The sequence below is a fragment of the Nycticebus coucang genome, chromosome 18, assembly GCF_027406575.1.
Source record: "Nycticebus coucang isolate mNycCou1 chromosome 18, mNycCou1.pri, whole genome shotgun sequence".
NCBI lineage: Eukaryota > Metazoa > Chordata > Mammalia > Primates > Lorisidae > Nycticebus > Nycticebus coucang.
In genome coordinates, this window is record NC_069797.1 from 40,528,843 (window position 1) to 40,817,200 (window position 288,358).

Below are 288,358 nucleotides of genomic sequence, written 5' to 3' on the forward strand. Positions count from 1 at the left end.
ACAACGCCCGGCTATTCCTCGGCCGGGGCGGGCTTGGGGCTTGAACCCACCACCCTCGGTATATGGGGCCGACGCCCCACCAACTGAGCCACAGGCACCGCCCCTAATTATATTCTCTTAAACAGAAAAGCTCAGAATGTGGAGTCCCTGGATCAGACCAAAGGCCATGTAATTCAGATTTTTTTTTCTCTTTTTTTTTTTATTGTTGGGGATTCATTGAGGGTACAATAAGCCAGTTACACTGATTACAATTGTTAGGTAAAGTCCCTCTTGCAATCATGTCTTGTCCCCATAAAGTGTGACACACACTAAGGCCCCACCACCCGCCCTCCATCCCTCTTTCTGCTTCCCCCCCCATAACCTTAATTGTCATTAATTGTCCTCATATCAAGATTGAGTATATAGGATTCATGCTTCTCCATTCTTGTGATGCTTTACTAAGAATAATGTCTTCCACTTCCATCCAGGTTAATATGAAGGATGTAAAGTCTCCATTTTTTTTAATGGCTGAATAGTATTCCATGGTATACATATACCACAGCTTGTTAATCCATTCCTGGGTTGGTGGGCATTTAGGCTGTTTCCACATTTTGGCGATTGTAAATTGAGCTGCGATAAACAGTCTAGTACAAGTGTCCTTATGATAAAAGGATTTCTTTCCTTCTGGTGTAATTCAGATTTTTAAAAACAAACTTTTTATTTTGAAATAACTTTAGATTTACAGACAAGTTGCAAACATTATAAAGTTCCTATATACTCCTTACTCCCCCCACTGTGAAAATCTTATATTACCAGGGTACATTTGTCAAAGCTAGAAATAGATATTGATATATTATTAACTAAACTCCAGACTTTATCTGGATTTCACCGGTTTGACCATCGATACTCATTTTCTGTGCCAAGATCCAATTCAGGGCACAACATTGCATTTAGTTGTCACGTCTCCCCAGTCTTCTCTATTCTAACCATTTCTCAGTCTTCCCTTGTTTTTCATGACTTGATGGTTTTAAATAGCACAGGCTAGATATCCTCTAAAGCAGTGGTTCTCAACCTTCCTAATGCCTCAAACCTTTACTAATACAGTCCGAACCTTTAACAGGTTGAGAACCACTGCTCTAAAATGTTCCTGAATCTGGGTCTATCTTCCTCTTGGTTAGACTGGGGTTATGGGTCTTCTTCTTCCTTCTTCTTTCTTCTTTCTCCTCCCCCTCCTCCTTTTCCTCCTCCTCTTCCTTCTCCTGACAGGTGGCTCATTCTGTTGCCCTGGGTAGAGTGCTGTGTCATCATCAGACCTCATAGCAACCTCAAACTCTTAGGCTCAAGCAATCCTCCTGCAGCAGCCTCCTGAATAGCTGGGACTCCAGGTGCCGCCACAGTGCTGGCTAATTGTTCTATTTCTTTTTTTTTGTGATTTTTGGCCGGGGCTGGGTTTGAACCCACCACCTCCGGCATCTGGGACCGGCGCCCCACTCCTTGAGCCACAGGCACCACCCTAATTGTTCTATTTCTTTAGTAGAGACGGGGTCTTGCTCTTGCTCAGGCTGGTCTAAGTACTCCTGACCTCAAGTGATCCTCCCACGTTGACCTCCCAAAATGCTAGGATTACAGGTGTGAACCACTGCACCTAGCCCATGAGTCTTTTTAAAAGAATGACTGAAGAAATGAAGTGTCCTCATCACACCATATCTGATAATACGTGACACCCATATGACATCACTGGTTAATGGCGTGTTTGCCAGACTTCTTCAAGGTAAAATTACCATCTTTTCCTCCTCCAAATCTATTCTTTGGAGAGCTCAGATTTTGATGGGCATCAAAAGCCATCTCGCAAGCTAGCAGAGTAATTTGACATTACAATGGCCTTAGTTTTTATGGAGATAAAAGATTATTATTATTATTTTTAGACAGTCTCACTATGTCACTCTCGGTAGAGTGCTGTGGCATCACAGCTCACTGCAACCTCAAACTCTTGGGCTTAAGCGATTCTCTTGCCTCAGCCTCCCAAGTAGCTGGGACTACAAGCACCTGCCACAATGCCTGGCTAGAGATAAAAGATTATTTACCCAGAACATTTCAAATTCAAGCTGGCATCCAAAAAGACAGTCATCTCAAAGTCTTAACACTCTGAACTATTGGGACAAGCCAACATTTATCAAAACCCACTGGTCAAGCAAGAGAACATTACATAGCTCTAAAATTGTCAAGATAATTGGATGTAATCTGTTGGCAGCTGGGATGCTCCAGCTCCTTAAAATCTGGAGAAAAACTGATTAAGATCCTTAATATATAAACCATGGCTGTCCAAAATGCCTCTCAGATTTTCTCCAAATTCCCAGGAATATGTCATCTTGGTGTTGCCTTCTGATCGCACCTCTTGTTTTGGCCACGTTTTTTACTCTTTGACACTAAATCTTGTCTCTGTCTCTTTATCTCTTTACTGGCACCCAGGATCCAAAATAGGATACCCTGGCTTCTTTTTGATCCATCCCATTCCAAACCTAAATCCAAGACTCTTGAGTAGACTAGAAACTTTGCTGACGGTTTGTGGGTTATAATGAAGGGCTGCATCTCGAACCCTATAGCAAACAAATACAATCAATATTAAATAATCTGTCTGACCACCTTGTTCACAGGAAGTGTGTTCTCCCCATATGTAACGCCCCTGGTCACCCAGCCTCTTACAATCTTGTTTGGCCGGCTTCCATCTCTGTAGTGCCCCCTGCTTCTGGCTTCTTTTTCTAGATCAGAAAACAAAAACCATGACCGAATACTTCTCCCTTTCTCTTTCAGAGCAGTTTAGGTACCTCTTTTGGGGCAGAAAGACTACTGCCCTTAGGGTCTCACCTTCTGCCCCAGCAGCTTTTAAGTCGTTTCCTTTGCTAAATGTCATTCTGGTGCCAGCTCTCAGGATGTTTTCTTCATTGGTACCAGGATCCATTCATCCTCTTATTCAACAAACATGTATTGAGTTCCTGTGATAAAGACTTGGAGGATATAAAGCTAATTTAAGTAAGACTCCGACCTCTGCTCAAGGTCTCTAGTAAAGGGGAATAGCCAAACACTTACCAGGTGGCAAGCACAGTGATGGGACTTTTTACCTGAGCATATTTTACCTCAGAGAAACTCCGTGAGGTAGATTTTGTTACTTCCTTTTTACTATTGAGGAAATTGTGGCTCAGAGACCATGGTGTCCAGTAAATGCTTGACAACCATCTTACTAGGGAGGAAGGGACCATGATTTGTAATGTTTTTGATTTCTGTTTTGTAAATACTCCTAGCACAGCTAATATCCAACTACCAAGGTGACATCGCTGAATGCAGATTTGGGAAGAGATGCTCAGAAGTATGGTATTAAATAGTATTTCAACTGAGGCCAGGCGCAGTGGCTCACCCCTGTAATCCTATACTCTGGAAGGCTGAGGCAGGTGGATTGTTGAGTTCAGGAGTTCAAGACCAGCCTAAGCAAGAACAAGACCCCCATCTGTACTAAAAACAGAAAAAACTAGCTGGGCGAAATGGCATATACCTGTAGTCCTAGATACTTGGGAAGCTGAGGCAAGAGCCCAAGACTTTGAGGTTGTTGTGATGCCACAGCACTCTACCCAGGGCTACAGAGTGAGACTCTGCCTTAAAAAGAAGGTAAAAAATAGAATTTTCATCATAAAGATATAATACACATGAATAACCTCAAGAGCAAAGACAATTATAAAATGTAGCAAAATAATTAGGAAGTTTTGTGTTTTGAGTATTTATTAGTTTTCAATATAATTTAATTGTAAATTTATATTTATATATATTTTACAAAATTCTACTTATTAATCATGATAAAATATACATAATAATAAAATTCATCATTTCAATCATTTTTAAGTCTGCAATTCAGTGGCGTTAAGTACATTTACAATGTTGTATAATTATCACTACTATTTATTTATAGAACTTTTTCATCACTCCAGAAAGAAACTTTATATCCATTCCTTCCTCCCTCCCCCTAGATCCTAGGAACTTTTATTCTAGTTTCTTATTTTAATGAGCTTATTTATTTAAACTAATTTTTTTTTTGAGACAGAGTTTCGCTTTGTTGCCCTCGGTAGAGCGCTGTGACATCACAGCTCACAGTAACCTCAAACTCCTGGACTTAAGTGATTCTGTTCCCTCAGCCTCCAAAGTAGCTGGGACCACAGGTACCCGCCACAACACCCGGCTTAAAATTAATTTTTTTTTAAAGATGAGATCTTGCTATGTTGCCCTGGGTGGTCTTGAACTCCTGGACTCATGCAAATTCTCCTGCCTCACCCTTCTGCACAGCTGGCATTGCAGACATATGCCACAGCACCTGGTTTCAATCTTCTTTCTATCTCTAACAATTTGCCTATTTTAGATATTTTATGTAAGTGGAATCATACACATTTATTAAGTTGTGCCCAGCTTATTTCACTTAGAATAATGTTTTCAAGATTCATCCATGCTGTAACTTATATCAAAATTTCATTTCTTTTTATGGCTGAATAATATTCTATTGTATGAATATATCACATTTTGTTTATCCATTCATGTTGATGGACATTTTGGCTATTGTTTTGGTTATTTCCATCTTTTGGCTTTTATGAACAGTGCTACTATAACATTGGTGTACAACTATCTATTTGAGTCTCTCCATTTAATATCATTTAATTTTTAATAATGCCCATGTTTACCAAATTGCTGGCAAAATTACTGAAAATTTAATAATCAGCTCTGGTGAGCCTATGAGAGCCTACATTAGCATAATATCAAAGTGTCCATAATTTACCCAATTGGACACAAACAAGAGCCAACTTGAAATTCAAGCTTGCTGGGCATGGTGGCTCATGCCTATACTCCTAGCACTCTGCAAGGCCAAGGCAGGTGAACTCCCTGAGCTCATGAGTTCGAGACCAGCCTGAGCCAGAGCAAGACCCCATCTCTAAAAATAGTGGGGTGTTGTGGCGGGCACCTGTAGTCCCAGTTATTTGGAAGGCTAAGGCAAGGGAATCGCTTGAGCCCAAGTGTTTAAGGTTGCTGTGAGCTGTGATGCCACAGCGCTCTACTGAGGGTAACAAAGTGAGACTCTGTCTCAAAAAAAAGGAAATTCAAGCTTACCACACCAGTATTTTCCAAATTTTCCTGATGAGAATTTCTTGTGAGAACTATTAAAATACCAATTTTTCTCAGTCTGAAAACCTCTGCTATTAGCCCCCAGTAACACCAAATCTGCGCCTACAGCTGGGGGAGGGGATGGTACCAACATGGTGCCCTTAAAGAGAGTAGGCAAGAGTGAGTCTTTTGGGAAGAAATTGCTATGAAATGTGGGATGCATTTTTTGTTCTCCAAAATTGAGAACAAAACTCGTGAACTCCGATAGTCATTGACTTTACAATTCTCTCCTGCTCATCACCCTGAGTTCCATCTTAGGAAAGAAAGGCTTTTGGAAAGTGCCAAGTGGAAATCATTAGGCCCAGCAATTTGACACAATCACAGACGCTTGCATACCATTAGACTATTTAGAAACATGCTCTGAAGTTCTGAGGTTGCCATTCTGCAGTGTTATTTTGATACCCTGACAAGATATTTTTAGAGCACATGAAGCCCAAATTAAAACATTGCTACAGAAAAAAAAAAAGTGAAATTAAATCAGGGCTCCATTAAATGGAAAACTACAGTAAATATTAGATCAGAGTGAGGGAAAAAGTACCAAACATCTTTGAGAACTATTCTGAGAGGAGCAGAAGGTGAGCAGATGCTCCTGACCTGTGTGCTCAGATAGGCCTGGGTCCTGCCAGTGGAGCGGGGGAGGCCTCGTGCATGCAGCCATCTTGCCTGGCCCTGACACCTGGTATTAGCTCAAGGGGAGCTTCCAATCCACTGGAAAGGGCTAGGTGTAGGCTGCTAGCTGGAGGCAAAGTACTTCAGCTTCACTCTATGTGGATGAGGATCTCACTGGCCTTCTGTTTACTCCCTGGTTCCTTGGGTTGGGCCTGGAATATGGCTGGTGAGTTAAGCTTTAACCCCCTTGCCTTCTTTCTCTGCCCTCTTTCTCTCAAGACTAGCTCTGTTTCTGGTGTTTCTCACAGTGCCTCCTCGACTGGAGGTTTACACGGATTAAAAATCACTGCTGAGAGGAAGGTCCAGTTAGGTGAGATCACTGGTTTTTAACATGTGTGGGAATACAGACCTCTTTGATGAGTCCTCACGCACAATTTGCTCGATGGAGTTTCAAGGTTTGTTGACTCCCTCAAGCCCATCAGTGGGTCACATCGAAAGACTCTGTCTTAGGTAGTGCTTCAAACTGTGGTTGCTTTGGAATAGGGATGCCATGCTTCAGCTGGGAGCCTTTGGCCTGTTCTGCAGACCCGGCACTCCAGCTATGATAGGAATTTGGCCTTCCTTTTTTGGAGTCTTTTTTTTGTTACAGTTTGCCTGGGGCCGGGTTTGAACCTGCCACCCTCAGTATATGGGGCCGGCGCCCTGCTCACTGAGCCACAGGCGCCACCCCTTTTTTGGAGTCTTGATACAATTCTAATCAGATAATTTGGAGCAAGTTGAAGAGGCTACTTTTGGCCTCTTTTTTAGAATTTGGCAATTCTAAAATACCCTTGAGTTATTATCCAGAAGAGATAGAAGAGAGCCTTTAGGGGAATATAAAGTTTCTGCGTCACTGTTTAACCCAGAGAGAGAGAGAGATGAGCAGATCTTCAAATTTATGAGGAGAAATGTAAGCAATAGATACTGAGTTATTTTCCATATTCACTTGCTTCAGTACATACAACAAGAATTTCCTGAGCTCTATCATGTGTACTAAGGGGTAGGGGTAAAAGCTTATGATTGTGAAATTGGTCTGTGCCATTAAGGAGCATGCCATCCCGCATCTAGTGGAGGGTGGCTGGGCGTGATGACTCATGCCTATAATCACTGCAGTTAGGGAGGCCAAGGTGGGAAGAGCGTTTGAGGTCAGGAGTTTGAACCAGCCTGGGCAACATAACGAGACCTTGTCTTTACAAGAAATGGTTAAAGAATTAGTCAGGCATGGTGGCACCCTACTGTAGTCTCAGCTATTAAGGAGGCTGCTTGAGCCCAGGAGATTGAGGTTATAGTGAGCTATATTCAAAGCACTGGGCTACAGAGTGGAGACCCTGTCTCAAGTAAGAAAGAAAGGAAGAAAGGAAGGAAGGAAGAGAAATGAAGAAAAAATAGTAATAATAAAGTTGAGGGTGGACACCTTAACACTATCTATCTGCCTTGAGTACATAGCATGTGGTTGGTGGTTGTTTTTGAAAAAATAAATGTGAGGGGGCAGGGAAATAACTTTGTTGAAAGAGCTGATTTGCCCTATAGAGTCTTTCTATGCTGACCAATTAAAATTTGAACAATGTCTCCCAAAGGCAATAGATTTTTGTTTTGTCTTAGTTAATGTTGTGAGTTGAGCCATTATTCCTGGCTGCTGTTAGGTTCAATTGTCTCTTCAGGCTATTCCCCACGGTTGATAATAAAACCATTATGGGAATGGGGCAGCCATCCAGAGCTGGGGCGTGCTGCAGGCTCTGGATGGAAAAGGAGGGTGGAGAGGGGTAAGGGACAGGACAGGGATGGCTAAGCTTTGAAGTTCTAACATTTATTTCCCCCTTCTGAATTGTAGATATTCAGGGCTCTATATTCATTTACATGAACAAATACATATATACTCAAGTCTTTACACAGATGTATGTATTCAACTTCTTGGTTCGTTCTTTTCTTTTTCTTTTTTTTTTTTTGGTTTGCTTCCAGCTTTGATCCATATTTGTATCCACTTTTTTCTTTTTCTTTTTTTTTGAGATCGATTCTCACTCTGTGGCCCTGGGTAGAATGCTGTGGCATCATCATAGCTCATAGCAACCTCAAACTCTTGGGCTCAAGGGATCCTGTTGTCTCAGTATCCTGAGTAGGTGGGACTACAGGTGACTGCCACAACAATCAATAGAAAAACAATAGTTATTCTATTTTTGGTAGAGACAGGGCCTCAATCTTGCTCAGGCTGGTCTTGAACTCCTAAGCTCAAGAAACCCACTGGCTTCAGCCTTCCACAGTGCTAGGATTACAGGCGTGAGCTACCATGTCTGCCTATATCCACTTTTAAGTTGTAATCTACATACCCTTTTGTGTTCTGTTATTTATTTATTTAGTTTCAAGATAGAATGTTGGGGCGCCTGTGGCTCAGTGGGTGGGGTGCCGGCCCCATATACCAAGGGTAGTGGGTTTGAGCCCAGCCCCGGCCAAATTGCAACAGAAAAATAGCCGGGCGTCATGGCAGGTGCCTGTAATCCCAGCTACTCAGGAGGCTGAGGCAAGAGAATCGCCTAAGCCCAAGAATTTGGAGGTTGCTGTGAGCTGTGATACCACAGCACTCTACTGAGGATTAAAGTGAGACTCTGTCTCAAAAAAAAAATTCAAGATAGAATGTTGCTCTGTTGCCCTGGGTAGAGTGCCATGATGTCAGAGGTCATATCAATTTCAAACTCTTGGGCCTCTTGCCTCAGCCTCCCAGGTAACTGGGACTACAGGTGTGCACCACCAGCCTGATGAATTTTTTCCATTATTAATAGAGACAGGATCTTGCTCTTGCTCAAGCTGGTCTGGACCTCTTGAGATCTAGCAATCCTCCTGCCTTGGCTTCCCCGAGTGCTAGGATACAAGTGTGAGCCACTGTGGCCAGCTTGTGTTCTATTTTTAAACTTAGCATTGTATAATGTTTTGGGTTTTTTTTCCCCAGAGTAACAAAGATTTTATCTAGGAAGAACAAAGAGAAAGTTTAGAACACTTCCAAAGAGAGATGGAAGAGGGTCCCTCTCATGATAGAGAGGTGAGAGAAACCTATGCAATGTTTTTAATGATGTTATTTTCTTTGTGAGATTTTTTTAAAAGTATGTTTTTCTGACTGTAAAAGTAAAGCACATTCAGTATTTTTCTAATATAGTCAATATTCAAAGAAAGTGAAAAATCATCCTTGACATTTCAAAGTATATCCTTCAAGACTTTTTGCTAGACATACATGAATACATACTTACAAAAGTGGGATCATACCCTATGTACTATTTTAGTTACTGTTTTCCATGTCAGGTAAACTAAAAATAAAATCCTAAGCTCCTCTCAACTAAACAGACCCCCACTCTTGGCCAAGGACACTTCAGAAAAACCTTAAAACTAAGTTCTTAGCCTGGAAGCAAAGGGAGATGGGACTTGCCTCCTCATAGCTGCTCCCTTTTGGGGTTTAGACTAATTGCATATTGGACCTAAGGTCATGAAAGGCAAAGGTTAAGTCAGCTTGCAGGACATCAATTTGCTTAACTTGTTTCCTTTGATTAACAGATCCTCTTATCTTAACTCAAGTACTTGTTTTTCTACTGACTCCAAGACAAGCTTTATTTCTTTAACCAATTACAAATCAAAGAATCTCTCAATCCACCTGTAACCTGTAAGCCCCTGCTTCGAGATGTCCTGCTTTTTAGGCCAAACAAATGTATGTATACATTCATGTACGGATTCATGATTTTACCTGCAATTCCTGCCTCCCTAAAATGTGTGAAACCTACCTGTAACATGACCACTTCGGGAACACTTACTCAAGTCTTCTTGATTTGTGGGTCCTTGGACTACAGTCATTTATAAACTCTTTAACTTCAGAATAAAACTAATTATCTATTGACATCAATAAACATAGACAAAGAATAGCATATTTAATGCTTTTTATGAATATACCATAGTTTGTCCTATTGATGACATTTCAGTTATTTCCAAATTGTCATTATTGTAACAGTTTTAAATATCTTCTCTTCTTAGGACTAATTTCTAAAAATAGAATTGGTGGTTCAAAGGAAATGCACATTTAATATTTTGAAATTCATTGTTTACCAATTATCACTCCCAACAGACGACGGGTATATGAGGACTCCTTTTGTAACCAGCTCCATAAACAAGAAAACATTTTTAAAATGATTTTTGTTCCAAGTTTCTAGGCCAGTAAGAATTGCTGGCCAGGACTTTGTAACTGTCACACTGAAGCATTCCCTTTTGAGTTTATTTCCCTGGAACAGCAGCCATGAAATAACTATAGCCATGAGATAATGGCAGCCATGAGATAACTTACACCACTTGTTTGTCTGGAAAAGACAAGGTAAGTCATACACCACTGCAGATTGTGCTCAAGGACCCACTGAGCCTGCAAACAAGGCTGAAAGAATGACCAATATTAACCCCTAGCTCATTACAATACTAACAATCCCACCCTGGGAGGGACGTATCCACCGTTTTTTTCATGGGAGGCATGAGCTAACATGATTTCTCACTGTGCTTGCATACCCTGCACTCCACCCCAAACCTGGCAATGATGCCCACTCCCCTCCTGCGTTCTTCATTTTTACCTCCTTAACTGCACCCCCCCCCCCGTTGGTGTGAAAGGTGGATTTGAGGTAGTCTGTGCCTCCTCCTCCCAGCAGATGCATTTCTGAAATAAATTCTTTCTTCCTGACGATCTCCATTGTCTCAGTAATTGCCTGTCTGTGCAGTGAGCAACCTGGACCCCTGCCCCACCCTTGTCAGTTTATTAACATTTCCCCCCTTGTCCAGGTTCTTGCCAATATAATTCTTCTTCTTCTTCCTTTTTTTTTTTAAGAGACAGAGTCTCATTTTATCACCCTTGGTAGAGTGCTATGACATCACAGCTCACAGCAACCTCCAACTCCTGGGTTTAGGCGATTCTCTTGCCTCAGCCTCCCGAGTAGCTGGGACTACAGGCGCTCGCCACAACGCCCGACTGTTTTTTTTTTTGTTGTTGTTGTTGGGTTTGAGAGAGCTGGGTTTGAACCCACTACCATTGGTACATGGGGCCAGTGCCCTGCTCACTGAGCCACAGGCGCCGCCCCTTCTTCCTTTTTTTAAAACAAAGTCTCAGTCTGGTACCCAGGCTAGAGTGCTGCATCAGCCTAGCTCACAGCAACCTCAAACTTCTGGGCTCAAGCAATCCTCTTGCCTCAGCCTCCTGAGTAGCTAGGACTACAAGGGCCTGCCACAACCCCCAGCTATTTTTTCTAATGAATATACCATGGTCTCTCTTGCTTAGGTTGATCTCAAACTCCTGAACTCAAGCAATCCACGCACCTTGGCTTCCCAGAGTGCTAGGATTACAGGTGTGAGCCACCCTGCCTTGGCTATAATTATCCTTAACAGTGGCGAAATAATATGGAATCAATGCTCACAGAACAGATCTTGCAGTTTGGAGGTAGTGAAGTGAGGATTTTTATTCCTCAAAAAAATAAAAAAGCATTTGCTAAACACGATGGCAGAGAGAACAGGTTAAAATGAGTGTCCGGACTCAGAACTCATCCAACCCCCTACCCACCACGCAGCCCGGGCCTCCCGCCTACCTGCCTTAAAGCGGTCCAGAGCCCCAGTGTCCCTGTCATGTGTCCTAACCGCCTCTAGATGGCGACAGGGAGGCCTGGGACGACCGTCGGGCAGGACCTCAGCCCTGGCTCGGCTGACCCACCGCGGCCCGGCAGGGGAAGAACAGGGTCAAACTGGGTCCCGGGCCCAGAGGACGCCAAGAGAAGGCCAGGAGATGGGACTCAGCGTTCCAGGGAAGCTGACGGGGCTTCAGGGAGGAAACAGAGGCTGCAACGGCCTCAGCCATGGCCCTCCGTGAGCGCTGCCGAAGGACGCGGGGCACCTGTGCCGCCCTGGGGGCGAGGTGGCCCAGGTGGAGACTTCCGATCGCCTCCGGGCCAGGCGGACCCCGGCTGCATCGAGACAGAGCGGCCAGACAACGGCCGGACCCCTGCGCCCCCCTGGTGGCAGGACCTCTGTGCACTCAGTTCCTCTTCTGTGAAATGGTGGCACCGCGGGCCCCTAACCCAAGGACAGTTACTGTGAAGGTTAATGAGATGACATATGGTGGCTGGGATTTTCGTGCACCCCCTTAAAGACTCCACCACTCAACCGACACCCAACAACTGGTTTATTAACTTTCTGGAGGCTACAGGGCCACAAAGAAGATGCGTCTCAGCAGAGAGTTACAGTCTGCATTGTCTCAGAGCAGCCACCCTCTGCGCTCCAGGGATATCTAACCTGCCCGCCGGATGCTGATTTTGTGAGGACCTTTTTTACTTATCTGTGGTGTTGGATATCACGAAAAGTATGCAGGGACATTTAAATTTTTTTTTTTTTTCCGCTAATGGGTGTTTGTTACTGTTTGTGTATTTAATGTGTGGCCCAAGACAACTCCTATTCTTCCCAAGTGCAGCAGAGTGAGAAAAAAAAGGTTGGATATATAGTTCTTTTTCCAAGTCCTGGAAAGAATGTTAGGAACCCTTTCCCTCACAACTTAGGAGGCAGGAATGGTACACACGCAGGAGCCCATCTCTTCATAAACTTACCAGGGCTCAAAATCAACAGCAATCGGGCGGCGCCTGTGGCTCAGCGGGTAGGGCGCCGGTCCCATATGCCGGAGGTTGCGGGTTCAAACCCAGCCCCGGCCAAATTAAAAAAAAAAATCAACAGCAATCAACAGCAACAAACAGTACTGGTGGGAGAAGGGGTGCCAGCTCCCGGCCAGATGCCAGCATGGCTAAAATCCTCCGTCTACCAGGCACATCTTGCTCAGTTCCCCAATCTAGTTCCCAACTGGATGAGATGGCTGGTGGCCCTAGGTATGAGGGCATGGGAGGGGGAGAGGCAGGGGGAGGGGGCAAGGCTCTGTTGGTAGTTGCCATGGTTTTCTCCGAGTTCTGGAGCCCACCTGCCCATTTCCTGAGAGCTCAGCTCACAGAGCAGAAGGTCAGAAGCCAGAGGGAACGTTAGGTGTGCCACCATGGAGCCTACTCACACACCTGTTGAGATAGAGGTTTCAGACCCGCAAGGGAGTAAAGGGGAAAGTCCACCAGAGAAGGTGAAGTGGGGCTGGGGGTGAGAGGGAGGGAGAGAGGGAAGAGGGATCACTGGGCAGCTGGTTTCGGGAAGCAGAGACACGAAGTTCAAGGACAAGAGAAGAAAGAAAAATGGTAGGGTGCATGAGTTAGCAAGAGGCCTAAAGAACAAGAGGATGTTAACTCATTCAGACAGATGTTTATCAAAGCCATGTATTCCTGGCAAGATGATGGGAAGGGATCACATTTCACTAGTGGTTCTGAAGACTGAAGTGTGAGCATACCTGTGTGTGTGCATGTGTGTACATGAGGTCTGTGTGTGTGGTTGTGTGGCGTGTGTGCAGTTTATGGAGCTGGCCAGCCAGAGTGCCCTCTGGGGCCTGGAGATGCCTGTGTCCAACCTCCTCTCCCTTTCATAGCCATCTAGTTACGGGCCTTCCTGGTTCTCTGAACACAGGAACTAATGTTCACTTTTCAGAGAGGCCTTTGAATGGTGAAGTGCAAATTCAGTCATGTCAATATAGTCTTGTGTTCTGAATTCTAGTATTGTTTTTCACTTTGTCTCCACTAATTATCTTTTTTTGCCCTACTTTTGCTGTTGAAAGATTCTTTCTCGTCATCACCATCACCCATTTTTTTCTGAGCGCCCCTTAGATACATGGCCAAAGGTTAGGAATACAGAGAGGTGGGCCTGGGACTTCGGTGATCCATACTTGTTTGCTGAACAAGGTAGTAACTGAACCCCTGCTCAGCCCCCCCAGGACTCATGTAAACCTTTTGGTGCCTCAGTGTTATCACTGTAACCAGGGATCATATCTAACCTCTCAAAATTTGTGGGGAAATAAAACGAGTGAACGTTTATCAGGTGTGTTGCAAAGTTATCTAGTGTAACATGTGATGATTATTGTAAAAGAAATAGAATATTCTAGTTTTTCTAAGAGATATTCTGAGGTGGGTTTCTTTGTCTGGGGCTCACTCAAATCAGTGCCGGGACAAGAATGGGGTCACAGGGCCCATGGAGAAGGGCTCTGGCTACCATTTGGACAGTGCTTGGCCAGAGCTGCCCTCACCAAGAGTGGCCCAAACCCTCAGCTGACTTGCCTCTATCTCCTTCCAGGTGACAAATGTGCCCTGTTTAGAGAAGAGCTCCAGCACCATCCCGACAAGAGACCCACTTGTGCGCCATGCTAAGGGTCTGGGCCAGGACACTTTCAAAATTGTAAGGGGCCAGTCTGGAACCGTGTCCCCTGTTTCCCATGAGTCAGGAGACGTGGGTTAGGATTGGCAGGCCTCAGACCCACAGCTCATTACCCGACTTGTCACACTTTTGGAAAGGAAGTGGGATGAGAGGTCCTGTGTAGCCACCTCCCTAAACACACACAACCCTTCCTGGGCTACTAAGGGCCACAGACAGGCCCTGCTTGGTGCACGGGGCTGCCCATCTGCCTCTTTTTTTCATCCATGGCCCTTTGTTGCCTTCTCAGTGTAAAGAATACCTAAGGCCGCTGAAGAAGTTCCTGCGAAAGTTGCACTTGCCCAAGGATGTGCCTCAGAAGAAGAAGCTGAAGTACATGAAGGAGAGCCTGGTGGTCCTAGGGGACCACATCAACACCTTTCTGCAGCATTACTGCCGAGCGTGGGAAATCAAACACTGGAAGAAGTAGGGCAGCCTCCTTGCCCCCCCCCATCCACCTGGGCCACCCCCTCTCCATGCAAGATGCCCCAGTCTTTCATCTTTATGTGGAGGAGTCAGGATCCTGGAGGGGGCAGAATGGGAGGAGCAAATGGGACGAGGGTCCCCCTCGTCACTGACTGCACCTGTCCACACTGTGGACAAAGATGTCTCCTGAACCCTGAGGACAATGACCTTGGGATGAACAGCTATGATGTGCAGGTGCTCATCACCAGGACACAGGATATCCGGCTGCTTCATCCCCCCCCCCCCAACCCTAAAGCAAGCACATGGCCCACAGCTCCCTGGGTAGGTCCCAGCCCCAAGACAAATGCTGGAGGGGAAAGGGCTGCGCCCGCCTCCCTCAGCCTCGGGCTTCTCCTCTGCAGGATGCTCTGGCGGTTTGTCTCCCTCTTCTCGGAACTAGAAGCGAAGCAGCTTCGCAGGCTCTACAAGTACACCAAGAGCAACCAGAACGCCAAGTTTCTGGTGAGCGCGGGAGAGCTCCTCCTGAGCCCAGCTGAGGGTTGGCGGTTGTGTTCTTAGACTGTGGCGGGATGCCTGGGGCAGAGTGGCCCTCTGACACCACTGTGCTCCTCTGCTTCTCGTGCAGCTCACTGACGCTGCACTCCCACTACTTTACCCTGCGAAGAGGCTCAGGGTCCCATTCTCCATGTGTCTTCATCCTCCACACACACACCCTGACGCCAACAGGGGCAGGGACAGCCCTGAGGAGCCAGGGGCGCAGACGGTTGAGGCCAGGCAGAAAGGCATGGCCCCCTTGGAGAAGTCTCCTGGGACTGTTGACAGACCCTGGCCTGGCTTTGTTCAGGAGTAGTGGTTCTCAAATGTTTTGGTGTTAGGATATGTTTATCTGCTTAAATATCATTGAGAACCCCCCTACCTCCCCAAACAATCCACCCACCTTGGCCTCCCAGAGAGCTAGGATTACAGAGCCACCACGTCTGGCCATTCTATAGATTTTGACAAATGTATGATGGCATGTGTCCACCCTTACAGCATCACACAGAATAGGTTCACTGCCCTAGCGCCCCCACCCCAGCTCTACCCACAAGTCCCTGGCAACTAATCTTAGGTTCACTGCCTCCATAGTTTTCCTTTCCCAGAATGTCATATAATTGAACTCATACAGAATGTAGCCGGTTCAGATTTGTCTCAGTGAACTTTTCACACTAGGTTTCATTAGAATCCATTCGTTTCTCTCTTGCACTTTACATGGACTCCACTTTTCAGGGGTCTGTATAGTCAAAATATCTCGGGGCCCCCAGCACACGTTGAGAGCCACTGGTCCAAAATAATTAGAGGTAACCATGGTAAAAGCCTTCCATGTACCAGGCACTTGAGGTTCCCTTCGTGTAATCTTCAGAAGTAACCCTAAATGGTAATTAAGATGATTGTCCACAGTTTGTAAATGAAGATTTTCCAATGCAGGGCAGTCAGGTAACTTGTCCCAGGCCACATGGCAAGGGGAAGGGAGAGGCAGGATCAGGATCCCACCTCTGTCTGACTCCAGCTAGCCGCCTACCACTGCTCCTGCTGGCAGCTGTAACCAGCCCAAACCCTCCCTGCTTCTGGGCTGCTTCCTCTGAACATGAATGGTCAGATCACTTTACTGAATCCTCCTCTGAATATGAGGAGCTGCCACTTTCCTGATTTCTAGATTTCTGGATTTCACTAGCTAGAAAAATTTCAAAACCTATCTTTAGGCTGTCAATTTAAATATTACTACGTTAGGGCTTTAAGACAAATGCCACTGTTTCATTACAAACCAATAAGACATTATAACTCTGGAAAGAGATGGGAGATGTGATTGCAAAATAAAGGGCAACCCAAGAAGACACAATTGGCAGCCTGGCCTTAATGTCCCCAAGGTCACCCCTCCCTTTTGGCTAGGCGCGTGTGAAGAGCAGCCAGATCTCAGCAGCGTCTTCACAAGCGCAGAGCTGGGACTTCAGAGTTAAGACTCCTATCTACAGCCAACCCTGCGGCCCTGTTGCAGGTGGCATTCTCGCCCTCAGATGTACCTGAGAGGTCCCTGCTAGCTGACCGGGAGGACAGTCTGCCCAAGCTCTGCGATGCCTGGGGGCTGCACAGTGACATCAGCGGCATGAAGGAGAGGCTGTCCAAGATGCAGACCCCGGGTCAAGAGGCCTCCCTGCTGGAGGAGCCCCAGTCCCAGGCCCATGTCAAGAAAGGTAACGTCCCCCGTGTCAGGGAATGCCGGGGGTTTGCGACGCGCGCCTGGGTGTTCCCTGGAGCATCCAGGGGCCTCTGCCCTGAGCTGGACGAGTTCTTCTTCCTTCCTTCCCATCTTCTCTTCCTCCTGCAGTTTGCTTTCTGTCCTTGTTTTCTCCTTCTCTACCTTCTCATCTCTTTTTAGTCCCCACTAGTGTGCTCCTGAAAGAAAGTTTAAAATGTACCAATGAGTGTGAAAAGCAGAGGAAACCCCCCCACCCCAGCGGCAGCCACTGTTAACATTTTAGGGTTTCCTTCCGTGTTCTGTACCACTTCCCCCCAGCAGAGGTCTCATAATACAGACAGTTCTGAATCCTGCCCTTTTCAGTTAACATATAAACAAAGGCACTTGCTATATGACTAGAAGCACAGTAGAGGCAGTTTCTAAGTGGCCAAGAGTGTGGACTCTGAGGAGGTGTCACAGCAGCAGCAGGACACCTGCTGTCAGGATTGGGTGGGGCCCAGGGAGAAGAAAGGGATCTGTTCCTACAGGAATGGGAGTCCAGACAGACAGGCTGGGAACGGCCTTCCTGCAGCGTTGGCCTCTGTGGTGACCACGGTGTCTGGCTCTCTGCTTGGAAGCTGTGGGGTTAGTGAGTGGGGTCCCAGCCAAGTTTGGTACCCGGAAGGGCCTGTCCTGTGTACCCAAATGCACAGAAATGTTGCATCCATGCGCGCCTCACTCTTCTGGAACTGGCTTCTGGGGCCACAGCAAGCCATCCTTGCTCAGCTACTGCTGGGGAAGGTAAAGGCAGGCAGGTGACCTGAGATGGACCCAGGTGTTCCTCTCTACGCCTGGCTGGCCGGAGTTAATGCCAGGCAGCAGGCCTCACCACCAGTCCCACCTGGACCCAGGGAAGAGTGGGAGTGAAAACTGGGCAGTGGCAGTAGGCATGGGTTGGGCAGCCAGTGAGGCCCAGACCCCTGCCTGGGCTCTGTGAGGGCCCCTGGCCCCAGGACCTTCAACTGAGGAAGTAAAACATACAGAACTTTAAAGAATGAAGACCAGCCCATAATTAAGATGCTATAGGCCAAGTAGTCCAGGAATCAGAGGAGGAAAGTGAGCTCTGGACTTCTGGGCCAACTTTGGTCTGTAACAGGTCCTTTGTATCTCTTAACCCCGCAGCCTTCTGATGAGATGGGTATAAACACATAGACAATTAGATAACACCGAAAATACAGATTTCAACATTGTCATCGCTGCTGTCGACTTTCCAGATCTTTTTTACATATACAAATACAAAAGAACCTCCGTAAGTTGACCACCCAAGGCACTGTAACAAACTAGTCAACATATGGAGGTGGTCAACATAAGGAACCAGGCCTACTGTACTGACATGTCCAGTCTATGAAAATTAGGTCAGCTGAAGGGAGTGGTCAATGTAGGGAGGTCGTCAACTATGGAGGTTCAAATGTATGTGATTTTGATTTGAACTAGCTTTTTTTAGTGAATGGTATCAGCCTTTCCATGTCAACATTTTCATTTCATCTAATAGTTGTACTAAATGCTTCACATTCAAATTTCTCTAACAGAGATAACTTTTGCATTTGTTTCTCAAACCATACATTTCACCTGGTTATGGCTCCTCAGTCCTTTAACCTAACAATGTTCCCTTTTCCGCACCCCTACCCTGTTGAAAAGACCAGGCTACTGTTCTGCACAATGTTCCACTTCCTGATTTTTTTTTTCTTGTTGCTTCCTTTTGACAACTTTTTTCCCCCTTTTTTTTGAGACAGAGTTTCACTATGTGGCCCTCGGTAGAGTGTGGTGGTGTCACAGCTCACAGCAACCTCAAACTCTTGGACTTAAGTGATTCTCTTACCTCAGCCTGCCAAGTAGCTGGGACTACAGGTGCCCGCCACACGCCTCGCTACTTTTTTGGTTGCAGTTGTCATTGTTTAGCAGGCCCAGGCCAGGCTCGAACCTCCCAGCCTCGGTGTATGTGGCCGGTGCCCTCCGTACTGAGCTACAGGCGCTGCCTCCTGTTGACATCTTTTAACTTGCTCCTCTATAAACAGGACTTTAGATTGAAAGTCTTCAGAAAGAGGGAAGGAGGGAGGGGTGTGGGGCCTTGGTGTGTGTCACACTTTATGGGGGCAAGACATGATTGCAAGAGGGACTTTACCTAACAATTGCAATCAGTGTAACCTGGCTTATTGTACCCTCAATGAATCCCCAACAATAAATAAAAAAAAAAAAAAGAAAGTCTTCATGGATTCAAATTAAACATTTTTGGGGAGAGGCCATTCCCTTACTCTGGTCCTAGGTGAGAGTCTTCATCAGTAAACTGGGGCTGTTGCCATCTCTCTACCCGACAGGGTTTCTGTGAGAGAAGGGTGAGCGACAAAGGTTGGAAGGTAACATTTTGCTACTCTTCTTGTCTGCCGCCACCCCATCCGTGAGATTCTCTTACCATCTATGATGTCATGGAGACTGTCTCTGACCTTCCCTTTTTCAGATTCTTCAAGAAAACATCCTCAAAAGGCAAAACTCAAGAGAAAGAGGATTAAGGAGGCCCCAGATACTCCTGAAACCAGCCCGTAAGACGACCCCCTGGCACAGAGGGCCGGCCCCCCCTGGCTCTCGGAGCCCTCACGTGTCTGCGGTACTTCTGCAGTGGAGGGGACCAGAAAAGGGAAAGAAGAAAATTTTCCTTAGCAAAAAGATGCATAAGTCTTAATTGTGAATAAATGGGATGGGAAATAAATATCTTTAGGAGAGTTCTACTTTACTTGGGTGATAGTCATCATTTGTTCTTTTATTTGTTGAAAAAAAAATATTCGCCAGCTCCCTTACAAGTGGCAGGTGCCCCACACGTGCACAGATGAATAAGAAAGATGTGGTCACTTGTGTCAAGGACCATCACAGTCTAGAAAGGAGAGACAGACACATAAAGAGATCTGATGGGCTCGGCGCCCGTAGCTCAGTGGTTAAGGCGCCAGCCATATACACTGAGGCTGGCGGGTTCGATCCCGGCCTGGGCCTGCTAAACAACAATGACAACTGCAACAACAAAAAAAATAGCCAGGTGTTGTGGCGGGCGCCTATAGTCCCAGCTATGTGGGAGGCTGAGGCAAGAAAATAGCTTGAGCTCAAGAGTTTGAGGTTGCTGTGACGCCATGGCTCTCTACTGAGGGCGACATAGTGAGACTCCCTCTCAAAAAAAAGAGAGATCCAATGAATACAGGTGACTGGGAAGGCCTCAGGGGAGGTAACAAAGCAGCTGGCTGTTTGCCAGGGGCAAGGAATGCAGGTGAGGAGGTTGGTCAGAAAGTGACAAGTCTGGCAGCCTGCCCAGACCATCTCGACTTCATTTTGTGGGTAACTTGGTGCTGGCAGTGACAAGGGAGGTGTCAAGCAGTGGAATGAACTGGTGTGACTTGGGTGTTGGGGTTATACTCCCGTGACTGTGAGCCGAGTGCACAAAAGTGAGTGAGACTGAAAGTAGGGGACCGAAGACAATACAATAATAACAGCTAGGATGGTCTTCAAGCCAGGGGTAAAAAAATTGGCAGCCCATGTGCTAAAATCAGACCACCAGTGCGTTTTGCTTGTCCCTGGTGGTAGTCTACTTATTAAAAAAATTAAAAAGAAAATTAGTTGCTAGTATTAAAACTTGGCATGCCAGGCATGGTGGCACACAACTGTAGTTCCAGCTACTCAGGAGGCTGAGATGGGAGGATTGCTTGAGGTCAGATGATTGAGGCTGCAGTGAGCCATAGCTCATGGGTCATGCCTATGAATAGCCACTGTATTCCAGCCTGGGCAACATAGGGAGACTCTGTCTCTTAAAAAGAACACTTGGAATATTTCATATTAAAAACATTAGATCAGGCCAGGTAAAGTGGCTCATGCTTTAATCCTAGCACTCTGGGAGGCTGAGGTGGCAGGATCACTTGAGCTCAAGAGTTTTGAGACCAGCCTGAGCAAGAGCGAGACCCCCATCTCTTCTTTTTTCTTTTTTTTTGAAACAGAGCCTCAAGCTGTCACCCTGGGTATCACAGCTCATCACAGCATCACAGCTCACGGCAACCTCCAACTCCTGGGCTCAAGCAATTCTCTTGCTTCCACCTCCCAAGTAGCTGGGACTACAGGTGCCCGCCACAACACCCAGCTATTTTTTGGTTGCAGCTGTCATTGTTGTTTGGTGGGCCTGGGCTGGAGGTATACAGCTCAGGTGTATGTGGTTGGCGCCTTAGCTACTTGAGCCACAGGCACCAAGCCAATCTCTTTTAAATATAGAAAAAACTAGCAGAACATCCTGAGCTATCCCAGCTACTCAAGAGGCTGAGGCAAGAGGATCACTTGAACACAGGAGTTTGAGATTTCTGTGAGCTACAATGACACTACCATCTATCCAGGCCAACAGAGTGAAACTCTTTCTCAACTCCCCCCTACCAAAAAAAACCCAACAGATTGGGCCAGGTGCAATGGCTCATCCCTATAATCATAGCACTCCATGAGGCTGAGGCTGGAGGATTTCTAGAGCTCAGGAGTTGGAGACCAGCCTGAGCGAGAAACTGTCTCTACTAAAACAGAAAAATTAGCTGGGCCTGGTGGCATGTGCCTATAGCTGCTTGGGAGACTGAGGTAGGAGGATTGCTTGAGACCATGAGTTTGAAATTGCTGTGAGCTATTATGATGGCCACTGTACTCTACCGTGGGCAACAAAGAAAGACTTCGTCTCTGGAAACCCCACCTCCCCCAATTTCTGGCTTCTTGTTAAACTGTCCATACTTGGGCTTTCATTTGTGCACGACGACTGTAAAAATTGTCTGCACTTGGACTTTTATTGCACGTGACAACTGGCTGGGGTTGAGGAGCAGTTGCACAGGCCTCACTGATGCACTTTCCAGTTCACCACAGTCCTCAACTCTCCCTACTGCCTTACACGCTGGCCCTTTTCACTCATTTAGATCACCTATGTGACTCCGGTATCTTTTTTTATTTTTTTTGTGGTTTTTGGCCGGGGCTGGGTTTGAACCCGCTACCTCCGGCATATGGGACCGGCGCCCTACTCCTTGAGCCACAGGCACCACCCGTGACTCCCGTATCTTGCTACCCCTGGAGTATACAAAGGCAAAGAAGGGATGCAGAAAAGGCGGAGTAATGAATTTATGAGTTTATATAAGGTAAAATGGACAGTTTTTAGAGACAGATTTGGGAGCTGAGAAAGTGAGGGAGGGAGGAGGAGGAAGTGAAGATGGTACATTGCTTCTAGCTAGGCAGACCTGATGGTAGTCAAGTCCCGGAGGGGAAGCAGGTCCAATTATTTCCCAGAAACACAGGAGACAGGTTATTAACCCAGTGCTGCCCTGGAGCAGGAAGGGCCAGGGCAAAAGTAGGTGACTCTTTCTCCTTCCATCCCTCAGTGTGTATTGAGGAGTGGGCATCATCATAGACTTAAGATATTAAAATGAATATCAGTGTAGGCTTGAAGAATAAGCACAGGGAAGCAGAACAGCATGACAAAAAAGGAGCGAGGATGACGGAGAGAAGTGCCAGCTGGGTTTCCCTGACAGCCATGGCCGCCTGGAAGTGGCAAGATGAGACTGTTAAGGCACGAGCCTGGGGTCAGCCTCGCTTGACGGCTCCCTGACGGCTTTGACAAAGCAGGGAGGGTTTGAGAGCGAAGGCCAGGCAAGCTGGAGCGTGTCCATGATGATTATGGGCTCTTCAGTTTTGTCTCTGGTGAGAGATTTCACTGACAAGTGCAATTTGGATGTTTGGGAACGTCCAAGATAGGTGTGCCCGGTACGCGGAGCTGCACCGCCACCTAGCGGGAGTTTGGGACACCACAGCCTTATTCTTCCGACGGTGAAAAGTTGAAAAGATCATAGGAAGGGAGGCTGGGGGAGATTTGTGCGAGCCTTGAGAACAGTAGGGAGGTCGGAGGACAAAATGGACAAAAGACAAGGCTTGGTTTTGGAGCCCTCTTATCTCTTTCCTCAAATTCAACAGGCTATTAGATTCCAAAAAGCAGTTGGTGCATTATTGCCCTGATCAAAATCCTCCCTCAGCTCTTCATTTCAAAGAGCAAAAAAAATCACTGCAAGGGCCTACAGCGGCCCCTAAGATTTATCTCTGCGGCCCATTTTGGTACCTCTCTGCCCTCGTCATTACTTTTCTCACATTTTCCAAGCACACTACTGCCACAGGCCCTTTCCCCTGGTGTTGCATCCGTGCGCAATGCCCTTTCCCAACATATCCATTTGGCTAACTCCTTCATTGCCTTTAGATCTTTTTTTTTTTTTTTTTTAAGACAGAGCCTCAAGCTGTCTCCCTGGGTAGAGTGCTGTGGCATCACAGCTCACAGCAACCTCCAACTCCTGGGCTCAAGTGATTCTCCTGCCTCCTCCTCCCAAGTAGCTGGGACTACAGGCACCCGCCACAACGCCCAGCTATTTTTTGGTTGCAGCCGTCATTGTTGTCTGGCGAGCCCTGGCTGGATTCGAACCCACCAGCTCAGGTGTATATGGCTGGCGCCTTAGCCGCTTGAGCCACAGGCATTGAGCCCCCTTTAGATCTTTATTCAAATACCACCTTCTTTATGTGGCCTAGTTTATCCCCTTGTTTTTTTTTTTTTGGCCGGGGCTGGGTTTGAACCCGCCACCTCTGGCATATGGGACCAGCGCCCTACTCCTTGAGCCACAGGCACCGCCCATCCCCTTGTTTAAAATTACAACCCTCTGCCACATACCTAAATACAACTTACTCTGTTTTTGTTTTCCTAAAGCATTTAGACCCCTCCAAATACCATATAATTTATTTAATGATTATCTTTCCTGTTTGTCTTCTTAGAATATAAATTCCACAAGGGCAGAGATTTTTGTCTGCCTTGTTTTTGCTGTATTCCAAGCAATTACGGTAGTACCCAGGACATAGTAGATATAGAACAAACTTTCACTGAATGAATGAATGAATTAAAAGAGAGGATTTTTTTTTGAAATGGGTGACCACCTCAACACACTGCACCCAACCTCTTCCCACCCCCAAAAAAGGCGGGCACGGTGGCTTACACTTGTAATCCTAGCACTCTGGGAGGCCGAGCAAGGTGGATCACCTGAGCTCAGGAGTTTGAGACCAGCCTGAGCTGGAGCAAGACTTCAACTCTAAAAGTAGCTGGGTGTTGTGGTGGGCACCTGTAGTCCCAGCTACTTGGGAGGCTGAGGCAAGAGGATCACTTGAGCCCAAGGGTTTGAGGTTGCTGTGAGCTGTGACACCACAGCCTTCTACCAAGGGTGACAAAGTGAGACTCTGTCTCAAAAAAAAAAAAAAAAAGAGAGAGAGAGAATTTTGACTAACCACTTCCTAGTTCAGAGGGGAAAACAGAGAACCAAGAAGAAAAGTAACTTCTCCAAGGTCATATAGGAGGTCAGTGTCAACGACAGAACTGGAACTAGGACTCAGCCCTGAGGTCTCCCAGGCCAGCATACTTTCCATGCACCAATGGCGTACAATCTACCTACTCTTGGTCAACACACTCATTTCTCACAAAATATAAATAATCCTTAAGACTAACTGTATGAATTCTAGGATTGTATTTTCTTAGTCAAGATATCTCTATCCAGCTTGTCTATCTGCCTTGGCAATGGAGGCCCATTCACCGTCTATACAAACATATCCTGCTTTGTAAACTTACTCTGTAAACCTATCTTTCTGTTTCTCAGTAAACTTTGTTTCATGTTTGCCTTTAAAAAATTAAAAGATATCTCTACCCAAAGCATGACTCTATAATGGTGAACTTGGGCCCCAAGTCTTGGAGCCACCAGAAACAGGTGTAATGGGAAGAGGTTACGGGGAAGTAGGGAGCCTTGATGGAAATCCCCAAATCATACCTTGTCCCATGCTGCCTTATAGGTAAGGTTTACCCTGGAGAAAATGCCTCATTAATGGTCAGATCAGGCAGACCTTCAGAGAGTCTGTCTCCTAGAGAATAAGAGGTATTTTCTCTAAAGTTTTAAATGAAAGAGGCTCCTAACCACAGGTGTAATGACTGAACATTGCCTGACCCATTCCAATTTCAGTCTGCCTGGAGTCACCCACAGTTTGCTCTTTGTAATAACAGTATCACAAATGCATGTAGCTCAGAAGAGATGGCAAAATGCTTTGCATCCATTCTCATTGAATTTCCTGTTAAACTTACAAAGGAGACCCCTTCCTACTGCACAGAAGAAATTGGGGGCGCAGGGGCTGGCATGGCTGAGGTGAGATGTTGACTGGCCGGGCCTCCTTACATTACACACTATGCTTCCATCTTCTGACTTTATACTGTTTACTTGTCTTTACAAGCAGAAACATTTTCTATTTTTAGACAAGTAATCGGTCTTTCTTTTGTGTCTTTTTATGATTTGAAAGGCCTACCCCACTCAGAACTCTAATATCGAAAATTCTCCTGTTTCCCTGTAAGACTCTTTATGATTTGTTGTTGTTATTTTTCTGAGACAGAGTGTCACTTTGTTGCCCTCGGTAGAGTGCTTTGGCATCACAGCTCACAGCAACCTCAAACTCTTGGACTCAAGTGATTCTCTTGCTTCAGCCTTCCAAGTAGCTGGGACTAGAGGTGCTTGCCACAACACCTGGCTATTTTTTTGGGACAGGGTCTTGCTGTTGTTCAGGCTGGTCTTGAACTTGTGAGCTCAGACAATCCACCTGTCTCGGCCTTCCAACTTCTGGGATTACAGGTGTGAGCCACCACACCCAGCCTCGGACTCTTCATGTTTCAGTATTTATATTTAAATCATTGACCAGACATTTATTTTGGCTTAAGTTTTATGTAGGAATCCAACATACTTATTTTATGATGGCTAAACAGTTGCTTTTGCATTATCATATGGGGTAAAAATTCATCTTTTTTTCACTTATTTTAAAATTCCACCCTTATATGTTGACTTCCTGATTTATTTGGGGTCATTTCTGAACTTCCTGTCCTAATCCATGGGTCTGTCTGTCCATGTAAGGTTGGGATTTAATGAAAAAGAACACCGAGCACCGTGGCTCATGTCTGTAATCCTAGCACTTTGGGGGATCCAGGCAAGAGGATCACTTGAGCCCAGGGGTTCAAGATCAGCCTGAGCAAGAATGAGAACCTGTCTCTACAAAAAATAGAAAAATTAGCTGGCCATGTTGGTGTTTGCCTATAGTTCCAGCTATTTGGGAGGCTGAGGCAGGAGAATGGCTCAAGTCCAGGACTTGGAGGTTGCAGTGAATTATAATGACATCACTATAGTCTAGCTTGGGAGACAGATAAGACTCTTGTCTCAAAAAAAAGAGAGAGAGAGGGGCGGCGCCTGAGGCTCAGTCGGTAAGGCGCCGGCCCCATATACCGAGGGTGGTGGGTTTAAACCGGGCCCCGGCCCAACTGCAACCAAAAAATAGCCGGGCGTTGTGGCGGGCGCCTGTAGTCCCAGCTGCTCGGGAGGCTGAGGCAAGAGAATCGCTTAAGCCCAGGAGTTGGAGGTTGCTGTGAGCTGTGTGAGGCCACGGCACTCTACCGAGGGCCATAAAGTGAGACTCTGTCTCTACAAAAAAAAAAAAAAAAAAAAAAAAAAACGAAAAAAAAAAGAGAAACAGTATAATAAGAAAAAAATAGAATGTGATAGGAAAAGAGTATACACATTCAAATAAGAACCAACTTTTAGAAATGAAAAATAGTCAATGATACTAAAAATCTTACGGACCAGTTAAACAATAGGCAACATCTGGGTCATTCTTAGCATCATAAAGAGAAATAACCAGTCGTTATGTAACAGGAAAGAAAAATATTCAAGCTGTTTAAATAGTAGCAAGAGTGAAAGCCAAAGCCTGATTCTGTACTGAGAAGGAATTTAAAGGCAAACCAACTCTGGCAGGTTATATCAAAGTTCTAATTCAGAAATAAATCACGCTAGATATTTATCAAAGCACTATCTGAAAGTGATGGCAGATTTTTTTTCAGACTATGCATCATACTTAACTGCTTATGCAAATTAAAAGCCTTTGCCCTTTTTTTTTTTGAGACAGAGTCTCACTATGTCACCCTCGATAGAGTGCTGTAGTGTCACAGCTCACAGCAACCTCAGACTCTTGGGCTCAAATGATTCTCTTGCCTCAGCCTTCCCAGTAGGTGGGAGTACAAGTACTCACCATCATGTCTCTATTTTTAGAGACAGGGTCTCACTCTCGCTCAGGCTGGTCTCAAACTCCTGAGCTCAAGCAGTCCACCCACCTCAGCCTCTCAGTGCTAGGATTACAGGTGTGAGCCACTGCACCAGCCTGCCCTGATTTTTTTTTTTTTTTAACTGTGGTAAAATACACATAAAATTTTCCATCTTAGCCATTTTGTTTGAGACAGTCTCACTCTGTTCTCTGGGTAGAGTGCTACGGCATCAATGTAGCTCACAGCAACCTCAATCTCTTAGGCTTGCGCAATCCTTTTGCCTCAGCCTCCTAAGCACCTGGGACTACAGGTGCCTCCACAATGCCCAGCTATTTTTTTATTTTTCTTTCTTTCTTTCTTTCTTTTTTTTTTTTGTAGAGACAGAGTCTCACTTTATTGCCCTTGGTAGAGTGCCATGGTGTCATACAGCTCACAGCAACCTCCAACTCCTGGGCTTAGGTGATTCTCTTGCCTCAGCCTCCCGAGTAGCTGGGACTATAGGTGGCTGCCACAACGCCTGGCTATTTTTTGTTGCAATTTGACCGGGGCCAGGTTCAAACCCACCACCCTCAGTATATGGGGCCAGCGCCCTACCCACTGAGCCATAGTTTTTCTATTTTTAGTAGAGACAGGGTCTCACTCTTATTCAGGCTGTTCTCAAGCTCTTGAGCTCAAGCAATCCAACCACCTTGGCCTCCCAAAGTGCTAAGATTACAGGTGTGAGCCACTGTACCTGGCCTCATTTTAACCTTTTTAAGTGTACAATTCACTAGTGTTAATTGTACTCAGGCTAGGCATGGTGGTACTTTGAGGGGCTGAGGCTGGAGGAGTGCTTGATGCCAGGAGTCCAAGATGAGCCCAAGCAACATACTGAGACCCCCATCTCTACAAAAAATAAGAAAAACTAGGCAAGTGTGGTGGCTCATGCGTGTAGTCTTAGCTGCTTATTCAGCTGAGGCAGGAGGATGCTGGAGCCCAGGAGTTTGATTTACAGTGAGCTATGTTGCCACTGCACTCCAGCCTAGGTGACAGAGGGAAACTGTCTCTAAAATAAATAATGTGCTTAAAGTATCTAGGAGAGGCCAGGCATGGTGGCTCATACCTGTAATCCTAGCATTCTGGGAGGCCGAGAGTGCTAGGATGGATTGCTTGAGCTCACAGGTTCAAAACCAGCCTGAGCAAATGCAAGACTCTGTGTCTAAAAATAGCCAGGCATTGTGGTGGGGGCCAGTAGTCCTGGCTACTTAGTAGGCTGAGGCAAGAGAATTGCTTGAACTCAAGAGTTTGAGGTTGCTGAGAGCTATGACACCACAGCACTCTACTGAGGGCAACAAAGTGAGACTCTGTCTCAAAAAATGTATGTAAATAAATAAAAATAAATGAATGTAAAAATTCAATTTTGCTGAAGGTGGTAGGCAATGAAGGTAGTGCTGATTATCTTAAGTGAAGGTGGAATTTTTGTATAAAATATTTTCTTTGTTTTAAAATAAGGCTTCATTTCTTGTAACCTTTTTTTAGTGCTTATTAAGATTTATGCTATTTCATGGTTTGGTGGAGTTTTTTGGGTTTTTTGTTGAGATAGTCTCACTTTGTGCATTAGAGTACTGTGGGGTCATAGCTCACACCTCAAACTCTTGGGCTCAAGTGATCCTCTTGCCTCAGTCTCCCAAGGACTATAGGCACCTGCCACAACGCCTGGCTAGTTTTTCTATTTTTAGTAGACACAGAGTCTCGCTCTTGCTCAGGCTGGTCTCAAACTTTTGAGCTCAAACGATCCACCTTCCTTGGCCCCCAGAGTGCTAGGATTACAGGCACGAGCCACTGGGCCCAACCCTATGGTGTTTTTGAAGACCTAATTTGACCCCTTCATTCATGTGAGGAAATAAAACACAAAGAGGATTATAATGACATAACTCACAATCCTACATTTCAGAGACAGAGCTAGAGCAGAAATCCAAATCTATGGTTTTCTCCACTATTTCAGTAGAACTTTTACTGAATCTCTAAGCACCCAGGTTTAGCCTTTTAGAGTAAGATGCCAAAAAGAACGTTATAGTTACTTTTGTAGTCTAAAAAATCCCCACACATTAACGTAGTGCTTTTTATGAGTACAGTCTCCAGATGTTGTTACCATGAGCCTTCTCTGCCACACATCTTAATTCTTTTTTTTTTTTGAAGACAGGGTCTTGTTCTGTCATCAGGCTAGAATGCAGTGGCCTCATCATAGCTCTCTGCCAACTTCAGTCTTCTGGGTTCAAGTGATCCTCCTGCCTTAGCCTCCTGAGTGGCTGTGACTATAATTGCTCCACAACACCTGGCTGATTTTTCTACTTTTTTGTAGGGATAGGGGTCTCACCCTTGCTCAGGCTGGCCTTGAACTCACTCCTGGCCTGAAACAATCCTTCTGCCTGAGCTTCCCAAAGTGAGGCACTGTGCCCGACCACACATCATAATTTTCTTGAACAAGAGCATTTTTTTTTTTTTTTTTTTTAGAGACAGAGTCTCACTGTACCGCCCTTGGTAGAGTGCCGTGGCGTCACACGGCTCACAGCAACCTCTAACTCTTGGGCTTACGCGATTCTCTTGCCTCAGCCTCCCGAGTAGCTGGGACTACAGGCGCCCGCCACAATGCCCGGCTATTTTTTTTGTTGTTGTTGTTGCAGTTTGGCCGGGGCTGGGTTTGAACCCGCCACCCTCGGCATATGGGGCCGGCGCCCTACTCACTGAGCCACAGGCGCCGCCCAAGAGCATTTTTTTTTAAAGACAGTTTCACTTTTGCTGCCCTTGGGGTAGAGGGCCCTGGTGTCACAGCTCACAACAACCTCAAACTCTTGCACTCGAGTGCTCTCTTCCCTCAACTTCCCAAGTAGCTGGGACTACAGGTGCCTGCCACAATGCCTGGCTATTTTTGGAGACGAGGGTCTCACTCTTGCTCAGGCTGGTCTTGAACTGGTGAGCTCAAGCCATCAGCCCACCTTAGTCTCCTTACAGGAGTGAGCCACCATGCCCAGCTAACCAAGAGCATTTTTTATTCTAGTTCCGACAGTTTGTCTCATGGAGTTCTTTTTTTTTTTTTTTCATGGGGTTCTTTAATAAAAATTTAAGTAATCCCAAATCTCAACCAACAGAAATCACAACTAAATTGGAAACAGATACACTATGAATGCAGGAACACTATATTTATTAAGTCAATAATTCATTTTTTAGCAATACAAGTACAGAATATATCACAATGCTGGTTACAAACATACTTAGTATGGTTTTAATAGTTACAAATAATGGTGGGCACTACAAGTTGGTGAGGATGATAGGAAAGGTCATTCTGACACAATGAAGAGCTGTCTTCAAAAATCTATTTAATGACCTTAGATATTTCTATAGAAATTACTGTGGCACGATTAGTGGGGATTTTCATGTAAAGATTGTTAGTAATTTGCTTTTAATTGTTCCATTAAGAGCTTTTTTTTATTTTGAGTCTATTAAACTAAAATCCCCTGTTGCTTAATAAAGTATAAAAATAGTACTGACTTGGTAATATTTAATAAAATGTAGCATTCATTCACATCATAAAAGTAGAACTCAATTGAAAAGTTTAGTTACCATGGCAACATATCTTCCCATAAAAGGAATATACAGAAATGAGTTATGTTACACAACTGGTACCTGCAACGGTTACTTAGTGATCCAACATTGAACTGTGCACCACAAACCAAGTTTTCTAGATATCTATATATAGCATATATTTTAATCTTAAATTTTACTTTTGAAAAACATGTGCACTTCAACAAACTCACTAAGGCCACTCATGCTATAGATACCTAGGATTGCAATTAAAGAATAGTATTATTTAATAAATCCTAAAGCACACTCCTTCAGATCAACAGGGTAAAACCAGTTTTTCTGCTTAAAACATTCCTGAGATTTGTGGACAAAAGAACTACTAGTGTTCAAGCTGGAGAATAATCCAAATGTTATGTTAAAAAAAAGAAGAATTTCCTGGCAACTGAGGTCCTCCAAAGCCAAGAGGTGAAATACACATTAAATTTTTAAAGCAAAAATAAAACTCTTTACAAATTTTGTACTTATAAATTAGCATTTTTTCCAGTAGTAACTTTGCTATTCAGAAAAAGTATGGAAGCAGCAAGGCTACAAGTTCTAGGGAAAACATAAAAAGTAAGTGGCAGTTAACTCTATTCGCTACTTAGCAAATCATTCCTTCAACTTGTAAAGTTTTGGCAAAAATCATGGTTCAGGCATGTGTTTGCTGTTTAGCTTTCTGTGTGTACTATAAGGAGCAGCCAAATGTTCCCCTCATTATTTCTAAGATTGCAGCCTCTGTACTTAATTTTCACATAATTATTAACAATTCCTAACAGACTAGAGATAAGGGCCTTTCTAAAATCCCCAACTTTCACAAATGAGAGAATACCTGGGCAGGGCACTACAAGGCAGTAATGAGTTCAATTTTAACCAAGCAGAGATTTGATGGCAGTAAGGGTCCCAATCCTTTGGGCAAAGTCAGTTTTGAGGACCCATAAAAGTTATGCTCTAAAAAACCAATCAGCTCTCTTAAACTGAGTGCAGACGCGAATGTCCACCTGTGTGACACATGAAGTGTTCACAGAGCTCCCGGATGCACCCAACTTGAGTAGCACCAAACTTTAGGAAGAAGACTGGGTAAGAGAAAAGACAGAGAAGACAAAGAACAAGAGACACTTAATTTAACATTATTTTGCTGAACTTCCAGAACAATCTTTAAGTTGGCCAGGGGTTCCTTACATACAAACCCATATGTAAAGTGTTTGTGCAAGCTATCTGTTATTGCGAGGTAAATTTTATTCTTTTAATCCTTTCAGATTTTTTAAAAAGATTATTACAGTATTATTCATCAGAACCAGAAACAATAGCATATTAAGTCAGATCATTAACAGAAAATGGCAAATCTGTTTTCTTAAGCTAGAGTGTATGCATTAAAAGCATAAAAATGTATGGATTTACAGAAAACGACATTAATGCAGTGGTGATAAGGAGAAACTGCCAATAATGTTTTAAAAAATAGTGGCTGCCACTTAACATCACCCTGTGAATCCTCACTGCTTTATCACTGAGTGTAAGCTGAGTTGAGTTCCAACTGAGTTAGGGAGGAGGAGGCTGTAAGTCATTTGCTTGATTTTATCCTAAGAAATGCTATATGTGCACAAAAACAAAAAATACAAATTGAGTAGAAAAAAACTTCATATGAAACATGTTTCAAAATATTTATTGAAAAACAATTTACCATGACATTCCTATACCACAAACATACCGCTGGATTCTAAATAACCAATAAAAGTATACAAAGCCTGTCCTGGAAATATCTTTGGAGATACTAAATATAGAGGCCCATGAGGATAGAGCTGAGTAACTTAAAAATGTTAGTTCTTGGTCACACAGACTATTTGGTAATTGATAAAGAGGAACCTCTCTGTATTACATCACAATTAACTGGGAGGAAGACCAGCTTAATAAACTGCAGATTTGTGCCAACTTTGTCCAAAATGTAAAAAATAAGAATTCAATTTGAGGGATAAACCCAGGTTTCTAAATCACATAGTTACCATCATAGGGTGTGACTCTGCTCCATCTCTAGGTACAGCTCCAGGTCAATTCCCTTCTGGGGACTTAAACACACTGGCTCACAAGACTGCAAATAACAGTTCAAGCAAATTTTTAGTAGGAAAGTTCAAAAAAGTGCTTAAAATAAAATCTGAAATCTTCACTTTCTGTACTCAATGTGGTGGACAGTTTAGATTTTTTCCCCTCCCACCCAACATGCATGTTAAAAGAAAACCAAAAATTCAACACACATCCACTCACCCAGACTACTCCAAGCATTAGCCAGGAGCAACATCTTAACAGCCAAGTCATGAACCCCTGAAAATAGGGGGGAAACCCAGATTCTTGACTACAGAGGCAACAGAGGGGCCCCTATAGCAAGAATTGAGGTAACAGCAAAAGACCTTTGTTTCTGGGAATGCTGTATGTCACAAATCGTCAAATTTGAGTATTACCTCAACTTCAAATAACCTGACTGGCTTTAAAAAGTAAAATAAAATAAAAACTCAACAAACAAAAAGACAAAATAGTGAAATAGACATATCATTAGGGGATTTTTCCATTTGACTCCTGGATTTCAAATAAATTGACCCAGCTGTACTGTTATTTACCATACAAATGGAGGATTTTCTAAGATTTATTTTAGGGCATTCATTTTTCATAAATCTCCACAAATCATATAGTAACTTAAAATTCCCATGTGAGCATAAGCTGTTTCCCGACTTGGCCAATCAATATCCTTGTTAACCGCACTGATTATTGGGGTGACATTTAAAATGAGAGGGACGGCTGCAGCAGACATTCACAGACTTTGCTATGGCATTGCCATCTGTGCACCTGGACTAAAGATACGCCACTGAAATTGCCAATTTTCCTAGTTTGATATATGAATATAATTTTTGAATTATCACTTTTCATTATACATTAAATGAAATCATTCTACTGATAAAAGTATATGCAGGGTCTAAAATAACAATCTAAAGCCTCTGGTCCAAGTAACCGCCTTCTACATTAGGCTGGTCCTTTTTATATGCTCCTGGTCCTGTTAGCAAATGCTATCAGAGCATCTTGCATTGTTGTACCCACCCCCGATCCCCCACAAAAAGGTTAAAACTGCTGGTCTATCAGATTTTCTATTACTTACAGTTCAACACTGGTCCAGTTCAGATCAATCTGACAGTCACTCCCTTGTAATATAGCTCCAGAGTGGTTATATCCACTTCTCTGGGTAAGGTAGCCAAACCTAAGTCAGATGTCCCTCCTTCATTAGTACTTGTGTTAACTTTTATATACTGCATATAAAGATTTCCCCATAAAACGTCTTTATAATACAGTATTGAATACCTCCACATGGAAGAATTTTATGTTAAAAAGTTGTTAAAATCATCCTTACATAATAAGAATGCAACTCTTTTAAACTCTTAAATAGTTTTATTTGGGGGTTCTTTTTTTTTCTTTCAGACTTTCTGCAAAATGAATTATTTTTTAAAAAGAAAAAAAGATTTTCTGTTGTTTGTTCTACTAGGTTGAAAATGTGGGCCAGACTACTTATACATGCGGTACATGCTGAATATAACTGAATATATGCTTATTCCTACGGACACTCTGCAAGATAGGGGTCACCCCAAATGGGGTCTTTAATGGACTGGACCAGTGTTTCAATGCAAATTCCAGCCCCTAAAAACAACATGGTTTTGATTTCACAGTATGAATTCCCTGGAATCTGGGAAAAGGTAATTGGTTAACTGAGGTCCTCCCTCAGCAGCTCGGTCCCTCAACATCCTGAGAAATCAGGAAGGACTGCACCACTTCCTCAGTGGACTGGGGGCTGGTGTTGACGTCTTCAAGAGCGTCGGTGACTGAATACTGCCGATCTCGCAACCGGTTCCAGTTAGACAGAACATTGTGATATTCAAACACTTTCTCATAATTTCCAATGGAGTTGTAAAGTTTAATGAGGCCTCGATAATCATATTCTAGTCCACTGTAGCCTTCACCGAACAGTTTCTTCCCTGAAAGTAATAAAAAAGAAAAGGAAGAAAAGCAAGCTCAAATAATGAAGTAACAAGCAATTTCTATAATACATGTTCAGTATTTTAAATAGAGTGGCTTAGTTTTATCCCCCTGAAAGGAATAGGTAACAAATCTTTTATCAGTGACCTCTCAACACAGTGCCATCAATAGTTAATTTTCTCTTGTCTAAAGCAATTGGCCACACTAGAACAGAATTTAAAATTTCATGGTTTGAAGGGACTGATTTAACAAGATCTCAAAGTAAAGAAGAATGGCACCACTTCCAACAGAAAAATACATACGCACAAGGCTATTCACCACAGCAGTGTTCGTAACTGCAAATTACTAGAAAAAAATGGAAACACACAGGAGAGGGCTGGACACAGTGGCTCATGCCTGTAATCCTAGCACTCTAGGAGGCCCAGGTGGGTGGATTACTTGAGCTCACAGGTTCAAAACCAGTCTGGGCAAGAGTGAAACCCCCATCTTTACTAAAAACAGAAAAACTGAGGCAAGAGGTTTGCTTGAGTCCAAAAGATAGAGGTTGCTGTGAGCTATGACGCCACAGCACTCTATCCAGGGTGACACCTTGAGACTCTGTCTCAAAAAAAAAGAAAAAGAAAAAAGGAAAGAAAATACAGTTGGTGGGGCGGCACCTGTGGCTCAGTCGGTAAGGCGCCGGCCCCATATACCGAGGGTGGCGGGTTCAAACCCAGCCCCTGCCAAACTGCAACCAAAAAATAGCCGGGCGTTGTGGCGGGCGCCTGTAGTCCCAGCTGCTCGGGAGGCTGAGGCAAGAGAATCGCTTAAGTCCAGGAGTTGGAGGTTGCTGTGAGCTGTGTGAGGCCACGGCACTCTACCGAGGGCCATAAAGTGAGACTCTGTCTCTACAAAAAAAAAAAAAAAAAAAAAAAAAAAAAGAAAATACAGTTGGTTTGATCAACTGTAGCATACTCAGTGAATGGCATATTACATAGCTGTAAACTAAGCTCTCGATCAACAGTTATGGAATGATTTACAGGGTATATTGTTAAGTTAAAAAAGCAAAGGACAAAGGAATATCTATTGTATGTTATCTTTTTTTTTTTTTTTTTTTGCAGTTTTTGGCCAGGGCTGGGTATGAACCAGCCACCTTTGGCATATGGGGCCAGCGCCCTACTCCTTTGAGCCACAGGCGCTGCCCAATTGTATGTTATCTTTTATGTGAGAAAGGGAAAATAAAAGACTATTTACTACTCATGTGTGCAAAAAGACATACCAGATAAAACAATCAGATTGTTTACTCATAATGGGTGGAAAAACTAGAGAAAATTACACATCCTTGAGCATACCTTTTTCTGTATAGTTCTTATTATAGAATATTAATATTTCACATCCTTAAAAAAATTAACTAAACAAAGACGGAGGGGGCGAAATGTAATACAACATAAACAAATGAACCTAATTGTTTTTCAGGTAAGTAACATAACCACACCCAAAGGAGGGGGTATAAATAAACCCAGTAACTTCTCAACACAGTATTCTAAATATTTACAACTTTTAGGCTAAAAACAAAACTATGAACAGATACTGAGTTTTACATAGTAAGTTTGTTTTTCACAGTAGTATAGGTTAGTAATTTTGAACTACTTTATTAGACATTTTAGAATGGAGCAAATAAAATCACAGAAACCCACATATATGTGGGTCATTACAAAAGTTTTGAGATACAAAAACCAAGAAATGTAGGTGGTGCCCACAGCTTGGTAGGTGGGGCGCTGGCCACATACACCAAGACTGGTGGGTTCAAACTCAGCCCGGGTCAGCTAAAACAACGACAATGGCAACAACAACAACAAAAACAGCTGGGTGTTGTGGTGAGCGCCTGTAGTCCCAGCTACTTGGGAGGCTGAGGCAAGAGAATCGCTTAAGCCCAAGAGTTTGGGGTTGCTGTGAGCTCTGACACTACGGCACTCTACCAAGGGCGACAGCTTGAGATTCTGTCTCAAAAAAAAAAAAAAAAAGAAATGTATAATTGGCTGAGTTTGGTGGCTCATGCCTATAATCCTAGCCCTCTGGGATGCTGAGGCGGGCAGATGGCTTGAGCTCAGGAGTTCAAAAACAGCCTGACCAAAAGCAAGACCCCATCTCTACTAAAAAGAGAAAAACTGAGGCAAGTGGATCACTTGAGCTCAAGTGTTTGAGGTTGCTGTGAACTGTGATGATGCCATGATACTCTAGGTAGAGTGATAGAGTGAGATTCTACCTCCAAAAAAAAACATAAAACTCCTGTGGACAGAAACAAATGAAGCCCTCCCAGCAACACTGGTAAGCCAAGCAAATTGAAACTTGAGTGGGTGAATCAGAAAGGACACTGTTGACTGTGTTTCTTGGAAGGAACAGAGTCTATCTCAAAACTTTCACAGTGACCCGCGTATATGGATACACAACTTATGATAAAGATAGCACAGCATGGAGAAAAGGGCAGTGTTTTCATAAAATGGTCCTGGGACAACTGCATATCCATACCAAAAATAAAATAAAATTTGATCCCTACCTCACACCATAACAAAAATCAATTTTGGGACAGAAGACCTAGATGTCGATGTTTTAAACAAAATTTTCAGAATAAAATTTCTAGACCATCTTCATGACTTTGAGGTAGAAAAACATCTCTCTCTCTCAGACAGAGTCTCACTCTTATCGCCCTGGGATAGTGTGTAGTGGCATCATTGTCCCTCACTGCAATCTCTAACTCATGGGATTAAGTGATCCTTCTGGCTCAGCTTCCCAAGCCATTGGAACTACAAATGTGTGCCATAATGTTGGCTAATTTTTCTATTTTTAGTATAGATGAGGTCTCAGGTTCATCTCAGACTCCTGGCTCAAGCACTTTTGCCTTGGCCTTCCAGAGTGCTAGAGTTACAGGTATAAGCCACTGAACCTGGCCTTTTTTTTTCTTTCTTTAAGAGATAGCGTCTTGCTCTGTTGTCCAGGGTATTGTGTAATGGCCCAAGTGCCACTACCTACTAGGCTCAAGTGATCCTCTCACTTCAGTCTCCTGTGTAGCTGGAACTATAGGTATGTGCCACCATACCTGTCTAATTTCTAAACATTTTATGTAGAGAGAGCATCTCACTATGTCGCCAGGCTGGTCTCAAACTCCTGGCTTAAAGTAGAGTCCCTCTTATAATTGTATCCTGACCCCAAGAGGTGTGCCACACACCCTAACATAGTGTCCATTAAATGGGGAGCACACCCATTCCCCTCTCTCTTCCCCGCTTCCTCATTTCCCTGCACTCCACCCAATTGATTTGAGTTTTTCTCTTATGTGAGTGGATATTAGATCATCTTCTGGTTTCATATTAGTAGAGTACATTGGATATTTGGATTTCTATTCTTGTGATACTTTACTAAGAAGAATGTGTTTCAACTCCATCCACCTATTTAAGTCCTATTAATAATATTTCCTTTACACAACATCTAAGACATGTTGATCTCTAAGCAAGTGGCTAAAGAAAACTGAAAGATAACATACCAATTGCTATAGACTGCAAACAAAGTTAATACAAAAGATGTAAAGACTGCATCTTTTTAAACGCCAGCCAGATTTCTTAAACAGAATACAAAGGGCACTAATCACCTCAGAAAAGACTGATGCATTTGAATACATCAAACTTAAGAACTTCTTTTATTTTATTATTTTTTAAGAGATAGAGTCTCATTTTGTCATCCTCGGTACAGTGCTGTGGCGTTACAGCTCACAGCAACCTCCAACCCCCAGGCTTAGGCAATTCTCTTGCCTTAGCCTCCCGAGTAGCTAGGACTATAGGCGCCTGCCACAATGCCTGGCTATTTTCTTGTTGCAGTTTGGTTGGGGCTGGGTTTGAACCCACCACCCTCGGTATATGGGGCCAATGCCCTACCCACTGAGCCACAGGCGCCACCCAAATACTTCTATTTTTAAAAAGCTCTATTAGAAAATGAGTAGAACAAGAGAAGGTTATCTGTAACACATGTATACAACAAAAGACTTATGATATGCATAGTACATAAAGCACTTCTGTAAGTCAGTAAGAAAATGACAAGACAACACAATATAAAAATGGACAAGAGTTTTAACAGGTATTTCATAAGATGATAGCCACAGCATCTTCTTTTGTAATAGCCCTGAAATGGAAATAACTCAGTGGTGCTCGTAGCTCAGTGGGTAGAGTGCCAGCCACATACACCGAGGCCGGTGAGTTCAAACCCGGCCTGAGCCTGCTAAACAACAATGACAACTGCAACAAAAAAATAGCCGGGCATTGTGGTGGGCACCTCCTATAGTCCCAGCTACTTGGGAGGCTGAGGCAAGAGAATTGCTTAAGCCCAAAAGTTAGAGGTAGCTGTGAGCTGTAATGCCACAGCACTCTACCGAGGCTGACACAGTGAGACTCTGTCTCAAAAAAAAGGAAATAACTCAAAAGTTCTAAATGTTCAGAACTGGACTGGATAAATGATGATATTATTAACCCAACAGCTAGTACTAGAAATGAATGAGTGACAGTGATACACAAGATCACAGATTTCACAATTTATGTTCACCAAAAGAAGCCAGACACATAAAAAAATACCTTGTATGACTCCATCTACATCAAGTTCAAAAACAGGTAATAATTACCTGATCTATGATGTTAAAGTCTTATAGCAGAAAGGAAGGGAGGGATGTGGGGATAGTAATTGCACAAATAATTTAAAATACTTTTTTTTTGGGCGGCGCCTGTGGCTCAGTCGGTAAGGCGCCGGCCCCAGCCAAACTGCAACCAAAAAATAGCCGGGCGTTGTGGCGGGCACCTGTAGTCCCAGCTACTCGGGAGGCTGAGGCAAGAGAATTGCTTAAGCCCAGGAGTTGGAGGTTGCTGTGAGCTTGTGAGGCCACGGCACTCTACTGAGGGCCATAAAGTGAGACTCTGTCTCTACAAAAAAAAATAAAATAAAAAAATAAAAAATGCAGAAAAATAAAATAAAATACTTTTTTTTTTTGGAGACAGAATCTCATTTTGTCAACCTCAATAGAATAGAGTGCTGTGGTGTCCTTTGCTCACAGCAACCTCAAACTCTTGGGCTCAAGTGATACTCTTGCCTCGGCCTCCTGACAAGTGTCTCCCATAAGGCCCGGGAGACAGGGTCTCGCTCTTGCTCAGGCTAGTCTCAAACTCCTAAGCTCAGACAATCTACCCACCTCGGCCTCCCAGAGTGCTGGGATTACAGGTGTGAGCTACCGTGTCCGTCCTGAAATAACTACTTCTGCCTTCACTTGACACTCTACTGTCACACCGCTTACTTCTATGTTCAACATTAAAAAACCAAAATGTTCCAGATAATTTTTGGGTGGTTACTGCATATCCTTAGCAGCGTTAAACCTATTTAAGTCCTAGTAATAACATTTCCTTGACACATATGTAAGACATGTTGATCTTTAAGCAAGTGACTAAAGAAAACTGAAAGGTAACATACCAATTGCTATAGACCGCAAATAAAGTTTCTCAGCATTTTCATATTGGTTCATGTCATAATTATATAAAGAAGCCAGATGTCCCACTGAAAGGGCTACTTCGTAATCTTCTTGACCAAGAAGTTGCTCTTTAATCTGAATTGCTTTGATGTGCATTTCTTCAGCTTCCTGAAAGATAGTTATGCCAAATCAATAATTATATTGTACTTTTTCTTATCTCAGTGCTTACTCAATGAAGAAGATTCTTCTAAATGCCAAAGACATCTTATGAATCTCATAAGGTAGTAAGATCAGAGAACGTACTGTGTTATTCCAAAGGTTGCCTATGGTAAGCATTATGGGTTTTTGGAAACTATACATAAGCTGATGATAGTAATACTGTCTATGCCAAAAATAACAAGTGAAAACTTAACCTTGGTAATAAAGTCAGAAGAAATTAACAAAAAATTCATAAAATTGTTATAAGAAACCATTAGAAGAAATTAACAAAACATTCTAAAATAAAAAAAATTTTTAGTTAATACAGTACAAAATTAAATTGAATCTTGTTAAAAAGCTCCATAATATAATGTTAATTTACACAGGCATACACTCATTTTTTTTTTAAGAGACAGTGTCTCACTTTGTCACCCTTGGTAGAGTGCCGTGGCATCACATTGTCTTGCCTCAGCCTCCTGTGTAGCTAGGACTACAGGCACCTGCCACAACGCTCAGCTACTTTTTTTGTTGTTGTTGTTGCAGTTTGGCTGGGCCGGGTTTGAACCTTGGTATATAGGGTGTATGGGGCTCGCACCCTAGTCATTGAGCCACAGGTGATGCCCCCGTTTTTTTTTGTTGTTGTTGTTGTTGTTTGTTTGTTTTTTACTTTTGACAATTTTTACTCCAGCAAACTAACTTCTGGCTAACTAAGTGATATACAGACTGATTTTCAGGTAAAAGTAAACAGACCTCTCATTCTATCCTTACTGGGATCCGAAAATGAAGAATATTAATAAGAATTCAGAATCCAAAATTCTAAAAGAGAATTTAAGTCAGTAATTTTTATTGCTATAACTAATAATACTTGTAGTATCTGACATTTCTTGCATACCTACACATGTTAAGCATTCTGCTAAGAGCTGCACATACTTAGCTAAAATTATGTTTGGTGTCTTAAGTATAACAATCATAAACCTTAGGCCAGGCGAGGTGGCTCACGCCTGTAATCCCAGCACTCTGAGAAGACAAGGTGGGTATTTTGTTCTTTTCTTATTTTTTCTTTTGAGATGCAGTCTCACTTTGTTGGCTGCTCCACCCCCCAACCCACCAAATAGTGTGTCATGGCATCATAGCTCACCACAACCTCAAACTCCTCTTGGGCTCAAGTGATTCTCTTGCCTCAGCCTCCCAGGTAGCTGGGACTACAGCTACCTGCCACAATACCTGGCTATTTTTAGAGAGGTCTTGCTCTAGCTCAGGCTGGTCTTAAACTCGTGAGCTCAGGTGATCCGTCCACCTCGGCCTCCCAAAGTGCTGGGATTACAGGTGTGAGCCACTGTACCCAGCCCAAGGTGAATGTTTTGCTTGAGCTCATGGGTTTGAGAGCCAGCCTGAGCAAGAGCCAGATTCCACCTCTAAAAATAGCCGGGCATTATGGCAGGTGCCTGCAGTCTCAGCTACTGTAGTAGCTACAGGTGCCTGTAGCTACTAAAGGAGGCTGAGGCAAGAGGATCACTTGAGACCAAGAGTTTGAGGTTGCAGTGAGCTATGACACCATGACACTCTACTGAGGGTGACAAAGTGAGACTATGTCTCCAAAAAAAAAAAAAAAAAAAGACTGGTTAGCTCAGTGGTTAGGGTGCTGGACACATGCTTTGGATTCAAACTTGGCCTGGGCCTGCTAAACAAACAAACAAAAATAGCTGGACATTGTGGTGGATGCCTGTAGTCCCAGCTACTAGGAAGGCTGAGGCAAGAGAATCATTTGAGCCCAAGAGTTTGCGGTTGCTGTGAGTTATGATGCCACAGCACTCTACCGAGGGTGACAAAGTGAGACTCTGTCTCAATTTAAAAAAAATCATAAGCCTTTTTTGATTTGACATGGTTCCTATTTTTCCATGGTCATGATTTTCTAATTTTATTTATATTCTGACTATGTTATTTTATTCTAGCTATTTTCTCAATTCCTTCATGGAATAAGGTAGGAATATGATGAATGTGTACATTATTATTTATGATTACTGAAGATATATTTATTATTTAAGTTTTTACGATCATTTTTTTTTGAGACATAGTCTCACTATGTCGCCCTTAGTAGAGTGCTGTGGTGTCACAGCTCACAGCAACCTCAAACTCTTGGACTTAAGCGATTCTCTTGCCTTAGCCTCCCAAGTAGCTGAGACTACAGGCACCCTCCACAACACCCAGCTGTTTTTTAGTTGTAGATGTCATTAATGTTTAGCAGGCCCAGGCTAGGTTTGAACCTGCCAGCCCTGGTGTATGTGGCCGGCACCCTGACCACTGAGCTATGGGCACCGAGCCTTACTTTTTTTTATTTTAAGACAATCTCACTCTCTTACCCAGGCTAGTGTGCCATGGCATCAGCCTAGCTCACAACAACCTCAAACACAGCCTCCCAAGTAGCTGGGACTACAGATGCCTGTCGCGACACCTGGCTGGCTAATTTTTTTCTTCTATTTTTAGTAGAGATGGGGATCTTGCTCTTGCTCAGGCTAGTCTTGAACTCCTGAGTTTAAACAATCCTCCTGCCTCAGCTTCCCTTAGTGTTGGTATTATAGGTGTGAGCTACATGCCTGGCCTAAGATTCTATTTTATTATTTAAGATTATTAAGAGACAGAAAAATATAGTAAAACATGTTTCTACCTTAAATTTTCTCATGGACTGATAAAGTCTTCCAAGGTTTCCATAGTGTTTTGCAGTCTGTACGTTAAATTCCCCAAAAGCTTTTTTAGCTAGCTGAAGTGAAGACAGGTGCAAATCGTGAGCTTCTTGAAGCAGCCTCTGTTCAGTTTCCTTATTATGACAGTCAATTGCAATCTCCTCTAAAATAAGTGCTAAATAAAGAAAGCAATAAATTAGTACACAAAGCTAATCACAACATCTAACTTAAAATTAAATGATATAAATGTTTATGTGATTATAATGTAGAATTGGTCAAAGATGAAAGTATTCCACTTCAACAAAAAAGTACACTTTTGTGGGAGGTCAGAATCCAAACTTAAGAAAAACAATGGCATTACATCAAATTATTTTGCAGAATTAGCTTTTATTTTAATAGTTTACTATACTCTGTGATGTGAAATTTGTTCTTTAAAGTAAATGGAAGGAAGAGGCAGATTTTTAAAAGTTACGAATCTGTGTCAAGGAGTACTTAAGCATTTTTTATAATTTCTTTTTATTTTTTGTTTTTGTAGAGACAGAGCCTCACTTTATGGTCCTCGGTAGAGTGCCGTGGCGTCACACAGCTCACAGCAACCTCCAACTCCTGGCCTCAAGCGATTCTCTTGCCTCAGCCTCCCGAGTAGCTGGGACTACAGGCGCCCGCCACAACGCCTGGCTATTTTTTGGTTGCAGTTTGGCCGGGGCCGGGTTTGAACCCGCCACCCTCGGTATATGGGGCCGGCGCCTTACCGACTGAGCCACAGGCGCCACCCGCATTTTTTATAATTTCTAAACTATATTTATATTATAAAACATAGTCTTAAACCAAATACAGCTAAAATAACCGATTTCCTCCTACTTACTTGACCAACCACGCAAGAAGACATTTCAATTTCAAAGCTGCATTCAAGACTCAAATTCCATCTAAAGTCTTAAAAATATACATATTCTTTTACCAGACAATTTTATTTCTTGGAAAACTGTCTACGTGTACAAAGATAAGTAAAAGAGATTTACTGTAGCATTTTAAAAGAAAGAACAAAAGGTTAAAATCAATATAAAGGTCCAGTAACAGAGGAGAGGTTAAATACATTAGAAAAAAAGATACAAACTCATGTATGGAAATGGAAAAATGCTCATAACATAATAAGTGAAAAAAACAGACTAGAAAACTAAAAAAAATTATCCATTCATTTAAGTATTTTATTTTAAAAAAGAAAAGCTTAAAACAATATACAACAAAACGCTGATTCAGGATTGGTGAGATTTTTCAGCCAACTTAAATTTTTTTATCTCTTTTCTAACTTCTAATTTTTTGATATTAATTATGTGTTACTTGTATAACTTAAAAAAGGCAAACACAGAGAAAAAAAAACTCCTGGTTCTAGAATAAAGGTAAAACTTATCCAATATACATGGAATTACCATATGAGTGACCAATCATGATAGCAAAATAAATGGATTAAAGTAAAAAAGCTTTGGTGGTGGATTAGAAAAAAAATCAAAATAACAAAAGGAAGAATATGGTATTTGGCAAGAGCCCTGCAACATTCAGGGTAACCTGATATGAAGCTTGGTTTAAAAATCCTGCACTAGGAAGTTATGAAATTCATCTTTAGTTTTCTACCCATGTTACTGTGGCATCATTTGTGTTATTCCTTTATACAATCCCCCCCCAAAAAATTAATGCACATAAGAATGAATTTTAAAAAGGGGAAAAGAAAGAAATTCTGGCTTATTAACATTAGATGAGAGAAGCAAATAATCTTTCATTATGAACCCACAGGAAACCCTGAAGGAGAGTTGCAGTGAATTGGCTATCTCAGTAATATGTAGACACAGTCTAATCTGTGTTACTACCTCTAAGAAAATAAACAAATACTACTACTTTATACAACATATTTTCCAAAAATATCTGGATTACTAGATTACAAAGGATACCTTTCACCCTCTTTGAAGAAGCCAAAAGAAGATGATCTTCAGGTAGGATGTGGGTAATGATACCAATAGCTCTTTCTGCATGAAATCTGCAATACAGATAAATATAGTCTGGTATTTCTTTTTAGTTACAAATAATTTAAGACTTAAAAAAAATCACAATCTATAATACAATACTATTAGAAAGTACCTCTAGGCTCGGTGCCTGTAGCTCAGCAGCTAGGGCGCCAGCCACATACACCTGAAATGGCAGGTTCGAATCCAGCCCAGGCCTGCCAAACAACAATAAGAACTACAGCCAAAAAATAGCCGGGTGTTGTGGCAGTCACCTGTAGTCCCAGCTACTTGGGAGGCTGAGGCAAGAGGATCTCTTAAGCCCAAGAGTTTCAGGTTGCTGTGAGCTGTGATGCCATAGCACTCTACCAAGGGTAACATAATGGGACTCTGTCTCAAAAAAAAAAAAGTACCTCTAAACCTATTTGTGGTAAAGAACCAGTCTTTTGTTTTAAATTTTCAATTTATTGTGGACGACACTTTAAACATCTAATGAATTCCCATTTCCTTCAGAATAAAAGAAGAAATCCTTATTATGCCTATAAGACTCTATATCTTTTACTCTGCTACCTCTCTGACCGCACTTCCTACCATTCTCAGATCAATTCTCTTTTCCCCTCCAGCCATACAGGCCTCACAGTTTCCTGAACATTCAAAGCACGTTCTTACCCTTGTAATTGCTTTACTTTCCTGTGGTCTTCCACATGGCAACTCCTATCGAACAGGACCTTTCAGAACAGAGTAATTAAAAGGCCCTTAAAAAAACCCTATTATCTGGGCGGCGCCTGTGGCTCAGTGAGTAGGACACTGACCCCATATACCAAGAGTGGCAGGTTCAAACTCAGCCCCAGCCGAACTGCAACAACAACAACAAAAACAGCCAGGCATTGTGGCGGGCACCTGTAGTCCCAGCTACTGGGGAGGCTGAGGCAAGAGAATCGCCTAAGCCCAAGAGCTGGAAGTTGCTGTGTGATGCCACGGCACTCTACTGTGGGCGACAAGGTGAGACTCTGTCTTAAAAACAACAACAACAACAACCCTACTGTCACTCTCTAAGTGTCTAGCCTACTTTTGCTCTTCTTTAACAGCATGTATTCACCTGACGTGTTTGGCTATTTGTTTTTGGCCCATCACAGCAAATATAAGGTAAACTATTTGTCTATTTTATCAGTCAGATCCTTTCAAACAACTCTGGGCCTCCTATCCTTACCTTCCAGGTAATCATTTTCTTAAATGTGTCTTTCCATTTACATTCTTTCTTTATTTTTATTATTATTATTATTTTTTTATGAGACAGAGCCTCAAGCTGTCACCCTGGGTAGAGTGCCTTGGCATCACAGCTCACAGCAACCTCCAACTGGGCTAAGCAATTCTCCTGCCTCCACCTCCCAAGTAGCTACAGGCGTCTACCACAACGCCCGGCTATTTTTTGGTTGCAGCTGTCATTGTTGTTTGGTGGGCCCGGGCTGGATTTGAACTCACCAGCTCAGGTGTATATGGCTGGCACCAAGCCAATCCTCTCTTTAGTTGTAACTAATCTGTTGTTTTTTCTTCTGAGATTTAATGTCAATGACTGTTTTCCATTTCTACTTATTTATTTTTTGTAACAGTTCTTCTCCCATTAAGATATAATTCACATGGTGGGACGACACCTACGGTGCATCTTACAAGGGTACATGTGAAATTTACTAGGTGTAGAATATGACTGTCTTAACACAATAACTAAGAAAATGCCACTTGAAGGCTATGTTAACCAGTTTGATGAAAACATTTCAAATTGTATATAAAACCAGCAATTGTACCCCATGATTGCATTAATGTACACAGCTATGATTTAATTTAAAAAAAGATATAATTCACATACCATACAATTCACCCATTCAGTGTACAATTAGTTTTTTTAAATATTTATTTTATTTTCATTATTATTATTATTTTTTAAGAGACAGAGTCTCAATTTGTTGCCCTCGGTAGAGTGCTGTGGCATCATAGCTCTCAGCAACCTCCAGATCTTGGGCTTAGGCGATTCTTTTGCCTCAGCCTCCCAAGTAGCTGGAACCACAGGCACCTGCCACAACGCCCGGCTATTTTTTTTGTTGCAGTTTGCTTGGGGCCGGATTCAAACCTGCCACCATTGGTATATGGGACGGCGCCCTACTAACTGAGCCATAGGCACTGCCGTTTTTTTTGAGAAGAGTCTCACTTTGTTGCCCTCGGTAGAGTGCCGTGACGTCACAGCTCACAGCAACCTCAAACTCTTGGGCATAAGCAATTCTCTTGCCTCAGCCTCCCAAGTAGCTAGGACTACAGGCGCCTACCACAATGCCCAGCTATTTTTTTGTTGCAGTTGTTTAGCTGGCCCGGGCCCGGATCGAGCCTGCCACCCTTGGTGTTATATGGCTGGCGCCGTAAACACTGTGCTACAGGCACCGAGCCACAATTGGTTTTTATTAATAGTATAGTCATAGAGTTATACACCCATCCACACCCAATTTTAGAATATTTTCATCAGCCTATAAAGAAAGGCATCACCCCATGCCTATTAACAGTTACTCTTCATTTACCTCCCAACTCCCCAGCCTAAGTACCATCAATTCATTTTCAGTCTCTATGGATTTGCCTATTGTGGACATTCACATACATGGAATTAGACAATACATGATCCTCTGTGACTGGCTTCTTTCATTCAGCACAATGTTTTCAAGGTTCACCTATGTTGTGTGTAACACGTATCAATTGTTTTATTTTAAAATCTGACTTTTTTCTTTATTTTCCCTCTGAAGTATTATTGATTCCTTCTTTTATATCAGGGTCAGCAAGCTTTTCGTGTCAAGGGCCAGACAGTAACTATTTTAAGTAGTGCTGGCCACACATTCTCTGTTGCAACGACTCGACAACCGCTATTACAACTGGTGCTGTGGTGCAAAAGCAGCTGTAAAAAACACGTGGACAAATGAGCATGGATATGTTCTAGTAAAAATGCTAGCAGGCCACAGTTTGCCAACTAGTTTTGTATCTTTAATCATTTAAGAATATATACTTTGGGGCGGCGCCTGTGGCTCAGTGAGAAGGGTGCCGGCCCCATATACCGAGGGTGGCGGGTTCTAACCCAGCCCCGGCCAAACTGCAACCAAAAAATAGCTGGGCACTGTGGCGGGCGCCTGTAGTCCCAGCTGCTTGGGAGGCTGAGGTAAGAGAATCGCCTAAGCCCAAGAGCTAGAGGTTGCTGTGAGTCCTGTGACGTCATGGCACTCTACCAAGGGTGGTAAAGTGAGACTCTGTCTCTACAAAAAAAAAAAAAAGAATATATACTTTGGCTGCGCACAGTGGCTCACACCTATAATCTCAGCACTTGGGAGGCGGAGGCTGGTGGACTGCCTGAACTCACAGGTTCAAGACCAGCCTAAGCCAGAGTGAGACCCCGTCTCTAAAATATAGCCAGGATTTGTGGTGAGCACCTGTAGTCCCAGCTACTTAGAGGCTGAGGCAAGAGAATCACTTGAACCTAAGAGGTTGAAGCTGCTGTGAGCTAAGATGCCATGGCACTCTACCAAGGGTGATCAAGTCAGACTCTGTCTCAAAAAAAAAGAATATATACTTGATGGTATCAACCAAAAAGGTTCTGTGAACTAAAATTCATGAAATTTTAATCCTGTTCATTTATCTGCTGACTCAGAGGAATGAATGTCTCCTATTCTGTAATTTTTCTTTTTTCTTTTCCTCGCTCTGTCACCCTTGGTAGAGTCCTATGGCATCACAGCTCACAGCAACCTCAAACTCTTGGCCTCACGTGATCTTCTTGTCCCAGTTTTTCATTTTTAGTAGAGACAGGGTCTCATTCTTGCTCAGGCTGGTCTCAAACTCCTGAGCTCAAGAGATCCACTACCTCAGCTTCCCTGAGTACTAGGATTATAGGAATAAGCCACCGCGCCTGGTTCTATTTTGTCAATTTTTTTTTTTTGAGACAAGGTCTCACTATGTCACCCTCAGTAGAGTGCGGTGGTATCACAGCTCATAGAAACCTCAAACTCTTGGGCTTAAGCGATTCTCTTGCCTCAGCCTCCCAAGTAGCTGGTACCATAGGAGACTGCCACAATGTCTAGCTATTTTTTTGTTGTAGTTGTCATTGTTGTTCAGCTGGGTTCGAACCCGCCAGCCCCTATGTATGTGGCTGGTGCCCTAACTACTGAGCTACGGATGTGGAACCTATTTTGTAATTTTTTTTTTTTTTTTGTAGAGACAGAGTCTCACTTTATGGCCCTCTGTAGAGTGCCATGGCATCACACAGCTCACAGCAACCTCCAGCTCCTGGGCTTAAGCGATTCTCTTGCCTCAGCCTCCCGAGTAGCTGGGACTACAGGCGCCCGCCACAATGCCCAGCTATTTTTTGGTTTGCAGTTCAGCCGGGGTCGGGTTTGAACCCGCCACCCTCGGTATATGGGGCCAGCGCCCTACCGACTGAGCCACAGGCGCCTTACCGGCCCTAAAATTCTTTTTTTTTTTTTTTTGTAGAGACAGGGTCTCACTTTATGGCCCTCGGTAGAGTGCCGTGGCCTCACACAGCTCACAGCAACCTCCAACTTCCTGGGCTTAAGCGATTCTCTTGCCTCAGCCTCCCGAGTAGCTGGGACCACAGGCGCCCACCACAACGCCTGGCTATTTTTTTGTTGCAGTTCAGCCGGGGCCAGGTTTGAACCCACCACCCTCAGTATTTGGGCCAGCGCCTTACTGACTGAGCCACAGGCGCTGCCCCGTATTTTGTAATTTTTAATGGTGAATTCATTTTAGGTAGAGCTAGATCTATAGGATATCTGTATAGTTTGGGTTCAAAGTTAACTATTTCCATTCTGTACTTTCTCCTACAAGGTATCCAGGGGAACTAGCAGCCCCAAAGTGGTTTTAAACATTTTTCTTAGTTTGGAAGTCCTGTAAACATTAACCCCAAACTTAAGAGTAGTACAGGTATGTAATTATCAATTTCCCTGTGAAGACCTTTTCAGAGTCCAGAGCTCAGACGGACAAGTGCTCTTGTCATTTCTCTCCCAAAGGATAGATTTTTGTTTCCCCCAGTCTGTCTTGTCTTTTCTCTTCTTGGTTTCAGGTGAGGATTTTACTTCTAACACCCTACCTCCTGTGAGTTCAATGTCTCTTAAACCCAGGATTGTTCAACTAAGGTTACAGAAATTTCAAAGTTCCCATCACCCCAGAGCAGTTATATCACAGTCCACGCCTCATCCTTTGGATTATGGTGTCAATTACTGGCCCTTGCAGATTTCCTCTCACTTTTGTTTTCTTTTTTTTCCAGACAGAATCTGTTGCCCTAGGCTAGAGTGCCATGGAGTCATGGCCCACAGCAACCTCAAACTCCTGGACTCAAGTGATCTTCCTGCCTCAGCCTCCCAAGTAGCTGAGACTAAAGACACCTGCCACAGTGCCCAGCTGATTTTTCTATTTTTTAGTAGAGATGGGGGTCTTACTCTTGCTCACACTGATCTCAAACTCCTGAGCTCAAGCTATCCTCCCACCTTGGCCTCCCAGAGTGCTAGGATTACAGTTGTAAGACACCACATCCAACCCTCCCTTCATTCTTGTAAACTCAGTTATATATTTAAAGTAGATTATTGCTATGTTTTATTCAATATTTCTACGTGTTTTGAGTGAACAGTTTTTAGGTTATTAAGTTTGCTAGAGGCCACTGTGTTACTCAAAAGAAACTGAATGAAACACTCAAGAGATAGCTCATACTATATCTGAAAATATACAAGTCTCAAAATTAAACCATATCAAGGCTAAATTAAATGGTCTACAAATTGGTATGATTTTATTTATTTATTTAGAGACAGAATTTCACTTGTCTCCTTCGGTAGAATGCCGTGGTGTCACAGCTCACAGCAACTTCAGACTCTTGGGCTTAAGCTATTCTTTTGCCTCAGACTCCTGAGTAGGGACTACTGGTGCCGGGTGCCTGGCTAATTTTACAGAAGCTGGTTTCGCTCTTGCTCAGGCTGGTCTCAAAACCCATGAGCTCAGGCAAATCCACCCGCCTCAGGCTCCCAGAGATCTAGGATTACAGGTGTGAGCCACCATGCCTGGCTCAAATTGGTATGATTTTAAATGACTTCAAGAACGTTTTAGGCATCCAGTAAAGTTCTAAGAAGACAAATTTAATCCACAAAGTATATCTAGTGCCACTATATTAGGGAAAAACAACTAACAGTATTTAATCCTTCACAGAAAAGGAATGTGGAACTTACAGTGCATTGTCAAATTTCCCAGAGCTGTACTGGTGAACATAAGAAGAATAAGCCAAGTCTTCATGAGCTGTTGCTACATGGATATTCTTGCCACCAAACACTGACTGTCGAATGTCAAGAGCTGCCTGGAAAAATAATAAAAATATTTGATTATATCGTGAACCTTCAGAAAATATGACCTATTTAAACATAATAATTTAAAAATATAGTCTATATACTCAATCCCATAAACTTTGAAGCCAACAAAGTCTTGCCATGTTTATTTTTTATCTATTTATTTTTTTTGTTGAGACAGAGTCCCACCATGTCGTCCTTGGTAGAGTGTTATGGCATCATAGCTCACAGCAACCTCAAACTCTTGGGCTTAAGCGATTCTCTTGCCTCAGCCTCCCAAGTAGCTGGGACTACAAGTGCCCACCACAACGCCCTGCTATTTTTGTTGTTGTTGCAGTTGTCATTGTTGTTTAGCAGGCCTGGGCTGGGTTCGAACCTGCCAGCCTCTATGTGGCAGGCGCCCTAACCACTGAGCTATGGGTGCCTAGCCTGTCTGCTATATTTCAATCACAGTAGAATATGAAAGTGACTTTATGAAGTGAGTGTATGATGCCCCATAATCATATCATTGTATACAGTTATGATTTAATAAAAAAAATTAAAAAAAAAAAAAAAAAAAAAAAAGAAAGTGACCTAGGAGGCCTTAATTTTTCAAGATGGAATCTGACTTAAAAAGCAACTGCTTAATAATAATCATTATTGCTATCTGGGAATTGAATCAATGTTTTTCTCTATGTCCTTTTTCAAAAATGAATGGTAAAATTGAGGATATCTTGTCTACAGCAATGGCATAACATGTCATTTACCTAAGAATGACTAAGAAAGATTGTTGTCAGCCCTCCTTGCTGTTACAAAGGCAGTATGGTGACATTTGCTAAGTCAACACAGATAAGCCATCATTTGGGGGGAAAAAATGGAAAGATACTCCTAAATATGAGCCTACAATCCAATAATTCTTTTCCTTAATGATTCTCTTTAATTCCTAAAATATTAACTCCTAAGCCTTCAAGGTAATACTTAATAAAAATAATGGTATGCCTATGTGTGTCTGGAGGAGAGCTCTGAGTTATTTATTACTCTTTAAAACTAAACACTCTAAAAATTAAATAGCAGGTAAAAGTTATTTTTAAAGAGTGGCATATAGACTGCAAGGAAATACAGGTCAACAAGTTAATTTAAGTTGAGAGAAAAGAAAAGGATAACCATCAACATACCTGATAAATTGCAACAGACTGACAGATATTATCTACATTGAGCAAGTAGAACCCATAATCTAGCAGTGTATCAGAATATTTTGGGTGTTTGGATCCAAAATGATCCCTAAAAAAGATACAAAACTATTAGGACATAAAGTAGAGAGACAATTAAAAATGATATTGTTAATAACAATTACCTACCGTGCCAAATACACTGCATGTTTAATTAATTGTTCAGCCTTCTTAAATTCACGTTTTACTACACAAGCCTAAAGATAAAGTGAAAAATTGTTAAATAACTTAAATAGTTCATTGGAGCGCTAAAATAAGTAAAGTCTATATATTCTGGCTATAATAGTCAATAAGAAAAAAAAAACCCTCCAAACATAAGTAGATGGTTCTATTTATATTTCTTTCCCTCCAAGTATTTAAAAATTCTCCTATAAACAGATCTATTTATAACCTGGGAAATTATAAGAGTTTAAAGTTTTAAGTCATTTTTAGTATAAATCTATTACAACAAAGTTACCTTATAAAGCTGTATACTGCCCTCTTTCCATATTGTTAAACTAAAATGGTAGTGGGGAGGTTTGGAGATTTCCCACAGTATTTTCTTTTTTTTGGCCGGGTTGGGTTTTGAACTCACCACCCTTGGCATATGGGGCCAGTGCCCTACTCCTTGAGCCACAGGTGCGGCCAATTTTCTAAGGTACTTATATACCAGTTCTGGAGTGGCTTACCATAATGTTTTACAGTTTTCACCTAATAATTTTTATATGCACAGAATTTTGAGTTTTCCTATTATGTCTTTTTTCTTTTCCTTTGTTAAAAAAACAGATAAGGGTCTCACTATGTTGCCCAGGCTGGCCTTGAACTCCTCTGCTCAAGCAATCCTCCAAGCCATGCTTGGCTTCCTATTCTTTAGATATTTTGCACCATAGCCCAATATGGTGGCACACGCCTGTAGTCCTAGCTACCTGGGAGGCAGAGGCAGGAGGACTGCTTGAGCCCAGCTGCTTAAAGTTGTAGTATGCTACGATCACAGCTGTGACAAGCCATTGCACTCCAGCCTGGGCAAAATAGCAAGACGTCTAGGATGTATACTTGTTCTAAACTGACTGATTGACTCTGTATCTCATAGAAATCTTGGCCTCTTTCAAATCTGTAATTTAGGAATCTTTCTTCTAATTGAATTTCCATTAAGTAAAACTGACTAATGTGAAATATTCAAATTTGGGAAACTTCTACATAAAATGAGTAAATCTGAAAGTACATTAATGCTTTAAGGCCTCATTACACCAAAACAGCAGTTTTAAAATACTATTAGCAGGCCTCAGGTGGGTAAAGCACTTACTTAGAGAATAAGAAAAAAATAAGAGAAAAATCAAACAAGGCTTGTTTACTGAGTCAAGTATAGCAAGCTGTCTTGCTGGAGACAAGATTTAACAGTAGGCTAAAAGATTTAATAGTAGGCTGTCCGTTAGCATAATAGTGACCAAAGCCCACACAATTTTGGCCTAAGAATGCTATAAATGTTCGAGAAAAACAAAAACAAACCCAAGCTCCAAAGGTACCCAAATACTACTTAGGGTTTTTTGTCTTGTTTTTTAGACACAAGCTCTTTCTTGCTCTGTTGCCCAGGTTGGAACACAATGGCACAATCACACCTCACTGCAGCCTTGAGCTACAAGGCTCAAGTGATGCTCCGGCCTCAGCTTCCTGAGTAGCTAAGACTATAGGCACATGCCACCACACATAGATAATATTCTTTTTAAACATATTTTTGTAGAAATGGATTCTTGCTCTGTTGCCTAGGATGATATTGAACTCCTGGCCTCAAACAATCATCCCATCTTAGCCTCCCCAAGTGCCGGGATTATGGACTTGGGCCACTGTGCCCATACTTTCCTTTTGAAATAGGGACTCTCTAACCAGACTGGAGTGCAGTGGTGTGATCATAGCTCACTGCAACTTTAACTCCTGGGCTCATGTGATCCTCCTGCCTCAGCCTCCCAAGTAGTTAAGACTACAGGCACACATCACCATGCTTGGCTAATTTCTTTATATTAATAATTTGTTTTTGGTAAAGATAGGGTCTTGCTATGTTGCCCAGGCTGGTCTCCAACTCCTGGCCTCAAGTGATCCTCCCACTTTGGCCTCCCAAAGTGCTGGGATTACAGGTGTGAGCCACCATGTCTGGGCTCCAAATACTACTTTGATCTGTACTTCAGTGATCCGAAACAACTGTCAAAACAAATTATTTCACAGGTTTCTTAGTAAAGGAAAATTAGTTAAAATCTATATGGGATAACTGTAGTTAGAAACCAGATTTCTAAAAATAAGCACAGAAACTTTTTTTTTAATTATTGGGGATTCATTGAGGGTACAATAAACCAGATTACACTGATTGCATTTGTTAGGCAAAGTCCCTTTTGCAATCCTGTCTTGCTTCCAAAAGGTGTGGCCCCACACCAAGGCTCCACCCCCTCCCTGCTTCCCTCTCTCTGTTCTTCCTTTCCCCACCGCTCCCTCCTTCAAGCACAGAAACTTTTTGAAAATAAACTTATGTCTATGCAATATAATTAATATGCTAAGTAGTAAATTTATTAAAACAAATTTAGTTCAGCCATAGTGGCTCATGCCTGTAATCCCAGCACTCTGGGAAGCCAAGACAGGAAGACTGCTTGAGGTCAGGAGTTTGAGACCAGCCTGAGCAAAAGACACTTTGGCCACCAAAAATAGAAACATTAATCTGGGTATGCTGGTATGCACCTGTCATCCCAGCTTCTCAGGAGGCTGAGGCAGGAGGATCACTTGAGCATAGGAGGTTTGAAGATTGCTGGGAGTTAGGATAAGGCCATGGCACTCTAGTTGTCACTCACACTAGAGCTTTATTAGGCTTTGATTTTTTTTTTTAAAGACAGAATCTCACTCTGCCACCCAGGAGCAAGATTGTCTTACAAAAAAAATTTTTAAGCCCAATAAATCCTATAATTCATTCAATCATTTTAACATTATATTCACCTTAGAAGCTTGTCTTAAAACATCCACCACAACTTTGACGGGTAAGCCTGCCGTGATTTCTTTCATTGCCTCAATGCACCATTTGTATGCCTGGAAAAAAAAATTTACAGAAGAGACAGAACCATGATAAATCAAATTGATAGTATTTAACGAAATGATGGCAAAGTTTTTCTTTATGCTTTCAAGTGCTTAAGTAAGAGCATATGCAAAACATTTACACTTAAAATTTTCCCTCTGAGGCTAAACTTTCTAGAAAATATAAATGTGTTCCATTATTTTTACTCTTAATATCTATAGCTTGTCTCAATCAGAACTCACAGATACATGACGTATTTTCAGGAAATCAGAGGCCCAGAGCCTTTACATATCCTTGTCCCTCTGCCTTAGAACGTATTCCCCCTTCCTCTAACCATTTAACTAACCTAATTTGTCTTTCAGGTTTGAGCTCTAGACTAGGTTTCCTGTACTTTCCTTCCCCTACTGTAACACTTATTATTTTATATATTAATTGCCTGTTGTTTAGTTTATGTCAGCTATTGTTCTAAGAACTTTGTGTACATTAACACACTTAACTGACTCAGCAGACCTATGAGATACCTACCATTACTATGGGAAACTTAGGTACAGAGGGCTTAAGTGACAGGCAATATGCTAGGTCTATAGCAGGAAAACAAAAAATGTCCTTCCTCTCCTAGTGCTTAGTGACAGAAAACAAATTATCTTGGATATTGGTAAGTGCTATAAACAAAATATTATGAAGGATCATAAGGAATGGGGGGAGAACATATTAGAAAATAAATATTTCTCTTTTGCAAGTTTCCTTCTCTTGTATTTCACTTAAAAGATACATCTATTCAGAAGCAATTTTGATGCAAAAATAGATAAAAGCTACTTACCTAACTCAGGTTTAGGTCAAAAAACTAGTCTATAAGATACTAAAAGAGTTGATTTTGTCCTAAAGCAAAAAGGTAGCATTTTAAAAACCGCAGTGGACTGTAATATAAAATATTTACTGCCCCACTCTCTCTTTTCCTCTTTGGGAAGGATATATTACTCTTTCACACTGAAGACAAACATTGAAGACAGGCCATGTGACTTCCTTTAACCAATTAATATATAAGAAGTGAAATGTGTCATTTCTGGAAGAAGGCTCTAAAAGTCAAGAGTAATTGCCCAGGAAGCTTCTGCCTTTGCTCCAAGGGTGATGATAATGTTACAGGTAGTTGTATTAAACCATAATGGGTCTTAATCAAAGTGTAGATATAATGTTAAGTAGTCACAGCTATCCCAAGACAGGGATATAACATAAGCAAGAAATAAGTTTTTATTGTTTCAAAACCATTGCTATTCTGGGGTTGATAGTACCTCAGTATAGCCTAGCCTATCCTGACTAATGTAAGAATAGGGTAAGGCTCATGCCAGTAATCCCAGCAGTCCGGGGAGGCTGAGGTGGAAGGACTGCATGAGGTCAGGAGTTCCAGACCAGACTGAACAAGAGTGAGACCCCATCTCTACAAAACAAAATAGAAGAAATTATTGGGTGTGGCAGTGTGTGCCTATAGTCCCAGCTACTTAGGGGGCTGAGGCAGGAGGATCATTTGAGCTTAGGAGTTTTAGGCTGCAATGAGCTATGATCATGCCACTGTACTCCAGCCAGCGTGACAGAGTGAGACCCTGATTCAAGGAAAAAAAAAAAAATTGAGGCAGAGATACAGTTGGTCAAATTAGAAAGGAATAAAACCAAAACTAACCCTAAATTGCACATGTATATATTTAAACTGCATCTCACAAATATTCCTTCTGTCTGATTTTAAATATTCTATTACAAATGTGTATTGCTTTCAGTAAACCTAAAAGATAAAAATGAGATCTACAGGAAAAATAAGAGAAGACTACTTGATTTATCTTATTTTATAGGTATTTATTGGTCACGATGAAATGCACCTCAAAACGCTTACCTCATCATAGTGGCTTTTTGCAAACAGGAGTGCACAAAGTTCTCCATAGAGTGCAGCTTTGTTTGCTTGCTGGCCATGTTTTGATAGCTTATCCATATATGTCTGAGCTAACTTAAATGTTTCTTCACCCAAATGATATTTACAATTTCCATTTCGCACATGAAGCAACCTGCAACAACACAAATAACATGTCTTTATTTTTGATGTTTCCATCATGGTGGACCTGATGATCTCTTATGGATCACCAAGCACTTATATGAATTAAAGTAACTAGATGCAAAAATGAGGCAGCATCAGAAAACAATTGTCTGGACTGATCTGAGGTTGACTAATGCTCATGAAGAAATACATGCTCTTTCCAGAAAGCTTTCTATGATTAATTTCTTCCACCTTTGCTTCCTTATCTTCCCTAAATATTTTATATACTTTGTACACTTAGCATGAGCTGCATCTAAAAAAATATTTACTCTTTTTGTTTCAAATACAAAGTAATATAGTTTCAATATAAGAAACTTAGAAAACAAAATCAACAGGAAATACCCACCAATAGGACCCTTGCGAGTTGACCGCTCAAGGGGCTATAACAAACTGGTCAACATACAGAGGTGGTCAACATAAGGAACGAGACCTACTGTACTGATACAAACATGTGCTGCGTGTCTGGTCTATGAAAATTAGGTCACCTTATGGAGGTGGCCAAACTATGGAGGTTCTACTGTATTTGTGTAACACCTGATCAATTACCACTGATTTCATGATACTCCATAACTGCTCATTTCACAGATAATAGCAGTGGTATCAACTATTTTATAATCTTTATTTTCTATGGTGGAAAATACAAAGTTCTTTACACAAAGTAACTGTACAACTAATGATATGCAAGAGTAGTGAAATGTTTCAGATCATAGTGAACTTTAGACAGTAACAGATCATACATCTATACAGACTATGTAATATAGGAGAACAGTGTTAGGACTAGACATGTATTTATGTATCTATTATAAAGCTGGCTAGAACATCATATCCATGTATCAGGTCAATATCATTTCCTAAAAATGCTCAGCCTGAGAGGGAACAAAGGTATAAAAGCCATTTAAAAGAAAACCAAGGCCAGATATGGTAGCTCAAGCCTGTTACACCAGCACTCTGAGAGGCCAAAGCAGAAGGATCATCTGAGGCCAGGAGTTTGAACTAGCCTGGGCACAAGGTTAATACTCTATCTCTACAAAACATAAAAAGAATTAGCCAGCCATGGTGGCATATGCCTGTGTTCCTAGCTACTTGGCTGGCTGAGGCAGAAGGGTTGCTTGGGTCCAGGAGTTCGAGACTGCAGAGTTATCACTGTGTTACTGCACTGCAGCCTTGGCAACAGAGTAAGACTCTGTATCAAAATCAAAAAACAAATGAAAAAACCAAGAAGTACACTGAAGTTGGGAAGCATTCTTCAAGAGTATAAAATCAACGGACAGTTAAAATTTATTTATTCTATCTATACCAAAAATATTAACAGATTAGTAATACAAACTGAGAAAAATTCAAACTATCTTCTCATCTATCATATTTTTATATAGTCAGGGAAAACAGAATAACTTCAAATGAATCAGGACTTAGCCGGGCGTTGTGGCAGGCACCTGTAGTCCCAGCTGCTTGGGAGGCTGAGGCAGGAGAATCACTTAAGCCCAAGAGTTTGAGGTTGCTGTGAACTGTGACGCCACGGCACTCTACCAAGGGCGACATAGTGAGACTCTGTCTCAAAAAAAAAAAAAAAAAAAAAGAACCAGGACTGATCAGTAAGGTGATGAACACAATTCAATGTCAGTGTGTATTCTCCCAATACTTGCCATACAGTCATCTGCTTTTAGAAAAGAATACAACCCTCAAGAATAATAGTATACTAAGGTTAATCCAAAATTTGGGAGTATCTTTTCTAATACTAAATTCCAACTTAAAGCTGAAATGAAGTAATTTGTTAGGCTACTCTAGAATGGTGATTTGACTGGATTTATATTTTCAAGCAGAAATCGAAAAATGGGAAAAGTATATGTTTTAGCATACAGATAACTCTTCATTCTGATAAGTATACTGATAAAGAGATAAGGTCATTTGACCATCAAATTGCTGATCTGATGACCAAATAGTGGTTTGTAATAACCTTTGGAAAAAAATGGAAAACAGGGCATAGGAAAACAGACTTGAAATCCTGGAAAAGATAGAGTAAAAAGAAATAAGGTAGTTCGGATGATAGTGTTCTGAGAGACTCTCACAGTTTAGTGACTGAGCATCTACTATGTACCAGTTTTCTAGACAAGGGTAAAATGGTAAGTAAGAGAGAAAGAATACAGGATCATTGAGAAGCTTGTATTCTAGTGGGGAGGAGAGGGGTGCCAGAGTAGGCAAACATTTAAGGATAAAGGCTGGGGAGATCATAAAATAGACTACTATGAATAAGAGCTTCTTAAAGGAGATACTCAGGGTGCACAGGGAAGAATTCTCTTGAGGACGTACCATCTGTGGTGACACCTAAATGATGATGACACAGCCATGTAAAGATGAGGGGCAAAGTATGGTCCAAACAGAAGGAGCAGCAAGTAGCCGGCACCGTAAGACCAGAGGGTGGGTAGTAGGTCTAGCATAGCCAAAGGACAGAAAGAAGGCCAATGCATCTGGAGTACAGTGAATAAAGGATTATGTAAGGAGGAACAAGAAGGGAGAGAGAAGCAAGGTTTCATAGATCCTTGCCAGCCATGGAAAAGACTTTTGGTTCCAACAGTTAAGTGAGGTGAATTATGTTCTAGAACAAGGATATCTAACAATTTCCTGAGATGTTAGAAATGTTCTGGCGGCGCCCGTAGCTCAGTCGGCAGGGCACCAGCCACATACACGGAAGCTGGCGGGTTCAAATCCAGCCTGGGCCAGCTAAAGCAACAATAACAACTACAACACAAAAATAGCTGGGTGGTGTGGTGGGCACCTGTAGTCCCAGTTACTCAGGAGGCTGAGGCAAGAGAATTGCTTAAGCCCAAGGGTTTGAGGTTGCTGTGAGCTGTGACAACACAGCACTCTACCCAGGGGGACACGGTGAGACTCTGTCTCAGAAAAAAAAAAAAAAAGAAATGTTCTGGGCGGCGCCTGTGGCTCAAGGAGTAGGGTGCCAGTCCCATATGCCAGAAGTGGCGGGTTCAAACCCAGCCCCGGCCAAAATAAAAAAAAAAAGAAAGAAATGTTCCACATTTGTGTTGCTCAATTTGGTAGCCACTAGCTACAAGTGGCTATTAAGTATTAGAAATGTGTCTACTGTGACTGAGAACCAACTTTTAATTAATTTAATTTCAATTAATTTAAATATAAATAGTCACATATGGTTAATGGCTACCATCTGGGACAATGCAGACAATTCTAGAAAGAATGCACTGTCTGCAGTGTAGAGAATGGACAATAGTAAAGCCAAGAGTGGAAGCAAAACAATCAGGACAGAGATATCACAGCTGTCCAAGAAAAAAAATCCTGAGGAAAAAAGGATTAGTATTTGAAATCCAGATCAGATGCTTAGCTAAATGGCTGGATGACACAGGCACAGGCTGTGAATTTAGACAATGAAAAGAACAGTGCTTATTTCTCATTCCACAATGCTAACAATTACATTTCTAACAACCTGCATGGTTAAGTATTCTAAAATAATAATTTCTGGGAAGTTATTTAGCAATTAGCACATGATGAGGCAGCAAACTAAACATTTTATGCCAAAAAGGCACAGCTTGATATTTTCTCCAAACTCTGTTGGTTGGCTATTGAAACAAAAGGACAAATTAAACATATGGAGACTCTTTAGTGTCTGTGTGTCCATCTGGGCAGGATGCAGAATCCAAGAACTTTCTGTCCAATGTACAGTCTAATTTTGTCTCAACTCTCAGACTAAGGGAAAGGCAGGTTCTCAAGATTCCCCAATGTGGTATTACCATGAAAACACACTATTTTACAACAACGCACGCTATTTTACAACAACATAGTATCATGTCTATCTGATAAACAGCTGTTGTCAAAAGCAATTACTTACAGTAGGACCTCTGCAAGTTGATCACCCAATGGACTGTAACAATCTGGTCAACACATGGCGGTGGTAAGGAAGGTACCCCATGTAAGGAACTAGTCCTTAGTGTATGTGGTATATACCCTTACCTATGAGAATTAGGTCAACTTAAGGAGTGGTCAGCTATGGAGGGTCTACTGTGTTTAATTGGTTAAACTATTGTTTGAAATGGAAAATATGAAAATTCAGAAGTCATTAGAGTTTGTTTATATATATATATGTCTATAAGACTGGGCAAAATGACTAGCTAGATCAGTGGTTCTCAACCTGTAGGTCACGACCCCTTTGTAACAATGAAAATACATCCTGCATATCAGATATTTACATTATGATTCATAACAGTAGCCAAATTATAGTTATGAAGTAGCAACATAAATAATTTTATGGTTGGGGGTCACCACAACATGAGAAACCATATTAAAGGGTCGCGGCATTAGGAAGGTTGAGAACCCCTGAGTTAGATCCTCATCAGCCAGATATGACAAAAATAAAATACACTGAAAGTAAACCTAAAAGAAAAAAATTTCTCTCCTTCTTACAAGTGCCTTGTTCTAAGAACTAGTTATAAATTTTGGAAATAAATAATGGTTTAGAAGTGGAGGTTGCATAATGACAATAAATACTACTACGGGTTTTTAGAATTTGTGTATTATGATAGTGAAATATATTAAAATTGGCCATATTTTTAAGAGCATAAAATCAGTAGTAATAATTATATTCAACATGTTGTGCAAACATCACCACCATCTACTTCCAAAACTTTCCAATAACAGCTCTGTAAGCATTATACATTAGCTTCCCACCCCCCTTACTCACAAGCCTCTGAGTGGAATCATACAGTATTTATCACCTTTGTGTCTAACTGAATTGTTTAAGATAAAATTTTCAAGGTTGATCCATCTTGCAGCATGTGGCAGAACTGGCTGAATCATGGTATATATATGCCAAAATTTGATTATTCATCTGTTGATGGACACTTGGGTGTTTCCATCTTTTGGCTCTTGTGAATAATTCTGCTGTGATACACACAAACATCTTTTTGAATTCCTGCTCTCAATTGTATTAGTTATATACCTTGGAGTGAAACTGCTAAGTCATATGGTAATTCTATGTTTAGCCTTTTGAGAAACTGCCAAAATGTATTCCACAACAGCTGCAACATTTCATATTCCCACCAGCAGTACACAAAGGTTTCCAATTTCTTCTTATCCTTGCTAACACTTATTTTCTATTGTTTCCACCTTTTTTTGTTTTTTTTGGCCAGGGCTGGGTTTGAACCCGCCACCTCCAGCATATGGGACTGGCGCCCTACTCCTTGAGCCACAGGCGCCACCCACTTTTTAATTGTACCCGACCTAGCACATAGAAAGTGGCATCTCATTATATTTGATTTGTATTTCTCTATCAATTAGCAACACTGAGCATCTTTTCATGTGCTTACTGGCCATTTATGTACAGTAGTACTTCCATAGTTGAACACATCCTTACATTGACCACCTCCTTAAGCTGACTTAATTTTCACTGGACACGCATCACATGCATGCATCAATATCGTAGGCGTAGTTCTTTATGTTGACTACCTCTTTATGTTGACCAATTTGTTACAGTCCCCTGGTCAACTTATAGAAGTTCTACTGTATCTTCTTCAGGAAAATGTCTATTCAAGTCCTTTGCCCATTTTTTAAATTGTGTTGCTTGTCACTGAATTATAGTTCTTGATACATTCTGGATTCCTGATTTGCAGATATGTTCTCCCTTTCTGTAGCTTGACTTTTTAATTTTTCTTTCTTTTTTTTTTTTAATTGAGGCAGAGTCTCACTTTGTTGCCCTGGTAGAGTGCTGTGTTGTCACAGTTCACAGCAACCTCAAATTTTTCAGCTCAAGCAATCCTCTTGCCTCAGCTTCCTGAGTAGCTGGGACTGTAGGTGCCTGCCACAACACTCAGCTACTATTTTTTTTAATTATTAAATCACAGCTGTGTACATTAATGCAATCATGGGGTACCATACACTGGTTTTATAGACCATTTGACATATTTTCATCACACTGGCTAACATAGCCTTCCTGGCATTTTCTTAGTTACTGTGTTAAGACATTTATATTCTACATTTACTAAGTTTCACATGTACCCTTGTAAGATGCACCATAAGTGCAATCCCACCAATCACCCTCCCTCTGCCCATCCTCCCTCCTCCCTATATTCTTAGGTTATGACTGGGTTATAGCTTTCATATGAAAGCCATAAATTAGTTTCATAGTAGGGCTGAGTACATTGGATACTTTTTCTTCTATTCTTGAGATACTTTACTACGAAGAATATGTTCCAGCTCCATTCATGTAAACATGAAAGAGGTAAAATCTCCCATCTTTCTTTAAAGCTGCATAATATTCCATGGTGTATATATACCACAATTTATTAATCCATTCGTGGATCGATGGGCACTTGGGCCTTTTTCCATGACTTGGCAATTATGAATTGGGCTGCAACAAACATTCTGGTACAAATATCTTTGTTATAATGTGATTTCTGGTCTTCTGGGTATATACCTAGGAGAGGAATTATGGGATTGAATGGCAGATCTATTTTTAGATCTCTAAGTGTTCTCCAAACATCTTTCCAAAAGGAATGTATTAATTTGCATTCCCACCAGCAGTGTAGAAGTGTTCCCTTTTCTCCACATCCATGCCAACATCTCTGGTCTTGGGATTTTGTGATATGGGCTAATCTCACTGGAGTTAGATGATATCTCAAAGTAGTTTTGATCTGCATTTCTCTGATGATTAAGGATGAGCATTTTTTCATATGTCTGTAGGCCATGCGCCTGTCTTCTTCAGAGAAATTTCCTTTCAAGTCCTTTGCCCAGCCTGCGATGGGATCACTTGTTCTTTTCTTGCTTATATGTTTGAGTTCTCTGTGGATTCTGGTTATTAAACCTTTGTCGGAGACATAACCTGCAAATATCTTCTCCCATTCTGAGGGCTGTCTGCTTGCTTTACTTACTGTGTTCTGGGCTGTGCAGAAGCTTTTTAGTTTGATCAGGTCCCAGTAGTGTATTTTTGAAGCTGCTTCAATTGCCCGGGGGGTCCTCCTCATAAAATACTCGCCCAGACCGATTTCTTCAAGGGTTTTCCCTGCACTCTCTTCTAGTATTTTTATAGTTTCATGTCTTAAGTTTAAATCTTTAATCCAGTGAGAGTCTATCTCAGTTAATGGTGAAAAGTGTGGGTACAGTTTCAGTCTTCTACAGGTTGCCAGCCAGTTCACCCAGCACCATTTGTTAAATAGGGAATCTTTTCCCACTGAATGTTTTTAATTGGCTTGTCAAAGATCAAATAACGGTAAGTAGCTGGGTTCATCTCTTGGTTCTCTATTCTGTTCCATACATCTACCTCTCTGTTTTTGTGCCAGTACCATGCTGTTTTGATCACTATCGATTTATAGTATAGTCTGAGGTCTGGTAGCGTGATTCCTCCTGCTTTGTTTTTATTTTTGAGTAATGTCTTGGCTAGTCCAGGTTTTTTCTGATTCCATATAAAACGAAGTATTATTTTTTCAAGATCTTTAAAGTATGACAGTGGAGCTTTAATAGGGATTCTTTTAAAATTGTATATTGCTTTGGGTAGTATGGACATTTTAACAATGTTGATTCTTCCCAGCCATGAGCATGGTATGTTTTTCCATTTGTTAACATTTTCAGCTATTTCTTTTCTTAGAGTTTCATAGTTCTCTTTATAGAGATCGTTCATGTCCTTTGTTAGATAAACTCCCAAATATTTCATCTTCTTTGGCACTATTGTGAACGGAATAGAGTCCTTAACTGTTTTTTCAGCTTGACTATTGTTGGTATATATAAAGGCTACTGATATATGAATGTTGATTTTGTAGCCTGAGACGCTGCTGTATCCCTTGATCACTTCTAAGAGTTTTGTAGTAGAATCCCTGGTGTTTTCCAGATGTACAATCATATCATCTGTGAAGAGCGAAAGTTTGATCTCTTCTGACTCTATATGGATACCCTTGATCGCCTTTTCTTCCCTAATTATGATGGCTAAAACTTCCATTACAATGTTAAAGAGCAGTGGAGATAATGGGCAACCTTGTCTGGTTCCTGATCTGAGTGGAAATGATTTCAATTTAACTCCATTCAATAGGATAATGGCTGTGGTTTTGCTGTAGATGGCCTTTATCAGTTTAAGAAATGTCCCTTCTATACCAATTTTCTTAAGTGTTCTGATCATGAAGGGATACTGGATATTATCAAAAGCTTTTTCTGCATCAATTGAGAGAATCATATGGTCTTTGTTTATTAATTTATGTGCTGAATTATTTTTATAAATTTATGTATATTGAACCAGCCTTGAGACCCTGGGATAAAAACAACTTGGTCATGATATATAATTTGTTTGATGTGTTGCTGGATTCTGTTTGTTAGGATCTTGTTGAATATTTTTGCATCTATATTCATTAATGATATTGGTCTATACTTTTCTTTACTGGTTGGGTCTTTTTTTTTTTTTTTTTTTGAGATGGGGTCTTGCTCTTGCACAAGCAGGCCTTGACCCTCCTTGGCCTCCCAGAGTGCTAGGATTACAGTCATGAGCCACCTCACCTCTTTTTAATTTCTTGATAATGTCCTTTGAAGCACAAAAGTGTTTTATTTTGACGAAGTCGAATTAACCTGTGAATAGTTTTATTTCTTCCTTTCCAATATTTATGCCTTTTATTTTTCTTGTCTAATTCCTTTAACTAAGACTTTTGAGAACAATGTTGAACACCACCACTGAGAGCAGGCATCTTTTGTTTGTTTCTTCTGTGAGAGCAGGCATCTTTGTCTTTCTGGTCCCATGGGAAAAATTTCTGTCTTTTAACATAGAGTATGATGTCAACTGTAGTTTTTTCATAAATGCTCTTTATCATATTGATTCTATGACTGGAAATGATCATTTCTAGTCCTTTCTAGTCCTAGTTTTCTGAATGTCTTTTTTTCTTTTTTTAATCATGAAAGGTGTTGGATTTTGTCAAATGCCTTTTCTGTGTCAGTGGAGATGACTATGTTTTTATTTTTCCTTTATTCTATTTGGTGTATTACATTGGTTATGTAATGTTGAACCACCCTTGGTTTTTTGTTTCATTTTGGTTTGGACTTTTGTTTTTTTTGAGACAAGAGTGTCACTATGCCGCCTCGGTAGAGTGCTGTGGCACCACAGCTCACATCAACCTCCAACTCTTGGGCTTAAGTGATTCTCTTGCTCAGCCTCCCAAGTAGCTGGGACTACAGGCGCATGCTACAATGTCTGGCTATTTTTTGTTGTTGTTACAGTTGTCGTTGTTTACCAAGCTTGGGCTGGGTTGGAACCCATCAACCTTGGTGTATGTGGTTGGCACCATAATCACTGTGCTAGGGGCGCTGAGCCTTGGTTTGGTTTTTATCGATACAGAATCTCACTCTGTCACCCTGGGTTGAGGGCTGTGGGGTCATCACAGCTCACAGCAACCTCAAACTCTTGAGCTTAAGCTATCCTCTTGCCTCAGCCTCTTAAGTAGCTGGGACTACAGCTGCCTGCCACAATACCTGGCTAATTTTTCTATTTTTAGTAGAGATGGGGTCTCACTCTTGCTCAGACTGCTGTCAAACTCTTGAGCTCCAGCAATCCACCTGCCTTGGCCTCCCAGAGTATGAAGATTACAGGTGTGAGCCATTGTGCCTGGCCTTGTTGAACCACCCTTGTATCCCTGGGATAAATCTCCCTTGGTAATTATAGTGTAAAACCTTTTAATCAACTGGATTTGATTTTCCAGTGTTTTATTGAGGATTTTTGCATCTATGCTCATAGAAGATATTGGTCTGTAACTGTCTTATTTTGTGATGCCTTTTTGGACTTCAGTATTAGGGATAACCTATTAATACAAGTTAGAAGTGTGTTCCTTCCTGTTCAATTTCCTGGAAGAGTCTGAGAAGGACTGGTGCTAATTGTTAAAATGCTTGGTAGAATCCACTATTAAAGTCTTCTGGCCCTGGAATTTTCTTTGTTGGAAGGTTTTTAATGATTGATTCAATTTCTTTGCTTGTTATAGATTTAGTAAGAATTTCTATTTCTACTTGTGGCATTTAGGTCATTTGTGCATTTCTAGGAAATTTGCCTATTTCATCTATGTTATTTAATTTTTCTGGTGTACATCTGTTCAGAGTATTCTCTTAAAACCCTTATTTCTGAAAAGGTGATAGAAAGGTCCTAAGTCCCATTTCAGATTTTACTTATTTGCTTTTTTCCCCTCTTTGCTAGGGTGGTATGGTTATAATTTTAAGTCAGAGAAGACAGCATTGTGAGATATAGAAGATATTCTTGGCTCCCTGACAGCCATTTTCTGTTCCTCTTGTGTGGTGACAGAGCCATGATTTTGCTGACCTCCTTCTTATAGGATTCGTGAGTAAATCATGATGAGTTTAGCCAGTCATAGTATAGAGACCCCATCTACCTTGTCAGTGACTGATTATAAGGTCATCAAGTGACTTGGCTCAGGCTAATAACAGTGAAGGGTAGGTCTGCAGGATGGTTTCTGTGTCAGATCCCTTCCTTAAACACTAAAAAATGATGCTTGGGAAAGGAGTCCTTCTTCTGTTGGACAATGTGAAATCTGCAACTGATGCTTCAAACCATGGCAACAATCTACAACCACTGGAAGAGCTAGCCAAAGACAGGACTTGACAACTGCTATCTTTTGGTAGAGGAATTGAGCATATGTACATATACTGTTATAATAATTATATATTTGGTTAAATCTTTTCTTTTTTTTTTTTTTTTTTTTTTAGAGACAGAGTCTCACTTTGTTGCCCTTGGTAGAGTGCTATGGCGTCGCAGCTCATAGTAACCTCCAGCTCTTTGGCTTAGGCGTTTCTCTTGCCTTAGCCTCCCGAGTAACTGGGACTACAGGTGCCCGCCACAATGCCCAGCTATTTTTTTGTTGCAGTTTGGCCGGGGCTGGGTTGGAATCCACCACCCTTGGTATATGGGGCCAGCACCATACTCACTGAGTCACAGGCATCACCCTTCATTTTATTTTTCATTTATCATTAATTAGCTACTTTTTGCTTATCAAACTTAGTTATTTCCTCTATTTTTCTTTATATCTAGCTTGATCAAGTTTTCCATTCTTCTTATCCCTAATTCCACCACCCTAGTGTGGAAGTTCTGTCATACGTTTCCATTATACAAACCATTGTATACCCATCTCTAGCACTAAAACTCCACCTACCAAGTTTGTACAATGAAGTAGCTTGATTTTAGCTCACTGCAGACTCAAACTCAAGCCATCTTCCTACCTCAAACTACTGGTATATGTCATCATACCTGGCTAATTTCTTTTTACTTTTTATAGAGATAAGGTGTTGGTAGGTTGCCTAACTTCAAATTCCTGGCCTCAAGTAATCTTCCCACCTTGGCCTCCCAAGGTGCTAAAATTACAGCCCCACCATGCCCCAACTTTATTCAAACTATTCACCATGCATCTTAAATACTTGCCTTCGTCATCACCATAGCTATTTCTTAAGTCATCCTACAGCTTTTCAGAGAAAAACGTTTTCACTTCTTCAAAAATCAGTACTTCTGAGTCTGTGTATGGTATCACCAGAAATCTGATCCAAAGCTATGAGCAATCATTTGCAAAGCACAAGGCTTGTTGGGCTTTTCCATTCCTCCTACAGCAAATAGACATCCATGATCTCCCAACTAATCCACTCATTCTACTACTTCAAAGTAATCTTTAAAAAGCCAGTTAATAAAGTTATTCAACACTTACAACCACAGGTAATGACCTCCAGAATAATTCTAAGTCTGTTAAATTTCACTGCTTCCTGAAAACGAAAATTCAGCCAGGTTGTCTCTATGTGCTTCCTGACATTTGCACTGACTAATGTTTCAGGTTAACATGTCTTTCCCAAATAGTATTTTGTTGTTCAAAATATAGGTTCAGTATTCTTTATCTAAAATGGTTGGGACTACAGTATTTTAGATTTTGGATTCAGAACACTCAAACTGTAACAGAATTGAAAGAACACATAATATGAAAGTCTTTGTAAGACAATTCTCTTTACTATGGGATGGTTTTTGGAGGAAAAAAGAAATCCAAGCTTATCTTACATTTAATTTCTGCTTCACATTATTTCTAAAATTTTCCTTTCATCTTTGGTTTGAAAAAGATCCTTACTTAAGATGTATTAAAGGGTGGGCGAGGTGGATTGCCTGAGCTCAGGAATTTAAGACCAGCCTGAGCCAGTGTAAGACCCTGTGTCTAAAAATAGCTGGATGTTATGGCAGGCACCTGTAGTCCCTGTTACTTCAGAGACTGAGGCAAGGGGATTGCTTGAGGCCAAGAGACTGAGATTGCTGTGAGCTATGACACCACAGCATTCTATGCAGAGTGACAAAGTGAGACTCTGTCTCAATTTAAAAAACAAACAAACAAAACAGTTTTGAGGCCAGACTGAGCCAGAGCAAGACTCTGTCTCTACCAATAACAAAAAAACTAGGTGTGCATAGTGGTGCATGCCTATAGTCTCTGATACTTGGGAGGCTGAGGCAAGAAGACTGCTCAAGCCCAAGAGTTTGAGGTTGCTGTGAGCTATGATGAAGCCACAGCACCCTATCCAGGGTGACAGAATGAGACTCTGTCTCAAAAAACAAAAAACAAACAAACAAATAAAAATTATTAGAGATTCCCAACTTGTTCTTCATTCTTTTTCCACTCCATTTGCACGAAAGACATATGTAATACTTATTACTTGTCACTTTTTCTATACCATCTTCCCCTATTTTGAGATTTGTTATTATTGAACTTTTATTTGGTTAGAAGAATTCCTCAAGTATTCCTGAGATAAGGTATATGGAGTATACTGGGTCTTTGCACATTTTTTTTTCTGTTTGAGACACAGTCTCACTATGTCACCTTTGGTAGAGTGCCGTGGAATCTCTTTGGCTTAAGAGATTCTCTTGCCTCATCCTCCCAAGTAGCTGGGAGGCGCCCACCACAATGCCTGGTTATTTTTGTTGTTGTTGAGGTTGTCATTGTTGTTTGGCAGGCCCGGGCTGGGTTCGTTACAGGTGCCTAGCCAGGGTCTTTGTACATTTAAAAATCCCTTCTTCTGGCCTAAAAGCTGGTAAGGTATGATATTTTCTGTCAGTAATTAAGACAGTGCCATTTTCCTCTAGCTTCTAATTTCTCTTTTATCTTTAGATTTCAGAAAATTAAACTACCCAGGACATAGGGTTCTCTTTCATTCTAGATCCAAGTGTTTACACATACCTCACCCCGCCCCAGTTCAAGAAGTTCTTTTTTTCAGCTTAAAAATAAATAAAGAGCAAAGCAATACATGCCTATGGTTTAAAAGATAATAATAAATGTAGAAAATGATTTAAAATAAAAAGTCAGGTTGCTCTGCCCTACTCTTAGAAACCTAAAGGCAATCTCTCTCCCCTTTGGAGGTCTCAAGAGAACTCCTGACCTCAGTCCATACTCACATGGACTGATTAACTCCAGAGAAGCTGGAAAGGGGCTGGGGAATCTACTTTTAAGTTTGTCATTTTTCAAAAATATACCAATTCAGTAATTGTAGTTATAGATAACATTTACTTTCTTCTTCATAGTTGTATTTTCTGAATTTGTTTGGCTACAGTCATGTACAAGCAAAAAAAAAAAAAAAAATCCAGAGCTATTAAACAAAATGAGTAAAGGAAAAGAAGCTGAGTCCCTAAGGGAATACAAAAGGCCTGAAAAATGGTACCAGGTTTACCAACTACTAAGAAAGGCTAAGAAAGTTCTCTAACATTTGCTCTGTGACACTTTGATTGGAAATTGGCTTTGTGATATTAAACTGAAAAGCATACTCTTACTCTTGCATCAGGCTCAAAGCTCCTGGGATTGGGCAAAGGATTTCATTAGTATCTGTTCTGCAAAATGCAGTCAATTAATGCCTCCAATTTCTTTTTGCTTTACTGAAAAGCTAAGTCAGAAAAATTTAATCTTTTAAAAAAATACTAAATTTAAGATGAAAAAATTATATATTCTATAAACATACTTATAGTGACTAAGAATCTGGCAAATAAAGTTGTGTAGATGCAAACTGTCTTGGTATACAGGAAGTAAGCTGGTATTAAAAATAGCTTTGAGACTCTGGGAGGCTGGGGTGGGTGGATTGCTTGAGCTCAGGAGTTTGAGACAGCTTGAGCAAGAGTGAGACCCCATTTCTAAAAAATAGCTGGGCACTGTGGTTAGCACCTAGAGTCCCATCTACTTGGGAGACTGAGGCAAGAGGATCATTTGAGCCCAAAAGCCTGAGGTTGCTGTGAGCTATGATGCCACAACACTCTACCAAGGACAACAAACTGTCTCAATTTAACAAAAAAAAAGCTTTGAAGCCAGGCATCGTGGCTCATGCCTAGTACTCTGGGATGCTGAGACTGGAGGATCCCTTGAGCTCAGGAGTTCAAAACTAGCCTGAGCAAGATCGAGACCCCATTTCTACTAAAATAGAAAAATTAGTTGGGCATTGTGGTGGGCACCTGTAGATCTGGGTAACTTGGGAGGCTGAAACAGGAGGATTGCTTGACCTCAAGGCCAATGCCACAGCTCTGTAGCCTGCGCAACAGAGTAAGACTCTATCTCAAAAAATAAAATAAAATAAAATAAAAAATACATAGCAATAGAAATTATCCAAAGTGAAACACCAAGATAAAAGAAAGGAAGAATTTAAAAGAATTTTTAAAGTAAATAATTTTGTTCCTTGGTTTAGATAATAATGTAAAGTCATAAGTGCTAATTGCAAAGACTCACTGTATTGTTAGATATCTATTCAATATTTCTCACCTCTTCTACCTTAATGTAGGCCCAAGAATTTATTCAGACATTGTGCTCCCCAGACTACCTTATGTACAGATTGGAGGATGTGTAGAATTATGTCCTAGTTTCCCAGCTTAAAAGACAAGTAAGCAGGGCAGTGCTATAGCTCAGTGAGTAGGCGCCAGCCCCATATTCCGAGGGTGGTGGCTTTGAACCCGGCCCCAGCCAAACTGCAGCAAAAAAATAGCCAGGCGTTGTGGCAGGTGCCTTTAGTCCCAGCTACTTGGGAGGCTGAGGCAAGAGAATCGCCTAAGCCCAAGAGCTGGAGGTTGCTGTGAGCTCTGAAGCCACGGCACCCTACCAAGGGTGACAAAGTGATACTCTGTCTCTTAAAAAAAAAAAAAAAAGACAAGTAAGCAGCAAAAAGATTAGACTTCTGGGAAAGCTGTTTTTTTTTTTTTCTGATTTAGAAAAGAAGAAGAAGAAGAAAAGCAGACTCAGTGCTCGCTTCGGCAGCACATATACTAAAAAAGCAGACTCAGCTGGTATGAGCTTTTTGCCCTTCTCCTTTCTCCTTGTTTATCAACACTTGCAACCATAATGATATGAGCTCCATACTAAAGATGACAAACTATCAAGGAGAAAAGGAGACTTGGTCCTGTGGGAAAAAACTGAACCTTTTGGTTAGGCTAAAGCAAAAGTTATACAAGAGCCTTAACATTAGACATAAGAAACATGTACCTAGGTGAACTAAATCTGACTCCGTGAATAAAAATCAATCTCATACAAAAAAAAGTGCTTTATCTTTTGGTTAAGACTTCTTTAAAGAATAATCTATAGTCAGGTAATCCTAGTACTTTGAGAGGTCAAGGTAAGAGGCCCCTTCCAGGACAGGAGTTCAAGATTAGCCTGGGTAACATAGTGAGACTCCCCCGCCCCCTAAACTAAAATTTTAGCCAGGTGTGATGCGTGCCTGTAATCCTAGCTACGGGGAAATCTGAGGTAGGCTCGCTTGATCCTGGGAAGTTGAGGTTGCAGTGAGCTATATTAGTGCTACTGTACTCTACTCCAGCCTAGGTAAGAAAGCAAAAAAAAAAAAAAAAAAAACAAACAGCCAGTTAATCCCTCAAATCCCATTTGGGATAGTCTAGACATCTATGTATATCTACAAAGACAGAATAGGCAGAAGAAAGATGACTGAGATTATATTTATCAATACTACAAATCATAGGCCCAAATACCAATCTCTTTATAACTTCTGCACACAAATATTCCTACAGTTTATCATATATTTCTAAAATATTCAAGGGAAATTATCATAAGCTTTAAAAACACTATTTATGAAAAAAAAAAAAAAAACACTATTTATGGGTGGCGCCTGTGGCTCAGTGAGTAGGGCGCCAGCCCCATATACTGAGGGTGGCAGGTTTGAACCTGACCCCGGCCAAACTGCAACAAAAAATAGCTGGGTGTTATGGCGGGCGCCTGTAGTCCCAGCTACTCAGGAGGTTGAGGCAAGAGAATCGCCTAAGCCCAGGAGTTGGAGGTTGCTGTGAGTAGTAATGACATCACGGCTCTCTACCAAGGGCAATAAAGTGAGACTCTGTCTCTAAAAAAAATAAAATAAAAATACTATTTATAATTAAGTTTGCAGATTACAAATTTAACTTCAAAATTTGATTTTTTTTCCCCTGCAAGACAAAGGGACCAAAACAGAGTTTCCTTTTCTCACCTGGGCAAGAAGAGTAGAGTAGCATTATCAGAGCTCACTGCAACTTTGAACTCCTGAGCTCAAGTGATCCTCAGTCTCCCAAGGAGCTAATAGTACAGGTACATACTACCACACCTGGCTGATTTTTCTATTTTGTGTAGAGATGAACTCTTGCCCTTGCTCGGGCTGGTCTTGAACTTCTGGCCTCAAGAAATCTTCATGCCTCAGCTGGATTTGAATTTTTATATTATTATTATTTTTTTTTTTTTGAGACAGTCTCACTTGTCCCCCTCAGTAGAGTGCCATGGCGTCAAGGCTCACAGTAACCTTAAACTCCTGGGCTTAAGCAATACTCTTGCCTCAGCCTCCCAAGTACCTGGGACTACGGGCACCCGCCACAACACCCAGCTATTTTTTGTTGCAGTTGTCATTAGCTGGCCTGGGCCTGGTTTGAACCTGTCAGCCTTGATGTATGTGGCTGGGGCTGTAACCACAGTGCTACAAACGCGAAGCCTATACTAGTTTTTTTTTGTTGTTGTTGTTATTTTTTTTTTTTTATTGTTAACTCATAGCTGTTTGCATTAGTGCAATCAAGGGATACAATGTGCTGGTTTCATATACAATCTGAAATATTCTCATCAAACTGTTCAACGTAGCCTTCATGGCATTTTCTTAGTTATTGTATGTAGACATTTGTATTCTGCCTTTAGTAAGTCTCGCCTGTACCCATTCTAAGATGTACTGTAGGTGTGGCCCCACCCATTACCCTCTCTCCACCCTAACCTCCCCCCTGTTGTTGTTGTTTAAAGAGAGATGAAGTCTCACTCTGTGACCCAGGCTGGCATGATCATAGCTCATTGCAGCCTTGAACTCGGGCTCAAGTGATCCTCCACTTTAGGACTATAGGCATGCGTCACCATGCCTGGCTAATCTGTTTATTTTTCACCGACACAGAGTCTTGCTATGTTGCGCAGACTGGTCTCAAACTTCCACCTCAGCCTCTCAAAGTGCTGGGACTCCAAGTGTGAGCCATCATGCCCGCCAGGATTTGAATGATTTTGTAACACAGACACCCTGTATAAAACAGTGCAATGAGGGCGGCACCTGTGGCTCAGTCGGTAAGGCGCCGGCCCCATATACCGAGGAGGGTGGCGGGTTCAAACACAGCCCCAGCCAAACTGCAACCAAAAAATAGCCGGGCGTTGTGGTGGGCGCCTGTAGTCCCAGCTGCTTGGGAGGCTGAGGCAAGAGAATCGCTTAAGCCCATGAGTTGGAGATTGCTGTGAGCTGTGTGAGGCCACGGCACTCTACCGAGGGCCATAAAGTGAGACTCTGTCTCTACAAAAAAAAAAAAAACAAAACAAAAACAGTGCAATGAAAGCCACAAAAGACTGAAAACTGACCAACATCCAACTGGAGAAGGAAGAGGGAAAGGAAGAGGAAAGGAGAGGAGCAGAGGGAGAGAAGAAAAGCTTTACTCAATTTTAATAACAACAATAGTTTAAATCAACAATAGTTTTTTACTTTTTGCCTTTTTTTTGAGACATAGTCTCACTATGTTGCCTTCGGTAGAGTGCTGTGGTATCACAGCTCACAGCAACCTCAAACTGTTTGGGCTTAAGCGATTCTCTTGCCTCTTCCTTCCTAGAAGCTGGGACTATAGGTGCCTGCCACAATGCCCAACTATTTTTTGGTTGCAGTTGTCATTGTTGTTTAGCAGGCCTGGGCCAGGCTTGAACCCACCAGTCTTGGTGTACGTGGCTGGTGCCCTACTCACTGAGCTACAGGCGCCAAGCCTCAACAACAGTTTTAATGCTTGTAATCCTAGCACTCTGGGAGGCAGAGGCTGGTAGATCGCCTAAGCTCAGGAGCTCCAGACCAATCTGAGCAAGCATGAGATACCATCTCTAAAAATAGCCGGGGTGGTGGGTCAGATGTCTGTCTGTAGTCCCAGCTACTCAGGAGGCTGAGGCAAGAGAATCACTTGAGCCTAGGAGTCTGAGGTTTCTGTGAGCTGTGATGCATGGTAGTCTACCAAAAACAACAAAGTAAGACTCTGTTGCAAAAAAAAAAAAAAAATGGTTTTATAGAAAAATCTATATTCTAGCTCTGAAGGAATATGGATTTAACTCATCTCTAAAATACCTGGGAAATATGTCCCTTAATTCCTTAAAAATAGAAGACTGTAAATTCAGTAAATTCTCAAAACTTTGGTTAACTTAGGATAAAAGATAACCATTGTTTTATTTTTTGATTTTATTTTTATTTTCCTTTAGTTTTATATTATAAACTCTTTTTAAGAGATGTCAAGTCAGGACAGTGCCTGTGGCTCAGTCGGTAAGGCGCCGGCCCCATATACCGAGGGTGACGGGTTCAAACCCAGCCCCGGCCAAACTGCAACCAAAAAATAGCCGGGTGTTGTGGCGGGCACCTGTAGTCCCAGCTACTCGGGAGGCTGAGGCAAGAGAATCGCTTAAGCCCAGGAGTTGGAGGTTGCTATGAGTTGTGTGAGGCCACGGCACTCTACTGAGGGCCATAAAGTGAGACCCTGTCTCTACAAAAAAAAAAAAAAAAAAAAAGAGATGTCAAGTCAAATTGGGGGACAGAGAAAACCTACCTAGCTAATGATAAATGTTACATGTACAGAAAAAGAGATAATAAAAACAGAATTCTAAATATGCTTGCCTTTAAGTACATCTGTTAAAAAAGACATTCAATGTATCTTCAAAGAAAAGTGATTTATAAGTAAAATATTAATCTTGTTATATATAATATAGGAACATGACAAAGCAGGGGTAAAAAGTAACATCCAAGAAACAAGTACATTGCTAGAGCTTCCTAGTTTCCAGTGGATACCACAGTTCCTAGTACATAACAAGGAGTCACTAGATATTTATTGAATGAATAAACAAGTTCTATGACAAAGCAAGAAGATATATAGGAGCACAGCCAGTTTCATAATCCTCAGCTCAAAGCTAAGCCGTCTATAGCAGGAAATGGGAAGCAAGAGGATAGACTATAAAACTGTAACATATAAATGTCACCTCAGAGATTTATTCAAGTGTTGGTGTATACCTAGAAATACTAAAACCGTGAAAGCCACAAAATGCTGTTACAGCATATAATCGTAGGACTTGTTCAAACTCACCTCACACAACATTCTACGGCACGAAACCAATGAAGCATCTCATCATGTAGAGTACACAACTGAAGGCAGGAAAGAAAAACTTTCTCAGCATCGCTGTACCAGCCTGCATCTGAGAGAAAGCCACCTACAGAACAAGAAAAAAACAAACAGTAACTTTAGAAAATTAAAAAACTGCCTGACATGACATGCCTAAACCAATACAACCTAATAATGTTAAAGTCCTGAAGCTAGCCTAAAACGAAGATATTAATTGTGAAGTTTTGAACTCAGGGGATTAGGATCAAAGTTGAGAATTTGAATAAGAAGTTAAGAATATTATTAACTCTCTAATAATACTCCACAGCCTAATTGACATTTTCTAGCTAGTGATCCACTAAGTTATTATTATTCTATTATTTTCATTTTGCAGTGTATATGTAACTTTTCAATTTCCCAATATCCAATCCCCAAAAAGGTAAAGAAATCTGAATAATTTTCTTAGCAGAGCAGCACATCACCAAGGATACACAGATAAAAAAGATGGTGATGCTTGCTTATTTTTTTAGCAAGAAATTAAATTTCTGTCCTTACATCATTCCCTCCAAATACTGTCTGAGGATCTTGATTTGTAATAAAGACTAACTCTTAATACGTTTTTACTACATTGTGCAAACCACTTTGTATGTTGGTAACCATTCTGTATAAATTCTCCCTTTTAAGTTTCACAACACATCTTCAACCTAAATGCAATTACTGCCTCAATTTAACAGATGAAAAACTTGAGGCCAGAGAATCCAAACTTTACAAAAGCTGGTAAGCAGAAAGATTTGAATCCATGACTTCAGAAGCTAAGTCTGTAATTACTACCCTACACTTGCTATTATGAAGAACACTTCCTTAGTGTTATCAGGATTAGTTACAATAACTGCAAAACACAAAGTGACATTCTATATTTCTTCAATCCTGAAAGATGTGTTTTTTGCATATCTTAAAGTGCTAAAAATAGATACAGCATAAAACTAATGGTGTATTACAGTAATTGGCAGCATTTTTCTTTGCTATACAAAAAAAAAATGGTGTGCCTTAATAGTGTCAATAATGTCTGAGTCAACGAAATATTTTTCTCAGACCCATGTTTTAAGTTCTGTTAAAGCTACATGTAAATAAACAAATTTGGTTTTATTCATTGAAAACAACTTTGCTGCACAACATTTGAGGGTCCTTACCAAGTCACTAGAATAACAACGTTATTATACATATTTATACTAAGCAGCCTTCTACTCATTATCCCAACATATTGTGTTATCCTGATTATTAGCATCTTGTCTCTCAGCTTCATATCATCCTTCTAGACTGTTTTATGATGCTGAGGCAAGGACTCCACAAACCACATTTTTCCCTTGCTAGCAGGCTCCTTGTTAGGCTCTGGCAAAGGGAGGTGCTAGAGAAAGGGGCTGCAAGACTGGAAGAGCAAGAGACACTCCTTCCTGTTTCTGTCAGCACAGCTCCCCCTGACCCTAACATCCCAAGGTTCATTCCAGGAAGCAATAGTCAAGACAAGCTGCAATTTTCCAACACTTCCAAAATCAGTTTCACAGCACCACATGGGCCCTTTTATCAGAGCTCAAGGAACCACCAGTACCAGCCCAGCCTAGCAGCATACTAGCTCTACAAAGCACTTCATTGAACTCACAAATTTTAATAATTCTAATAACCCCTGTTCAACTACCCTAGAGTGGTAGTTGACTTTTGCAGTTGATATGTCCATAATACCTTCATGTTCCCTTTTTGTCTTTTTAGTTCTCTGTTTTGTTAAAAATTCTTAAAAAATTCTCTCTCTGCAACATGGATGGACCTTGAAAATATTATGCTGAATAGCCAGTCACAAAGACCATATATTTTATGAGTCCATTCATATAAAATGTCTGGAACAGGCACATTTATAGAGACAGAAAGTAAACTGACGGTTTCCTGGGGTTGGAGTGAAATAAGGAATGACTGCAAACGGGTCTGGGTTTCTTTTTGGGGTGGTGACATTTTAAAACTTCCTGTAGTGATGTTTGCACAATTCAGTGAATGCACTGAAAGCCAAAGAACTGTATACATTCCATGGATGAAATGTATGGTATGCGAATTACATCTCAATAAGGCTGTTATCATCTTGGCCAGGTATGGTGGCTCATGCCTATAATCCCAGCACTCTGGGAGGCTGAGGTGTGAGGACTGCTTTAGCTCAAAAGTTGGAGGCCAGCCTAACCAAGAGCCAGACCCACTCTCTACTAAAAATAGGAAAATTAGTGGGGCATTTTACTTAGGAGGCTGCTTGGGAGGCTGAGGCAGGAGGATTGCTTGAACCCAGGAGTCTGAAGTTGCTGTCAGCTAGGCACTTTAGCCTGTGTAATAGACTGAGACTTCGCCTCAAAAAAAAAAAAAAAACCTAAGGCTGTTAATTTTAAAAAATTATCTCTATCACTATCTATGTATTGCTGGTATAATATTTATTTACTCACCGGATAATTTTAGAATTAGACTGATAACATGAGTTTGCTGGGACTTGGTTCTCTCTCCAAGCTATCTATCCAGCTTACTACAATGGCCAAATTGGTATATTTTAAGATGACAGAGGACATCAATGAACCTTCCTTGATATTAAATTTCTCCCACACAGATATTTACATTACCATTTATTAAGTAAGGGGATGTCATCATTAACATTTACCAAGATCACAAATACTCCATTGGGTTTCTTTTTTCAAGACAGAAACTCACTCTATTATCCAGGTTAGAACGCCAGAGCATCAGCCTAGCTCACAGCCACCTCAAACTCCTGGGTTTAAGCAATCCTCCTGCCTCAGCTTCCCAAGCAGCTTGAACTACAGGCACCCACCACAATGCCAGGCTAATTTTTCTATTCTGTTAGTAGAGGCAGGGCAGTCTCAAACTCGCTCAGGCTAGTCTCAAACTCCTGAGCTCAAGCAATCCTTCAGCCTCAGCCCCTCAGAGTGCTAGGATTACAGGCCTGAGCCACCAAGAGCCAGGCCACAAACACTCCATTGTTTCAAAATACAATTTTTAAAAAAACTTTAAATAAAGAAAAAAAGCAGCAACTTGATATCTAGTTGCTTGAAATATATCTATATAAATTTGTGAAAACCATAAAAATGTTATACAACATTAAACAGTATTTTTCTACATGCATAGCATACAAAACCTTTTCTAACTCCTTTTACATTTGTTTTCACTATCCTCTAATGTCTCCATGAAGAAACATAATAATCCTCATTTTAGAGATGGGAAAAGTGCAGCTCCCAAAGGATTTTAAGTCCTCCTATGCTGTAGCCTACACAGGGGTGTCCAACCTGCAGCCTGTGGGCAACATGCAGATTTTTTGAGGCTTGCTTTTGCTTATCTGTGATGTCATATATCCTGAGAAGTAAGCGTGGACTTTTTCTTTTCCTCATCAACTGTTGTTAGTTGTTTCTGTACTTAATATGCAGCCCAAATCAACTCTTTTATTTTGTTGTTTTTGTTTGTTTGTTTTGAGACAGAGTCTCAAGCTATTGCCCTGGGTAGAGTACTGTGGCATTACAGCTCACAGCAATCTCCAACTCTTGGGCTTAAGTGATTCTCTTGCCTCAGCCTCCCAAGTAGCTGGGACTACAGGCACCCACCAACAACGCCTGGCTATTTTTTTGGTTGTAGTTATCATTGTTGTTGGGCATGCCTGGGCTGGCTTTGAACCCGCCAGCTCCGGAGTATGTGGCTGGTACTCTAGCTGCTAAGCTATAGGTGCTGAGCCCCAAATCAAGTCTTATTTTTTTAATTTGTAGCAGAGAAGAAAAAAGGTTGGACACCCCCCAGACTAGACTAAGCAGGTGAAAGAGATTGGTGGCAGCGTGACATGATAGAAAGATAAGTGCTTTGGAATCATAACAGACACAGGATTCTAAACTTCGCTCCACTACCAGTTATGTGACTTGAGCCAATTATTCAACTTTTCTGTAATCATTACTTCATTGGAATGTCATGAATATTTAGAAAGATACCATTTAAATGCTTCATATAGAGCTTGACACAAGACTAATGTTCAATAAATCACTACTAAAGTAGTTCATGTGATATTGTTCTCATAACTTCTTTACAAAGACTTTGGGTAAAATCCTCAAAGAATTCTTTAATTTTTTTTTTTTTTTTTTTTTGTAGAGACAGAGTCTCACTCTATGGCCCTTGGTAGAGTGCCATGGCCTCACACAGCTCACAGCAACCTCCAACTCCTGGCCTCAAGCGATTCTCTTGCCTCAGCCTCCCGAGTAGCTGGGACTACAGGCGCCCGCCACAACGCCCGGCTATTTTTTGGTTGCAGTTTGGCTGGGGCCGGGTTTGAACCCACCACCCTCGGTATATGGGGCTGGCGCCTTACCGACTGAGCCACAGGCGCCGCCCAGAATTCTTTAACTCTAAGCTGGTTTAATCCTGAGTCTATCACAGAACAAAGTACTCTTCTATTTTATCATTACTTACCTAAAACAAACCCAACTTGAATGGCTTTTTCCTTTACTGCAGCATCTGATTCTGCTATATAAGAGCACCGTCTACTGAATGAGTAAGCCAAGACAGAAGCAACTTTAACACCATGATCCATCAAAGCCTGAAAACAATGATGAAGCAAATGTCTGAAAGAGAAGAAAAAGGCTTATTTTATGGAGGTAACTTCTTTTTGTCCTTTAGAAAGTGTTAGCTGCTTTTCTTTTAAATCACAACACCATTATTTTCCAGGAGGAACTAGGTACAAATGTTTTTCCTCAAGAATAATGAGGCTATAATAACTCAAATTTTAGCCCAATATCTTTACTCAAGGGATCATTGAGTGCTTCTGTAACACTCAGAAGTATAGTGTATAACATGATGGCAATGAAGGATGAAGCTAACTTCTAAAATTAGCTTTAAAAATGGAATTACAACACAACAATAAAAAGACAAATAACCCAATTAAAAATGGGGAATGGATTTGAGACTTTTCTCAAACATATACATAAGAACATATACAAATGGAGAATACAAATAAGATGCTTCACATCATTAGTGATTAGGAAAATGTAAATCAAAATCACAATAAGATACCACTTCACAGCCAACAGAATTAGAATGACTAATAACAATTTTATTTTCTTTTCCTTTTTTTTTTTTTTTTTGAGACAGTCTCATTCTATTACACAGGCTGGAGTGCCATGGTGTCAGCCTAGCTCACAGTAACCTCAAACTCCTGAGTTCAAGCAATCCTCCTGCCTCCCAAGTAGCATGGACAACACTCACCTACCAAAAATTAGCCCGTCTTATTTTTCTATTTTTAGTACAGATGGGATCTGGCTCTTGCTCAGGCTAGTCTTAAACTCCTGACCTGAAGCAATTCTCTGTCTCAACCTCCCAGAGTGCTAGGCATGAACCACCCTTCCTGGTTGGCTATTAATAATTTTCAAAAAAATTTTTAAGAGACCAGACGAGGTGGTTCATGCCTGTAATCCTAGCACTCTGGGAGGCCAAGTCGGGTGGATAGCTTGAGCTCACAGGTTTGAGACCAGCCTGAGCAAAATGCGAGACCCTGTCTCTACTAAAAATAGAAAAATTGAGGCAAAAGGCTCTCTTGAGCCCAAGAGTTGGAGGTTTCTGTGAGCTATAATGCCATGGCACACTAACCCAGGGCGACAGCTTGAGACTCTCTCTCAAAAAAAAAAAAAAAAATCTTTCTTTTAAAGGAGACAGGTCTCACTCAGTTTCCCAGGGTGGAGCGCAGTGGCACACAGCTCATTCCAACCTCAAACCCCTGGCCTCAAGCAATCCTCCTGCCTCGGCCTCCCAAATAGTTATGACTTTAGGTACACAGCACCATGCCGAGTTTTTTATAAAGATGGAGGTCTCACTATGGTGCCTATACTGGTCTTGAACATCCGGCCTCAACTGATCCTCTCCCTTGGTCATCCAAAGTAATGGGACTATAGGCATGGGACATCATGCCCAGCAATATGTATTTCTTAAGTGTTGGCAAGATGTGGCCAAACTCATACACTAGTGGTGGGAATGTAAAATGGTGCAGCTGCTATGACAGTTCAAAAACATAGTGTTAAACATAGTGTTACCATATATATATACACATACACATACATCCTAGGTATAATACCCAAGAGAAGTCAGAATATCCATACTAAATCTTGACTAAGAAATGTTCACAGCAGTATCACTCATAATAGCCAAAAGGTGGAAACAACCCAAATATTCACCAAGAGATGACTGGAAAAACAAAACATATTATATTCACAATGGAAAATTACTCAAGCAACAACATGAATGAACTTTGAAAACATTATGCTAAGTGAATCAGTCACAAAAGACCATATATGATTCCATTTATATGAAATATCTAGAACAGGCAAATCCATAGAGACAGAAAGTAGATTAATGATCAGCCAAAGACTGAGGGTAAGAGGAAATACAGTGTGACTGTTAATGGTTTCTTTTTGGAGTGATAAAATGTTCTATGATTAGCAGTGGCGATGGCTGAAAAACTTTGTGAATAACTGAATGGAACAATTTAAAATGGTGAATTTTATGGTGTGTGAATCACAGTTCCAAAAAAAACAAAATCTTGAAAAAACAAAATTGTAACTGCTTTGAATAAAGAGGGGGGAAAAGGTCAAATTACATGCTTTTAGTTTCACAAATATATAAAACACTTACCAAGGGATTTGGACTTGGTGAAAGATAACCTAAGAGATGAAAAAGAGGCATTCCACTAAATCTTACAAAAGACAGATTTAGAATTGCACAGAGAAATTCAAATCCCAGAAAGCTGAACTTTCCTTAAGGAATGCTTTTTAAAGGTTTTTCTATAGTCTTCTTTACCAAAATTGAGAAGCTGTATATTATGGTTTTACTAATTTTAATTAATCAACCAAGTAGTTTCTCTGTAATCTTAGTGCACAGGCCACGTTTCAAAGTTAACTTGAACACTGAAATTGTGCTATTTATTTACTTATTTATTATCTTATCTCTCTCTAAAACAAACTCCATGAAAGGGCCTTATAGATCTTATTCACTGCTGCGCCTATAGCATCTAGAACAGTACCTGGCACATACAAGGTATTCAACAAATACAGATGTAGTTAATTTACTGAACAAATGAAACAACTTTGAAATATTAGTAGAGATTAGCATTATTTTGTGAAACTATATTCTTATTTTCCTAGAAATGTGAGTTAGGAAAAAGAAATGGTAGTTAAAGTAAATTTATAGAAGAACACTAAATAATACACTGTGTATAATTAGAGGCCAGATCATCCCTCTGCAGCTCCTACTACGTAATACCTCCAATGGGGAAGATGAATTCAGTCTTTTCTTGAACTCAAAAAAATAAACTGTCAGAGTGTTAACTTTCCAAAGAGGATGGAGGTAGGCAGAACAAATTCTCTACCCTTTGTCACCAAATTATGTGTTTGAGCTGTACAAGTTCAGTGACAATATTTTTACTATAATCTGTATCACGCTGGTGGGCACTGCTCAAGTTGTTAAAGTCTTAAATTGCTTTCAAATTCTGCTTCTAGATATATGTCTAATAGATGTGCAGACATATGTTCATGAAAGGACATGTACAAGAATGTCCACAGAACTGTTTATAAAAGCCAAACACCAGTTACAACCTAAATGTCCATCAATATACAGAACGAACAAAGGCTGACATAGTCACATGATGAAGCACTACACACATACAGTAATAAGAATGAACAAACTACAATTGCACACAACACGAGTGATTCTCATAATATTGACCAAAAAAGTCAGAAAGAAAAGGGTACAAACTGTATGACTACTTACTATGAATTTCTAAAACAGGTGAACGAACCTAGTGGTTACCCTAGGAAAAGGGAAGTAGTAACTGGAAGAAGACGTATCAGAGCTTTTGGGGTTCCAGTAACAACTGCAAACAACGTAACATAATACTTATTATTTTAATATCAGAATTACTTTGGCACTGTATGTATTAAGGTAAGATTATGTTAGCCATTGTAAGTTTTCTAATATGATCATATCTATAAAGTATTTTCCAAATCACAAAAGAAACTGGTTAAAAAAATAAGTGTTACTTAAAAATGAATTTATGGAAAACAGTATGGCCATTCCTGAAAAAATTAAAAATGTTACAGTAGTCAGGCAAGGTGGTGCCCATCTATAGTTCCAGCACAGGAGTTCATTGGGCAACATAGTAAGAGCCTGTACCTCTTAAAAAACAAAAAAAGAACACTGGGCGGGTGGCTGACACCTGTAATCCTAGCACTCTGGGAGGCTGAGGTGGGTGGATTGCCTGAGTTCACAAGTTCGAGACCAGCCTGAGCCAGAGCGAGACCAGGCATTGTGGCAGGTGCCTGTAGTCCCAGCTACTTGGGAGGCTGAGGTAAGAGATACACCTAAGTCCATGAGTTTGAGGTTGCTGTGGGCTGTGATGCCACGGCACTCTACTGAGGGCAACAAAGTGAGACTCTGTCTCAAAAAATAAAATAAAATAAAAATAAAAAATAAATGAAAATGAAAATAGAATTACCATATGATCCCAAATTCCACCTCTGGGTACATAACCAAAATAAATGAAAGCAGGAGCTCGAAAAGATACTTGCACACTCATGTTCTCAGCAGTATTATTCACACTAGCCACGTGATGGAAACAATCTCTGTTATACTTGCATGTACAATATTTGCATCCATCAACAAATGAATGGATAAACAAAATGGGGTACATGCATACAATGAGATATTATCCAGCCATAAAAACAAATGAAAAAACATGACACATGCTACCACACAGATAAACTTTAATAACATTATGCTGAATGAAATCAGACAGACACAAAAGAGTAAATATTATAGAATCCCACTTATATGGAGTACCAGAGTAGTCAAACTCGTAGAGACAAAAAGTACAGTAGTGGTTGGGGCTGAGGAGAGGAAGGAAGGATGAGTTATTATTTAATGGGTACAGTTTTTTGTGAGATGATGAACAAGTTCTGCAAATGGATGATGTTGATGTTTGTACAACAATGTGAATGTACTTAATGTCACTGAATTGTACACTTAAAAATGGTTAAAATACATAAAATTGTATTATGTATATTTTACCATAGTTTTAAAAATTTACCTTTTATCCAAAGCTCTCAATACTTTAGCAAAAACTTCCAATTCACAAAATTCACTTCCCAGTTGACATAAGCGTCCTTGTTGGTAAAGCTGAAATAAAAAACAAAATATGACTTTAAATTTTTAATTCAATTTTAATTTCTACTTCATTATATTTGATGAATATATTGTGATGAACTTAGTATTTGATGAACTTAATGCAAATGATTCAAAGTCAGTATGATTACACAGTAATATCAGGAAAGTTTTTTTTGGGGGGGAAGATTCTTACGCTAAGAGAAATGTAATACAAATTTGTACAATTCATATAAAAACATTTAATAGATACATAAAATTGTTAAGAATATATAGTGGACATAAAGTTCGTGTACAATTTAAAATAGTTTAACATAGTAAACTGCACACGAACTTTTGTGAATACCCTGTATTTGTTAAAAAATTTAGAACACAAATAGTGCTTGGAACATGGTAAGTACTATAAAGTGTTATATTCAGTAGACCCTTTGGCTGCCTCCTTAGGCTGACCTAATTTTCACAGACTGGAATGCACTACCTGTATATTTCAGTACAACAGGCCAAATTCCTTAGCTGACCACTCCATATGTTGACCAGATTATTAGAGTGCCTTGGGTGGTCAACTTACAGAGAGTCTACTGTAATTATATATTTACTAAGACAAAACTGTTTATTTTTTTCCTTAAAACAAAACTGCATATTTAATGTAAAATTATCAAAATAATAGAGGAGATAATGTCCAGAAAACAGAGCTATCTGGTTAGTATGTTCCTCTAGGGGCTTTTAGACCATCTCAAGAATCAAGTTCAGTTCTGGGCATAACACTTCACAAAAATACTAACTACAGAGCATTTCTATAGTAATCCAAAATGGCAGGATTTCTAATTATACACTCTGACTGATATTTTAGAACTGCTATTTATGTATTTATTTATTTATCTCTGTTGCCCTGGGTAGAGTGCCGTGGCATCATAGCTCACACCAACCTCAAACTCCTGGGTTCAAGCAATTCTCTTGCTTCTGCCTCCCAAGTAGCTGGGACTACAGGCACCAACCACAACACCCAGCTAGTTTTTCTGTTTTTAGTAGAGACGGGGCCACTGCACCTGGCCCTGGCTGATTTTTAGAGACAGGGTCTCACTCTTGCTCAGGCTGGTCTCGAACTCCTGACCTCAAGCAATCCACCTGCCTCGGCCTCCCAGAGTGCTAGCATGAGCTACAGCAACAGGCCTAGAAATACCATTTAAAATGCCATTTTAATAAATGTGTTAAAACGTTTATCTTAAATATCATAAATGTTTATCTTAAGTGCACATAGTTAAAAAGAAACAAATACTATTTTGCTTCCCTCTTGGACTCAATTTTACCAAATGCTTTTGAATTTATATATACAATATAAATAATACAGTGTCTTAGAAGGCAGGAAGTTTAGTTTATATTACAGGCACTTAACACTTAGATCAAGTGGTGAAAACAGGAATTTCAGAACTCTTCAGAAAAAGAACAAGGAAGGTGAGGTGGCGCCTGTGGCTCAACGGAGTAAGGCACCGGCCCCATATGCCAGAGGTGGTGGGTTCAAACCCAGCCCCGGCCAAAAACTGCAAAAACAATAAAAATAAAAATAAAAATAAATAAATAAATAAAGACTAACCTGAGCAAAAGCGAGGCCCTGTCTCTACTAAAAATGGAAAAACTGAGGCAATAGGATCGCTTGAGCCCAAGAGTTGGAGGTTGCTGGGAGCTATAATGCCATAGCACTCTACCCAGGGCAACAACTGGAGACTCTATCTCCAAAAAAAAAAAAAAAAAAAGAACAAGGAAGGTCTAGATTCATTCTCCAAGAGCACCAATTAACTTTACCATGTGCAAGGAAAACATACTACAAACTCAGCACATTCTTGGGCATAAGCCGTTAGTCACAATAGAGGCCAGGTCAAATTAGGTACATATTAATATGTTACTGGAAAGCCATAAAAACCGCTGCAAAAAAATCTTTAACTGCTGGAAGGGAGTGGGGAACTACCACATGCTCAGAAGAAGAGGGACATAAATGTTATCACCATCTAATGGCTGGATATTCATGTTAATGTTAGCAAAGTCTTCATTTGGACAGATTGGCTATTTGGGAGGAGGACTATTTCCTACTATAGAAAACTAAGAAGTTCTGGGAATGTATACAATAAAATTCACTATACTTGACAACTGTCATATTTACTTGACTATTAACCAATACAGAATACTGAGGGAAAACAAAGCTCAAAATGCATGACAAATTCCTATTCGTGTGCTTAATGCAATAAATTATTTTTTTTAGCAGAACTGCTTAGATATGAATACATTTCTGATTTGAGACAGAAGAACAGTTATCAAAATAAATACACACACATACTTTAAAACCACTAAGATAGTAATCTTAGAGCTGGGGGTGGGGGATCAAAAACAAATAAAAAAAGTTAGCTTCTAACCAAAATGAAGACTAATTATTACCAAACTTGAAGCTTACAATTTTTTCCCTTTTCTTTCTTTCTTTTTTTTTCTTAAAGAGGCACAGTCTTACTCTATCACCCAGGCTGGTCTTGAACTACTGGGCTCAAGTCATCATCCAACCTCAGTCTACTGAGTAGCTGGGACTACAAGGGTGAGCCACCGTACCTGACTCAGAATTTATTTTATTGTTATTATTTTTTTGAGACAGTGTCTTCTTGCTTTGTTGCCTAGATAAGAGTGCAGTGGCATCATCATAGCTCACTGCAACCTCAAACTCCTGGTCTCAAGCAATTCCCCTGCCTCAGCTTCTCATTAGCTGGGACTACAGGTGCATGCCACTGTGCCCAGCTGATATTTTCTATTTTTAAGAGAGATGGGGTCTGGCTCTTATTCAGGCTGATCTCAAATTCCTGACCTCATGTGGGACACAACTACAACAGGGACATTATCTAATAAATGCAAACACTGTAACCTAATTGTACCTTCATATTAATCTGAAATGAAAAAAAGTAAATACATACAAAAAAATTTAAATTACCAGTGTGGGTGGCTCACACCTGCAATTCCAGTATTCTGGGAAGCTAAGGCGGGTAGATTGCCTGAGCTCACAGTTTCGAGAAGCCTGAGCAAGAGTGATACCCTGTCTCTAAAATAGCTGAGTGTTGTGGTGGGCACCTGTAGTCCCAGCTACTTGTGAGGCTGAAACAAGAGATTCAATTGAGTCCAAGAGTTTGAGGTTGCTGTGAGCTGTGACACTATAGCACTCTACCGAGGGTGACAAAGTAAGACTCTATCTCAAAAAAAGAAAAAAAATTCTGGACCTCAAGCGATCCTCCAGCTTAGGGCTCGTAAAGTGCAAGGATTACAGGTGTTCGCCATCATGCCAGCCAAAATTTCTTGTATAAGTAGAAGAATCAAAAACAAGCTATCTGGGCGGCGCCTGAGGCTCAGTGAGTAGGGCACTGGCCCTATATGCCGAAGATGGCGGGTTCAAACCCGGCCCCAGCCAAATTGCAATAACAAAAAAAAAAAATAGCCAGGTATTGTGGCAGGCACCCATAGTCCTAGCTACTCGGGAGGCTGAGACAAGAGAATCACTTAAGCCCAAGAGTTGGAGGTTGCTATGAGTCGTGATGCTACAGCACTCTTACTAAGGGGGATAAAATAAGACCCTGTCCCCAAAAAAAAAAAAAAAAAAAAAAAAAACCTACAGGACTACTTTCCCGTACTCACTAGTCAAATAAAAACAAATTATATGTGTTCTACAATTCACAGTATCCTTTTAATGACTGAAAAATGGTGTATCCTGGGCGGTGTCTGTGGTTCAGTGAGTAGGGCACTGGCCCCATATTCTGAGGGTGGCAGGTTCAAACCTAACCGCAGTCAAACAGCAACAAAAAATAGCTGGGCGTTGTCGTGGATGCCTGTAGTCCCAGCTACTCGGGAGGCTGAGGCAAGAGAATTGCCTAAGCCCAAGAGCTGGAGGTTGCTGTGAGCTGTGACGCCACAGCTCTCTAGTAAGGGTGACAAAGTGAGACTCTGTCTCTAAAAGAAAAAAAAAGAAAGAAAGAAAAAGAAAATTGGTGTATTCTATTAAATGGATTTGAAAATTGAATTTAGAAAAGTTATTGCCTTAGTTACAGTTTGAAAATATGCCCTATAATGCGGCAGCGCCTGTGGCTCAAAGGGGTAGGGCACTGGCCCCTTATGTCAGAGGTGGCAGGTTCAAACCCAGCCTTGGCCAAAAACTGCAAAAAAAAAAAAGAAAAAAAAAAAAAAGATGCCCTATTTATAAATACCAGCATTTTTCTATATTCATCTACTGGCTCCCATTTAAATTGTGGAAGAGGAATGATTTAATTATTTCAACTCATCCTTACCAAATTTATCCAAGAAAGGCAAATCAACATATTTTTTAAAGTAAAGGAGTTTTGGGATACCAATCTGGAATATAATAACATCTAATCCTTATAGAAATTTTATACATGCCAAGTATTGTTCTAGTACTTTCATAAACAATTCATTCTATCCTCTTACAGATGAGGAAACTGAGGCACATAAAGTTAAATAATGTGTTCAAAGCCACACAATTAGGAAGTAGCAAAGCAGGCAGTCTGTCCCACATCCATGTTCTTAACAACTTACACTATATTGTCTCTTAAAGATAATACAACAGGAAATATGACAAAGCATAAAATGAACAATTTAAAACTTTTAATAACCATTGACCCACGAATGGTTTAATAAATTGTGGTATATGTACACCATGGAATATCATGCAGCCTTAAAGAAAGATGGAGACTTTACCTCTTTCACATTTACATGGATGGAGCTGGAACATATTCTTCTTAGCAAAGTATCTCAAGAATGGAAGAAATATCCAATGTACTCAGCCCTACTATGAAACTAATTTATAGCTTTCATATGAAAGCTATAACCCAGTTATAACCTAAAGAATATGGGGAAGGTGGGGCGGTGCCTGTGGCTCAGTGAGTAGGGCGCCGGCCCCATATGCCAAGGGTGGCGGGTTCAAACCCAGCCCCGGCCAAACTGCAACAAAAAAATAGCCGGGCGTTGTGGTGGGCGCCTGTAGTCCCAGCTGCTCAGGAGGCTGAAGCAGGAGAATCGCGTAAGCCCAAGAGTTAGAGGTTGCTGTAAGCCGTGTGACGCCACGGCACTCTACCTGAGGGCGGTACAGTGAGACTCTGTCTCTACAAAAAAAAAAAAAAAAAAAGAATATGAGGAAGGGGGAGAGGAAGGGGAGAGGAGGGGAGGAGGGAGGGTAATTGGTGGGACCACACCTACGGTGCATCTTACAAGGGAATGCCAGAAAGGCTATGTTAACCACTGTGATGAAAATATCAGATGGTATATAAAACCAGTGTATGGTGCCCCATGATTGCATTAATGTACCCAGCTGTGATTTAATAAAAAATAAAACAAAAAACCTTTTAATAGAAATAAAAGGTTAATACCTTCATAGATTCAGACATCTTACGAAACAGAATTTTGGAAAGGAAACTATGATAGGGCGGTAACTGTGGCTCAGTGAGTAGGGCGCCGGCCCCATATACCAAGGGTGGTGGGTTCAAACCCAGCCCCGGCCGAACTGCAACAAAAAAATAGCTGGGTGTTGTGGTGGGCGCCTGTAGTCCCAGCTGCTTGGGAGGCTGAGGCAAGAGAATCACATAAGCCCAAGAGCTGGAGGTTGCTGTGAGCCGTGTGATGCCACAGCACTCTACCGAGGGCAGTAAAGTGAGACTCTGTCTCTACAAAAAAAAAAAAAAGTAAACTATGATAATGATTCTTATATCAGGGTTTTAAAACTTTAATTATTTTAGTTCATTACTGCAACGTTAACATTCTGTATCTATACAATAATAAGGCTATTAAAGGGCCATATCAACTACTTTTAGCTGTTAGTACTTTAAAGAAAATATAGAAAAACAAGTTTATTTCTAGAAGTAAGCAAATTATCTCCCACCAGACATAAAAACAGACAGTAAAAATATAATTAAAACATTATATAGGTATGAAGATGGACCAATCAATAGAATAAAATGCAAAATTCAAAAGCAAACCTTACAGAAAGCCATGAGATGAAACTAACATCTTACAGCCATATGATCTTTGATAAACCAAACGAGAACCATACACTGGGAAAAAGAATTCCTATTCAATAAATGCTATTGGGGAGAACTGGATAAGCACATACAAAAGACTGAAACTGGACTTGGCACCTGTAGCATAATGGTTACGGCGCCAGCCACATACACCCAGGCTGGCAGGTTTGAACCCAGCCAGGGACAGCTAAACAACAATGACAACTGCAACCAAAAAACAGCTGGGCATTGTGGCGGGCGCCTGTATTCCCACCTACTTGGGAGGCTGAGGCAAGAGAATCACTTAAGCCCAAGAGTTCGAGGTTGCTGTGAGCTGTGATGTCATGGCATTCTACCAAGGGTGACATAGTGAGACTGTGTCTCAAAAAAAAAGACTGAAACTGGACCCACACCTCTCACCACTTACAAAAACTGATTCAAGATGAATATAAGATTTAAATCCAAGGCATGAAACAATAAAAATCCTTGAAGCAAGTGTGGGTAAAACACTTGAAGATATTTGCGGGGGAAAGATTTTATGAAGAAGACGTCCATGGCAATTGCAATAACAAAAATAAATAAATGGGACTTAATTAAACTGAAAAGCTTCTGTTCAGCTAAGGAAACAACAACCAAAGCAAACAGACAACCTTCAGAATGGGAAAAGATATTTGCATATTACGACTGGGACAAAAGCTTGATAACTAGGATCTATAGAGAACTCAAATTAATGAACAAAAAAAAAGACCCAACAATCCCATATATCACCTGGCAAGAGAGATGAATAGAACCTTCTCTAAAGGAGACAAATGGCTAATAAACATATGAAAAAAATGCTCATTGTCCCTAATCATCAGAGAAATGCAAATCAAAACTACCCTGAGATAACATCTAACCCCAGTGAGAAAGGCCCACATCACAAAAACTCAAAGCTGCAGATACTGGTGTGGATATGGAGAGAAGGAAACACTTTTACACTGCTGGTGGGACTACAAACTAATACAATCTTTTTGGAAGGAAGTATGGAGAATCTTTAAAGAACTCAAATTAGAACACCCATTTGATCCTGCAATCCCATTACTAGACGTCTACCCAGAAGAAAAAAAAATCCTTTTATCATAAGGACATTTGCACTAGACTATTTATCCATAGCTCAATTTACCATTGCCAAAATGTGGAAGCAGTCTAAATGCCCACCAACCCAGGAATGGATTAACAAACTGTGGTATATGTATACCATAGAATACTATTCAGCCATTAAAAAGATGGAGATTTTACATCTTTTTTATTAACCTGGATGGAGGTACAACACATTCTTCTTAGTAAGCATCACAAGAATGGAGAATCAAGAATCCAATGTACTTGATTCTAATACGAAGGCAGCAGATGAGCTAATACAAGGAGGGATAGGGGAATGAGCAAGGGGCTGAGCGGTCACGGTGTATGGGGGATAGGGAGTTACGGTGTATGGCACATCTCTTAGGGGCGGGACACAATTATAAGAGGGACTTTATCTAACAAATGCAATCAGTGTAACCTAATTCTTTGTACCCTCAAGGAATCCCAAACAATAAAAAAAAAAAAAAGAAAGAAAGAAACCAAACAAACCTTATCTATCCAGAAGAAAAAAACATCATTTTATCATAAGGACATTTGTACTCAAATGTTTATAGCAGCTCAATTCACAATCACAAAGACATGGAAATAATCCAAGTGCCCATCAATACATGAATGGATTAATAAACTATGGTATATGTGTACCATGGAATACTATTCCACCATAAAAAAAGATGGAGACTTTTCATCTTTTGTATTTACCTGGACAGATTACTCTCCTAAGGCAGTGATTCTCAACCTTCCTAATGACATGGCCCTTTAATACAATTCCTGGGGGTCATGACCCACAGGGTGAGAACCACGGTCCTAAGTAAGTATCTCAAGAATGGAAAAGCTAGCACCCTATGTATTCAATACTATGTTGAAACTAGTAGATCAGGCTGGGTGCAGTGGCTCACACCTGTAATCTAGCACTCTGGGAGGCTGAGGCAGGTGGATGGCTCGAGCTCAGGAATTTAAGAACAACCTGAGCAAGAGCAAGACTCCCGTCTTTACTAAAAATTTAGAAAAACTAGCTGGGTGACACACAGGACACTTCTGCCTAGGGCTACGGAGTAAAACTATCTCCAAAAAAAAAAGAAAGAAAGAAACTAAGTAGACAACTACAGGCCCACAAGAGTGAAAAACACAATTAAATTCAAGAAGAGAGATGGGGAAGGGGTTTTGTAAGTTCCCACCTAATGAGTACAATGCAAGGGGTATATGGTGTACTACCTGGTAAAGGACGCAAACTGCAACTCGAGCTTTACCTTACAAACGCAAACAATGTAAACTATGCACCTAATCGTATGTACCCTCATATTAATACAAAAAGTATATTTTAAAAAATTCAGTAAAAAAAGATCTTAACATACATAAAAATTAACAAATGACAAAAGAAGCAGCTTAACGTCACTGAGGAAAAAAATTAGTTAATAAAGAGTACACAAAAATGAGGAAATAGGCTTGGCGCCTGTAGCTCAGTGGCTAGGGTGCCAGCCACATACACCAGAGCGCTTAGCAGGTTTGAATCCAGCCCGGGCCTGCCAAACAACAATGGCAACTACAACCAAAAACAGATGGGCGTCGTGGTGGGTGCCTGCAGTCCCAGCTACTTGGGAGGCTGAGGCAAGAGAATCGCTTAAGCCCAAGAGTTTGAGAGTTTGAGGTTGCTGTGAGCTGTGATGCCACAGCACTCTACCCAGGGTGACAGCTTGAGACTGTCTCAAAAAAAGGGGGGTGGGGGGACAAAGATGTTTATCTGATAAAATAAAAATTCCAGACTTATTAGAAGTTTCAAATATTAAAAAATTAAATCATTGCAATTTTTTTTTTTTTTGAGACAGAGTATCACTTTGTTGCTCTTGGTAGAGTGCCGTGGCATCATAGCTCACAACTACCTCAAACCCTTGGGCTCAAGTGATCCTCTTGCCTCAGTTTTATTTTTTCATTTTTAGTAGAGACAGGATCTCACTCTTGCTCAGGCTGTTCTTGAACTAGTGAGCTCAAGAGATCCACTCACCTCGGCCTCCCAAAGTGTCAGGATTACAGGTGTGAGCCACTGCACCTGGCCAAATCAATGCACTATCAAAAGCTACTTGGTAACACCACCTTTCTAAGCCTTATATCACAAGTAAAAATCATAAAGGAAGAGGTAAGTGACTGTATTAAAACCTAAAATGTCCACCAATATAAAATACTACCCACAAACATAAAAAGTACTGTACAACAGGCTCAGCGCCCATAGCACAGTGGTTACAGGGCCAGCCACATACACTGAGGGTGGTGGGTTCAAACCCAGACTGGGCCAGCTGTACAACGATGACAACTGCAACAAAAAATAGCTGGGTGTTGTGGTGGGCGCCTGTGGTCCCAGCTACTTGGGAGGCTGAGGCAAGAGAATCGTTTGAGCCCAAGAATTTGAGGTTGTTGTGAGCTATGACACCACAGCACTCTACTCAGGGAAATATAGTGATACTCTATCTCCAAAAAAAAGAAAAAGTACTGTACAACAAAGCTAAATAAAATATTAGTAACACACATGTGGAAGAGCTAATACCTTTAATATACAAAGGAGTCTAACAAAAAGATGAACTTCCTGGTAGTGTTTTTAAAAACAAGGGCTTTCAGAGACTAAAGTAAAAATAATGTAAGAAAAGGAAAGGTAACTATTGTCAGGGCAATGGAGGACAGCCCAAAAGCCAGAGAACTCTGGGGGTAAAGATGGGTATGAAAGCCTTCCTTAGCCATGCCTAAATTGGCACGGCTACTTTCCAAGTCAATTCAAAACTACCACAGGCTACAAGGCTATCTAGTTTTATTTGCAATGACAAAAACTTAGAAAGGTTTAGAAAAAGATATAAAAGAAATTGAATCCAAAACTATGAATAACTATGAAAAGTCACACACAATGAACTCATGTACCTCACTGATGTTTGAAATTCTTAGTGAAATCATTAAATAGAAAAAACTTCAGACATAAAAAAGGGCTGTTCTCAAGGAAAAATGATCATGATATAAATGAACAAATTCCTAAAAAATTAGAGTTATATAATTCTACGTTTATTTTTAAAGTGTTTATCTTTGAATACATTTTATATATATACACATAAAAGTCTAAAATGATAGCCAATAAAGTATTTTTATATATGGTATAGGATTGATATCAATATCTCAAATCTTTCAGCTAGATTACTGCAAAGGTTTGGAAGAACTAGTCTATTACCACTCTTGTCTTCACAAAGTAGCCACAATGATCTTTTTAAAAAGTAGTATCACACCAGTCCCCTGTTTAAAACCTTTCAATGGCACCCCAATGCACTTAAAACATAATCCAAAATCTTTAATGTGACCTATGAGAACCTGTGGTTTAATGGGTAGGGTGCCAGCCCCATATATCGAGGGTGGCAGGTTTGAACCTGGCCATGGCCAAACTGCAACAAACAAAAAAAAATAGGTGTTGTGGCAGGCACCTGTAGTCCCAACTGAGGCAAGAGAATCGCTTAAGCCCAGGAGTTGGAGGTTGCTATGAGCTGTGATGCTACAGTACCACGTGGTGATAAAGTGAGGGTGATAAAGTGAGACTCTGTCTCTAAAAAAAAAAAAAAAAAAAGTCATCTGACACACTTATCTTTCTGACCTCACCTTTTAGTATTCTTTCCCTCTCTCTTACATTCCCAGCACCTTAACTTTCTTAGCTAGTGACTTTTGGACACATATGCTGCTGCTTTCACATGAAGCGCTGGTAATGTGATTCTCTGCCTGGTTTCATATCATATCAACTGCCATGTCACTTCTTTACAGATATCGTCCTCTGCCACCCCAGTCTAAACTCTGTTTCCTGACTGGGCAAGGTGGCTCACACCTGTAATCCTAGCACTTCGGGAGGCTGAGGTGAGAGGATCGCTGGAGGCCAGGAGTTTGTGACCAGCCTAAATAATAGCGAAACCCCTATCTCTACAAAAAATAAAAAATTAGGTGGGTGTGGTAGCGCATGCCTGTAGTTCCAGCTACTTGGGAGGCTGAGGCAGGAGAATTGCTTGAGCCCAGGAGTTTGAAGTTACAGTAAGCGATGATGATACTACTGCACTCTAGTCCAGATAAGAAAGCAAGACTATCTCAAAATAGAAATTTAAAAAAAAATTATTTCCTGTTATACATCTCATGATACTGTATTGTTTTGGGTTTTTTTTTGTGTGTGTGTGTGGTTTTTGGCCAGGGCTGGGTTTGAACCCACCACCTCTGGCATATGGGACCAGTGCCCTACCCCTTTGAGCCACAGGCACCGCCCCTGATACTGTATTGTTTTTTCTCCACAGTAGCATCAAGGCATACAAGCATGCACACATTCACTTAAACAATCATTTGTTAAATATATCATTTCATTACACTCTAGGAGGTGACTTTAGTCACCCCAGTATCTCCAATACTACGTAGCATGCTGCCTAACACTAGGTATACATCAATATTTTTCTGAATGAATAATCCAAATGGATAATTATCTATTTTGGATGGAACCCAGAACCCTAGAAGAAACAAAAGAATTCGAGAAAAAGTCTCTACTTTGGAGCTTATTAATTACAGAATCGATGATTTAATATTATTACATCTTTATTTACTGAAACTATCCAGATTCACCTGATTGGCAAATTTCACATTTAGGGAAAAGCCCCAATTTCATACCTAGTTACTACTGTCTCCCTAATCAGACTGTAAGCATGATAAGAAGATTTAGTAGGCAGTCTTCCGTCCTTTTCTTTTTTTTCCTGAGCAACAAAGAGAGATTTTATTTAAGAAGAACAAAAAGAAAGTTTAGAGCACTTCCAAAGAGAAATGGAAGTGGCTACCTCTAGACCTGTATCAGTAGTTCTCAACCTTCCTAATGCCACAACCCTTTAATACCATTCCTCATGTTATGGTGACCCCAACCATAAAATTACTTTAGTTGCTTGAAGTAGAGTCTAGTTAGAACAAGGTCATGAAATAAATAAACAAATTTGAATGCAAATTCAATAAGCTAGATCCTTGAGGAACAATCAAGTACCAGTATCTAGTGGAATAGATTAAATTTTTACTTATGAGAAAATGACAAAAATGTAAAAATCATTAACGAATTCTCAAGATACTTGCTTAAATTTCCAGACAAAAAGTAGGTATTTCTTATTTTAACATCTGCTCTTTTTACCAAGTATTCTAACACATTCATTACATGAAACTTTTAGCTTACTGTACTGTACTTGTTAATATCTTTATGATTTCCACATCGAAGGCAAGAATATTACAACTAGGAACTATTTATCATTTATTTTTATTAACTTAATAAATATGGGGAACATTTGTGCACTGTGTTGGGCTTTGTGGCCCATAGACCACAGGAATACAAAGTCAGTAGAAATTGTTCTCCTTCACCATGGCATTTGTTGCCAAACTACGCACACACAAAAAAGAACTGTTCTCTTATCTATTCTATCAGAATAGAAAAATAATTAATGTTCACAGGTTATACTATGAAGGTAAGCAGTGCTTTAGGAATGCAAAATACCCACTCCAAGGAAGAACTTCAGTTGAGTTTTGCAGAGGAATGGGAATAAAACTTCTAGCAATATGGCAGATAGCATCCACATAGATGTAAAACCTCTCAGCCCTTTTTCAAACACAGAGAAATGCTGGATATATGCAGGGAGAAGGGGGACCCAGGACCCCATTCTTGGCAAAGGAAAGCACCCCCAGAAAAAGAGGAAAATTAAAAAGTAAGCTGAGTGAGTTGGAACAAAGAAAAGTCAGCTAGTTTACATTTAGCAAGGTTCCTGCCTTTTCTTAAATTCTAGCCTGTTGAGAATACAGCTTACAAACACCCTGCTGGATCTGTGAGCACTCTGAGGAAAAATGCTCATAGAAGAGGCTATGACAAGACCTAGAAAGATACATTAACTAGATTGTCTCCTGCCTAGTAAACAGGCAAAGCAGATACCCATTGTGGAGATTTGCATTTGCATGGGGCAGAGATGAAGGGAGTAGCTCGAGCCCTGAGATATGGGCAGAAGAGCTTATATCCCTAATTGTAGAGGAAGATCCTTTGTGGTAGTGATGGGAGGAAAATTCCTCCTTTCCACCGATTCCTCAGAGATTAACAAGGGTGGCATTTTACTCCACTGGGAACTATCGGAGTTTAACACCCCCTTAGAAATATGTGTCTGATCTCAAGGGGATGGCTCTCCCAATACAAGACTCAGATTTCAGATTTCTCAAGGTTACCCTTAAGGTTAATAATAAAAACAATAGGAGCTGATATGCTCACTCAGAAACTGCTGGCACCTTTGTTCCCTCTCTCATCTTGCCCTCTGGGCAAACAGACTTCAACAAAAGCAGAGTGGAGCAAACACTCAGCGCCATTGCCAGAATCCCACAAATGGGCAATGGACCCCTGAGCTCCCACTTTTAATTCTACTCTATGTTTCATGTCTCTATATTTCTTCAGTTGGGTTTACACAGGTGTTAGCAAACCCTGCCCCTGGGGCAGGACCCTGACAGATATAAAATTACAAATATCCAAGTCTGAAGCCATGAATAAAAAATCCACATTGTCCAAAATTAAGAAAATTCAAACTCTTAGGCGGCGCCTGTGGCTCGGTAAGGCGCTGGCCCCATATACCAAGGGTGGCGGGTTCAAACCCGGCCCCGGCCAAACTGCAACGAAAAAATAGCCAGGCGTTGTGGCGGGCGCCTGTAGTCCCAGCTACTTGGGAGGCTGAGGCAAGAGAATCACTTAAGCCCAGGAGTTGGAGGTTGCTGTGAGCTGTGTAAGGCCACGGCACTCTACCGAGGGCCATGAAGTGAGACTCTGTCTCTACGAAAAAAAAAGAAAATTCAAACTCAAAAACAGGTGGGAAGGAAGAAAAACAGAATAATTTACAGCTCTGAATGGTTTCAAGCTAGACTAGCAAAGACCAGGAAGGAGTCCAGGCAGCATATTCCGTAAACAAACAGACCTAAACTACTTAGATATTAACTACCCATCTAAGGCCAGGAGTAAAAAAAGTCTACGACCTTAGCAAAAAGTCTCCTGTGGAAAAACTGAAACCTCCAGCCCAGGACACATATAGGCACACAGTCCATAGTCATACTACCTAGATGATTCACAGTCCCCAAACTCAGAACCTGTTATTAAAAACTGGTCTGAAAAAAAAAAAAAAAATGGAGGGAGGGCATGCAGTGGGATCTCACCTAATGTACACATCCTGAGGCTGCATAACGTGCCCCCTGGGGGAGGGGCTCTTCTACAAATGGAACTTTACCCTGGAAGTGAGAACAATTTAACCTAAATATTGTACCCTCATACTAATTTGAATAAAGCTCAGCAGGCAGGGCATCAGCCACATACACAGAGGCTAGTGGGTTCGAATCTAGCCAGGGCCAGCTAAAATCAACAATTGACAATTACAACAAAAAAATGGCCAGGCGTTGTGGTAGGTGCCTACAGTCCCAGCTACTTAGGAGGCTGAAGCAAGAGAATTGCTTAAGTCCAAGAGTTTGAGGTTGCTGTGAGCTGTGACGCCACAACACTCAACCGAAGGTGACATAGTGAGACTCTGTCTCAAAAAAAAACAAACAGGGCGGCGCCTGTGGGTCACCGGCCCCATATGCCGAGGGTGGTGGGTTTGGAACCAGCCCCGGCCAAACTGCAACAAAAAAATAGCCGGGCGTTGTGGCTGGCGCCTATAGTCCCAGCTGCTCGGGAGGCTGAGGCAAGAAATCGCGTAAGCCCAAGAGTTAGAGGTTGCTGTGAGCCGTGTGATGCCACGGCACTCTACCCCACGGCGGTACAGTGAAACTCTGTCTCTACAAAAAAACAAAACAAAACAAAAAAACTGGTCTGAAACCAGTGAATCCCCACAGAAACAAGTGCTTTGTGGGGTGATGATAACGTTTTATGTACTGATCAGTGAAATCCAGATTGCAGGCAACTCTGCAGAGCCTATAAGACAAAGGAACTCAGTTTCTTCAACAAATAAATCAAAAGAAAACAGAGAAAGAAAGGTAACCTTCAGAACAAGAGAGACTTAAGAGATGCTTTTAATCAACCACCAAGGTGTATGTGGAAATTATCTGGAACCTGATTCAAACAAATAAACTATAAAAACTTACACAAATTTGATGTTTAAAACAACTGAAAATCTGAACAGTGATTGGCTATTTAATAACATTTATTATTTAATAACAGGAATTAATCATATTTAGGAATTCCTGTTCATTTTTCATAGGTGTTATAACAGTATGGTAGTCACTAAAATATTTGCAGATGAAATTATCTGGTCTGTAGTTTGGTTCCAAACACCATATGAAAGGAGAAAGAAGATGGGAGAATAAATTCAGTAACAAGGGCGGCGCCTGTGGCTCAGGGAGTAGGGCGTCGGCCCCATATACCGAGGGTGGTGGGTTCAAGCCCAGCCCCAGCCAAACTGCAACAAAAAAAATAGCCGGGCGTTGTGGCGGACGCCTGTAGTCCCAGCTGCTCAGGAGGCTGAGGCAAGAGAATCACATAAGCCCAAGAGCTGGAGGTTGCTGTGAGCTGTGTGATGCCATGGCACTGTACCAAGGGCAGTAAAGTGAGACTCTGTCTCTACAAAAAAAAAAATAAATAAATAAATTCAGTAACAAGACTGGCCAAGAACTAGTAACCATTAAAGCTGAGTGGTGAGCTTAAGGGGGTCCATTATTCTATTCTGTTTATTTCTGTATGTGTTTAATTTCTTCCATAATAAAAGATTTATTTATTTATTTATTTATTTATTTTTGTAGAGACAGAGTCTCACTTTACTGCCTTCGGTAGAGTGCCATGATGTCACAGGACTCACAGCAACCTCTAGCTCTTGGGCTTCAGCAATTCTCCTGCCTCAGCCTCCCAAGCAGCTGGGACTACAGGCGCCCACCACAACACCCGGCTATTTTTCGGTTGCAGTTCAGCTGGGGCTGGGTTTTAACCCGCCACCCTCGGTATATGGGGCCGGCGCCCTACTCACTTTAGCAGCAGCTCTAAGATAAACAAAAGTAGTAATATTTTGTTCTGTTTTATACATGTGATTATCATCACTTACAAGATTCATTTATTCCTATCCTCTAATCTCGGAATTCACGTGAAATGTAACTCTGAAAAAAATTATATTAGAATACTGATATTCCTTGACTTTGTACTTTATATCTTTTTTTTTTCTTTGTAGAGACAGAGTCTCACTTTATCGCCTTTGGTAGAGTGCCGTGGTGTCAGCAACCTCCAACTCCTGGGCTTAGGCAATTCTCTTGCCTCAACCTCCCAAGTAGCTGGGACCACAGGTGCCCACCACAACACCGGGCTGTTTTGTTGTTGCAGTTTGGCCGGGGCTGGGTCCAAACCTGCCATCCTCAGTACATGGGGCCAGCGCCCCACCCACTGAGCCACAGGCGCTGCCCTGTACTTTATATCTTACATTTAATGTCTTTTATCTGTTGTTTAACTACAGTATGATTTCAGAGAAATTAACATTCAAATGAGAAGACAGCCCTTTACTAAACATTAAATATGCTGTCCATTTATGAAGATGATGTTACTAGATCAACCATGCATTAAACAAGAAATTAAAAGTTTTCCCCCCCATTGCTCATGAAAATAAACTTAATTGTATTTACCTAGATTCTCTAACTCTATTCCTCACTTTATGGGTCAATGGTCTAATCAGCAGTGATAACCAGTCATACACAACTCTACATATACCACTGATTTCTATATTTGAGATAAGTTTTTTAGCTTCTCGTTTTGAAGCTTCACTACCAATTTGTGGTAAAAATTAGAACTACCTCTACGAGTAGGAAAGGCTAGTATGGCTATAAGAAAACATTCTGTCTCTATAGGAAAACTCATTCTGTACTCTAGATAACCACCTTTAAAATAGTTGTTTCCCTTACATTCAGAATTACCTATATTTTTCAGAAATATTAAAAAATACCGAGAATTAAAAAAAAGAAAAGATAAAGCATTCACATTTAATGTTACTATCTACAAAGATAAATCGCTGACAACATAATGGCATCTTTCAGTTCTCTTATATTTCCAAGACTTCTGATTATGTTTCATAACCATAATCTCCACAAAGTTTAATGGAAGAGATGTTAGATTTTTACATTACAGGTGACAGTTTCCCCTGTCCTATTAATGTGGTAAATTATATTTATAGACTTGCAGGTGTATATGTGTGTGTGTGTGTATTTCACTGTGAAGCAGGAAGTAAAGAATAGAGTTAGAGAATCTAGGTAAATACACACACACACACACGTATATATTTTGAGACAAGGTCTTGCTCTCATGCCATGGCTAGAGTGCCCTACTTAGAGTGCAGTGGCATCATCATAGCTCATTGCAACCTCAAAATCCTGGGCTTAAGCCATCCTCATGTCTCAGCCTTCTGAGCAGCTGGGACTACAGACATGCACCACCCAGCCTAGCTAATTTTTCTACTTTTTGCAGAGATGAGGTCTTCTTATGTTGGCCAGGTTGGTCCTGAACTTCTGGTCTCAAGCCATCCTTCAGCCTTGGCCTCCCAAAATGCTAGGATTATAGGCATGAGCCACCACTCTTAGCCTGCTATTGTTTTATCTGGAATTTTTTTTTTTTTTTAATTGGCCGGGGCTGGGTTTGAACCCGCCACCTCTGGCATATGGGACTGGCACCCTACTCCTTGAGCCACAGGCACCGCCCTTTATCTGGAATTTTTACTTTAATAGCATCTCTTAAGTCTCTCTTGTTCTGAAGGTTACCTTTCTTTCTTTGTTTTCTTTTGATTTATTTATATACTACAAAATTCTGTTGTGTAAAAATTTAAGATTCACAAACCACGCATGGTGGCTCACACCTATAATCCCAGCACTCTGGGAGTCCGAGGTGGGTGGATTGCCTGAGCTCATGAGTTAGAGACCAGACTGAGCAAGAGTGAGACCCCATCTCTAAAAATAGCCAGGCTGGGTGTGGCCGGCACCTATAGTCCCAGCTACTCAGGAAGCCTAAACCCAGAGAGCTAGAGGTTGCTGTGAGCTATGATGCTACCACACTCTACAGAGGGTGACAAAGTGAGACTGTCTCAAAAAAAAAAAAAAAAGATTCACAAATGAAGTTTTCTAACAGATTTCATTTTGTTGCTATTTTGGGATTAAGTATCAGTGTTATGTTAGCCTGCTTTGCTTTTTTAAATTGGAATAAGGAAGCTCTAGAACAATTAAAATACCAACTATATCAAGTGTTCTTTGAATATATCCAAGAAGATGTTTAAAATTGGTGGAAATTTTGTTTGCTGAGAGGAGGTACAGACAGAGAGAAAGAAGTATACTTTCTCCATTTCTTTTATGGTTTTTAGTTACTAAGTTCTCTATTTGGTCATCTGTATTTTCCTAGAAACATAATTTCAGTAAGTTTTCCAGACTGATTATGATAGCATTATACAAGCTATTCAACAGCTAAAAAAGCTGTTCTATAATTTAAAAGCTATTTTTCTCCTTTTCATTGTATCTGTGGTTGTTTCCCCTTTCTCGTTCCTAATTTTGAGAATTTGAGCTTTCTCCTATGTTTCTTGATTTGGCTAGCTCGTGAATTAACTAATTAGCTGAATTATCTATTTTTCTTTACAACCACTTAAACTCATTTCTCATTCATTGTGACAATTCTTTTTTTATAGTACCAGTATTTAGGCTATATCCCTCTTAGTACAGCTTTGTGTCCCAGATATCTCATCCTTAAAAATTCTATTTTACTCTCTCTCTATATATATATTTTTCTGCTCATCAAAGTAATACATGGGCATAAAGATCCAAATATAAAAAAAAAATAGAGAGGATAAACACACACAAAGTAAAAAATGACCACAATCCTACTCCTTGAGTAAACACCATTAAAATTCTGTTGTGTTCCTCTAGATTCCTTTTTCAATACACACAGAGAAAAATACATACAGTAGAACCTCCATAATTGAGCACCTCCCTACAATGACCACCTCCTTAAGTTAACCTAATATTGGTAGAACAGACACACACCACATGTATCTATCAGTACATTAGACCTAGTTCCTTACGGTGACTACCTCCATATATTGATCAATTTGTTATGATCCCTTGGGTGGTCAATTTACCGAGGTTTTACTGTACATATTCTTCTACTTAAAAAAAAAAAAAATCACACTATGCTTGTAATGAGCTTTTTATTCTCCCTATGTGCTCTGTGCTTTTTTCTCTCTTTCTCTCTCTCCTTCCCTATATAATTGGGTAGAGTACTGTGGCAAACTTCTGGGCTCAAGAGATCTCTTGCCTCCACTTCCCCAGCAGTTGGGACTACAGGTGCCCACCACAATGCCCAACTAGTTTTTCTATTTTTTAGTAGAGATAGGGTCTCTCTTTTGCTCAGACTGGGCAGATTTTATCTATTTTTTGGTACATTTTTTATATTATTGCAAAATTATTTCATCGTGAAGCAGGAAGTGTCAGGTAAGTAGGATAAAAGTTTTTATAGAAAGTGAGCAATGTTAGCTGTGAAGTGTTAATTGTGAAGAGACAGTATATATATATATATATATTTTCTTTTTTTTGAGACAGAGTCTCACTCTATCACTCTGGGTAGAGTGTGCTATGGTTTCATCATAGTCACAGCAACCTCAAACTCTTAGACTCAGGCAATCCTCTTGCCTTAATTTTTCTTTTTAGTAGAGATGGGTCTCACTCTTGCTAAGGTAGTCTCAAACTCTGGAGTTCAAGCAATCCACCCACCTCAGCCTCTCGGAATGCTAGGATTATAGGCAGGAGCCACTGCACCTCACTGCAAGCTCCATACTTTGATTAGCATACTGTTGTTTTCAATATTTGTCACCATAAACAGTTCTGTATTAAACATCCTTGATTAGATTTTTCTGTACACTCAACAACATTTGTAGAAGAAAAAGTACTTAAATGGTATACATTAAAGGATATAAGTAATTTGAATTTTCAAACCGTGGCAATCTGACTGGTGAAAGCTGATTTTAAAAAACTTATTCATTTGGGGTGGCGCCTGTGGCTCAGTGAGTAGGACGCCGGCCCCATGTACCGAGGGTGGCAGGTTCAAAACCCAGCCCCGGCCGAACTGCAACAAAAAAATAGCCAGGCGTTGTGGCGGGTGCCTGTAGTCCCAGCTGCTCGGGAGGCTGAGGCAGGAGAATCACATAAGCCCAACAGCTGGAGGTTGCTGTGAGTCCTGTGACATCATGGCACTCTACCGAGGGCGGTAAAGTGAGACACTGTCTCTACAAAAAACAAAAAATTAAAAAAAAAAACTTATTCATTCGAGACCAGGCTGAGCAAGAGTGAGACCCTGTCTCTACTAAAAATAGAAAAACTAGCCAGGTGTAGTAGCACACGCCCAGCTACTCGGAGGAGGCTGAAGCTAGTGGATCACCTGAGCCCAAAAGTTTGAGGTTGCTGTGAGCTATGATACCATAGCACTGTATCCAGATTGACAAAGTAAGACTATCTCTCAAAATAAAATGAAATGCCACCGAAGTATAACAAACACATAGAATAGGGCACAACTCATATTTTAAATATAAAGCTTGACAAATCTGCACAAGGTGAACACAGCATCCAGGTGAGTAAAGCAAGAGTATTACCACAATCTCAGAAGGGTCCTCTGTTATCTCTACATTGGCATCATCAACCAAGGCTAACCTTTCCTAAGTTCTAATACCATAACTTTACTGTTTTTGAACTTTACATAAATGAAAATGAAATCATATACTACACATCCATGGTTTCCAAACTATGCACTATGGTGCCCTAGGGCACTGCAAGATATTTTCAGAAGGCCAGGCATGGTGACTCATGCCTGTAATCCTAGCACTCTGGGAGGCCAAGGTGGGTGGATGGATCACTTGAGCTCAGGAGCTGGAGACCAGCCTGAGCAAGAGACCCTGTCTCTAAAAATCAGCCAGGGCCAGGTGCAGTGGCTCATACCTGTAACCCTACCACTCTGAGAGGCTGAGGCGGGTGGATCATTTGAGCTCATGAGTTCAAGACCAGACTGAGGAAAAAGTGAGACCCCCATCTCTACTAAAAATAGAAAAACTGAGGCAAGAGGATCGCTCAAGTCCAAGAGTTGGAGGTTGCTGTGAGCTATGACACCACAGCACTTTACTCAGGGAGACAGCTTGAGATTCTGTCTCAGAAACAAAACAACAACAAGAACAAAAAAGAGCGGGGCATTATTGCGGAAGCCTGTACTCAGGAGCCTGTATTCCCAGCTATTTGGGAGGCTGAGGCAAGAGGATCGCTTAAGCCCAAGAGTTAGAGGTTGCTGTGAGCCAAGACATCATGGCACTCTACTGAGGTTGATAAAATGAAACTCTGTCTCAAAAAAAAAGATATTTTGAGGAACAATCTTCAATGTCTGCATTACATTATGCCAACCAGCGGTTCTCAACCTGTGGGTTGTGACCCTTTGGGGGTCAAACGACCCTTTCACAGGGGTCACAGCATACCAGATATTTACATGATGATTCATAACAGTAGCAAAACTTACAGCTATGAAGTAGCAACAAAAATAATTTTATGGTTGGGGGTCACCACAGCATGAGGAACAGTATTAAAGGGTCGTGGCATTATGGTTATAATGTATTGCTTTTTATTTATTTATTTATTTTTTTTTGGTAGAGACAGAGTCTCACTTTATGGCCCTCGGTAGAGTGCCATGGCCTCCCACAGCTCACAGCAACCTCCAACTCCTGGGCTTAAGCGATTCTCTTGCCTCAGCCTCCTGAGTAGCTGGGACTACAGGCGCCCGCCACAACGCCCAGCTATTTTTTGGTTGCAGTTTGGCTGGGGCCGGGTTTGAACCCGCCACCCTCGGTATATGGGGCCGGCGCCTTACCAACTGAGCCACAGGCGCCGACCAATGTATTGCTTTTTGATGATGTCTTATCTTCATGAAACAGCGTTTTCAGTGGTTGCTGTGATAAAAAGTAATGTGCAAGTAATGTGCAATCATATGGAACAGGAAATGAGGGTGGTGGTATTCAATCTGCTTCGTGACCAGTTAGTAACTGTGGTTGTTTAAGAATGAAACACCAGGGTGGCACCTGTGGCTCAGTGAGTAGGGTGCCGGCCCCATATACCGAGGGTGGTGGGTTCAAACCCAGCTCCGGCTGAACTGCAACCAAAAAATAGCCGGGCGTTGTGGTGGGTGCCTATAGTCCCAGCTGCTCGGGAGGCTGAGGCAGGAGAATCGCTGAAGCCCAAGAGCTAGAGGTTGCTGTGAGTCCTGTGACATCATGGCACTCTACTGAAGGCAGTAAAGTGAGACTCTCTGTCTCTACAAAAAAAAATAAAAAAAAAAAAAAGAATGAAACACCAGGTCAGTGCCTGTGGCTCAGTGAGTAGGACACCAGCCCCATATACTAAGGGTGGCAGGTTCAAACCTGGCCCCAGCCAAACTGCAACAAAAAAACAGCCAGGTGTTGTGGCGGTTTCTACCTTTGGGCTACTCCGGAGGGTGAGGCAAAAGGATTGCTTGAGGCCAAGTGTTTTGAGGTTGCAGTGAACTATGAGTCTCTCTCTAAAAAAAAAGTTTAAAAACCAGTTGAGAATGTACAAGAGTTGAAAGAAAAACTGGTATTTCATTCTTTTATTTATTTATTTTTATTTTTGGAGACAAAGACTCATTTTATCGCCCTCGGTAGAATGCCATGGCGTCACAGCTCATAGCAACCTCCAGCTCTTGGACTTAGGTGATTCTCTCAGCCTCCAGAGTAGCTGGGAGTACAGGCACCCGCCATAACGCCTGGCTAGTCTTTTCTATTTCTTGTAGAGATGGAGCCTCACTCTTGCTCAGGAGTAGAGCGATCCTCCTGATCCTCCTGCCTTCACCTCCCATCATGCTAGGATTATAGGCATAAGCCACCCTGCCCACCCAGTTTTTAAAACATTTTTAATAGGTGTTAGGATATAAATATTATTAAGGTGTTTGGATCTAAGTACTTAGTACAAACACAACTGTCAAGTATTTCTTTTCCTTTTTTGTGTTTTAGAGACAGGGTATATCACTCTGTCATCTAGTCTGGAGTACAATGGCACAATCACAGCCACTGCATCCTTAAACTCCTGGGGCTCAGGAAATTCTCTCCCTCCTCCTCCCCAGTAGTAATAGGCACATGCCACTATAACCAGTTTTTTTCTTTTTTAGAGATGGGGTCTCCCTGTGTTGCCCAGGCTGGTCTCTTAGCTCCTGGAATCAAGTGATCCCCACTTTTAGCCTTCCAAACCACTGGGATTATAAGCATGAGCCACTGGGCCTAGCTGCTTTTGGCCCGAGAGTGCTATGAATCAAGTGTTCTGAAGAGAGAAAGTTTAGGAGCCACTGGTTTATGTTCCTGAGACTGGTTTTTTTTTCACTCAGAATCATTTGTGAGATTCATCTATATTGTTTCAAGCAGCTGCATTCACTTTCTTTTTTCTTTGTTTTAATTTGAGACAGAGTCTCATCTGACCTGGATAGAGTGCTACCACAGCTCACAGCAACCTCAAACTCCTGGGCTCAAGACATCCTTTTGCTTGGCATATCGCCTATAGCACAATGGTTACGGTGCCAGCCGCATACACTGAGGGTGGCGGGTTCAAACCTGACCCAGACCAACTAAACAACTGCAGCAACAAAAATAGCTGGGCGTTGTGGCGGGCGCCTGTAGTCCCAGCTACTTGGGAGGCTGAGGCAAGAGAATCTCTTAAGCCCAAGCGTTTGAGGTTGCTATGAGCTGTGATGCCATAGCACTCTACCCAGGGCAACGTAGTGAAACTCTGTCTCAAAAAAAAAAAATAAAGAGATCCTCTTGCCTCAGCCTTTTGAGTAGCTGGGACTATAGGCACCTGCCACAACACCCAGCTAGTTTTTTCCATTTTTTAGTAGAAATGGGGTCTCACTTTGCTCAGGCTGGTCTCATACTCCTGAGCTCAGATAATCCCACCAGCCCTGGCCTCCCAGAGTGCTAGGATTATAGGCATGAGCCACCGCACCCAGCCATCATTCACTTTCATTGTGTAAGACCTGCTGTATGACTATCCTACCATTTATTAATTCTCCTATTAATGGGTATTTGACAGTTTCTCCCTTTGGGCTACTACGAATAGTGCTGCTTGAACAGCTTTAAGTATATGTATCTTGATGTGGAATTACTGGGTTATAGGGTATGTATATGCTCAATTTTAGTAGACAATACTACTTTTCCAAAATAAGTGTCTCAATTTACACTTCCATCAACAGCGTATGAGCTCATAGCTCACAGTGACCTCAAACTCTTGGACCAAAGCAATGTTCTTGCCTCAGTCTCCCAAGTAGCTGAGACTACATGCCTGCACCACAATGCCCAGGTACTTTTTCTATTTTTAATAGAGATGAGGTCTTGCTCTTGCTCGGGCTGGTCTTGAACTCCTGAACTCAAGCAATTAACCCATCTTGGCCTCCCAGAGTGCTAGGATTATAGGCATGAGCAACCATGCCAGACCCACTTCTTTTTTTAAGAGACAAGGTCTTGCTCTGTCATCCAGGCTTAAAGTACAGTGGCATGATCACAGCACAGTGCAGGCTTAAACTCGTAGGCTCAAGCAATCCTCCTGCCTTAAGCATCCTGAGTAGCTGGAAATACAGGTGTATACCACCACCACACCCAATTTTTTTTTTTTGGTAGAGACAGAGTCTGGCTATGTTGCCCAGCCTGGTTTCAAACTCTTGGCCTCCTCCTGCCTCAGCCTCCCAAAGTGCTGGGACTACAGAGATGAGCCACCGGGCCAGACTTACTTTTTTTTTTGTTTTGTTTTGTTTTTTTGTAGAGACAGAGTCTCATTGTACCACCCTCGGTAGAGTGCCGTGGTATCACACGGCTCACAGCAACATCCAGTTCTTGGGCTTACGTGATTCTCTTGCCTCAGCCTCCCGAGCAGCTGGGACTACAGGCGCCCACCACAACGCCCGGCTATTTTGTTGTTGCAGTTTGGCCGGGGCTGGGTTTGAACCCACCACCCTCGGTATATGGGGCCGGCGCCCTACTCACTGAGCCGCAGGCGCCGCCCCCGGGCCAGACTTTCTTGTTACTCTCTTAATGGTATCTTTTGATGAACGGATGCTCATGATCTTAATATAGCCCATAAAAAGAAATAAGTATGAAACTTCCTTTATATTTAGTTGATTTTGCATCCTAATTTATCAATCTTTGATAATTTTTTCTAAAAATCTTTTATTTTTTACATTTATATCTTTTACATTTTCAGCAATCTTTCTGAAAATGATTTTTGTGTATGGTATGAATTAGGGACAAAATATTTTTTTCTCTGATAAAGATACCTAATTGACTAAGACCATTTATTTTACTTTCTTTTCCCCATGGTATGGCCGAGTCTCTTTGGTCATAAATAAGGTGACAGTATGTGTGTCAATCTGATTCTGTACTGTTTTGCTCCACTGGTCTATGTGTCTACCCATGTGCCAATAACATTGTATCTTAATTGTTACAGCTAGGTATTTGGTGGTGTAAATTGTCCAGATTTCCGTCCTTCAAGATTGCCTTTGCTTAAATTGCATTTCTGTTGAGCATCCCTTGATGTTCACTGCCCATTCATACTTCCTTTTGTATATACTAGCTGTTCAGGTCCTCTAAACGTGAGTTGTTGCCTTTTTCATACTGATTAGTACTAGATTTTTCTGTGTCAGGAAAATTGTCTTTTATATGCCAAATTTTGTCATTTGAATACTCTTCTTAAAAGTGTCTTTATCATTTCCCCCCCTACTTTTTCTTTTCTTTTGAGACAGAGTCTCACTATGTTGCCTTGGTTAGAGCGTGATGGCATCACAGCTCACAGCAACCTCCAACTCTGAGGCTCAAATTCTTGCCTCAGCTTTCCAAGTAGCTGGGACTACAGGCCACAACGCCCAGCTATTTTTTGGTTGCAGTTGTTTAGCTGGCCTGGGCCAGGGTCGAACCCAGCACCCTCAGTGTATGTGCCTGGCACTGTAACCACCGTAACCACTGTGCTACGGGCACCAAGCCTTTCCCCCTACTTTTTTTAAGGCACTTATAAATATCACTTTCTCTTTTCCCTCCCTGGGTTTTGAGTTCATGCCAAGACGGCATTAATGTTGGCAAGAGGTAAAGACAGAGGACCTATCTTATGTATTACTTATTTTTTTTCTTAGCAGTAAGAGGTTGTATACCAACTTTAGTGACACTAATGTTAGTAAGTTCTGAAAACCCACTAACATTGGACCAGTCTATATTACTTATTTTTATGTTTGACATTTTTATAAATTGTAAATTACCTTAACATAATTTCTTTAAGAAGAAATTTTAGTCATTTCTCACTGCAACATACGATTTATTCCAATAATTTATTCTGATACTTTTATGATTTCAACAACCAAATTTAAATCTTAAATTCACCTGGAATTCGTTTTGGTATAGGGTGTGAAGCAGAGGTCTTTTTCTCCAAATAACCAGTTCCCAAGGGCATTTTAAAATATTTTCCCATTGATCTGAAATAAAACATCATTTCATAACTTTATCATATAGTAAGGTCTTAAATATGCTTTGGTTTTTTTCTTGACTTCTATGTTCTATAAATAGATTTCTTCTCTACTATTCTTACCACAATGCTACACTGTTTTAAATATGTAGCTTTCTTTCTTTCTTTTTTTTTTTTGTAGAGACAGAGTCTCACTTTATGGCCCTCAGTAGAGTGCCGTGGCCTCACACAGCTCACAGCAACCTCCAATTCCTGGGCTTAAGCGATTCTCTTGCCTCAGCCTCCGAGTAGCTGGGACTACAGGAAATATGTAGCTTTCTAATACACTTGAGTACTTAAAATGCACATCTCTAGTGAGTATTGTGCTTCAAAATTTCCTTGGTTCTCAGATAATTCCTCCAGATAAACTTTATCAGTTTCCTATACTAAATAAAATCGAGATTCTGATTCAAACTATGATAAATTCACAGTTTAAACTGAGATGAGCTGACATATTTATAACACATTACCCTCGATTCAGATACATGGTACGGTCAATTATTTATGTTCTTTTATGTCACTCACTCTCATAAAGTTTGAGTTCTCATCTTACTGAGCCTAAGAGTTCTTTATATGAAAAGAATACTAACTCTGTTAAATATGTTGTAAATATCTTATTTCAACTTTATTTTTACCAGAAAATTTTTTTTTTTTTTGTAGAGACAGAGTCTCACTGTACCGCCCTCGGGTAGAGTGCCGTGGCGTCACACGGCTCACAGCAACCTCTAACTCCTGGGCTTACGCGATTCTCTTGCCTCAGCCTCCCCAGCAGCTGGGACTACAGGCGCCCGCCACAACACCCGGCTATTTTTTGGTTGCAGTTTGGCCGGGGCTGGGTTTGAACCCGCCACCCTCGGCATATGGGGCCGGCGCCCTACTCACTGAGCCACAGGCGCCGCCCTTTACCAGAAAATTTTTAAAAATATTCTTAGAATATTGAATAAAGCTGTATATAGCTACACAGCAGAAATGCACAACAGAAAAAGAAAAAAATTAACTCATCTTAAATCAGGACTTCATCAGTATGATTTTCTGCCTGAGACTTACAATAATTTTAAAAAAACCCAATCACTATGTTTAAGACTGTGAAAATAAACAGAACAGATTACTGTTAATGCTTCACTTAGCCTAAACTTAACTCTACAACACCCTTTGTATTTGGAAGAGGACACAAAATAGACCATTCAGCAGTTAAAAAGATCATAAACTTTATTCTTAAAAGAACTCAGCCCCTTACTCTGCTTTCACTTACAGAACTTTGTATACAGTTTTAGGATTCTTTTTTTTTTCCTTTTCTTTCTCTCTCTCTCTCTCTTTTTTTTTTTTTTAAAGAGACGCAGTCTGTGTTGCTCCAGGCTGGAATACAGTGGCTATTCAAAGACGTGATCATGGCTCACTACAGCCTCGAACTTCTGGGCTCAAGCAATCCTCCTGCGTCAGCCTCCTGAGTAGCCAGGACTACAGATGCACACCACCATGCTCAGCTAACAATTCTTTCCCTTGGAGAAAAACCATTCAAAATCAAAGCCATTACAGTCATGTGCCGCATAACATTTCAGTTAACAGACCACATATAAGAAGGCAGTTCCATAGATTATAACAAAGCTGAAAAATTCCTATCATCTAGTAATGTCATGGTTTTATTTCAAAATAAATTTAGTGTAGCCTAAGTGCACAGCATTTATAAAGTCTACAGCAGTGTACAGTGATGTCCTAAGCCTACACATTCACTCACCACTGACTCACCCAGAGTAAATTCCAGTCCTGCAAGCTCCATTTATGGTAAGTGCCTTATACAGGTGTACCATTTTTAACCTTTTCTTTACTTATTTTTTTTTTTTTGAGACAGAGTTTAACTTTGTTGCCATTGGTAGAGTGCCGTGGCGTCATAGCTCATAGCAACCTCAAACTCTTAGGCTCAAGAGATTCTCTTGCTCAGTCTCCTAAGCAACTGAGACTATAGGCACCAGCCACAATGCCTGGCTATTTTTAGAGGCATGATCTCGCTCTTGCTCAGGCTAGTCTAGAACCTGTGAGTTCAGGCAATCCACCTCCTTTGACTTCCCAGAGTGCTAGGATTACAGGCATGAACCAGTGCACTCAGCCCCATTTTTAAGCTTTCACGCTGTATTTTTACCACACCTTTCCTGTTTAAATATACAAATACTTACCATTGTTTTACAAGTGTGTACTGTATTTAGGACAGTAACATGCTGTATAGATTTGTAGCCTAGGAACAATAGGTTATACTATGTGACACACGACTATACCCTGTCAAAAGTACAGTACTGATTTTCACTGTCAATTCTTTTACATATTTTTAGTCAGTTTCCCCTCTTACATACCTCAGTAGCCATTTCCAAATTCTGTTCAGCCTTTCCACATAAAAGCTACCACCCTTACCCCTCATCCTCAGCACATTGTCTCTCCTCCTAATTCACAATAATCATTCCTTGCTAACTTATCTACATTGATACTTTGTGTCTTTAACTCTTTTTTCTGATCCTAAAGTAGTATTCTTTCCCCAATTTCAATTTAAGACATTAACTTTTGCAAAGTGAAGATGCTAAGAGTAAAAAGGAAAAAGACTTATTAATTAATGTTTCTTCTCAGGGACTCTGTTCCACTGCTTGTTTCCCACCTCACCTGTATATTCAATCTCACTCTCTTTTGGTGTCTGCCATTCAACCAACAAATATATTCTAATGTCTTCCATTCATAAGATATAAAAAAAGCACTTCATATTTTACACTTTCTACTTATCAACTCCTCCAGCTCTTCCCTTCTGAGGGAGCAGTCAACATATTTACTTTTTCACCTCCCATTCAGTCCATAACTCCCTCTCTTTAAGATTGTGCCTTCATGTGAAGCTACTGACAAAAATCAATATAGTGACACTGGACTATACCAATCGAGAAGAATGGGGAAGGCTGGGCGTGGTGATTCATGCCTTTAATCCTAGCACTTTGGGAGACTGAGGCAAGTGGACTGCTTGAGCTCAGGAGTTTGAGACAAAACTGAGCAAGAGCAAGAACTCACTTGGTCTTTACCAAAAATAGAAAACATAGTTGGGCGCTGAGGCAGGCACCTATAATCCCAGCTACTTGGGAGGCTGAGGCAAGAGGATCGTGTGAGCCCAAGGGTTTGAGGTTGCCTTGAGCTATGATGCCACAGCGCTCTACCAGAGTGACAGAGTGAGACTCTTGTCAAAAAAGAAAAGGAAGAAAAATGGGGAAATCTATGATTCTGCAAATACAATAATTTTGTTGATGACTATACCTTTTGATGGAAATTGGAACTGCAGAGGGGATCTGATTATGAGTTTTCCCTTGGCACTGAAGTGGAGAAAATTGGAAGCTATAAACAGTAGCCTCCTAATTTTTCACAAGTTAGGCAGCAAATGAGTATTTCATATGTGTGCTTAAATTCTTTCTAAAGTTTCTTGCATTTATGTGCTGGCACAGTGTTTAAAAGGAAGAAAAATTACTTCTTATATTTCCACTAGACTAATGTCTAGACTAGAGTCCTGGGAATGAGTTTCCTTCCCTCTACTAATAGATAGGAACTAATAAAAAAACACTTCTATAATACCTTTCATTAAAATTATCTTAAGATGGGGCGGCGCCTGTGGCTCAGTGAGTAGGGCGCCGGCCCCATATGCCGAGGGTGGCGGGTTCAAACCCAGCCCCGGCCAAACTGCAACAACAATAACAACAAAAATAGCTGGGCGTTATGGCGAGTGCCTGTAGTCCCAGCTGCTCAGGAGGCTGAGGCAAGACAATTGCGTAAGCCCAAGAGTTAGAGGTTGCTGTGAGCCGTGTGACGCCACGGCACTCTACCGAGGGCAGTACAGTGAGACTCTGTCTCTACAAAAAAAGGGTGGCGCCTGTGGCTCAAGGAGTAGGGTGCCATATGCCTCCAGTCCCATATGCCGGAGGTGGCAGGTTCAAACCCGGCCCCGGCCAAAAACCACAAAAAAAAATTATCTTAAGATATAAATCTTTCTAAGTAAAATAGCAAGGAACATAGTAACTAAATACTTTGAGACCTTCATTAAATTACTTAACTTTCTCAATTATAAAACGGGATTATACTGTACTCTCCTTCGGAGTTTAATTGTGAAGATTAAACAAGATAACATACTTAAAAGCACTTAACACAGTTCCAATCACATGTTAAATACCTTCCTTCATCTTAGCACGATGCCATACTCCCAATAAGCATACAATTACTATGGAGTATATTTTAAAAAGCAATATTAAAACTTTGTGAACTGGGTGGTGCCTTTGGCTCAGTGGGTAGGGTGCCGGCCCCATATACTGAGGGTGGAGTGTTCGAATCCAGCCCCGGCCAAACTGCAACAAAAAAATACCTGAGTGTGTGGCTGGGGCCTGTAGTCCCAGGTACTTGGGAGGCTGAGGCAAGAGAATTGCCTAAGCCCAGGAGTTGGAGGTTGCTGTGAGCTGTGACACCACAGCACTCTACTGAGGGCAATAAAGTGAGACTCTCTCTCTTAAAAAACAAACAAAAAAAACTTTGTGAACTATGTGAAAGAGAAAATGTGGCAAAAGTACCATCTGTTCACATTCACTAATACAGGTAATCTTTCAAATGAAAAGCATCAATTGGAAGTGAAGTTACAAGAGGACATCCAAGTATGTTGAGGAATTCAAGTAGTAAATATACTTTGATAGGTTAAATTTCCAACAATTAATTGTACAAGATTACATATGATTTAATAAAAGGGACACAGATAGCATATACAAAGATGCAGTTTCCCAGGTGGGGAAAGACTTGTCTTTCCTTGGGTGCAATGTATCCTAAATGTACAAAATTTCCTTAGATATACACAAAAGTAATGTATCAAAGTAATGTATCAAAGGGATTAGAAATGGAAGTTTTTTTTTCTCTAAGTCCAAAAGTAATAATAACATACAAAACTTAAATGAACCTCCTCCAAATAGTTAGGGGAAAAAAACATTTGAATTGTTAGAATTAGTGCAAAGCTGCTGGATTTAGTAGAACACTGCCTATCAGCTGCTAATTCTGAAAAATATCCTAGGGGTGGAGAAAGCAGGCAATCTTCCCAACAAAACAACTAGCATAAAACACCACACATATATGAGAACATACATATCTGTTAAATATCAGTCCCACTGACATACAAATCAAAAGGAAATGTTTAAGGTCTAAAAAATTAATCCTACTCTACTTCTAGTCACATTTTGCATGGGTGGCTACTGGAGACTAGGAGTTATCCACGTCGATTCAAGGCAAGAAGGACTGAATAATAAACCCAGTGTTCACATTCAAATGTAGGGGAAGAGGAAAAAGGAGGCTCCAAGTCCATAAAGTTCTCCGCCCTCTCAAACACTGCAAAAATAGTCCACGTCTAAAGACACTTACCCTTGAAACTCCTTGGAGAGTGACTTGGGAGACTTTTTGTTCAGATTTCTGAGGGGGAGTCATTTAGGAATGCTGCAAGATTGCAACTTTCAAATACACGGACATAATTTAAATACTAAAAGTACTTTTTCTTTCGGGAAAGCTCTCTTCCTTTATAAACAGTTCAGCACTCCGTATTAGTAAAACTCCCAATTCGACCCCAAGTATGGGACCCCTCCCCCCCAAAATCAGAGCTTTAAAGTATATGCAAATAAAGTACACAGACTATTTCCAGTAATTCCTAACTCCTCCTCGTATAGAAAGAGAAAAGAAGGAAAACGAAGCAGAAAAAAACACTTGGGCAAGGGAGGCGGCGAGATGAGAAAGTAAGAAGGGAATGGGGGAGGAGCAGAGGAAAAAAGTCCAGCTGATGCTGACACTTAATTGGAAGAAGAGAGTGGAAAATATCCTGAAAATACAATAGAAGGGAAAGACGGTGGACAGGGCCGCAGAAGAGAAAGTCCACGCAAAAGGCCTACCCAAGAGGGCCCCTGTGTGGAAGAGACACCAAAATGGGGCAAGACTCATGAACATAAATGTCAAGGCCTAAAAGCTGAAGAGACAGGGACGTGGAGGAAGGGTGTTCCTATATCGCCACCGGGGACACTGCACCCGACGTCTCGGGAAGCGATCTTGCTACGGAGGGGTGAGGGGTTAACTGTGGGGGTTCGCAGACGTGGAAGGGGGTGCGGCCGCAGGGGTTGCGGGAGCGGAGCAGAGCGAGCGGAGGGCAGGCCCGCGGCCCATACCTTGTAGTAAACATCGAACTGGATGTTCTCGGGCAAAGAGCGGATGTCGCGGCGGGAGCGGATGTAGTTGTCCACGACAGCGGAGATGGCGGTGTTATATAGAGTCTCGGGGATCCACTCTAGTTCCACGGCCGCCATCTTCCTTCCCTCCTCCTCCGCCTCCTCCGCCTCCTCCTCCCGAAGGCCCCCGCCTCCCTCCGTAGCGAACTCCTCTGCGGCCCCGGAGGATTCGGAGGGTCGGCGGCAGCCACGCGGGCACACGACAGAAGGGCACGGCTGCCCTGTCTCGTCCGGGGCTGAGCTGGGGACAGTGGCAGCGGAAGCAGCCTGGGCAAAGGGTGGGACAGGGAACAGCCGAACGCCAGGCCAAAGCCTCACATTCCGGGTTTGCGAAGAACCTGGGTTCCGTCCCAACGCCGACCTCTGCAGGGGTGGGACTGCGTGTGTGGCGTCATGACGTAGGCGCACGCTGACGCGGTGGAGGGAAGGAATGCGGCAGGAGGAAAACTTGGGAAGAGCTGAGCCCTCCCACCGAGAACGTGTTAGTACTTTCTAAGGGACCAGGGATGGATGGATTGGTGTCAGGGACAAGTTATTACAGGGTTTTTACCCCCAGTTCCGAGTCATTACCCACATTTCCGTCAGCAAGTTCTTAGATCTGGACCCTTTTGAAGCTCAAGTGGAAGTGTGGATCCTTTCCTAGCAAACGTGCACAGTTATCCGCGTGTGCATTATGCATTCGGAGAATTCCGTCACTCTAGAAATCTTTAGACTCCGGTCCCTAACCCGAGTTAAAAACCCAGGGTCCGGGTGCCAGGGGTCACAAAGAAGGGAGGCTTGCTTTTCATTATATAACCATTGGCACCGAATGAACTTTTTACCATGTTACTTTATCCAAATGAAATTTACGAAAAAAGAAAAAGAGCTCTAGAACTTGGTGCGAAGGTTATCCTGATGATGGAATAACAAAGTGGCGAAAAACAAAAAGGCTAAATGGTGGCTGTGATAGGACCTAACGGTATGATAGAAAGGAAGATTAAAATTTTCTCCCGGAGTTACAGTCCCAGCTTCAAGGGATTGTTGCATATTTGGGAGTACTTGTCTCAACTCTTTTCCTTCCTTCGTTGAACATCCCCTTCTTATGTAATTTAATTTTCTAAGTCTGTGATTTCAAGGACTCAATGCAACATCTTTCTGTTGTAGGAATTTAACAAGGAAATTATTGGCTGTGATTGTTGGTAACACTATCAATTTTATAGTCACTCTATGACAATGTTGATCTTGAAGACAATAATAATGCCCTGATATTAAGAGTTGGAAGTTGTTTCAGTTTTCGCTGCATGATATAGTATTTGTGTTAAGTGGTTACATAATTTGGCAGAAAAGAAACACACTAAATATTCTTCAGTCTATGCTAATTCTCACTCTAAAATCAGTGAACCTGGGACTTTGTCTCTAAATAAATAAACACCAACCCTTTTGAAATTCAGGATCCATTCCCCACAAAAAGGTATAACTGTCCATTATCCATGCAAATATGGCAGGGGACATACTTACATAATAGTAAAAACTTACTTGTTGCTCATCTGTAATTTAAATTTAACTGGGCATCCTTATTTTATCTAGCAACCTTACCTCAAGGGATCCATGATTCCCCTGAAGTTGAATGCAGATTTTAGGACATTTCAGCTAAATCAGGACCTGAATTCAGGTGGAAGTTAATAGGTGGAAGTTGTGTCAGACATACATATTGATTGCCATATGGACCTCAGATAGTGAGTTAGACATTTAGAAATGTGTATAGATAGAAAAATGACTCTGTGGATGAAAGGGTCTCTTAATCTCTTCTTCACTGCTTTGAGATTGAAAGTTATTAAAATGTGTGTGATGGAGTGGGAAGCCCTGACCAAGAGCAAACAGAATGCCTAAAAAGATAAGGCCCCTGAAAAACAGTTTATCATGAGAGTTAGAAGAGTTGGAACCACTGGGGTGGTATCTATATGAAGGGCCAAGGGTCAAAGGGGAGCAGAGGCTCTAGAATTAACATCTATCTGTAGTCTTGGGCCTTTAAAAACTGGCTAACGGGCGGCGCCTGTGGCTCAGTGAGTAGGGCGCCGGCCCTATATGCCGAGGGTGGCAGGTTCAAACCCAGCCCTGGCCAAACTGCAACAAAAAAATAGCCGGGCGTTGTGGCAGGCGCCTGTAGTCCCAGCTGCTTGGGAGGCTGAGGCAAGAGAATCACGTAAGCCCAAGAGTTAGAGGTTGCTGTGAGCCGTGTGATGCCACAGCACTCTACCGAGGGCGGTACAGTGAGACTCTGTCTCTACAAAAATAAATAAATAAATAAATAAATAAAATAAAATAAAAACTGGCTAACTTAAGAAACCAGTGGAGGGTGGCTCCTGTGGCTCAGTGAGTAGGGCACTGGCCACATATACTGAGGGTGGCAGGTTCAAATCTGGCCGGCCAAAACTGCAACAAAAAATAGCTGGGCATTGTGGCAGGTGCCTGTAGTCCCAGCTACTCGGGAGGCTGAGGCAGGAGAATCGCCTAAGCCCAAAAGCTGGAGGTTGCTGTGAGCTGCGACGCCCCGAGGACAACAAACTGAGACTCTGTCTCTAAAATAAATAAATAAATAAAGTAAAATAAAAATAATAAAAAGAAACCAGTGGAAACTAGGTCATTTTTGTTGTAGACTTTCCTCAACTGAGGGAGAAAAGATTTTTCTCTTGCACCACAGGAAATTAACAAGGCCTACCAAAGCTAGGATTTGAACTCAATAATTATACCATGCTGCTTTTCATGTTTTGGACTATAGCATAAAATCTGAGTTCTTAGTGGTCAGGAACAGACCATAAAAGGGACTTGGGGCTCGGTGCCCATAGTACAGTGGTTACAGCGCCAGCCACATACACTGAAGTTGGCGGGTTCGAACCCGGCCCAGCCAGGTGTGGCGGGCGCCTGTAGTCCCAGCTGCTTAGGAGGCTGAAGCAGGAGAATCACTTGAGCCCAAGAGTTTGAGGTTGCTGTGAGCTGTGAACCCCACAGCACTCTACCGAGTGGGACATGGTAAGACTGTTTCAAAAAAAAAAAAAGGGATTTGGACTTTATTTTGGAGATGGTAGGGAATCCTTAAAGAATTTTAAACAGGAAAGTAAAAGGATCAGATCTGTGTATCAGAAGGAAGATGGTAATAATCATCCATGGTAATAATAAACCAGTGCAGAGAGACAGAAGAAAATCTAGAAATCATGTACTTCCAGCTGCAGAAGGGTTGAATAGAGAAAAGGTCTGCTAAACTGTCATGGCTACATACATGTTTTGATAGACAGGGGAACTCTATATTACAAAGTGACCCCTACCGTCCACCAAACCGTCTTTAAACCTTGACTTTTGATAGCTTCAAATTTGGCAAGAGGCCTTATACCATACAAAGATATCTGAGACATGAACTTAGTCCAAAAAGTTTCCTGAGAATCCTAAGGGGCTATTATAATCTATTATGACAACTTTTATTGCAGTTTCTTTGAGGCTTTCTTCACTGAAAGATGGGATCTAAATATCTTCTCCTTAAACTGGGTGGATTGTGACTTTTTCAACCAATGGAGTGCATCTGAAATGATGCTGGATGACTTCTGAGGCCAGATCAAGAAAAGTCATTCAGAGTCCACCTTGTTACCTGGCATACTCACTTTTGGATCCCTAAGACTCCATGTAAAAGGATCAATTATCATCAACGCTCAGTGGGCAGGGCACTGGCCACATATACCAAGGGTGGCAGGTTTGAACCCGGCCCCAGCCAGCTAAAAACAACAATGCAACTGCAACAAAAAAAAATAGCCAGGCATTGTGGCCGGCACCTGTAGTCTCAGCTACCTGGGAAGCTGAGGCAAGAGAATCACTTAAGCCCAAGAGTTTGAGGTTGCTGTGAGCTGTTACGCCTCCGCACTCTACCCAGGGCCACAGCTTGAGACTCTGTCTCAAAAAAAAAAAAAAAAAAAAAATCAACTATCCTGGAGCTACTATGCCCTCTTCATCTAGCTGTTCATCAACCTAAAATAATAAAGAGGGTCAGACCCTCAAAGAATGTTTATTCAAGTGCAAAGCTTGAGAACAGCCACCCAAGAAACACAGAGTCCAAAGAATGGATGTCAGTATTCCAAAGTATAGAAGTTTGTGATCAATTATATAGACAAATTTAGGAAAGCTTAACAAAACTTCAACATCTTTCTATTAATATGTAAGGATTAAGCAGAGTTACAATGATCTGATTAGTCACGGTGGTCTTTTTTTCTTTGAGGAAAGGGGTATATTTAATTTTCCATACTAAATCTGTAATAGCCCTGGGAGCTTTTGTGCCATCTGGTCTGAATTAGGTACAGGATAATAAAGGAGACAATTAATCCATAACAAAGATCAGTAACAAGAAGGGGAAAAGGTCTGGTCTTTTCTAGTCATTTATAGAAAGAAAACAATGAGGAAGAGAATTAATCTATAAGAAGCAGAAGTTACAAACATGATATGTGACTCAGTGTCCAGGGTTTAACTTTTCTATTGGCATAATAAATGTAGAGGACCTTGAAATTTTATTTTTTTTTACAATTTGTAATCTTTAAAATATCCTTTATAATAACCAGTAAGTGTTGCCTTGAGTTCTGTGAGCCACCCTAGCAAATTAATTGAACCCAAGGAGGGCATCATAGGAACCCCAACTTCTTTAGCCAGTTGGTGGCTCACAATTGGCATCAATTAGCATCAGAAGGAGGGGCAGTATTGTGGAACAGTATTGTGGGCAGTATTGTGGAGCCGTCAACCTGGGAGATCTGACGTTTTCTCCAGATAGGTAGTGTCAGAATTGAATTGGAAGACACCCAACTGGTGTCCCCTGCAGAACTGATTGATTGCTTGAAGTATGGGGTGGGGGTGGGGGGACTCACATATCTGCCATCAGAACCATGTTGTGAGAATATAGTAGAAGAAACACAGTTTGTTTTTCTACTCATACACATCCCGAGAAAGCCCATAGCACTTGCAAAGGTACATGTGTGGTCTCTCCTCAACAATCCCTGCGTTCAGATTTTGAATCATCCCAGTTCAGGCACCAGATATTTGAATGAAGAACTGTAGATAATTCCAACTCGAAGACATTGGAGTCACTTCTATTTTGTCCCACGGAACAAAAGGGAGTAGCTGAAGTCACCCCAAAAGTTGAGTCAGGGAAGTTCCCATAAGGGAGTGCTCCAAACTGGAGCCAGTTGGGATTCCAAAGAAAGAAACACTAAATGCTGCATTTATTAGGGGAACTTGCATGCAGAGTGCTGTATCTACTCACATAACGAAAAGGGAGAAAAAAAGGAATGTTCTAGGTATGTCTGCAGCAAGGGGTCAGGGTAAAGAGCTTATACAAAGATTTAAAGAATTTGGCTAAAGGCCAGGGCCAGTTTCTTTCTAGTAAACCTAGATATCTTTATCAGTACCTGGAATGTTCAAGGCCCCAGTTTGGGTTCAAACCTGTTGGGAAAAATTTACAGCTAGCAGGGTCACCAGGTGGTCACAGCATTTTATGATTTTTCAGTCAGACCACAGAAAGAAAATGGAGGAAAACTAGCAGACCCTCTACCTTAGTCTCCCTAGATGAGGGCCCGAGCACATGGAGCTGAAACAAACATCCCTGCTGTGCTCTGTCTCAATTCCTGAGCCATAGAGCATAATAAATAGTTGTTCATTTATATCACTGAAGTTGTAGTGGTTTGTTATGGCACAGTTAGATAACCAGAACACCCCATTCCAGCTCTCTGAAGTCCCCAGGAACCCATCACCTTAATGAACCTGTTACTTCTCAGAAATTTCCATTACTAAGCATGTGAATTCATTTATGAAAACAATGTGATTAAAAGCCTATACTGGACAACTTACTTAATTTTCAGATTATGACTGTGTTACACTTGAAGAGTGAACTCCCTTAACTGCAGGTTATCAAAATGGAGACAATTATTTTTGTCCTCAATTGGAAATCCTTTTCAGAGCCGTCCAAATTGAAAGCATGTATCAGTACTCATCAACCATAGACTAATGGCCATATGGGACTCATAAATAAGGTCTTCAAGGCACACCTCCAGCACCACACATTATTTAAGCAAAATGAACGTGGCATTTGTAATGACCCATATAACTTGTCACCAAAAATCAAAGTCTTTACAGCAAGTTCTGGTTACCTGGGGGAAACAATGCAGGTAGGGAATCCAGCCTAATTCTCATCATCCTTGTCACCCGTATCGGCAGAAAACTCGAGTTTTCTGGACAGACTCATAGTTACCATTCATCTTGCCTTGGCCCCTTTAACTCTGCCTGGTTTACATGACATTCTGTGACCAAAATTAATCCAAACTGCTAGGCTATTCCCCCATGTTCTTGATTTCAACTGTCTTTATGGACATGTGCAATACTAAGGATAGCCTATCATTAGCCAGTCTTTATTTTGAGGAAGTCTACCTAGGACCTGCCCTCCACCCACTTTCTGTCTATTTGCTCTGGCAATCTGAATTAGATACTTTTGGATTTGTGCTGCCAATGCTGGTTGAGTGTATGGAATAAAGGTGTAAAGGTCATTCTTGAAAAGATAAATGCTTAACAAATAATAATAATTAATCTTAAAAAAAAAATTAAGCCAGCTTGGCGCCTGTGGCTCAAGCGGCTAAGGCACCAGCCACATACACCTGAGCTGTGGGGTTTGAATCCAGCCTGGGCCAGCCAAACAACAATGATGGCTGCAACAAAAAATAGCCGGGCGTTGTGGCAGGCGCCTGTAGCCCCAGCTAATTGGGAGGTGGAGGCAGGAGAATCTCTTGAGCCCAGGAGTCAAAGGTTGCTGTGAGCTGTAATGCCACAGCACTCTACCCAGGGCGACAGCTTGAGGCTCTGTCTCAAAAATAAAATAAAATAAAATAAAAATAATAAAGCCTATTGTATCTGCATAAAAAAAATTAATCGTGAGAAGTCTATGATAAGAGTTTACAAAGGATATTACAGGAGCACCAAGGAGGAGATAATGACTTGGTTTGGGATGTAATGATGCTATAACAGTTTCAATATAGGTCAATTCTGAAAGTATTTTTAACTGCAGTGAAGTTCATAGGAAAATAGCTCTGGAAAGATTTGCTTGAGTGGGTTCATTTTCACCTTGATATCACACCTGGTAAAATTTTCTTGCATATTTTCTAATTATCAGAATGCATAAAGCACATGGACATTTGTGAACCAAATTCATACTTCTTTATTTGTGACAGTGAAAATTATGAGAAAGAAATAAGGTCTGGGGTGGCGCCTGTGGCTCAGTCGGTAAGGCGCCGGCCCCATATACCGAGGGTGACGGGTTCAAACCCAGCCCTGGCCAAACTGCAACCGAAAAATAGCCGGGTGTTGTGGCGGGCACCTGTAGTCCCAGCTACTCGGGAGGCTGAGGCAAGAGAATCGCTTAAGCCTGGGAGTTGGAGGTTGCTGTGAGCTGTGTGAGGCCATGGCACTCTACCGAGGGCCATAAAGTGAGACTCTGTCTCTACAAAAAAAAAAAATAGAAATAAGGTCTGGGTGTAGTGGCTTACACCTGTAATCCCAGCTCTTTGGGAGACCAAGGTGGGAGCGTTGCGTGAGGTCAGAAGTTTGAGGCTAGCCTGGCCATATAGTAAGATCCTATCTATATAAAAAAAAAAAAAATAGAAAAACACACCTGTAGACCCAGCTACTCAGGAGGTTAAGGAAGGAGGGTCATTTGAGCTCGGATGTTGGAGGTTACAGTGAACTATGATGATGCCACTGCACTCTAGCCCAGGCAACAGAATGAGACCCTGACTCAAAAAAAAAAAAAAAAAAAAACCAAAACAATAAACAGAATTGAAGTTATGCTGAAAAATGTTTAAGCAAACATATCAACAGCTTTAGAAAATGTGTTCTCATTCCAACTTGATTTATAGATGTTTCCTCACATGCTCAAGCAGATATATGTACAAGCATTTTTGTACAGCTTGTTTACATAGTAAGATAACGGTTTTAAAATATGAACTGATGTTACTCTACAACCCTTCGCCCACGTTGAGGCAGCAGCTAGCATGGTTCTGTGCTCATTTGTTTTAAGTGAGAGGGCACAGAAGAAAAAAATAGGAGCCCTTTATGTCTGTGTTTCAAAAGTCTATCCCTGCAAGAAGATAGAAAGAGCTCATGTGCATAGGCAACACAATAGATTTGGGAGCAACTTCATGAATTGAGCTTCTCCATCCTTTAGAGCAGCTAACTTGCCCAGAGAACAGAAAGGAAAAGGAGGGAAAGCCCAGAGTATGAAGAATAGGAACCTGATCATGGAGGACGTGTTCTGCACCCTGGCCTCTCAACACCACCACTACCACCTTCACTCCTTCATGGATCCCAGAGTAGGGATGATTAAAAAAAATAATAAACAGATTTGAAGCAACTGAGTACAAAGGGTCTACTTTCATAAGAAGAGTCCAGAAAGGCAGTAAGAAGCTGAAGTGGAAGTAGTTGCCTATTATGCCTAAGCAAGATGGGTCTTAGGCAACATTGCAGCAGCCCCAGCATGATATGGGAGTAGTAGAATGACTTGAATTACCTGGGAGTAACCAGCATCTGTGAAGAGCTTTGGGCAACTCCAGAGTTGCTCAGAACATCATATTTCTGTGTGTCCAAGAACTTTAGGTGGCCTCCCAGAACTGTCCACTGGCAGTCTGTAACAGGAGCTAATAATCCCAATGTACCAGCGAGTGCCCTTGAGAGAGGAGAGCGAAATCTGTCTCTAAAGACTCTGTGGGGCAGCTCCTGTGGCTCAAGGAGTAGGGTGCTGGCCCCATATACCGGAGGTGGTGGGTTCAAACCCAGCCCCAGCAAAAAAAAAAAAAGAAAGTTATTTATGGGCGGTGCCTGTGGCTCAAAGAAGTAGGGCGCTGGCCCCATATGCCAGAAGTGGCGGGTTCAAACCCAGCCCTGGCAAAAAAAAAAAAAAAAGAAGCTCTGTGATCCAGAAGGAGGAAAGCTTAGCAACGATGGGCATGGATCATGGCCAAGGGCTTAAAAAGGACATTGACCATCTTGCAGGCGCTGACCACTAGCAGAATAGTACAGCTGCAATTGCTTTTTGTCCCTTGGATCACATGATTCAAGATTCATATCTAGGGATAGAGTCTGGTTGACTACCTTGGATCACATGTCCACTTCTGGCCAGAGGAAAACAAAGCAATATAATTAACTGTCCACCAAGACAACATCAATCAGAAAAAGGGTAATAACCTAGGAAAAAAATCGGGTGATCTTACCAAAAGATGGAATCAGAGCTATCTGACAAGCAAAAACTACAAATGTAGTTCACCAAATAAACTTACAAGGTCAAAGATAATATAGTTTTTTTATTTTTCAAATCAACTCTTAATATGTGATTTACATACAGTAAAAATCACATATAGTAAGTGGACAAATTGATGACTTTTGACAAATGTACACATGTATTTAACCTCCACTCCAATCAAGGTGTACATTCCCACCTCCCTTGCATCCCTTTGTAGTCAGTCTCTCCAAATTCCCCACCCTATCCAAGGCAACTATTGATCCCAGGCAGCTCTAGTATAATTAGTTTTACCTGTGTAGAATTCTATGTGTAGAATTTCATATAAAAGGAATAATGATCTAATATTTTTTTTTTAATTTTTTTTTTATTTATTTATTTGTTTTTGCAGTTTTTGGCCGGGGCTAGGTTTGAACCCACCACCTCCGGCATATGGGGCCAGTGCCCTATCCCTTTGAGCCACAGGCACCACCCAATGATCTAATATTTTAAATATTCCATTTTATTGCCTTTAATTTCCTATAGGCATCTTAGCTGGACCTCTTTTTATTATATTTTCAGTGGATCCCCTAAGGCTAATAATAAATGTTTAACTCTGCTGAATGAGATGGCTCAGGCCTGTAATCCTAGCATGCAGGGAGGCTGAGGTGGGTGGATTGCTTGAGGTCATGAGTTTGAGACCAGCCTAACCAAGAGTGAGACCCCCATCTCTAAAAATAGCCAGGTGTTATGGTGAGCACCTGTAGTCCCAGCCACTTGGGAGATTGAGGCAAAAGGATCTCTTGAGCCCAAAAGTTTGAGGTTGCTGTGAGCTGTGAGGTCATGGCACTCTACTAAGGGTAACAAAGTGAGACTCTATCTCAAAAAAGAAAGAAAATTACAAACAAATAGATAATATCTGCACTCCTATACTTGGTATGATTGTTGTCATATCTTTTCATTTCTTTTTTTGAGACAGAAATTTACTCTGTCACCCAGGCCCAAGTGCAGTGGTGTGATATAGCTCACTGTAACCTCAAACTCTTGGGCTCAAGTGATTCTCCCATCTTGGCCTCCCAAGGGCTGGCATTAACAAGCATGAGCCATTATGCCCCTACCTTTTTGTTCATGCATACAAATTCTTAATAAAATAATTAGCCCCTTTTCTATATTAATAACTGGGATATATGATTTTGCTTCAGCCGTTAATGGTTTACATTTTTCCACTCATCGTATATTCTTTTTTTTTTTTTTTTGTAGAGACAGAGTTTCACTTTATGGCCCTCGGTAAAGTGCCGTGGCGTCACACAGCTCACAGCAACCTCCAACTCCTGGGCTTAAGCGATTCTCTTGCCTCAGCCTCCCGAGTAGCTGGGACTACAGGCGCCCGCCACAACGCCCGGCTATTTTTTGGTTGCAGTTCAGCCCGGGCCGGGTTTGAACCTGCCACCCTCGGTATATGGGGCCGGCGCCTTACCGACTGAGCCACAGGGGCCGCCCCTCATTGTATATTCTTGCTTCCTTTCTATTTTTTTGAGACAGTCTTACTATGTCACCCTCGGTAGAGTGCTGTGATGTCACAGCTCACAGCAACCTCAAACTCTTGGGCTTAAGCAATTCTCTTGCCTCAGCCTCCCAAGTAGCTGGGACTACAGGCACCTGCCACAACACCTGGCTTTTTTTTTTTTTTTTTTTTTTTTTTTTTGGTTGTTGTTGCAGTTGTCATTGTTGTTTAGCTAGCCTGGGCAGGGCTCTAACCTGCCACCCTCGGTGCACCTGGCTGGTGCCGTAATCACTGTGCTATGGGCGCTGAGCCTCTTGCTTCCTTTCTTTTCCCTGGAAAGAAAAGTTCTTGATTTTAGCTAGAAAGATTTTTAAAAATCTCTTGTTTTAAAAGTAATGTACCCTATTTCCATTATTATAGTGGTGAATTTTGCCTTTTATAAACTAATAGTTGTTCTTTTCTGATTATAAAAGTAAAATGTATCCTATATGGAAATTTGGAAGAAAAAGAAACTAGGGGAGAAATAAGGTCCCATGCAGAGATAACCACTATTAGTATCTTTAAACTTTTTGTATTTTTAAATTAAAATTTTTTATAGAAATAATGCAAAATGTCTGTAAAGTTTTCTAATGTGTCTGTAAAGTTTTCTACATTTGCTCATCTAGTAACACCCTAATTTCACTTTGGGAAGCTATCTCTTTCCTCCTTTCAGTCCATGTGTTTCTGCTGGAACTGAGCTCCAGAGACTGGCACAAAACTCAGGCTTGGTCAAGTGCTAAGTAACCCAGCAAGGCTAATGGGAATCAATTCTGGAATGTTGGTTGAAACTATTAGGAAAGCGAAGCTCTCTTTCTCTACTTGACTCACATCTAACAAATAGAACATGGTAGAAGTGATGCTATGTGTCTTCTGAAGACATAGCTTCTACTCAACACTCGTTCTCTAGGGGAAGCCAGCGACCACGTTGTGAGGTCACTCAAGCAGCTTCGGGGAAAAACCGAGGCATCAGCCATGTGAGTGAGTCCTTTTGAAAGTGGATTCTCCAGTCTCAGACAAGTCTTCAGACAACTGCATTTCCAGCTGACATCTTGATTGCATCTCCATTAGTGATCGTGAGGTAGAATTGCTCAGCTAAGCTGCTCCTTACCCACAGAACCCTGAGAGATAACAAATGTTGGTTGTATTAAACAAGTTTTGGGGGCCATTTGTTATGTGGCAATGATAACTAATAGGAGATCGGCTTAGGAATTCAGGCCTAAGCCAATTAGCAGGTGGCATTCCTCAGGTGAATTTTATTGTTTTAGGAACAAGCAGGTTACTAATCTGTCCTAATTAGACTAAAAGGACAGACTTAAAAAAAAAAAAACAGTTGGAGGACTGGAACTCCTATTGTGACACCACACCTAGCCTCCCTTTTTCTTTTATATTTGTGGTTATTTGTAAATTATTAACAATTATGAACCAAAATGTTGCACGACCATCAAGATACAGTGTTTATGATTTTGTTCCCCAACAGAAGATATGTTTAGCAAGATTTTATTCTCCCCTGCCTTACACTTCACTTCCACTTTTGTATGATTTAGTTCAAGATTGTGGTTAATTTTTCTTATTTTGTCTCTTCTATTTTAAGAATCTTTTCTGAAGCATTGCATTAAACTTCAAAATCATTATCAACAACTCTTTATTCTATACAACTTTGCCAGTTTCTTCACTCAACACTGTTTCTTATATATCATGCCTCCCCTTTTTAGAGTTTTGTTAAAATTGGAATTCATTTTTCATTGTGCTTCAGTGCTTCTTAAAGAAGAAAAATGTATCTCTGTGGATAGGTGGTTTTGCACTCCCTTAAAACTCCTATCATTCACTGGCTGAGCTGTTTAGTTTCCCTCTCACCCCAGGGCTGCAGCATTCTGCTGGCAGGGTTTACCCTGAGTGTGATGAGGGGGCGTGACCCTGGCTGGCAAGCTAAGACCCTGCCACAGCAAGGAAGCAAGAAAAGTAGAGGAGGCTTAAGGGATTTCACCGATGGGAGTTAACTATTGTGCTGAACCTTTCTCTCTCTCTCTTTTTAGTTCTTTCTCTCTTTCCTTATTTGTTGTGCTTGTCTATAATTAATTGGATCTCAGCCAGCTAATCCCTCTGGCTGCCTAGGTAAATCACTGCTTCAGTGACAGCCAGGTATAACAGTGTAAAATCATGATCCTTTTCCCTTAAAACAATAACACTGCTCCATTGTCTTTTTGCAACTGCTGCTGTATATGAGAAAACATGGAAAGTTATGAGTTTCTTTTTATCTTGGGAATATGGAAAAGTCACTAGGATTCACTTGGAAGCATCTTCAATTCCTCTCTTTCTTACACCCCACATTCTACCCACCAGTAAGTCTTGTTTGTTCTGCCTTCAAAATATGAAGCATCTGATTACTTATCACCACATCTATTGCTATCACACTCATCTGTGCCATCATCATTGCTCACTGGGATGACTAAGCCACCTAAAATGGTCTCATTGCATTCCCCCTTGTCACTCCTTTGCTTAAAACCTAGCCGTGGGGGCGGCGCCTGTGGCTCAGTGAGTAGGGCGCCGGCCCCATATGCTGAGGGTGGCGGGTTCAAACCCAGCCCCGGCCAAACTGCAACCAAAAAATAGCCGGGCGTTGTGGTGGGCGCCTGTAGTCCCAGCTACTAGGGAGGCTGAGGCAAGAGAATCGCGGAAGCCCAGGAGTTAGAGGTTGCTGTGAGCCGTGTGAGGCCACGGCACTCTACCCGAGGGCGGTACAGTGAGAATCTGTCTCTACAAAAAAAAAAAAAAAACCTAGCCGTGGCTTCCCCATTTCACCCAAAGAAAGAATAAAAATCTTTACAGTAACCAAGAAGACTCCGTACTATCTGAAGTTTCTCCTTCCCCATCTCACTTATCTGATCTGATTTCCTACTGTTCCCCTCCACTCTCTTCCAGCCATAGTGATCATCTTCATTTTCTGTTCCCTCTGCCTGGAGCCCTCTTCCCACAGTTACCTTAATTGTTAACTTTCTCAAGTCCTTACTCAAATGATACCTTCTTAACAGGCCTTCTTTGATCACCTTAAATAATACTGTAATTAGCCCTCCAACCCGTTTACTCCTCATCCTTTCCTTTCTCTGCTTTATTTTTTTCTCATAGGACTTACCATTTTCTAACACGTAAACTAGTAATTACTGTCGTCATTGTTTTTGCCTCTCCTTCAGCTGGAATGTAAGTTACGCAATGAAAGAGATTTTTGTCTGTTTTGCTCTCTGTTCTAGATCCAGTGACTTGAACATTAGCACATAGCAAGTGCTTAATACACTATTTGTTGAAATAAATAAATAGAACATATTTAGATACCCAATGATACCTAAATATCAGGTTTACTGATATTGTTTAGGTTACTGGCTTTTCTGTCCGTAACTTAAAATGTAGATAATATCAGTTTATATAGATTTTTCCCAAACAGAGGTCATCTGTGGAATATTCTCAATGCGCAAGCTCCCCTTTTCATCCCAAAATGAAATAATCCCAAACTTTAGGAAATTGTCAATATAATCAGTTCTCCCCTCCAAGTATTTCATCTGACTCAATTTCATGGAAATTACTTGAAGACTAATGTGTGAAAGGGGTTCCTCTTTAGCTTTCAGTAGCAAAACATAAATTTTCTTTTTACAATTCTTGAATCATCTCCCAAAGTTGGAGAGATGGGAAGTACCATGCTTGCGATTTGTTCACATTTGGCCAATTCAACATCTGTTTTGCATTTTTTTAATAAAATGATGTTTAAAATATTCTTGATATCTAGTTAAAATGGTGGTTTGAACAACTGACTTTTTCTCCCCAAAACATTCCCTTTTGCCAGAATTCCATGATGACAACAGTAAAGTATTTTTCAAAAGGGTGTAAACCAATAAAAATAAAGTAAACAAGTTCATAGGTTCTGAGAGTCATAAAGAAAGGAATAAAGCAAACAAGAATGGAGACAATAGGGTGGGGCCTGTGGCTCAGTGAGTAGGGCACCAGCCCCACATACCCAGGGTGGCGGGTTCGAATCCAACCCCAGCCAAAACTGCAACAACAACAACAACAACAAAAATAGCCATGCATTGTGGCGGGTGCCTGTAGTCCCAGCTATTGGGAGGCTGAGGCAAGAGAATCACCTAAGCCCAGGAGCTGGAGGTTGCTGTGAGGGTAACAAAGTGAGACTGTCTCTAAAAAAAAAAAAAAAAGAATGGTGACAATAGCAACAAAGTTTTGGAAATTCAGCCAGGTGTGGTGGCTCATGCCTGTAATGCCAGCACTCTGTGAAGCTGAGGTGGTGGATTGCCTGAGCTCAAAGTTTGGAGACCAGCCTGAGCCAGAGTGAGAGCTAATCACTACAAATAGCCGGGTGTTGTGGCAGGTGCCTGTTGTCCCAGCTACTCGGAGGCTAAGGCAAGAGAATTGCTTGAGCCCAAGCCTTTGAGGTTGGTGTGAGCTGTGATGCCATAGTACTCTACTGAGGGGGACAAAGTGAGACTATCTCAAAAAAAAAAAAAATAGTTTTGGAAATTGGAATGTGGGTGGATGAGTATTAACTGACTGAGTAGAACTAGGTGAGCATAAACTTAAGCCAACAATGGAGAATATAGAGAATGGATATGATTTATATTACAGAACTCAGAAAGAGTTCAGAATTGTTGGCAGCAAGTACCTCTTGAATTGGGTGAAATGGGGAAGAGGGAGAAAAGAAGGATTGACTTTTTTTTTTGCAGTTTTTGGCCAGGGCTGGGTTTGAACCCACCACCTCCTGTATATGGGGCTGGCGCCCTACTCCTTTGAGCCACAGGTGCTGCCCAGGATTGACTCTTTTAATAAAAGTGTGAGTAGGAAATATCAGGCTCTCTGGTGCCCACCTGCTCGCCCCCATCCTGGCACTTAGAAGTTTATTCCTTGGAGAGGGTAAAACATAGGTCTGTGGTCTGGGAAACAACCAAGTTTAGTAGTAGGGGTTCTATACTAAAATTAGGTATACTAAGTGGGAAAAAAAGTGTTTTTAGACAGTGTCTTCCTATCTTACCCACGGTGGTCTCAAACTCCTGGGCTCAAGCAACTCTTCTGCCTGGGCCTCCCAAAGTGCTAGGATTACACACTACACCCATCATCAGTGAACCAGACATATTGGAAGTGCTTAATAGCACACCTGTGGTTAGTGGCTACAATATTGGCTAAATCAGGCATTGTGGCCAGCGCCTGCAGTCCCAGGTGCCTAGGAGGCTGAGGCAGGAGGATTGTTTGAACCTAGCAGTTTGAGGTTACTGTGAGCTAGGCTGCTACTATGGCACTCTAGCCTGGACAGGAGAGTGAGACTCTTTTCTCTGCCCGCCCCCCCCGAAAAGAAAGAAATGTTTGTTATTTTAAGCTATCAAATCTTGGGGTAATTTGCTATGCAATAACAGATAACTAATATACTACATGCAGGAGAATTTTTGTTTGTTTTTTTGAGACAGAGTCTCACTTTGTCACCCTCAGTAGAGTGCTATGGCATCATATCTCACAGCAACCTCAAACTCCTGGGCTTAAGTGATTCTCTTGCTTCAGCCTCCTGAGTAGCTGGGACTACAGGTGACCATCACAATACCCAGCTGTTTTTAGAGATAGGGTCTCACTCTTTCTCAGGCTGGTCTTGAACCTGTGAGCTCAGGCAATCCACCCACCTCCCAGAGTGCTAGGATTACAGGTGTGAGCCCAGCCTTGATGCAGGAGAATTTTGTGGGGGGGTTTTTTTTTGTTGTTTGTTTGTTTTTTGTTTGTTGTTGTTGTTGTTGCAGTTTGGCCAGGGCTGGGTTCGATCCCACCACCCTTGGTGTATGGGCCCTACTCACTGAGCCACAGGCGCTGCAATGCAGGAGAAGTTTGAAAGAGTTACTGAGAGGTTTGTACAAATAGTAAAACTGAGCTTGATGAATTTAAACTGCTGCCCTAACATGTTATTCATGTTAGCTTTCGTAAAAACAAAAAAAACATTAAAGTTTAAAAACTTATAAATATGTGTCCTTGTTAAACACACATACATTCATAGAACACCAAATTCTATGAAGTAAAGAACAACTCTCTCCTGAAACTGCCGTTTCCATCCATTCCTGAATAGTAATTTTTAACTTTTTCTTCCTTTTCGTGAAAAATAGTATATTTTCAATATCTTTTCGTTTTCCCTAAAACCACCCAGAGTCTCTTTCTTTTGCTTATAATCAAGAGGATTTTTTTTTTTAAAGAGATGGAGTTTTGGGTGGTGCCTGTGGCTCAAAGGAGTAGGGCGCTGGCCCCACATGCCAGAGGTGGTGGGTTCAAAGCCAGCCCTGGCCAAAAACTGCAAAAAAAAAAAAGAGAGAGAGAGATGGAGTTTCCTATGTTGCCCAGGCTGGCTTCAAATTCCTGGTTTGGTTGGGTGCAGCAGCTCATGCCTATTATCGTAGCACTCTGGGAGGTTGGAGGATTGCTTAAGGCCAAGAATTTGACATCAGCCTGAGCAAGAGCAAGACCCCCATCCCTACAAAAAATAGAAACATTAGCCAGATGTGATGGTATGCGCTTTAGTCTCAAATATTTGGGAGGCTGAGGTGGGAAGATTGTTAGAGCCCATGAGTTTGAGGTTGCTGTGAGCTGGCTTAAGTTTATGCCATCACATCACTGGACTCTAGCCTGGGTGAGAGAAAGAGACACCGTCTCAAAAAACAAACAGTGCTTGCTTCGGCAGCACATAGACTGGAAATTGGAAAGATACAGAGATGATTAACATTGCCCCTGCCCAAGGATAACATGCAAATTCATGAGGTGTTCCATAATAAAAAAAAAAACTCTTTCAGGGTTCAAGACCTGATCCTTCTACCTCAGCCTCCTGAGTAGCTGGGACGACAGGAGTGCACCACCACACATGGCTTATACGCGGAAGAATTTTAACAATATAAAAATCTATGCACTATAATTTAATCATCTTCTAATGGGCCCTTAAATCATTTCTTTTTTTTTTTTTTTTTTATTGAGACAGAATCTCACTTTCTCACCCTTGGTAGAGTACCGTGATGTCATAGCTCACAGCAACCTCAAATTCTTGGACTCAAGTGATTCTCTTGCATCAGCCTAGTAGCTGGGACTACTGGTGCCCACCATAACACCTGGCTTTTTGTTGTTGTTTGTTTATTTAGTAGGGCCAGGCTGGGACCAAATCCACCAGCCCCAGACTATGTGGCTGGCACCCTAACCACTGAGCTACAGGCACCCAGCCTATTTCATTTTTAATCTTTTTTTTTTTTTGAGACAGAGTCTCACTAGGTCACCCTTGGTAGAATGCCATGGCATCACGCTCATAGCAACCTCAAAGTCTTGGGCTTAAGTGATTCTCTTGCCTCAGCCTCCCAAGTAGCTGGGACTACAGGTGCCTGCCACAGTGCCAGGCTATTTTTTTGTTCCAGTTGTCATTGTTGTTTAGCAGGCCCGGGCTGGGTTTGAAACCTGCCAGCCTGGGTGTATGTGGCAGGTGCCCTAACCACTGAGCTACGGGCACTGAGCCTTTTAATCTTAATAGTACAATAAACATTGCTTATATCATCACACACCTATGTGTTATCTTTTTTTTTATGTTTTAAATTTTTTTTGTATTATTATTTTTTTTATTGTTGGGGATTCATTGACTATGTGTTATCTTTAAGATAAATTCCTAGAAATGAAGTTACTGATAGAATACACATGTGTATACTCAGAAATTTGATAAATATTGCCAAATTTCCCTACAAAAAATGTCATACCAGTGTACATCTTCACAGGCAGTCTGATTGGAGATTCCAGACGCTCCTTTCCCCACCTCCATTCCAATTCTGATTAATGGAGAACATACACCAAAAAAGGTTGGTCAAATGGGAATTGAAGTACAATCCCATTAATATGGACAAGACTCCAGAAAGAGAACTGGGATCTGTTTCTCAGACCTGGTTTGAAAAGGGATTGATTGGAGACTGGAAGGGTTCGTCTCTGCTTCACTGTTGATGTGCTGGTCCACTAGGTGGTCAGAGAAGTAAAGGCCCTGTTGCCAATGGTTATGTTAAACCGCATTCCTTAAAGCATGTAGCTTGAAAGATGAGGGGCTGACTTACTGATGCCAGGTTATATTCCTAAAGTATAAATGTACTATTTTACTTCCACGATTAAAGATCTCTGATGATTCATTATTGTCCTAATCATAAAGTCTACATCATAATATAGCTTGTACAGCCCTTCACCATCTAATCCAAACCTGCTTTCATCCTCTTTCCTTATTCTACCCTTCCTCCAACTTCATTGACCTATTTCTTGAAATTTTGTCTCCAACTGTGACAAAAAACTGGCCATTACCTAAGTAGATAATAAGATGAATCATACTCTCCAGAACCATGCCATGCCTGATCAGTATTGGGAACACCTGTTTATCCTAATTACTCAGAATATAATATGTCTTGCCTGGGCTGTCAGGCAGCTCAAAGTTAATTTTTTTTTTTCAAGATTAGCAGCTCATGCCTGTAGTCCTAGCACTGTAGGAGGCTAAGGTGGGTGGATTGCTTGAATTCAGGAGTTTGAGACCAGCCTGAGCAAGAGCAAGACCCGTCTCTACTAAAAATAAAAGAAAAAAAAAAAAACTAGGTAAGTCTTGTAGCGGGTTCCTATAGTCCCAGCTACTCAGGAGGCTGAGGCAGGAGGATCACTTGAACCTAGGAGTTTGAGGTTGCTGTGAGGTATGATGCCCTCGTACTCTACCAAAGGGGGTAGAGTGAGACTCTTATCTCAAAAGAGAGAGAGAGAGAGAGACACACACACAGGGTCTCTTTTGCCCAGGCTGGAGTTCACAGGTGTAATCATTGAACACTCTATAGCCTAGAACTCCTGGGCTCAAGCGATCCTTCTGCCTCAGCCTCCCAAATGGCTGGGACTACAGGTGCATGCCAGGATGCCCTGCTTTCAAAGTTATGTTTGACACCTATTCATTGAACTCTTACTGCTAAATCTTATTAGCCTAATTATATTTTCCATTTATTTGGACCATATCTCTCTCCTTAATTTTTAAGACTTTTTTAAAAAGTTAAAAAAAAATTTTTTTTTTTGAGAGTCTCACTCTGCCACCCTGGGTAGAGTCCTGTGGCATCATAGCTCAAAGTAACCTCAAACTCTTGGGCTCAAGCAATCCTCTTGCTTCAGCCTCCTGAGTATCTGGGACTATAGGCACCTGCCACAATGCTGGGCTAGTTTTTCCTCTTATTGGTAGAGACTGGTGGGGGGGGCGGGGGTTCACTCTTGCTCAGGCTGGTCTTGAACTCCTGAGCTCAAGCAATCCATCTACCTCAGCCTCCCAGAGTGATAGGATCATAGGTATGAGCCACTGCGCCCAGACTAAGACTACTTTTTAAAGTTATGAAGTCAGTAGAATATAGAAAAGAAAATAAATATTAGTTTTTTTAAAAAGAAATACATACTGGCTCAGTGCCTGTGGCTCAAGCAGCTAAGGTGCCAGCCACATACACCTAAGCTGGCAGGTTCGAATCCAGCCCGGGCCCCCCAAACAACAATGACGGCTGTAGCCAAAAAATAGCCGGGCGTTGTGGCGGGTGCCTATAGTCCCAGCTACTTGGGAGGCAGAGGCAGGAAAATCGCTTGAGCCCAGGAGTTGGAGGTTGCTGTGAGCTGTGATGCCAGGGCACTCTACCCAGGGTGACAGTTTGAGGCTCTGTCTCAAAAAAGAAAAAAACAGGGACGGCGCCTGTGGCTCAAGGAGTAGGGCGCAGGCCCCATATGCCAGAGGTGGCAGGTTCAAACCCAGCCCTGGCCAAAAACCCCAAAAAAAAAAAAAAGAAAAAAACAAGAAAGAAATACTGTCATTTTAAAAAATAGTTAAGTATATAAAGTACACAGTCACCCATACTTACCTAATCCCACTGCCCAGAAGTAGCTACTATTTAGCTCAATATGTGCTATGACACTTTTTGCTTGTTTGTTTTGAGACAGGGTCTCACTGTCATCCAGGCTGGAATGCAGTGATACAATGAGAGCTCACTACAGCCTCTGAATCCTGGGCTCAAGCATTTCTCCTGCCATAGCCTGCCTCCCAAGTAGCTAGAACTATAGACCCACACCAACATACCTAGCTAATTTTTTTTAAAGGTTTTTTGGTAGAGATAGGGGTTCTAGCTATGTTGCCAGGCTGATCTTGAACTGTTGGCCTCAAGCAGTTCTCTTGCCTCAGCCTCCCAAAGTGCTGGGTTTATAAGCATGAGCCACTTTGCCAGGCCCCAGATTTTTTAATATAAGCATTTGAAACTCTTATCCATTGCTGATGGGAATATAAATTGTCACAGCATTTTGAAAAACTATCTGGCATCCTCTACTGAAATTGAATATACACACAGACACACAATAGTTTCATTCCCAGCAGAAATACAGACATACGTGAACTAAAAATATATATAAAAGAAATGTTCATAGAAGCAACCCAGTTATAGAATAGTTATGGAACAGATAATGTAACTGTGGTATATTCAACATGAATATATCTCACAAAGAATAATGACCAGACAAGCCGGACACGAAAGAAAATATACCATACAATTGTATTTTTATAAAGTTCAAAATAGGCAAAATTAATTTATAGTGATAAAAGTCAGGAAGTGGTTACCTCTGGGGAAATTGTTGTGACCAGGAGGATGCATGAGGGGGTATTTGGGCCATTAATGAGTATAATTGCTTTGTGATAATTTATTGAGCTGAACACTGATGCAGTAAAAAGATATTGATCTCATAATTTGTAATGGATCCAGAGTGTTTCATTGGCTGAATGTTTAATAATTTATTTAGCCATTTCCCTACTTTATTGGACATTTACACTGAACTTAGATCTTTAGGTTTTTATTCCTATTATAATGCTATAGAGAACAACAGTGTACATCTTCTTCCAGATGTATGAATATAGAGGGTGCCAAAAAAATGTATACACATTTTAAGAAAGGAATAAACTGTATTAAAATTGTAACACTCAAGTCATGTTTGACTTCTGCAATTACAAAAGATATAGGATGCAATATACAGGATGACAAACATTATCTGGATACACTGAGTATCACAATTATTATATAGATTTTTCCTTTCTTAAAATGTGTATGCTTTTTTTGGCACCTTTTGTATATGCAAGTTACATTTCTAGTAGAAGAACTGATGCTTTAAAAAATACTCACTGTAAAGGTTGATGGCATTGTCTTAGAACCCTGCAAAAAAGCTGTACCAATTTTGCACTTTTACCAATGGGATGCGATTCCTAATTTCCACAATCTGGAAATCAGCTGGATGGTGTTGGTCTTTTACATTCCTGTTATTAGCTGTTTTTTTGTTTTCGTTTTTGTTTTTGAGACAGAGTCTCAGGTAGAGTGCTGTTGCATCACAGCTCCCAGCAACCTCAAACTCTTGGGCTTAAGTGATTCTCTTGCCTCAGCCTTCCAAGTAGCTGGGACTACAGGTGCCTGCCACAACGCCCTGCTATTTTGGGGTTGTAATTGTCATTGTTGTTTGGCGGGCCCAGGCTGGGTTTGAACCCGCCAGCTCAGGTGTATGTGGCTGGCATCCTAGCCGCTGAGCTGCAAGCGCCCTAGCCTGTTTGTTATTTTTTATGGGTTTCTCATTTATGTTTTTCTCTTTTTTCTCCCCTCAAGAGTTATTTGATTCTAATATTTATTGAGAATATTAATCCTTTATCAAGTCGTGCGAAATATTTTTCCTGGGTTGTCGTTTGAAATTTGTCTGCATTTATGGTGATTTTCAAAGCAGATGTTTCCAGCAGCCCAGCATCAGCGGTTTTTTTTTCATGTTTTTATTTCGTTTTGTTTGTTTTGAGACAGTCTCACTCTGTTGCCAGTTTAGACTGCAGTGGCATCATCGTAGCTCACTGCAACCTCCAACTCCTGGGCTCAAGTGATCCTCCTGCCTCAGCCTCTTGAGTAGCTGGGACTACAGGCACACCACAGGCCTGGCTAATTTCTTCTGGTTTTAGTAGAGACGGAGTCTCACTCTTGCTCAGGCTAGTCTTGAACTCCTGAGCTCAAGTGATGCTCCTGCCTCGGCTTTCTACAGTGCTAGGATTATAAGCAGGACATTTATGGTGAATTCGGTCCTGAGAAAAAGTAGTAAAATTTTTAAATTTTTATGTATTCTGTTTTATGTTTTTAATGTTTTCAAGTATCTTATCAGACTCAGAGTTTAGTAGGCAAGTTTTTCAGAATTTGTCTTAGGATGACCATTTTGTATCCATTTTTCTTGGAACACACTGTACCTTTTGGCTGTTAAATGGGAAGAGATCAAGGTACTATCAGACAAGCCCTGCCCACATATCCTGGGCTAACCTCCCAGACACTGGTCTGGGGAAATAAGACAGGCAGTCTAGCTCCTCAAAGCTTTTATGAATGCCTCTTTGATACTAGCCTTTGAAATCTTTGAAATGGGTCAAGGCAGAATATTTCCCTTTTATCCAGCAGCCACATTATATACTACATAAGAGGTCACAGCTTATTTATGTCTTGGTTACATTTTCAAATGTATGAGAAGATATCACCCCAAAAATACTAAGCCAGTTATTTTTTAAGTCATAATATTTGAAATTTAATAGTCTGGCTCAGTATGGTGGCCCATGCCTGTAATCTAGCACTCTGGGAGGCGAGGCAGGTGGATCATCTGAGCTCAGGAGCTGGAGACCAGCCTGAGATGCCGTCTCCACTAAAGCAAGACTCCATCTCCACTAAAAATAGAAAAAGAAACTAGCTGGACGTTGTGTTGAGCATCCGTAGTCCCAGCTGCTCGGGAGGCTGAGACAAGAGGATCTGTTGAGCCTAAGAGTTTGAGGTTGCTGTGAGCTATGATGCAATAGCACTCTACCCAGAGCAACAGAATGAGATGCTGTCTAAAAATAAAAAAAAAAAAAGAAATTTAATGTGTTGATTCCATTCTCTTGTGTTTTAAGAGAAAATAATGTTCCCCAAATGAATCTTCCTCCTTTATTCTCAACAAGCATTAGAATCCCCAAATTTGCTCTTTCTGGTTGGAGAGGTCTCATTCAGGTGCCAGTTGAATGTTAGGGTTCTTTCTTTGACATCTAGGTTCTGCTAGACCTAGACCTATGGTTCTTCCAGCTCCTCCTCAGATATTCCAACCCAAATCTGTACTTTATCCTGAGTTCTAGATGGACCCATGAAAATGTTCCAGCATAATCTCTTATTCACAACACTTCACTTCCCAAGCAATAGTGATTTTCCATAATGTAGTAGTGATCTAAATCCAGTCTAGGGGCTAATTATTGACCATAGTAGAAACTGCAATGTCGGGGCAAGAAGGTAGACATAAAGAGCTTCCTTGTTCTAGATTTGCTATGGGTCTTATAAGTCCATTCCAGATACTCAGATCATGCCACCTGTGAAATTAAAACTCAGTTGGGAGAAGGTCTGCAATAAAAAATATGAAAAATGAAAGTGTGACACTAAGTTTCTCATGGCTGAGAAGAAAAACATAAACTTCTGAATCTTCCAGGTAATAGAATGAGGATTACCTTTGTCTCTCTGCACATATAAAAATAAAAAAGGAAATGGACAATGGTTATTCCTAAGACTGTACTGGTAGGATTCTTTTTTTTTTAGTCATTCATAATCTAACTTCTTTCACCTCATACTATAGAAACCAAAAGGGCGAATCCTCCCTCCCGTCTCTTCTTCCCAGTAAACAAGTGCTCCGGCTAAGGAATTTGAATGTTGTTTGTGTCAGGAAAAGATAAAGTGATGGTCTGATTTCATTCAGGACTGAGGACTGTAGTGTCAGAATCTTGCCACAGCAGGGAGGGTAAACACATCTTTGTTGTTGTTGTTGTTGTTGTTGTTGTTGTTTGAGACACAGTCTCACTCTGTTGCCCTCGGTAGAGTGCTGTGGCGACATAGCTCACAACAAGCTCAAACTCTTGGGTTCAAGCGATTCTCTTGCCTCAACCTCCAGAGGAGCTAGGATTACAAGCACCCACCACAACGATGGGCTATTTGTTAGAGACGGGGTCTCGCTCTTGATCAGGCTGGTCTCTAACTCCTGAGCCCAGATTATCCACCCACCTCGGCCTCCCAGAGGGCTAGGATTACAGGTGTGAGACACCGCACCCAGCAGTAAACACCTCTTAATAAAAGATAGCTGTGAGGTTCTTGCTTCTTGGGTCTGCATTGTCTTGGCTTCTGTCCATTTTCTGGACCTGATTCCCTAGTATTGCATTGATTTTGTGAGCTCAAATATCCTTCCACCGAAAATACACAGAGTGAAGGATATCCTCAGAGAAAGAACATTGATGCTGGACAGCCAAAAACAGTGACAATTGGTTCACTACATCTTTCTTTTGGTCCCTGTTCATCCCATATATTTAAAACCTCTTATGTTGTCTTTTAACTTAGTCTAATACCAATTCGGAAAAACCTCTGAATTTCCACTTCATCTTTGGTTTCTGTATTCTTGGCACTCCAAAGGTGCAGAGAGTCTTAGGATGTGGCCTCCACTCTTTTTTAGGCTGTAATGCCACATATTTATAATAGGCATCTCTCTAAGCAAAGTTTAGACTAGAGTTTTGTATTCCCTACAGATTTTTTTTGAGACAGAGTCTCACTTTGTCACCCTCCGTAGAGAATGGTGGTGTCACAGTTTACAGCAACCTCAAACTCTTGGGCTCAAGTGATCCCCTTGTCTCAGCCTCCCAAGTAGCTGAGACTACAGGAGCTCGCCAAATGCTCAGCTATTTTTAGATACGAGATCTTGCTCTGGCTCAAGCTGGTCTTAAACCTGTGAGCTCATGCAATCCACTCACTTTGGCCTCCCAGCGTGCTAGGATTACAGGCATGAGCCACTATACCCGGCCTAGCTTTATTGCCACTGCTCTTGCAGGCCTTTGTGGCTATATTTGTCACAGTGGCTGTTGCTGCTGGTGCTGTTTCCTGCTCCACAGTCGCTTAGAGTTGTATTTCTTGTTTTCCAGGTGAGGTTCTCCCATCGTTTGCATTCCTGGTCTGGCTGAAAAATTTCTCCTCCATTTATTCATTGTTCAAAAAGCTAGCATAACTTTTAAAAGAAAACATGAGAGAAATCTTCATGACCAGGCAGTAAGCAAAGAGTTCTTGGGACATAAAAAAGATGAACCACAGGCCGGGCTCGGTGGCTCACACTTATAATCCTAACACTCTGGGAGGACAAGGCAGGTGGATTGCTCGAACTCAGGAGTTTGAGACCAGCCTGAGTAAGAGCAAGACCCAGCTCTACCAAAAATAGAAAAATTAACCAGGCGTGGCAGGCACCTGTAGTCCCAGCTACTTGGGAGGCTGAGGCAAGAGAATCACATAAGCCCAAGAGTTGGGGGCTGGTGTGATCTGTGACGCCACAGCACTCTACCCAGGGTGACATAGTGAGAGACTCTGTCTAAAAAAAAAAAAGAAAAGAAAGAAAGAAATTAAATGCAACAAACTACTAATACATGTAATAACATGGATGAATCTCAAGTTTTACAAGTTAAAAAAGCCAGACACAAAAAGCTACATATAGTGTGCTTAGATGTATATGTAAGAATTATAGAAAAGGTAAATATAAGATATAAGAAAAGGACCTGACCAGGTGTGGTGGTTCATGCCTGTACTCCTAGCTCTTTGGGAGGCCAAGGCTAGAGGAGTGCTTAAGGCCAGGAGTTTGAGACCAGCCTGAGTGAGAGTGAGTGAGACTCTGTCTCTACAAAAAAAAAAAAATAGAATCCACTAGAGCCTAGGAGTTTGAGATTGCAGTGAGCTGAGATGATACCAGTGCACTCTAGCCTGGGCACCAGAGAGAGACCCTATCTAAAAAAAGAGAGAGAGAAAGAAAGAGAGAGAGAGAGAGGAAAGAAAGAAGGAAAGGAAAGGAAAGGAGAAAAGAAAGAATGAAAAGGGATCGGTGAGTACCGAAGGATACAAATAGGGGGGCTGACTGCACAGAAGCATGAGGGAATTTTCTTTTCTTTTCTTTTTTTTTTGAGACAGAGCCTCAAGCTGTTGCCCTGGGTAGAGTGTCATGGCATCACAGCTCACAGCAACCTCCAACTCCTGGGCTCAAGTGATTCTCCTGCCTCCGCCTCCCAAGTAGCTGGGACTACAGGCGCCCACCACAACACCCGGCTATTTTTTTTTTTTTTTTTTGGTTGCAGCCGTCATTGTTGTTTGGCAGGCCCGGGCTGGATTCGAACCCGCCAGTTCAGGTGTATGTGGCTGGAGCCTTAGCTACTTGAGCCACAAGCGCCGAGCCAAGGGAATTTTCTTAGGTTGGTTGTGGTACTGGTTACATGGGTATATACATTTATTAAAAAGCATTGAACACTTAAAATGGGTGTGTTTTATAGCAAATAAATTATATATTGATGAACCTGATTTTTTTAAATGCTAGCACCAAATTATCTATACTTTTTCTCTACTTTCAGGCCCTGATAAGTTTGAATCATGTTCCCTCCTTAAAAGATATGTTGAAGTCCTATCCCCCAGTATCTCAGAATGTGTCCTTACTTAGAAACAGGGTTGATGGAAATGTAATCCAAATGAGGTCATACTGGAGTAGGGTGGGCCTTTGTCCATTGGCTGTTGTCATAAGAAGAAGAGGATATTTGGACACAGAGACATGGACACATAGAACACCATGTAATAATGATTGAGGCAGAGATGGGAGTTATGCAACCATGAGAAACTAGGAAGATGAGGAAGGATCTCCCTGCTCTCAGCTCTCTGCCACATGAGGAAACAATGAGAAGACCACTGTCTGCTAATCAGAAAGAATGCACACAACAGATCTGATAGCACCTTGATCTTGGACTTTCCACCTCTAAAACTGTGGGAAATAAATGTTTAAGAAGGCAGGGAGGGGTGGCGCCTGTGGCTCAGTGAGTAGGGCGCCGGCCCCATATACCAAGGATGGACGGGTTAAACCCAGCCCCGGCTGAACTGCAACCAAAAAACAGCCAGGCATTGTGGTGGGTGCCTGTAATCCCAGCTGCTCTGGAGGCTGAGGCAGGAGAATCGCGGAAGCCCAAGAGCTAGAGGTTGCTGTGAGTCCTGTGACATCATGGCACTCTACTGAAGGCGGTAAAGTGAGACTCTGTCTCTACAAAAAAAAAAAGAAGAAGGCAGGGACAGCATGGCGGCTCATAGGTGTAATCCTAGCATTCTGGGAGGCTAAGGTGGGTGGGTTGCCTGAACTCATTGAGTTCAAGTCCAGCCTTCACAAGAGCAAAACCCAGTCTCTAAAAATAGCCAGGCCTTGTGGCATGCACCTGTAGTCCCAGCTATTCAGGAGGCTGAGGCAAGAGGAATGCCTGAGACCAAGAGTTTGAGGTTGCTGTGAGCTGTGATCTTCCAAGCCAAAGCACTCTGCTGAGGGTGACAAAATGAGACTCTGTCTCAAAATAAATAAATAAATAAAAATAAATGTTTAAGGGGCAGCGCCTGTGGCTCAGTGAGTAGGGCGCTGGCCCCATATGCCGAGGGTGGCGGGTTCAAACCCAGCCCCGGCCAAACTGCAACAAAAAAAAATAGCCGGGCATTGTGGTGGGCGCCTGTAGACCCAGCTGCTTGGGAGGCTGAGGCAAGAGAATCGCGTAAGCCCAAGAGTTAGAGGTTGCTGTGAGCCGTGTGACGCCACGGCACTCTACCAAGGGCGGTACAGTGAGACTCTGTCTCTACAAAAATAAATAAATAAATAAATAAATGTTTAAGACAAAAAAATAAATAAATAAAAAACAAGGAGGTTCCTAGAACCTTCAGAGAGAACATGACACCTTGATTTTAGACTTTTAGACTCCTGAACTGGGAGAGTATAAATTACTGTTATGTTTTTTTTTTTGAGACAGAGTCTCATTATGTCACCCTTGGTAGAGTGCTATGGCATCACAGCTCACAGAAACATCAAACTCTTGGACTTAAGCAATGCTCTTGCCTCACCCTCCCCAGTAGCTGGGACTACAGGTGTCTGCCACAACACCTGGCTATTTTGTTGTTGTTGCAGTTGTCATTGTTGATTAACTGGCCCAGGCCAGGCTTGAACCCGCCAGCCTCGATGTATGTGGCTGGCGCCATAACCACTGTGCTACCAGTCTAACAAATTTCTGTTGTTTAAAGACACCTAGTTTATGACAATTTGCTGTAAAACCTAGGAAGCTAACCTAGGAAGCGACACTTAAAATTATTTTCTTTTTCCTTTATTGTTGTTTTTTAGAGTCAGGGTCCCCTGTGTCACCAAGGCTGGTGTGCATTCAAACAATCATAACTCACTGCAAACTTTTAAGCTCCTGCACTCAAGTGATCCTCCTGGCTCAGCTGCCTGGGTAGCTGGAATGACAGGCATGCGTAGGTAATTCTTCTATTTTCTGTAAAAACAGGTCTCAGTATGCTGTCCAGGCTGGTCTTGAACTCCTGGCCTCAAGCAATCCTCCTGGCTTGGCCTTCCAAAGAGGTGTGAGCTGCTGTGCCTGGCCAGCATTATTTTTGTAATATAAAATCTTTTACAGTGAGCTATGAAGTCAGTGAGCTTGAGATCTGAAATACCTCCTCTTAACCCAGCACCTCCTTGGTGGAGTTCTTAGGGAACTAGCCTTCTACCGCCAACCTCGTCTCACACATGACCTTTTGGGGTGCTATCATGTAGATCGCTACACCTGTGGTTTCCCTCAGACACCCCATTTCTTAAGCATCCTAACATGCTGTACCATGTCTTTCTTTGTATGTGGAATAGGCCATCATATTTCAAATATTTATGTGTATTTTCTCGCCCTCTGGATCATCAGCAATTTTTTTTTTCTGTTTGTTCCAGAAGAGGTTTTTCCACAAACTAAAATTAGTTCTGAATCTCCCATTGCTTTGGGAAAATGGGACTGGAGGGTGAGAACACATCATTGTGGAATGTCAAGAATGAAAGTAAGTTTTGGTTTGTAAGTTCAAAAGCTGTTTATGTATTGTCAAGAAAAAATTAAGAAAGGAGATAAAATCAGCCGGCAGAGGACCAGACCGGGTAAAGACTGAGAACTGACGACCTCCCCTCACTCCCACATCCACCCTAGTCCCATTAACAACACCCTCCCCAGAAGTATAAACTTCAAAAGAAAGAAGGATCAAGTGGAAACAAACCTAAAAAGAACAAATTTTTTTTTTTTTTGTAGAGACAGAGTCTCACCTTATGGCCCTCAGTAGAGTGCCGTGGCCTCACACAGCTCACAGCAACCTCCAACTCCTGGGCTTAAGCGATTCTCTTGCCTCAGCCTCCCGAGTAGCTGGGACTACAGGCGCCCGCCACAACACCCGGCTATTTTTTGGTTGCAGTTTGGCCGGGGCCAGGTTTGAACCCGCCACCCTCAGTATATGGGGCCGGCGCCTTACCGACTGAGCCACAGGCGCCGCCCCCCAAAAAAGAACAAATTTTAAACATGAATTGAGATATAGTCGAATTTAATTAAGAATGCCTTAAACTAGCCGGGCGTTGTGGTGGGCGCCTGTAGTCCCAGCTGCTCAGGAGGCTGAGGCAAGAGAATCGCTTAAGCCCAGGAGTTGGAGGTTGCTGTGAGCTGTGTGAGGCCACGGCACTCTACTGAGGGCCATAAAGTGAGACTCTGTCTCTACAAAAAATAAAAAAAAAAAAGAATGCCTTAAATTAGCAAGATGACTTACTGCCTCAGGCAGGATGGGGACTCAGGGTCATAAATTAAGAATGAATTGTAGGTGCTGTGGCTCAGGCTTGTAATCCTAGCACTTTAGGAGGCTGAGGTGGGTGGATTGCCGGAACTCAGGAGTTCCAGACCAACCTGAGCCAGAGAGAGAGGGAGATCCAGCTACTTCTGAGATCACCATTTCACTCCTACTTAGTTAAATCTTTGGGGGTCCCAGACATCCTCCCTATTTTTCAAGATGGTTATATTTGAGTAAAGGTTTTTTCCACATCACTTTGACTTTTAAGATCACAGCCTTTCTTCCTGACAGGCCCCTCTTATCCCTCATAATTTTTTTTTTTTTTTTTTTTTTTTGAGACAGAATCTCACTTTGTTGTCTTTGGTAGAGTGCCAGGGCATCATAGCTCATAGCAATGTCAAACTCCTGGGCTCAAGTAATCCTCTTGCCTCAGCCTCCTAAGTAGCTGGAACTACAGGTGCCTGCCACAAACCACCGCTATTTTTAGAGGATCTTGCTCTTGTTCCGGCTGTTCTCGAATTCCAGAGAGCTAGGATTACAGGTGTGAGCCACTACACCCGGCCTCTCCTTCACATTTTGAAACCCCCCTAGTCTACCTTCTGACAAGTCTGTATAAAAAGTCCAACATCAGCCTACATGATTTGTGAATTACTATAGCAACAGAAATCTCTCTTGCCTCCTAGCAAAATGTAATGCTACATATACTGCCTTTCTTTTCCAGTAAGAAGTGTCCTTAAAGAGGCTTCACAATGGACACATCCTTTCTGAAACTAGATATAAACCTTATAACTTTGAATCATTCTCTATTTAGGTAAGAGCACTTCTTGCAACATAATTTATACATTTTATTTTGAAAATACCCCCTGGTAAAATAGAGCTAGTATGGTTTCCATTATAACAACCAGTCACAAGTCATGGGATAATCGCTAGAATGATCCCAGGAGTTTAACAGACCCTCCAGTTGGCTCCACTCCATTACACAAACCAGCCGAATAGGTCTATGATGACTTTTTTCCATCTTTTCGGTTGCCTTCCAAATTAACCAGGATATATAATAATCATTAAGAGGAAAATATTGGTTGTTCCAATTCATGTTATCATGCTGTCCAAGTTGTTAGCTATTATAGTGGCAAACTATTTTAGGAAAGTAAATGAAACAAAGGTTCAGGTGCTGGGCAATGTTGAGAAATTAGTAGTTGTATGTCCACTCTCCAATAGCATAGAATACTTTATAACTAAAAAGAAAATCGCTAAAACCAAATCTCAAACATCATTTGAAAATTCAATAGGTGTTTTATTAATATTATTAAAAAATATATGTAAATCATGACTGTTTCTTCCCACCCCTAAGAGTAGCAATTAAAAACTCTGGATATAAATAGAAAAGTTAGTTGGGCATGGTAGTGCACACCTGTATCACAGCTACTTAGGAGGCTGAGGCAAGAGGATCACTTGAGCCTAGGAATTTGAGGTTGCTGTGAGCTATGAGGCCAGAATTAAGACTAATAAAACAAAACAAATTTGGAAATCTTTTAAACAAAGGTAAGAAGCATTTGTTGGCCTCAAATACAAAGCACTTACAGACTAGAATTCAGGAGTCCTCAAACTACGGCCCTTAGGCCACATGCGGCAGTGTGATTGTATTTGTTCCTGTTTTGTTTTTTTACTTCAAAAAAAGATATGTGCAGTGTGTATAGGAATTTGTTCATAGTTTTTTTTTTTAAACTATAGTCTGGCCCTCCAACGGTCTGAGGGACAGTGAACTGGCCCCCTGTTTAAAAAGTTTGAGGACCCCTGGAAATCTTTGTTTTTATTTTATTTTTTTTTTTGTAGAGACAGAGTCTCACTGTACCGCCCTCGGTAGAGTGCCGTGGCGTCACACGGCTCACAGCAACCTCTAACTCTTGGGCTTCCGCGATTCTCTTGCCTCAGCCTCCCAAGCAGCTGGGACTACAGGCGCCCGCCATAACGCCCGGCTATTTTTTGTTGCAGTTTGGCCGGGGCTGGGTTTGAACCCGCCACCCTCGGCATATGGGGCCGGCGCCCTACTCACTGAGCCATAGGTGCCGCCCAACCCCTGGAAATCTTTAGAGCAATGTCAGGCCAAAACTAAAATCCAGTTTCAGAGTTTAGACAGAAAAACTACCTGAAACTCATGCAACTACTTGAAACTTCAAATTGTCTCCAACTCTACCTTTACCAAGTCACATGCAGCCCATCACAGACCGTTTCTGTTTCTTTTTCTTCCCTTATTTTGCTCTATCCTAGGTTTGGTGGAATGGTATTAATACATTTCCCCTTCTCTGCTAACTGGGAATTTCACCTTTGAATTTCAGAGAGTGGAAGTGACACAAACAAACACCCATCAGAAGTTATGGAGTGAACAATGGTTTCAGATGAGAAAGTTTTTAAAATCATGGGAGGGGCTGATGGCAGATCCTTTGGGGTCCCATATTATATTCTCTCCACTTATCTTTACAGTCAGGTGGGGCGAATAGCTGCAGGTAAGCTTAGAAGCCCCTAGCACTGACAGTGTCCCTGAGAATACACATGCACTTTGTACATTCTGCCCCAGGACATTTTCCAGTGCTATAGGAATCTGCTAGACTCACAGACAAGTGCAATCCAGAGCAACTCTCATACAAAGGAGGATGGGAGTAAGTGATGATCCAGCCTTCTAGCCATAAGACGACCCATTCTAGCAGGCCCTGAATTTTTTTTTTTTTTTTTTGAGACAGAGTCTTACTATGTCACCCTCAGTAGAGACCCAGCCTCCCAAGTAGCTGGGACTACAGGTGCCTGCCACAACACCCAGCTATTTTTGTTGTTGTTGTTGTTACAGTTGTCATTGTTGTTTAGCAGGCCCGGGCCGGGTTTAAACCCACCAGCTCCAGTGCATGTGGCTGGTGCCCTAACCGCTGTGCTATGGGCGCTGAGCCACCGCCCTGATTTTTCTCTAGAGCAGTGCTTCTCAATCTTCCTAATGCCACGGCCCTTTAATACAGTTCCTGTGGGTCGTGACCCACAGGTTGAGAACCACTGTTCTAGAGGCTCTGAGTGGCTGTCATGCCCACAGCAATAACCCAAACAATGAATGGCCCTTGTATGATCTTTTAATCCTTCTCTCTTTCATTCTCCTCAACCTCTCCTGTTATCATCTTCAAAATAAACAACCTTCACTCAATTCCTTGTCTCAGCCTCTGCTTTCAAGTAAACTCAATCTGTGCTCCTCGGGCAAGTGAGAAAACAATATTCTGAAGTCCATTCTTCCTGTTAGTAATTTAAGAGTATAGTGATTCCCTCCCACCTTTTTATTTGGTTAAGTGGGGTGATATTTATTTCCATTTTTTTATCTCCTTCATGCTCAATATGCTGTCACCACACTGTTCCGTTCCTCAGACAAACCAGCCTATTCCTGTCTGAGGGTGTGTGCAGTAGTAGTTCCTTCTGCCTAGAATGCTTTCCTTCCATGGCTTTGTGTGACTATAATTTCTTGTCACTCAAATCTCAATTCAACTGTCACTTCCTGAGGACTACTTTGATCACCAAAGGTAGCCACCATACATAATCCCCCATTACCCTAACATATCACCTTGATTTATTTTCTTCGCATCAGGTATGAATTTATCTGGTTAATTTATTCACTTGTTAATTTTTTAAAAGCTAGTCAAATGAATACATGTTTATTGATTATTCCTGAATTAGAACCTAAGATCCAAGTACAAGTAGGTACTCAATATACATTTGCTTATTAATACGTCTCCTTTTGCCTATAAAGGATTCATAACACTTTTCTTGGACTTCTGCTTAAAATAAATGTGGATTTTTAAAAAGAGACTGCTCGCTAACTAGTATCTGGGAAGGGACAGATTCTCTCTTCATATATATCAAAGGGTTGAGGTAGAGCATTCCAAAGGATGGTCTGAGTAGAATCCTCTGAAGAAACCTCTGTGAAGAGGTTCTTTCTCTGATTCTTCCTCTCTTCCCCCCACCACCTTAAATATATTTGAATATCATACCTATATGAGGTATAAAACTCAAAAAGTATAAAACTCGAAAAGTACAAAAGGATGTATATACTGTAGTTCAGTTTAATACTAACTGTTGTAGGCTGCATAACGATCCCCCGAAGCATTCACATTCTTATCCCTGGAACCTGTGAGTGTTACCTCATATGAGGAAAAAATGAACTTTGCAGATGTGATTAAATTAAGGATCTTGCAATGCTGAGATTATCTTATATGATCCATGAGGGCTCTGAATAAAATCACGTGCATCTTTGTAAGAAGAAAGCAGGCTAGGTGCAATGGCTCACACCTATAATCCCAGTACTTTGAGGGGACAAGGCATGAGGATTACTTGAAGCCAGGAGTTTAGGTCCAATCTGGGTGACAGAGTAACCCTTTTTTTACAAAAAAAAAAAAAAAAATTAAAAATTAGCTGGATGTGGTAGTGTGTGCCTATAGTCCTAGATACTCATGAGGCTGAGACAGATTGCTTGAGCCAAGTTCAAGGTTACAGTGGTTATAGTGAACTATAATGGGGTCACTACAAGAGGAAGGCAGAGGGAGATTTAACACAGGCAGAAGAGGAAAAGGGAATGTGACCACGGAGGCAGAGATAGGAGTGATGTGGCCATAAGCCAAGGCATGGTGGCAGCTACCAGAAGCCAGAAAAGGCAATTTGACTATATGTCTAGGTGTGTGTGGTCTTTCATTTATTCCACTTGGTATTCATTGTACTCTTGAATGTATAAATTAATGTTTTTCTTCAAATATGAGAAGTTTTCAAGTTGAGCATAGTGGCTTACACCTATAATCCCAGCTACTCAGGAGTCTGAGGCAGGAGAATCACTTGAGGCCAGGAGTTTGAGGCCAGCCTGGGCAATAAAGGAAGACCCTGTCTCTAAAAGTGATTTTTTTTTTTTTTAGAGACAGAGTCTCAATTTTGTCGCCCTTGGTAGAGTGCCGTGGCATCACAGCTCACAGCAACCTCCAGCTCTTGGGCTTAACTGATTCTCTTAGCCTCCTGAGTAGCTGGGACTACAGGCGCCCACCAGAAGGCCCAGCTATTTTTTTGTGTGTGTTGCAGTTTGGCCTGGGCCAGGTTTGAACCTGCCGCCCTCAGTATATGGGGCTGGCACCCTAATCACTGAGCCATAGGCACTGCCCTAAAAGTGATTTTTCTAAAAAGTAGTTAACCAGGCATGGTGGTGCATGCCTATAGTCTAACTACTCAGGAGTCTGAGGTAGGAGGATCCTTTGAGCTCAGGAGCTTGAGGCTGCAGTGAACTATGATCATACCACTGCACTTCAGCCTAGGTGAAACAGCAAGACCCTATATCTAAAAATAATAATAGCCAGGCATGGTGGCATGTGTCTGTAGTCCCAGCTACTTGGGAGGCTGAGACAGGAGGATCACTTGAGTCCAGGAATTCTGGGCTGTACTGCGCTATGCCGATCAGGTGTCCACACTAAGTTCAGCATCAATACGGTGACCTCCTGGGAGCAGGGGACCACCAGGTTGCCGAAGGAGGGATGAACCAGCCCAGGTTGACAGAGTAGGTCAAAGCTCCCATGGTGAACAGTAGTGGGATTGCGCCTGTGAATAGCCACTGCACTCTAGACTGGGCAAGAGAGACCCCGTCTCTTTAAAAAATAAAAAATTAATAATAATAACAATAACCAAATATGAGAATTTTTCAGTCATTATTCCTTCAAATATTCTTTCTTCCCTTTTCTCTCATCTCCTCTTTTGGGACTTCTATTATGTGTATTTTGTTACGCTCAACTGTGTCCTAGTTTTTTTTTTCTTTCCTTTTTTGAAGACAAGGTCTCATTCTGCCACCCTGACCGGAGTGTAGTGAGCTAATAATTATAGCTCATTGTAACCCTGAACTCCTAGGCTCTAGTGAACCCCCTGCCTTGGGCTCCTGAATAGCTAGGAGTACAAGTGTATACAACCATGATGGCTAATGTTTTTTGTGGAGATGGGGTCTTGCCATGTTGCTTGGGCAGGTCTCAAATTCCTAGCCTCAAGTGATCCTCTTGCCTCTGCCTCTCAAAGTCTTGTATTATAGGTGTGAGCCATTATGCTCAGCCTTCCACAGTTCTCTGAGGCTTTATTCTTATTTTCTTTCTGTTCCCCAGATTGGAGCTCAATTGACTGGTCTTCAGGTTTGTTGACCATTTTTCTTTCAGATCAAATCTATTGTTGAGGACCTCTAGTGGATTTTTCATTTCAGTTCTTGTACATTTCAACTCCAGAATTTCTACTGTGAGCTGATTTCTGTCCTTTATTGATATTGTCTATTTGGTGAGATATTATTGTCATACTTTCCTTTAGTCCTTTTGACATGATTTCCATTAGTTCTTTAAACATATTTGTAATAACTGACTTAATGTCTTTGTCTGCTAAGTTCAAAATCTTGGCTTCTTCGGGGACATTTTCTGTTGGCTGCTCTTTGCCTTGTGTATGGGGCATACTTTCCAGGGTTTATTACTTTTTTTTTTTTTTGCAGTTTTGGCCAGGGCTGGGCTTGAACCCACCACCCCCGGTATATGGGGCCAGCGCCCTACTCCTTGAGCCACCAGTGACGCCCTGTTTTTTTTTTTAATTGCTGCTTATTTGTTTGGTGACTCTCTTGGACTAATTCTGTAGATTCTATATTCTTTGTAGTGTATGGCAACTGAGTTGTCTACTAGCTTTAAAAAGAAAATTTGTTTCTGTTTTTAAGACTGAATTGCTAGGGTTCATTGCTGGGTCAATATAATTTAGTGAATAGCCATTGATTAAGCAGATTTCCTTCAATGATTTGTCTTTATGACTTTTTATTCTTTGGCAAGAGACTCTGTGAGAAGGCATGAGCTCATACTTAAGGCATTTACAAGACAGCCTTCGCTTTCACTTTCTGCTTACAGAGAGCCTTAAGGTCAGCCAGAGGTGAGGTGAGTGAGAACTTCTCTGTTCCCATATCACTCCTGGGTACATGCACAGCCTTGTGCATTCACAAGGTTTTTTAGATCTCAGAATATGCTGGAGCTTTTCAAAGTTCCCTATGGGTATCTAGTTCTGTAGGATGTACTTTTTTTTTTTAAGAGATAGTATCTCACTATATTGCCCAGGCTGGAGTGTAGTGGCTGTTCACAAGCACGATCCCATGATCCCACCACCAACTAGCATGAGAGTTTTTACCTGCTCCCTTTCTGACCTGAGCTGGTTCATCCCTCCTTAGGCAACCTGATAGTCCCCAGCTCCTGGGAGGTCCCAACATTGATGCCAAATTTGGTGTGAACACCCAACAGGCACAGGGCACTACAGCCCACTATTCCTGGGCTCAATCAATCCTTCCACCTTAGCGTGTGCCACTGCACCTAACTCCAGAATGTATTTTTTTTTTTTTTTTGAGATAGTCTGTTGCCCCAGGCTGGAGTGCCATAGCCATTAGCCTAAATCCCAGCAACCTCAGACCCCTGGGTTCCAGCAATTCTTCTGCCTCAGCCTCCCAAGTTGCTGGGACTACAGAAGCCTGCCATGAGTTTCAACAGAGACAGGGTCTTGCTCTTGCTCAGGCTGGTCTCAAGCCAAGCTCAAGAGATCCTTCTGCCTCAGCTTCCAAGAGTGCTAGGATTACAGGTGTGAGCTGTTGCCCCCAGCCCAGGATGTACTTTTAAATTCCTAGCCTGTCTTTGGATTACCCCAACTGTAAATACAGTCTCAAGCAGCTTCAATGTTGCCAGCAGATGACTATTGTTTTGATAATGTGCCAAGATAAGGCATTTTTTTCTGCTGAGTTCTGAGTCAAATCAAATAGTCACAACTCTCTAGAAATAGAAATTTTCCAGAGTGCTTCAAGTTTGAACAAAATATTAACTGTCTTCAGGGCATGTTTATTTTAACTGAGCTCTACAAGATGTCAGTCCTCGTCATTGGTTGTGAGACTACTGGCTTTCTGTGGCTGCCACTACTGAACTGGGTAGGGAGGATAGATGGAAATAGCATCTCATCCACAAGTTAAAATATCAAAGACATCACTGTCTTACCGAAGGTCAGTAGTTTCTCTTGGATAGACAATTCTGATTGTTCTTTGGCTTTGGTTAATTTCCAAAATTCTAAAATGGTTAGTTTCAGTGGTTTGTCAGCATTTGCATGGTGGGAGAATAAGTTCTTTATTCCACTATTCCAAAAGTTGATCTCCTGGCAGATTTAGGAATCTTCATTCCTAAACATGGTTCTTCTGAGGTCTTCTGCATATATGCAGGGAAAAGTCTGTATTTATAGTTTGTCTTGCTTCCATAAAACTCAAGGTCAGACTATGAATCTTCATTACATTTTAATTTAAGCTTATTCTGATGTGGAATATCCCAGTTACCCTTAAGGCAGATAGTTTTTTTCTTCTATTTTTTTTTTTTAGGGGTTAGAGACAGAGTCTCACTGTGTCACCTTGGGTAGAGTGCAAGTGGTATCATAGCTCACAGCAACCTCAAACTCCTGGATTCAATCAATCCTCCTGCCTTAGCCTCCTGAGTAGCTGGGACTACTGATGCCTACCACAGTACCCACCTAGTTTTTCTATAGTTAGTAGAGATGGGGTCTCGCTTTTGCTTAGGCTGATCTCAAACTCCTGGTCTCAAACTCCTGAGCTCAAGCAATCTACCTGTTTCAGCCTCCCAGAGTGCTAGGATTACAGGTGTGAGCCACTGTACCTGGCCCAGATAGTTTTCTTAAATGAACCCTCAGAGATCAATGCAATATATTTTATAAACAGCATCTCACTAGCCTGCTATGTGATAGAATACTGCTTACTAACAGTAGCATCTTAGAAGATGAAGTTATCTGTTCAAATTCTGTATAAATGCCTTGGGTGTAACCAATCGTAGTAGATTCTCTGCTCCTATTTTAATTTTTTTTTCTTTTTAGAGATGGGGTCTTGCTGTGTTGCCTAGGATGGATTCAAATTTCATTCTTTTTAAATTCATTTTTCACCCAGAATGTGTTCTTGATCCATCATTGCTACCTATGCAGTAGGGAAGAACACTGTGGGCTGTTTGAGATGAGGTACAAATCCTAAGCTCTGGAGACCTCTGGAGACCTTTCGCCTGGCAATTGGTAGTGCTGCTTTTCCAGACCTCTTAGTCTCTCCCGAGATTCAGTTCACATTGTTCCCATATCACTCATGACTTGACTGCTGGGACACAAATTGTGCCTTTTTGGGGTCTCAGATGGCAATCTGACAGAAGATACATTTTCTATCTTTAATGTTTTTTTTTTTTCTTTCAGTTTTTGGCCAGGGCTGGGTTTGAACCTGCCACCTCTGGCATATGAGGCCAGCGCCCTAACCCTTTGAGCCACAGGCACCGCCCTTTAATGGGTTTTTATTATCCTCCAGTGTTTGAGTGTGGGTAAGGAAGTAAACTCCTCTAACTTTATACAACTGATTAATATGATCAAAAAAGGCCAGGGATTATGCCTATAATCCCAGCACTTTGGGAGGCAGAGGCAGGAGTATTACTTAAACTCAGGAGTGTGAGGTTGCAATGAGTTATGATTCTATTGTACTTCAGCCCAGGCAACAGAGCAAGACCCTGTATAAAAAAAAAAAAGGAGGGGGATTAGTGTACTCCCACTTAATGGGCACAATGTAAAGGGGGCAGGACACAACTACAATGGGGACTATACCAAATGCAAACATTGTAACCTAATTCTTTGTACCCTCAAATTAACCTGATATTTTAAAAAAGAGATTCTATAATACGGACTTCATCCCTTTTAAAGACAGCTTTTTATTTATTTTTTTTTTTAGAGACGGAGTCTGATTTTGTCGCCCTCAGTAGAGTGCTGTGGCATCACAGCTCATAGCAACCTCCAACCCCTGGGCTTAGGCAATTCTCTTGCCTCAGCCTCCCAAGTAGCTGGGACCACAGGCACCCGCCACAATGCCTGGCTATTTTTTGTTGCAATTTGGCCGGGGCTGGGTTTGAACCCGCCGCCACCCTCAGTATATGGGGTCGGGGCCCTACTCCTTGAGCCACAGGTGCTGCCCTTAAAGACAGCTTTTTCTAGGAAATCTTGTTTTTCTAATTAGTAATCAGTGAGAATCTGCCAGGATTTTCTGTACTTAGTTCTCATGCTATTACACTATTTTCTTAGAAATGGGTAGATGTAGTATATGAGTTTTACCTTAGCATTCAGTCCCAGCTGACCATTAACTAGCAGAACTTCTTTTTTTTCCCTTCCATTGTTTCATCAGTTATGTGTATTTTCACCATTGATGTTAACTGAGTAGCTGGGATTACAGGCATGTGCCACCATGCCCAGCTAATTTCTAAATTTTCTGTAAAGACAGGGTCTTATTGTGTTGCTCAGTCTGGTCTCAAACACCTGGCCTCAAGCAGGCATCCTGCTTCAGCCTTCTAAATCAAATTCTTTTGATGCTCCAGGTCAACAAATAGTACCTGAAGGCAATCACACAGAGTTAGAAGAGAAGAGGAGGCCAGGCAAACAGAAAAACCTGTGGTGAGGTCCTTTCCAGACTGGACATCTCATTAGAGTGGGTAGTTCATCTCAACACTGGGAGAAGTTCCCTTATTCTTAGGATCAACTGACCCTATAAGGCAGCTTTCCTCAACATAACTTATAAAAACAGTCAGGAAAGAAGCCATACACAGCTATGCCTTATATCTTAAACTAGAGGACAGGCCAAACAAAAAAATCAGATATCAAAAACTGTCACCAGGGGCAGCAATCTGAACAATGGAAAAAAAGGCCCACAAAGGCCACAAAGGCCCATGGCACCAGCCTCCTCTCACCCCTATGCAGGACACTGAACTGAACTGATCATTTAAACAGCATTCCAACAGCATCCAGGTAAATAGTGAGAGACTCAAGGAATATAAATACAGAACATTTAAGTCAATTATCATGTCTGTCTAAATCTTGAGGTGGTAAAGTCGTTCTTTTGTTGTTGTTCTTAACCTCTTTATTCAGCTTTTGGCTGACATATTAAATTATAAATACGACTTTTCTCCCGGGTGTGAGGGTAAACCAGCACCTCCTGGGGCTTGGTCTGTGTCACCTCGGGGGTCATGAGGCCTTGCCAACCACTAGTAGACAGCAGAGTATCCAGCACCAGTGTTTGGGCCTTCCCTCCTCCTGAGTTTCACAAGCAGGATCCATGTGAGGGAAGCAGCCTGTACTTTGTTGGAGGACAGCCGTAGTTCTTTCTAGGGCACAGCCAGGACAAATTATGCCAAGCTTTCCAGGTACAGATAAATCAATAACAGTTGAGCCCAGGCAACACTCAGGGCTCTGGCTATCCCCAATTGGTCCTGCATCAATGACCAAGGACAAATGAGGCCAGAGGTGTTGGAACTCCTCAACATTCAGAGAACTGGTCTGGGAGCCGAGGTCGGCGCTAGTAAGAGCAAGAGGTTCCCCAAACATCTTGGCCAAATCTTGCAGAAAGGCGTAGTCAGGATCCAGATGCCTACGAGAGGAGTAAAGGGGTTCAGGTCCTTGTTGAGCGTCTCTGTGCGTTCCATCCCAGAGTCCCTGGGCCTGGCAACAAGTGTTCAGGAGCTCATGTGGTTCTCTCACACGGCAGTACCTGTAGACATCGGTCACCGGCCCAGGCGTACGGCCAGCAGCTTGGCCTCGCTGCGGCCCTTGAGGCGGTACACATCGCTCAGCGCCGCGGAGCGACTCGCCGAGCAGGCCAGGCCGCGCAGCGTATCGGCGGGGACCGCCTGCACGGCGCCGGCGGGCAGCCTCCGTCCAGCCGGCGCGCTCGGGGCCCGCGGCCTGCCCGGCCCCCTGGGAGCCGCCGCATCCGGGCCCCTGGCCGCGCCCGGGCAGGGCGTGGCGGGCGGAGGAGGCGCCGCACCGGGAGGCCGTGGGCTCCTCGCTCGACCCTACGCGGGCAGCCACTGCGGTAAAGTGTTACTTAAAAGATTCAGATAGGAGGCGGCACCTGTGGCTCAAGAAGTAGGGCACCGGTCCCATATGCCAGAGGTGGCGGGTTCATAACCCACCCCTGGCCAAAAACCACAAAAAAAAAAAAAAAAAAAAGATTTAGATAGGTAAACATTGTAGGCTTTTTGAACCAAGGGACATAATCGAGGTTATTAAGTAGATACTTATATAACTATTTGAAATGCAATCATTTAAAAATGTACAAACTGCTCTTAGCTTGTGGACTATTAAAAAAACCCAGGTGACTGGGCAGCCACGGCCCATGGGATGTAGTTTCTCTACCCCTGATCTAGACCAATCCTCGTTTAAATATGAATAATGAGAAAAGAAAAAAAAACTGGGTCTGTGACTCTTCGTGGAACATGAAAGAAAAATATAATCAAAATACCCAACATATAGATGTATTAGTGAAGGCACTTTTGGTTACAACAGAAATCCAACTTAACCTAGCTCAAGTATAATAAAAGGATTAGCTCAAATAACTGAGGATGACAGGGACCAAAAGGGGGCGAAATATGGTCTTGTTCGTCTATTTCTTGTCTCAGCTCTTTTCTATTTGTCAATTACATTCATTCTTCAGAAGTAAATTGGAAGAAATGTATTATTAGAGTACATGAGGAAATATAAAGTAAAAGATTTGCTAAGAATAAAAATGATCAAAACTGATCTGAAGGTAGTTGATTGTGTTCACAAGTCAGTTACAGATTGAATTCCTTGTTCTACTTTCCACCCACCCTTTTCATTGATGTATTTGACTAGTCATTAAAGAAAAAAAAAATGGCCAGGTATGGTGGATTACACCTGTAATCCTAGCACTCTGGGAGACTGAGGCAGGTGGATTGCGGGAGCACAGGAGTTCAAGACTAGCCTGAGCAAGAGCGAGACCTAGTCTCTACTAAAAATAGAAAAACTGGGCGGTGCCTGTGTCTCAGTGAGTAGGGCTCTGGCCCCATATGCTGAGGGTGGCGTGTTCAAACCCAGCCCCGGCCAAACTGCAACAAAAAAATAGTTGGGCATTGTGGCAGGCGCCTGTAGTCCTAGCTGCTCAGGAGGCTGAGTCAAGAGAATCGGGTAAGCCCAAGAGTTAGAGGTTGCTGTGAGCTGTGTGACGTCACGGCACTCTACCCGAGGGCGGTACAGTGAGACTCTGTCTCTACAAAAAAAAAAAAAAAAAAAAATGCTAAAAATAGAAAAACTGAGGCAAGAAGATCACTTGAGCCCGAGTTGGAGGTTGCTGTGAGCTATGATGTCACAGTACTCTACCCAGGGCCATAGCTTGAGACTCTACCCAAGGCCAAAAAAATCAATAAAATTAAATTTAAATTAAAAAACAAAAACTTACCGGTGTTGTGGTGGAGACCTGTAGTCCCAGCTACTCAGAAGGCTGAGGCAGGGGGACCACTTCAGCCCAGGAATTTAAAGTTGCTGTGAGCTATGACACCATGGCATTCTAGCCCGGGGCATCAGAGTGAGACTCTGTCTCAAAAAAAAAAAAAAGAAGAAGAAGAGAAAACTTCAAAATTACCTCCAGTCCCTACGATGTTTGTGAACAATGGGAGACCATGAGCTCCCTAATGTCAAAAGGATAGTAACAGAAGTAGGATTCTCAAGATAAGAAAGGAATGAGGGAGGAAAAATTATAAAAAAAGAAGAAAATGTGGGAGACTTTGTTTATAATGTAAAAAAATATCCAGAAGTCAGAATGGAAAAATATTTTAGGGACGGGAGAAGTGGGAGGATGAGTCTGGAAAGAGAATAAAGTGGCATCGGTCTGGAAGCAGAGGACAGAAAAAGACAACATTGGAATATATAAAGGCAAACGATGATGGGCCCACATTTTGGGCGAAAGTGAGTTCAGCTGGCCTCTAGACAGAATTTGAGTTTCCTATTCAGGTGATCTCTTGGGATGGCTATATTCACATAAGGTCTCAGTGGATTCTGTATTAGTGATATCCAGGCTGGGCACCTAGTGTGGCCATCTTGGAGCAGGTCAAGTTTGCTTCTATCATTCAATAACTTCTAAGCCATTATATTTACATAGTGGGTGTTTAGTGTATATTAATTATTTGTCCAGTGAAAAAGGACTGGATGTAACCAAAGAAAATAAATGAAGTCTCCAAAGTGACCAAAAGCTTAGAACATCCTTAACTACTCTTTCTGCTTTTTCCATTTCAGCAGTCATAGGACTGGAGGATGGGGTAGGATGAGGGAGTCTGCTAGAGTGATTGAGTGACTATTCTACCCAGAGACAGCAGTATTCACCAGAATGTGGAGGAGGTTGAGAAGGGAGGAAGAATTCATTGTACTCGATCCAATGAGATATGTCCAAAAGAGTCACTCCATGAGAAATCTGAGACTTAAGCTTCTGACATGAATGTAGGGCAATCAATCCATTGCCAAATCAGGGTGAGAAAATGTCTTTGTTTTGAAATAATAATTTTCTTTTTTTTTTTTGTAGAGACAGAGTCTCACTGTACTGCCCTAGGGTAGAGTGCCGTGGCGACACACGGCTCACAGCAACCTCTAACTCTTGGGCTTATGCGATTCTCTTGCCTCAGCCTCCGGAGCAACTGGGACTACAGGCGCCCGCCACAACGCCTGGCCATTTTTTTGTTGCAGTTTGGCCGGGGCTGGACTTGAACCCACAACCCTCAGCATATGGGGCCGGCGCCTTACCAACTGAGCCACAGGCGCCGCCCGAAATAATAATTTTCATTCTAAAGTTTGAGAGGTAGGAAAACTTTCTTGACCTCTAGCAATTTTTTTTTTTCTGAGACAGAGTCTCACTATGTCATCCTCAGTAGAGTGCCATGGTCTTAGCTCACAGCAACCTTAAACTCTTAGGCTTAAGCAATTCCCTTTGCCTCAGCCTCCCAAGTAGCTGGGACTACAGGTGCCTACCACAACACCCAGTTATTTTTTTGTTGCAGTTGTCATTGTTGTTTAGCTGGCCCAGTCTGGGTTCGAACCTGCCAGCTTTGGTACATGTGGCAGGCACGGTAACCACTGTGCTACGGGTGCTGAGCCAACCTCCAGCAAATTTTTATTTCTTTTTTAATTTAAAATTTTTTTTTTTTTGAGACAGTGTTGCCCTGGGTAGCGTGCCGTGGCGTCACAGCTCACGCCAAACTCACACTCTTGGGTTCAAATGATTCAAGTGATTCTCTTGCCTCACCTCCCAGGTAGCTGGGACTACAGGCGCCTGCCACAATGCCCGACTATGTTTTTGGTTGTTGTTGTACTTGTCATTATTGTTTAGCAGGCCCAGCCTAACCACAGAGCTATAGGCACCAAGCCTTTTATTTAATTTTTGTAGAAACTGAGTATCTCTATTTTACCCAAGCTGGTCTTGAACTCCTAGCCTGAAGTGATCCTCCCACCTTGGCCTCCCAAAGTCATGGGATTACAGCAAATTTTTCACTGTCAGATTCTTATCTGTTACATGGAATTATGAGTATTTACCTTAACAGAGCTATTAAGGCCACTGTATATAAGAAATCTAGCACTTGGGCAGCGCCTGTGGCTCAGTGAGTAGGGTGCTGGCCCCATATACCGAGGGTGGCGGGTTCAACCCAGCCCCAGCCAAACTGCAACAAAAAAATAGCTGGGTGTTGTGGTGGGCGCCTGTAGTCCCAGCTGCTTGGGAGGCTGAGGCAAGAGAATCACGTAAGCCCAAGAGCTGGAGGTTGCTGTGAGCTGTAACTCCATTGCACTCTACCGATTGTAATAAAGTGAGACTCTGTCTCTACAAAAAAAAAAAAAAAGAAATCTAGCACTTAATAGTCATTAAATAAACAGTAACCATTATTATAATTTCAAAACTACAAAAACTGTAAATCTATTAAATCTCATAATAGTCCAGTCGAATAATTATTTGGCCCACTAAAAAGACTATTGAAAGTTTCTGTGCAGCAAAATGCTCTAATTAATAATTGGTGCTCAATGCAAATGATCGCCACAATTTCATCTTCTTGGGATCTGAGCAAGAACAGAAAGAGCTTATTCCTGAAATCAAATCCTAGAATCTGGAATCCTAAAATTCATTTATGTCAAATAACAGTAACCTCATCTGATCCATTTAATTGATACATAATCTGAAGTTATTTCACTAAACAGAGCCCTAAAGAGGGTATACTATGAGGTAGTTGTGAATATAGCCCTGGGATTATTCTGTTTCAGTTCAAACTCTTACTATTTCTTTTCTTTTTTTTTGAGACAGAGACTATTTCTAACCCTGGATAGAGTGCCATGGTGTCTAGCTCACAGCGACCTCCAATTCAGGTTCAAGCGATCCTCTTGCCTCAGTTTTTCTTTTTCTTTTTGTAGAGACAGAGTCTCACTTTACCCTCGATAGAGTGCTGTAGCGTCTCAGCTCACAGAAACCTCCAACTCCAGGGCTTAGGCAATTCTCTTGCCTCAGCCTCCCGAGTAGCTGGGACTACAGGCGCTCACCACAATGCCCAGCTATTTTTTTGTTGCGGTTTGGCTGAGGCTGGGTTTGAACCCGCCACTCTCGGTATATGGGGCCCGACACCCTACCCACTGAGCCACAGGTGCTGCCCTTGCCTCAGTTTTTCTATTTTTAGTAGAGACAGGGTTTCCCTTTTTGCTCAGGCTGGTCTTGAACTCATGAGCTCAAGCAATCCACCTGCCTCGGCCTCCCAAAGTGCTAGGATTACAGGCGTGAGTCAACATGCCCAGCCTCTACTGTTCATATTCTGCATGACCTTCAGCAAGTTATTTTTCTGCCAGTTTTCTCATCTACAGAATGGGAATAACAACAGCATCCACCTCCTGAGGTGTTGTGAGAATCAACTGAATTCATACATATAAAGTGCCTAAAATAATGCTGTGCACACAGAAATGGCTCAATAAATGTTAGCTTTATTACAGTAATAACAATGTTTTTCTTTGAGACAGAGTCTCACTATGTCACTTGGTAGAGTGCTGTAGCATCACAGCTCACAGCAACCTTAAACTCTTGGGCTTAAGCGATTCTCTTGCCTCAGCCTCCCAATTAGCTGGGACTATAGGTGCCCGCTACAATGCTCTGTTATTTTTTGGTTGTAGTTGTCATTATTGTTTGGCAGGCCTGGGCTGGGTTCAAACCCACCAGCTCGGTGTATGGTGGCTGGCGCCCTAGCCACTGAGCAACTTCACAGAGCTGGTCACTGAATTATGGATGAAGATGGATGTAGCTTTAGAGTTGGTTTAATCCAATTTCCTCTCAAGACTTTTGTGAAACTGAGACTCAAAAAGCAATGTTGATTTTTTGGTTAAGCACTTACTATACTATCCCTTTTAATCCTCCCTGTAACTCTGTGAGTTAGGTACCACTGTTTTTTCGCCTGTCCATTTTATGGGTAAGAAACTGAAGCTCAGAGACGTTAACTCATAACCAGCATTTCACAAGGGTATGTGGCGAGGCAGAATTAGAAGCCAGAGGTTTCTTTTTAATTAATTATTTATTTTTTTTTTTTATTGTTGGGGATTCATTGAGGGTACAATAAGCCAGGTTACACTGATTGCAATTGTTAGGTAAAGTCCCTCTTGCAATCATGTCTTGCCCCCATAAAGTGTGACACACACCAAGGAATTTTTTTTTTTATTTTTTATTTTTTTGTAGAGACAGAGTCTCACTTTACTGCCCTCGGTAGAGTGCCGTGGCGTCACACGGCTCACAGCAACCTCCAGCTCTTGGGCTTATGTGATTCTCTTGCCTCAGCCTCCCGAGCAGCTGGGACTACAGGCGCCCGCCACAATGGCCAGCTATTTTTTTTTGTTGCAGTTCGGCTGGGGCTGGGTTTGAACCCACCACCCTCGGTATATGGGGCCGGCGCCCTACTCACTGAGCCACAGGCGCCGCCCAGAAGCCAGAGGTTTTAAGTCCATCTGCCAGTCTGACTAAAATCAATTGAATTCCTAAATTTCTGTATCAGAACACATAGCTGAGCAGAGCACAGTAGCTCACGCCTGTAGTCCCAGTTACTTAGGAGGCTGAGGTAGGAGAATTGCTTGAGCCCAGGAGTTCTAGGCCAGCCTGGGCACCATCACAAGACTTCATCTTGAAAAAACAAGGTATGGGCAGGTGTTTCTAGTTAACAACCAAAGGAAAAATCTTAATTCTTTCACCATACCACATAACTTCCTGGTCAGCTTGTCTGGATGAATTAATTGCAAATTGTTCCTTTAATAAGTAACAAAACAAACTGACTTTCTGCATAGTGTTATGAGAAGAGCTCTTTGGAGAGTAGCAGGCCTTTCCCTATCCCAACCTCCTCCTCCTCCTTGCTCTCAGCTGATGATTTCTCTCCTACTGCAAAGAGAAGATACAGGCCAATGGGCAGTAAAATTCTTCACATCCTACCTTCCCACAACCTACAAACTTATCTGCAACCCTGTCTGTTCTTGCTTTTTCTGTATCTTCTCAGGGGTGGTATTCTTCATCTTCTAGCAGGGGTCCTCAAACTTTTTAAACAGGAGGCCAATTCACTGTCCCTCAGACTGTTGGAGGGCCAGACTATAGTTTAAAAAAAAAACACTATGAACAAATTCCTATGCACACTGCACATATCTTATTTTGAAATAAAAAAACAAAACAGGAACAAATACAATCACACCGCCTCATGTGGCCCACGGGGCCGTAGTTTGAGGACCCCTGTATGGTGATTTTCTCCACATAAACTGTAAATCAACATTCTTCAGAGTGTGATCCCTAGACCAGCAGCCTTAGCTTCACCTGAATATAGTTAGAATTGTAAATTCTCATGCACCTTCCTAGACCTACTGAATCAAGAAACTCCTGGCAGTGGGGCCTAGCAAGCTCTAGTTTGACAAGCCCACCAGGTGATTCTGATGCATGCTGAAGTTTGAGAACCACTGTTCTAAATCCTTGTTATTCAAAGTGGGACTTTGGCCTGGCAGCATTGATTGGCATCACCTGGGGACTTGTTAGAATTATAGATTCTTGGGCTCCAGCCCAGACCTCAGGTCTCAGAGTCTGCATGAGATAGGATTCCCCAGGTGATTCCAAGGTCCCCAGATGATTTCCCGTGCATGTTAAAGCTTCTTAAAAGCACTGCTTAGCCGGGCGTTGTGGCGAGCGCCTGTAGTCCCAGCTGCTCCGGAGGCTGAGGCAAGAGAATCGCGTAAGCCCAAGAGTTGGAGGTTGCTGTGAGCCCTGTAACGTCATGGCACTTTACCCGAGGGCGGTACAGTGAGACTCTGCCTCTACAAAAAAAAAAAAAGCACTGCTAGATAGCAGCTTCTTCTCAGAAACATTCATTTCTCCCTCTCTACTTTTCCTACTCATTTAGATCTTTCCTGTGAGCATTTTAAAAATTATTCATTCTCTTCAATATTAAAAAACATTACTCTGTTCATGTTTTAGCTACTTCTCTCTCTTCTTCAATTCACAGACAAGCTTTTTGTTTGTTTTTGAGATAAAGTCTCACTCTGTTCCTCAGGCTAGAGTGCTGTGAATTTGATACAGGGTTCCCCCATTCAGGGCTGGACAGGAACCCCGTTTCTTAGACCTGACAATTTTGTGTACACCCTGCATTTTTGCCCTGAGCCGGAGGGACTGCATTAATACATTCATCAAAATTCAAAAGGTGTCTTCCATCTACTGAGTCCTAGCCTAATGTAATTCTCAAGACCTTATACCCATAGACAAAAGATCCACCAGACACTTCCCACTTGAGTCTTTCCCTCTGCCAGAAGCTCTGCTGCTTTTATTCCTTCTGTATTCCTTTCTAATAAATCCTATCTTAACCACTGACCTGTGGTCCGTGGGTTCATTCTTCAAATCCCCAAGACCAAGGACTTACTGCAGAAAGAAACTCCACCAACATATTTTGTCAGCCTAGTTTACAGCATTCTCAGACTCCTGGGCTTGCAGCAATGCTCCTGCCTCATCCTCCCAAGTAGCTGTGACTACAGGTGTGCACCACAATGCCCCGCTAATTTCCCTATTTTCAGTAGTGATGGGGTTTCGCCCTTGCTCAGGCTGGTCTCAAAATCCTGAACTCAAATGATCCTCCTGCCTGGGCCTCCCAGATAGTTAGGATTATAGGCATGAACCACTACTACTGGCCCATAGACAAGCTTCTTGAATGATTTGCTGATACTGTAATACAAGTATTTTTGTCATAACCTCCCTCACTGCTCAATCCCTATTAGCCTAACTTGTCCTCACCAACCTACTTGAACTCCTTGGGCAAAGGTAATATGTAATCCATTTGTGGGTAAATCTAATAAACAATTTTCAGTCATAAATTAACCTGACCTAGCTACAGCATTTGATAGTATGTCTGCCATCTTAAACTTCTCCTTTGACCTTTTTTTTTTTTTTTTTGTAGAGATAGAGTCTCACTTTATGGCCCTCGGTAGAGTGCTATGGCATCACACAGCTCACAGCAACCTCCAACTCCTGGGCTTAAGCGATTCTCTTGCCTCAGCCTCCCGAGTAGCTGGGACTACGGGCGCCCGCCACAACGCCTAGCTATTTTTTGGTTGCAGTTCAGCCGGCTCTAACCTGGGCAACAAAGCCAAAGCTCATCTCAAAAAGGAAAAGAGGCCTGGCAGGTGGCTCACATCTGTAATCCCAGCACTCTGGGAAGTGGAGGAAGGAGGATTGATCGAGCTCGGGAGTTCGACACCAGACCCCTAACTCTATGTCAAACTCCTCAAGACAGGGAAAGTAAAAACCAAGTTGTTGGAAAGTGGAAAACTTAGCTGGATGTGGTGGTGCATGCCTATAGTCCCAACTAGACAGGAGGCTGAGGCAGGAGGAACCCTGAAGCTCAGGAGTTTGAATTTGCAGTAAGCTGTGATGATGCCACTGCACCCTACCTGGGCTGACACACTGAGACTCTTTCTCAAAAAAAAAAAAAAAAAAAAAAAAAGGTTGGGCGGCGCCTGTGGCTCAGTCGGTAAGGCGCCGGCCCCATATACCGAGGGTGGTGGGTTCAAACCCGGCCCCGGCCAAACTGCAACCAAAAAATAGCCGGGTGTTGTGGCGGGCGCCTGTAGTCCCAGCTACTCCGGAGGCTGAGGCAAGAGAATCGCTTAAGCCCAGGAGTTGGAGGTTGCTGTGAGCTGTGTGAGGCCACGGCACTCTACCTAGGGCGATAAAGTGAAACTCTGTCTCTACAAAAAAAAAAAAAAAAAAATTTGAGGACTCCTGGTTAGAACAACTGGTTTAACAATGGGTTGTGGCTGGGTGCGCTGGCTCATGCCTGTAATCTCAACATTTGGGAGGCCAAGGTGGGTGGATTACCTGAGCTCACAGTTTCAAGACCAGCCTGAGCCAGAACGAGATCTCATCTCTAAAAATAGGGCGGCGCCTGTGGCTCAGCGGGTAGGGCGCCGGCCCCATATGCCGAGGGTGGCGGGTTCAAACCCAGCCCCGGCCAAACTGCAACCAAAAAAAAAAAAAATAGCCGGGCGTTGTGGCGGGCGCCTGTAGTCCCAGCTACTTGGGAGGCTGAGTCAAGAGAATCGCTTAAGCCCAAGGATTTGGAGGTTGCTGTGAGCTGTGTGACGTCATGGCACTCTACCGAGGGCGATCAAAGTGAGACTGTATCTACAAAAAAAAAAAAATAGCCAGGCACTGTGGCGGGTGCCTGTAGTCCCAGGTGCTTGGGAGGCTGAGGCAAGAGAATCGCTTAAGCCCAGAAGTTTGAGGTTGCTGTGAGCTATGATGCCATAGCATTCTTTTTTTTTTTTTTTTTTTTTTTGTAGAGACAGAGTCTCACTGTACCGCCCTCGGGTAGAGTGCCGTGGCGTCACACAGCTCACAGCAACCTCCAAATCCTTGGACTTACGCGATTCTCTTGCCTCAGCCTCCCGAGCAGCTGCGACTACAGGCGCCCGCCACAACGCCCGGCTATTTTTTGGTTGCAGTTTGGCCGGGGCTGGGTTCAAACCCACCACCCTCGGTATATGGGGCCGGCGCCCTACTCACTGAGCCACAGGTGCTGCCCATGATGCCATAGCATTCTATCGAGGGTGACAAAGTGAGACTGTCTCAAAAAAAAAAAAAAAAAAACTCTTGTGACCCAGTTCTGGTAAACACTAAGAGAGATTTGCTGAAGACTTTTAGGAAAGCTCTTCACTTGAGAGAGAGCTATGTGTGTTGCCACAGCTGGTCATTCTATAATTCTAGATGAAGAGAGAGTTTCGGGTGGCATCACTCAATTGACTAATCTTGATGTTTGCATTTGCTTTGGATTTAGTCCTAATACACCTTTCAAACTCACATACTTGTCTTCTGTTATCTCATTTCCTTCTACCTGTTTTTTTTTTTTTGTCTCTCAGCATGTTCTCTTCAGATGCACATTTTTTTGTTGTTGTTGTTGAGACAGGGTCCCACCCTATGCCCCTGAGCATAGTGCAGTGGGCGTGGTAGCTCACCACACCCTCAGACTCGGGCTGCGGGCACCCCGCTGCCTCAGCCTCCGGAAGCCGCTGGGATTACAGGCGCTCGCCGCGGCGCCCGGCTGGGTTTTTCCATTTTTTTCATGAGTCGGGGTCTCACTGTCGCTAAGGCGAGTCGCGAACTCCTGAGCTCAAGCGATTCTCCCTCCTCAGCCTCCCACAGTGCTGGGATTACAGGCGTGAGCCACCGCGCCCGGCCAGATGCACATTTTATTTGTACCGTCTCATTGTTTTTCTACTTCATTTTTCCCAGTGGATACTAACTTTTCCTTTCTCTTCCTCCACACTGACACTAGCATCTCACCACTGTCACAACGACGCCCAGCTCCCCGGCACGAACCTGGAATCTCAGAAACAACTCTGTCTGCACAGTTGAGGGGCACTGGGAACACAGAAGTCAGAGAGAGAGATCCCAGGGAACAGGGATCCAGAAGGCTCACTATACCTGAAGCTCAATCGCACCCTCTGCTGATACCAGGTCAGCAGGCTGAAGAGCCCCAACTTGAAACTTGAAGCAGAGTTTGGGGACCTCTGCTTTCTCTTAATGAAGAATTAGAATTGAGAAAGAGATATAGAAATCCAAAAAGGATGAGTCTTTAGAATCAATAGGACACGTAGACTTGACAGGCTTAGATAGATGCTTGTGTGGGTTTGGTTACCTTCTCTATTCTCAGTGCCTGGAGCAGTTCTAGACCATGATGAGCGCTCAGTTAATATTTGCTGAGTGAATATGTGCTGATAAGTAAGCAAAAGACTGGTCTGCAAAAGCATAGTTGAGACCCTTTATGATCCTAGAAAGATAAAGAGAACAATTGTCTTAATTCCTGACAAGTCCCTGTTCAAGGTCCTCATTGGGCCTGGTTAGGGTTCCTGCCCTCTGCTTCTGTAAGATAGCCCTGGATCTGTGCAACGACTTGTTTTTTACTTGCCCTGTCTTGAGGAGTTTGAGGTAGACTGCCAATCTTTTTTTTTTTTCTGTAGAGACAGAGTCTCACTTTACCGCCCTCGGTAGAGGTAGAGTGCCATGGCCTCACACCGCTCACAGCAACCTACAGCTCTTGGGCTTACATGATTCTCTTGCCTCAGCCTCCTGAGTAGCTGGGACTACAGGCGCCCACCACAATGCCCGGCTATTTTTTGGTTGCAGTTTGGACGGGGCTGGGTTTGAACCCACCACCCTTGGTATATGGGGCCAGCGCCCTACTCACTGAGCCACAGGCACCGCCCTAGACTGCCAATCTTTTTTTTTTTTTTTTTTTGTAGAGACAGAGTCTCACTTTATGGCCCTCAGTAGAGTGCCGTGGCCTCACACAGCTCACAGCATCTCTAGTTCCTGGGCTTAGGCGATTCTCTTGCCTCAGCCTCCGGAGTAGCTGGGACTACAGGCGCCCGCCACAACGCCCGGCTATTTTTTGGTTGCAGTTTGGCCGGGACCGGGTTTGAACCCACCACCCTCGGTATATGGGGCCAGCGCCTTATGGACTGAGCCACAGGCGCCGCCCTAGACTGCCAATCTTATAATAGAGTTTTTTATCTGGGCACAGGGCACACTCAGAAAACAATACATTTCTCAGCCTTCTATAAGTCTACAAGATTGTTGTATTATTTTACCAAAAGAAGGGGGAATGGATGCTGGATAGGGAAAAACACAATGTCCATTAGAGTATTAGAACCTATGTCATGTGTTTTTAGTTGATTGTATATAAATAGACAGAGTAAGCTGTATTATTCTCATTACAAAGACCATCTAGGGTGGTGCCTAGACCATCTAGGCTGGCTCAGTGAGTAGGGTGCCAGCCCCATATACCAAGAGTGGCGGGTTCAAACCTAGCTTCAGCCAAATTGCAACAACAAAATAGCAGGGCGTTGTGGTGGGCGCCTATAGTCCCAGCTACTTGGGAGGCTGAGGAAAGAGAATCACCTAAGCCCAGGAACTAGAGATGCTGTGAGCTGTGTGACTCCATGACACTCTACAGAGAGCAATATAGTGAGACTCTGTCACTACAAAAAAAAAAAAAAAAAAAGACTTTTTTTGTCATTATCTAAGTCATTATCTATGAATCCTTTGACTTCTTCAGCTTATTTTTCATTCAAGCCCATCTAAGAATAACTACACAATAGAAGCTCTTTCCACCAATCGCCACTTAAGTGGTAAACCTAATTAATCAATGCTCTCTATTTCCTCTAAAGAAGATACTGAATCCCAGTGCACACAGAACGCCTAGGGATAAACTTCAACCCTCTGATACATCCACGTACTACTACTCCCACACGTCGAGTCAAGGCTTGTTCACTAACCAGTTTATTCTGGTTGTTCTTGTTTTAATTACGTATTTAATTAAATGCTACATAACATGAAAGAAGAATAGAGGAAAAATTACTTCTCTATGAAAATTAAATTGAATCTTTTGGAAAGAGTCAAAAAAAAGGATAATCAATTTTCAAAAACTACTATCAATTAGGTTTGGGTGAGACTACCACTGTAAAAGATTCATGGTGGGATGGGAAGTCATAGAACCCAGAAGGATTCTGTGGTGAGAGAACTTTGAATGTATTTTTAAGTTCATGTTTTTCTTTAAAGCAGTCAAAACTGGGCTGGGCCTGGTGGCTAATGACTGTAATCCTAGTACACTGGGAGGCCAACATGGGATTGCTTGAGCTCAGGAATTCGAGACCAGCCTGAGCCAGAGTGAGACCCTATCTCTACTAAAAATAGAAAAAATTAGCCAGGTGTTGTGGCAGGCACCTGTAGTCCCAGCTACTCAGGAGGCTGAGGCAAGTGGATTGCTCAAGGCCAAGAGATTGAGGTTGCTGTGAGCTATGAGGATGCCGCGGCACTCTACCCAGGGAAGAGACTGAGACTCTGTCTCAAAAAAAAATGTCAAGGGCGGCACCTGTGGCTCAAAGGGATAGGGTGCCAGTCCCATATGCTGGAGGTGGTGGGTTCAAACCCAGCCTCGGCCAAAAACCACAAAAAAAAAAAAAAAAAAAAAAAGTCAAAACTGGGTGGTGCCTGTGGCTCAAAGGAGTAGGGCACCGGCCCCATATACCAGAGGTGGTGGGTTCAAACCCAGCCCCGGCCAAAAACTGCAAAAATTAAAAGAAAAAGTCAAAACTAAAAGTCATATTAAATTATATATATGTATATTTCTTTTTTTATTTAATTTTTTTTTTAGCAGAGACAGGATCTCTCTCTTACTTAGGCTGGTCTCAAACTCCTGAGCTCAAGCTTTCTACCTGCTTGGGCCTCCCAGAGTGCTAGGCTTACAGGCATGAGCCAGCTCGCCCAGTTTTTAATGCAGTATTGATGTGGTTAATGGAAGAAAGAGAAATGCTGAATTCCAAACAGTGGAGTCATTCAAACTAAGGTTCTTGGCCCTATATAAAAAAAATTGGCAAATGAATGTGTGTCATTGTAAGTTAAAATGTTTAAGGTATATATGTTTAGAATACATATATTTAAGGTATTCATCTGATAAAAGCTGTCAAATGAAGCAGAAAGGTCAATGAACAAAAAAATTGGAATTGAATTTGGCTAATTAGGAGGTAAGAAATGGCTAGTTCAGGAAGGTAAAGAGGATGAAGGCCAGATTATAAGAGAATGAGATGAAAATAAAACTACTGAGAACCTTTAATCAAGAAGCTTAATTGAAATAAATAAAAACAAGGATAGGTAATGCTTATTGAAGGCTTATTGTATTCAGATATTGTCCCAGACATCTTTGGTGCATAATCTATATTTTTATAATTTAGAAGGTAGGCTTTAAGTAACTCTGGCCGAATTAAACAGCTACAAAGTGAAATAGATTTTTCTATTAAAGCAAATGCTGGGGTGGTGGTGGGGAACATCAGATTTGTCTGATGAGAGAATGCCCTAGGGAAAGGATTATATACAAAGCTGACTGTAAGTTACCAACTATTCTTCCTAGTTGGTCAGTATTCATTTAAAAATAGGTTTTCCCTCTGTAAATAGGTGATTTAATAACTCACCTTTAAAAGACAATTCTGGGAGGCCCCATATGTCGGAGGTGGCAGGTTCAAACCCAGCCTTGGCCAAAAACTGCAAAAAAAAAAGACAATTCTGGGCCCCGTCCTCATGCCTGTAACCCTAGCACTCTGAGAGGCTGAGCAGGAGGTTCACTTGAGGCCAGGAATTTGATGTTGAAGAAAGCTATGATCAGGCCACTGCACTCTAACCCAGGCAACAGATCTAGATGTTCTCTGAAAAGAAAAAAAAAGTAAGTTTGGGTCAGGCACAGTGGCTTAGGTGTGTAATTCTAGCATTCTGGAGTTCAACACCAGCCTGAGCAAAAGCAAGACCCTGTCTCTACTAAAAACAGAAAAACTAGCTGGGCATAATGGTGTGGACCTGTAATCCCAGCTACTTAGGAGGCAGAGGCAAGAGGATTGCTAAAGCCCAAGAGTTTGAGGTTGCTGTGAGCTGCGATGCCATAGCACTCTACCCAGCCTGAGCCAGAGTGAGACCCAGGGTGACAGAGTGTGACTCTGTCTCAAGATAAACAAAACAAACAAAAGACACAGAAAATGTGAAGAAAAAAGTGCTTTATAGTTTAGCATAGATGAGCACTGAATGTTCTAAAATAATCTCCTATCCTAGCTCAGAAACCAAAATTATCTTGTTAGCATCTAAAAACAAATGCAATGTTTAAATTTGACTAGTTTCTATCTTAAAGGTGGTCTTCTCTGAGTTTGTCTCAAATTCTGAACAGCACACTATTTGGGGCATAAAACCTTCTCTAACAGAAATACAGTAAATAGTGCTGCTGAGTAAAACTGAACTATGTAAATTATTTAAACAAATAGCTTTTCAGAAAATGAGTAAAAGGAAACTTTTACTCAAGGAAAAGCAATAAATAAAGAATAGGCCATATCTCTTTAGAAAAAAGAGGTTAAGTGTAGAAGTAGAGATATCTGAAGAGAAAAAGGTGTGAATATTCTTTCCACATATGACTCAGAAACCAGTCATCTGCAGAAAACATGACAGATTGAATTTCCATGGCTAATTAGGAACACATACAGGTTTGACACCTTTGGGACTCCAGTAGCAGTGATTCTAATTTTGTATCTCCCACCAATTCACGTTCATGTACAATGAATGTGATAGTGGTAGTCAGATTAGACTGATTATTTAAATTTTGTTAAATACTGAGTTGCAAAAAAAGGTCAGGGTAAAGGCAGTTTTATAGAATTTAACCTCTTGAGACACATTATCTCACAGTTGTAAACACACACAGTGGCTCTAACAGAGGGACAATGGACTCGATATCACTGATATTTTCTATAATAGGTATGGGAGAAATAGCTAATTATTTTGCTTCTAAAATTAATTGTTAGTGTGTATGTTTGAAGATTTTGAACCCAATAATTAAAACAAGATATGATTCCTAAAAGACCTAATCAGTGGGTGAGAATAGTTAACAATGAAACAGATCCCATGGGTATATAAAAACTATCGGCGGCACCTGTGGCTTAGTTAGTAGGGCACCGGCCCCATATACCAAAGGTGGTGGGTTTGAACCCAGCCCCAGCCAAACGGCAACAAAAAAATAGCTGGGTGTTGTGGCGGACGCCTATAGTCCCAGCTACTCAGGAGGCTGAGGCAAGAGAATCACCTAAGCCCAAGAGCTGGAAGTTGCTGTGAGCTGTGACACTAGGGCACCCTACCAAGGGCAACAAAGTGAGACTCTGTCTCTAAAAAACAAATTACTATCGCTTACTATCTTATAAAGGGAATGTCAGTAACTAATGGATAAAAATGGATTATTTTGAAAAATACATTGGAAAAAACACCTATTTGAAAGAAATTCAAATTTACTTCATGCCAAAATAGTTCCAGATAAACTTGAATGTCAGAATATATTTTAACCATAAGAATACTAGAAGAATATAAAATGTAGTCATATTAAACTGATCTTAAACAGTCATATTAAACTGATCTCAAAAGTGAAAAGAACATTTTAAACATAAAGCTACTGGTAATCTGATAAAGAAAAATTCAAAATGTTTTTTTTTTTTTTTTGAGACAGAGCCTCAAGAGCTGTCACCCTGGGTCAAGAGCTGTGATATCACAGCTCACAGCAACCTCCAACTCCAGGGCTCAAGCGCTTCTCCTTCCTCTGCCTCCCAAGTGGCTGGCATTATAGGCGCTTGCCTCAATGCCTGGCTATTTTTTGGGTGCAGCCATCATTGTTGTTTGGCGGGCTGGACTGGATTTGAACCCGCCGGCTCAGGTGTATGTGGCTGGCGCCTTAGCTGCTTGAGCCACAGGCGCGAAGCCAAAATTCAAAATGTTTTTTAAGGACATTTTATCATATATTTCTTTTATCATATATTTTCATTTATGATATATTTCATATATCATTTTATCATATATTTTCTTTTAATGTTTAAAAAACATTTAATTACCATTATAAACAATGCTGCTTTTCTGTGAAACATGTTTTAGAAAAACAACAATTACCATAAACCCCCCAAAAAACAATGCTGGCCATTCATGCCTGTAATCCTAGCACTCTTGGAGACCTAGGCAAGAAGATTGCTTGAGTTCAGGAATTTGAGACCTGCCTAAGCAAGAACGAGACCCCTGTCTCTACAAAAAATAAGAAAAATTATCCTGGCTCTGTGGCAAGTGCCGGTGGTCCCATCTACTACAGAGGGTGAGGCAAGAGGATCACTTGAACCCAAGAGTTTGACGTTGCTGTGATTTAGGCTGATGCCACCGCACTCTAGGCCTGGGCAATGGAGTCAGAGACTCTGTCTCAAAACAAAACAAGAAAACCCAATGCTGCTGTGAAAGTCCTTGAACAGGGCGGCGCCTGTGGCTCAGTCGGTAAGGCGCCAGCCCCATATACCGAGGGTGGCGGGTTCAAACCCGACCCCGGCCAAACTGCAACCAAAAAATAGCCGGGCGTTGTGGCGGGCGCCTGTAGTCCCAGCTACACGGGAGGCTGAGGCAAGAGAATCGCTTAAGCCCAGGAGTTGGAGGTTGCTGTGAGCTGTGTGAGGCCACGGCACTCTACCGAGGGCCATAAAGTGAGACTCCGTCTCTACAAAAAAAATAAATAAATAATAAAATAAAATAAAAAGAAAGTCCTTGAACATTTGTGAAGATGCCTATATGGTAAATTCCCAGCAGGGAAACTTTCTGGGTCAAAGGATATATGTAGTTTAAATTTCAGTGGATGTGAACTGAAACAGAAATATCAAATTATAGTATATTTCTACCAATAGTTTTGTTTTTTTTTTTGAGAGACAGAGTCTCACCTTGTCACCCTAGGTAGAGGGCTGTGGTGTCACAGCTCACAGCAACTCCAGCTCTTGGGCTTTAGGTGATTCTCTTGCCTCAGCCTCCCAAGTAGCTGGGACTACAGGCGCCCGCCACAACGCCCAGCTATTTTTTTGTTGCAATTTGGCCGGGACTGGGTTTGAACCCGCCACCCTTGGTATATGGGGCTGGCGCCCTACTCACTGAGCCACAGGAGCCACCCTTTTGTTGTTGTTTTAAAAATGGGCTTACTCGGGTGGCTCCTGTAGCTCAGTAGGTGGGGCGCCGGCCCCATATACCGAGGGTGGCGGGTTCATGCCCGGCCCCGGCTGAACTGCAACCAAGAAATGGCTGGGCGTTGTGGCGGGCGCCTGTAGTCCCAGCTACTCGGGAGGCTGAGGCAAGAGAATCGCTTAAGCCCAGGAGTTGGAGGTTGCTGTGAGCCGTGTGGTGCCATGGCACTCTACTGAGGGCCATAAAGTGAGACTCTTGTCTCTACAAAAAAAAAAACCAAAAACCAAAAAAAAAACAATGGGCTTACTCTGTTGCCCAGCCTGGACCAGCAATGGTACAACTGAAGCTTACCTCATCCTCAAATTCCTGGGTTCAAGGGATCCTTCTGCCTCAGTCTCTCTAGTAGCTGAGACTACAGTGCCCAGCACCATGGTCCCAAATCCAACCAATAGTTTATGAAAGAGCTTGTCTCTTGGGGCGGCACCTGTGGCTCAAGGAGTAGGGCGCTGATCCCATATGCCGGAGGTGGCGGGTTCAAACCTAGCCCCGGCCAAAAAAAGAAAGAGCTTGTCTCTCACAGTTTTCTTCCTTTTTCTGTTTTTGAGACCAAGTCTCATTTTGTCGCCCTCGGTAGAGTGCTGTAGCATCACAGCTCACAGCAACTTCAAACTCTTGGGCTTAAGCGAGTCTCTTGCCTCAGCCTCCCAAGTAGCTGGGATTACAGGCACCTGCCACAATGCCTGGCTACTTATTGGTTGTAGTTGTCATTGTTGTTTAGCTGGCCCAGGCCAGGCTCAAACCCACCAGCCTCGGTGTATGTGGCTGGTGCTGGAACCACTGTGCTATGCTACAGGCACCAAGCCTCTCACAGTTTTCTTAGCCCTGTATGTTATCAAGCTTAAAAAGTTTTTTTTGCCAATCTGATAGGTAAAATAAATTGTTTCTCCTTGCACTTTAACATTTTAATTGTAGCTATTTATTCCTCCTGCCATTTTATTTTAAATGCGGTATGAATTAAGGACTTGACCTTTTTCTCTCCCAAGAATATTTTCCCAACAAAGGGATAGCTAATTGTCCTAATACCAATTAGTGAATAATCAATCACTTCTCCAATTATTTGAAATGCCACATCCATTAAGTGTTTTTTTCACACATATACATCAATCCATTTCTGGACTGTATTCTATTCTGTTGACCCATTTGGTTACTTCTCTGTCATTGCTGACTTTATGGGATATTCTTCATCGGGAGGGCAACTAACCATCTTCTTTTTCAATAACATCATGGCTAGTCTTATCCATTTTTTCTTCCAGAAAAATGGTAGAATCAACTTGTCAAGTAAAAAGAAGAAAATCCAGTTGGGAGTTTGATTAAAGTTATCATGAAGCTATAGGTTAATTTGGACAAACTGAGTTTTCTCATCTAAAAAAAGGTGTGTTTTTCCATTTATTCAGGCTTCATTTTTCTTTAGTAATGTTTTGTAGTTTTCCTTATGTGCATTTTGCACATTTCTTGCTATGAATTAATTCACTTAACTACTCTTTGTCCTAGGCTCAGCGTGTACAGTGAGTGATGAACAAGACAAATTTCCTGTTCTCAGAGAGCCCATATTCTACTTGAGAGAGATAGATAATGAACAAATAGAGGCAAAAAAGACTGGCTAGTGAGAAGTCCTCTGCAGAGAATTAAAACAGGGTTATGTGATAGATAGTGGGTGCCTAAGTAGTACTTTAGTTTGGATGGTTAGGAAAGTCTCTTTTTTTTTGCGGTTTTTGGCCAGGGCTGGGTTTGAACGCACCACCTCTGGCATATGGGGCCGGTGCCCTACTCCTTGAGCCACAGGCGCCGCCCAGGAAAGTCTTTTAATATTTAACCTGAGATCTGAGTAGCAAGAAGACTCTGGCCTTGTAAAGCTGGTAGGGATCAGAAGAGCATTCCAAGGAGAGAGAACAGCCAGTGCAAAAATCCCTAAGGCTCCTGGTAGCTTGATACTTTCTGTTAAAGAAACAGAAGGCTGAGGTGGGAGGATTCCTGGACCAGGCTTTCCAGACCAATGTGAGAAACATAGACCACATCTCTACCAAAGGAAAAAAAATTATCCAGGCATTGTGGCATGTACTTAGAGTGCTAGCTACTCAGAGGACTGACGGGCAGGAAGATCTCTTAAGCCCTTTGGTTCAAGGCAGCAGTGAGCTGTGATCACCCCAGCCTAGGGTCACAGAGTGAGACTATGCCTCAAAAAATAAAATAAAGAAACAACCAGAAGCTCAGTGAGGTTAGAGGGTAGTGGGAAGGGAAAAGTTATTATGAAAAGATGTTAGACAAACATTTAGATGATATAGGCCTTCATAAAGAGTTTTCAGATTACTTTACTTTAAATGTGCTGGGAAGCCATGAAGTATACTAAGTAAGGGAATGACTTGATCCGATTTATGGGCTTTGAAGGATCACTACAGCAGCTAGTGGAAAGGCACTGCAGAGAGTCAAGAGTTAAAGAAAGGACCTTTGTGAGGAGACTAGGGTAGTGGTCCAATTAAGAGGTAATAGTGGCTTGCAGAGGGGTGGTGGTGGTGGAGGAGTAAAACATAGTAGGTTTAATATTGATTTTTATGATTTAGTCAAAAAGGCTTTGCAGGCTTAGCTCCCATAGCTCAGTGGTTAGGGTGCCAGGCACGTACACTGGGGCTGGTGAGTTCAAACCCAGCCCAGGCCTGCTAAAGACAATAATGACAACTACAACCAAAAAATAGCCGGGCATTGTGGTGGGGTGCCTGTAGTCCCGGCTACTTGGGAGGCGGAGACAGGAGACTCACTTGAGACCAGGAGTTGGAGGTTGCTGTGAGCTGTGATGGCACAGCACTCTACCAAGGACGATTATAGGAGAGTAAGATGAAAAATAATACTGAGAACATTTAATCAAAAAGCTTAATTGAAATCATTAGCAACAATGATAGCTAACATTTATCAAATGCTTATTGTATGCAGACATTATCCTTCACATTTTGGGTGCATAATTAATTTTTTTTTACAACTTTGGAGGTAGGTACTAAGTAACTTGTGATTTTTCTGTTCAAGTATGTGCTGGCGTGGTGATGGGGAACTTTATGATTTGTCTGATGACAGAACACCCTCTAGAGAAGGCACCATAGAAAAGAGCCCAGGACAAAGTCTGGAGTGTTCTCTAAACTCCGGAGAATGTGAGGTCTGCCTGGATGAAATCAGCAAAAAGAAAGGGGAAGACAACCAAGTATGGTCTGTTAGAAGCCAAGAGAAGAAAGTTTCAAGAAGGGAACACTGGTTCTGGTCGCTACAAAGTTTCAAGAAGGAAGCAAACCAGGGTTGAACAGAAGTCAATGAAAATAACTGAAAAGTTTTATTGGTTTTAAAACCAGAGTTTTCTGTAAAAGTAGCCTTAGAGTAAAGATTGGAATGGCTGCCTAATTGAAAGGTTTAGGAGAAACTATGAAGTAGGAATTGGAAATAGCACCTAGATGGAAGTCTTTCAAAAATTTTTGCTGTGAAGGGGAGCAGAGAAATGGGGCATTATGAGGAATCAAGACAGTTTTGAAATTTAAGATAGAAATCAGAACATGTTTGTAAACAAATGGAAAATTACCCAGTAAAAAAGGAGAAATTGGTGAAGCAAGAGCAGGAAAGGATAGTCGTTGGAGCAAAGCTCTTGAAATGAAGAGGAGAAAAGATCTAGAACACAAATGGAGGGGTTGCCTTTGATAATGGCAAGCCCATTTCACCAAACAGGAGGATGAGAAACTGTGAAACAAGTTTGATGAGAAACAAGGTATTGTATGGAAGATGTGGATATGATTTTGAAAAATAAAGTGGCTGAGAAGTAACAGGAATAATGGAAGAAAGGGGGCTCAGCGCTTGTGGCTCAAACGGCTAAGGCGCCAGCCACATACACCTGAGCTGGCAGGTTCGAATCCAGCCCGGGCCCGCCAAACAACAATGACAGCTGCAACCAAAAAATAGCCAGGCATTGTGGCGGGCGCCTGTAGTCCCAGCTACTCGGGAGGCGGAGGCAGGAGAATCGCTTGAGCCCAGGAGTTGGAGGTTGCTGTGAGCTGTGATGCTATAACACTCTACCCAGGGTGACAGCTTGAGGCTCTGTCTCAAAATAAATAAATAAATAAATAAAAATAAAAAATGGAAGAAAGGCAAGCTGTGGACCATGAAGGAGTGAGGGGAGAGTTACCAGGGATCAGTAGGTGACAACATTTTAAGAGTAGTGGCAGTTTGAAAAAAACTTGCGTTTTTGAAGGAGGATGGAAGAGAACTGCTTATGAGGAGCAGGCTGTAAGATGAGAGGAAGATTAACCTCTTGTCCTTGAAAACTTGCGAGGGAGGTATTTTGCTGGGTGATAAACTAGGTTTCAGATGGAAGAAGAAGTTGATGGGAATATTTAGAGGAAAATCTAAGAATAAAGGGAAAATGGTAACAGATGTTGAAATCTAAAGTGTGCGGTGAAATGGTTAGGATGGTTAGTGAAGAGTGGGATGTGGAATCAGATTAATTGAAGTAGAGAGTAGCATGGAGATACCAGTCAGGGTAATGATGGGTGACCCAAAGGTTACTTGCTGTGATTGAGGTGAAAAGGATTATAAAGCTTAATGGAATTATCTTTTGGTAATCTCTTGGGTCAAAGGTGGACGAACTGTTTAAAATGAATAATACAGAGCTACATAAACTGTTCCTTTGCAGGTCTTGTGGTTTGGAGGCTGCTAGATTAAAATTGCTAATATTTCATCTAGAGTTTTTGTATTCAGTTATAAAATATGGTCTATAGGTTTCCTTTAGTTTACAATTGTTAGGTTTTGTTAACAGGGTTATAATCAGCTCTCAAAGTAAGCTGGGATTTTTTTTCAAGCATTTGTATGCCCCTGAACCATCTGGTCTAATGTTTGCTTTCTGGGGTAGGGGATATTTTTGACTATGTTTTCATTTTTATTTAATTGGTCTACTCAGACTTTTTGTATATTCTTGAGCTGATTATGCTTATTTACATTTTTATTGTTTTTTTCTATTTGTATTTTTTTGCGCCAAATTTTTTTTTTTTTTTTGTAGAGACAGAGTCTCACTTTACCGCCTTCAGTAGAGTGCCATGATGTCACAGGACTCACAGCAATCTCTAGCTCTTGGGCTTCAGCGATTCTCCTGCCTCAGCCTTCGGAGCAGCTGGGACTACAGGCGCCTGCCACAACGCCCGGCTATTTTTTGGTTGCAGTTCAGCCGGTGCTGGGTTTGAACCCATCACCCTCGGTATATGGGGCCAGCGCCCCACTCACTGAGCCACAGGTGCCACCTGCGCCAAATGTTTGTATGTACATCTTTCTCATTCCTATTTTTGTACTAGCATTCCACTTGAAAATCTCAAAAGTTGTACAAGAAAGAGCATATTTCATTGATGCTGATGATGACATACTAATTTGCTTATTAAGGCTTATTTCACTTTTTGTTTTATATTTTACTTTTATTTTTGTTTATCGGCTCTGTTGCTTAAATCGGAGAGGCCTATTTTAATTCCGTGGACATTGGTGCAAAGGATTGTGACCTACTGGGTGAAGAGAGGGGATGATAACCACATTGTCAGAGCACTGGAGGTCCTGGCCCAAGTTTTTGTAAGCTGTTTTTAAGTGGATACTTGGAGAGATACTGTAGGAATTAAATGCTGTATCCAGTGCTTTTCGGAAAAAAGTACATTAAACAAAAGCTGAAAAGATTATGTTAAGAATTGGTTAAAACAGAGCCCACTTAAGTCTCGACATAACTAGTTACATATGTGAGACTTGTGTGGCTGATGGTGGAAATTTCCCAAGTTATTTTTTAACAAAACCAGAATATCTCCCTCCTCAATTCTCAATCGGGTATGTCCCACCCAAATCCAGTCCAAGGATGCCACACTTTTCCCATCCTGTTTACTAATGACCTTCCGAAGAGAGGTTTCCCGCCTTTTCACTTAAAGGCGTGGAAGGTGAAATCCTTTCCCCTACTTTCTCCAACCACAGTCGCCGGAGGCCAGAGCCTACACCGTTTTCCCGCAAAGCGAACAGCGGGGCACCAAGGCCAGTAGGCTGCATTACAAAGCCGGGCCTCGAGCAAAAAGGTGACGGACCAAGTTGCTGAGCAACGGCAGAAAACCTGCAAACGCAAAAGCCCTCGGCGGACTAGGGGAGCGACTGAGGTTCTGCGCGGGCCCAACGCCCGCGGCGGGAGTAGGGAGCCCGGCCGTTGCAGGCTGGAGCAAATGCGGGGGCGGGGAACCGGGGAGGAGGGTGGGTTCGCTCTACTCGACTCCTCATTGGTCGGGCTCAAAGAGCCGGATGACGACAGCCGGGGAGAACGCCTGATTTGTGTGGTGGGCGCGGGCGGGCGGGGGCGGCGCGGTGCGCAGGCGCAGCTGCCGGGCTCCTCTCGCCCCTGCGCTCCGGCCCAGCTCTCGCGGACAAGTCCAGACAACGCGCGCTCCCCCAGCGCCCGGGTCCGCCCCCGCCCCCCTCTCGGCGTAGTCGAAGATAAACAATAGTTGGCCGGCTAGTGCCGAGTGAGTCTCCCGCCGCCGGGTTCGGCGGGCTGCGTGGGACCGGCGGGATCCCGGGCAGCCGGCCATGGCGGGGCTGTACTCGCTGGGAGTGAGCGTTTTCTCCGACCAGGGCGGGAGGAAGTACATGGAGGACGTTACCCAAATCGTTGTAGAGCCGGAGCCGACGGCCGAAGAAAAGCCGTCGCCGCGGCGGTCGCTGTCTCAGCCGTCACTGTCAGCTCTTCCTGGCAGCGCCGTCTCGGGGAACGGCCCAGCAGTGGCAGCCCCAGACGCTCGCGACCCTCCCCCGGACGCCGGGGCCTCGCCGGCTCCCGGCCGCTGCTGTCGCCGCCGTTCCTCGGTGGCCTTTTTCGCCGTGTGTGACGGGCACGGCGGGCGGGAGGCGGCACAGTTTGCCCGGGAGCATTTGTGGGGTTTCATCAAGAAGCAAAAGGGTTTCACCTCGTCCGAGCCGGCGAAGGTTTGCGCTGCCATCCGCAAAGGCTTCCTTGCTTGTCACCTCGCCATGTGGAAGAAACTGGGTAAGTTCTCCGGCTTGTTGGCGCCCGCCTCTTTTTCGGGCAGTTCGAGGCTTTTATAGGACTAGCACCGCGTGGGCCCCCGGCACCGAGAGAGCTGTCAAAGTGTAAATTGATAGAAGTGAAGACTCTTCAGTGGATAGCGCTTTTCTGGGTGGAGGTCCAGGCAAATAAAGTGGCCTTGGGAAAGGTAGGATTGCTATCTTCTTGCAACGGCTCCTCGCTTTATTTGCACCCTCCGAGGGTTGATGGGACGCAGTCTTCTCTTCGCTGTTCCACTTTGGTGGCAACTAGTGAAAAAGTGTTTAAAACCTGGCGCCAGATTTTGGCCAAAAGATAAATTGAAGTCACGCTGCTATCTGGAGACTGGGCTAAGGAAGCGGGAGATGACAAAATTGGAGTGTTCTCGTAGAATCTGTCATAATTTTTGCTCTTGAAGGTCTTGTCCCTCACGGTTGCCTCCTGCTGGTGGTGTCAGTTCTCCAAATTGACCCCGGATTGCTGGTTGTTGGAGTAAAGCGTAAGGTAATTTAGAAGGGCTGAAATATAATTATCCAGCAACTTAAAAGTCCTGGAAGGAATTCTGTCGTGATGATCATAAGAGGTTTTTAAGATCACAATCTTGTATTGCTTATGAAAAATAAAACTGCAGAACATGATGTTACTTCTTAAACTGACCCCATGTTAGGACCGTGTGTTAAATTCTGCTAGGGCTTTCGTTTTGTTTTGCTTTGTTGTTGTTTTTGCTTTTTTCGTGTTTTAGTATCTGCCTTACCTAATGGTTTTCAGATAGTTCGCAACAGTTCCTAGCTAAGAGTCCTTATAAGTTGTAAATGCCCACCAAAGTAGCGAAAGGTAAGGAATTATTGTATGCAAAAAGGAAATAGAGACCTTAATTTCTGAAAATTTGGTATAGTTGTATTTTGATCTAAGTTTTAAATGTTTTATAAAGCAGCCGGTATTTCTGTACCTAACATATTCGGTATCATCATAGAGGATTATGGTTGCTCACCTATTGCTGTGAGTAAATGACATGCATCTTTGTTAGAGAATAGAAAATAATACTCTTCTGTGTGTGGGGGGAGCCCTCTTGTTAATGGTAGCATCATAAAGTTTTATTTTCAGCAGAGGGACAGAAAAAAAACTGTTAAAGATTTGTCAAATACAAGCCACTTTCAGAAAGGTATTGTCATTGTAGATTCACTAGTTTCAAAGTCTGGTTTTCATTTGCTTGGCTTTCTGCCAATAAGTATTTGCTTGACTCAAAGACCAACCGCTGAGGTCTGTTGGAGGCGTTTCTCATTCAATCCCAGGAGCCTCTCTCTGGTAAGCGTTTATTTTGTTTTTGTGTAGGTAGGGTAGAGCTGAAAATATCTAGAAACATGTAGTATAATTGACTATAAAGCAACTAGGAGTGGACATTGGGGCAAGAGGAAGATCAGCCTTAAAGAACTATTAAGAATCTTGTTTATTTTGCAGTACAATTGGAGCAACGTAAATTTGTCATATTTGAACTTTAAGGATTAAAACCATTAAGGTATGAAATGTTATATGAGCATTTTTTTTTTTTTTTAAGAGACAGAGTTTCACTTTGTCACAGCCACCATAACTTCCAGCTCTTGTGCTTAGGCGATTCTCTTGCCTCAGGCTCCCCAGTAGCTGGGACTACAGGTGCTCGCCACAACGCCCGACTGTTTTTTTGGTTGTTGTTGCAGTTTGGCTGGGGCTGGGTTTGAACCCACCACTCTCGGTTTATGGGGCCAGTGCCCTACTCACTGAGCCACAGGCACTGCCCTATATGAGCATTTTTAAATAAAGCATGGGCCATGCTTTTAAATCTGAATGTGTATTTTTTTCAAGTATGCATACTTTTTGAATCAAGCTTTTTCCTTTTGATATGTATGTAGTATGGAACCTTATATTGGGCTCAGCGCCTGTGGCTCAAATAGCTAAGGCGCCAGCCACATACACTTGAGCTGGCAGGTTCAAATCCAGCCCGGCCTTGCCAAACAACGACAGCTGCAACCAAAAACTTAGCCGGGCATTGTGGTGGGTGCCTGTAGTCCCAGCTACTTGGGAGGCGGAGGCAGGAGAATTGCTTGATCCCAGGAGTTGGAGGTTGCTGTGAGCTCTGATGCGATGGCCCTCTACCCCGGGCAACAGCTTGAGGCTCTGTCTCAAAAGAAAAAAAAAAAAAAGAACCTTATATTATAGAAAAATGCTAAAATTTGCTTTGTACCACAGCTAAACCTTGGACTCCATCCTCAGAACTTGAATTAAAAAAATGCATGCTGAATATATGAGAGTCCTGACACAGGAAATGCAGATTTAAAAAGATTTTTTCAGTCCCGAAATCACTGATGGCTCTTTACTTCCTATGAAATAAACTTAAACGCTACAGTTTGTAATCTACAGGCCAAGTCTTTTCCTGTCCAGGTTTAGCCTTCTTATTCCTTTGTATCATCTGTTACTGAAGTTTTCATCACATCAGTCTACTTGCCTTTTTTCAGGGTACATTGAAATACTCCATTTTCTTGGATTCGGCCTCTCTTATCTACCCCCAAAGGAAAATTAAAACAAAATGTATTCATCATACAGACTCCAAGTCAGTATTTTCTTCGGTGAAGACTTCTGTTTCTTTTGGAATTGAGCATTCTTTGTTTCCAATTTTGTAGTGTGTGTTGGGTATAGTAGTAGTTCTCAAACTTTTTGCTCTTGGAACCCTTTGAACCAAAGAGCTTTTGTTTATATGGGTCGCACCTACCAATATTTGCCACTTGAGAAATTTAAACTGAGAAATTAAAAAAAATTAATTAAAAGCCGTACATTAATTATGTTACTTTTGTGAAAAATCACTTTTTTCCCTAAGATAAGAAACATTGGTAAGAAGAATGACTTTTTTTTTTTTTTTTACATTTTTACAAATCTCTTTTTATATACAAATCTCTTTTTAGTTTAATAGATGACAGTTGAATTCTCATGTCTGCTTCTGCACTCTTATGCTATGTTTGGTTGAAGTGTAGAAAGAAAAAGCAGCCTCACACATATGAGGTAGGAAAAAGTATAAACATTTTATAATTGTGAGGCTGGCTGTTGTGTCTCATGCTTTGTAATCTGGCACTCTGGGAGGTTGAGGTGGCTGGATTGCCTGAGCTCACTAGTTCGAGACCTGCCTGAGCCAGAGCAAGACCTTGTCTCTAAAAATATAGCGTTGTGACGGGCGTCTATAGTTCCAGCTACTTCGGAGGCTGGGGCAAGAGAATCGTTTGAGCCCAAGAGTTTGAGGTTGCTGTGAGCTGTGGTGCCACAGCACACTACCAAGGGCAACAAAGTGAAGCTCTGTCTCAAAAAAAAAAAAAAGAAAAGAAATTGTAGATATTCTGTACCAAGAAAAGAAATTGTAGATATTCTGTACCGAACAGGTTTTTTTGAGATTAGTTGAAGTGGAATGTGAAACTTTATTAATGAACTTTTTCTCCTCTTTTTTTTTTTTTTTTTTTTTTGGTAGAGACAGTCTCACTTTATGGCCCTCGGTAGAGTGCCGTGGCCTCACACAGCTCACAGCAACCTCCAACTCCTGGGCTTAAGCGATTCTCTTGCCTCAGCCTCCCGAGTAGCTGGGACTACAGGCGCCCGCCACAACGTCCGGCTATTTTTTGGTTGCAGTTTGGCCGGGGCTGGGTTTGAACCCGCCACCCTCGGTATATGGGGCCGGCGCCTTACCGACTGAGCCACAGGCGCCACCCGTACTTTTTCTGCTCTTAACATTAACATCCATTTGTCTGTCTTGGATTTTATTTTTCTTTTTCTTTAAGATGTAAAGAAGCTGAGGAGAGGGAGAGGGGGAGGAGGAAGGAGGGTGAAAGGAGGTGGTAGGTGAAAGAGAACTGAATTTGAAGAATTCTTTTAAATTATAGAATTTTAGGCCAGGCACAGTGGCTCCCACCTGTAATCCCAGCACTTTGGGAGGCCAAGGCTCAGGAGTTGGAGTTCTTTTTTTTTTTTTGTAGAGACAGAGTCTCACTGTACCGCCCTCGGGTAGAGTGCCGTGGCCTCACACAGCTCACAGCAACCTCCAACTCCTGGGCTTACGCGATTCTCTTGCCTCCCGAGCAGCTGGGACTACAGGCGCCCGCCACAACGCCCTGCTATTTTTTTGTGGCAGTTTGGCCGGGGCTGGGTTTGAACCGGCCACCCTCGGCATATGGGGCCGGCGCCCTACTCACTGAGCCACAGGCGCTGCCCTGGAGTCCTTCTTAAGCAAGAATGAGACCCAGTCTCTAAAAATAGCTGGGCATTGTGGCGGGCATCTGTAGTCCCAGCTGCTGGGGAGGCTGAGGCAAGAGAATTGCTTGAGCCCAAGTGCTTGAGGTTGCTGGTGAGCTACAATGTCACAGCACTCTACCCAGGGTGACAAAGTGAGACTCTGTCCTTTTGTGTCTGGTTTATTTAACTTAGGATAATGTTTCATCAAAATAAAAAAATAAAATAAAAATTATAGAATTTTAAACCATCAAGGATCTCTGTCTTCCCACACATATTCTGAAAGAGTTCTGTGTCATATTATTTATCAAGTTTAAATTTATTTTCTGTTCTTGTAAATTAGTCATTACTTTTGAGTAGTATTAGGTAATCTCCAGAATTGACTTAATTTGGTGAAAAGAGAAGCAATTTAATAAATTGTAATTAGCTTCTAAAAAAAATAAAGTTCTAATTAGCTTACCTTAAGCAAACAAAACTAAACTTCTTTGAATCTTTAAGCTACATTATGAAATGTCTTGGAAGTGTAAAAAAGGTGTGAAGAATTATGTAATGAACACTCACTCATAACCCAACTTAAGAAATAACATTATTGGGTGGCACCTGTGGCTCAGTGAGCAGGGCTCCGGCCCTATATACCGAGGGTGGCGGTTTCAAACCAAGCCCCGGCCAAACTGCAACAAAAAAATAGCCGGGCGTTGTGGCGGGTGCCTGTAGTCCCAGCTGCTCGGGAGGCTGAGGCAAGAGAATCGCCTAAGCCCAGGAGTTGGAGGTTGCTGTGAGCCGTGTGACGCCACGGCACTCTACTGAGGGCAATAAAGTGAAACTCTGTCTCTACAAAAAAAAAAAAAAAAAAAAAAAGAAATAACATTATCACACTTCTCTATTTTATTACTTTCTTTTTCTCCCCAGGAGATGCAGATGCTTTAAATTCAGTGTTTATCATTGTCACTAATTTTTTTGTGATTTTTATATTTCTGTCCATCTCTAAACATGGCACTTTTTTGCATGTTTTTTATAACATATAAATGACATTATATGTACAATAGTCCTTATCTGACATGCTGCTTTCTGTGTGGTTTGTTAGCCTCACTTAATCTTGAGTATTAAATGGAAAAATTTCAGAAATAATTTCTAAATTTGGGATTGAACTGTTCTGAGAAGCATGATGAAATCTCTTGCCGTCTCACTATATCAGTCTAGGGTGTTAATCATTCCTTTGTGTAGTGCATGTGTGTTGTATATGCTATTCATCTTTTAGTCACTTAGTAGCTGTCTTCGTTATCAGACCATCTGTTGTGGTATTGGCAGGGGTTGCGTTCATGTGACCCATATTTTATTTAATAATGGCCCCAAAAAGCAAGAGTAGTGATGGTGGCATATTGTTATAATTTTTGTATTTTATCATTAGCTATTGTTAAACTCTTATTGTGTCTAATTTGTGAATTAAATTTCACATACATAGGAATCTATAGGAAAAAACATAGTATGTGTAGGGTTCATACTATCTAAGGTTTTAGGCATCTGGTGAAAGGAAAGAGACTACATCCCCCTTGCGTAAGGGAGGACTGCTCTAGAAGGGTTTTACTTTTTTGGTTCAAGATTGTGTTTGATTCTTTCACATTGATTCATATAGCTGTAATTTGTTCATTTTCACTTGTGGATAGTGTAAATATAGCAATATATCCATTGTGTCCTTGATATTTGTTTTTTAGACTATTTATAATTAAAAGCAGTGATGTTGGAAATATTCCTGTACATGTCTTTTTTTTGTGCACATATGTGAAGGTTTCTCTGAGTCAGGGCTTGGCATATATGTGAAGGTTTATCTGAGTCAGGGCCAAATTGGCCCAAATTGGGCCACCACCAGTTTTTGTAAATAAAATTTTATTGGAACACTGCCATGATCTTTCATTTACGTATTGTCTGCAACTACTTTCACGCTTCAACAGCAGAGTTGAATAGTTGTGACAGAGACCATATGTTTTACAAAGCCAAAAATATTTCCCTTGGCCCTTTATAGAAAAGGTTTGCTGACCCTGTCCTAGTGCAGTACGAGAACAATTGCTGGGTCATGGGGTATGTACATTGTGGACTTTACTGGATGTTGCCAAATTGCTTTCCAAAGGGTTTGTGCCCATTTAACCCCCCCCTCCACTCCTAAGAAGTGTAGGAGAGTCTAGTTTCTCCACTGAAGTTGTCAGATTGTATTTTATGTTAGTCTAGTGGGTACCAAATTAATATTATTGTGGCTTTAATTTTCGTTTCTCTGATTACTAATGAGCTTGAACATATTATGTTTATTTAGAACAATTAAAAATTTTTTTATATGTTAATATGGGATTGTTTTGTTGCACCACCATGCCTGGCTGTTTTTTTTTTTTTTCATTTTGATTTTTTTGTTTTTAGTAGAGATGGGGTCTTGCTCTTGCTCAGGCTATGCTTCAGCCTCCCAGAGTACTAGGATTACAGGCGTGAACCACTGTGCCTGGCCTGTTTCATTTTTTAAAAATAGTTTTATTAAGACATAATTGACATACAATAAATGGTGCGTATTTAAAGTATACTTTTGTTGGATAAGTTTTGGGTTGTGCGTACACAAGCGTATACCTGTCAGTCCATCACAACAATGAAAGTGAATACCTGTTACTTCAAGGTTTCCTCGCGCTCATTTGTAATTACTCTTCCCCACCTTCCCCAACTCCATTCCCAGGCAACCACTGTGCTTCTTTCTGTCCTATTTTTTGTTTTTGTAGAATTTTATATTTAGTCATACATTGCACTGTTAGGTGATTTCATTGTACATCATAGAGTGTACTTATACAAACCTAGACGGTACCGCCTGTTACACACCTAGTCTATATGATATGACCTGTTCTTTTAGGCTACAAACATGTACAGCATGTTACTGTCTTGAATTCTGTAGGCAATTGTAACACAATAGTACTTGTGTATCTAAACTTAGAAAGGGTAATACATAGGGCTGCAACTTTATAATGGCTTATGATGTCACTAGGCAGTAGGAATTTTTCAGCTCCATTATAATCTTATGGGACCACCAATGGATGTGTGGTCCATCACTGGCGTAAATGTCACTATGCAGTACATGACTGTAAATAGAATCTTACAGTATATACTCGTTTTCCTTTGTTCACTCAATGTAATTATTTTGAGATGCATCCATGGAATCACATATGTAAATAGTTGATTTCTCTTTATTGCCAAATACTACAGTTTCTTTATCCATTTACCTGATGATGGACTTCTGGGTTCTCTGTATTTTTGGCTATTACAAATAAAGCTGATGTAAAGCTTTTCTTTGCGGTAGAATGACCACTAATGATTGCAGAGGGGTGTTAAAATTAAAAATCACATTTGTTAACCATCATAATAATTCATCAGGCCAAGAAACATGAAATGATTGCTAAAACAAGTGAGCGAAAATTTGAGGAACAGAATTGTATTAGTTTCCTGTATGTGCTGTAACAAATTACCACAAACTAGGTGTTTTAAAAAACAGGATTTTTTTATTTTTGTGGTTCTGGAGGCCAGAGTCTGAAACCTGGTATCAGCAGTGTTGGTTCCTTTCCCGAGGCTCCGAGGGAGACTGTTCCATTCCTGCCTCCTAGCTTCCAGTGGCTGCCAGCAGTCGTTGCCATTTTATGGCTTGTGGACATAACTAAATCTCTACCTTCATCTTTATTTCACCCTCTCTTCTGTGTTATCTCCCCTTCTCTTTGTAATCTTCCACACACACCCCCTTTTTTTTAAAGACAGGGTCCCCCTCTGTTGCCCAGGATAGACTATTGTGGTGTCATCAAAGCTCAATGCATCGTCAAAACCTCTGGGCTTAAGCTTCCCAAATAGGTGGGACTACAGGAGCATACCCTGCTAACCTTCTCTTTATTTTAAACAGAGTCTCACTCTGGTCTTTGGATCCCACTCTAATTCAGGATGATTTCTTTTTGAGATTCTTAACCTAGGGTGGTGGCACCTGTGGCTCAGTGAGTAGGACGTCGGTCCCGTGTACCGAGGGTGGCGGGTTTGAACCCGGCCCCGGCCAAACTGCAAAAAAAATATAGCCACGGGTTGTGGCACGCGCCTGTAGTCCCAGCTACTCAGGAGGCTGAGGCAAGAGAATTGCCTAAGCCCAAGAGCTGGAGGTTGCTGTGAGTTGTGATGCTTCAGCACTCTACCCAGGGCAACAAAGTGAAGAATCTTAAAAAAAAAAAAAAAATAATAGCCGGGCGTTGTGGCGGGCGCCTGTAGTCCCAGCTACTCGGGAGGCTGAGGCAAGAGAATCGCTTGAGCCCAGGAGTTGGAGGTTGCTGTGAGCTGTGTGAGGCCACGGCACTCTACCGAGGGTGGTACAGTGAGACTCTGTCTCTACAAAAAATAAAAAAAAATAAAAAAAGATTCTTAACCTAGGCTGGCTCATGTCTGTAATTCTAGCACTCTGGGAGGCTGAGGTGGATGGATCGCCTGAGCTCAAGAGATCAAGGCCAGTCTGAGCAAGAACGAGACCCCATCTTGACTAAAAATAGAAGCTGGGTGTTGTGGTAAGTGCCTGTAGTCCCAGCTACTCAGGACGCTGAGACAGGAGGATTGCTTGAGCCCAAGAGTTTGAGCTTGCTCTGAGCTATGACACCATGGCACTCTACCCAGGGGGTGACTGAGACTGTCTCAAAAGAAAAAAAAAAAGATTCTTAACCAGATTACATTTGGATTACATTTTTCCTAATACGGTCACATTTACAGGTTCTGAGTGGACTTAATCTTTTTATTTGTGGGTGAGATTACCATTCAGCCCACTAAAAGGATATTTACAGTCTTCAGATTACGTCTCTATAAAATATTTACTATTAATTACAAAAGGAAAACGATTAACCTTTCGGGACAGAAACCTGGAAATATCAGCTTACTCAAATAATCAATGCTAGGAGCACTTTTAATGGAACATGTTGAAATTAAATACACTGTCTATAGTGAAGTCATAGTTTATATTTCTGTGATATTTCTATCAAAAATGTATAACCTAAATACAAACATGAGGAAACATGAAACAAATGCAGATTGAGAAGCATTATTGAATGACTGGCCTAGTACTCCGTCAAGAGCATCAGAACACTGAAGAATTGTTCCGGATTGGAAGAAACTAAAGAGACATATAAGTAATTATAATAAGAGATCCTGGATTTTATCTTTTATTGTGTATTTGTAAAGCATATTAGGGTAATTGGTAAAATTTGAATGGGATTTATGAGTTAGATGGTATTATGGTATCAGTGTTAACTTTCTGATTTTGACAGTTGATTGTATTTTTTTAGGAGAATCCCTTGTTTGTAGGAATTATACTATAAATATTTGGGAGTGATGAAATTAGTGTTTTATTCACTATTGGCTTAAAAAAAAGAAATTCTTAGAATTATTCTTCTAAGAAATAAAAGGTAAAACTGAAATGTATCATAGAAAGGTCAAAAACCTGGATATCTTTAAGTATCTAAGTAGATTATATAAGAATCTACTTTTATTTGTTTCGGTGAAGAGAGTAAGTTAGAAATAGCAGCTGCATTTGGAATTACCATTTGATATGATAATCCTCTGTCATTTCCCAAGCTATCATACTTTCTCAGTGGTCAAACTATAGAATGGAATACATAGGATCCCACCCTTGCTTCTTTATTGGTTTACTGGTGGCAGCGATCTTTGTGATTCTTTGAGGGATGTGATGATGCTTTTAATTGACTGTTTTGGAGGGAGCATCACTGTTGGGGTGCTTCAAAGTCCTGCACTTGGCATTTTCTACTGTAATAGGCTTCCTGTCAATTAACAGCTACGAAAGGAAACTATTAGTTGCTATCCAACATCCTCAGTTTGAATGAAATCTCACTCTTATCCTCTTTAGTTGGAATTCCATTGGGTTTGAGGATGCTGGACAGGTATGCACTTTATTTAATGCTACAGATAAGGGGTAAAGTGAAAGCAATATAGCAAATAGCCTTTTCCTTCCTTTGGACTATTTCCTTAGAAAACATTTCTCAAAACGGAATCATTTGCTTAAAAAAATGTATATTCTTTTTTTTTTTTTTTCTTTTGAGAAGACACAGTCTCAAGCTGTCGCTCTGGGTAAAGTGCTGTGCTGTCATAGCTCACAGCAGCCTCAAACTCTTGTGCTCAAGTGATCTTGCCTCAGTTTCTCTATTTTTAGTAGAGATGGGGGTCTTGCTTTTGCTCAGTCTGATCTTAAACTGGTGAGCTCAAGCAGTCTACCTGCCTCTGACTCCCAGAGTGCTGGGATTACAGGTGTGAGCCACTAGGCCTGCCTGGTCTAAAAAAAATGTATACTTTTTGGTGGTCAAGTGTTTTCAAATTGCTTTCCTAAAGGATTTTGCATCTCCATACTCCCATTTGTTTAGAATTCTGTTAAGGACTCTTGGTACAGTGATTAGGAAAATGTGCTCTAGAGTTGTACTGCCTAGGTTTGAATTCTGGCTTCTAAAACTTCTGAATAGCAAACCTGTTTGTGCCAAGATACCACCTATAAAACAGATAATTATAGTACCTACCTCTTGAGAGTTAAGTGAGTCATGAATATACTGCATGCCCCACGTTTTAAATTTCTATAAATAACCTATACATTCTATACCTTTTTATATTAGCTTTACTTTATTAAAAATTTTTATGATATAAAAATTTATTATTCCTTGCTCTTTTGACTTACACGTTTTCTTGCTTAAGAATACTTTCATTGGGGCGGCGCCTGTGGCTCAGCGGGTAGGGCGCCGGCCCCATATGCCGAGGGTGGTGGGTTCAAACCCAGCCCCAGCCAAACTGCAACAAAAAAATAGCCGGGCGTTGTGGCGGGCGCCTGTAGTCCCAGCCACTCGGGAGGCTGAGTCAAGAGAATCGCCTAAGCCCAGGAGTTGGAGGTTGCTGTGAGCCATGTGACGCCACGGCACTCTACTGAGGGCGATAAGGTGAGACTCTGTCTCTACTACGAAAAAAAAAAAAAGAATACTTTTGTTGGCTGGGTAAGGTGGTCTACATCTGTAATCCCAGTGCTTGGGAGGCTGAGGCGGGTGGATTGCCTGAGCTCACAGGTTTGAGACTAGCCTGAGCCAAAGAGAGACCTTGTCTCTAAAAACAGCCGGGCATTGTGGCAGGTGCCTGTAATCTCAGCTACTTGGGAGGCTGAGGCAAGAGAATTGCTTGAGCCCAAGAGTTTGAGGTTGCTGTGATCTGTGACGCCATGGCCCTCTACCAAGGGTGACAAAGTGAGACTCTGTCTCAAAAAAAAAAAAAATATATATATATATATATGTATATATAGCAATCATATCATGTATCTTGTCAGACCACAGTCAGATGAAACTAGAAATCAACTCCAGACAGGCACATTGAATTATATATAAAGTCGTGGATATTGAACAGCCTATTAAATGATTATTGTGTCAGTAATGAAATTAAGATGGGAAGCAAAAGATTTCTTAAACTAAATAACAAAGTGGACATAAGTTACCAAAATCTGTGGGATTCAGCAAAAGCAGTCTTATGAGAAAATTTGTAGCTTCATTGCCTAGGCTAGAGTGTAGTGGCTGTTTACAGGCACTATTACAGCAACTGTGGCCTCAGACTCCTGGACTTAAGTGATCCTGGTGCCTTAGCCTCCCAAGTAGCTAGGATTATAGGCACACAGTATGATGCCCAGCTACTTATGAGAATTTTTTTATTTTTTGAGACAGAGTCTCACTATGTTGCCCTCAGTAGAGTGATGTGGCGTCATAGCTCACAGCAATCTCAAACTCTTGGGCTTAAGTGATTCTCTTGCCTCAGTCTCCCAAGTAGTTGGGACTATAGACACCCACCACAACGCCCAGCTATTTTTGTTGTTGTTGTTGCAGTTGTTTAGCTGGCCTGGGCAGGGTTTGAACCCTCTACCCTTGGTGTATGTGGCTGGCACCATAACTACTGTGCTATGGGCACCAAGCCTTAAGAGAATTTTTAAAAAGAATAATTAGGGGATACTTAAAACTTCTAGTAATTAAAAAAATACTATAAATAGTAGGATGAGTTTAGAAATAGATCTGTGGTAAATTGTAGCATGTGATAAAGGTGACATTTCAAATGAATAGGGAAAGCATGGATTATTAGTTATTTTTAGATATTTTGCAAAATATGTCTTGCTACATGCTAGTGCTTTTGACCAAAAATGTGATTTAAATAATATTAATAGTGAGTCTTAGAATATTCCTTAACTGACTCAAACCTGTATCCTGGCATTCTGAGAGGCTAAGGCCAGTGGATTGCTTGAGCTGAGGAGTTTGGGACCAGCCTGAGCAAGGGCAAGACTCCATCTCTAAAAACAAACCTGGATGTGGTGGTGGGTACCTGTAGTCCCAGCTACTTGGGAGGCTGAGGCAAGAGGATTGCTTGAGCCCAAGAGTTTGAGATCTCTATGAGCTATTACACCACGTCACTCTACCAAGGGTAATGAAGTGAGACTCTGCCCCCCCCAATATATATATATTCCTTTATTTTTTGTTTATTTCCTCCTTGCCATTTGGTTTAGTTGATTTTTGTAAATGGCTAAATTACTGTAGCTAAATTTTGTTTGCTGAATGTGCTTGAGAATTCTTTTTTTTTTTTTGCCTTTTTTAGACTTGGTCTGTGATCATAACTCACTGTGACCTCAAACTACTGGGCTCAAGGTATCTTCCTGCCTCAGCCTCTCTAGGCATGTGCTATTACACCCAGCTAAGTTTTCTATTTTTTTTTGTAGAGATGAGGTCTTATTCTTGCTCAGGTTTATCCTTAACTACTGGCTTCAAGTAGTCATCTTGCTTTGGCATTCCAGAGTGTTAGGATTACAGGTGTGAGCCTCTCTGTACCTGGCAGAGAATTCTTCTGAGAGTTTACCTTGTTCATATTTATCGTAGTAATACATTTCTTAGGTTCTTAGCTGTGGAAAACAGAATCTACTCCAGCTTGTTTAAAAGTAAAGGGTTTACCTGTAGTCCCAGCTACTACAGAGGCTGAGGAGGATCGCTTCAGCCTGGGCAACTGAACAAGATCCTGTCTCTGGGGGAAAAAATAAAGGATTTATAGAATCTTCTCTAAAGACGACAGATGAATGACTACCAAACATATGAAAAAATGTTCATCATCTCTAATTATTAGAGAAATGCAAATTAAAACCATCCTGAGATACCATCTAACTCCAGCAAGAATGGCTTGTATCACAAAATCTCAAAACTGCAGATGCTGGCATGGATGTGGAGAGAAAGGAACACTTATACACTGCTGGTGGGACTCAAACTAATACAACCTTTTTGGAAGGAAGTATGGAGAAACCTCAAAGAACTCAACCTAGACCTCCCGTTTTATCCTGCAATCCCATTACTGGGCATATATCCAGGAAAAAAAGCCTTTTACTATAAAGACACTTGTACTAGGCTGTTTATCGCAGCCCAATTTACAATTGCTAAAATGTGGAAACAACCTAAATGCCCTTCAACCCAGGAATGGATTGGTAAGCTGTGGTATATGTATACCATGGAATATTATTCAGCCATCAAAAAATGGAGATTTGGCAGCATTTGCACTAACCTGGATAGAGGTGGAACACATTATTCTTAGTGAAGCATCATAGGAATGGAGAAGTATGAATCCTATGTATTCAATTTTGATATGAGGACAATTAATGACGATTAATGACACAGTGGGGTATAGGAGAAGGGGAGACCAGACAGAGAAGGAGGGCGTGGGTCAGGGAAAGGAAACAAAGAAAAAAAAAAGACAAGAAAAGAAAATAGTGACTAATTCTCACATAAATTGGATTTAATTTTGACCAAAATACATTCCTTAAACATTAATTTTTAATTCAAGTGGTTAATATGTTGTTTGGGATATTGCATCCTCATTTATAAGTGAAATAAGTTTGTAATTTATCCTTTATAATAATATATTCTCTCCAGTTTTAATATCAGGTATACCCAGATCAAGTAGAACGATTTTGAAGTATTCCTTCTTTTTCTATTGCCTATAAGATTTGGCATGATCTGCTTTTTGAAATTATCTTTTACTTTATTTATAAATATTAGTTGTCTATTTTTTGAGACTTAAAAATAAATAAGAAGTTAACTGATGACTCCATACTGAATCTCAGAGTCAAAGCATTCTATAATAGACATACTCTTATGTGACAATGTGAATATTACTTTCTTTGCATTATTATTATTGCTTAATATTTCGATGCAGCAATTCTCTAATTTCTTTTCTGAATGTATTTATGTTGTTCATTCTTTATGAGGTTTTTGTTTCTAGTCCTTATATTAAATAGTTATTGTTACTAAATTTTTTTGTAGAGATGGGATCTTGATATATTGCCCAGGCTGTACTCAAATTCCGAGCTTCTTGAGTAGCTGAGACTATAGGCATGCATCATCATGCCTGCCTCTTAAGTATTCTTTGTATATGTACATTAATTTATGGTATATAGCATACCTAGGTGGTAGTCAAAGGTAGTCACCTTTAGTTTTAATAGGTGATGTCTAAATGATGTCTAAATGATTACTGAAATGATTACTGAAATGTTGTACTAGTTTACACTACCACCAGTAGTTGATGATAGTGTTACCAGAATTTCAGGTTCTTGGTCTTGGCGATTTGAAGAATAAATCGACGGATCACGGGATCAGTGGTAAGTCAGGATTTATTTACAGAAACAAAAATTACAACAACGACAAAAACCAAACCTTCTGGCAGAGAGAACCCAGGAGGGGAACAAGCTCTCCTGCTCCTTCCTGGAGGTCTGCCCTTGAGCTCTCTGCTTAGGGGTTTATATAGTGGCAGGAGGGTTGTTCTGCTAGGGTGTGAGTCCTGTCTGTTACAGCCAACTGTCCAATGAACTCTCAGGCCTTGGAAACTGACAGGAAATCCACCAGTCGGAAGTGCACATGAAGGAGATAGCAAGGGCCATCCATGAAACTGACCAGTCAGAAGTCCAGGTGGATGAGACAGCAAGGCGCCATCTGCTCAACAGCATGGGGCCAGCATCTCCCCGCAGGTGTCCGGCCCTTGCAGCAAGCTGGTTCCTCCATCCACAGGAGCATCAGCGCCTCCAGGGCTGAGGCAGCAGGTCATGGTGCTGCCTTGTCCTGCATCAATTCTCCCTCCGAGTGGAAACTCTAACTGCAACTGCTGTTAAGGGTAAGGGCGAAGACTCCATCTAACTGCTTCCTACTGAACCAGCGATGATAGAAGGGGCAGGTAGGGTTTTTCTGGAGAGTAAGTGATACAGGGGTTCAGGTCTTGGATCGGAACCATCTTTACTGTGTGTGGCCTGATGACATTTAAGTGTAGGTGGACTGTGGCTGGCTCTCTAGTCTTCTTCCGTAGAGGGTGAATGGTTCCAGGATTTTACTCGTGAATGATGTATCCAGGAATCCACTCCTGTAACTTTAACAGCTGTAGAGGAAGATAACAAATGCAAAAGAGCATTTTTTAACTGTTGGAATACCTTATATGCTTCCGGTTCCCACTCTAAAGTGACTAGGCCCTCTTTTTGAGCATTTTTAATTAAAGAATAGACTGGTTTAGCTATTTCACTATATCCAAGAATCCAGTCTACAAAAGCCTGTAATTCCTAAGAAGCCTTGAAGTTGTCTGAGAGTTCGAAGTTTAGGATGAGCCAATATAGGTTCTATTCTTTCCTTGCCCAAGTCTCTCTTCCCCTGTGAAAGCTGGAGACCCAAATAGTGAACTTCTGGGACACATAATTGGGCTTTAGCCTTGGAAACTTTGTACCCACAATCAGCTAGAAAGTTTAAGAGAGCTTGGGTAGCTGTGTAGTATTCCTCGCATCCGATGTTCCCAAGAGAATGTCATCTACATACTGAATAAGAGTCACTGTAGAACATGAAAGACGACTCAAGTCTTTGGCTAAGGCTTGTCTGAACAAGTGAGGGCTGTCCCTATATCCCTGGGGTAACACAGTCCAAGTAAGCTGGGTGTTGGAGTCAGAGGGGTCCTCAAAAGCAAAAAGGTATTGGGAATTTTCATGAAGGGGAATGCAAAAGAAGGCATCTTTCAAGTCTAAGACTGTGAAATAGGCAACCTTTTCAGGGATATGAGATAATGTATAGGGATTGGGAACTACAGGATGGAGAGGAATGACTGCTTCATTTATAATGCGGAGGTCTTGGACTAGTCTCCAAGTTCTGTTTGGCTTTGGCACTCCTAGAATAGGAGTGTTACATGGACTGTTGCAAGGTATTAATAATTTCTGTTGCTTTAGATTCTGTATTATAGGGATTAGTCCATTCTTAGCGTCTGCTTTTAGAGGGTGTTGTTTTTGATCAGAATAGATAGTGGGATTCTTTAACTTAATTTGGACTGGCTGAGCATATCTTGCTCTTCCCACCTGTCCCTCAGTAGCCCAAACTCCTGGGTTAATTTCTGTCTCTAGTAAGGGAAGACATAACATAGGTTCCTGTCCCATATTCATATAAATGGTTGTTCCTGCTTTAGTTAGTATGTCCCTCCCCAAAAGGGGAGGAGGACTTTCAGACATGATTAGGAAGGCAGCCGAGAACAGCCAGTCACCCCAATTGCAGCTTAAAGGCTGAGAGAAAAATTTAGTAACCGGCTTTCCAGACACCCCCTGTATAGTTACTGATTTGAGGGATAAAAAACCAGGGTTAGAGAGAAGTACAGAAAAGGTTGCTCCAGTGTCCAGAGGAAATTCTATCTCCTGGCCCTCTACTATAAGGCAAACCCGGGGCTCCTGAAGGGTGATGACACAAGCTGGAGCCATGAGATGCCCCGGGCACCCTCAGTCCAGTTTGGGTGCGGATGGGATCACTGCCCCAGGAGGCCTTTGCCTCTGGGGACAGGCCACTCTCCAGTGGTCACCCTTACATTCTGGACAGGGGCCAGGTCGCTTGCCCAGCCGGTTCTGCTGGGGGCAGTTCTTTCTGAAGTGACCAGCCTGACCACATCGGAAGCACTTGTCCCTGGCACCTCTGGCTTCCCCCTGCCCCTGAAAGGTGTGTGTTTGTCGGAGTGCCATTACTAGTGCCGTTATTTTTTTGTGATCTCTTCTCTTTTTTTCCTCCTTTTTCTCCTGATCTCGGTTATCAAAAACCATAGTGGCTGTTTTAAGAAGATTCTCCAGATTATGATCTGGGCCTAGAGCCAATTTCTGGAGTTTTCTTTGAATGTCTGGAGCCACTTGAATAATAAATTTGTCTTTCAAAATAATTTGACCCTCTATGGAGTCAGGTGTCAATTGGGTGTGTTTCCTCATTGCCTCCCTAAGCCTCTCAAGAAAGGTTGAGGGACTCTTATTTTGCTCCTGGCAAATAGTAGACAATTTGGAATAATTCACAGGCTTTTTCTTGGACCGACGTAAACCTTCTAGGATACATGTTAGAAAATGTTTACACCACCAGTCACCTTCCTTCTCAGGGTCCCATTCGGGATCCTGAAGGGGAACTGCCTGTCTTTCTGTGGGGTATCTGTCCCTGTCTCCAGGAGACATACTGCCATCAGTATGGGACATGAACCACAAATCACCCCACTTCCTAGCTTCATCCAGAACTTCATTTTTTTTCGTTAAACGTTGAAGTTTGATCTACTAGTAACATTATATCTCTCCAAGAGAGGTCAAAGCTTTGTCCTAACCCTTGGCGAACATCTATGTACTTATCGGGGTCATCAGAAAATTTTCCTAAATCAGCTTTAATTTGTCTTAAATCTGCTAGAGAAATTGGAGTGTATACTCACGCACTTCCCCTTTCCCCACTTGCAGTCTCAACCAAGGGACACAAAGAAGGATATGGTTGCCGTTTGGGGGTCCCAGTAGGACCAGTAAAAACTCTTGGGACAGTCTCCCTCCTGGGATTTTCTGAACACGTGGGGGAGGAAGGTGTGGGAGAAGTAGATGGAGGGTTTGAACTAGGGAGTGATGGTGTCTCCCTTGAGAATCTGACCATTTGGGGAAGTTACTACATCTCAGAGAGCAGAATCTATCTGACAGGTCTTACACAGCTGGGGGTTGTCCCTGAGGGAAAAGAACACTTGCACATAGGGCACCTCAGACCACTTTTCTTCCTGTTTACAAAAAACATCTAGCTGAAAAATGGTGTCATAATTACGAGTACCCTCTGGGGGCCATTGTTCACCAGCGGAGAGTTGATACTGAGGCCAGGCCTGGGTGCAGAAGAAAACCATACATTCTTGTTTCAGTGTCTGGGGATCAAACATGTCCCAGTGCTCCAGAATACAGCCCAGCGGACAGAGAATCCCACCCCATATTCCTGAGTCATCAGAACGTCCTCTGACCAACCCAAGAAGCCTTGTGACCAAACAAAAGGAAGCGTCTTTCCAATGCTTGGGGAAGATCCCTGAGGAGAGTGGCCTCTGCAGCCCCGCGCTTGTCTGGAATTAGCCACTCTTACCAGTGTAGCGCTTAGTGCCCGCAGGTTCTCCTGTGCTTATAACGTGTCGGCAGCACAGCTCTGAGAAATCAGGTATCAGGAGCCTTGGTCCCACCCGATGCGTATATTCTGCCCATTTCTGCCCCTTCTCCCCACTAACCTCACAGTATCAATTAAAGTGGGGATGAGCCCCATCCTGGAGAAAATGGCTGTGCGATGTTTGCACATTTAACTCTATAGAATCTGTACAAGCTTTATTTATTTATTTATTTATTTTTTTGTGGTTTTTGGCCGGGGCTGGGTTTGAACCCACCACCTATGGCATTTGGGACTGGCGCCCTACTCCCTTGAGCCACAGGCGCCGCCCTGTACAAGCTTTTTCTAAACTCCCCGTAACAAAAAGGAAAGTAGGCTTTCCAGCATGAGCACGTCTTGGTGTTAAACGCTATGCTTTTCTATTTCCCTTTCTTTCTCAAAGGTTAGCAAGGCAACAATAAATTAGGTTTGAGTTGAGAGACCCTGTGAAACTTTTTGTATTACAATTAGTTGCACAAACCTAGAATTAACTTAAATTTCCCCACATCAGAAGAAATCAAATACCCAGGTCATCCTCATTGCTCTTCTTTATTTTTAAGAGACTGAGTAGTAGCCAAAGTTCAGGACTAGTCCCACCTTAGGGAGTCATCCTGGGATTCCCTTCACAGGCCTCTGGTTGCCCAGACAAACTGTGGAGGGGAGCCATGTCACCTCTTGTTTGGGACTGACTTCTCTTTAACAAGGTCAGCCCTTGTGTTATTAGGGACATAAAAACACTAATGAACAGTAAAAACTCTCAACCCACCTACAACATTTGAAACCCCCTTAAAATATCTAATACACACTTATAAAAATAACAGAATACACTTACAACAGTAACTAAATATATAAACAATTCTTACCTACATTCAAACAAAGCATATTTACTATCAAGGAGAGGGAGAGAATGAGAAGAGGTTTACAGAAATAGAAAAATTTGGGACCATGGAAGAGAAGATAGGAAAAGCTGGGAGACCACAAGTTTTCGAAGGCCCTCCTAAGTCCTGGGGTCAGAACCATTGCTGGAGAACCCAGGGCCTCTGGGTGCTACCTCTTTACTCAGTTCTCTACCAGGGAAAAGGAATAAACAGAGAATAGGTTTAACATTCTTTCAGCAGACCCTCTGCCTCCTTTCTGAAGCCAAGGAGAATGAGAAAGTTTGCCCGTGACCTGGAGGTCAGCATCTACACTATGCACAATTACATTCTGGGGGGCATTGAATTTATTAATCTCTAGTAGGACAGCTATAGAGAAAAACAGGATAGAGATAAGCGGTCCCATTACTTACCATAGATGTGTTCTTTCTGTCCCCATATGGGCTGGGATCTTGTCTTCTCTCCTGGCTGGCTCGCCAAATGTGATACTGGAATTTCAGGTTCTTAGTCTCCCCCGTGGACCACAGGATCAGTGGTTAAGTCAGGATTTATTTACAGAAACAAAAATTACAACAACTACAAAAACCAAACCTCCTGGCAGAGAGAACTCAGGACGGGAACAAGCTCTCCTGCTCCTTTCTGGAGGTCTGCCCTTCAGCTCTCTGCTTAGGAGTTTATATAGTGGCAGGGGGTTGTTCTGCTAGGGCGTGAGGTCCTGTCAGTTATAGCCAGCTGTCTAATGAACTCTCAGGCCTTGGAAACTGACAGGAAATCCATCAGTCAGAAGTGCACGTGGAGGAGACAGCCTGGCGCCAGCATCTCCCGCACAGGTGTCCCGCCCTTGCAGCAAGCTGGTTCCTCCATCTGCAGGAGCGTCAGCACCTCCAGGGCTAAGGCAGCAAGTCATGGTGCTGCCTTGTCCTGCATCAATAGTATGCATTGCTCCATTTTCCTAACCATAGTTACTATTGTTAAATTTTAATTTATGCATTGTGGGAATCATACAATGGCATCTCATTGTCACTTTTATTATTGATTAGTATTTTCTTGATGATTAAAGAAGCTGGACCTTTTTGCATATTGTTTGGCTGTTTGGATTTCTTCCTTTGTAAAGGGCTTGTTTAAGCCTTTTGTTTCATTTTCCCATTCAGATAGTCTGTCTAGCTGATTTGATATTTAGAAACATTTTATATATTCTGGATGCCTTTCCTTTGGAGAGGTTGTATATTAGAAATATATCCTTTTCTGTGAGTTACTTTTTCATTTTAACAATGGTGTCTTCTGAAGAATAGAGGGGTTTTTTTTTTTTAGATATACAATGTGATGATTTGATAAATCTCTGCACTGTGAAATGACTACTACAAATTAATTAACATGCCCATAACCTCACATAGTTCCCTTTTTTGGTGAACATTTGAGATCTGCTCTCAGCAAATTTTAATCAGAACATTGAGATCTGCTCTCAGTTAGAATGTTACTAACTATAGTTTGTGCTGTATGTTATCTATTTTAGAACTTAATGTTTATACCCTTTGACCATGTCTCTCCCTACTTCTCCCAACCCCAGCCCTTGGGAACCATCCTTCAATTCTCTACTTCTGTAAGCTCAACTTTCTAAAATTTCACATGTAAGTTAGATCATATAGTATTTGTTTTTCAGTGTCTGGCTTATTTCACTTAGCATAGTGTCCTCAGGTTCATACTTGTTTCCACAAATGGCAGGATTTCCTTCTTTTTGCGACTAAATGATGTTCCATTGTGTATATATACCACGTTTTCTCTCTCTTTTTTTTTTTAATTTCAGATTGATATAAGGGTATAAACAATTAGGTTATATTGTTTGCATTTGTTAGGTAAAGTCCAAGTCCCAGAAGATGTGCCATATATCCTTACATTGTGCCCCTTAGGTAAGAGCATACTGAACTCCCTCCCCAACCCCCCATCACTTGAATATCTCTCCTGTGGGCATGTAGTTGTTCATCTGCTGGTTTCATATTTGTATTGAGTACATCAGATGTTTTCTTTTCCATTCTTATGGTATATTACATAGAAGGATGTTCTCCAAATCCATCCAGGAAAATACAAAAGAAGTAAAGTCTCCATCTTTTTTATGGCTGAGTAGTGTTTTGTTCTGTTGAAATTAGGATGTGTGATACCTCCAGCTTTATTCTTCTTTCTCAAAATCACTTTGGCTACTTAGGGCCTTTTAAGGTTCTGTATAAGTGTTCGTATTTTTTTCCCCTGTATTTGTGGAAAATGCCATTAGAATTTTGATAGGGATTGTATTAAATCTGAAGATCTCATTAGGTAGGGTGGACATTTTAACAATATTCTTCCCATGCATGAACATGGGTTATCTTTCCATTTATTTGTGATATCTTCAGGGTTTTTTTTTGTTTTTTTTTTAAGACAAGAGACTCTCTGTGCTCTGGCAGCCTAGCTTACAGCAACCTCAAACTCTTGGCCTCAAGCAATCCCTTTCCGTTAGTTTCTTGAGTAGCTAGGATTATAAGTGCCTGCCACACTGCCCAGCTAGTGATAGCTTCAGGGTTTTTTTCAATCAGTGTCTTACAGTTTCAGTATACAGATCTTTCATTTCCTTAATAAAATTTATTCCTGAGTGTTATTCTTTTTCATACTATTGTAAATGAGATTATTTCCTAAATTTCTTTTTCAGGTAGTTTGTTATTAGTATATAGAAATGTAACCGAGTTTAGGTTTTCTTTTCTTTTTTATTTTTTCTTTTGAGGCAGATTCTCACTGTGTTCTCCTACATGTCATAGCTCACAGTAACCTCAAACTCTTGGGCTCAAGTGGCCCTTTTGCCTCAGCCTCCCTAGTAGCTAAGACTATAGGCATGTGTCACGATGCCCAGCTAGTTTTTTTCTCTTTTTAGAAGAGACAGGGTCTTGCTCTTGCTGGGGCTGGTCTTTAACTCCTGATATCAAGGGATCAACCTGCCTTGGCCTCGCAGGAGTGCTAGGATTAAAGGCGTGAGCCACTGTGCCCGACCTGATTTGAGTATGTTGACTTTTATTCTGTAACCTTACTGAATTTCTTTTAACAGTTCTTTGGTTGAGTCTTCAGGATTTTTCCATATGTAAGATCATGTCATCTGCAAAACAGAGATAGTTTCCCATATAGGCGGGTTTTATTTTTTTCTTGCCTAATTGCTCTGCTAAAGACTTCCAGAAATGTATTGAATAGAACTGGTAAGTAAGAGTGGGCATCCTGGTATTATTTTTGATCTTAGAGGGAAGGCTTTTTAGCTGTTCATCTTTGAGTATGATACTAGCTGTGTGTTTGTCGTATGTTTCTTTTGTTATATTGAGGTACATTCCTTCTGTGCCTAGTTTGATAAGAGTTTTTATCATGAAAAGATATTTGTCAATTGCTTTCTCTGCATCTATTGAGGTTATGATACGGTTTTTAAATCGTTCATTCTGTTAATGTGGCAGATCATGTTTATTTGTTTGCAGTTTTATTTTATCTTATTTTGTTTGTTTATTTATTTTGAGACAGAGTCTCACTCTGTTGCCCTGGATGGAGTGCCATGGAGTCATTGTAGCTCACAGCAACCTCCAGCTCTTGGACTTGAGCAGTCCTCTAGCTTCAGTCTCCCTAGTAGTTGGGACTACAGGTGTGTGCCACTATGCCTGGCCAATTTTTCTGTTTTTAGTAAAGATAGGGTCTCTCTCTTACTCAGGCTGATCTCTCAGAAATTATGAAGGCCATCATTTCATATATTCCATGTAGCCGTCTGCTATGACAGGACACTCTGTAGGGTGGGTTTCATCTGTGGAATGAAATGGGCAAATGCATGTTTCATAGGGTTCAGAGGATGTGTTTTCAGAGTATATAACATTGTAAAAGAAAAGAACTAGTTAGCCTGAATATATTAGAGACGTCTTCTTTGTGGCTGTGAAAATCATCTGGCACTCTTTACATTTTTTTTAAGATCCTATTTCTTCTTCTCCTTCCCTTTGGGAACTTGTACCTGTCTCTACATCTATCATTTTCCTTAAAGGAGATATATTACAGTTAGTAGTATTATAGTTACCTTACAGACTAAATCATTTCACTGTACTGTGCAGAGAGTTTAGGCACTTACCTAGCTCCTGCAGTATAAAAATAAACCTGCCAACCACCTATCATCTGTTCCAGCCCTCAGCCTTTACCGCAGCCTCTTACACTTTCTGCAGCTCTGTTAACAGTAAAAACCTCATTTATTCTCTTTATCACTGGCTGCTCTTTTTGTTTATATTGAATTACAAGGCTGCATTCTGATATCTCCCTCAACATAATTCTATTTGTGGTCGGGAGCAGTGGCTCATGTCTATAATCCTAGCACTCTGGGAGGCCGAGGTGGGTGGATTGCTTGAGCTCAGGAGTTCAAGACCAGTCAGAACAAGAGTGAGACACCATCTCTACTTAAAAAAAAAAAAAAATGCTGGGCATTGTGCTGATGCCTGTCCTGCTAGCTAATCGGGAGGCTGAGGCAGGAAGATTACTTGAGATTACCCAAGAGTTTGAGGTTGCTGTGAGCTATAACACCATGGCACTCTACCCAGGGAGACAGAGTGAGACTGATCTCAAAAAAATAAAGATTCTATTTATTTAAACTTCCAGGAACTTCTCATATTTGCTTATGATTATTCCATGTGTTTAATTACTGCTGTGGACATTTTCTGTCCTTTCAGTGAAATTTTAGTGGGGATAGTACGTCATGGTTGGGCTCATTCTGCCATCATGAACTTTTTTTTTTTTTGTAGAGACAGAGTTTCACTTTATTGCCCTCGGTAGAGTGCCGTGGCGTCACACAGCTCACAGCAACCTCCAACTCCTGGGCTTAGGCGATTCTCTTGCCTCAGCCTCCCGAGTAGCTGGGACTACAGGCGCCCGCCATAACGCCCGGCTATTTTTTTTTTTTTGTTGTTGTTGCAGTTTGGCCGGGGCTGGGTTTGAACCCACCACCCTCTGTATATGGGGCCGGCGCCCTGCTCACTGAGCCACAGGCGCCACCCCATCATGAACTTTAAGTTATAGTTTGTTTAATATTATGGAGTTCTTCAGAGTTGTTGTGTGACAGTGAATTTAATTAAATAATATAGGTATTGCAGTGAAATAATGTGGAGGTTCTGTCACTTAATATTTGAGTTATCTCAAGCAAGTTTCTTTTTTTTTTTTTTCTTTTTTTCTTTTTTTGGTTTTTGGCTGGGGCTAGGTTTGAAACCGCCACCTCCGGCATATGGGACCGGCGCCCTACTCCTTGAGCCACAGGTGCCGCCCAAATGTATACGTATTTTTTTTTTTTTCTTGTGGTTTTTTTTTGGCCGGGGCTGGGTTTGAACCCACCACCTCCGGCATATGGGACCGGTGCCCTACTCCTTGAGCCACAGGCACCGCCCTCAAGCAAGTTTCTTAACCATTCAAAGTATTGATTTCCTCATCTGCAAGATGAAAATAATGGGAATAATCTATCTCATAGGTTTATTACCATAGTACAAGCATTAATTGAGATAGTACATGTGCTTAGTACAGAACCTGGTAGATAGTGACTGCTTAATCAATGTTAAGTTATAAATATTCATTTTCAAAACAATTATTTATAAAAACAAAGTAACTTTTTTAGAAAAAAAATTTTTTTTTTTGAGACAGCATCTCAAGCTGTCACCCTGGGTAGAGTGCTAGAATGCCATGGTGACATCATAGCTCACAGCAACCTCCAATTCTTGGGCTCAAGTGGTCCTCTTGCCTCAGTTTTTTGTATTTTTAGTAGAGATGGGGTCTCGCTGTGGCTCAGGCTGGTCTCGAACCTATGAGCTCAAGCAGTCCACCCACCTTAGCCTCCCAGAGTGCTAGGATATAGGCATGAGCCACCATGCCTGGCCTAGAGAATCTTTTTAAAGAGAGATTAAAAGAGCACAGTGGCTCATGCCTATAATCCTAGGATTCTGGGAAGGCTGAGGCGGGAGAGTCTCTTCAGCTCAGGAGTTCAAGACCAGCCTGAGCAAGAGCAAGACTTCATCCCTACTAAAAGTAGCTGTATGTGGCGGAGGGTGCCTATAGTCCCAGCTACTTGGGAGGCTGAGGCAAAGTTGGCTAAATGATAAAAACTCTTAAAATATCCTTGCTTCTATATGTAGTTAAGAATTATGTGGAAGAGGGCAGAGCCTGTGGCTCAAAGAGTAGGGTGCCCGCCCCATATGCCAGAGATGGCAGGTTCAAACCCAGCCCTGGCCAAAAACTGCAACCAAAAAAAAAAAAAAAAACAACAACAAAAAAGAATTATGTGGAAGTAATAAATCTGTCTTTTAGGTGGCACCTGTAGTGTAGCGTTTAGGGCGCCAGCCACATACACCAAAGCTCGCAGGTTCGAACCTGGCCTGGGCCAGCTAAAGCAACAATGACAACTGCAACAAAAAAATAGCTGGGCATTGTGGCAGGTGCTTGTAATCCCAGCTACTTGGGAGGCTGAGGCAAGAGAATTGCCTTAAAAAAAATGTCTTATAATATATTTCTCTTAAGATTGGTTTGATAGTTGCATTATAATTCCATTATAATAGTTTATTAATGTATTCATTAATGAATCCTTTTTGAGTAGTTTTCACAGTAGTCTTAAATTTTTTTCTATGCTAATTCAGATATTAATGTGCTCATTAAGGATGTGTTGCCATTTGTTGTCTGACACTGTATTAATGGTTCATACTTGGATGAGTAAAATAATTTATTTCTTATTACAGCGGAATGGCCTAAGACTATGACAGGTCTTCCCAGCACATCAGGGACTACTGCCAGTGTGGTCATCATACGGGGCATGAAGATGTATGTAGCTCACGTAGGTGACTCAGGAGTGGTTCTTGGAATTCAGGATGACCCAAAGGATGATTTTGTCAGAGCCGTGGAGGTGACACAGGACCATAAGCCAGAACTACCCAAGGAAAGAGAACGAATTGAAGGACTTGGTGGGAGGTAATTATTCTCCTGTTTTGTCTTTTTTCTCTTTGTTTTGGTTAGTCTTTTTATGCTTACTAACCAAATTGATATACTTTTCCTCTTAATGAAGTTACTTCTTAGTATTATGGGTTGTACTCATGTGCATTCATATTTATTTCATGGTTATGAATTGCTTGTTTTATTTCTGATAATGGCTCTGAGGGAAATAATATTTCAGTGGGCTATAAGGAATAATATATACAAGGTTTTTATTGGAAACCTTTCAAATAAATATGTGTCAGTGTCACCTTCAGAATCTGAACAGAGCAGCCCTTAGATTTCCAGATTCTTCTTTGAATCTGGTTTTGGGAAAAACTTCAGTTGGAATTAACCTTCAGCTTTTTAATGATTCAGACTTAAATGAAAGATTATTCTAAAAATCAAGGGAGTGAATAACATAAGAAAATTTAAAAATAACCCCCGGTACTGATTTTTTAGAAGTTGAGGATCTAAAGCAAGTTAAGTAGAATTCAGGATTTTCTTTTTTTTTTTTTTTTTTTTTATAGTGTTTCTTTTTTTTGTGATTTTTTTTGGCCGGGGCTGGGTTTGAACCCGCCACCTCTGGCATATGAGACCGGCGCCCTACTCCTTGAGCCACAGGCGCCGCCCAGAATTCAGGATTTTCTAAATAATTGTCTTTTTTTTTTGACACTCAAACATATCTTTTTATCATATACTAAATTTAAAAATACAAGTCTTATTAAAAAAAATGCTTATCAAATATTATATACACAAGTTCTGTCAAATACTGTTGGGTTATGACATTATGTATGTACATTTGCTAAGGTTAATTAGAAACAAAGTAGCAGGCTCAGCACCTGCAGCTCAGAGGCTAGGGCGCCAGACACATACACCAGAGCTGGCAGGTTTGAATTCAGCCTGGGCCTGCCAAACAATAATGACAACTGCAACCAAAAAATGGCTGGGCATTGTGGTGGGAGCCTGTAATCCCAGCTACTTGGGAGGCTGAGGCAAGAGAATTGCTTAAGGCCAAGAGTTTGAGGTTGCTGTGAGCTATGACACCAATGAACTCTACCCAGGGCCACAGCTTGAGACACTGTCTCAAAAAAAAAAAAAAAAAAAAAAATGCATAACTTCGATGCTGAATTCCAAAAGTCAAATGTTTTAAAATATGGCAACTGCGAAGTAGTGATCTGCATAGGATGTTTGTAGAGGTAAATTAGTAAGAAAACAAATGGAATCATGCAGATATTCCTGCCCTAAGTGTTAACAAGTAGATTTCTTCCTCATCCTCTTAAGTCTTACTGTAACCAATTAAAGTGCACAAGACCACCAGCAATCCTTGATTTGGTTGTACCCTAAGTATCTACAGCCAATTGTACTGCTGTATTAAGGGTTTCAATTCTTTGTAATGGTCCTGAGGTTTTGGAAGTTAATTTTGAATGCAGCTAAGGAGGCTAACATTTTCTTTTTCTTTCTTTCTTTTTTTTTTTTTTTAAGACAGCGTCTCGGGCGGTGCCTGTGGCTCAGTCGGTAAGGCGCGGGCCCCATATACCGAGGGTGACGGGTTCAAACCCGGCCCGGCCAAACTGCAACCAAAAAATAGCCGGGCGTTGTGGCGGGCGCCTGTAGTCCCAGCTGCTCGGGAGGCTGAGGCAAGAGAATCGCTTAAGCCCAGGAGTTGGAGGTTGCTGTGAGCTGTGTGAGGCCACGGCACACTCTACCCAGGGCCATAAAGTGAGACTCTGTCTCTACAAAAAAAAAAAAAAAGATAGCGTCTCACTTTGTCGCCCTCAGTAGAGTACTGTGGCATCACAGCTCACAGCAACCTCCATGATCTCGGGCTTAGGCGATTCTCTTGCCTCAGCCTCCCGAGTAGCTGAGACCACAGGCACCCGCCAGGACGCCCAGCTATTTATTTTGTTGCAGTTTGGCTGGGGCCAGGATTGAACCCACCACCTTTGGTATATGGGGCCAGTGCCCTACTCACTGAGCCACAGGCACTGCCCTGGAGGCCACCATTTTCTAAATTGCACCGAATGGCCTTAAAATACACAAATATCAAAGATAATAATATTAATTTGGGAATAGATTGAAAGGAATGATCCCTGTCTAGTAATACTTTGCCCTAGGAATAAAATTAGAATAAGGACCTAGATTTACCTCTGGAAAATTCGTACTAAAAATCTTTTTCAAAAGATCAGACCTGTATGGCAAACACCACAGTACTGTCAGTTACTGTTCACCATTTATATACTGCATCATAAATACCAGGTATAAATCCCTGCCCTTTAAAGGGTCACAAGAAGTACAGAGGTAGAAGTAGGTTATCACTTGACATTTATTTTACTAATTACCATTAAGTATAATTTGTAAAAATAGGTCACCACCATACAATCAAGGAGGAGGAGAAGGAATCTGCTATTCTGCAAAAGTGCTCTTTTTTTTTTAGCTTGCATGCTCAATAGTTTAATTTTGAGTAAAACAAGATTGTAAGATAAGGCCATCAGTTCTAAATAAGCTGATAATGCCATATCATATATACATACTACATTTATGTGTTTAAATTTTAGTTCTGATTTAACACTAATATACTAGTACAAACCATAGGAAAACATTTTATCATATTTATAAACACATGATGAATGACAAAGATATGGAAACTTTTATAAATTGTAGATACATGTAAATGTAGTCATAGTTAACTAAAGATAAGAAAAATTTGCATTTCTTTTTTGAAAAGTGAAAAAAAGTGTTTAGAAAGAAATTCTACCATACATAGCATACGTACTGCTCATCAGATCTTGAGGCAAATAAATGTAACACTCATGATTAAACTTTTATTACTGTTTCTTTTAATAATATATCGATATGAGATCTACTTCGAGTACTATCTACACATCTCTCACAGTACATTGAGAATATTAAGTTATTGAATACATTTTTTACTCCCATGACACATCACACTTGGTAACACTAATAAGGTAGATTTAGATAACACTTAAACCATGATTACGAATGTTTAATTGAATATTTTCTGTAGCTGTGAAATGTAAAGCTTAGATTTGCTTCCACTAGGCCTCTTAAACCAAACTTCATCACGGTTAATTGTTGTAATTATGGCCCTTGTAGGACATTCATCTTTTTTTTTTTTTTTTTTCTTGATGCAAATAGCAAAAGGATTTTATTCCAGCATGCTGGGGCTTGACTCACAACTCTTTTAGGAGTTGAGGAGTCAAGCCCTGAACAGCAGTTTTTACAAGCTTATAAAGGCAAAAACCAAGTAGGGAGGAGTAGCAGACATAGCAGGGGCTTTAGGGAGGGGTAGCAGACATAGCAGGGGCTTTAGGGAGGGGTAGCAGACATAGGGGCTTTTCCAGATAAGAAGAACTCTGGTTCATTACTCATCTATCTTAAGATCAGCAGTTAAACATTTGCTTAGCTTTTTTCTTTCAGAACCAGTTACCGGTTATCTGCTTCAGGACATTCATCTTTTTTATTAATACATATTGTTTGTCTGCATATATACCATTCATCATCATAATAAAGTCTTCCCTCTTCAGATCTAGCACTGTGCAGATCGTTTTCCAGTTTCACGGGTGGTTCTGTTTTCACTCTAGGTGGACCCCTGGTAGCCATTGTCTTCCTTATTGTTGTTCAGTCTTCATGACTGTCAAGATCTTGTAGCATATAAACTATATATGGACCTGAAACAACAATAGACTTTTTATCAGGACTGAAATGTTCCTTCCTCTTTTTTCTTGACTGGAGCTCATCATTCCACAGCTCTTACATAATATCAATGCCATGCCTATCCTCTTCCAGCCTTCACATCTTCTCTAGTTCACTCTGAGCTGTATCATACAATAAAAGCTTTTCACTCTCACAGTGTTAGTGAGAAGCTTGAATTTCACATTCATACTTGTTCTTTATAAATTCTAAGCAGAGCTCTCTATAGATTCCTGCTACCTTTGTACGAATTTGCATATTTTCCTGTAGAGTTGCCAGTGGTTCCAAATATTCTGGTGCTTTTCCAGCTATGACTTGTTGTAATTTTACATCCACTTGACTTAATTGTTCTTTATAAAGTTGATTTTTGAGATGGGTAAACTGTTTTTCAAGATTGGACATTTCATCTAAACATTCCATTCTTCTCCTTTCACAATCTTCATCATCCATTTCCTATGTATTTATTTATTTATTTTTTGAGACAGAGTCGCACTATGTTGCCCTTGGTAGAGGGCTGTAGCGTCACAGCTCACAGCAACCTCCAACTCCTGGGCTTAAGTGATTCTCTTGCCTCAGCCTCCCAAGTAACTGGACAGGTGCCTACCACAACGCCCGGCTATTTTTTGGTTGCAGTTGTCATTGTTGTTTAGCTGGTGTGGGCCAGCCTCAAACCGGCCAGCCTTGTTGTATGTGGCTGATGCCCTACTCACTGACCTCTGAGCATCGAGCCTTCATCATCCATTCTGAGCTTTCTCCATCCTCCGAGACGGAGGACCTCTCTGTGTCCTCATCCTCAGAGCTGCTCCTCTCATTTTTGTCATAGTCCACCTCCATCTCCTTGTGATGGTTGGTCTCCTTCTTATCCCCTCGGGAATGGACTGGCATTTTCCAGCCGTGCTGTTGCTTCCCACTTCTGGTGCCCAGCTTGGCCACCACCGCTTCAATGAAAGACACTCAGAACACCCTGAACCACCAAGCAGCCCAGCTCGTTCTCTAAATAATCACTTTTAACTAAAATCTTTCCTAGAATATTATTCATTGCCGAATCTTTTTTGCTTTTATTAAATCAAAACTGGAGGCTAGGACCATGCAGGCTTGTGCATATAATCCTAGCACTGTGGGAGGCCCAGGCAGGAGGATTGCTTGATTTTAGGAGTTCAGGATCACCTTGGCCAAGAGTGAGACTGAAAATAGAAAAATTAGCTGGACATTGTGGTGGGCACCTATAGTCCCAACTACTCTACAAATTCAAACTCTTGGGCATGTATTACTACTTGAGCCTGGGAGTTTGAGGTTGCTGTGAGCTATAACACTGTTGCACTCTACCGAGGGCAACAAAAAACATTTCACTTTCAGACCTCCTGTAAAAACATTTTGGCAACATCCCAGAGGCCCCGAACCACATTTTGAGAACCACTTACTTACTGTATGGCTTACCTTTTAAATATTCAGTCCTTCTGAAAATTGAAAATCTAAGCTGTGTAGTAGAGATACAAGTTAGTATTTTTTCTAGATGGCTTCTAGTGCTACTTGAACAATTATATATCTTTTCCTTACTGAATAGCAGGCTTAAAACCCTTCTTCAGTAGGAGATGACCTTGAATTAATTTACCCTCTCCTTGCACTGTTTCACTGATTATGATCAACATGGAATATTGTTATATTGTTTATTGTAGAATGACCCTTGAGTGGAACTGCATCTTTTATTTCTATGATTTTTAAAATCAAAACTTTATTAATCTTGGGTGGCACCTGTGGCTCAAGGGGTAGGGTGCCAGCCCCATAAACCGGAGGTGGTGGGTTCAAACCCGGCCCCGGCCAAAAAAACTGCAAAAAAACTATATTAATCTTAATATTAGCTCTGTACTAATAGCTTGGTGGTTAGGATGCCAGCCACATATATGGAGGCTGATGGGTTCGAACCCAGCCCAGGCCAGCTAAACAACAATAACAAGTACAACAAAACAATAGCTGGGCGTTGTGGCGGGTGCCTGTAGTCCCACCTACTTGGGAGGCTGAGGCAAGAGACTTGCTTAAGCCTAAGAGTTTGAGGTTGCTGTGAGCTGTGATGCCACAGCACTCTACCCAGGATGACATAGTGAAACTCTGTCTCAAAAAAAAATACAAATAAGAAACAATAAAATTCTTAGTATTGGTAGATCCCCTTTTCATTAATCTTACTTTAAAAAAATCTTTTTCTTGATTATTTTTTCTTATTTTTTTACTTAAATTTCAAAATTATATTTTCTTTGATTTTTAATAACTTTTTAAAAATAGTTCTTTTATTTTTTTTTTTTTTTTTTTTTTTTTTTTGTAGAGACAGAGTTTCACTTTATCGCCCTCGGTAGAGTGCCGTGGCGTCACACAGCTCACAGCAACCTCCAACTCCCGGGCTTAGGCGATTCTCCTGCCTCAGCCTCCCGAGTAGCTGGGACTACAGGCGCCCGCCACAACGCCCGGCTATTTTTTTGCAGTTTGGCCAGGCCGGGTTTGAACCCGCCACCCTCGGTATATGGGGCCGGCGCCCTGCTCGCTGAGCCACAGGCGCCGCCCTAAAAATAGTTCTTTTAAATCACCTAAAATACCATCTGGACAGTTGAACGGATACTCTTTGCCATTTGGAAGCAGGTATTGTTTTACAAAAATTATGCCATTTTATTGGAAGTTATTTTCTCACTTCCCTCTCTCCCACCCTAGGCAACTGGCCAGTGTACTGTTTTTCCAGCCTTCTGTTGCTGCTCAGTCAGCTCTCTGCATGTCAGGCTGTTCCTTTTTATGTGCTTTTTAATCATACAGGGCAACAAAAAGGAGTGCAATAAAAACAGCATCTTGTGTATAACATTTTTTTATCCTAGGTTTTAAGATTCTGTGTTTTAACCAGAAATTTGTCTTTTTATTCCCCAGAAACGTAGACCATAAAATCCTTGAACATTAAATGTTAAGAGAACTCTTAGTATAGTTACATTGGCAGCAGCTATTATAATTACTCAAATATTAAGTCTTAACTTCCAGGGTGCAGTTTTAGGAAAGAACAACAGGGCTTTAAGGTGGTATGAAGGCAAAATGTTGGCATCCCTTCTCATAACTGTTGTGTTTCAGCGATTCTTGTGAATGCTAGATTTAGTCTTTACTCTGCTGTTTGCTTTTGAGGACCAGTCTTAAAGAAAATGTAATATAACAAAATGATTGCCTTTGATATTTTAACTCTTGTTATGATCTACATGTTGATTTCAGAATTTAGAATTAAACCAGTTCTCAAAAGAGATGGTAGATTAGCAACTCTCTGGAATTTCTGTTATATGTTAATAATGTTTACAAAGTTTTCTGTTTCTTCTGTACTTGTTTCATCACTCCACTGCATTGTCTAATAGAGTTGCAACTAGCTGCATATGGCTGTTTAAATTAATAAAAATTAAATAAAATTTAAAAATGAACTCCTCATTTGCCCTTGCCACATTTACAGTGCTCAGTGGTCACATGTGGCTGGTGGCTACAGTATTGGACAGGGCAGATTGAATATTTCTGGGCAGACAGAATATTTCTGTCATCGAAGGAAGTTTCTTGAGACAGCATTATTCAAATCTCCTGGCTTGCCCTTTTCACCTAATATTGACTTCTACTTTAGAAAGAAAATTGAAGTTGTTTTTCTTTAATATTTGTGTTTTGGGCCGAGACTAGACTCACATCTTGATATAACTCTTGTCCTGGTGTGCTAGAGTCCTCGAAGAGAATCTGCTGGTCTTGATTCACTGGCAGGGAGAGTCAGTGCCCCTGTTAGTGCCCATATCAGTTACATTCCCTCCCTGGATTTTAGAAAGTGGGTTGGTGGGTGGTGCCTGTGGCTAAATGGGTGGGGAGCCAGCCCTTATACCTAGGGTGGTGGGTTCAAACCTATCCCCAGCCAAACTGCAACAAAAAAAATAGCCGGGTGTTCTGCTGTGGTGGGCGCCTTTAGTCCCAGCTACTCGGGAGGCTAAGGCAAGAGAATCATTTACCAAGAATTGGAGGTTGCTATGCGCTGTGACTCCATGGCACGCTACCAACGGTGATAGTGTGAGATTCTGTCTCTACAAAAAAAAAGAGAAAGTGGGTTGGCAAGTTATCTTTTCTCATACCCATGGGAGTTGGTACTTGTTGTAGTGTATTGTAAATTACCTACTTTTTTCTTCTAAAAAAAAAAAAAAAAAGAGAAATGAATGAATCAGTGAGTACATACTTATGTGGTGCGCTGACTTTGATACAGATTAAAGGAGATTGGCTTTAGTGGGCAAAGTTGAATCTTTTTATATTTTATGTCCTTAAATACATTTCAAAAAAATTTTTTTGTGTTTTTGTTGGCTTAGAGCCGTGGTTCTCAACCTTCCTAATGCCGCGACCCTTTATAATACGGTTCCTCGTGTTGTGCCCTTTAATACAGTTGCTCATGTTGTGGTGACCCCCAACCAAGCCACCCAGCCTCTCTCAAATATTTTCAGCCTACACTTGTCCATAGATGTGGAACCTGTGGTTACAGAGGCCTGACTGTATAATCAAAGGGTTTCTATATGTACATGGGACCTGAATGTTGAGGGGGTTTAATTAGATATTTTAGTGGCCTGTATTTTTGAGAGTCTTGGCAATCCTAATGTCAGATATGCTAATAATAGGGCTCGGTGCCTATAGCTCAGTGGCTAGGGCGCCAGCCACATACACCGGAGCTGGCGGGTTCGAATCCATCGCGGCCTTGCCAAACAACAATGACAACTACAACCCCAAAATAGCCAGGCATTGTGGTGGGTGGCTACCTGTAGTCCCAGCTACTTGGGAGGCTGAGACAAGAGAATCGCTTAAGCCCAAGAGTTTGAGGTTGCTGTGAGCTGTGACACCACAGCACTCTACCGAGGGTGACAAAGTAAAACTGTCTCAAAAAAAAATTGTTCATAGAAATGATCTTTTACTACTCTTACACCCCCACCACCTTTTTTTCTAGCCTTCTAGAGGAATATACCTTTCTGTTGACATTTGTTTAAATCATAGAAATTTTGAATTACAGAAATAATACACAGGTGTTTCTACTGCGATATTTCCTGCATATTTCTTAGATCAAAATATTAAGACTGAAGTACTGTTGTTCTGCCATCCCCAACAGAAATCCTCAAAACTATATAACTTTTCCTTTTTAGTTCATTTTATCACTGTTTTATCACTCTCTATTCATCTGTCTGTCTATCTATCTATCTATCTTCATTTTTTAGTCTCACTGTCTTACCCAGGCTGGAGTACAGTAACATGACCATAGCTCACACAGCCTTGCACTACTGGCCTTGAGGGGGTCTTCCTGCCTCAGCCTCCCAGAATGCTGGGATTATAGTCATGAGCCATTGTACAATTTATGTAAGTTCTTCTTCCTCCCTCCCAATATTTTTAGCCATCAAGTCATTTTTTAAACATATTTATATTCATTTTTCTTCAAATTACTTTCAGTTCTGTCTGGCCTACTTTAGTAATCTCTCATCTAATCTATCCTATTTTATATTTCCATTCTGAACAGAAACTTTGGCTTATTCATTTTTATATCTGAGACGGACGGGTCATTATTTTGTGATAATAAAATATCATTTTATTAGCTTTTTAATGCATTGAGCTACTTTAGTTGTTACATTTCATTTGGAATGTTTATGTGAGTTCTTTTTGTTTTTTAGTGTGATGAACAAGTCTGGAGTGAATCGTGTAGTTTGGAAGCGACCTCGGCTCACTCACAATGGACCTGTTAGAAGGAGCACAGTTATTGACCAGATTCCTTTTCTGGCAGTAGCAAGAGCACTTGGTAAGTAGGACTTACATTGGATGAAATCATATTGGATTTTCTATAATATATTGTTTTTATTTTTCTGTTTTTTTTTTTGAGACAGAGCCTTGTTTTGTGGCCCCAGGCTAGAGTGCTATGGCATCATAGCTCACAGCAGCCTCAAACTCTTTCCTCTTGCCTCAGCCTTCTGAGTAACTGGGACCACAGGCACCTGCCTTAATGCCCGGTTAATTTTAGTAGAGATAGGATCTCGTTCTTGCTCAGGCTGGTCTTGAACTTGTGAGCCTCAGCCTTTCGGAGGGCTGGGATTATAGGTTTTCTCCAATATATTGTGATAAAATGAGATTGAGAACTAAGCCCTTAGTTGGCATATGGTGAGGGTAGAGATATGATAATACTGTATTAAATGCTTTAAAACCTAAATGTGCTGGGCATAGTGGAGTGTAGCTTTTATCCCAGCTATTCAGGAGTCATAGGGCAGGAGGATTGCTTGAATTCAGGAGGTTGAAATTAGTCTGGGCAACATAGTGAGATCAGATTTCAAAAATGAATGAATGAATAACCATTATTTGCTGAAAGAAAGGAAGGAAAACCTGATTGAAGGGAGGATTAAGGTATGTATTTCAGTGTCATTTGTCCTTTGAAAATGAGTCACATTCAATGTTTTGCTAACTTCCATTATACTTAAATAAGTGCATGCATGTCTAAATTTAATGTTATGTTTAAAACTATTTTAAAACATCTTTTCCTACTTTAGCCCTTAATATTCCTCTTAAGAGCCTTCAAAGCTGATTTTTCTTTAGCTAGCAAAGTAGATTGTCCATGATTAAATAAAAAGTTACCTTTCTGATCTGCTTGTTTTTGGGAGGAAGACTAGAGAATTATAATTATGGAGATATCTTACCTTGGCTATGTTAGATGGGAGTAGTTTTTCTAAAGAAAATTTCTATGGAAAAAAACAGAAATTTGTACCTTCTTTCTTCTGTTACAGTGGTTCTCAACCTTCCTAATGCCACGACCCTTTAATATATTTCCTCAAAATAGCTGGGCGTTATGGCAGGCACCTGTAGTCCCAGCTACTCAGGAGGCTGAGGCAAGAGAATCTCTGTGAGGTTGGAGGTTGCTGTGAGCTGTGAGATGCTACGGCACTCTACTGTGGGCAATAAAGTGAAACTCTGTCTCTGCCAAAAAAAAAAAAAAAATACAGTTCCTCATGTTGTGGTGACCCCCGACGATAAAATTATTTTCGTTCTACTTAGTAGCTACAGTAGCAACAAAAATAATTTTATGGTTGGGGGTCACCACAACATGAGGAACTGTATTCAAGGGTCACGGCATTAGAAAGGTTGAGAACCACTGTTCTGTTAGATATTTAAGTACGGACTTGGTGTCAGGCATTATATTAATATCCTTTGGAGATATAATAAAGATATATTCTTGCCCATCTAGAGTAAAACCATATGGTTGGGGATATAGGCAATAAACAAAGAATTTATAAATCACTACAGATTAGGAAATACATAGAAGAAATAAACAGGGTGCTTTGATATATAATTTAGAAGGAAAACACTATTTTAGTGTTGTATTTCATGGAAATGTCCTTTTTAGGAAGTATTTTTGAATTTTAGGGGGCTTTGTTTTGTTTTTTTCAAATTGGTTGAACAACAAGAAATTTTATTTTATTTTTTTGGCTCTGCTCCTGTGGCTCAAGCGGCTAAGGCGCCAGTCACATACACCTGAGCTGGCGGGTTCAAATCCAACCCGGGCCCACCAAACAACAATGAACTGCTGCAACCAAAAAATAGCCGGGCGTTGTGGGTGCCTATAGTCCCAGCTACTTGGGAGGTAGAGGCAGGAGAATCGCTTAAACCCAGGAGTTGGAGGTTGCTGTAAGCTGTGATGCCATAGCACTCTACCCAGGGCAACAGCTTAAGGCTCTGTCTCTTTAAAAAAAAAAAAAAAAAATCTTGATTTTTGAGATGAAGTTGTGCTGTGTTGCCCAGTCTGGAGTTTAGGGACTATTCACAGGTGTGATCATGGCACACTACATCATCAAACTTCTGGGTTCAAGCATTCATTCTGCTTCAGTCTCCTGAGTAGCTGGACTGCAGGCATGTGTCACTGGTGACTGACCCAGGAAGTCTTACTTTATCTGAGATTTGAAGGCTGAAAAGGAGCTAGTCTCGTGGTTATTCTGTGGAATAATATTTCAGACATGGATTCTAAAGTGGAAAAGAACTTGGCATGTTGTAGGAATTGTGAAAAAGCCAGTGTTGGCTGAGGTAGAAATGGGTCATACGCATGGCAGATATTTGCCTTGTCATCTAATTGTAGTGGGATGCATTGAAGAATAGTAAGCTAAGGAGTGATAACATTATCTGTTTTGCCTTTTATTATTATTATTTTATTTTTCTTTATTAAACATGCCTCAAGTACATGATTTGCCTTTTTTTTTTTTCTTTTTTGTTGCAATTTGGCCGGGGCCAGGTTCGAACCTGCCACCCTAGGTATATGGGGCTGGTGCCCTACCCACTGAGCCACAGGTGCTGCCCATGATTTGCCTTTTAAAACAGTTATTCTGGGACCAGGCACAGTGGCTCTTGCTTAAAGTCCTAGCCACTTAAGACGCCAAGGTGGAATGATGGTTTGAGCCTAGGAGTGTGAGCTCTAATTATCACTATACTTTAGCCTGAGCAACAAAGCAAAATCCTGTATTTAAAAAAAAAAAAAAAATTGGGGCTTGGCGCCTGTGGCTCAAGCAGCTAAGGCACCAGCCACATATGCCTAAGCTGGCAGGTTCGTATCCAGCCCCGGCCCGCCAATCAACAATGATGGCTGCAACCAAAAAATAGCCGGGCGTTGTGGCAGGCACCTGTAGTCCCAGCTACTTGAGAGGCGGAAGCAGGAGAATTGCTTGAGCCCAAGACTTGGAGGTTGCTGTGAGGTGTGATACCACGGCACTCTACCCAGAGCGACAGCTTGAGGCTCTGTCTCAAAAAAAAAAAAAAAAAAAATTGGCTCAGCACCTATAACTCAATGGTTAGGGTGCTGACCACACACACCAGAGCTGGCAGGTTTGAACCCAGCCGGGGCCTGCTAAACAACGACAACAACAGCAACAACAACAAAAATAGCCAACAAAAAAACTACAGGCAGGAACCTGTAATCCCAGCTACTTGAGAGGCTGAGGCAAGAGAATTGCTTAAGTCCAAGAGTTTAAGGTTGCTGTGAGCTGTACGCCATGGCCCCCTATCAAGAGCAACATAGTGAGACTCTGTCTCAAAAAGAAAAAAAAAATTGTGCCTGTCGTGTACTACTGTCTCTTCTGATCCTTGATCAAATGCACATAGCCCTAATCTTTGAGGAGTCTGTAATCTAATCTAATGGAGGGAATAGACAAGAAACAAATGATAATACCATTTTCACTGTACTGCCCTTGGGTAGAGTGCTGTGGCGTCACACAGCTCACAGCAACCTCTAACTCTTGGGCTTACGCCATTCTCTTGCCTCAGCCTCCCGAGCAGCTGGGACTACCGGCGCCCGCCACAACACCCGGCTATTTTTCTGTTGCAGTTTGGCCGGGGCTGGGTCTGAACCCGCCACCCTCGGCATATGGGGCCGGTGCCCTACTCACTGAGCCACATAATATCATTTTTTAAAGTGTCATAAAAGAGTTAAAACAATGTGATAAGCCAGTAATTTGTGAAAGAGGGTAGCAGAGGAGGGCTATTCCAGAAAGGATGGTCAAGGAGCATTCTTTATGGAGGTGGTATTTGAGTAAGACCTGAAGGGAGAAAAAGGAGTCAAGCAAAGTAGCAGTCAAAGCAGAGCCATAGCACACAAAGGCCCTTAGGGAGCTAGTGGTCATTTGATTTTTGGCAGGGAGGAATAGTGTCCAGAATATATTCTTTTTCCCTACTAATTAATACCCTCATTTCCTTTTGGGAAATTATATCTCCCTTACTAAATAGTTCTAGTTTGAACATTTCTGTTGAGTCCTTTTATAAAACATATAAAAGTTCAGTCTTCTGAGGCTGAGGCAAGAGAATCGCTTAAGCCCAGGAGTTGGAGGTTGCTGTGAGCTGTGTGAGGCCACTGCACTCTACCGAGGGCCATAAAGTGAGACTCTGTGTCTACAAAAAAAAAGTTCAGTCTTATGATCCTGGTTAGGCCAATCAGATTCTGCACTGTAGGATTTTAAATTTGAATCTAGTAAGGGCACAAATTTTTTTTAATTTTTTAATTTTTTGCTAATTAAAAAGTGTCTGTAATTAATTCATCCTAGTGAGATTGGCTTCCTTTAGCACCTGCCTCATTAAAGTTGGATTTTCTTTATGTTTGCTTAGAACTCTCCTGTTTCCATACGTGGCTCTCCGGCTTCTTGTCTAATCAGTGAGCTACTTGATTTTCTTCTAAATTGCCTTTTGGCTTAAATTAATCTGAGCTGGAAGTTGTTTTCTGTTAGCAAAGTATCCTAATACAGGAAAGAAAGAACTTGGTGTGTTTGAAGAATAGGAACAAAGCTAAAGTGAGAGAAGGAAGGTAAAGATATAAAATGGGGGTGAGGCTAGGAATCGTGGCTCACGCTTGTAATCCTAGCACTCTGGGAGGCCGAGGTGGGTGGATTGCCTGAGCTCACAGGTTCGAGATCAGCCTGAGGCAGAGCAAGACCTTGCCTCTAAAAATAGCTGGGCATTGTGGCAGGCACCTGTAGTCCCAGCTACTTGGGAGGCTGAGACAAGAGAATCGCTAAAGCCCAGGAGTTTGAGATTGCTGTGAGCTATTGACGCTACTGCAGGCACTCTACTGCGGGCGACAAAGTGAGACTCTGTCTCAAAAAAAAAGAATTATAAAATACATACAACATACACGTAACTTAGCGTAATCTTACCATTTAAGTGTGTAGTTGATGTGGTATTAAGTACATTTACAGTTGGTTTTTGTACTGACTTCTTGAGTGGAAGGAGTAAAATTTGATATAGCAAGGGATGTCTTCTCAATTTAGACAATTCTTTGCAGGAATTTTGCTACAAAGGTAAGAAGAGAACTGGGGCCTTACTCTGTTGTCCAGGCTAGTGTGCGATGGTATTGTCATAACTCACTGTAGTCTCAAATACTGGTGTTCAAGTGATCCTCTGCCTCAGCATCCTGAGTTTGTGCAAGTATGCACCACCATTCCTGGCTGATTTTTTTCTTATTTTTGGCATAGATAGGGTTAGTTGTCCAGGCTAATCTGGAACTCTTGGTCTCAATCAGTTATCTTACCTTATCCTCCCAAGTGTTGGGATGACAGGCGTGAGCCACTGTGTTCAGCCTTGATTTTTGTTCTCTATCACATAAATATTTTCTCTTCAAATTCTTTATTTATTTATTTAGAGACAGAGTCTCACTTTGTTGCCTGTGGTAGAGTGCCATGGCGTCACAGCTCACAGCAACCTCAAACTCCTAGGCTCAAATGATCCTATTGCCTCAGCCTCCCAAGTAGCTGGGACTACTGGCACCCGCCACAGTGCCCAGCTATCTTTTGAGACAGTGGCAGGGGTAGGTCTCAGTCTTGCTTAGGCTGGTCTCAAACTCCTTAATTCAGGCAATCCACACACTTCGGCCTCCCAGAGGAGTGAGGCCACTGTGAGAAACCATGCCTGGCCTATTTATTTTTTTAGAAAAAGCATCTCAGTGTGTTGCCCAGACTAATTCGTACTCCTGGGCTCGAGTAGTCTTCTCGCCTGCCAAGTAGAAGGGAGTATAGGCATGTACCCTTCCTCCAGTCTAATAATAAAGAATAATATATATACTGTTTTCTTGAGTTTACCTTGTTGTATGCTAATACTTATTGGCCAAAAGGAAGTTGAATGCTAATATGAAGAACCATGCTTATATTTTATGGCTATTTTTCCTACTGTTTTTTGGAAAGAGAAATCTTATCACAATTGGTACCCTATAGTCACTGATGATGATCATATTTACTTGAGAACAAATGTAGCAAAGCTGCCTTCTAGTGGCTGTTTGGTAGAATTGCATTTTATTCATTGAACAGGTATTTTTTGAATCTACCCTGTTTCCCCGAAAATAAGACATCCTCCGAAAATAAGACCTACTTACAGGGAAGATAAGACGTCCCCTGAAAATAAGACCTAGCGCATCTTTGGGAGCAAACCTTAATATAAGACACTGTCTTATTTTCGGGGAAACAGGGTAGTACATGAAGCCCTGTACTATATGTACAGTTAGGTACATGATCTTTGCCCTCGTTGAAGTTATAGTCTAGGGCAGAGGAAAGGTTTTCATCACATGTAACAAAAAGAACTGAAAAATTTCTATTCTTAACTACTTATATATGTACTGATAAGAACTTAAAATTAGGGATATTTTCCCAAGCCACAGAGACCAGATAAGTGATATTTAGACTGAGATTTGAAGAATTATTAGAAGTTAAGAGAGGAAGAAAAGGGGTGGCACCTGTGGCTCAGTCGGTAAGGCGCTGGCCCCATATACCGAGGGGGGCGGGTTCAAACCCGGCCCCAGCTGAACTGCAACCAAAAAATAGCTGGGTGTTGTGGCGGGCGCCTGTAGTCCCAGCTACTTGGGAGGCTGAGGCTAGAGAATCACTTAAGCCTGGGAGTTGGGGGTTGCTGTGAGCCGTGTGATGCCATGGCACTCTACCGAGGGCCATAAAGTGAGACTCTGTCTCTACCAAAAAAAAAGAAAAGAGAGAGGAAGAAAAGGTGTTGTGGCTCGCCACCCGTGGCTTAAGTGGCTAAGGCACCAACCACATACACCTGAGCTGGTGGGTTCTAACCCAGTCCCTGTCTGCCAAACAGCAATGACGGCTGCAACCAAAAAATAGCCGGGCATTGTGGTGGGTGCCTGTAGTCCCAGCTACTTGAGAGACTGAGGCTGGAGAATCACTTGAGCCCAGGAGTTGGAGGTTGCTGTGAGCTGTGATGCCACGGCACTCTACCCAGGGTGACAGCTTGAGGCTCTGTCTCAAAAAAAAAAAAAAAAAAAGGAAAGGTGTTGTATGTATAGAAAGCAGCATTTTTGAAAAGCTTGGTAATAGGAAGATGCATGGTTATGTAAGGAACACTGAAGGCCAGTGTAGGCTAGAACATAGATGTGGGAATAACAGATAAGACTAAAATGAAAAAATACTACATCGTATGAACTGTGGTAAAGAATTGTGTCTTTATCTTAACAGTAAATTATTATAGAGTTAGGGTGGGAAACATAATTAGGTTTGCGTTTTCTTTAAATTGTAGTAAAATCCATATACTCATAACTTATCATCTTGCCATTTTAAGTATATAGTTTAGTGTGGTATTAAGTACATTTACACTGTAGTGCATCGATCATCACTGCCATCCATTCTATATTTGTGAGGGTTTTTGTTTTGGTTTGGTTTTTTGCTCTGTTGCCCCAGCTAGAGTGCCATGGCATCTTCATAGCTCATAACAACCTCATACTCCTGGGCTCAAGTGATCCTCCTGCCCCAGCCTCCCAAGTAGCTGGGACTACAGGTGCCCGCCACTACACTTAGCTAATTTCTTCTATTTTTAATAAAGACAGGGTCTTTCTTGCTCAGGTTGGTCTCTTAACTCCTAAGCTTTTAAGGGATCCTCCTGCCTCAGCCTTCTAGAGTGCTAGAATTACAAGTATATGTGTTTTAAAAAGATGATTTTAATTGCAGTTTTGAGAGTGGATTAGAGGGGGTGAAAAGTTACTGGGAAGCTATCAGAGATTACAAGGGGTGGGAATAGTGGTCCTGAAACTTCCTAGGGGTAAGGATTACAGTATAGCTTGTGAACTGCTGGCTGCCGTGTGCCACTGGAGCAGGCAGGGAAGATAGGCACCAGAAGATAGGTGTCTTCTCTCCTGGAGTACTTTCAGGTGCCCTCTATTGAGGAAAAGGGGAAAAGGGACACTAGGGAAGTTCTGTTTGCCAATATTCAAGGCATATCCCTTCAGAACCTACAGAAATGATATTTTATAATCCTATTTTGGTGTACAAATACTAGCCCAATAATAAAAATTCTTAAAGAGCCAGTTCTGATCCTCACTAGTTATTTGATATTAGATAAAGCCATGTTGGGCTGGGCGCGGTGGCTCATCCCCTATATTGCTAGCACTTGGGAGGCCGAGGCGGGTGGATTGCCTGAGCTCACGGGTTCAAGACCAGCTTGAGCCAGAGTGAGACTTGGACTTGAAAAATAGCCAGGTTTTGTGGTGGGCGCCTGTAGTCCCAGCTACCTTGGAAGCTGAGGCAAGAGGATTGCTCATGCCCAAGAGTTTAGGTTGCTGTGAGCTGTGACGCCATGGCACTCTACCAAAAGCAACAAATGAGACTCTGTCTCAAGAAAAAAAAAAAAGTCAAAAAGCAATAGATAAAGCCATGTAGCTGGTTATAAATATGAATCATCTGGTGAATGTGTTAGAAGTTCAGATTCTAGAGACGTTTACTGGCAAATTGAAGCAACTTGAGCATCAAAACAAATTATAGCAAGAATAAGCTGAAATATATTGAGTAAAAAAAGAATCCATAAGCCCATACTGACACTAAAAAGATCATGAAGAGGTAGATAGAGGAATGAAAAGCTCTTTTTGTTATATATATATATATATATATATATGTATGTACATACATGTTTTTTGTTTTGTTTTCAAGACAGAATCTCACTGTGCTGCCCTGGAGTTTTGAGAGCTGTGGCATCATAGCTCACAGCAATCTCAAACTCTTGGGTTCAAGTGATTCTCCTGCCTCAGCTTCCTGTGGTAAAGAATTGTGTCTTTGGGCGGCGCCTGTGGCTCAAGGAGTAGGGCGCCGGTCCCATATGCCGGAGGTGGTGAGTTCAAACCCAGCCCTGGCCAAAAAAAAAAGAATTGTGTCTTTATCTTAACCGTAAACTATTACAGAGTTGGGGTGGGAAACATAATTAGATTTGTGTTTTTTAAAATTGTAGTTGGGACAACAGGTGCCCACCACAACACCTGGCTAATTTTTCCAATTTTTTTTTGTTTGTTTAGATAGAGCCTCAAGCTATCGCTTTGGGTAGAGTGTTGTGGCATCAACAGCTCACAGCAACCTCCAACTCCTGGACTTAAAGGATTCTCTTGCCTCAGCCTCCCAAGTAGCTGGGACTATAGGCACCCACCACAACGCCCAGTTATTTTTTTGGTTGTTATTGTTTGGCAGGCCCAGGCTGGATTCGAACCTGCCAACTCTGGTGTATGTGGCAGGTGCTGTGGCGGGTGCCTTAGCCGCTTACAGGCGCTGAGCCTAATTTTTCCATTTTAGTAGAGACGGGGTCTCACTCTTGCTCAGGCTGGTCAGAAAGCTCTTTTTTACAAAGACTATCATCTAACAAATGTAGTTAGAATGTTCTAATTCTGTCATAAGTTTAATAACTGATGCGTAGGCTTGGTGCCTGTAGCTTAGTGGTTAGGGCACTGGCCACATATACCGAGGCAGGTGGGTTTGAACCCATCCTGTGCCTGCTAAACAACAATGACAACTGCAGTAAAAAAATAGCTGGGTGTTTAGGGTGCCTGTAGTCCCAGCTACTTGGGAGGCTGAGGTAAGAGAATCGCTTAGGCCCAAGAGTTAGAGGTTGCTGTAAGGTGTGATGCCATGGCACTCTACCAAGGGTGACATAATGAGACTGTCTCAAAATAAATAAATACATAAATAAATAAAAATAACTGATGCATACAAGAATCATCAATGGGGCTGGATGTGGTGGCTCACACCTGTATCCTAGCACTCTCAGAGGCCAAGGTGGGTATATTGCCTCAGCTCATGCATTCAAGACCAGCCTGAGCAAAAAGTGAGACCTCGTCTTGAAAAATAGCCAGGTGCTGTCGTGGGTACCTGTAGTTCTAGCTACTTGGGAGGCTGAGGCAAAAGAATCACTTAAGCTCAAGAGTTTGAGGTTGCTGTGAGCTGTGACGCCACTGCACTCTACTGGGGGTGACAAAGTGAGACGCTGTCTCAAAAAAAAAAAAATCATCAGTGGATGCTAAAATATGGCATATTTTGGTGCAGAAGAGAAGTTATTTCCTACAGACCCCAAATGTCACCCTACAGATTACTCATGAGTTACAAACAGAAAAAGGCACCTTTTAGTGCCTGTAGACCGCATTTACACCAAATAACCGAACTTGGCATTGCCAGTAATAGGGCAGACTCTTCTCAGGTGATACTCTGAAAAGGACAGAACTCCTGAGATACAGCATTATGGCCAAAAAATAGTTTAACCTATCACTTAAGTCCAGGAGTTTGAGGTTTCACTGAGCTATGATGATGCTACTGTACCGTAGCTCAGGCAATAGAGTGAGACCCTGTCTCACAAAACAGAAAACACACCAAAAAAGTGTAATCTGAGCACAAACCTTTGTATAGCATAAGAACATGAGAACAACTAGACAAATGTAAATTAATGGTCATTCTGCAAAACAACTGGCCTGGACTATTCACAATCATCAATACCATGAATGATAAAAGCAGAAAAAAACCTAGGGAATTGTTCAGGGATGGAAACAACTTAAGAATTACAATTAAATGCAAGGAATGATCCTTGAAGAAACCTAGATAATTAAAAACACATTATTGAGAGGCAATTGTGGGAGATTTGAATATGTACTTTATATTATACACAGTATAGTAGTTATGAAATTTCCTGAGTATGGTTATGTAGAAGAACATTCTCAGGCTTAAGAGAGATGAATGCTAAAGTATTACTGTTTAGAGGAGAAATGTTTTTTTGAGTCTATAACCTAATCTGAAATGGTTTGGCAAATAACTATCTCTATCCACAGATGACAACATTGTCTGCATAAAACAATCCCAGAGAATCTGCAAAAAAGCTACTAGAATTAATAAGTGAATTCAGCAAGGTCACAGGATCCAAATTCAATGTACACAGTCTATAATGTGTTTATGTACTAGAAATGAATGGTTCAAAATGAAATTTAAATAAGTATCCTTTATACTTGCAGCAAAAAAACATGAAATTCTTAGGTATAATTATAACAAAATATGCATAAGATTTGTATATGGGAAATTACAAAATGCTGATGAAAGAAATCAAAGAAAACCTACTATAGCTATGCCATATTGTTGAATTGGGAGTTAAAGTATTAAGACAGCATTTCTCCCCAAACTGATCTTTAGGATCAATGCAATCTTTTTTTTTTTTTTTTTTTTTGCAGTTTGGCCGGGGCTGGGTTTGAACCCGCCACCCTTGGCATATGGGGCCGGCGCCCTACTCACTGAGCCATAGGCGCCACCCGGGATCAATGCAATCTTAATCAAAATGCAGAGTTTCAGTAATTTAGAGGAAATGAGTTCTTCTTCTAGAAATGTATCAAGGTTTAGTGAGAAAGAAAGATATTAACTGGATATTGGAAACTAGTGATTTGGGAATTGTCAGTAAAAGAGTTGGAAACTTGAAAGGATAGTTTCATCAAAGCAGTGTGCATGTGTGCTTATATACACACAGGCATCTCTGGAAGGATAATTACATAAGACTAATAGCTGTTTTCTATGTGGAGAACTGGAAAGCACAGGGATAGGAAAGGAAGAATTTTCATGATGTATACTTTGGTATGCTTTGATTTTTGTATCATATGAATGTATTACATATTCAAATAAAAGCCCAAATAATAGGGGAAACAGCTTTTTAAAAGCCCAAATAATAGAATAAAAATTTTTAAAAAACCCCCCAAATAAAGAATAAAATGCAAAAAAGAAGGAAAAACAATGAAACAATAAAAAGAAAAAAAATAATAAGCCCAAATAATAGGGAAAACTGCTTTTGAAAGTTTTGAGCATCACTTCTGAACTCTATAATTGCTGCCCTAATATTTATCTTTACTGCCTCCATGTTCATTTTTATTATTTCATCAAAGGGGTGCTTTGTTTTGCTGGTATAGAGAGGTAAACATGTCTTTGTGAGCTGACTTTGATTATAATTAACTTTTAGTAGTTTCATGTGTCCTTTTTGCCTTTTTGAAGATTGAATTGCCTCTTTGAAAAGACTGGTTAGTGGTGATTTTGCTATTTTAGCATGGAGTAATTGATTTGAATTATTCTTTCCTTGGACTCCCAAGTGTGTTTGAATTGGCCCATATTTCTGATGAGAGCTAATGGGGAGCTAAATATGGAAGGGAAAGGACAAAGAGCTTTCTCTTGTTATTTAACAAAAAGTCAGACCTACTGGAAACGGAACAAAAACTCTTTACCCTCTTGTCTAAAAACCTTTTGCTTTTAATTTAGGCCTTTTCTCCCTTGAGTACTCCAAAGCAAACAAAAGAAATTCGTGTTTTCTTTGTCTCCTTGTCCTCACTTTTTGGGAGCAAGCAAAAAATGTTTTGCTTACGTTGTCTTATGTATTACAGACAAATTGCTTGTTCTCTAAATTGGTTTTTATTCTTCTATTTCAGTTGTATTGACCTTTTTGATTGCTTGAGTCAACCATAAGTTTTTTCTGTTGAACATTTTGAGGTTTATATCTAATAGGTCTAGTAGGCAGAAATGTAGGTATTGTTTTATGTGCAGCTGAAACATGGAGGATGATACGTAAGAACCTTCCTTTCTCTGGCTCACTGAAGGGGGACAACTTTTTTTTATTTGTGATAGTTTCAAGCTGTCGCCCTTGGTAGAGTGCTATGGTATCACAGCTCACAGTAACCTCAAACTCTTGGGCTCAAGTAATTCTCTTGCCTCAGCCTCCCAAGTAGCTGGGACTACAGGTGCCCTCCACAATACCCAGCTATTTTTTTTGTTGCACTGCCAGCCTTGGTGTATGTGGGTTGTGCCCTACCCACTGAGGGGTACCGTCCTGAAGGGGGAAAACTTTTGCTCTCCAAAGACTGGTCAGATGGTAGGTTAAAAGCATAAAAGTGCTCATTTTCTCTGAAATTTTCTTCTAAGCAATTGACACTTATTTTGTAAGTTTTCATGTAGGTACTTCACTGACCTAGAAGTTAACAGGTTTTCAGATTGCCATTGGTACTCCTAATTGTGGGAGTTTCCCTCATTCTGTCCTTCAAAATTATCTTGGTTAATCCTAGCCCTTTGCTGTTCCCTATACATTTCAGAATCAGCTTGTCAAGTTCTAAAAATCCCTGTTGGCATTTTAGTTGGAATTACATTGACTTTGTAGATTATTTTGAGAGGAATTAATGCCTTTATAAAAAGTCTAATATTAAGTTATCTATGAATCTGGTTGGTCTTTCTATTATGTATTATTTATTCGATTTAGTAGTGTTTTTAATGTTTTAGAATCTATATTCTTGTTCATAAACAGCTTATTTACCTTTTATTATGTATTCTTGTTATAAATGCGATTATTGAAAAAATTGTATTTTCTATTTGTTGCTGTTGTATAGAAATATAATTGCCTTATGTATTGGGTTTGTATTTAACAACCTGGCTTTACTTTCCTATCCTATTTTTTCTTTTTCTTTCTTTTTTTTTTTGTAGAGACAGAGTCTCACTTTATCACGCTCAGTAAAGTGCCATAGCATCGCAGCTCACAGCAACCTCCAACTCCTGGGCTTAGGTGATTCTCTTGCCTCAGTCTCCCGAGTAGCTGGGACTACAGGCACCTGCCACAATGCTCTGGCTATTTTTTTTTTTTTTTTTTTGGCCGGGGCTGGGTTTGAACCCGCCACCTCCGGCATATGGGACCGGCGCCCTACTCCTTGAGCCACAGGCGCCGCCCCTGGCTATTTTTTTGTTGCAGTTTGGCTGGGGCCGGGTTTGAACCCGCTGGTGCCCTACCCACTGAGCCACAGGCAGCGCCCACTATTTTTTCTTTTTCAACTCATCTGTCTTATTTATTTTTATATCTTGGTTCTTGCTGGGAAGGACCAAGGTAATATGGGAAGAGATGTGATGATATAAGGCATAGTTTTCTTATTCCTTCATTTTAAAGGGAATATTTTTAACACTTTACCTTTAAGATGTTTCTTATGGAATGATGATGGATATTCTTTATCAGACTAATTAAGGGACTAATTTTCCCCCTAGTGTGCTAGGAATAATTTTTTTTTTTTTTGTAGACTTTATTGCCCTCAATAGAGTGCCATGGCATCACACAGCTCACAGCAACTTCCAACTCCTGGAGCTTAGGAGATTCTCTTGCCTTAGCCTCCCGAGTAGCTGGGACTACAGGCCACAATGCCCAGCTATTTTTTTTTTTTGCAGTTTGGCTGGGGTCGGGTTTGAACCCACCACCCTCGGTATTTGGGGCCGGCATCCTACCCACTGAGCCACGGGTACTGCCCAGGAATAAAATTTTTTATCATGAATGGATTTTGAATATTACCAAATGGTTTTTGCATCAATTGAGTTGAATTGTGTAGATTTCTTCATTATTCTGTTGATGTACTTTACTCTCAGCTTCCAAATAACATTTCTTGCTTCTTCTGCTCTCTTACCCCAGGTGATTTGTGGAGCTATGATTTCTTCAGTGGTGAATTTGTGGTGTCTCCTGAACCAGACACAAGTGTCCACACTCTTGACCCCCAGAAGCACAAGTATATTATCGTAGGGAGTGATGGACTTTGGAATATGATTCCGCCTCAAGATGCCGTCTCAATGTGTCAGGACCAAGAGGAGAAAAAATCCCTGATGGTGAGAAGTGATTCAATAAATTGATAATGTTTTCTAACCATCGTTTTGGTATTTTTGTCATGGGTCTTGAACATGAACTAAGGAAGGATGTTCAGCTTGGGTAGATTTTTTGCAGTTGCCTGGATTTACTAGTAGGTAAAACATTGCCTTTGCAGCTCCTAATCATTAGAGTAATGAGATAGGAAATAAATAAGTGAAACTAGAAAATAAAACATGCAACTACTCACTTCAGTATGAATGGCCCTTGATTTAATTGTGAAGGCTGGGCACAGTGGCTCATGCCTGTAATCCTAGCACTCTGGGAGGCTGAGGTGGATAGATTCCTTGAACTCAGGAGTTCGATCCCAGCCTGAGCAAGAGTGAGATCCTGTCTCTACTAAAAATAGAAAAACTAGCTGGGCATCATGGTTGGCGCCTGTAGTCCCAGCTACTTGGGAGGCTGAGCCCAAGAAACTGAACGTTGCTGCGAGCCATGCGAATGCCATGGCACTGTACTCAGGGTGACAGAGTGAGACTCAAATAATATATATGTATATTTGAGAGAATCAGGTATGGTGGCGTGTGTCTATAGTCACAACTACTTGGGAGACTGAGGTGGGAAGATCACTTTAGCCTAGGAGTTTGAGGCTGTAGTGTGTTCTGATTGCACCTGTGAATTGCCACTGCACTCCAGCTTGGGCAACATGATGAAATCCATCTCTTAAATATTTGAGAGGGAAGCCGGAAAGTAACTAAATTTTTTTGGATGTTTATGGTGACTTTATTTATAATTGTCAAAACTTAGAGGCAGGCTTGGCGCCTATAGCTCAGCAGCTAGGGTGCCAGCCACATACACCAAAGCTGGAGGGTTCAAATCCAGCCTGGCCCTGTCAAACAACAATGACAACTCCAACCAAAAAATAGCCGGGCATTGTGGCGGGCGCCTCTAGTCCCAACTACTTGGAAGGCTGAGTCAAGCGAATTGCTTAAGCCCAAGAGCTTGAGGTTGCTGTGAGCTGTGACGCCACAGCATTCTACCCAGGGTGACATAGTGAGACTCTGTCTCAAAAAAAAAGAAAAAAAAAAAAAACTTGCATGCAACCAAGAGTTCCTCAGTGGGTGAATGAATAAAAGGACCGTGATAAATCTAGACAATGGAATATTATTCAGCACTAAAAAGAACTGACCTATGAAGTTTGAAGAGACATGGAAGAATATTAAATGCATATTACTAGTTGGAAGAAACCAGACTACGAAGCCTGCATACTATGTGGTTTCAACTGCATGCCATTCTGAAAAACACAAAACTGTCCTGGAGACAGCAAAAGGATTAGTGGTTGCCAGGGTGTAGAAGGGGGATAAAGAGGTGCACGGAGGATTTTTGGGAAAATGAAACTATTCTGTGTATCACTATGATACCCATCATTACACATTTTATTCTGTGAAATTAATTCAGTCTTAAAGCTGCTAAAACTTCAAATTATTCTGAGCCTTGAGAGGAGTGTGAGTGTGTAGCCTGAGTCATGCAGCAGTCAGTTGCAAATTCTGCCTTTTTCTTCCTTCCTGTAAGTAATTCAGCGGAGCAATTAGCACCAGAGATAACACCCTTTAGATTACTACCCATCCTTGTGGTTTAATAAAGTAATGTTCTTTGGAATTCATCAATCTATATATAACTCAGTGTTTTCAACCTTTTTTATCTCACAGCATACTTGAACCTATAGTTAAATTTCTGTGGCACACTGAAATTATGTTGTTCAAAAAAAGGAATATACTTACTGTGCTTTGAACTTCTTTTGAAAATAATTTAATTAATGATCTCTAAAAATTTTCACAGCACACCTAAGATCCTTTCATGGCATATCTGTGTGCTCTGGCACACAAGTTGAAAATCACCACTATAATCCATCAAATCATTGTAATGTATGCACTGGTCTCATGTGGAAAATGTAATCCTGCTAAAATTTCTCTGTCTCTGCCTATGTAAATAACTTTAGTTTCTCCACTTTGGAATGCCGACTCTTTGTTTGAGTTGGTCTCTTTTAGGTGGCCATCCTCAAGCTTTGTGTGCTAAAAAATTGTATTTAATTATTTCTTTAATTTTAGCGATTCTTTTTTTTTTCTTAGTTTGGATTACTATGAGGGCATATATGATTAAGTTACATTGTTGGCTTGTAAGGTAAAGTCTGAGTTGTAATCATGTCCTTCACTCAGGAAGTATGCCATATATCTGTGCATTATACCCATTAGGTGGGAACTTACTAAACCTCCTCCTCCCTCTCCCCTTCTTTTTTTTTTTTTTTTTGGAGACAGATCCTTACTTTGTAGTCCTTGGTAGAGTACGGTGGCATCATGACTCACAGCAACCTTAAACTCTTGGGCTCAAGAGTACATGTACCACACTTTATTAATCCATTCATGTGTTGATGGGCACTTGGGTTGTTTCTACATCTTTGCGATTGTGAATTGAGCTGCTATAAACATTCCAGTGCAGATGTTGTTATGGTAAAACGATTTATTTTTCTTTTGGGTAGATACCTAGTAAAGGGTAGAAATACTAATTCAAGAGTTAACAAGAGTTTGATAAATCTGTGGCAATATATGAGATAACTGAAGAAGACTGTATGGTAAAAGAGGACACAATGTTAGGGGGACCCAAGTCAGCAAGATTCAGGGAGCTGAGGGAAAAAGGCAGGTAAGGTAGTAGACGTGTCTTACTAGATTTCTTTTTTTCATGAAGCTTTGGTGGGAAGGGAAACAAAGGCACACTGAAAAAGTCCTTTGGTGAGTCCTCAAACCCTTGGGCATGTGATAGATTCATGAATTAGAGATTAATGATGTTTTTCATGAATTCTAAGGTGCATTTTTTTCATCTTTTTACGTCTCTGAAATTGTAGTGCTTTTCCTCAATGGTGTATCTTAGTTCAATCAACTGTTTTTTCTTTGTTTTGTGGCACATTAAAGTGATGCTTCCTTAAGCCAAGGCTCAGGATGTTCCACATAAAGAAACAATCTAATTGCTCTGGTAAGACAGTAAAAGTGTAAAAAATTATAAAAAGAACATTAGATTCTATTAGTGAGTTTTGTTTACCTATACTAACTTGATATTTTCTTCCCTTTTAAAGTAACTTTTTCCTAAAGTTACAGTGATGACTGAGAGACTGAGTTTCTTTTTGCCTTTCTTTCTTTCTTTTTTTTTATTTTTTTGAGACAGAGTCTCATTATGTTGCCCTCCGTAGAGTGCTGTGGCATCACAGCTCACAGCAACCTCCAACTCTTGGGCTTAAGCGATTCTCCTGCCTCAGCCTCCCAAGTAGCTGGGACTACAGATGCCCACCACAATGCCTGGCTATTTTTGTTGTTGTTGTTTAGCAGGCTTGTGTGGGTTCAAACCCACTAGCCTTGGTGTATGTGGCCGGCGACGACATAACCACTGTGCTATGGGTGCTGAGCCATCAGTTTCTTAATAAAAAGATAAAAATAGATGAATAGTGAAATTGAACCATAGGATAAAGCTTTGTGGTATTTTTGTTGTTGTTGTTGTTTTTGTTTTGACTCCTGGTATATGGGGCCGGCACCCTACTTCTTAAGCCACAGGTGCTGCCCATAATAAAGCTTTGTTCTATTGTTAGCTCACCACCCCCTGTATTTGGGCCGGCACCCTAGTTCTTAAGCACTGCCCATAATAAAGCTTTGTTCTATTGTTAATTTTTTTTGAAACAGAGCCTCTAGCTGTCACCCTGGGTTGAGTGCCATGACATCACAGCTTACAGCAACCTCCAACCCCTGGGCTCAAGCGATTCTCCTGCTTCCGCCTCCCAAGTAGCTGGGACTACAGGCACCCGCCACAACGCCCAGCTATTTTTGGGTTGCAGCCGGCATTGTTGTTTGGCGGCTCCGGGCTGGATTCAAACCTGCTAGCTCAGGTGTATGTGGCTGGTGTCTTAGCTACAGCCACATACACCATCTAGAGCCACAGGCGCCAAGCCTATTGTTAATATTTTTAATTTAGAAAAGTACTGTTTTAACATAGTTAGGGAGACTGGATAATGTTTAAAAATTCAGGAGCTTTATTTATTTATTATTTGATACAGATGTAGTGGCAGCTAAATATGAGTTTTCACCTTCCTTTTCCTTGTCCTTTTAAATACAGGGTGAGCATGGACAATCTTGTGCCAAAATGCTTGTGAATCGAGCACTAGGCCGCTGGAGGCAGCGTATGCTCCGAGCAGATAACACAAGTGCCATAGTAATCTGCATCTCTCCAGAAGTGGACGGTCAGGGAAACTTCACCAATGAAGATGAGTTCTATCTGAACCTGACTGAAAGCCCTTCCTACAATAGTCAAGAAACCTGTGTGATGACTCCTTCTCCATGTTCTACACCACCAGTCAAGGTAGGTAATTTTAGTTTTAAAGTTGTTTTAATAGAATTTCTTTGGGTAGTGTCATATGAAAACAGTTTTTAGATTTCTATGTAATAGTATTTTGGATTTGAGGTAGGTTCAAGAAAGTGATGAATCCTTGTTATATAACTTATTATCAGAGAGCCATCTTCATAATCAGTACTAATCTGATGCCAGCCATGTGTACAGCAGAAAGATGATTGTGGCCCCTGAAGAATATTAATGTTTGGAGTTTAGTGGTCCCCCATTAATACTATGAATCTTTGTAAAGCATTTATAAGTTTGTAATGCATTTATATATTTTATTTATACTTCACCCAGATATAGTACTAATGTTATTTCATTTTATCAGTAATAAGCCTGAGAGATTAAACAGTCTGAATAAGGTTATAGAGAATCAAGATTGAGCTGAAGAAGGTATCAAACCTTAGAACTAGTTTTCTTTCTTTCTTTTTTTTTTTTTTTCTTTTTTTTGAGACAGAGTCTCACTATGTCACCCTCTGTAGAGTACCATGGAGTCACAGCTCGTAGCAACCTCAAACTCTTGGGCTTAAGTGATTTTCTTGCCTCAGCCTCCTTAGTAGCTGGGACTACAGGCACCTGCCACAACAGGTACCTGCCACAAGACTCGGCTATTTTTTTTAAATTGTAGTTGTTGTTGTTGTTTTTATCAGGCCTGGGCCAGGTTTGAACCTGCCAGCCCCAGTGTATGTGGCTGGCGCCCTAACCACTGAGCTACAGGTGCTGAGCCAGAACTAGTTTTCTATTAATGTGAATAAGAAATATTCCTATTTCTGATCCATGTTAATAATTGAACGAGTTTAAGATATGGTGTGAAATAAACAAATTTCAAATGGATTCCAAATTTTTTTTTCTTGATTTACTAAGAACTCAGTTGTTTTTATTTTTTTATTATTTTTTTTACATACCTGGCTTTTTATTTATTTTTCTTTAAAAAGCAGTTTTATTGAGGTATAATTTACATATTATAAAATTCATTCATTTTAAGTATACAGTTCAATAACCTCTGATAAAATTATACAGCTGTGTAACCTTTACCACAATCCATTTTAGAATACTTCTGTCACCCCCAAAGTTCCTTCCTTTCCATATGTAGTCAATCACTGCTCCCATCCCTGAGGCCACCATTGATCTGTTTTCTGTCTCTGTAGTTTTGCCTTATAAATTTCCTATGATGGCATCAATACATGCTCTTATATGTCTGACTTCCTTTCACATGATGTTTTCATAGTTCATTTATTTCGTTGTACGTGTGAGTTGTTTATTTCTTTTTATTGTTGGGTGATATTCCAGTGTATGAATATACCATATTTTATTTATTCACTCATCAGCTGATGGAAAGAACTCAGTTGTTTTTAATCTAATTTTTTTCTTTTCTTTTTTTTTTTTTTCTCGAGACAGAGTCTCACGTTGTCACCCTTGGTAGCATCATAGCTAACAGCAACCTCAACTCTTGGGCTCAAGTGATTCTCTTGCTTTTCAGCCTCCTGAGTAGCTGGGACTAGAGGTGCCTGCCACAATGCCCAGCTATTTTTTAGAGATGGAGGTCTTGCTCTTGCTCAGGCTGGTCTTGAACCTGTGAGCTCAGGCAATCCACCCCCACCTTGGCCTCCCAGAGTGCTAGGATTATAGGCATGAGACACCATACCTGGCCTTATTTTAATTTCTTAACTATTTATTTATTTATTTTCAGACAGAGTGTTGCTCTGTCATCCCTAGCTAGATAGAGCACAGTGTCATCATCATAGCTTTCTGTAACCTCAGACTCCTGGACTCAGCAATCCTCTTGTCTCAGTCTTGTGAGTAGCTGGGACTACAGGCACCCCCCACTACACTTGGCTGATGTTTTTCTGTTTTTGTTAGAGTTAGGGTCTCATTCTTGTTCAGGATGGTCTGGAACACCTGGGTTCAAGGGATCCTCCCGCATTCAGACTCTGAGTGCTAGGATTATAGGTTTAAGCTAAGGCATTATTTTAAAGTGTCAAAGACCTTTAATTTGGGGTGTTGTGATCTAGTAGTCAGTACTTAAAAATGTATTTTTAATGGCTAAACGCGGTGGCTCAGGCCTATAATTGTAGCACTCTAGGAGGCTGAGGCAGGTGGATTACTCATGAGTTCAAGAACAATCTGAGCAAGAGAGAGACCCATCTCAAAAAAATGGCTGGTGTTATGGCGGGTGCTTGTAGTCCAAGCTACACAAGAGGCTGAAACAAGAGAATCACATGAGCCCAAGAGTTTGAGGTTGCTGCAAACTGTGACATCACGGCACTCTACTAAGGGCAACACAGTGAGACTCTGTCTCCAAAAAAAAATCTATTACTACTGCTTTGTTTTCTTTTACTTTACATATTTATGGCAAAAAAATACCACTTTTCATCTAGAAATTAACAAATTATTTTATACTATCATAAAGGAATTTCTTGCCAGAGTTTTCCCTTTTTTGAAAAGGCAAGAGAATCACTTGAGCCCAAGAGTTGGAGGTCACTGTGAGCTATGACGCCATGGTACTCTACTGAGGGTAACAAAGTAAGACTCTGTCTAAAAAAAAAAAGCTGTGAAGGACCTTATGTTTATATATTTGCCTATTTCTAAATATGTTCCCTGATAAGTGATCTTTAGCCAGAATAGAGAAAGAGAAATTAGGGTGGAGGTCATTGTGAGGCGGCAAGCAGATATTGTGAGAGGAGTAAATATTTGTAATGTTGACTTCAAATAAAAATTATTGTACTCTGGCTTGGCGCCTGTGGCTCAAGCGGCTAAGGTGCCAGCCACATACACCTGAGCTGGTGGGTTCGAATCCGGCCCAGGCCCACCAAACAACAATGATGGCTAGAACCAAAAAATAGCTGGGCATTGTGGCGGGCGCCTGTAGTCCCAGCTACTTGGGAGGCAGAGACAGGAGACTCGCTTGAGCCCAGGAGTTTGAGGTTGCTATGAGCTATGACGCCACGGCACTCTACCCAGGGCAATAGCTTGAGGCTCTGTCTCAAAAAAAAAAAAATTATTGTGCTCTGCTGATTGGCATTAGTAAAACTATACACAAAATATGTTTTTAAAATTATTACTCAGATTCTAAGAAATATTGACCCAGTAATAATACCAAAGTAAAGATAAGGAGACTTATGCATGCACTAACTTATATGTAGGCATGGTTATTTGTTAACCAATTGGCCCTACGTCAATATGGGGGAATATTTAGATCAATTCTGCACAATTAGTATGGTTGGCAATACCCTGTTTCCCCGAAAATTGAAAATAAGACAGTGTCTTATTTTAAGGTGTGCCCCCAAAGATGTGCTAGGTCTTATTTTCAGGGGACATCTTATCTTTCTTGTAAGTAGGTCTTATTTTCGGGGAAACAGGGTAGTATTGTTATTTTGATCTAACAAGTAACAAAGGCAATTTCTGCCCAAGAAATTGTTTGTTTACCTTAATTGATTTAAAAGTAAGAACTCAGAAGTATCTTTGATTTATTTTATTATTGCTAGAGGTGAGAGTACCTCTGAGCTGTTCAGTGGGCCTGGTTTGGTTCACCTGGCAGAACTAGCAAGTTTGGCTGGGTCAAAGAGAGCAAGAAACTGGGCGGCGCCTGTGGCTCAGTCGGTAAGGTGCCGGCCCCATATACCGAGGGTGGCGGGTTCAAACCCGGCCCCGGCCAAAACTGCAACCAAAAAATAGCTGGGCGTTGTGGCGGGCGCCTGTAGTCCCAGCTACTCGGGAGGCTGAGGCAAGAGAATCGCTTGAGCCCAGGAGTTGGAGGTTGCTGTGAGCTGGGTGAGGCCACTGCACTCTACTGAGGGCCATAAAGTGAGACTCTGCCTCTACAAAAAAAAAAAAAAAAAAAAAAAGAGCAAGAAACTGAAGGAGTGGAAAATAAGGCAGCTGGGACTCCAGTATAGCAGAAAAAGAAGTACAGTTTTTATTTAAAGTAAAGCAGAGATAAGCATAGGCTTTTCCAAGAGAGTGGAAGAAGATTCCCCTCAAGAGGGTGACGAGACCCCAGACAAAAGCAATATTCTAGTACAAGTACTGTCACCCCAATTCCCTCTACAGTTATCTATAAGAATTCCCATTGGTTCCCCTTAGGCCTTCGGTGTGCTGTCTGGTTTTATTGGTTGTAGATTACCTCAATTGTCAGATAAATCCAATTTTCTTTACTCTGTATCATTAATTATTAACTTATTTTAGCAGTGATGGTGTGGTGTCTGTTAGTCTCATGATGTTTGTGGTAAGGGATCCTTTGTTTTTCGGGGGAGATTATTTTCTCTGTTTTATGGGGGGATCATTCATGGGCTAGAGGATATGGGTCACAGAGTAAAAGTTATATTTTGCAGGAACACATCCTTGGTTAAGTAGGTCACATCCACTCAACATTCCTGGCCTTCCTTCAGGGCCCTTTCCAACTTTCTTGGCCAAAAGGCCATAATTTCCTCCCACCTTCCTGTGGCCCCTTTAACCTCCTTTCATCCTGGATAAGTTATCCCACCTTTAGTAACAGCTAAGTAATTGTAACAACAATTTGGTTAACTTGGAATAGTTTTTAGAGACCTATATTTAGATTAGGTTTTTGAAACTAGGTTTATCTTTCTGTAAACATATCTACTTCCACATGCATTCTAATGTAAATTCTTCTGTGTCTTGGGAGTGGAGGTTGTGGAAATACCTTTGTTTAAGTGATAGATTATTGTGGCCCACATTTTTCTCTCCATTCTTTCTTTAGGGAAAAACTAAATCTAGCTGTGTTTGACAATTCCTATAAGAAGTAGGAATAGGGGAAGAGAAGAGTTTCAGAAAATTAAAACTTAGTTTCAGCTGTTTTGTAGACACAATTTGTAATTAGTTGTTTGATATTGGATTACAGGATAGATGGAAGGAGAAAGTTGATCTCTGAAGCAGTGAACTTTTTTAAAGTATGTATTTTAGGGGATAATCTCTTAATATCAGATAAATGTTTTGTGAACATGCAAGGTTTAGCAATATAGGTTAATCTGGGATGAGTCTTAAGAAGTCTAAGCAGTTGCCTGTGCTAACAGATGCAGTGTATTCCCACAGAATGGTAATAAAAAGAAAAGGAACAGGAAAGGTTCAAGGAGGAAGTGGGGGATGAGAAGCTGGTGGTACACCTGTAGTGTCAGAATAATAATCTGCAAGTTTAAAAAGACACAGCAGAACAGAAATTATAATAAATTGCTTTAACTCTGAAGTTGTCCCATTGTTCTTGTTTTATAAAAGAATTTCATCTAACCTGTTACCCAGAGTAAGGAAGTAAGTTCTATTTCAGGAGATAGCTTGATGTGGTATCTTTTTTCTTGTGCCTCAGAGTAGTTACATGTGATTATTTGGCAGTAGGAATCCTCATGCTGCAGAATTTATTTCTACCTGGCCCTGTTGCACACCTTTCTCCTGTATTAGAGCAGCATGAATTCTTTGTTAGGAATTATTTATTGCCTATATTATTTTTTGTTGATCAGCCAGAACATGCTGATCACAGTTAAACATTTAAATCGACCTAATGCTAACATTCAAATGCTGAACCAGTTCAACTTTAAAACAACCTAATGGATGGGGATAAACTCACACCTATCATTGTTGATATAATTATTATTTTTTCAAGACAGCGTCTCACTTTGTCACCCTCGGTAGAGTGCGGTGGTATCATAGCTCACAGCAACTTCAACCTCTTGGGCTCAAGTGATTCTCTTGCTTCAGTCTCCCAAGTAACTGGGATTAGGATTACAGGTGCTAGCCACAACAACTAGCAAGTTTTAGAGAGGAGATCTCCCCCTTGCTCAGAACTCCTGAGCTCAAGCAGTCTACCTACCTTGGCCTCCCAGAGTGCTAGGATTACAGGCATGAACCACTGAGCCCAGCCCATTGTTGATATTATTAAAAGATATATGAAAATAATCTAGAACAGAGACTCTTCTGCTATCCTATCTCAACACTAGTACCTTAATTTAAAGTGCTTCCTAACATCTAGTCAGTGTTGAAACAGGCAAGAATAATCAGCCTTTCGCTAAAGCGTGTAGTATATAACAAATGGACCAATGGCTCCAAAAAGAAAGAGTATAGGAGGTGGTTAACTTCGTGAAGTAGGCCTACTGTACTGATACATACATGTGGTGTACACGTATGGATATGTACATACTGGATATGTACTAGATACACACCCAGTCGATGAAAATTAGGTCAGTTTAAGGAGGTGGTCAATGTAGGGAGCTGGCCCATTATGAGATGGTTTTTTTTTAATTATTTTTATTTTTTCATTTTTTATTTTTAGAGACAGTTTTATTTTGTCGCCCTTGGTAGAGTGCTGTGGCATCCCAGCTCATAGTAACCTCCAGCTCTTGGGCTTAGGCCTCAGCCTCCCGAGTAGCTGGGACTACAGGCCCCCGCCAGAATGCCTGGCTATTTTTTTTGTTGCAGTTTGGCCAGGGCTGGGTTCTAACCTGCCACCCTCGATATATGGGTCCAGTGCCCTAGTCACTGAGCTACAGGTGCCGCCCTATTTATTTATTTTTTATTAATTCATAACTGTGTACACTGATGCATTTATGGGGTTCAGTGTACTGATTTGATATACAATGTGAAATGCTTACATTGAACTAAGTAACACATCCATCACAATTATACTCTTTTCTTAATAGTTTTGAAATGTACCATTACATCATGCACATGAGGTGAGGTCCCCCCCTCAATATCAGATAAGGAGGGTCCCCCCCCTCCTCCCATGGGATGAGTATTTTTATGCAGCACTTTTTTCTTTTTAATTTGAGACAGTCTCACTTTGTTTCCCCAGGCTAAAAGTACCATGGAGTCATAGCTCACAGCAACCTCAAATTCCTGGGTTCAAGTGATCCTCCTGCCTCAGCCTCCCAAGTAGCTGGGACTATAGGCACACACCATAATGCGTGGCTAATTTTTTCTTTTTTTTTTTTTTTGAGACAGAGTCTCACTTTATAGCCCTCGGTAGAGTGCTGTGGCATCACACAGCTCACAGCAACCTCCAACTCCTGGGCTTAAGCGATTCTCTTGCCTCAGCCTCCCGAGTAGCTGGGACTACAGGCGCCCGCCACAACACCCAGCTATTTTTTGGTTGCATTAAGCTGGGGCCGGGTTTGAACCCGCCACCCTCGGTATATGGGGCCGGCGCCTTACCAACTGAGCCACAGGCGCCGCCCAATTTTTTCTATTTTTAGTAGAGATGAGGTCTTACTTTTGCTCCAGCTGGTCTCTAATTCCTAAGCACAAGCAGTCCTCCCACTGTGGCCTCCCAAGAGTGCTAGGATTGCAGGTGTGAGTCACTGCACCTGGCAAGCATTTTCATTTCTTTCTTTCTTTCTTTTTTAAGCAACAAAGTCTCACTCTGCTGCCCAGGCTGGAAGGTTATTTTTAAAATATCTCATTTTTTGTTATCTGCCAGTTTACAGAAAATATTTATGATGGGGCAGCGCCTGTGGCTCAAGGAGTAGGGTGCTGGTCCCATATGCCAGAGGTGGCAGGTTCAAACCTAGCCCTGGCCAAAAACCACACAAAAAAAAAAAAAAGAAAGAAAATATTTATGATGACATGAATTTTAACCACCACGACAGATTATTTCCTCTGTTGCACAAAGTTCATTGTCACTGTTACCTTTAAATTGCTGCCTCTCATCCAGGTTTAGCCCATAAAACCTTGCATGTAGTTCAGTAAATATAGTGAATGAACGAGTAAATGCATTCCATGTTTTGGCAAAAACATTAGTTTCATAAAGAGTCTAATATCAGATGTCATGAACTTGTCGAGTTCTTTGATAAATTATTTCTTATTTGTTTTATCTTCTTCTTTCAGTTACTTGAGGAGGATCCATGGCCAAGGCTGAACTCTAAAGACCATATACCTGCTCTAGTTCGTAGTAATGCTTTCTCAGAAAATTTTTTAGAGGTACCAGCTGAGATATCTCGAGGGAGTGTCCAAGCTGTAGTCCTACCCTCAAAAGATGCACAGCCTCTTGAAGAAAATTGCGCTAAAGCTCTGACTTTAAGGATACATGATTCTTTGAATAATAGCCTGTCTGTTGGCCTTGTTCCTACCAATTCAACAAACACCATCATGGACCAAAAAAATTTTAAGATGTCAACTCCTGGTCAAATGAAAGCCCAAGAAATTGAAAGAACACCTCCAGCAAACTTTAAAAGGACATTAGAAGAATCCAACTCTGGCCCCCTTATGAAAAAGCATAGACGAAATGGTTTAAATCGAAGTAATGGTGCTCAGCCTGCAAACCTCCCCCCAACTTCTCAGCGAAAGAACTCTGTTAAACTTACCATGCGACGCAGACTTAGAGGCCAGAAGAGAATTGGAAATCCTTTACTACATCAGCACAGGAAAACTGTTTGTGTTTGCTGAAATACATCTGGGACATGATTTTTTCCCCAAACTTAGGATGTAAGAGGGCTTTTTAAATTTGGTGCCGAAGTTGAACTTTTTTTAAGGGGACAAAATTAAAAGCGTGTACAGTTTGACTTTCTGGAATTCAGCAGTTTTATCCTAGCCTTGTATTTCCTTGTATTATAAATGTGAATTTTGTAGATGTTAGGGTATAAGTTGCTGTAAAATTTGTGTAAATTTATATCCTTGACACAAACTCAGTCTCTTATACATAGTAATTGTGATGACAGGGCTAAATGTTTTAAAAAAAAAATCAAAAGAATCTATTAGATTTTAGAAAAGTGCTTAAAACTTTAAAAAATGCTTATTAAAAAGTTTGTATAAGCCACTTGTGATGAAAACTACACAACTTTTTAAAGTAAATTATTATTAAGCTGACTGGGAAAGTGATGTATTTTCATAGTGACCGTGTTTCACTTAATGTTTCTTAGAGATTACAAGTGTCTTTTAAAAATTATTTTTTATTTCTAATTTCATAATTCAGAACTAAATTTTTTCATAGAAGTATTGAGCCATGCTAAAGTAGCTGGATGTTAGTCTTGTCCCAATTAAAGTACTATGCAGTATCTCTTCAGTAGCATTTTCTAAAACATTAATCACCAGGTGTACTCACTGAATCTTTGGCGTAGAAGGAGGTATGTTTGCCTAAAATAATGCCCTTCTTAATCATCCTAGCCTAATGGCATTATTAGGTCTTATAGTAGTTTACCCCCTTCTAGTATTTGCTTAAAATATGTGACGTTTTTCTTGCTATTTCAATAACGGATGGTGCTGCTAATTCCCAACATTTCTTAAATTATTTTATATCATACAGTTTTCATTGACTATATGGGTATATGTTCATCTAATAAATCAGTGACCTATTCCTTGTGTTGCTGGATTTTTGTTGTTGGTTTATTTTAATGGTATGTACATGTTGAGCATCCTTTATCCAAAGTGTTTGGGAAAAGTGGTGTTTGGATTTTGGATTTTTTTTTTTTTTTTGAGACAGAGCCTCAAGCTCTGGGTAGAGTGCTGTGGCATCACAGCTCACAGCAACCTCCAACTCCTGGGCTCAAGCAATTCTCCTGCCTCCGCCTCCCAAATAGCTGGGACTACAGGCGCCTGCCACAACGCCCGGCTATTTTTTCGTTGCAGCCATTGTTGTTTGGCGGACCGGGCTGTATTCGAATCTGCCAGCTCAGGTGTATGTGGCTGGCACCTTAGCCGCTTGAGCCACAGGCACCGAGCCTGGATTTTGGATTTGTTAAGATTTGTATTACACTTACTGGTTGAGAATTCCTAATCAGAAATTCAGGGGCGGCTCCTGTGGCTGGGCGGCTCCTGTGGCTCAGTGAGTAGGGGTGCCGGCCCCATATACCCAGGGTGGCGGGTTCAAACCTGGCCCCAGCCAAATTGCAACAACAACAACAGAAATTCAGAATGTTCTAGTGAACAGTTCCTTTGAGCATAATGCTAGTCTCAGAAAGATTTGGATTTTGTAGCATTTTGGATTAGGGATGCTCAACCTATATTAAGTTTAATTTTCTGTTGACCATGATTGTGCTTTTACATAATTTAAAATACAGGGTATCCCAAAAGTTGCCCCTAAAGTTGCCATACATAGGGAAGATGGAAAATTGTAACTAAATGTACCTTTATTTACAAAATATTCATTACACAATTTTATAAAATTTTGTTTTAATTTTTAATGTTCACAAAATATTCTCTACGTGTTGGGAATTGTAAAATTGTAATGAATGAATATTTTGTAAATAAAGGTATATTTAGCTACAATTTCCCATTTCCCCCATGTATGGCAACTTTAGGGGTAACTTTTGGATACCCTGTTTAATCTTAATTTTTAAACCCTGAATTTTTAATTTTAATACCAAATACATTAAATTAACAGTAAGAATGTGGTTAAGTCAGTTATAGCTAATAAGCATTTGATAAACTATTAGGTAACAATTAAAAATTAATAAAACACTGTATACTTTGGTAATATAGGCAAAAACCTACACGAAATTAATACTAAAACACAACATAAAATTTTGTTCTGCAGTAAGATATTTAAACAATTTTACAGTTTAGACCAAGGCCTCTCCCTGAGACAGTGAAGAGTTAATCCATGCATTCAACGTTATGCACCTACAGTGTGCTAGAAACCGTGCAGTTGGAAGCATACTAGTTTTTCATTAGAGGATTAATTGAAAACCAATAATGTAGGTGAAATGTGGTTGATGGTTGGTTTTAAAGACCAATTTTGGATTCTGAAGAGTTTGTTTTTCAGATATTCCAAGATAAAGACATAACAACTAGGGCAGTGCCTGTGACTCAGTGGGTAGGATGCCGGCCCCATATACCGAGGGTAGTGGGTTTGAACCTGGCCCCGGCCAGTTAAAACAGCAGTGGCAACTGCAACAAAAATTAGCCATACGTTGTGGCGAGCGCCTGTAGTCCCTAGTACTCGGAAGGCTGAGGTAAGAGAATCGCCCTAGCCCAAGAGCTGGAGGTTGCTGTGAGCTGTGATTTCACAGCACTCTACGGGGGGGGCGACAAAGTAAGACTATCTAAAAAAAAAAGACATAACAACAAGCAGACGCTTTTGGAGTTAATTCATAGTAAAGAGGTTCCATCTTTTATACCTGTGATACCATTAGCTGTATCAAGCAGAAATTCAGCAAATCTGATTGTATATTAAAATCCATTTAGCTAGGGCGGCGCCTGTGGCTCAGTGAGCAGGGCACCGGCCCCATATACCGAGGGTGGCGGGTTCAAACCCGGCCCTGGCCAAACTCCAACAACAAAAAAAATAGCCGGGTGCTGTGGCGGGCGCCTGTAGTCCCAGCTACTTGGGAGGCTGAGGCAAGAGAATCGCCTAAACCCAGGAACTGGAGGTTGCTGTGAGCTGTGTGATGCCATGGCACTCTACCGAGGGCCATAAAGTGAGACTCTGTCTCTACAAAAAAAAAAAAAAATCCATTTAGCTATTCATTTTTTTTACTGTGGTTATAAATAAAATCATGTAATCTTACACGTTTCTCGAAGCAAATTTTTTTTTTTTTTTTTGTAGAGACAGAGTCTCACTTTATTGCCCTCGGTAGAGTGCCGTGGCCTCACACAGCTCACAGCAACCTCCAACTCCCGGGCTTAAGTGATTCTCTTGACTCAGCCTCCCAAGTAGCTGGGACTACAGGCGCCCGCCACAACGCCCGGCTATTTTTTGGTTGCAGTTCAGCCGGGGCCAGGTTTGAACCCACCACCCTCGGTATATGGGGCCAGCGCCTTACTGACTGAGCCACAGGCGCCGCCCTCGAAGCAAATTTTTAATGTATAAATGTCTTAGCATTAATACTTTACTAAATCACATTATTTCCTAGTGCAATAGTGTTTAATTCCATACCATATTTTTAGTAGTACTGATCTATTATAATATTGGAAAGTTTAGTTTGAGACACAACTGTAAATGCTAAAAGTAGCTCTTTTCTGTATGTGTTCCTAGGACTGGTTGGACGTTTTTTTTTTTTTTTTTTTGGAGATAGGGTTCTACTTGGTTGCACTAAAGGATCAAGGGGATCATAGCTCACTGCAGCTTCTAATTCCTGTACTCAAGCAATCCTCCTGCCCCAGCCTCTTGAGTAGCTAGGACCAAAGGTGTGCCATATGCCTGGCTAATTTTCTTTCTTTCTTTCTTTTTTTGCAGGTTTTGGCCAGGGCTGGGTTTGAACCCGCCACCTCTGGCATATGGGGCCGGCACTCTACTCCTTTGAGCCACAGATGCCACCTGTGCCTGGCTAATTTTCTTCACTTTCTTTTGTAGCAATAGAATCTTGCTGTGTTGCCCAGGCTGATTTTGAATTGGTCTTAAGTGATCCTGCCTCAGCCTCCTAGAGGCTTCTGGCACCATGCACAACCTTTTTTCAGATATTTTTTGAGAGTTACTCTGGGCTGGATGCAGTGTCATGATCATAGCTCACTGCAGCCTCAAATTCCTGGACTCAAGTGATCTTCCCACCTTAGTCTCCTTCATAGCTGGGACTACAGGCATGCACCACCAAGCCTGGGTAACATTGTTTGTAGAGACAAGGTCTCACTGTGTTGACCATTAGAAAAGAGTTTTATTGAAAAAAGGAAGGGGAAGGGGAGGAAGGTGGGCGGGAAAAAAAAGAAAAGAGTTTTATTGATCGTAAAAGTTTGCAAACTGGGAAGAGACAGTTTCTGACATGGACTGAAGGTGCTTTGTCTTTGAAGATGGGAAGGGTAAATTGGTTTTTATGCCACATAGGGTGTGTATTACACACTAAAGTCATGTATATTCAGCAGGTTTGGAAGGAAAGTTATACATATTTATAAGGGGATTGAGCATATGTACAATGGACAAACATGTAACATGCATTCCATGTTAACTTTGGGGTGGGGTTTTAACATTAAAATGAGGTAGAATTTTGCTCATGTCAAAAAGTGAACTATAGAGTGAAAAGACGGTTTGTGCAGTTTCTATAAGCTGATTGAAACTGGCGTGAGGTCTTCAGTTGCTTATCAGGAAAGAATGTAAGAATGTCCAATCAGAGTTGTAGTGGTCTGCCTTATAAGTCAGAATCAGGGTTTGACAATTTGCCTGTTACTTTCTAATGTTAGGGAATTAAGAAGATTGTGTGTGTGTGTTTTGTTTTTTGTTTTTTTGCAGCCATAGAGATTTAGGGAGTCACTTTGCCAATTGAGCCCTGAAGCCTTAGGTAACTCTTGTTTCCTTAACCTTAAGGTCTATCTTAGTTGATAAAGGGCTATCTATTTGGGTCTCTAAGATCACAAGGCGGTTTTTATCCAAGGTTATATATATGGTGAATGCAAAATGAGTATTCCTTTGAGTAAATTAATTTTTGGTCCTTGTCAATAATTTTACTTTCTTGTATCTATAAATACCGCTCAAGATTCCAGGATAAATAGTGGAGGTTTTAAGATGTAATTGTTAGTGAATATAGCATTATGGAGAATAGAAATGAAACAAGTAATCCTTTTGTTAAAGGCATTTTGTTACACTTTAGCTAAAGAGACAATAGAATTATATATTAGTCAAAAGGAGTTGCAAAGTAGCACTAATATGTTAAAAGGTGATCATAAGTTAATGGGTTGTTTGGGACAGTCCTGGTTTAATTTTTTTTTGTATAATTATTATATTAGTAAAGCATCATTTCACAAAGATGTCCTGGTAAAGATGGTAAATTATATGGCCATTTATTAGTTTTGAGAGAATGAAAAACTAAAGGAAAATAATCACCATGTCTTCAGGATGTTTGGTGGACTTGGGAATGAGTAGAGGAACCAAGCTTAATAAAACACTTGCAAGGCGGCGCCTGTGGCTCAGTCGGTAGGGCGCCGGCCCCATATACCGAGGGTGGCGGGTTCAAACCCGGCCCTGGCCAAACTGCAACCAAAAAATAGCCGGGCGTGGTGGCGGGCGCCTGTAGTCCCAGCTACTCGGGAGGCTGAGGCAAGAGAATCGCTTAAGCCCAGGAGTTGGAGGTTGCTGTGAGCTGTGTGAGGCCACGGCACTCTACTGAGGGCCATAAAGTGAAACTCTGTCTCTACAAAAAAAAAAAATAATAAAATAAAACACTTGCAGACTTGGAATTTTGAATAGAAATTATTGGAAAATGCTTTCTTATTTATTTATTTATGTATTTATTTATTTTTGAGACAAGAGTCTCATTATGTCACCCTCGGTAGAGTGTGGTGGTGTCACAGCTCATAACAACCTCAAACTCTTGGGCTCAAGCAATTCTTTTGTCTCAGCCTACCAAGTAGCTGGGACTACAGGTGCCCGCCACAATGCCCCGCTATTTTTGGTTGCAGTTGTTTTAGCTGGCCTGGGCCGGATTCAAACCCACCAGCCTTGGTGTATGTGGCTGGTGCCCTACCCACTGAGCTACGGGCGCTGCCCAGTCTTATTTATTTTTTGAAAGTTTTAATTTTTAGAGATAGGGTCTTGCTTTGCCACTCAAGCTGGATCATAGTTCAGTGTAGCCTCAAACTCCTGGGCTCAAGCAATCTGCTTGTCTCAGCCTCTGAGGAACTGGAACCACCCTGGGGCCTGGAAAATGCTGTTTTAGAAATCGCAGTAATCTAGTAATATTCAGGATGAACAAAAGGCAGGCAGTAAGTGTAATTAAATGACGTGAGGTGATAAGACCTTGGATTATGTTGATTTTCCTATTCTATAAATTTTGGAATTTTACTTTTTAGGAGATTACTAAAAAGGTAGTGTTCAAAAATTTTAACCTAATGAATGCATCAGGGAAAGTCTATATAGTAATTAATGTATTTTTACCTCACAGTTGGAGAATTTTAAAGAAATGAGGTAAGGGTTTCTTTTCTTTCTTTCTTTTTTTTTTTTTTTTTGAGACAGTATCACCATGTCACCCTGGGTAGAGTGCTGTGGCGTCGCAGCTCACAGCAACCTCAAACTCTTGGGCTTAAGCGATTATCTTGCCTTAGCCTCCCAAGTAGCTCTTTTTTTTTCTTTTTCTTTTTTTTTTTTTTTAGGAGTTTCTTTTAACCTGTTATTACTTCACTGAAAATCTTTATTTTATTTTATTTCTTTTTTGGAAACAGAGTCTCACTCTGTGGCCCTAGGTAGAGTGCTATGGTCTCATAGCTCACAGCAATCTCAAAGTCTTGGGTTCAAGCTATCCTCCTGCCTAAGCCTGTGGAGTAGCTGGGACTATAGGTGCCTGCCACAATTCCTGGCTGGTTTTTCTATTTTTAGTAGAGACAGGGTCTTGCTTTTGCTTAGGCTGGTCTGAAACTCCTGAGCTCAAGCAGTCCACCTGCCTTGGCCTCCCTGAGGGCTAGGATTACAGGCACGAGCCACCACTCCCAGCATTGAAAATTAAATTCTTAATGTTCACAGTAGTTGTGTGTGAAAGCAGATTTCCCCATTGCTGAAATCACATGATTATCCAAGTGTTCCAGGTGGCCCAGGTAAGCAAGGCAATGGCTTGTTTAAACCAAAAAAAAAAAGGAATCCTAATCATACCAAAATAAAGAACAAAGTACACACTGACCTAAAAATTTGATTTGCTTTTGGCTAGCTCCCTGATTGTTCTCTGGGGACTTTTGTTTTTTGATCTGCATGGCCACAAGAGAGCCAATCTTAGTCATTAGCAATTTATTATAATGAGCTACAATAGCAACTGGAAAAACAAAAAACTCTAGCTTGAAGTTGCTCTTTTCCACTAAAAAGGAGTTTTGTAGCTAGGATTGTTCAGTGTCAAGAACAAAGAGTTTTGGGTGGCGCCCTGTGGCTCAGTGAGTAGGGTGCCGGCCCCATTCAGTGAGGGTGGTGGGTTCAAACCCAGCCCCGGCCAAACTGCAACAAAAAATAGCTGGGCATTGTGGCGGGTGCCTGTAGTCCCAGCTACTCAGGAAGCTGAGGTAAGAGAATCGCCTAAGCCCAGGAGTTGGAGGTTGCTGTAGGCTGTGACACTATGGCACTCTACCGAGGGTGATAAAATAAGACTATCTCAAAAAAAAAAAAAAAAGAACAAAGAGTTTATTGAGTTTCTCCATGTCTCAATATTTTGAGGTGACTCATGAGCTGGTAACATATACTAAGCACCCACAAGTTATACTAAGCACCCATCCATTCAAAAATATCACCACAAGTTTTATGCCTATTTGAGGATTCATAAGAAACTATCACACCATCTTTATAGAGTACTTAGAATGGTTGGTAATTCATTCAGAGAAATTATTTTTTATGTATTATTATTACTTTTTGAGATGGAGTCTCACTATGTTGCCTTCAGTAGAGTGCTATGGCATCACAGCTCACAGCAACTTCCAGCTTTGGGCTTAAGCAATTGTCTTGCCTCAGCCTCCCAAATAGCTGGGACTACAGGTGCCCGCCCAACACCCGGCTATTTTTTTGTTGCAGTTGATTAGCTGGCCTGGGCCGAGTTCGAACCCGCCACCCTCGGTGTATGTGGCTGTCGCCGTAACCACTGTGCTATGGGTGCCGAGTCCAGAGAAATTATTTTTAATTGTTTTTTAACATAGATAGATTCTCTGTCTCCCATGGGAGAGTGCAGTGGCATCACAGCTCACGGCAACCTCCAACTCCTGGGCTCAAGTGATTCTTCTGTCCCAAGTAGTTGGGACATAGGCCTGAGTCACTATGCCAGCTAAGTTTTCTATTTTTTGTAGAGACTGGGTCTTGCTCTTGTTTAGGCTGTTCTGAACTCCTGGCCTCAAGCAATCCTCCCAGAATTACAGGTCTGAGCTACTGTGCTCAGCCAAAAAAAAAAAAAAAAAAAATTTCTGGATAGATTCTTGCTCTGTCACTGAAGCTGGAGTGCAGTGGCACAATCATAAATCACTACAATCTCCAACTTTTGGGCTCAAGAGATCCTCCTACCTCAGCTTTGTGTGGCTATTTACAAAAATTTTTTATTAAAAAAATTTTATATAGATGTGAAGGTCTGACAATTAAGTTTCTGAACTCAACCAGAAAAAGTGCTACACGCCTTACTGCTGAATATCTCTATGGGCAGCTTCAAAGTACTCCCCTTTGGGAAGCTATGCCCTGATGCCAGCGCCTAGTCGTATTTCGGAACTCTTTCTGCTCTGATATGGAATGGCCATATCAGAGCAGCCATTGTATTACCTTATATGTCCTGAATGTCATCAAAATGTCTTCCTTTCGATCTTTAACTTTGTGTTTGTTTGTTTTTTTGAGACAGAGTCTCAACCTGTCGCCCTGGGTAGAGTGCCATAGCATCAAAACTCACAGCAACCTTAAACTCTTGGGCTCAATCGATTCTCTTGCCTCAGCCTCCCAAGTAGCTGGGACTACAGGTGCCTGCCACAATACCTGGCTATTTTTGTTGTTATTGTTGTTGTTGCAGTTGTCGTTGATTAGCTGGCCTGGGCCGAGTTTGAACCCGCCAGCCAGGGTGTATGTGGCCGGCACCCTAACCACTGAGCCGTAGGTGCTGCCTCCTTTATCTTTGGGTAAAGAAAAAAAGCCATTGGGCTCGATGCTAGCACAGTGGTTACAGCACCAGCCACATACACCAAGGCTGGCAGGTTTGAATCCAGCCCGGAACAGCTAAACAACAATGACAGCTGCAACCAAAAAATAGCCGGGCATTGTGGTGAGTTCCTGTAGTCCAGGCATCCTCAAACTTTTTAAACAGGGGGCCAGTTCACTGTCCCTCAGACCGCTGGAGGGCCAGACTGTAGTTAAAAAAAAACAACTATGAACAAATTCCTATGCACACTGCACATATCTTATTTTGAAGTAAAAAAACAAAACTGGAATAAATACAATCACATCGCCCAAGGGCCACAGTTTGAGAACCCCTGCTGCCGTGCTAGCTACTGGGGAGGCCGAGGCAAGAGAATCGCTTATGCCCAAGAGTTTGAGGTTGCTGTGAGCTGTGATGCCACAGCACTCTACCGAGGATGACATAGTGAGACTCTGTCTCAAAAAAAAAAAAAATAGCCATTGAGGGACCAGATTAGGTGAGTGGAGAGTGTGTTCCAATATAGTTATTTGTTTACTGACTAAAAGCTCCTTCACAGACAGTGCCGTTGAGCTGGTGCACTGTTGTGATGTAAGGTCTCATTTTTGCACACATCTTTCTCGTGCAAATATTTTCAGTTAAGATTTTCCTAACTAGGCTGGGCGTAGTGGGTCATGCCCATAACTGTAGCTGGAGGCTGAGGTTCTAGTATTGTTGGAGCTCAGGAGTTGGAGTCTGGCCTGAGCAAGAGCGCTACCCTGTTTCTACACAAATAGAAAAAAAAATTAGCCAGGCGTCATGGCAAGCATCAGTAGTCTCAGCTACTCAGGAGGCTGAGGCAGGAGGATCACTTGAACCCAAGAGTTTGAGATTGTGAGCCTAGCTGATGCCATGGCACTCCAGTCTGGGCAACAGGGTGAGATTCTGTCTCAAAAAAAAAAAAAAAAAAAAAGATTTTCCTGACTGTTTTCTATCAATGTTTACTTGATCTGCTATGGTACTCACAGTAACACAATTTGACAAATTTTTGCAATATTTTTGTCAGTTCTGCTCTTTACTGGCTGCCCTGACCTCTCTTCATCAGTAGCACTTTCTCTCCCCTTAGGAAAATGTTTAATTCATTTGTACACTGCTATTTGCTTCATGACTTTATCCCATAAATTTGGACTAACGTGTCCCTGATTTCATTTCCACCCTTGCTAAGTTTAACAAGAAATTTAATGTTTGTTCATTGCTCTAACTCAAGCTCCAACTTTCTTGTGATGGCAGATAAAAACATGCAACAATAATGAACACCAAAGAGCAAGACACTGCCACCTGTGGACACCAACACAGCTGTAAGACACTGATATATAAAGTTTATGAAACCTTACCAAGTTGTTTGCACAATGCTTGCCAACACAAGTACATGTACTGAATTGTCAGTCCTCAGATGGTCTCACTCTCTTGTCCAGGCTGGTCTTCAAGTGACATTCCTGCCTCAGCCTCCCAAAGTGCTAGAATTACAAGGGTGAGTCACTGTGCCTACCACATCTGGAGAAATTTCTATTTTTTTCCACCCCCACCCAGATTTCCCTATCTGGAGGAATTTCTAATTGAATCTAATAACTTTAACTTACTTACTCCTCACAAAAAGCCTATCAGGCTCATAATTCTTTCTATAATTTACAAAGGATGAAATGAAGGCAGAGAAATTTATCCCAGGTAAGAAATGCGGGGTGAGTGTAGTGGCTCACACCTGTAATCCTGGCACTCTAGGAGGCCAAGGCTGGGGGATCACTTGAGCTCAAGAGTTGGAGACCAGCCTGAGCAACAGCAAGATCCCGTCTCTCCTAAAAATAGAAAAATTAGGTGGGAATTATGTTGGCCTCTGTAGTCCCAGCCACTTGGGAAGCTGAGGCAGGAGGATGGCTTGAGCCCGGGAGTTTGAGGTTGTTGTGAGCTAGCCTGAAGCTATGGTGCTCTAGCACAGGGAAATAGAGTGTGACTTGGTTTTCAAAACAAAAACAAAAGGGTCAGGTGCCTGGCTCACACCTGTAATACCAGCACTCTGGGAGGCTGAGGAAGATGGATCGCTTGAGTTCAAGAGTTAAAGACCAGCCTGAGTAAGAGAGACCCAGTGTCTAAAAAAATAGCCAGGCATTGTGGCGGGTGCCTGGGAGGTCCCCAGTTACTTGGAAAGCTGAGGCAAGACGATCACTTGATCCCAAGAGTTTGAGGTTGCTGTGAGCTATGACACCTTGCCATTCTACCGGGGGCAAGAAAGTGAGACACTGTCTCAGAAAAACCAAAACAATAAAAGATGACATGTATAAACTCTGCCAGTGTTCATCCCATTTGCTATTTGTAAAGGGCACCTCTCAAGCCAAGAACATAGAAAACATCCTTGATTCTTTCTTTCATCACACATTGTCATGTCCTTTCAGGTCTCTCTTCCAAATCAACTTTTCATCATCTTTACAGCTTTAATTCTAGGTCCAGTTGTGGACCTCATCTCTCATCTGGTCTCCCTTCTTGTCCCACAGCTACCACCCTTGTCCCCTCTTCCACAATAGTTTATTATCCAAATAATATAGTTGATCTTGAATATACCTAACAAAAGAGGCAAAGGATCTCGACAAAAATAATTATGAAACCCTATGAAAAGAAATAGCAGAAGACGGGGCTGCGCCTGTGGCTCAGTGAGTGGGGCGTCGGCCCCATGTGCCGAGGGTGGCGGGTTCAAGCCCAGCCCCGGCCAAACTGCAACCAAAAATAGCCGGGCGTTGTGGCGGGCGCCTGTAGTCCCAGCTGCTCGGGAGGCTGAGGCAAGAGAATCGCTTAAGCCCAGGAGTTGGAGGTTGCTGTGAGCTGTGTGAGGCCACGGCACTCTACCGAGGGCCATAAAGTGAGACTCTGTCTCTACAAAAAAAAAAAAAAAGAAATAGCAGAAGACATTAACAAATGGAAGAACAATAACATGCTCTTGGCTGGAAAGAATCAACATTGTTTAAATGTGTATTCTACCCAAAGCAATCTATAGATTCAATGCAATCCCCATTACAAAACCAACATCATACTTTGAAGAACTGGAAAAAATAGTATTTTGTTTTGTTTGGAACCAGAAAAAAACCCATATAGCCAAGGCAATTCTTAGTAATGAAGCCAAAGTTGGATGCATCACTCTATCAGATGTCAGGTTATATTACAAGTCCACAGTAATCAAAACAGCATGGTATTGGAATAAAAATAGAGATATAGACATATGGAACCAAATAGAAAACCAAGAGATGAAACCAGTCTCTCTCTTTTTTTTTTTTTTTTGTAGAGACAGAGTCTCACTTTATGCCCCTCAGTAGAGTGCCATGGCATCACACAGCTCACAGCAACCTCCAACTCCTGGGCTTAAGCGATTCTCTTGCCTCAGCCTCCCGAGTAGCTGGGACTACAGGCACCCGCCACAACGCCCAGCTATTTTTTGGTTGCAGTTCAGCTGGGGCCGGGTTTGAACCCGCCACCCTCAGTATATGGGGCCGGCGCCTTACCGACTGAGCCACAGGCGCCGCCCGAAACCAGTCTCTTATAGCCATCTGATCTTTGAGAAACCAAACAAAAGCATACAGTGAGGAAAAGAATCCCTATTCAATAAATGGTGCTGGCAGAATTGGATAAGCACATATAAAAGACTGACACTGGACCCACATCTTTCACCACTTACAAAAATTAATTCAAGATGGTTAAAAGATTTAAATCTAAGACACAAAACAATAAAAATCTTAGAAGAAAGTGTGGGAAAATTCTTGATGATGTTGGGTTGGGAAAAGATTTTATGAAGAAGACTTAAGTGGCAATTGTAACAACAAAAAAATAAACAAATGGGATTTAATTAAGCTGAAAATCTTCCGCACAGCTAAGGACACAACAATTAAAGCAGAAAACAACCTTTAGCATGGAAAAAGATATTTGCGTGTTATGAATCTGACGAAGGGTTGATAACTAGAATCTACGGAGAACTCAAATTAATCAACAAAAAACAATCCCATCTACCACTGGGAAAAACACATGAACAGAACCTTCTTGGAGGAAGATAGATGAATGGCTAGCAAACATTTGAAAAATGCTCATAGTCAGCTTGGCACTCGTAGCACAGTGGTTACGGTGCCAGCCACATACACCAAAGTCGGTGGGTTCAAACCCGGCCAGGCCAGCTAACCAACAATAACAACTGCAACAAAAAATAGCTGGGCGTCGTGGCAGGCTCCTGTAGTCCCAGCTACTTGGGAGGCTGAGGCAAGAGAATCGCTTAAGCCCAAGAGTTTGAGGTTGCTGTGAGCTGTGACACCACAACACTCTACCCAGGGCAACGTAGTGAGATTGTCTAAAAAAAAAAAAAAAGAAAAGAAAAAAGAAAAATGCTCATTGTCCCTAATCACAAGAGAAATGCAAATCAAAAGCACCCTGAGATATCACCTGACCCCAGTGAGAATCGCCCACATCACAAAGTCTCAAAGCTTCAGGTGCTGGCATGGATGTGGAGAGAAGTGAACACTTTTACACTGCTGGTGGGACTGCAGACTGATACAACTTTTGGAGGGAAGTAGGGAGAATCCCCAAAAAACTCAAATTAGACCTCTCATTTGATCCCACAATGCCATTACTAGGTATCTACCCAGAAGAAAAAAAAATCCTTTTATCATAAGAACATTTGCACTAGATTGTTTATCACAGCTCAATTTACAATCAACAAATTGTGGAAACAACCTAAATGCCCACCAACCAGGAATGGATTGACAAGCTGTGGTATATGTATACCATGGAATACTATTTTGCCATTTAAAAAGATGGAATCTTTATATCTCTTGTATTAACCTGGGTAGAGCTGAAAGACATTCTTCTTAGTAAAGTATCACAAGAATGGAGAAGCAAGTATCCAATGTATTCAGTACTAATATGAAGCTAGTAGATGATCTAATACACACCCACGTAAGAGAAAAACTCAAATCAATTCAAGGTGGGAGAAAGGGGATCAAGGGAGGTGGAAGAGGGGAGGAGAGAGGGGAATTGGGTATGCTCCCACTTAATGGGCACAATGTTAGGGTGTATGGCACACCTCTTGGAGGGGCAACACAATTATAAGAGAGAATCTACCTAACAAATGCAAACATTTTAACCTATTTGTACCCTCACATTCACCTGAAATTTTAAAAAATGTATATAGTTGATCTTTAAAAAATGTAAATATGTTCATGACACTTCCTAGCTGAAGTTCCTCCAATAGATTTCCACCCTAGAATAACGCTGAAACTCTTTGTAATTCTATACAAGATCACAGTCCATTTGGCCACTGCTTACCTCTCCTAACTAGTCTGCAATCATTCTCAATTTAGTTCACTTTGTTTTTTTTCTTTTTTCTTTTTTTGTAGAGACAGAGTTTCACTTTATTGCCGTCGGTAGAGTGCCGTGGCATCACACAGCTCACAGCAACCTCCAACTCCTGGGCTTAGGCGATTCTCCTGCCTCAGCCTCCCGAGTAGCTGGGACTACAGGCGCCCGCCACAACGCCCGGCTATTTTTTTGTTGCAGTTTGGCCGGGGCTGGGTTTGAACCCGCCACCCTCGGCATATGGGGCCGGTGCCCTACTCACTGAGCCACAGGCGCCGCCCCTTCTTCTTTTTCTTTTTTTTTTTTAAACACAGAGTCTCACTTTGTCACCCTCAGTAGAGTGCTCTGGTGTCACAGCTCACAGCAACCTCCAACTCCTGGGCTTAGGTAATTCTCTTGCCTCAGCCTCCCGAGTAGCTGGGAGTACAGGCATCTGCCACCTCACCTGGCTATTTTTTTGTTGCAGTTTGGCCGGGGCCGGGTTAGAATCTGCCACCCTTGGTATATGGGGCCGCTGCCCTACCCACTGAGCCACAGGCACTGCCCAACTTAGTTTACTTTGGTTAAACCATGTTACCTTTCCCATTTTTTTCTCAAAATTCATCCCCTCCTTTTTAGACAAGGTCTCATTCTGTTGCTCATGCTGGAGTACAGTGGCACAATCATATCATGCTGCAACCTTGAACTAGTGCACTCAAGTGATCCTCTTGCCTCAGTGAGACTACAGGTGTGCACCACCACCATACCTGTTTAATTTTTTTTCTTTTTTTTTTTTTTTTTTGTAGAGACAGAGTCTCACCCTATGGCCCTCGGTAGAGTGCCGTGGCTCCACACAGCTCACAGCAACCTCCAACTCCTGGGCCCAAGCAATTCTCCTGCCTCAGCCTCCAGAGTAGCTGGGACTACAGGCGCCCGCCACAACGCCCGGCCATTTCCCGGTTGCAGCTTGGCTGGGGCCGGGTTCGAACCCATCACCCTCGGCATATGGGGCTGGCGCCTTACCGACTGAGCCACAGGCGCCGCCCCACCTGTTTAATTTTTAAATTCTTTGTAGAGACAGGGTCTTGCTATGTTGCTCAGGCTGGTCTTGAATTTCTAGGCTCAAGAGATGGTCCTGCCTTGGCTTCCCAAAGTGCTAGGATTACAGGCATGAGCCACTGTGCCTGGTCAAAACTCTTACCCTACTTAGGGCATTTGTACTTGTGGCTTTTGTTTGGTTGTTTATTCTGAGAAGAGGGAGTCTCTGTATGTTGCCCATGTTGGTCTGGAACTCCTGGGCTCAGGCTATCCTCCTGCCTAACCCTCCATAGTAGCTGGGATTACCTGTGTGCACCCCTCAGTCTGGTTGTTCTTTTGGGCTGGACTGCTTTTTCCTTCAGAGTAACTTTTTCATATCATTGAAGTTTTTGTTCAAATGTCATCTGAAAAGTCTTCCCTGACCCCATTCTCTAAAGTAAGCCATTTACCACTTCTATGTGTCCAGGTTCCTTGTCTTTTCTTTTCTTTTTTTTTTTTTTTTTGAGACAGAGTCTTAAGTTGTTGCCCTCGGTAAAGTGCTATGGCATCACAGCTCCCAGCAATCTCAAGCTTTTGGGCGATTCTCTTGCCTCCGCCTCCCAAGTAGCTGGAACTACAAGTGCCTGCCACAACATCTGGCTATTTTGTTTTTGTTGCAGTTATCATTGTTGTTTAGCAGGCCTGGGCCAGGTTCAAACCTGCCAGCCCCGATGTATGTGGCTGATACCCTACCCACTGAGCGATGAGTGCTGCCCTAGTTTCTTTTTCTTCATAGTATTTAACACTACTTGTATTTCTCTGTTTTTGTGTTAATCTCTGTCTTCACACTAGAATGTAAATTCTCTGTTGGAGGACAAGTATATTGATTTGTCGATTTGTTCACTACTGTATCCCCAGAGTCTAAAACACATCTACACTAAATAGGTACACAAACATTTGTTGAATGCATGAATGAACTTGTGTACAAGTGTATTCTTTGTTGTTATCGTTGTTGGGACAGAGTCCCTGAACAGAGTGCAATGGCGTCATAGCTCACTGCAACCTCAGACTCCGGGCTGTGGGCATCCCACTGCCTCAGCATCCGTAAGATGCTAGGATTACAGGCACTTGCCGCCATGCCTGGCTGCGTTTTTCATTTTCTTAGAAGTGGGAGGAGTCTCACTCTTGCTCAGGCAAGATTGAACTCCTGAGCTCAAGCAATTCTCCCTTCTTAGCCTCTCACAGTGCTGGGATTATAGGTGTGAACCACCGTGCCTGGCTACAAGCATATTCTTTTTGGTTTTTGTTTGATTTTCCATAACTTTGTAGAAGAATAAAGAGTTATGGAACTTCACACATATAAAACAGCTATTTAAACTGAAAACCCTTATACAAATGCTGGTTATCCCATTTGTGATTATTACCTATTGGTCTTCTCGGACTTCATCTTTATTAGTGCTCTAGATCCTGGACAACATAAGAATATTAGTTATTTAAGTCAAATAAGTATGAAATTTTAAATACCTGTTGTGTGCTCAGAGCTGTTATGTGTTGTGGGGGAGTCAACAATGTAAAAGCCTTAGTCTATTAATGCCTAGGAGGAGTTCAACTTTCTGGTTGGGGAAAAACAAGATAAGCATAAGAGAGACACTCAAAAATTTTCCAAAGATAACAAAGAAGTAAGCTAACGATAGCAATAAGACGGGAAAGAATGTTTTATTTTTTAAGATACAGAGTCTCACTTTGTTGCCCTCGGTAGAGTGCCATAGCTTCACAGCTCACAGCAACCTCCAGCTCCTGGGCTTAGGCGATTCTCTTGCCTCAGTCCCCCGAGTAGCTGGGACTACAGGTGCCCGCCACAACGCCCGGCTATTTTTTGCTGCGGTTTGGCTGGGGCTGGGTTCTAACCCACCACCCTCGGTATATGGGGCCGGCGCCCTACTCACTGTGCTACCAGCGCCACCCAAGAGCAGAAAAAAATTTGAATATTGGAAAGATTGCTTTTTAGTGAGTTTAATATGTTAAACAAAAATTATAGGAGGGTATTGTTTTGGACTAAACTTCTGCACTAGTCTTCAACAGATAGACTAAAAATCAAAATATAGATGGGGCCTGTGGCTCAGTGAGTAGGGCACTGGCCCCATATATTGAGGGTGGCGGGTTTGAACCCAGCCCCATCCAAACTGCAATGAAAAAATAGCCGGGCGTTCTGGCGGAGGCCTGTAGTCCCAGCTTCTCGGAAGGCTGAGGCAAGAGAATCGCCTAAGCCCAGGAGTTGGAGGTTGCCGTGAACTGTGACGCTACAGCTCTCTACCGAGGGCGATAAAGTGAGACTCTTGTGTCTTAAAAAAAAAAAAGAAAGAAAATCAAAATGTAGTCATCTATGCTTACCAAACCCAAACTGAGTTATTTGCTCTTCTAAAAATTAGGAGAGAAAGCCAAATTAGCAAACAGCACAGTTTTAATCTTTGATTAGCATGATCATAAAGTTTGCCTTTTGACAAATGTAGGAAACAAGTCTTTTTTTTGTTTTTTGGGCTTTTTTTTTTGAGACAGAGTCTCACCATGTCACCCTCGGTAGAGGGCCATGGCATCATAGCTCACAGCAACCTCAAACACTTGGGCTTAAGCGGTTCTCTTGCCTCAGCCTCCCAAGTAGCTGGGACTAAAGGCGCCCGCCATAACGCCCGGCTATGTTGCCGTTGTCGTTGTTGTTGAGCAGGCCTGGGCTGGGGTCGAACCACCAGCCTCGGTGTATGTGGCCGGCGTCCGACTTACTGACCTACGGTCGCCGAGCCAGGAAACAAGTCTTGAAAGCTCCTCCACGCCGGATTTTGTGGAGAAGAAATAGATGACATTCATAGTTCTTTAATAGCCAGTGTTCAAACGTGAGGTTGATGAATGGCACACTTCTCAAGTTCTACTTATTGGCAGTGACTGAGCATCCAGATCAAATGAGTGGTTTCTTGCCTACAGCTATTTCCACAACCAGCCCCAGACGAACTTCAGCCAATTTGTTACAAACACTGCCAATTAATAAGCTTTACCCTCATGGAACTGTCATTAGCATTAGATTTGATAATACATAAGTGTTGTATATGTAGTATATGAAGAATCGTGATGAATGTTCAATAAATCGATATTCTAAGAAATGTAACCGATGAAATGACAACGGCGAAATCTTGAGCCTCAAAGATACTGAAGACGGACACTGAGCTAAGGAAAGAGTCAGGCTTAGTCTACAAACCTAACTCAAACGGACAAGATTAGCGTTCGCCTCGTTTACTGAGATCTAGAGACAGCCCAAGCTCCCGGAAGGTAAACACATTGTAAAGGGCGGGACAGGAGGCGGGCTGGAGGTGGGTGAGTGGCCAGTTGAAAGTGATTGGCAGCTGCCATGTCCACGTGCTCTGAGTTTCGAACCAGGTGTCGCGAGAATTCGATGTAAACAGACTCCTCTCCCTGTCCTCCGGATCCCAACCTGAGACGTTGGGCGAGGCGAACAGGAGTCTGGGGCACGTTGCTTTTTTTGACAGAAGCACAAAGGTGCTGTGTGCAAAGAAAAAAACACATATTTGTAATTTCTACCCTCTTGCTTGCGTTCGCAACCGAACCTGACATGTTAGCTTCACCCGAACTTACATACTGTTGTGTTTTCCCTCTAGTCCCAGCGGATTGGGTAAATTCTGGAGGCGGGTCCGCCTCTTTTCTACTTGCTGGTTGGCGAAGCTGACCTCCAAGGGCGGTGCTAGGCCATAGCCAGTTTGCTTCTGGGATTGGCTAGAGGGGTGGTTCCGCTGAGGCGTGGTAGGAAGTGGCAGCCGTCAATCATGCAGGGAGACTCCAAACAGTGAGCCTTGAGCTGGAGAGCAGCGTTTACCGGCGGGGCGGCCGGTGAGAGGACTGGCGGGGCTTTGGCTTTGGGGAGGCTTGGAGAGGACGAGAGGCAGGTGGCGTGAGGGGATCAGGTTGGGCTGGCAGGAATTCGACGGGGGAGAGGTGTCAATACTGTAGGGGGAGGGGAGAAGGCAAGAAGCCAGAGGGCGGCCAGGGGCAGCGGTGGCTCCTGTTGGAGGTTAAGTGGGTAGCGCTGTGTGAGTATCTTTCAGGAGAGTGGGGCCTGAGGGGCCGGCGAGGGTCGTCCTCAGGAGACAAGGCCTTTAAAGGACAGGAAATAGAAGACTGTGGTTTGAGAAAGAAAGGCTAGGATGAAAATGAGAGGTTTGAGGGACTGGAGGTGAAGGTACCCCCACAGGAACGGGTAGCTGGGCTATAGTTGGGGCAACGAGTGTTTTGGTTGTAGGAGGTGGGGTTCAGCAGGTTGGGAGTTTTCAGGTAAGGTGATGGTGCTCTCAGGATTAGATACAGGCTTTGTGCTTTCCTGAGCTTTGTTAAGAGGAGATCTTTAATATTGCTGTCAGTCCTCTTTTAATCTTAAGCAAGTAACTAACCTCCATGATTCAGAGCTCATTAGACAGTCTAGGATCAGGGTTTTTTTGATGTGACAGGAAAGCTTATGGGTCTTCTAACATCATATAAGTTTATGTTGCTTATTTGACTATTTACTAGTACTTACTAGATTTATTTGTTATTTATGATTAGGTTACAATGGGGTTAAAAATATGATTTAAATTCTGGCCATGCAGTCTGACTCATAGATTCCCAGCAGGTTTAGTGGTATCATGTCACTCTTTCACTGGGTGTTGAAATATTGTACTATGCGTATTTTCACATCTCAACCTACATTTTCAATCATTTCCTATCCCATGATCTGTTTATGTTAAGAAAGGAAAGACTGTGTTAAGTATACAATTAATGCCAAAAAAAAAAAAAAAGAAAGGAAAGACTTCAGTAAGTACCTTACTTGGTCTTGTGGTTCTGAGGCCTGATCATATGTATATATATAAAAAACATGTATATATATATACACATATATATAAATAAAACAAAAACAAAACCCAGTGCTCATTTTGGCAGTATGCATATATACTAAAATTGGAACACTACAGAGATTAGCATGATGAAAATTTTTTAAATTAAAAAGAAAAACCCTTCATGATACTTTGAAAATTTAAAATATGTAGTTTATCCTCTTCCTTTCTCTTTCTGGTTGAAAGGAATTCTTGGGAAGTTGCCTACATTTTAGGCATTTTTGACAAGGGATTTCTAGTGAGCAACCAGGAACCTTCCCTACCCCCCACAATAATGATCCATTTTTCCATTTTTTTGTTCTGGAAACAGGTTTTATGAATGAAGGTATGGCTACAGATTCCCCTAGAAGACCCAGTCGTTGTACTGGTGGAGTTGTGGTTCGCCCCCAGGCTGTCACGTAAGCACATTTCTGATATGCCAAATAGCTGAAGAAAAGATTGGTCAAAAAAAAGAAAAGATTGGCGGTGCCTGTGGCTCAGTCGGTGGGGCGCCGGCCCCATATACCGAGGGTGGCGGGTTCAAGTCTGGCCCTGGCTTAACTGCAACCAAAAAATAGCTGGGCATTGTGGCGGGCGCCTGTAGTCCCAGCTACTCGGGAGGCTGAGGCAAGAGAATCGCTTAAGCCCAGGAGTTGGAGGTTGCTGTGAGCTGTGCAATGCCACGGCACTCTACTGAGGGCTATAAAGTGAGACTCTGTCTCTACAAAAAAAAAAAAAAAAAGAAAAGATTGCTCAAAATAATAATGAATATTCAGGCATTGAGGTTTTCTTTTCTTTCTTTCTTTTTTTTGAGACAGAGTCTCAAGCTGTTGCCCTGGGTAGAGTGCTATGGCGTCACAGCTCACAGCAACTTCAAACTCTTGGGCTGAAGCAATTCTCTTGCCTCAGCCTTCCAAGTAGCTGGGACTACAGGCTCCTGCCACAACGCCCAGCTATTTTTTGGTCGTAGTCGTCATTGTTGTTTGGCAGGCCTGGGCTGGATTCGAACCTGCCAGCTCTGTTATACATGGCTGGCACCCTAGCTGCTGAGCTACAGGCGCAGAGCCCAGGTTTTCTTCTTGAATAGTGATTAGTTTTCTTTTTCTTTTTTTTTTTTTTGAGAGAAAGAGTCTCCTCAAATTCCTGGGCTCAAGAAATCCTATTGCCTCAAATAGCTAGGACTACAGGCACACACCACCAACGCTGGCTGATTTTTCTATTTTTTGGTAAAGATGGGGTCTTGATTTTGCGCAGGCTGATCTGGAACTCCTGAACTCAAGTGATCTCCTGCCTTGGCTTCCCAGAGTGCTAGGATTACAGGTGTGAGCCACCACATCTGGCCAGAAAAGTGATTACTTTTGTAGAAATCTTCTAAATATTGGCTTTAAAGGTTGAATAATTATTGTTGCCAAAGCCAAATCAAAATAAGGATCAGAAGGTTAAATATTTAGCATATTTATGGACTACATGGGTGGCGCCTGTGGCTCAGTGAGTAGGGCACCGGCCCCATATACCGAGGGTGGCGGGTTCAAACCCAGCCCCAGCTGAACTGCAACCAAAAAATAGCCAGGCGTTGTGGCGGGCGCCTGTAGTATCAGCTGCTCGGGAGGCGGAAACCCAAGAGCTAGAGGTTGCTGTGAGTCCTGTGACATCATGGCACTCTACTGAAGGCGGTAAAGTGCAAAAAAAAAGAACACTATGCTAATTCCTGAAGATCAGTGATTTTCAAATTCCAGGTTTAACAAATTAGTGGGTATTAAGTCAATATAATGGGTCAGGATGGTATTTAGAAAAATGAAATAGGCTGGGTACAATTGCTGATGCCTATAATCCTAGCACTCTGGGAGGCTGAAGTTGGGAGGTTCTCTTGAGTTCGGGAGTTCCAGCCCAACCTGAGCAAGAGGGAGATCTGTATCTACTAGAAGTAGAAAAATTAGTGGGGCACTGTGAAAGTCACCTGTAGTTCTAGGTACTTTGGAGGCTGAAGCAGGAGGATCACTTGAACTCAGGAACTTGAGGGTGCTGTGAACTAGGCTGATGCCATGGCACTGTAGCCTGGGCAACAGAGTGAGACTATTTGAAAAAGAAAAAAAAAAGAAATAGCAGGCTGGGCTTGGTGGCTTATACCTGTAATCCTAGCACTCTGGGAGGCTGAGGTGGGTGGATTGCTTGAGTACAGGAGTTTGAGACTATTGTGAGCCAAGAGTGAGATGCTCCTTTCTAAAAATTGCTGGGCATTGTGGTGTACTCCTATAGTGGGAGACAGGTATGAGGATCTCTTGAGCCCAAGAGTTTGAGGTTGCTGTTAGCTATGACACCATGGCACTCTACCCATGGTAGAGGGTGACAAAGTGAGACTGTCAAAAAAAAAAAATAGCATATAATAGACAATGCAGCTGAGAGCTAGTATTGTTTTGTGACATACTTGTAGTTATATGCATTTATATATATTTACTAAATCATGATATAAAATGTATCTTTTACTGTAGGTTTCAGTCAGAAAGTTTCAAAGGAAGTGTCAATACTTTTTTATATTTTAGGCATTCATCAACAAAGACTGTCTATATTTAGTAAGTAGTTTATGATCCAACATATCTTAAAGATGTATGTAAGGTTAAAGATTCCAGCAAAACAGCATGAGTATTTAGAGGGGGTATTTTAATGATCAGAAAAGGTCTAATTAGGAAGGTAACATTTATAGTGTATCCTTTTTTTTTTTTTTTTTAAACTCTTAGGCTTAAGCAATTCTTTTGCCTCAGCCTCCCGAGTAGTTGGAACTACAGGTGCCTGCCATAATGCCTGGCTATTTTTTTTTGTTGCTGTTTAGCTGGCCTGGGCCGGGTTCGAACCTGCCACCCTCGGTGCATGTGGCTGGCGTTGTAACCACTATGCTATGGACACTGAGCCATTTATAGTGTATCTTTAAAGGCAGAATAGAATTTGGGCACTTAGAGTCAAGGATACATTTTAGGCAAAGGGAATGGAATCTATTTCCCAGGTGTGGGAAAGGCCACAGCTATTTTTATAAGTGAAATGTAGTTCTGATATAGGGAAGTTGACCTATTTAAAGTAGATTGGGATAGACAATTAAGACCTTCTATAACTGGCTGAGGAGTTAATACTTGTTTTCTGCCTTTTAAAATGCTCTTGCTAGGGCTGGGACACAGTGGCTAATGCTTGTATTCTTGGGAAGCTGAGGTAGAAGGATTGCATGAACCCAGGAGTTCAAGGCTACAGTGAGCTACGATTGCATCACTACTCCAGCCTGGGTGACAGAAACCTAGTCTCTAAAAATAAGAGAATTAAAACTTTAAAAATGCTATCAAGATATTTTGAGTTATTTCTTTTAGGCAGTTTAGCATTTTACAAAAAGATTGATTGCCTTTTCAGACTAACAGAAGTACATGGATGATTATGATATTTTACTATAATACGTCACCCCCTAACCCCCGCTATATTTCTTTGCTAACTGTGGGCCCTGGCACCAAATTGAGCATATTATTTAGCTGTGAGTTTAGTAATGTTTTATATCTTCATTTTATTGGCAATGAAACTAAATTGGAGCCGTTAAAATGTCCTTATAATACCCAAGAAGGAGAGGCTGGATCAAATGCAGGCAGTTTGTGTCACTTATGTGGTATTCTATGCTGTTTCATCATATGGTATTCAAAATGTATTGCGTTTTGTTTGTTATGTGATACGTAATTTTAGTGGTTTTAAAAAATTATTCAGTACTTTTTTTCTTGAGACAGAGTCTTACTCTGTCACCCTCCGTAGAATGCCATGATGTCATAGGTCACAGCAACCTCAAATTCTTGAGCTCAAGCAATCCTCTTGCCTCAGCCTCCCGAGTAGCTGGGACTATAGGTACCTGCCACAACACCTGACTACTTTTTGAGATGAAGTCTCGCTCTGGCTCAGGTTAGTCTTGAACCCATGAGCTCAGGCAATCCACCCGCTCTCAGTCTCCCAAGTGCTAGGAGTATAGGCATGTGCCACCAAGCCGGGCCATTCAATATTCTTTTAACAAATAATGCTTGAGCATTTATTCCCAGTCTAAGAACTGGCTTCTAGAGTCTGGAAATACAAAGTAAACATGAGAGATGGATTCCTTTGCATAATGGCACTTTTTTTTTTTTTTTTTTTGAGATAGAGTCTCACTATGTTGCCCTCGGTAGAGTGCTATGGCATCACAACTCACAGCAACCTAAAATTCTTGGGCTTAAGTGATTCTCTTGCCTCAGCCTCCTAAGTAGCTGGGACTACAGGTGCCCACCACAGCACCCAGCTATGTATTTTGTTGTAGTTGGCATTGTTGTTTAGGTAGCCCGGGCTTGGTTCGAACCTGCCAACCTCCGTGTACGTGGCTGGTGCTGTAACCACTGTGCTACAGGTGCTGAGCCAGAAACAAGTAAAATAATTATAGGCTATGATCTGTGTATGGTGTGCAATGATAGAGAATGACAAGGGGGAATACACAGATATTAGAGTGTCTCTTAGGAGGCAACACTTAAGCTATAAATCTGAAAGAAAGGGGAGAGTAGGTATGAGAAGGAATATAGGCAGAAAGAAATGTGATGTAAAGGTATTGGCTCAAAGAAGAGCTTGGTGTATTCTAGGAAATGAGGTTGTATATGGCTGAAACAGAGTAAGTTAGGAGAATAGTAAGAAAATGAGATTGGAGAGGTAGGTATAATTTTTTTTAGGTCTTATCAATTTTTATAGATCTCTATGGCATATTGCATTTTTATAGGATTCAAGAGAACTCAGAATATTTCTTCAAGTCTAATTTTCACATCTCCTGGAATGAATTTGACTTAGTATTTTGAAGAAATTGTTTTTCTCACCTGGGCATAGTGGCTCACTCCTGTAATCCTAACACTTGGGAGGCTGAGATGGGAGGATCACTTGGGGTCAGGAATTCAAGACCAGCCTGAGCAAGAAGGAGACACCTTGTCTACAAAAAGTAGAAAAATTAGCCAGATGTGGTGGTGTACACTGGTAGTGCCAGCTACTCAGGAGGCTGAGGCAAGAGGATCACTCAGGCCCAGGAGTTTGAGGTCATAGTGAGATATGACACCACTGCACTCTAGCCTGGGAGACAGAGCAAGACACTGTCTCAAAAAACAAATCCTCCTCAAAACCCCTGTTTTTCTCCACTTACTAATATACATATATTTCCTGTTTAAAAAATATATATGTGTGTGTATACATATATATTATATACACAGATATTTTTTGAGACAAAGTCTCACTATGTTGCCCTCAGTGGAATGCCATGGCGTCATAGCACCCCCAAACTCTTGAGCTTAAGCGATTCTCTTGCCTTAGCCTTCCAAGTAGCTGGGACTACAGGTGCCTGCCACAACACCCGGCTATTTTTGTTGTTGTTGTTGTCATTATTGTTAGCAGGCCTGGGAGTGTTCGAACCTGCCAGCCCCCAGTGTATGTGGCTGGCACCCTAACCACTGAGCTACAGGCGCCAAGCCAAATGCCTGGCTATTTTTTTTGTTTGTTTTGTTTAGCAGGCTGGGGCTGGGTTTGAACCCACCAGCCCCAATGCACGTGGCTAGTGGCCCAACCACTGAACTACAGGTACCCATATATATTTATTTTTTGAGATAGAATTTCACTTTGTTGCTCGCAGAGCATTGTAACGTCATAGTTCACAGCAACTTCAAACTCCTGAGCTCAAGAGACCCTCTTGGATCAGCCTCCCTGTTAGCTGAGGTTACCGGCACCCACCACAAAGCCTGGCTATTTTTTAGAGACAGGGTCTCGTTCTTGGGCAGGCTGGACTGGAACTCCTGAGCTCAGGCCTCCCAGAGTGCTGGGATTTTAGGCATGAGGCACCTGCACCCAGCCTTTCTGTTAAATTTTTTTTTTGCAGTTTTTGGCCGAGGCTGTGTTTGAACCTGCCACCTCCGGCATTTGGGGCTGGCACCCTCCTCCTTTGAGCCACAGGCGCTGCCCCTTTCTGTTAATTTTTTGAGACAGAGTTTCACTTTGTTTCTTAGGTGTTATAGCTCACAGTAACATCAAACTCTTGGGCTCAAGCAGTCCTCCTGCTTCAGCCTCTTAGGTATCTGGGACTATGGGCACCCACCACAATGCCTGGTTAGTCTTTCTATTTTTAGTAGAGATGAGTCTCGCTCTATTTTTTTTTTTTTTGAGACAGAATCTCAGATCGTCACCATTGGTAGAGTGCTGAGGCATAATAGCTTCAACTTTTGGGCTTAAGTGATTCTCTTGACTCAGCCTCGCAAGTAGCTGGGATTACAGACTCCTGCCACAACTCCTGGCTGTTTTTAGAGATGGGGTCTTGGTCTTGCTCAGGCTGAACTCAGGCAATCCACCTGCCTCCGTCTCCCAAAGGGCTAGGATTATGGACGTGAGCCACTGTGCCTGGTCCAAGGTCTCACTTTTTTTTTTTGAGACAGTCTCACTTTATCGCCCTCAGTAGAATGCTGTGGCTTCACAGCTCACAGCAACCTCTAACTCCTGGGTTAGAGGAGTTAGAGGTAGCTGGGACTAGAGGCTCCTGCCACAGTGCCCGGCTATTTTTTGTTACAGTTTGGCCAGGGCTGGGTTTAAACCCGTCACCCTTGGTATTTGGGGCCAGTGCCCTACCTACTGAGCTACAGGCACTGCCCCTGAGGTCTCACTCTTGGTTAGGCTGGTTTTGAACTCCTGAGCTCAAGCAATCCACCCGCCTTGCCCTCCCACCAGAGTGTTGGGATTACAGGCATGAACCACCACTCCTGGTCTTGTTTATTACTTGTAAGGCTGAGCTCTGTGGCTGATTCCTAGCACTCTGGGAAGTGGAAGCAGGTAGATAGCTTGAGCTTGGGTGTTGGAGCCCAGTCTGAGCAAGAGGGAGACCTCATCTCTAAAAATATAGCTGGGCATTGTGGTGGGTGCCTATAGTCCCAGCTACCTAGAAGGCTGAGGCAAGAGGATCGCTTGAGCCCAAGAATTTGAGGTTGCTGTGAGTTATGACATCACAGCACTCTACCCCAGGCATAGAGTAGACTGTTTCAATAAATAAATAAGTAAATAAATGAATAGATAAATAAATATGTTAATTGGGGTCTGTGCTCAGTGGCTCATGTCTGTAATCCTAGCTATCTGGGAGGCCAAGGTGAGAGGATTCCTTGAGTTCAGAAGTTCCAGACCAGCCTGAGCAAGAGCAAGACTCATTTCCACCCCAAATTAGAAACCTTTGCTGGGCATAGTGGGTGCCTGTAGTCCTAGCTACTCAGGAGGCTGAGACTGGAGCATCCCTTTAGTCTAGGGTTTTGAAGTTGCAGTGAGCTGTGATGATATCACTGCATTCTATCCAAGGTGACAGTGAGCCTCTGTCTCAAAACAAAACACCCCACCCAGAAAAACAAGCCATATTTGTGTATGTGTATCCATATATATATATAAATTCTTCATGATTTTTCACTTCAGTTTTATGCATTTTAATGTTTTCCTATGTCTGTGCCAAACATGTGAGTTGTAATGCCTGCATGTGCAGCAAAATGCACACTCATTTGCTACCTACAGGTAAGGAACAAAATTCATAACAAATTTAAAGATTAGTTCACTAAATACTGAGTCAACAGCACCAGTTCTACTTGCTCTAAGTTGGGCATTCTCTAACTCAAGAAGCAGGTCCTACCTTAGCCAGATCTTCCATCTGTCATCACTCTTTCAAATACAAGTTAGAAATTATCTCTATCAAATTAGGTGAGTGAGACTTTTTTTTCATTTTCTCATAAACTAGTACCACAGTAAATATGACTTTTTTTTTTTTTTTTTTTGTAGAGTGCCGTGGCATCACACAGCTCACAGCAACCTCCAACTCCTGGGCTTAGGCGATTCTCTTACCTCAGCCTCCCGAGTGGCTGGGACTGTAGGCGTCCGCCACAATGCCCAGCTATTTTTTGTTGCAGTTTGGCTGGGGACAGGTTTGAACCGTTACCCTTGGTATATGGGCCTGGCACCCTACTCACTGAGCCACAGGCACCATCCAGTAAATATGACTTTTAAAAAGAGATAATGTTAAAAGGCCAGGCATGGTGGCTGTCAACCTTAATCCCAGCACTTTGGGAGGCTAATGTGGGAGGATCCCTGGAGCTCAGGAGTTTGAGGTTGCCTTGAGCTATGATGAAGCCACTGCTGCTTAGCCTGGGCAGCAGAATGAGACCAAACAAACAAGAACAAAAACCTTACCCAACAAACAAGATAAGTTTTAAAAATGTTATAAGATAATTTGCATTTAAATAACATATGCAAAGACTCGTGAAACCAGAAAATGGTTTAGCAGAATTATCAAGTGATAAGAGTTGGCCTTTTTTTTATTGTTTTATTATTAAGAATGACTTTATGAGGACTTTAAGTAGAGTTTTTTCATAGTCTGTGCTAAGGTCTCATGAATTTTATCCATTTCGCTCTTTTCCAGAGAGCAGTCTTACATGGAAAGTGTTGTGACTTTTCTACAGGACGTTGTGCCACAGGTAAGTGTCTGTGTGTAATTTCAGAGATAGTAGATTTTGCCTTTGGCCAGGGAACCTCTGAAATGTTCTGTTTTCTAAACTTGACACTAGTATCAGCGGCTTCAGAAAGGCTTCTGATGTTTTAGCCTCCTGAGCATGGGAAGCACAGTTCTTACTGCATACATGCACCTCAGTGTTGTGATGACGATAGTATAACTATTATTCCTTAGGACTTGTTCTCCTGAGGGGAATCAAGGTGAGGTATTAGTAGAGAGTTGAGATTTGGGACTCTCTAGCTGAGTTCTAGTTCTAAAATCTTTCTTTTATCCTACTTAATTCTTGCCTGTCTGAAGTGAGAAATGCAATGTACACTCTGTACTTAATTAGATATTAACTCAATATCTAGCACAAATCCACATCTCTTTTATGTTGAGCAGCATTTTTAAGTTAATATTCTAACTTAAATTAAGCCTGCTATAGTTCCCTTTATGTAAATGTGAGACTAGCCTTACTAAGATCATATTCTTGCCCATAATTAAAGTATCACTTGGCATACTTGTTAAAAGTGGTAATAATTTCCTGTCTCAGAGAGTAGCATCTGACACATTGGATTTGAGGTTGTGTCTAGTAACTTTTGTCTATAGTAAGAATCTCAGTTGCTGGCCCAGGGTAAAGAAAAAAAAAAAGGAATGTCAGGTAATTCTTATGAAACAGGAGCTTTGGGAAGCACTGTTCTAGTCAAACTACTAAAGGAAAAGGTTTCCATGTTTCCTCCTTGTGGTTATGCCACTCTTCCCTGACTACCATGGTATCTGTAACTGTACTGTTCAAAAACAACATTCACAGAACCAGTCTCAGTTTTATGTGAGGGTCCTAGGAACAAAATGCCATGTTAACCATAGTGGAAGGTAAATTAAATCCAGTTGGGGAACATCAAAGAAGGTTAATGAATGACATGCTGTTTTAATCGAGGCATAGAGCAGAATAAAACCCAACTTTGATAAATTGAGTGGATATGTGATGGGGACCAGGCGATCATAGTAGGCGTTTTGTTTTATTTGGCAGAAAAATTGTAACTTAATATTTTGCACATTGGGCTTAGCGCAGCTTAGTGATTGAGAGCACAGACTTTGATATTATATTTGGCTTTATATTTCAGGTCTACATCTTACTAGTTCTGGACAAGTTACTGAACCTTTCTAAACATCTGTGCTTTTGTGTGTAAAATATTCATTATAGGTTTGTTTTGAGGCTTAAAGGATATCATTTATATAAAGCATAAAATAAAGCAAAGCAGATATTAAGTAGTCTTTGTTGAAGGAGACTAGAGATCCAGGGCAGAGATGTAGATTTATGATGTACAGTCAATAGTCTAAATGATCAGATGAGCCAAAGACATTGTAAATTCTAAGTGACAAAGTCACTTTAAGAGCTACTGACCATATTTTGCTTAGAAAGCAATAGTAAGAGAACTTTTTTGTTATGGCATACATTTTCCTTACTGTTGGTTGACATGAGAACAGTGCTTTCTTTCTTTTCTTTTTAGACAGTTGCTTGTACTGTTGCTCAGGGTTAGAGTGCAGTGGTGTCATCATAGCTCACTGCAACTTTAGGCTCCTGGGCTGAAGCCATCCTTTTGCCTCAGTCTCCCCAGTAGAGCTTGGCATAGTATAGCTGTGCCTATAGGTGCATACCACCATGCCCAGCTAATTTTTCTATTTTTTAGTAGAGATGGGATCTTGCTCAGGCTGGTCCCAAGTGATCCTCCCACCTTGGCCTCCCAAAGTGTTAGGATTACAGGCATCAGCTGCTATACCTGCCAAACAAGCTTTCTAACATTTTTTTCCACTTTTTTTTTTTTTTTAGATAGAGTCTCACTTTGTCACCTTTAGTAGAGTGCCATGGTTTCACAGCTCACAGTATCCTCCAACTCTTGGGCTTAAGTGATTCTCCTGCCTCAGCCTCCCAAGTAGCTGGGACTAGAGGCACCCGCCGCAACACACACCTATTTTAGAGACAAGGTCTCACTCTGGCTCTGGCTCAGACTGGTCTTGAACTCTTGAGCTCAGGCAATCCACTTGCGTCGGCCTCCCAGAGTGCTAGAATTACAGGTGTAAGCCATCATGTTAGGCTATTTTTTCCATATTTAATTCAAAATCTCACAGCAGTATTTCATGATTAGACACTGGAAAATGATATTTCCTGCTCATGTTATATTCTACCTCCTGCTTTTTAGTAGGTATCATAAAATTCATGGAGCCTAGAAATTGTTCTGTGAGTCTGCAGATATACTCCTAAAGAGAGAAAATGTTTTGTTAGGTTGGGTAGCAGCAGCTTTAGTTATTGCACACTGAGTTAATTTTAATTGTGAGAGCATTGATGGCTGGTGGTAGCCCTTTCGTTGTGTCCTTTGATCTAATAATTTCACTTATAAAAACTTATTTTAAAAAGATCATTCAATGAAGAAAAACGTTAAAGCTCAGAACTGTTTATTTCAGTGTATGAAATTCTCACATTTTCAGCATAAAAAATTGTAGACAGGTCAAATGTCTACAATTAACAATCAAGCAAATGATGATTTATCATAATTACTATAGAATAATTTTCAGTAATTAAAAATTTTGCTTTTGGGTCAGTGCCCATAGCACAGTGGTCATGGAGCCAGCCACATACACTGAGGCTGGTAGGTTTGAAACGGCCCAGGCCAGCTGAACAACTGACAACTGCAACAAAATATAGCCAGGCACGTGGTGGGCGCCTATAGTCCTGGCTACTTGGGAGGTTAAGGCAAGAGAATTGCTTAGTTTGAGGTTGCTGTGAGCTGTGACGCCATCACATTCTACCCAGGGCGACATAGTGAGACTGTGTCTCAACAACAACAACAAAAAAATTGTGCTTTTGACAATAGCACAACATGGAAGTTATTCTCTCTATGGTGAAAAAATAAGGCAATGAATACAATGACACAGTGATTATAGCTATGTTTTATAAAATTAAAAAAAATAAATTTGTGCTTATGTGTGTATGTATGTGTGTTGGAAACCAGGCTAGGTCTGTGTCTTGTGCTTGTAAGCTCAGTTACTTTGAGAGGCTGAGGCAGGAGGATCACTTGAGCCCAGGAAGGTTACAGTAAGCTGTGATCTCCCATTGCACCACTGCCCTCCAGCCTGGCTGACAGAGTGAGACCCTGTCTTTAAGAACTAAAACAAGGGGCAGCGCCTGTGGCTCAGTGAGCAGGGCGCCGGCCCCATATACCGAGCCCTGGCCAAACTGCAACAAAAAAATAGCTGGGTGTTGTGGCGGGCGCCTGTAGTCCTAGCTAGTCGGGAGGCTGAGGCAGGAGAATCGCCTAAGCCCAGGAGTTGGAGGTTGCTGTGAGCTGTGTGACGCCACGGCACTCTACCGAGGGCGATAAAGTGAAACTCTGTCTCTACCAAAAAAAAAAAAAAAAAAAAAAAGAACTAAAACAAAACAACCCCCAGAACCAGATAAGGTATAAAAGGAGAAGGAAATAAATCTTAATCTTATCAGTTTGGGATGAATGTTTTGACTCTAAATAAAAGAACAAAAGCAGTTGCTGAATTCTATAAAGACATCAAATGAAAGGTGAGGATGAGCACTGATTGAGTCTGTGTCTCACAGAGAAGCAAGTATCTAAACATGGGCAAAGGAAATCAGAAGCTGAGAGGCAAGATGATAGGACATGCCTTCTCTGTGCAGGAAGCCACACAAACAGCCACACAGCTGCTTGAGTCAGCTTCACAGAATTTTCTCAAAAAAAGCTTAATAAAAAAGAACTCCATGTCTAAGGAGAGAGGAAAACTTGAGTCAGAGTGAAAGCATATAAGCCTCCTTACACAAGACTTATTCCCCCCTTATAAGGAAAGCAAAAAGAGGTTCAAGAATCGGGCCAGGAATGGTGGCTCATGCCTGTAATCCTAGCTCTCTGGGAAGTCGAGGCAGGAGGATCACTTGAAAGACCAGCCTGAGCAACAACAGCAAGACCCCATCTCTACTAAAAATAGAAAAATTAGCTGAGCATTGTGGTAAGTGCTGGTAGTCCTAGCTACTTTGGAGGCTGAGGCAGGAGGATTGCTTAACCCAGGTGTCTAAAGTTGCTGTGAGCTAGGTAGAGGCCATGGCACTCTAGCCTAGGCAATAGAGTGAGACTCTTTCTCAAACAAAACAAAACAAAAAATGAGGTTCAAGAATACCTTTACACTGAAAGGCCTCTTTTGGCCTTGTTGTATTCTGTATATCACTGAGAAGTCAAATGAGAGCATGTTGAAGATGTTTCAGCAGAACTGGGAGAATGTTGAATAACATTGCAAGACCAAGTAGTCTTAGAATAAGTCTGCTAAGCTGAAGAAAAATTTGAAAATGTTACTGTTTTACCAGGCTAAAGGGAAGATTAACATAGGGAAAAAGTGTTAAATGCAACTTAGATGCATTCTTAGAGCAGAGATGGGACATTAGTGGAAAAAATTGTAAAATCTACGTAAAGCCTGGTGTTTAGTTAATAGTAATGTACAATGTTAGTTTTGTAGTTTTGACAGATGTACCATAAATAATATAAGATTTATTTAGATTAGATAATTAACATTAGGGGAAAGTGGGTAAGGAGTATAATGAGTACTTTCTGAATATATATATATATATATATATATAAAATATATATATATATATTTTTTTTTTTTTATGGTTTTTGGCTGGGGCTAGGTTTGAACCCCCCACCTCCGGCATATGGGACCGGCGCCCTACTCCTTGAGCCGCAGGCGCCGCCTTGTTTTTTTTTTTTTTTTTATGGGGCAGAGTCTCACTTAGTCACCCTAAGCAGAGTACCCTGGTGTCATAGCTCACAACAATCTCAAACTGTTGGGCTCAAGTGATCCTCTTGTATCAGCCTCCCGAGTAGCTGGGGCTACAGGCGACTGCCACAACACCTGGCTAGTTTTTTCTATTTTTAGTAGAGACTGGGTCTGGCATTGCTCCTGAACTCTTGAGCTCAGGCAATCCACCCACCTTGGCTTCCCAGAGTGCTAGGATTACAGGCCTGAGCCACCTTGCCTGGCCTGTACTATGTTAAATAATCTAAAATTAGGTGAGGTGGCTCAGGCTGGTAATCCCAGTGCTTTGGCAGGTCAAGATGGAAGGATTGCTTGAGGTAGGAGATTAAGACCAGCCTGGGAAACATAGTGAGGCACCCATATCTACAAAAGAAGGGGATTTTTCTTTTCTTTTTTGTTTTTTGGAGACAGAATTTCATGGTGTCATAGCTCACAGCAACCTCAAACTCTTGGGCTCAAGCAATCCTCTTGCCTCAGCCTCCCGAGTAGCTGGGACTACAGGTGCCTGCAACAATGCCTTGGTATTTTTAGAGATGGGGTCTTGCTCTTGCTCAGGCTGGTCTTGAACTTGTGAGTTCAAGTGATCCTCCTGCCTGGGCCTCTGGCACAGTTTGTATTAAATAAATTGTCCTGCAAACAATTAAACAAATAATTACAGCTGTTTTGTTAATTTAAATTCTTCTAAGTATATACAGTCTTTTAAAAATTTTATTTGTTTGCTTGTGTGCCAGCCCCAGGTAGATTTCCTATTTTTAGTAGAGACGGGCTCTCAGTCTTATTCAGACTGATATCAAACTCCTGAGCTCCAACAATCTGCCTGCCTTGGCCTCCCAGAGTGCTAGGATTACAAGATGTGAGCCACTGCACCTTGCTTCTTTTAAAACTTTTAAATAAAACATGCTTTATGGAGAGATCCCTCCTTTAAAATACCATTGACAGTTACTGGACATTCATGCTTATCTTTGTGACCCTTTCAGGCTCCTAGGAATTAGCTGATAGGTTTGGTCTAGAAGACAGATAAGAAAATGAGAAAGTGCAGTCACACTCTTTTTTTTTTTTTTTTGGGGGATTCATTGAGGGTACAATAAGCCAGGTTACACTGATGGCAATTGCTAGATAAAGTCCCTCTCAGTCACACTCTTGAAAAATGTAGGTAGAGTGTAAATTGGCTGCTGTCAAACATCTTGGAACTTTACAGATTAAGGGTGGTGGTTTTGTTTATTTTTTAAGCCTTCTTAATTTGTTGACCAGTGGTTTGGTTTAGATTGTGTGCCTTTGAATTACAATGATGCTTCATGATAGATTGTGATGATTGTAATTTTAGGTTTGTGTAATTTTTTTAATAGGTTAGAAATTGTTTTTTGACTAAGGTTATCAGACTCCTATTTGATAGGAGTTGTTATGTATCAAAATGTGTTACTTTACCAAAGTATAGATTTGATGAAGTTGGAGAGGTCTAGTGTTGGTGCTACTTTAGACACTTTGTTTTGAAAAGTTAGTAATGTTAGAGCTATAAAATATTTTTATTCAAACATTTCTGTTTATTATGCAGGCTTACAGTGGAACACCTCTAACAGAAGAAAAGGAAAAAATTGTCTGGGTCAGATTTGAAAATGCAGATTTAAATGGTATGATTTTAACTTTTTTGGAACATGTGAATTAAATGTTTATTTTGAGTTGACATGATTCTAATTTAGACCTGATTCTAAAAAGAGAACGTTTACTTTAGTCAGATTATTCACTCTTACAATAACTTTGTAGCTTTCAAAACAATTTTATTTATTTATTTTTTGACGGGGCTGGGTTTGAACCCGCCACCTCTGACATATGGGGCTGGCACCTACTCCTCTGAGCCACAGGCGCCGCCCCTATTTATTTATTTTTTTGAGACAGAGTTTCATCTTATTACTCTTGATAGAGTGCTGTGGCATCACAGCTCACAGCAACCTCAAACTCTTGGGCTGAAGACTACAGGTGCTTGCCACAATGCCCGGCTATTTTTTAGAGATGAGGTCTCGCTCCGGCTCAGGCTAGTCTTGAACTCATGAGCTCAGCCAATCCACCCACCTTGGCCTCCCAGAGTGCTGGGATTACAGGTGTGAGCTACCGCACCTGGCCAAAGCACATTTATTTTTTAATTAAAAAGGTAACATAACCACACTACAGAGGTGTCTTTAGAGCTAAATATTATATTGTACAACACATTTTATAGTAACCATAACACAGTGTGTAACCTTAAACTTAAAGTGGGTTAAAATTTTCTTAGGAAAGAAGTTATTAATTCAAGTTTTATAATCATTAGTGTTGAACTTTCTAGGCTTGAGAGTTATTGTTTTCTGAATGGAATTTGTGCTAGTGCGTGGTCTGTTTGTTCTTAGATACACTTTTCTGTTTTTTTTTGAGACAGGCTCTCACTCTGTTTTCCAAGCTAGAGTGCCCTGGTCTCAGCCTAGCTCACAGCATCCTCAAACTCCTAGGTTCAAGCGATCCTTATGCCTCAACCTTGCAAGTAGCTGGGATTACAGGCACCTGCCACAATGCCCAGCTAATTTTTTCTATTTTTAGTAGAGACTGAGTCTTGTTCTTGCTCAGGCTGGTCTCTAACTCTTGAGCTCAAGAAATTTACCCACCTCGGTCTCCTAGTGTGCTTAGATTACAGGTGTGAGCCATCGCACTAAGCCTGTTATCAGATACATTTCATTTCTCTTTTCTCGCTCTCTCTCACTGGCAGCTGGCTGCCCCTTGTTTGTTTCCCAGGCTATCACTTCTGATGTCTTTTTAGCTGAGCTTGGGAATCAATGATGAGAAACTGAAGGGGGGATGGGAGAAGGGGAAGCACATTATTTCCTCCTCCTTTTCTGTCAGCAGCTGCATTGTCTTCACGGTTCTAGCTTCGCCTTAGTAACCTCAGTGGCATTCCACTTTCTGCTAGGTGACCTCCACCCTGTACTCTTCTGTCTCCCTAGCCTAGGGGTGGCAATGCCTTCCTGTTGTTGCTAATGGATAGGTTGCCTCACAGTTCCTTATTTGGCATTTCAGCCCTTCTATGCAGCCAGTTGTCTTTACTAAATTCCCTATTTTAAACACATTGAGTTGCTTTCATATTCTAGTTGGGCGTTGACTAATATGCTCTTGAGTCTATGTTGAATGTGTGTTTGTTTTCAATTTTTTTTTTGAGACAGTGTCTCACTTTGTCGCCCTTGGTAGAGTGCTGTTGCATTACAGCTCACAGCAACCTCAAACTCTTGGACTCAAGTGATTCTCTTGCCTCAGCCGCCCAGGTAGCTGGGACTACAGGTACCCACCACAAGGCCTGGCTATTTTTACAGATGGGGTCTTGCTCTTGCTCAGGCTGGTTTTAAACTCTTGAGCACAAGCAGTCCACCCATTTCAGCTTCCCAAAATGCTCAGATTACAGGTGTGAGCCACCTCACCTGGCTAAATTCACCATCTAAACCATTCCTTAGTACATAGTTCTGTGGTAATAAATACATCCTTGTTGTGTAGCCATTGCCATCGATCATCTTCAGAACTATTTTCATCTCATAAAACAAACTGTACTCATTACACAATAATTCCACGTTTCCCCCTCTCTCCTGCCCCTGGCAATCGCTGTCCTACATTTTGTATTTATGATTTTGTGAACACTAAATCAACCTGATGTAAATGGAATCCTATAGTATTTGCCTTTTTTGTGACTGACATATTTCACCTATTATAATGTCCTTAAGGTTCATCTGTGTTTTAGCATATGTCAGAATTTCCTTTCTATTTAAGACTGAGTAATGTCTCATTGTATGTACAGATCACATTTTGTTTATCCATTCATTATCAGTGCACTTCTGGATTGCTTCCACATTTTAGACATTGTGAATACTGCTATGAACATGGGTGTACTTCTCTTTGAGACTATGATTTCAGTTCTTTGTTTTGTGGGGAACAGGGTCTCTCACTCTATTACCTGGGCTAGAGTACAGTGGTGTCATCATAGCTCACAACAACCTCAAACTTCTGAGCTTAAAGTGATCTTCCTGCCTCAGCTTCCCCAGTGACTGGTACTACAGGTGTACTCCACCATACCTGGCTAATTTTTTCTGGTTTTTATAGAGACAAGGGTCTCACTGTTGCTCAGACTGGTCTCCAACTCCTACCTTTAAGCAAACCTCCTGCTTGGCCTCCCAGAGTGCTGGGATTTCAGGCATGAGCCACTGAGCAGTAATTCCTATAATTT

General features: G+C 41.7%; 4 protein-coding genes, 2 non-coding genes and 2 pseudogenes across 14 annotated transcripts in view; 5 read left to right on the plus strand and 3 right to left on the minus strand.

Annotated features, from left to right (window-relative positions):
• The first annotated feature begins 11,472 nt into the window (after positions 1 to 11,472).
• CHCT1 (CHD1 helical C-terminal domain containing 1) lies at positions 11,473 to 19,542 on the plus strand. Its single transcript, XM_053570749.1, has 7 exons — positions 11,473 to 11,871; positions 12,803 to 12,934; positions 14,029 to 14,130; positions 14,396 to 14,571; positions 14,973 to 15,072; positions 16,604 to 16,799; positions 19,299 to 19,542. Exons 1-7 carry the CDS (start codon positions 11,473 to 11,475, stop codon positions 19,382 to 19,384), a joined length of 1,191 nt encoding a protein of 396 aa, XP_053426724.1. The 3' UTR covers positions 19,385 to 19,542.
• Positions 19,543 to 30,142: 10,600 nt separating this feature from the next.
• Positions 30,143 to 120,689, minus strand: APPBP2 (amyloid beta precursor protein binding protein 2). The gene is made up of 13 exons (XM_053570198.1): positions 119,341 to 120,689; positions 86,362 to 86,450; positions 81,702 to 81,853; positions 77,202 to 77,325; positions 57,422 to 57,590; positions 55,464 to 55,553; positions 52,641 to 52,708; positions 52,458 to 52,563; positions 51,190 to 51,314; positions 44,885 to 44,970; positions 42,926 to 43,116; positions 40,065 to 40,230; positions 30,143 to 34,585 (listed from the first exon to the last, which is right to left on the minus strand). The coding sequence occupies exons 1-13, from the start codon at positions 119,476 to 119,478 to the stop codon at positions 34,332 to 34,334; spliced, it is 1,758 nt and encodes a 585-aa protein (XP_053426173.1). The 5' UTR covers positions 119,479 to 120,689; the 3' UTR covers positions 30,143 to 34,331.
• Positions 120,690 to 136,898: 16,209 nt separating this feature from the next.
• On the plus strand, positions 136,899 to 137,006 carry LOC128571373 (U6 spliceosomal RNA). The gene has a single exon (XR_008375801.1). It is a non-coding gene; the product is annotated as a U6 spliceosomal RNA (small nuclear RNA).
• A 24,044-nt stretch (positions 137,007 to 161,050) lies between these two features.
• On the minus strand, positions 161,051 to 185,948 carry LOC128571089 (threonylcarbamoyl-AMP synthase-like; annotated as a pseudogene).
• Positions 185,949 to 186,243: 295 nt separating this feature from the next.
• PPM1D (protein phosphatase, Mg2+/Mn2+ dependent 1D) lies at positions 186,244 to 251,400 on the plus strand. Its single transcript, XM_053570065.1, has 6 exons — positions 186,244 to 186,933; positions 213,322 to 213,550; positions 222,946 to 223,070; positions 237,497 to 237,687; positions 241,820 to 242,062; positions 249,923 to 251,400. The coding sequence occupies exons 1-6, from the start codon at positions 186,477 to 186,479 to the stop codon at positions 250,478 to 250,480; spliced, it is 1,803 nt and encodes a 600-aa protein (XP_053426040.1). The 5' UTR covers positions 186,244 to 186,476; the 3' UTR covers positions 250,481 to 251,400.
• LOC128570692 (breast cancer metastasis-suppressor 1-like protein) lies at positions 216,548 to 218,149 on the minus strand (annotated as a pseudogene).
• Positions 220,932 to 221,062, plus strand: LOC128571437 (small nucleolar RNA SNORA3/SNORA45 family). Its single transcript, XR_008375852.1, has one exon. It is a non-coding gene; the product is annotated as a small nucleolar RNA SNORA3/SNORA45 family (small nucleolar RNA).
• Positions 251,401 to 269,691: 18,291 nt separating the features above from the next.
• BCAS3 (BCAS3 microtubule associated cell migration factor) overlaps positions 269,692 to 288,358 on the plus strand; it is a 657,493-nt gene continuing 638,826 nt past the window's right edge. For 6 of the 9 annotated variants that reach the window (XM_053567926.1, XM_053567929.1, XM_053567928.1 and 3 more), the window contains exons 1-4: positions 269,699 to 269,781; positions 271,129 to 271,216; positions 279,247 to 279,301; positions 285,680 to 285,755. In XM_053567926.1, coding sequence (XP_053423901.1) covers positions 271,134 to 271,216; positions 279,247 to 279,301; positions 285,680 to 285,755 — 214 coding nt within the window. In that variant the 5' untranslated portion in view covers positions 269,699 to 269,781; positions 271,129 to 271,133. Of the gene's footprint in view, positions 269,838 to 271,128; positions 271,217 to 279,246; positions 279,302 to 285,679; positions 285,756 to 288,358 lie in introns of all 9 variants that reach the window. The other 3 variants (XM_053567923.1, XM_053567924.1, XM_053567925.1) reach the window with 3 other exon arrangements.

Excerpts from the sequence above, each read along its gene's own strand:
- CHCT1 (XM_053570749.1), top strand. The coding sequence starts at position 11,473 with ATGGCGACAGGGAGGCCTGGGACGACCGTCGGGCAGGACCTCAGCCCT. Across the intron at positions 12,935-14,028 it reads GGGAAAGTCCACCAGAGAAG|GTGACAAATGTGCCCTGTTT; the intron begins GTGAAGTGGGGC and ends ATCTCCTTCCAG. Across the intron at positions 14,131-14,395 it reads GCCAGGACACTTTCAAAATT|TGTAAAGAATACCTAAGGCC; the intron begins GTAAGGGGCCAG and ends TTGCCTTCTCAG.
- APPBP2 (XM_053570198.1), bottom strand. The coding sequence starts at position 119,478 with ATGGCGGCCGTGGAACTAGAGTGGATCCCCGAGACTCTATATAACACC. Across the intron at positions 52,709-55,463 it reads TTTTAAGACAAGCTTCTAAG|GCTTGTGTAGTAAAACGTGA; the intron begins GTGAATATAATG and ends CTTTATCTTTAG. Across the intron at positions 44,971-51,189 it reads GGGAAATTTGACAATGCACT|ATTTCATGCAGAAAGAGCTA; the intron begins GTAAGTTCCACA and ends TCTGTATTGCAG.
- PPM1D (XM_053570065.1), top strand. The coding sequence starts at position 186,477 with ATGGCGGGGCTGTACTCGCTGGGAGTGAGCGTTTTCTCCGACCAGGGC. Across the intron at positions 223,071-237,496 it reads GGCAGTAGCAAGAGCACTTG|GTGATTTGTGGAGCTATGAT; the intron begins GTAAGTAGGACT and ends CTCTTACCCCAG. Across the intron at positions 242,063-249,922 it reads GTTCTACACCACCAGTCAAG|TTACTTGAGGAGGATCCATG; the intron begins GTAGGTAATTTT and ends TTCTTCTTTCAG.